Source organism: Ruditapes philippinarum, unplaced genomic scaffold (assembly GCF_026571515.1).
Source record: "Ruditapes philippinarum isolate M1 unplaced genomic scaffold, ASM2657151v2 ctg2664_1_1_1_1, whole genome shotgun sequence".
NCBI classification, from domain to species: Eukaryota; Metazoa; Mollusca; class Bivalvia; order Venerida; family Veneridae; genus Ruditapes; species Ruditapes philippinarum.
The window spans coordinates 1-262,816 of record NW_026855343.1 but is presented as its reverse complement, the minus strand read 5'-3'; the positions used below and the strand labels follow the sequence as shown (position 1 = coordinate 262,816).

The window sequence follows — 262,816 nt, the reverse complement described above, 5'->3', positions numbered from 1 at the left end:
AAAGAGGAGGGGGCTGAATAGGGAAAAAAACGCAAAAAAAAGATGTGTAAAAAATTTAATTTTTATTGGCATTTTGGGGGCATGAATATTTGCATTTTATTCTCCATTTTGTAGAACATGTAGTTACATGAAAATTATGACTGTAATCTTCAAGCATTTACATGCAGTAACAATTACACAGTGTAGAGTTTTAATCATAAATAAGATACATATTCACTATTAAAATATCTTTTGTAAGTGGACATAATGCACTGATTTGAAATAGAGAAAGAAATTTTTCATATACAAAAACATGGTAGTATTTGCTTGTATATTTATTTCTCTATTTTAATTGTTTACTTTCACTCAAATTTAAAAATAAGTAAATTGAATGTTTTTAACTGTCCAATAATTAAATGAGAAATAACTGGCTTGCAGGTGTTTTTTGGTAATAAAGAAATTAAGAAAACAAGTTATTACCATTGTCTAAATACACACGCGGTTGTTGGAAAAAAAATTCAAATTAGGACGGTAAGCGATGGATCAGTGTCAGTTTTTTTCCGGCTTCGAATAATAGATGTGAATTTCTTTCATAATTGTAAAATCAGACCAAATTAAACTTAAAAGATAAGAGGTATTCAGTTAATGCATTTGGAATAATATGTTTGTATATATATTGATTTATATAGAGATAAAATCAAAGGGCTGCAGCTCTATGGTATTTTCTGATCTTTGCAATCTAAATCATACTGACTATCTGTATGTACTTTCCGGTATAAGTTTATTTTTATATACTATAATTCATCTTACGCAGCGACAGCGTTTTGATTTTCTTCTATAACAGTTTTAAGATTGATACATATGGAATTTTGCATGAAAAAAAAATAGAATTGCCTCGACTAGGAATTGAACCATAGGCCTCTCACACCCGCCTCAACGAGACCGCTTACCTCTGCCACCACGGCGAAGTAATACATATGTACTTTGAATAAAAACGAATACATTATGTAATTCTAAATTGAGAATTTCCATTTCGTGTTTGCAATCCAAAAATTATTAATTTCGAGGTATTTTGTTCACGATAAACCTGTTGTTTAACACTGATGAAAATAATTTAGCGAAAATTTCTCGCCAAAACATTCCGACATGTATATATTTACTACTTGACAGTCAGATTTATTTGTGTACTACGCTCTGGAAGTATTCGGTAATCGACATAGCTAAAAATAGCATTTTCATTGATTGAAATGATATTCATGATAATCCGAAGCTTTACGGAAATAGCCGAACATTTTTCATTGGGTAAAAAAGATATTCTCATCGCGAAATTTGTGATTGTAACCTCATATTTCTATTGACTAATCTAAACTTTTAATGCACTGTAATTTGTTAAATGCCTACATTAAAAATTATTCTTTCTTTTAAATTGCTGGTTTTTAAGCAGTTTTGAGTGAGAACTACTTTGCGTTGTTAGGACTGTGAGGAAATTTTGTGTTAGACCGTGGATGTTAGCTATGTATTTACTGATCTTACGATCAGAAAATACAAAAGGACTGCTGATCTTCTTAGGATAATATATAGGGTATTGAATAAAGCGTTGTCGGACTTGTGCAAAGCCAGATATTTCTCTAACTACATTTATTTATAACTAATGAATGAAGGGATATTTCTTTATGCTATTTTACCAAGTAGACATTACTATGCTGCCAATTTTTGTAAAACGTTCTATTTCACACCCTACTCTGGCTGAAGTTTAAAAGTTATGAAACAAAATAAAAATGATTAGAAAACAATTTTTCACGTTATTATTCAATAATAATTTTAAACAATTTAAACTCGTGTGTCAGACTGTTTTGTTTTGTGTTTACATCAGTGCTTGATTAAGCCATTCTTTAAACCCCACCCATGTCAGTTTAAAATGATGTCATTCGGGCACCTTTATGAATGAGTTGCATACTTGGGATGATGTCATTATGCTGTTTACAAAATTAATTGATGCTGATAAGTCTTATATAAATTTTATCACTTGATATAGAAAGAACCTGTAGTGTTAGTGTATGTGAGATGTTATTTTAGCATCATATAAGTAAACAAATATTAAGAAAAATATTGGTAAAATGCGTTACTTTACAAATCTTTTTTAGGGCAACAATATCTTTAAAATCGAGGGAGAAAAAAATGACAGCAGCATAAACATATAGTCCCTATCCCTTTTATCAGCAGTTCTACACCGTTTTTTTTTTTTTTTGTGTATGAGAGAATGGTCTTACTATTTTAAGTTTGAACACAAGTTATTGGTCTAGACCTAACATGAATGACACACAAAATACTTCTATCTAGTCCTGTTATGTCAAAAACTTTAGCAGAGTCCTTTAAGGATCAAGAACTCACCTCAGAGCCTTGTGCTTAGCTTTTCTCAGTACTTGATAGTAATAATAAAATGAGGCAGAAGTTTTAGCGTTTAGCCTTGTTATTTTAAAAATATTTCTAGTTTGAACTGAATGTGTGATGTATTCTGAGAAAATTATGAAAATATAAAACAAATTAAAAAGGTAAAGTAATCTGACCATTAGAAATGTTTCCATTATGTAAGAACGGCTTAGTGTCAGAATTATGGCCACTTCCTTTTGTATATGTTTTGGGTGAATTTTCATAATTTGACAGTTGATTTTTCTCTAGTTATTTTTATTTCCTTTTTCCATTAATCAAAATTATGATTTTTTCAATGTCTTAATTTTGATCTCAAAAATATCAAAAATACTTCGATATTGTCTCTATCGATGACAATGAGCTCTGTTTGGTCACATTTTAACATTATGGCAAAATTAGAATGCATATTAATTTTTCATGTTTTTAAGATATTAGGAATTTAAATGCTCGTTTTCTGCTTCTGCCTATTCAAACCGCCTCTGAGTCGAAGGGTTAGAGTCGAGCTTCTGTATCCAGTTACCTCTCTGGCGTGGTTTGATACCCGGGAGATGCCTTTGCGTAGTTTGCACGGAGGAAGGGGTAGGTAGTCTAGTACTGGTCTGTTAACCTCAGGAACGATGGCCTTTAGGAAACTACCCGTCCTGATTTTTTATGACTTAAATACTGGTTGGGAAAAGGTGTAAAACAAAAATCAAATAAAATCTGCTATCAATTCTTTGCCTCGTTTTTGACCAAAAATTTCTTCGGTCAGCGGTTTTTGTAAAGATGCAGTATCCAATAAGCTATCATATGATTATTCACTTAAAAAATGCTGTATCAAGTTGGTATGCATTTTTAATGGACAGATAACTGACTAGTTTTGCTTAATTGTCTCCCTTAAAATTTAAAATTGTTTCTTTAAATTTTAAAAACAAAATGCATTACACATTTGCTATAAAGTTTGTTGGTGGTTGGTAGCTTTCACTCCAGATCACGGCAATAAGCCACATTGAATCTACCAGAGCTCAATTCGGCCACAGCATTGTTCCTGGGCAGACTGTCATGCATGTTTACCAGTACTGATTGCCTTCACTTACACAAGAAACTGATAACTTCTGTACATGCCAGAGCAGAAGTTACAGTGCAAATGACCCATCAGGGAAAGGATTTTCATGATCAATCACAATGAAGTGACTGCACTATCAGGGGAATCAAACTCGGGTTGCCAGATTCACAGTCCAAACGCTCTTGCCTATTGAGCTAACGGGTGGCTTATTTTGATAGAAAAATTTGTCTTTAAATTTAATGCCATTTATGCCTTTTTTGTTGCTTCAACTAGTTGGTCCTCATTCATGTCCCTGTTTTTGTTATTTAAATCATTACTGGTTTAACCCAATTAAATTCTGTTTTATTTTCTTGTGGAGATCTTGATGGTTTCATTGGAAAATTGTTGAAGTTGTGTGTGTGGTTGATTGACGGGACAATGATTCCCATTATATAGTTAAGAAAGTCTCAATTGATTTAAAAATGCATTAACATTTATTCCAAGTAGAAGTTGTAATTAAATTATACTTTTTTCAATTCCCTTGTCGACTGCATAGAACCACCGACCTTTCATAGAGATATCTTTAAACTTTAATAAATAAAGAATTTTGCAAAATATCTAATAGTAAATTATTTATCAGTTAAAATAATTTATTTGAACATGTTAGTAGTAAAGAATGAACAATGAACAATAACTAGCATTTCTCTTTTTAAAATATAGTTGTTAAATGGTGAGTACTAGATGATATTTTCCATCAAGTTATCAAGACAAGACGGTAAGAATTGCAATGTTTTTAGTTGCTCAGCAATGTGAAAGACAAGGCAAGTACAGAACAGAGAGGTAAAATATTGAAAAGGTGTAATATTGTATATATTGTGGCGGGAGGGACATAAATAAATGCCATTATGAATTATATGTTGCGGTTAGTGTTAAATAAATGAAATGAATAGAACAGGGTATAGTGAATTACCTGGAAAGAAATGAGAATGAAAACATTGTGAAGTGTTGAGAATGGAAATAGGGCATGAAAAGTCAGTGCAATGAAAATTGGAAATTGTTGGTTGAAATATGAAAGAAATGAAGGAACTACAAGAGGTCAGCAATAGATATTTTTGAAAAATGGAGATGTGAAAGTGAAAAATGAATGAAAATATAGTGAATTGCTTGGAAAGAAATGAGAATGAAAACATTGTGAAGTTTTGAGAATGGAAATAGGGCATGAAAAGTCAGTGCAATGAAAAATGGAAAGTGTTTGTTGAAATATGAAAGAAATGAAGGAACTACAAGAGGTCAGCAATAGATATTTTTGAAAAATGGAGATGTGAAAAATGAATGAAAATTAATGGAAAGGGAGAGAATACATTGGAATGGAAACAATTGAATAATAGTCAAGGAAATGGAAAAAAAAATGTAAAATAGTCAAGGAAACCGAATGAACTAGAGGAGAGTTGAATGAAATGAAATTTAAAGTGAAAACAGTTCATCATGTGTGAAAAGCGAATTAATAAAAATGAAGATAATTTGGTTGAGAAAATGTAGATGGAAAAGATATGAAAACAATTGGCTTTCTAGACAGATTAACTTTCTGTAGAAAGTCGGTTTCAGGTCTCCTAGCATCTATGATTGTTGTTTGTTTGCACCTCCCCATCATATAGTTCTGCCATGAAGGGGAAGTGCAGATATGACAGATTTTCTACTTTATTCTTATCTAACTTTATCTCGATCTTTACAAAACTTTCTTTTCTATACAAAGTTTTCCTCACTAATATTGACCAGACATGATTATGTAGGTACTGACGACCATTGGTCATTGACATATACCAGTTGTGACAAACCTCTCCATCAAAATATTTGATCTTACTAGCTTTTGTAATGACATTGACCATGACATTGACCAATTAACAAGACTTTACGAACCGGTCATGGCTTTCCCAATAGTATTAATTGGGGAAGCTTTTTGACTAATTTACTTTAACTACTAGGCCCATGCAACCTGAGACCAAAACTTTTTCCGGTTATTGGTCAGACAGAGACATTTGGCATTTATTGAAGCTCTTTGGCGGCCGTTGAATGGTGGGAGATGTGTGTACTTGTGACTTAAACCTCAGTGTCTATTCTAGGACTTGTTAATGCGGGATTCACACTATTTTTTTAAAGGTTCTGCACATTTTGGAAACGGGTGTAAAATCCTGCATCTGAATTGATCAGTTTTCTCAAAAAGCATAAAGGTCTAGACAACTTATTTTGTTTTCATGAACACGGGGAAGCCTAAAGGGGGTAATTGTGAACTAAATAAACAGTCTCCTTCACAGTGATCTCCCCTTGTTAGTATCGTGATTACAATCTGCCAAGGGAGGTAATCACTGTGAGGAGTTTGCTAAATAAAATCAATATTTTTCGTTGTCAACTCCTTTTTCTATAAAGTTTGTAACGGCACTTTTAGAATCTGTTTGCAGCAAAATTTATGTTCAATAATCCTAACTCTAACCCTAACACATAACACTAACCCTTACTCATAACTCGATATTAATAATAATGTGTAATATGATAAAAAATAGCTGCAGACATATTCTAGTTGAGCCGTCCCTGATTTGTTTCTTTAATGAATAAAAACCCAATCTAGCTACCTTTTTATTTTTTATGAAAATAAAAAGATTAGCTCTGGCTTTTGATATAAACAACATAGAATTTTTTTACACAATTACTCTTTTTTACTGGCCCCCTTTTTTTAAAAAAAACCTTCTTTTTTAAATTTGGGGGGAAATTCCCCCTGTCTTTTAAATTCCTAGAAAGATACTGAACCTACGATTACTATGACCAACCTTAAACGACTAAACTGATTTTAAACCCATTCAACTTTTCGAGTTTTCAATTTTTGACAATCTCAACATTTCCCCCCAAAGCTCCCCTATTTTTAAAACAGCACACCCCCCAATTTATTTTTTTTTATGGGAATATTAAGTAATGTCTAAAGATTTTTAAAAAATTTTTAGTTTTAATGTTTTTTTAAAAATTACAAAGTCAAAATTTAAGACATCTATTTTTTAGTTTATTTTTTTTATTTAGAACAGTGTTAATATTTAATTTAAATATTGAAAAAGAAATAAACAATATATTTATTTGCCATTAAAAAAGAAATTTTTGACTCAAATTAAAAAGACGAATTAAAATTGAAAAAAATTCCTGAATTCAAAAATTAAAAAAAAAACGGATGTGTGCAGTTTTAACTACTAGCATGTCCCAAGCCATGGTAAAAGCAGAGGGGGAGAAAATAGCATTGTATTTGAATTGTTTTTTTACATATAAAACACTACATTTTGCCCATCATGTTCATTACGTGTGGAGTGATAGAGGTTTTAACGGGCTTAAATGAAACAGACAACAAAAAAACAAAAACTGCTAGAATATTTAACAATATTCAAACTTTCTTTAAAGTGATTTACATCATGTAACTCAGTGTATGCATCCATTTAATAGAAAAGAAAAAGGATATTATAGAAGTTCAAAAAAAAGCATTTGTCAAGCATTAATGTTATGCAAAATAATTTCTGTAACAAAGCCTCAGAAAAATATTAACAACCATGTTGTGATATGTTCTTTTTTACATTTGTAGATCTGACCACGGTTATTGAAGTGGATGTAATATATTAGCAACTTCAAGGATTAGCTGTGAAATCTGATTTTCTTAAGAAAGGCAAGTTTATGTAAGCAAAATTTAAAAAAAAATATCATTTTGCGAAATATATTGAACATGTTTTTATAACAAATTTTGTTGTGTATCAACATACACACCAAAATCATTTCATTTGAAAATGCATATAAATAAATTTGACCCACAAATGTCCATGACCATGTTTATTCTGTTGACACCAAGTCCGTCTGCTTGCCTAGCTCATTAGGGAGAGCATCATGTTCGTAATCCACTCTGACATTAGGAGCCACTGGTTCCTTCCTCTGACGTGGCATAATTTCACCATGACAATAGATGTTATAATCTGGAACTCGGCAAATGTGAGTTTTTCCAAGCTAATCCCCCCAGGTACAAACAAACTTTTACGGTTATTTCTTTACGGTGCATACTGGTCACAATTGTCAATCTATTGCACATATTTTCGAAGTTGTAACTGTAAAAGTTTGTTTGTACCTCCATCATTTAAGCTGGGAAAAAACAAAATATTCTTTTATTCCGGAGTAAGTCTGTTGATCTCAGATATTGGTGATTGGTTTTAATTGTCTCTCATTGCTGATCCAGTCAAATCATTTGAGTTTAGTAGTCGGTTCACTTGTTAAGAAACTGGTTAGTTATCCAGGAAAACTCCTTATGGTGATCAACCTCCAAGACGTAACAAAGACATGTTATGGTAGTCATAAGGTAAAACTTTCCCGCTAAAACGTTGGCCAATACGGAACTTTATTTTCTCAAAATATTTGGCAATAGCTTATAAACAATCACCTGTCCTTTATCACTACCGGTATGTACTTAATTCTGGTTATTAATGGTTAAAAAATATTGAATACCGAAGAAATTGTGAAAAATAACATTCCTGAAATGACCAATTTATTACACTATTGATGGATGTTAAAAAATTTTTTGCAGGAAAGCATTACAGTATGTTTACCTTAAAGTCAGAGTCAAATCCAGAAAGATAATATAAATTTGACACCCAGTGAGTACTGGTAAGTCCCAGAGTTCAAATAAGCCATATACAATGTACTTTGTTAACTATCAACCATATATAAATGATGATTAACCTTAAAGGAACTCCACTGAGGTCCAATAGCCTTAAATAATAAATTATGAAATTCTTTCTTAAATCAACTGGTACACTTAAATTTGAAACTATATAAATACACACAGTATAATTGATAATCGATTTTTTATGTAATTTTTTATTTGATTGAAAATCGTTAAACAAAAATCTTGAAAAAGATTGTTGGCCCCTTCATGTCGGAGTCCCTTTAATTACATATGAAAATGTTACCAGTAAAGATGGATCTAGATACATTTCATTTAAGAACAGCTAGATTATCTTTGTCAATTTTGCCATCATATGTAAACCATCTTTCTTATATGTGAGTGAATTTAATATTAAAGCTAAAATTTGTAGAGTAAAATAATCTTTGTGTACATGTACATGTAATCTTTTTCATTACCATCTTAGAATTGGAATCAATTAAGAAACATGATATTCTTATAAATGATATGAAAAATAATATATATCAGCAGTTTTCTTACTCTTGAGTTGATATTGAAAGCAACATGCCTCCAGTCAAAATATTTCAGGAAAATCAAGCTTGTAGTACAATTTTTAGAAAAGTAAAAGCATCAAGATTCAAGTAATAATTTACATGTGTGCAATTACTACTGATTTCATTGTAATCCTCACCATATTTTATTTGTGTTACTAACATTGCAGCATTAAGAGCTATTTTTGCATATTTTGACCTTTTTTTTTGGTAATTTACATGAATTGTAAGTGTCTGCACTCTTTGTCCACTTAATGTTTTACTTTGAAATACATTTTCATGGAAATTGGCATAAATCTGGTGGCAAGCTGCTTTAAGGATAGAAATTTCTTCATTTAAGAGCAGAAATTCTCAGTATTTTACAGGGGTTTAGATTTGCAAAAAAAACATTTTTAAAGATATAAGTAAAATATTAAGCAGGGGTCTGTTTTAGAGCCTAAAAGTAAAATATTTATAATTATTTCTTTTTCATGTATATTCTATTAAAAGGAACTCCGGAATTGGACCACAAATTGCGGCTTATATATCCTATCCTGTAATAGCTTTTAGAATTTAATTGTTTGTCACAATTATTTTAATCCATTTCATATTATCCGAGTGTATGACCTCTTTGAATATTATATTAATTTAACATTTAAACTTGTGTTGGCTTAATTTGACGTTTTTTTTTTTCTATATGCCCTTGATTTGACCTATTTTTTTTTAAACCTAACAGATGATATTAAATTACTTTAACTTATTTAAAGACAATCCACTTGTATATGAAAAAATATTCAAACGTCAAACAAACAAAAAGTAAAGCCTGTACAGGTTTGGAAGTACACACTGCAATATGTGGTTCTATTCCCGAGTTCCTATATATATATAGTATTTTGAAATTCTAAAAACTTAACATAATTCTGTATCCTATAGATTGCTAGGCCACAAAGAAATGTGACAGTTATTGCCTTGCTATAGAAGTTCCTCCCATACATTAGCCAAGATCAAGCCATGGTAAGTTCTTAAGACAATTACTCAAGAAAATTGTTGATCACTTTAAATGGAAGGAAGAGGGCTTTGGTGGCCGTGTGAGAAAAAAACACATTTGCCCCTCAACACTGTTTTTTTTTTAATTCTGCCACGAACATCAGATTTTTCCATATGATTTGTTAATATTTGTATAATGCTTTGAGTAGCAAAATAACTTTAGTAACAAAGACTCAAATTCTACTATATATATGTAAGTAGTTAAGTGTTTCTCCCAAAGTCAGTTTTCATTATTAATTATAAATCAAATACCGTATTTTATTTTACAGGACTGATGCTTGCTGGACAAGTTGTTTAACATTTGATAGAGGATCTTCATGTGAATTGATACTGTGACATTAAACATTGTATATCTATGGCAACTGATTGCTACGGAGTTGTGTGCTGGGCAGTGCCATGTGGGGGACTGGTAGATTTAGCATGTTGATTGATGTGTTGCATGCAAAAAAGATACATCTATAATAAAACCATTTAAGACATTGTTTATGATTGGAAAGATCTTCAACTTGTGCAGTTTTTATAAAAGACTATTGATAATACATTCATTATTATATTAGCTTCTTGATATTAGATCACCCTTTTTGCCAAATTATGTTCTACCATAGGGCTAACATAAGGGAAATGGTTTCAATATGAAAATGAAACATTTTGATTGGTTTAGAAAATGGGCTGAGTGTAAGAAGTTTACTCTGGGGTATTTTTAAACTCATTTTAAAACATCATTTCTATATTTTTGCATTGAAATTAAAAACGAAAATTTATTTGAAACATAAATATTGTGTTAAGTCCCTTATCAGGTTTAACCAGAGGTGACTAGGTTTACCCTCTGTCCTTCTGTATGTCTGTCCACGAAACTAGATCCCATGATGATGCAAAAAGTACTGAACATACATTAATGAAGTTTGAAATATGGGTAAATGGCAGTCTGGAAATTATGAACATCTTTAATTCCTATGTTGAAAAATTTGGTTGCTAGGCAAACACCCCCCCCCTTAATTGCAAATTTTTTTTAAAAAAATTTGTTTTTTTTAAAATTCTTTATTTTTAAAACCTATTTAAAATTTTAAAATAGTTTCTTTTCATCCCCCCACTTATTTTGGGCATTAGGGCCCTTATTTGCACCTTTTTAAATAATCAAAAATATCTTTCCTTAAATTTTTTATTTTTTAAAATTTTAAAAAATTTCTTCTTTGTTACTGTTAATGGTATATTGTATTTTCCATTGCAATGTCATGTTGTATTTTGGGCCGGAGTACTATGTTACAGAAATAAACTTTACTTTAATATATTTGAAATTTGTTATATTTTTCACTTTTCATCTTTGATTCTATATATGGTATCTACTTGAGACTTAAGATAATTGTTGTTTGTCACCACTCATATAATGTATGACGATGTTCATAAGTCTTGCATCTTTATTTCAATAGTTATTTCCTCTTTAGTGTAAGAAGTTTGCTCTTTTCTTAAGTGTTATATTCTGGTTACAACCAGGGATATCAAAAAATCTGTTGTCAGTCCGTCTGTCTGGCCATCCTCCATAGATTACGAATAAAGAACTTATAACTTTTCGAACAAATTTAAGTAAAATAGAGGAAAATTGACACATAAGTTATACAAACTACAAAACCTTGATAATTAGTTTGGAAATATATAAACAGTGTTGTAAATTAATAAAATTGACATAACATGAGTGATATTTTATATTGACTCATGATTTGTCCTCTAGATGCTTGTCTTATGGTTAATACAAATATATTTACCTTGTTAAAGGTACTCGACTGAGTGTTTTTTACATAACGGGACTGAAAATAATTTTTCAAGATTCTTACTCTATTTCATGTAGTTCTATACCCACAACTTATGTGCAAACTTTTAGATCATAAACTTGATCCAATTTTCCAGAAAATCTATTCTAATTGTGAAAAATTACCCGAAAATTGAAAAGCATTGCAATGCTTTTCACTCAAATCAGACAAGGAATAGCAAAAACATATGATTTTCAATGTATTTCTGAGTAAATTATTTATTTAACTTTAGTACATATTACTGTTTTAAGTGCCCCAGTTTATCTATGTGAGACATGAAATTAAAATTTTATGTTTTAAGGCTTTTGGACCCGAGTGGAGTCCCTTTAACTGATCCAGTTAAGTCATCTATTTATACATCTACTATTACTACATAGATTTTTGGCTTATCTGAAGAAGCTTTAATTGTGATTGCTGGGCATTGTTCTCATTGTACAAAAAACTTGCCTATTATTCAAACATTTTAAAAGGTATCAATATGAAGCTGTAAACAACATTAAATGGTTGGTTAATTTATTCATCAGCCTTCTTCTCTTGGATAACATTCAAGTTTGGCATATTTAGGAAAAAAAGTGAGTGTTGTATATGTAAGGGAGAGAACTCTTGCACAACTGCACACGTTTTATTTTTCAAGGGGAAACAACTCTTCTGTGCTTAACTGATACTTTTGAAATTCCTTTTTACACTTTCAAAGTGTATTGATAAAATAATTGTAGAATTGTTGCATAACAGATTTATTGCTCTCATTTTTATGAATTTGAAAATCAACTATTTCTGATACAAGAATGTTTCATTTGAAATAAGATTGTTGAATTGTTATATCATAATATGAAATTATTTGTTTAATAAAAAGGCTAGTTGAGCAGGCCAAACAAAATATGCTGTTGTTGATTGTTGAATGGTCCTAAGTCAAGTGAATTATTTCACCTGGGTAACATTCGGAAAAAGTTTTGGAGGTTTGGACCCTGAACCTGCTTGAAACTGAAAGTGGTAAACCATCATTATAGAGTCAGGCCCCATGTTCATTAAAGCTACAGTCTCACTTACAGAGCCCCGGCAGAGAACCGGAAGACGTCCGGGGTGATCCGGGAACAACCGGGGTACATCCGTTACTCTGCCGGCAACGTCCTGGATGATCCGGGAACATCCGGCATTCGATCCCGGATGGAATAAAATATTTAATATCACCGGGGTGATCCGGGAAGGTATAGCTTTGCCGGCATCATCCTTAGCTCTGCCGGGAACGACCGGGGTGATACCGGGAAAGCACCGTAGCTCTGCCGGCACAAACCGGGGATGATCCGGGGTATGACATAGCCGGTAGAGCTACGGTAGAGCCCCGGTATATGCCGGCAGAGCCCCGGTAACTACAGGCAGAGCCCCGGAGGATAAAGGTAGAGCTACGGTTGATCCCGGTAGAGCTCCGGCAAAGCCCGGATCATTTAAAAAAATAAGGACAATTTGTGATGATTGAACTTGTTTGTATTAAAAGCCTTCCCATTTCCCTTCTATCCAGTATGGCACAAGGATTTTTCAGAAAATCATCATGAATTACTATTCTGGAACAATAGATATTATATTGAATAAAAATTATGTTTCAATCCACCGGGGTTCTACCGGGGCTCTGCCTGGCTCTGCCGGGGCACTGTCTGGGTCGACCTGGGCTCTGCCTTGGTCAACCGGGGCTCTTCCGGCGTCATCCGGGAACGACCGGGGAAGCACCGACATGAACCGTAGCTTCACCTGGGCTCTGCCTGGATGATCCGAAGCGCATCCTGGGTTGTTAATAGGGAACTACCGTAGTGCTGCCGGGGTAAGTGTGACTGCAACAATAATTTCATCCCGGATCGTCCCGGTAACTTACCGGGGTGGTCCTGGGCTCTGCCGGGAGTAAGTGAGACCGAGGCTTAAAGCTGCACGCCTCCAGATGAGCCAAAATATTTCAAGAAATTCAATCATTACAAAAGTGTATTAAGATCTTAAGAAAAGTAAAAAGATTCAATATTTATTTACATGTTATGTGCGATTAATGACAAATTTTGCAGTACCAAGCACTATAATTCTACTGCGTTACTAACGCAGTAAGAGGTATTTATGTATATTTTTACCTCTTTTTGGCAATTTATATGGATTGTAAGTGCCGTCTGCAATGTGTAAATTACTTTCTTTGTTCACTTCACAATATTTTACTTTTAAATACATTTTCAAATTTTTTATGAAAATTAGCATGAATCTGGAGGCATGCTGCTTTAAGATTTAAGGATCAAGATCGGGATAAATTAAAAAATCTCAAATATTTTCTTTTGTTTATCCTCATTGAATAAATATTTAATAATAACTTGATAGAATTGGACTTTAGATAGCCTGGTTATAAAATTTGAGAATGAATTTATTGTTATTTAACAAGATGAAGGCATTTAACAGTTGATCCAAAAATTGTTCCTGATCCTAAAATTGATCCTTAATATTTTGATCCGATGATATTTTTTGTATTTGTTATTTGTCATATCAAACCGGCTTGTGAAAATCGGCAATATTTTACGATCAATTTAAGTTTTATTAAATAATGAAAAGGACTTCGGGATCATTTGATCCTTGATCGTGATCTTATGTTAGTGAACACGGAGCCAGCCGGACAATCCATGCATTTTGACCATGGTTGAAACCCCTTGAACTTTGAAGGAATGGACTGCTCCAAATACAAAACAGTGCATGGTCAAGGATTGGTTATTAAATACATATATTATATACATGTATTAACATACCGTTTTACATATGAATAAATAATTCCGAAATGAAATGAGTTTTATTACTTTTAATAAATTATTTGAGAGCACATTGGTCCTGTATGTGAGTTTTTTTTTTTTTAAAAAGTAGCAAACTGTAAACAAGGTAGTATTTTAACAATCACTATGATAAAAGGCACCAGAAGCGAAGGAAGTCTCGGGTAATTGTGTCAATTAGTAACTTTCTTACCAAGTAAATAAAAGCATTTCCGGGACATAATGGTCCTTTAATAAATACACATACCAGGTTGCATTGCAATTGAATTATGAAAGGTACTACTGCAAACTATAGAATACATGTCAGTGTTTTTACCTTTTATTAGAGAACTTTCGACTTAATTGTAATTCCAATAATATTGTCAGAGTAAGGAAAAGAAACAACATTTTAAAAAGCCAAAAAGATGAACATAACTTTGAGACGTTTAGTTTTCCAGTTTTAGCGCCTCTCTTAGTCGTTGACCACTTTTAGTATGCACGGACTACATTTGTTTAAAGGCACATTATGCCTCAGAAATTTTATTATTTTTATTTCTTAAAATCTTTTAACTTTTGGTATATTATTATAGTTTCACAAAATTACTCATTTGCCATATAGATGAACTATATTTTGTTTCTTTAGCTCTGTTGGAAATTGGTATAATGATAGTGGATTCGTATTTTGTGTGGAATTTGTTTACATTTTGCTACCTTTTTGACACATTATTGCATCTTTTACGCTACTTTCTTCAGTTGTTTTACATAATATATACATGCTATAAATCCATTTCGAAAACTTTATTTAAAACAATCATATTTGGCATTTCTAACAAATGCCAAAAAAATATGAATTTCTAAAGCATACTGTGCCTTTAAATGAAGGGACTCTACTCGTTTTTTTTTACATGACGAGACATTTTTTGTAAAATATTTCAATTTTATGTAGGTATAAAGCATTCGCTCACTTCGTGTTTTTCCAGATTACTTTAACTGTGAAAAATGACTGAAATCGGACCAAGAGTACCATAATATGTTGTGTTAAATTCATTTCGGAGTATTTTTTTCTTAATTATATTTTGCATATGTCTGCTTGAGTGTCAAAAGTATATTAGATGATTTATTTAAGAAATTCAGATTTTAGGTACTTAAGCTTTTAGATCACAAATGAGTTCCTTTAAAACACGTATGTATGAACATTAATAACAGATTTCGGACATGTCATCATTCATGTCCTTAAAGGGTTATAACAGTCAAAACGTGATCTATAATAATTCACCAAATGCTTCTAATCATGTACGTCTGCAAATGAGGTTGCTGCTACAATTAATGGACGGGCTTGACTGAATGATCTCAGACTGTTACTGGCACGTGTTTTCGCAAGGATAGTCGACATGCATAAGTAGTTTTTCTCAGAATTTCGAATGATATTTTATCCAAATAATGGTGGTTCCCTTTTTCATTTTTTTAAAAATTTTTATCACAAATCGGTGAAATAAAGATTTAAAGATTACATTATAATGCATAATAATATTCAGCAAAAATTACAGAACAGATCGTTTTATTCTGTTATGTCTTGACATCGACGGCAGTTTTAGTTATGGGGGTAAGGCTTGACTCCTCCATAGCACATATCACTGTATTCAAGTATCGTCCAAACTCTAGAGAATATATCTCATATGGGATTGTAAAGAAAAAGTACTGTATTTGTTTTAAAGGTCTTGGCATGTCCAACTTTTTCCGAAGTTGGCTCCTATGGGACAGGACTTTTATCAACTTGGTCTATAGGCATACTGAAAAGCCATAAAGCGTCCAAAAAACCCAAACAAACAAGTAAAAACATGTTATTTTAGGTTGAAGATCAGTCATATAGAAATGGTAGCATAGCCTGCATAACAATGACATAATAATTTCTTGAAGGGTTTTTAATCTTGAAAAAATGGAACACTTAAGAAGATGTATGTTTTTCTAAATTGGTTTCAAGTTTAAACATATTCATTTAAGCTCGATTGCAAAACAAGATTTTCAACTTATATTAATCGAGTCCGTTTCCTAGAACCAACCAGTACTGGTGTCATATGAGGTAACATCGTCGTGACCCGATTTTGGCTCGAACCCAATGATGCACGGGTTGAGAGGCAAACACCTTAATCACCAGGCCATCCCTCCTCTATACATGATAATGCTTCGGGTATAGTAACAGTGTCAAAACGTAAATATCCTTTCTATTTGTCTGGTTTCACATGTTTAAAACGCATCTAACTTTAGAAAAGTCACTACAAATCATATTATGTTATATGTGTGTAGATAATCCCTATTTCTGTGAATACCTGATAGTTGGTTGTGTTACATTACTTTATTTCGCCATCATCTTGTTAATGAACAACACGCTCGATATTGTACATTAAACATAATAAATCAGCATATTGACTTGTGCGCCATCATTATTCAGAGAATTATTCATTCAACCATTTGGCAATAGCTTGTGAAAATTTAATGAATGAGTAGGCATATATTCCATTAAAATATTTTGCACTAATAATTAATTGAATGTTAGGCCTATATTTTTACAAATATGATAAATAAATATGGTATTTCGTAAAGAATTAAAGATGAATCACTCTAGTAAGCTGGTTTATTTTACGTAATAACATGCATTTTATAAGTGTATGGATGAATAATTAGCTAATCACATAACCGGGTATAAGGAAGTAATCATCTTTTGGTACGAAAATATTTTATGAAATACATTTGCAAAAATCTCAGATCTAAAATGAGATGATATAAAAAATAAAAACTCAATGTATATTGAAAAAATTGAAAATTTTCGTTTCTCTTTAAATGTTAATTAGCGGTCAATGTCTGGAATATCTAGCCATAATCTTTGTGACATAGATCTCTGGTATTTTTCTCTCTTTCTCTCAGGTTCCAGCTCTACAATAACCTACAAAAATAATAATAAGACAGTGATATATTCAACATGTTTATATTGTGCTTTGTTCGTCATTTTAGCATTTAAAGAAGTTATATATAAGTTGTTACTATTACAATTTTTCTTCCTTTAAGTTATTTCAGTTATTTTCCTGCAATTTCTATCACCTACATTTTTTGAAGATTTTCTTTGCCGTCATTATCAACGAAATCAATTTCTTATTTTTTTTTTGTATAACCTCTTACAAGGGGTGTCAACACGCTCTAAATAAATTGTATGGCCTACAATCCAGAACCCTTTTTTCTTGTGTATAAACACTATTACATGTATATAGATGATATTCATTTTTTTCCTAAAATTAATACAATGTTCAAGTTTTGTTTTCATCGAGTGGTATATAAATAAATATTCCATGAGTGAAATATGATAATTTTCATATCAGGAGATAAAATAAATCCCGTATTTATTTAAAAAAAAAAAACAACCTTGAATTTTCTTTTATTTTATACATTTTCGACCTTACGATTAAAAAAAACTTCCCTTTTAATTTTGTGTAATGGCTGAATTTAGAGAAAAGTAGTCCGGCAAGATACCAGAATTCCTGTAGATTTGAGCTATTACTAACATGACATATAAGGCACATTATGCCTCAGAAACTAATAAATTTGTACTTCTATACAAAGGTCTAACATGAATTTTATAATGTTTAAATAATGAAATTATATAATGTATAATGTCAGATGATTGTCTACCTTAAAAAAATAGCGATGAATGTGAAATAATTTGTCATAAAATAAGCAAAATGTAAACGTAAACAAATTAGTATTTTGACTTCCATAGAAAATACTTATTCACTTTAATGCAAAAGATGATCCAGGTAATAGACCACTGATACTATAAAAGTACACAAAAACTTAAAAAAAAACAACTTTTGAGCGATAGAAATAAAAGCATTTCTGAGACATAATGGTCCTAATCAATATGTTTTTGTATACATGTATTACAAGAAGTAAGTCATAGCTGTATCTAAGTATAAAGTTTTAAGTATCTGATACTTAAATGAATCAATTAATAATGCATTCCAATAAAAACTGGGCTTACCCATTCGTCAAGTTTTACTTTCGAAGCTTGGTATCTTTTTTCAATTGCCGATATGAATCTGTCTGAGAAGTAAAAATATTTCCTGATAATAAACAAGAATTTGGGGGAGAAATTGTAATAGATCTAGGCTATAGCTTAACGTCAAAAGTGTCGAGACCCAGTATAAGTCGCCCTGAGGTCATATAACAATAACATATAACTCTAGATATCGCATTATTTTGCAAAATATTGTAAATGTACTGAAGAGTATCTCAAAATACCAGATTTTGATGACCATCTTTGCGGCCATTTTGAGCTCAAAATCAATGTTGTACCCAAAGCTCAAAATGGCAGCCAAGATGGCGGCTGAGTTTTATTAAATATTCACATACTCGTATAGCTATGTTAAAACTACCAAACATTTTGTTTAATATACGTAAATATTGTTAATGGACTGTTTTTCTTTAAACGAGAAATGTTTATTTTTCTTAGTCGGTAAATAATGCTGATTATTGAAATGTTATTCAAATTAGCTCTTATGCATTAACCTTGTTTAGTAAACTTCATTTGTAATGCTGCCCATCGTTTATTTGTAAACCTTGTTAATGGTTGAGGCTCACAATTTATCCCTGCGTGACCGTATAGAGGCGATTAAATGGGGTCTATATGCAACTTTAAGCTCTGACAGGTGAGGTGGTTTTGACTCTTGATGTTGCTTTTAAGTTTGTTACATCCGAGGAATATCAACATTAATTTTCCTAGCCATATAACCCATACTATGTTGGTGCGCCGTTACACCAAACAAACAATGTAACTTATTAAAATAATTTATGTCTTACCGAAACATGAATGCAGGGCACTACCTACTAGGGAACCGAGTCCGCTACAAAAAGGCGTGTACTTCTCGACTCCATCTTCCACCACGACGACACTGTTGAAAGCAAGCATAGCCTATTTGCACGTAATGGTAAAATAAACAAGAATTAAAATTTCTTATGTTCATTAAATTATAAAGTTATAAAGAATTTTGACTAATTATATTGCCCTATGTTCGGTGGTTTGGAAATATAACCAGAGACGCTTATCTATACAAATGTAGTTTATGTTGTGTTCTGTTTTTGTAATTTCACATTATAACATTTAGTTAGTATCATTTTATTCCTCTCCCTCCTCTTTTCCTTTTTTATTTGCTCGACTATTCACTTATACATCAATATCATTTTAGGTGCTTAACCATAGGTGTGTGTATCTTTTTAAAATACCTTACTTTGAAGCAGGTTTTTTTAAACATTTCATTTTTAAGTTTATGATAAAGAAACTGGTTATAAACTTACCCATCATTTTCTGAAACCTCTTTTTCTGTTTGCATTCTACATAAATCTATGACATTGAAATGGATTTGTTTAATACAGGTCCTGGTAAACAAGTGAACGGTTGTGTCGTGGCAGTATATAACTATCCCATGGAAACAAAGTTAGCGATAACGTTACATGCTTACGTCACTTAAGATGTCATAGTTAATGACGTCAGACAAGACGTGAAAATAAATGCCGTCAATTTACGTAAAATGTTATTCAACAATTTATTTCGTGATGATTTTTATACTATTATAATTGTGCGTTTATATATGTAGATCTGTATTGTTTAATTACTTTCAAATGCTTATATGTTTTACAACATGTATGACTGTAGGCTGTATTTAAAGATCGATATATGATTTTGAAAAAAAAAGCACGCTAATACGATTTTTTGAAAGTGTTTAGGAGATGTGTTGTAATGTCGCTACCGACAACTTTGTTTAGAAAGACTTAGGAAGGGGAAAGAACGAAAGAACATATTATAAGAAGTTTGTACAATCTATAGTAAAGACTTCAGAAACCGCAAGTAAAGACTAACTTTCTCCAGAATCATCCTGTTTGGTACGTTTTATTTTAGGTTAACAGCGTCTTTGTTTATCTTTTCTTTGCATGAAGTATCAAGATGCCCGAACATTTCTAATCAAGATAATTCTGATTGAACGAAAAGGGACGGGGGAAAGTTTGAAAATAACACGTGCAACAATTGAGCCTTTGCCTTGGCCTGCCAGACTCCGGAACATTATTCGGTTGGACATGCTTCATGTGGCCATTTCTTCTTCTTCTTTTTCTTCTTTTCTTTTCTTCTTCTTCTTTTCTTCTTCTTTTCTTCTTCTTCTTCTACTTCTGTGCAGCCGGTTACTCGTGCAGAACTTCGTGCTTCCCAACAAGAGTGGTGGAACAGAATTCCATAATTAAAGACCAATGGGCATGCCCAGACATTGTCAGGCTGTAATGAATACCCATGAACAATAAGATATTGAAACTTATTCCATACAGCATTTAAAACCAAAAATCCGGCAGTTTTTCAAAGTTTTCCGCTTAGATAATTTTGCACTCATGTTTCAGTTAAATAATTCAACTCATATCGGTTTTATTAATTCATACAATATATAAATAAAACTTTATATATCTGTGTTAAGCTTAACATTGTAATTAAAGACTAAAAAAGTGTCCCTTATCTAATATTCATTAGTATATTATCTTAAAATCATAATTAAAGCCGCACACCTCCAGATCCATGGTAATTTTCAAGAAAAATTTGAGCTCGTATTTAAAAGCAAAATATTGTCAAGTGAACAAATAAAGTAATCTACACATTTGCAACAGGCATTTTCAATTCACGTAAAATACCAAGTAAAGATAAAAATATACAAAAATAGCCATTACCGTGTTAGTCACGCATGCAGAATAAATACAATTAAGGTGATTTATACTGTAGTCAGCCATTCTTTGCATAAAATTGTTAATTCTTTTTTGAATTGTGTATATTTTTACTTTTTTAAAATCTTAGTATACTCGTCTTTGAAATATTTTGGCCCAAAATCAATAGGGGTCATCTGCTGGTCATGAGCAATCATCATACCAAGTTTGAAGTTCCTAGACCTAAGCGTTCTTTAGTTATTGATCGGAAACCGTTTTTACCTACAAGGTCAATGTAATTTAAACCATTGACCCCAAAATCAAAAGGGGTCATCTGCTGGTCATGAACAATCATCATACCAAGTTTGAAGTGCCTAGACCTAAGTTCTTTAGTTTTTAATCGGAAACCGTTTTTACCTACAATGTCAATGCAACCTTGACCTTTGACCCCTTGACCCTAAAATCAACAGGGGTCATTTGCTGGTCATAAACAATCATCAAACCAATTTTAAGTTCCTAGGCCTAAGCGTTCTTTAGTTATTGATTTGAAACCGTTTTTACCTACAAGGTAAATGTGACCTTGACCTTTAACCCCTTGACCCGTAAATCAATAGGGGTCATCTGCTGGTCATGAACAATCACCATACCAAGTTTAAAGTTCATAGGCCAAAGGGTTCTGTAGTTATCACTCGGAAACCGTTTTTACCTACAAGGTCAATGTGACCTTGACCTTTAACTTCTTGACCCCAAAATCAATAGGGGTCATCTGCTGGTCATGAACAATCACCATACCAAGTTTAAAGTTCATAGGCCAAAGGGTTCTGTAGTTATCACTCGGAAACCGTTTTTACCTACAAGGTCAATGTGACCTTGACCTTTTACGCCTTGACCCCAACATCAACAGGGGTCATCTACTGGACATGAACAATCATCATACTAAGTTTGAAGTTCCTAGGCCTAAGCGTTCTTTAGTTATCACTCGGAAACCATTTGGTCTACGGACCGACGGAACGACCGACAGACAAATGCAAAGCAATATACCCCCACTGTTTATATTATATATATATATAAACTAATATTGTAATGAAGTTTATAGAGTTTCGTTTCGTCTAGGACTCTTACTCTAAAAAGCTTTACAGTCACTCACAAGTATGCTATTTGTCTACATATACTTAGATGTCACGATCGAACATCTATATACATTGTATGTAATTGCTGTTATTGTTTGTTTAATAGCTCTTCAAATATTGGAGGAAATAAAAGTATCTATCTATGTTTGCAAACAGGGAAGTATGAGTTTAAGCGCCTAATATTCATCACTTTTGTGGGTGTCGATTATATATTTTGCTTCTGTAAGTATTTATACATTTAATTCGATATATAGGCAAATACGTGTATAAGATAAAATCTTGCCCAAATGTTTACGGGTATTATTCGGATCGGTACACTTACAACTAGGAAGTCAATAGAACCTGTATTTAATAAAAGTTTTCTTTCACATTTGAGTTTTGACACGGGATTTTTAAGTTTAAAGGTAAGACCTTGAGAATTCGCTTGTTTTATTTTTAATTATTAGGTATTAAAAGTTACATTAAATGATGACGTATTGTTGCTAAAATTTAAATTGTCTTCATGATCAAAATACATGATCTTTCATATTTGATTTTTGGTAAGGATTTAAAGAAGAACGTTACCTAAAATCAAATATGGCAGATCATGAATTTGATATAGAAAGAAAGAAAGAAAAAAGAACGAAGGGGCGTCTGTGACCGAGTGGTTCGAGTGGTTAAGGTCGTTGACTTCAAACCACTTGCCCCTCGCCGCTGTGGGTTAGGATCCCGACTGGGACATTGGATTCTTTCATGTGAGGAAGTATCCAGCTAGCTTACGGAACGTCGATGGTTCTACTCAGGAGCCCGTTTGTGCCTGACATAATTCACGGAATGGCACCTGAGGTCTTCCTTCACCAGTAAAGCTGACCATATGACCTATACTATGTCGGTGTGACGTAAAACACAATCAAACAAAGAATAAAGAAGAACGTCCCGGATCCATGCTAATAACATCTATCTATTGACCTTTTAACGACGCGGTCCGTTGTTATGATATATCTTCCGGATGATGTATTCTCGACATAATATTGTCTATGTTGATGATCTAAGTGTTGGTTTATCAAAAAGATAATAAATGTCAGTTTAATGTGATTCGTTTATATTTTCTTCTATTTTCTTGTGCCAGTTACTTTTAAGATTAGAGATAAGATGTCAAATTACAAATATATAACAATGTAAATAAAGAAAATGAGGAAAAAAAACGAAACACACATACATGTATAAATACATGTATAAAATGTAGTTCAACAGAGTTATTAATGTGGTATGAAGATAAAGTAAATAATGATTTAACAAAGTTGTAATATATACACGAAGAAAGAAAGAAAAAATCAAATTTTGTGATTCCATTGAGACTATTATACACAATATATATACATATAAAATGAAGTATATGTATTATGATAAATGTGTTAATGTCGTTTTGGTTCATCATAGTGGATTGTACGTTGAAAAAGTGGATTTCCATACCCTATTTTATGATTTTATCTATAGCGAAGACATTAAAAAAGTTTCAGAAACTATTAAACGAAGTATATTTTACTGCTCAATAAATATAACGGCTAAATCTTATATAGATACCATAAATTACAAACACATGGCTAATGTACATGTATTTATACCAGTTTAAAAGTCTATAAAATGTCCTCATAAGTTTGATAATAAGTTTAAAGTTAAAAGACACATTATTCCAAAAAAAAAAAGAAAAGATTTTTCCCTTTTTAAGACTGGGCACACTTCAATTTTGTAACAGTTAACAGTTAAATAATGGATTGAGAGCATGTTAATTGCTTATTACCTGGAGAAAGTTGTGCTGAATGTAAATTATTTGTCTTAAAAGAAACGACCTAGTATTTTGACTTCCATACGAAATACAAAATCACTATATCTCTGCTTATTGTCAAAAGACAACAGAAGCAAAAATGATAGGTTCAGGTAATTGACCAATGAGTAATATTTTGGTTTCTTTCAGGAAGGAAAATGGCTTCATCACTATCATCCACTCTTGAATTCGGATCGGAAGAAGATACTCAACTGTTTTGTCAACCTTGTGATAGAACCGGTCGAAGACTTTACCCTAGTGGCTTTTGTACAACATGTAAAGAATATCTTTGTCAAGCCTGCATTAGCAACCACAAAACGTCCAAATCTTTTAGACAACATGGTCTTCTTAACAGCGATAAAATGCCTAGGTCCACACTAACCGCCCGGTCGTACTCCGACTCTGACGCGTTTGATGAGCTAGATTTACACTGTGAAAAACATTCTGATCAATTATCTAGTTTCTATTGTCGATATCACGAGGCTTTGATTTGCAACACATGTAAAAATTTAGACCACAGCAGAAAAAATTGTTCCGTTATTTACATACCAGATCAGTCTGATCAAACTCTTGATGGACCGGAATATGATGAAACTATAAGATTTTTAGAAGCATTTATAAAAAAAAGTGAACAGGAAAGAGGAAAGTATAAAGCATTGACAGAAAAGTCGAACGCCTCTTTAGAAGAATCAGTTGAAGTAATGAAAAACTTTAGGAGAGATTTAGATAAACAAATGGATGATCTAGAAAAGGCATTTACAGATGAAGTTAGAAAAGTCTCGCAAAATACTTATATGAATATGAGAGAGATAGATTCAACGTGTAATAACGTGATAAAATCTACTAAAAATTTATTAAAAGATGTAAAGGAGCTGAACGAAACGAAACAGGGAAATAAACTCTTTAAGGAATTGATATTAGCTCGGCAAACGATAAAAACGAATGTAAATTTTTTAGAAAGTAAGCTGAAAGGTACGGATTTATCAACTTTTGCATTTGAGCCGAATAAAGCCCTTGAGCGTATTGTTCTGCAGGAAAAGTCGATTGGGAAGCTTGTTGTTAAACTAGAACACTCGGTAAATCCAACAAACATTTGTGCCAAGGCGCCAGATGAGAGTAACAAATGTTGGATAACAGGAATGGCTTTGCTTTCTTCAAATGTTCTAATTTTGACAGATTTTCTTAACAAATCGGTTAAGTTGGTAAACGTGAACAATAAAATGGTCATTTGTCAGATTAGTGTTGTTTGTCCGCCGTGTGACGTGACAAAAGTTGCATGTGACGAGGTCGCTGTTTCAGTCCCAGAAGACGAAAACATTATTCTTATAAAAGTTATTTTTGAAAAGCTTGTGATAAAGCAGCGTTTAAAGGTCAAAGGTAATTTTTGTAGAATCAGCTATTGTTCTGGTAAAGGTTTTGTTGTAACCTTTGACAGCCCGGCAAAACTTGCGATTTTGGACACCAAAGGAATTCAGAAGTTGACAGTAACAAAAGATGAAAAGGGAAAAGATATATTTGCCGGTCCAGATTACGTCACGACCAATAATGAATACATTTTTGTATCCGATAGAGTCAGGCAGGCGGTAATTCGGTTATCTTGGAAAGGGGAGGTAACTGGCATCTTTTTTTCAGGAGAGTTACAGTGTCCACAAGGGCTGGCGCTTTCAGATGATGGGACAGTGTTTGTTTGCGAAAACAGTTCAAACAAGTTACTCGCGGTTTCGCCAGACTTGAAGAAAACTTCCAATGTGATATCGGTCGTAAAGAGACCATGTGCCGTATGTTTTTGTGACAAAACCAAACGTTTGTTCGTCAGTGCCATGACTCAAAAAGCTCACGACAACTACGTGCACATTTTCAGTCCCAACTTGCACTTTTAGTTAAAAATAATTAGATCTTTATGACAGGTTTCGAGGAATTTTTGTTTTGAGTTGAACGTAAAAGGTGTGGAAATTGTATCTTAAGTTTGTCATTGTAAGTGATTTCATTTCATTCTGAAAGTGACATTACGCCCATCCAAGGGTATATAGCGAGTGAAAAGGTGAATGTCAAAATAAGTTTACATTTTGCCATAAATGACAATACGCCAGAGAAGAGATTGTTCCGCCCACTGATTCACGTGACCCAGTCACTCAGAACCTTAGACAATTTTTACCGAAGACGTTACCGAAGTTTACGCGAAACTGTTATGCCACTAAAGTTAATGCTTTTTATTGAATATTTCAATGTGTTATGGAATTTAAAAAAGTAACAAATAACTGCCTTCATGCATTAATGAATAAAACGTTTGGCAAAGCTCGTTGACTTCAAGGAAGATGTTACTGACAAAATATCATTTTAGTTTACAAAATCAAAGATAGTTAAAATTGAAGAACATAATTATAAACAGTAAAATTATATCGATGAAACAGTAACATTTACAAATGTTTTAGGGTTTTATGTGCGAAATCACTTATACATAATGCATTTGTGCATAAATCGTTAAAATTGAATGAGAAAAATTGCCCTTGCGTTACTTTGATGTATGATATATAATTATATGTATATTTGTACATTAAATATGTTTTGTGATAAAACGCAATATTATTCTTCGCATACACCAAACCTCGGCTTTAAATTAAAACTGTGATCTGATCAGATATGATGTTCTTGAAGCAGATGTATTTAAATATATAGTCTTAATTCATTGAGCTTTAATAGAAATATTTGAGTAGGATAATTTCACCTGCACATTCTCTCATTTTATTTGCAAGTAATTTTTTTCTACTGCAGCATTTTATTGACACTATGTTATAAACGAACAAAAAATGTCATTCTGGGTCCTTATAATATAGTATGTGATTATGAAAAGACATAATTGTAATGAAAGAAGCTAGGACAGAGTATTTGTTTATTCTTTTTCCTTTTTAATGCATTAATTGTGGTATAGCCAGGTATACTATAAGTATATAACTTATTATCTTCATATATACATAGTTACTGATAAATAATTATATATTTGTAAAACGTACTTACTGACTACATCTGTCAATATGTCAGAATATTTGTAACTTAGATAAACCGATTTAATAGCTTTAAATTGACAAAAAATCAAAATAATTTCAATAAAAATACTGCTGCACCATTGTCTTGTACAAATAGCTTGTCTAAGGAAAATGGCGGACTTCGCAGACATCATTCTTAGCGTTCGCCGATTGGCTTATCTGTAAGACCCCTGCCAGCTTGATCGACAGGCGGCGTAACTTCGTACGAATGATAAATGACTTACGTGGACGTAAATATCCGTCGGAAATTAGCAGTAACATTCAATTAATAAAAAGAGTGAGGCAGTCTTTTTTAAATTTTAGTCAGGTTTAAATTGTATCTTAAAGATTTTCCAGGATCAAATGTTGCTCAATCACCATAATAACAGTCACTCATTTGACAAATATAGTTAATTCATCTCCACTTGACAATGAAAAAATGAGCAACAGCCATCTGAGAAAAGACAAAACTAAAGGGATACCCCCCTTCCAAAAAACAAAACAAAAACAAAACAACCACAAAACAACAACAACAAAACAATTACATGTATGTGTAACGCATATATTGCTTTTCAATATAAAATAATCCCTGAAATGTCCAACTAGTTGAAAGAGAGTATATAATATAGCGCTAGTTAACAGGGTTTTAAATTACTTGAGTTTTTATAGACCCTAAGTAGAATATCATCAAAAGATAAAATTTCACCACAGGCTCGTACATTTCGTATGTATAGATGATTAATACACGTCTTGTCCGACGAAAAAACATTTAAGAATTTGCAATGTTTACCCTGCTATAAAATTAAACCGTTTCAAACTTTTTATTTTGTAAATATTGACTTAAATTATAAACACACCCTTATAACTGATTACAAGTAGATCTATTGGTTGCGGATAGAACAATTTTGCGCTTGGTAAGTTTTTCCTGTAAAATTTACAGGGAAGAACTGAATATAGGAAAAGTTTTCATTGGTCATTTTAAAATTACAAAATGAAATCTTGGGATCTCATTGGCAATTCTAAAATAATATGTAAAGGATAGTTCTAACTAAAATGTAAAGGATCGTTCTAAAATAAAATGTACAGAACAGTTCTTTATATGATAATATGATGATGTTTATAATTTTCATATATTTTTGCATCTTAATCAAGTATTTGTAAAAACATTTGTCGTACCGACTGTTCACTTACCGAAACACGACATATTTGTTTTGTAATACATACATACATGTAGGTGTTTCATTTTTCAAGATAAACAACCCTATAAGAAATTATTATGTTATTGTTAAGCAAGCTATGATAAAATTTCTATATGACTTTGCAAGGAAAACTAAAAACTAACATATGCAAGTTAACCAGTTTTACTTCGGCCGAGTATATTTTTTAAAGATACTGCACAATATATCATAGAAAATTATGTCATAAAAGACAAAAAAAAACATATCTTGGTAATGCAGTTTAAAACTGACTTTTATATAGTAAGTTCTAACTGCATCAATCTGTCCTTCTCGCTACATGTCTACGGGTGTGATAATAGGGGTGTTTATATGTGTCATTAGTGAAACATAAGAAGTGTTAGCTTACAGGTATGTCATGGGAACTGCAAGCCTATTTAAAAGCCGTAAACAAATATGTTAGACCAGTTTTGTGCGGGAGAGTAGCTTGATAAGTGTGATGTTACAAAAGATTTGCTAGTAAGGATGCGCATTTAAAGAATATATTTCTTAAACACAACCAAAGTGTATCTCAATGCCATCATTAAACAACTGTATCATATCATATACATTTTGTGAACTTGTACTTTTTTTGGTTGTGTTTTACGTCGCATCAACGCATTAGATGTCAGATGGTGACTTTCCGGGTTTACTGGTTGAGTTAACCTCTGTACATTCATTAAAATATAATATATATGAGCCGCGTCACGACAAAACCAACATAATGTGTTTGCGACCAGCATGGATCCAGACCAGCCTGCGCATCCGCGCAGTCTGATCAGGATCCATGCTGTTCGCTTACTAACTCTATTACAAGTGGTGAAACTGATAGTGAACAGCATGGATCCTGATCAGACTGCGCGGATGCGCAGGCTGGTCTGGATCCATGCTGGTCGCAAACCCATTATGTTGGTTTTGTCATGACGCGGCTCATATTACAAATACACATACCATCCAGCATTTAGAAAATCAGTATGATAATACGCGTTTGACTTGGTAATACATTACCGACGTAATAGCCATTATAATAACTCAAATAATTTTCTCTAATTTTGATTGGCTGTTAGTGAAACAAGTTGCTGACGGGAAATACGGGAAGATATAGCCTGAATGAGTCTTGCGCCTAGAGTCAAATTCATCTCATCCAGCCTAAAGTCTCCGGTATCTTGTATAACTTAATAGTACAGAGTGTAAATAACCTCTCCATGTCAAATCCTGTGCTTGTGAAATTCATCCAATCAAATCAAGATACTTCCATAGAAACCATATGGTATCATTCATTGAGGACCTGAGATTCACATGGTAAATGTCATTTCATGCAAACTTAGGAAAATCATACAAGAAAGAGACAAACAGATCTAGTGATTTATTTCTTAAGTAAGTTAAACATGTGGGTAGCAACAGCAGCATAAAAGAAAACATAACTGTGAAGCAAAATGACAAATCACATATTATAATAATAATTTAAGGATAAAGTAATAATTCACGGATAAAGTAAACAGACAAAGTAAACGACAATAACATAGACTATTAGGCCTAAAACATCATATAGCATACTCAACACATATCTAACCAAAATCAAACAAGAGATATAGTGTTTTGGATCATTTAAACATGAAGTTTGTACTGAGGTAATATGTACAATGTAAAAATATGACTCATTTGAAAAATAGAAGAAAACAAGTAGAACAGAGTGTCCATGTGACCTTGACCTTGGACTTTGTGACCTTAAAATCAATGGGCAATGTCAATACGAAGTCTTTAAAACCTAGGCTTATTTCTTCTCAAGGTCTCTAGAGATGCAGGGAACCAAGGAGTTGGAATAGGTCAAAGGTCAGAAAAAAGCACAAGCATTTTCAGGTAGTCAAGGAGACAAAAAGATCTTCACCTTTGAATCAAAAACAATTCAGGTTACATAACTGATCCACAATAAGTTTATTTTTTCTTTGTTAAGACAATAAAATGAATGCCAACATGACTTTTGCCCCAAAGTGCTCCAAAACAAGAATGCACAGGTAATCATCACGTTAATTTTAACCACTATAGATGCAATTATTCCTTAATGGATGCACAGAAATTCTTTTCAATTAGGTCACTATAACATTGACCTTTTACCTACGATAAAAACAAATGTGCCCTACTGATGGTCACAGGCAATCATTCTATTAGGCTTTACTGTTGATGCAATATTTCCGGATTATTGTAATGAAATGACATGGTCTACAGACAAGCTAGTCAAGTTTTAAATGCAATGAATTATCTCAAAGCAACCTCATATTTAAAGGCCTAAGGATAAACACAGATTTATATTATTAATATAAATCCGTGGGATAAAGTAACATAACAATATACAAGTAAGTCGGTTTCCATGGTTGAAAACTCAGAATGCTTGTTAATTTAACAAACTATAAAATGAAATAACAGCGCTCTTTTATTCTTGAATCAGACATATATTTAATTATATCACAGTAAAAATAAAACATAGAGAAAAACGTAACATAAAATTAAATAATAAATTTGATATAAAACCTAGAAATAACAAGTGATGTAAAGCTATTTATATACAGTTTTGTTTTTTTACAACAATTATGCAAGAAAATTTTTACTTTACAATAAAAATTTTGTTTTTTCCTAATTCTTTCCTCTTAAGCTCTCTGACACTTTTCAATAAATAACTTAATATGTACATATAATTTCTGAAAAAAAATATTCACAATGGAAAAACATTAATTTTTCTTCTATAATAAATGCTTTTTAGAATCAAAATTTTTCCTTTTAAGTTTATTCTAATATTTGTTAAATCTATTATGAAGGCTTTAACATGTTTTGAAAAATATACAGCATTATGCTTTTAACTTTTTACATTTTAATGAATTATATATTGTATTTAATAATTTAACAAAATCTGCAGATTAACAACTTCTGAAACAAATGAGCCGCGCCATAACAAAACCAACATAATGCGCTTGCAACCAGCATGGATCCAGACCAGCCTGCGCATTCGCACAGTCTGATCAGGATCCATGATGTTCACTATCAGTTTCTTTACTTGTTATAGGGTTTGTAAGCGAACAGCATGAATCCTGATCAGACTGCGAGGATGCGCAGGCTGGTCTGGATCCATGCTGGTCGCAAACGCACTATGTTGGTTTTGTCGTGATGCCAAATTTTAATATTTTTGTTTCAACCCAAAGATCTGAATAACAGTGTAGAGGTTTTGTTTTATTTGGGTGGAAAAAACAAAGTTCATTAAATTTTGGAAACTGATAAACTGTAACCATTATAACAGTAAATTTAACAAATAAGATTATTTCTTTCATTATTTTTAAACAAGACAAATAATATCCTGTCTTTAAAGCAGCATGCCTCCAGATTCATACACATTTTCACAGAATTTTGAAAATGTATTTAAGTAAAATATTGTGAAGTAAAGATAATTTACAATTGCAAATGGCACTAACAATTACATTAAGTACCAAAAAGAGGTCAAAATATGCAAAAATAGCCCTTACTGCAAAAGTCATAAGTGCATAGACACTGCATAAGTCACACAGTAGAAATACATGTATTGTGCTAAATAATGAAAAATCAGTCAATAATCCTACATAACATGTAAATCATTACTTCAATCTTTTAACTTTTCTTAAATTCAAAATTTTTTAGTACACCTTCCTCAAGTTTGATTTTCTTGAAATAATTTCGCTCATCTGCAGGATTGTAGCCTTAATTTCAAATTATTTCTAACACATGAAAGCATAACACTGTCACTTACAATATCTTCAGCCAATCAAACATACAAAAATATAAAGAACGGAAAATATAGTTCTAATCTGCTAGTACAGGTAATGTTATGAAGAAATACTCAAAATGAAAGGAAAATTTGCATAATTCATACATGTATTTTAGTTGCTATGACAACTATATATATCTGATACCAACCATGGAAAGAATAGTTAAATCAGGCTAAATTTGAATCAAAGCAAACAAGTTTTTTGAATATAATGAAAATCAATCAATCAATATGAAACAATATTCTTCCTCATCATAATAAAAATGAAATTTCAAAATTCTCAACTTCTAACATTTGTTTCATAAGATAAGATCATTAATGATCAAACACATTGTAACTTTCATCATGGAAAATTTGGCAACAGAAGACTGAAGATACAATGTTACTTGTAAAGTTTATAGTATCCATAAATCATTATAAAGGAGCAAATTTTAATAAGTAACTTTATAAACTATTATAAACTGTCAAAATTACATACAAGAGTTGTCAATCGGACAGCCAGCATAGACTACTCTCAGTGCTTGATTGTAAAACAAGAGTCTTGACAATGTAGGAATTAACAAAAGAGATTACTTATTCAAAATATGATGTACATGACATAGTGCAAGCTCTTTGTGCAAGTTCACAAAGAGCCATCTTTTGTTCAAAATCCACATCAAGAGATACGAGTCTTCGGAAGTGACCGAGATTAAAATCCCAAAGACATGTAATTGAATGAAGTTTCAAAATTTTTAATGAATATCAGCAGTAGTTTCAGAAAATTTCAAACAAGAATTTTCTTATTTTGTATCCTAAATGTTACATTATACAAATGTCATTATTACAATATAAGACTTTTTGACCACATATAATGTCATCTCCAAATACAATTTCTTACAAATTTTACATGACAATAATAATAAATACATTTTTTGTTGCATAACAAAATACAATGAGATCACTATGAAAGCTCTATGAATCCATGAAAAAAAGTTGTCATAAAGAAATGTTTGACTATCATTTGAGATAACTGGCCTTTATATTCAGCATATATTTCATACAAAATGATCACTGGATACAGTTATTAATTAATATACTGCTGACTTTAAAACATACAATGCTGACTTTAAAACATACAACCTATCATTTATCAGTCTTGAAATAAACCTGAATATATTATGTAATGCCAGTAATGGACATGCCCAGTTTCTATTTTTGCACTGTCGATTGTCAATATTAGGTATATCAAGATGAAGTGTTACCTATGAAAACAACAGATAAATTTAAAACAACAATACGTTGAAAGGGTCTTCAAAAATAAACTAAATTTTATACATTAGTTACAATGTATCAGTTCCATTATAAAAACATTCTAATTCTATCATTATAGTCCATCATGTCTCAAACTTTGAATGAATAAAGAGAAAATTATCCTTAAGTGTTTGTTAACCCATTACTTCATATACACGCCTTTTAACGCCTTTTTCACCCCCCCCCCTTTTTGTTGTCTCAAATGATGAAAAAATGCCTTATTTAGGCCCCAAACACTTGTTTTTGTTTGAGAAATGTTGTTAAAAAAAGTGACCTCTTTTTCGGCGCGGCCCCCCAACCAAAAGATACATCAGGGGGTTGCCAGAAGGGGGATGTGCCCCCTTCTGTTTGGGGGGTTTGAAGGGGGGTGGAGTCCCCCTCATCGCCAAGAAAATTTTGGACTTGTGAGAGGCTGTAAATGACCCCAGATTGATCATAAGGTAACGTGTTACCAACGCTGAAAAGCATTTGACTCTATCTCAATCCATTGAGAAGTTGCAGCACTTTGAAATCAATTTTGATGGAAAAAATCAACGCAAAATAGTGATTTTTGGCAATTTTGAGATGTCCCCTCGTTGCCATGGTAACAGAAAATTTAAGCCTGAGCATGTTGTTGCAAGGGCAATGGTCCAGTCAACATTTGTGCCAAGTTTGATTAGTGTTGAAGCAGTTTTTATAGTATTATAGCAATTTGAACTTGTAACGGGAGACTTTTCAATGAAAACAGCCATTTTTCACAAAATGCTCATGAAGCAATGGGTTAAGTACAAAATTTATCCAAATTTTAAAAGAAATTTCAAAACTGGAAATAAAAAGTGAGGTTTATATGGTGTTTATGATTAGAATAATAAAATTGTAAATCTTTGATATATATATACTACAATACAAAGGATATTGTGAAGTATTCAAGATAATGAAGAAAAATATACATGCATATTTATATATATCCTGACATCTCAAACAAAACTTACTGTAAATGACTAAATAAGTTTCTTAAAGCTTAAGCTGAACGTCTATTAAACTTAACCAACACAAATTTTTCAAAATGCAACATGTAAAACTGGAAATATAAGTCCTGATATAAACATTATATTTGTATAATTTAAGTCACCTAAACTAACTATGGTAGATCCAGAAGTTTGTTTTCCTTATACAAATTCTCCACAACATTAAATATTTGCATGCCAAGAGCTCCCGTCTCTCCAAGAACCCTTTCCGTCTCCTTTACATCATGCATCTTCAACTTCTCCATGAAGTGCTTGCGGGACGGTATCGTGTACACTGCAACATCCACACCTTTCCTGATGATCCATGGATGATGTTTTGATAAGGTACGATAATAACTCTTAGAGCAGACGCTTGAGAGTTTGGCATGTTCATCTGAATCCTTCACAGCGATCAGGAAGTCGGAGATGAACTCTAGAGCTCGATGGAGTCTCAGTAACGTTCTGCATCCAGATGCTTTCTTCTTATTATTGGTCGTGTTTGTTTCCACTTCATATTTGATCATGCTTTGTATAGTTTTAAAATGGTCGCCAATGTCAGACTTTCGATAGTCTCTAAGAATTCCAATTTTTTCTACAACATCTGAATTGACAAATCCAAATACAGCTCCCATCAATCTGAGCAACCTGAAAAGAAGAAAAAAATGATATTAAATAATTACAATATATGTTCAATGTGAATCTTTTTGGCATTTTAATCCTTAAAGTTGACAAGAGGTGTAAAACAATAATAAAAGCTTTTGGGTCCCCTAGAAAAGGAATGATTACTGTCATTAAATACTGTTTACATTACATGTAAAAACATATAATGTCAGTAAATTATTTGAGACAGCTTGCATCAGAAAGAAATTCGGTATCAAAAAATAAATAAATAAATATCTATTTCATTTTCCTAATCTATTTTACTAAAAATATAGTTTTGGAAAAAAAAAAGATCATGAAATCAATGAACTGCTGGTTCACCAGTAACACGGGCACAGACTCATCACTTAGTGCTGTAATCTAGCAAATTTAACAACATAACAATTGCTGATTTTCTGTTCAGTTCATATGCTTACTATCGTTATGGTAAACCTAAATTTTGTATATCCAGAATTTAATGTACATTCATTTTAAAAGGCTGATATTCTTTTTTTTATAATTTCATTTCAAATACATTTGCAACGCTTGTAATTAAAGTCAATCAGGGTTTTTTCTCAGGATTTTAGGAGCTTGACCCATACCCATGGAATTTGGAATTTCAGCGATATTTATAATTTTGTTAAAAATAGTGAAAAAATGCATGACTGACAATTTGCAGTGATTAAATGAATGCAAACAATCACTGTCTAGGATGTTATCTTCAAACATTTAAGCACTGTAACATTGAAGAAGCCCTTATTTTCAAAGATTTTAGAGTTCTTTATTCAATATTTTTATTTTGTAACTTTCAATTGGGAATTTTTTCCTGTGGATTGGGAAAATATTATACTATTTTCAACTAGGAATATGACCGAATATCCGCTATAAAACAAGCCAAAAAAATCCCTGTTATTTGAAAAAAATAAAATGATCAATAAACATGATTAAAGAAATTGTTTGGCAACTGTTGTAAATATCCATTTTTTTCCCCTATGACTCATGTACAGCAAGTCTGGACACACTGTATTGTCTAGCCTTACGGCACTTTTCAAAATTATATGAAAGTGAAAATGAAAAAGTACCAAAAATAATTGTTGTTGTGTTCTGATAATTGCATCAATTACTGACAGTAGAAGTTTGTCCATCATTATACAGTAAGGAAAGTTTGCATGTTCCGTGAAATGCATTCTAAAAGTCCTGTACTATAGGCTTTAATTTAGGGTAATTGATTTTGCTTTTATGTTGAAAATGAATAATCAATTCAAAAATTCAATTATAGCTCATATATTGTTTTTTTGTGGGTTTTTTTGTATTTTTTTTTCAATGTTCTATTTATTTATTCATTCCATTCAGATCATGCTGTTATGAAACAAGCTTCTTTGGCTGTTATGATTATTCATTCCATGTGCTTAATCAACAAAAAATGATTTAATAATTAATCTTTCATACAAAAAAAACAACAATAAAAATCTTATATAATCATAAAAAACAAAAACGTTTTAACTTAAACTATTTATTATTTAATCATTGATATAACTTTGCATACGCATATATAATGTACTTTGTATAATGCGTAATGTAACTTTGACACTTTTATCGCGATGACAATGCTATCCTTATTTTCCTTCTTTTCCTTTTTTTACAAAGCATTTTTAATAAAGTCTGAGGACAAAAGCGGGTCCTTGGTTAAAATCCTCGTTTAACGAAACAAAAGTACATAATTATGCATTTTCGACTTTCATATAATTTTAAAAAGTGCCGTACGGTTAGACAATACAGTGTGTCCAGGCTAGCCAAACGAGACTCACTTACGGGTAGAACTTTTGGCTAGCCGTAAGGACCCGTTGACTGTTTATTAAAATAAATATAACTTCCTAACCTTTTCCGTGTCGTCTGCAAATACATTGTTTAATTTTTAAGTATTTATTTACCTTGAATGGGATCTTAGTTATTGTGCACGGGCATTCATTTTAAATGTCTTTGTCTTGAGATGTGCTGTGTGTAGGAATGGATGTGGAACTAAGTGCAATTTGTGGTGGACTGACTTTTTTAAATGAGTGCAAAAAATAAATAAATAAATAAATTAAAAAAAATAAATAAAAGAAAATGCAGAAATATTTAAAGGTAGTAGATCCATTTACAACTTGAAATCATTTGTTTGAAAGTTATATTTCCAAAGCAGGAAGAAAATATTAATAGAAGTAAATCACACTGATCAATAAAATCAATATTCGCGAATTCATGTTAAAAAAACGGATTTTATATATCAACAATCAATTTGAAACAGAAACTGATACTTACTTTGAAATCTCATCGTATGCATGCACATAATTATCCAAACAAATTATTTCTGATTCATCGTAGCAAGCGTTTAACAGGTCGTTTAACCTTTGCAGATCAAAGTGGTCCGACTCTGACGCCATTTTGGGCTGAATAGTACTTTCGGTTTTGATTTGTTATAAAATCTTGTGATTGTGTAAATATTGCAAGAGTATTTTTTTAAATTCATTCCTATATATAAATTAATAACCAAAGATTATCTTAACTCAAAAAATCGTATCACATAAGAATTGGAAATAGTAATATTTTTCAGAACCGAAAGTACAAATTATTCAGTGCAGAATTGCAACATGTCAGCTTCCATAAACAAGAGAAACCTTTCAACAAAAAATAAGGTTTAATGCTATAAAAACGCGAAAACAATGGCAGAGATTACGATTACACCTTTAGGTTTGTCTTTTTAAAGAATAATTTTGAACCTTTTAAGTAAAATGTTGTCTGTCAACTGATACCTTACCAATTTGTGATGATCATATGATAGAACTAGTCTTGTTTTGATACCAGTGTTGCATCTTGAATTTAAAATTATTGGGGATTGTACCCCACTTAACTGAAAAATGTGGGGGATTTGAAAAAAATATGGGGCACATGCATTTACCTTACAGTTAATGCATCACAGGGTGAGAATAATGCGTCATAGGGTGAGAAAAATGTGCAGCCTGACCGGACGCGAACCCGCGACTTTAGAATACCGTACCGCTACTCTACTGACCGGTATTAATAGAATGCGAAATGGACTCCATTTCGCGAAATGAACTTTTCGACTACGAAATGGACATTAAATGTTTCTTAAATTTTGGTTTAAGTGTACTATTTAATATCATTTTTAATAACGAACAAGTGATATATGACATAAAATTACTATTTAAATAATTTTGGTAATATTTTTTTCATTATTTAAGAAAACAATCGTATAATAATGCCACATAGTTATATGAACAGTGTATTATACAATGTCTTTCAAATATAGAGATTCTGTTTTATATCATATGTTTAACCTGGGAAAAAAAATATTTGTTGTCCCAGATTAAACGTAAGTGAATAGAAAAGATACCCTTTGTGACATGTCAGTTACACCATAATTTGTAAAGTAAATGTCCATTCCGTAAGCGAAAACTCCATTTCGTGGCCGAAAAATCCATTTCGTAGAGGCCAGAATATTTTCAGAAATATGACTATAAAATAGGAAAATAGTAATAATTTAATTGGCTCAATCTGTAGTTTTATGTCATATGTTAAACATAAATTAATAAAAATAATATTACTCATCACGGTTAAACAAACAAATGTCCATTTCGTAGGCGGTAAGTTCATTTCGCGAAATGGAGTCCATTTCGCTTTTTATTACAACCCTCTACCGACTGAGCTATCCGGCCGCTTACACATCTTCTACCGAAATAGTGAACAGTTCCGAACCGTGACAAATGTATATTAGTTTATGCATTTTTTGACAGTAATTGTCTGCTCAACAACAGAAACAAAAAAATTAAATATTGACGACTATTAAATATTGACGAATACTAGTAAAGTGTGCAGATCTAACCATCAGTACTGTGCTCTTGCATATTAACTGGATTGTCTGATGCGCAATTTGGCGAGCATTGACTTCATTAAAATGTGAAATCTGCAAAAATTATGTGCGAAATGTGCAATCACACAGCCTAGATGCAACACTGGATACAATTTACATATACTCATGGATTGCAAAGAAAATCCCATTTACCATCAAAACTTGTAAAGATCTAAACTCAGTAATGTTAATGTTCAAGCAATCATCTGTGAGTAAAAATATTGTGATGTGCCAAAGCTAGATTAATGTTCAAGCAATCATCTGTGAGTAAAAATATTGTGATGTGCCAAAGCTAGATTTAGAGTTATTAATGTTCTGGCTCAGCGGGGAGATATTGTCAAAGCGTAGTGCAACTATCCAAGTAATCATCAGAATGATCCTGGGTTTTTGTTTACATTGTCCTTGCTGAGCCAGGACTAATTAATGCTATACCTAATTAATTTGGCGTGACTAGTTTGACCCATTTTTTTTTTTAACCATTGGAAGACGCCTGTCCAAAATTATCTCAATGTCTCTTTAATAAGTCTAATTAGTTGGACTACACCATGTACAAGCTATTTACAATGCAATGCCAAGAACTATACTCTTATTGCTTGGACAAGAAATTTACTTTTGTAATCATTATTTTGGTATCATATAATGGCGTAATATGACATATAAATGTAATGGTAATATGACATATAAATGTTGAAAGAGATTGCTTATTGTATGTTAATTTCAGAAAATGAATATCAGAAGTGGTAATGCAAAAAAGCTAAATGATGAAAACTAAATAGTACTGATCAACATATTAGGAGTTATTTTGTATATTTTTTTCCCCATAAATTATGATTCTATTTCTTACATATGTTTGTCAGTTTATAGTTGATAATTATGTGTGTGTTGTTTTTTTCAGGTGCAGGACAAGGTGAGCTGGTTATTTTGGCATATTCATCAATATATAAAGCTAAGTTTTGAACTACAAATGTATACTCATATAGTCATTAATTCATAAGCTATAATTGAGTTACATGTCAATTTTCAGAGATAATTAAGATCATTATCAAAACTTATATTTAATAAAATTCCAGAGTTTATTGGCAATTTTTTTTTTTAAAATGAAGTTAAGTAAAAATTCATTTTTAGCTTTGTTTAGTTTTCTGCTTTGAAGTATAAGGGGAACTATTTTGATTGCTGCTGCATCGTAGTCATGCAAAAACTTTTATGTAGCCCATTTTACTCAAACAATTTAAAAGGTATTACATGAAATTTATCATCATCATGACAAGGCACAGTAGATTGACTAGGGGAATCATTCTGAAAGCTATATTATTAGAGTTATGCCCCCTTTTTTAACGTATATTTTTTACGGATGAGCGTTAACATAACATGTTTTGCTCTTGTTGATGATGATTTTTATCTCTGACAAGACCTCCTGTCAATCATATGAAGCCAAGGGATGTAAAATAGGTTTTTGTGTATGTTGTAGATGTTGGTAGAAGTTGTATTTTGGTCACAATTGGAGGGAAGAACATTATGCTGGATTGTGGGATGCACATGGGCTTTAACGATGATGTAAGTTTTTATAATGAAGGAATACTGTGTAAGCTTATAGATAATAACATTTTAGAATTTGTCTCAAATAAAGTAAATAATGTATATTAGTTGTTTCATTTTTAAATTTTACTGAATTCAGAAGTGCTGCTGAATCATTAGGTCTTTGGCATTTATAACTAAACTTGCCCCTTATATTACTGTTGGTGCTGGTAACTTTTTATTTATACAAGCAGGTATCCAGGTAGGTTGTGGAAGTTCAGTAGTTCTACTTAAGTGTTGTGCATGCATGTTTTTTTTCTGGCCCAATTTATGAGTGGATTATTGCGTCATGATCTAGTGATTTTTCTTACTTAATTGGATAAAGGCCTAAGCCTTTTGACTTTGGGAAAAATTATTGCTAAAATTGCTAATTTAAGGAAGAAAAAAAGCAGGTTTAAGTTCAGATTTTTGGGAAAACTGCATGATTTTAAAGAAAATTTCAATTTGGAAGAGGCCTTTTGTATAAGCAGGACAATCACTGTAATCCCAATGTCAAAAAATTATTTATTTTCCTTATTTTAAGAAGAAATTCCCAATTCAAGGAACAAAAAAAAAAAATAAATAAATAAAATTATTGTCATTTTGTTACATTTACGTGATTTAACTGCACTGTGCCATAGAAATTTTTTTTATCTTGCATTCCAAATTGTAATATGTGCTTATGCCAGTGCAATATAAAAGGGGTTTGATTAACCAAATATTTGATTTCATTGTGTTTTTATGTATAGAATATGTTGTCAGTTTTTCCCAATTTGTCATAAATATTATAAAATTCTCAATTATGTGGGTCGGGTCATGTTCCCAAAGTGAGAGGAAGACCCTGCATGTTTGAAATACCCCAAAAATGTGGGAACTTCCTTACAGTGTCTGCAGGACTTATTAAATGAAATATGTTGAATCACTAATTATACATTACTTTTTACAGAGGCGTTTTCCAGACTTCACTTTTATTACACGAGAAGGGAGATTGACAGAACATTTAGACTGTATAATTATCAGGTAGATATTGTTAACACATTTCTAGAGTATAATGGGCCTTTAAAACATTGTATTAATAACTTTTCATAACATCCTGTTTATACCATTCAAATACTAAAGGAATGATAAAATTTAACATAAGTTGGCTTATATTTCTCTAATTTAATACACAGTTTACTTTGGACCATAAATACCCTTCCACAATCAGCATGACAAAATAGTGGCACATACACCTGGTTGGTTGTCCCATTGTAAATATAATATACCGCAAAATTATTTTTATTTGTGGGGCATTTATTTTCGTGATTTTTATGGATAGGTTAATCCACAAATTTAAGATCCAAAGAAATTTCATTTTCTCTACTGTAAGATATTTTGCATCACTATTACATTTCGAGGGTTCAAAGGTAAAAGGTTATAACTGCCACTTTTGCCGAAATTGACTTTTTATGTTTTTTATAATGTACTTATTGTCCTTTATGTCTGACGAAAATATTATATAAGTATTCAATCCTTATAAGGGCAAAGAATCAAAAAGTATTTTGTAATAACTTCTTTTCTACAAATTATTTAGGGGTAAAAGGTTCTAAGTGTACTTATTACCTGTTGTTTACTTGTTGCTCCACATGTTGTGAAGAATCTGTAGTGGAAAAAGGTTATAACTGATTTTATCACCTTTTTCTCCTGACAGAATGCTGCATTCATACAGTTCACAGGCACTATCTGTTATCTCTTTTTCCAGGAAATTTATCTTTTAGAATTAAATGCAGCGAGAATATAACCGAATATGAAAGACAGAAAATATTCAGTACATACTGGTAAATGGTTGATTACATAAGTCAGAGGCAATTCATTTGTTTCCATGTTGCCAATAAAGAACAAGGGAATGTATCTAAACAGAGAACAAAACAAAGAACTATTTCGAATTGTTTTTCACACAGGTAGAAAAGAGGGCGTGAGGGATGTTGCACTTATTCATTATCTCTCATGTACAGACTCAATCAAACCGAGTCTGCAATTTTTATGTAATTTTGTTGTGATTAATGCTTCCGAGGGATCACTTTGTTTCCAGAATTTTTTACTAAAAACTATCGATGCGGTTCCAAAACAGTTGCAAACGCAGTTAAGCACAAAGTGGCAGGGTTAAATGTTGGAAATGACAAGAGAGGGAAAGCTGTGCCTGGAAATAAAACCACGGAATATCACAGATCATTTGTAAAGAAACACAACGAAAGCTTTCCGACTGTTGAATCACACTACATACGAAGACCCCAACAGAAAGTATCTAACGCAAGATTTAAATATAAAACGAATATACTCACTGAATGTAGAAAAATGCAAAGGACAAAATAGAAAGTGTGTTTCAGAGGCTGTGTACAGAATCATTTTAGTACAGAATATAACTTTTTTCTTCCGTCCTAAGAAAGATCAATGTCCACTCTGCAATCTGTATGACACTTTGAGAATAGAAGATAGACTAGATGAGGTAACAAAAGCAAAATATCAAGTACACCAAGTGACCAAAAAGAAAAAAACAGTGCTAGAATGAAAAAATCAGCCGATAAAAAACGCACAAAGAAAGATCCAAAGTTTTCTGTGTCTGCATATTTTGAAAACACCACTCAGTTTAATTGGTGATCTTCGTTACAAAAGAAAACTGTGTTGTTGCAATTTGTCATTCTATGAACTGGGAAATGGTAACGGGACTTGTTATCTGTTGGAGGGGAAACCAGGCTCGTGCAAAGTAGGAACTTTTGTGTACTTGTATGTAACCTCTGTTGCAAGTAAGACATCTGGTATTGAAGAAGTGACATTATATAGTAATGCATGTGGAGGACAGAATTGCAATCAGTTTGTTGCAAGTTGCTTAGTTCACTGTGTCCAAGATATACCACACATCAATGGTAAAACCACACATTTCTTGAAATTGGCCATTCATTAATGGAATGCAAATTCCATACATGCATCTATCAATCATGCAAAAAGCCTTACAATAGTTCATGTTCCATCGCAGTGGGAAACAGTTATATCCTACCAACGCCGGAAGCAACCATATATTGTCGTTCTAATAAAATACAATGACATACTAGATTACAAGTTGTACAAAGAACAAAACTTTTGCTTAATGAAAATCGATGTTGATGGTGAACGTATTAATTGGCTGAATATATATACAATACATGGTTGATTTAGGGATGGATAGGGCTTATCCGGTGAGCTAGAAAGTGTATCTTGGCGAGCTTTAGCAAGCCAAATTCACTTTCGCAGTGAACCGGATAAACCTTTTCCAGCCCGACACCAACCATGTATTTGTTTTATCCTGCTTTTAATAATGTTTTTAGAATAATTAAATGGTTTCATTCTTCTTTTTCCCCGATAAAAAAACATCTATATGTAGTTTTGTTTTGCTGCTAAACATGTGACGTTATCAAATGACGTAATGACTGGAGATAGATAAAGACAAAAATACAGTATTATGGTTTTGTGGTTAGTGAGTTCAAGGCAGTTAGGTTAATGCAGAAGAAGAACAGAAGCAAAGAAAAGTCTCTTAAGGCTCCACGAAAGGCTTATACAGAGAAGCTTCCAATATCTGCTGCAAAAGCTGATTTGATGTCACTTGTTGCCTCTGGAACAATTCCGAAGGAGTGCGAATCATACTATGAGTCATTGCCATGCAGCAAATCTATAAAAGACAAACTTTCAGTGCCTTCTGTTAGTGAGAGTGAAGAAGATGAGTGGAGGTCATAGAATAATTAATGACAAACATTCACATTTTGTGACATGAAACAGTAGTCTTTATTTACTTAACTATGATATGGGTCACTAATATCCTTAATTGCTGATGTCTGGGGTCTGTTTGACTTCAGTTCGATTATATACCAGAGAACATTCAAAATAAATGAAATTTGTAAACTTAGATTTAAGTGCGTATTTTCGTAAACTTTTTAGTTATTAATTTATTTCTGTAGAATCTAAATATTGAGCAGGTACATATTTCATATTTCTATGAATGAAAAGTGTTAATTTTGTGTACGAGTATTAATGTGCATTGTGTTAATTACATTACGTAAGGTTCTTCAAAGTAAGGACATAATTGATAAATTTGCAACAGTAACAATTACTGCAACATCTAAATTTTTCAGAGGAACAAGGCTATAACTGCACTTATAACCTTTTACCACAGTTTATCTCTAAGTTTTATTGCTAAACCTTCAGAAGTAAAAGGTCGTAAGTGCAGTTATTACCTTTTACTGCTCAAACTTGTAGTCTTGACAGGATCTAAGTACATTTATTACCTTTTACTTCTGTAAAATGATATTATTTTGATCTTAGAACTTTAAAACAAACTATAATTACAGTGTTTTATCAGCACCAAGCAATGTAAACTTAACAAAATATGATCTAATGTAGTCAACAAATATGGGAGAATCAAAATTGTTATAACAATATTACGGAAAATAAAGTTGTATGAAAAAAATATGTTTTTTGCGTTTTTCTCGAAATCTTGAAATGGCAGTTATTACCTTTTACCTTTGAACCCTCGATTTAACCTTTTGAAAAAAAAAAAAAAAAAAAAAAAAAAAAAAATTCACAAAATTCACAAAATTAAGTACCAATAAAAGTATTCTTTGTGACAAAACCATGAAAGTTATTGACCATGAAATTAAGTGAATTCATGTAGTATATGAAATTATTAGAATTTGAATTGTTTACAATTGATTGTCATCTTGAAGATTATACATGTATCAGTGATATATCATTTGGCTTTCTTACTTTTGTTACAAGGATAACAATGAAAGTTTTGTATGTGTTTCAGTCACTTTCATCTTGATCATTGTGGAGCATTACCGTACATGTCAGAGATGGTGGGTTATGACGGTCCTATCTACATGACACATCCAACTAAAGCTATATGTCCAATATTACTGGTTAGTCAAGAAATATTGTTATACATTATATAAGTGTAGTGTACATGTAGTGAAATGTAGTGTAGTGTAGAGTAGTGTTAGTAGTATATTGAAATGTAGTGTGGTGTAGTGAAGTGTAGAGTTGTGAAATTTAGTGTACATGATGAAATGTTGGTGTAGTGTATTAAAATGTAGGGTTGTGTTATGAAATATAGGTTTTGTGTTGAGAAATGTAGTGTAGTGAAGTATAGTGTAAGTGTAGTGAAGTAAAGTGTTAATGTAGTGAAGTATAGTGTTAGTGTAGTGAAAAATAGTGTTAGTGTAGTAAGGTGTAGTGTAGTGAGTGTAGTGTAGTGTAGTGTATAGTGTTAGTGTTGTGAAGTATAGTGTTAGTGTAGTGAAGTATAGTGTTAGTGTAGTGAAGTATAGTGTTAGTGTAGTGAAGTATAGTGTTAGTGTATTAGTATTAGTTTTTCATTGTAAGGTGTATCCAGAACAGAAAACATCATGTAAGCTATAATCATCATGCTATTATTATCTTGCTGCAATATATTATGAATATAGATAAGAAAATCATGTTCCTGGAAGCTTGAGATCTAAATATCAAATGAATGATGCATTGGTATTTCTTATGATTTAATAGGAAGATTTCCGCAAGATCACCGTGGATCGGAAAGGGGAGACAAACTTTTTCACCTCAGAAATGATCAAGTCATGCATGAAGAAAGTTAAAGCGGTCAATCTGCATGAAGTTATACAGGTAAATCTTTAAAAAAAAAAAAATTATTATCTGCCCTACAAGAAAATTGCTAAATGAAAGTAATAATATGTGTACCTGTCTTATTTTATGAATTTTATAGGACTAGTAAGAAGCATTTTTGTTATATAATATAGAATGAACAAAAAGGGGAAATAAACTATAGACTTAAAGTTTAAACAAAACTAAATGAAAATTTATTTAAAAGTAAAATATAAGAAGTAAACAAAGAGTTTGATATACACGTTGCAAACAGTGCTAACAATATTAGTAAATTACTAAAAAGAGGTCAAAATATACAAATATTGTATTAATCATCAGACTAAAAAACATATTACTCTTCCAACATTAACTTTTTGATCAAGAGATATTTGATAAAATACTTATGAAAAATGTGCTTATTTTAGACCAATCCACTTTAAAGTAAATGGCTTGATTTTTATGTAATATGTTATTTGATTTCAGGTGGATGATGAACTAGAAATCAAGGCGTACTATGCTGGTCATGTACTGGGTGCCGCCATGTTTCATGTACGAGTTGGACAACAGTCTTTAGTCTATACTGTAAGTGTTATTAGTCTTGTATTCTTCGTTTTAAGACTGGTTTGGTTTTAGGAACCCATATTCAAAGGCTAAAATTTGCTGATTTTTACCAAAATGATGTTAATTATAACAAAAAATTGCACAAGTTTGAGTTAATAAATATTAAAAGTTTCACAAGTTTTTTTTCAAAATTAATCGCATTTTTACACCTTTAAAATTTTCCCAGTTGGATTGACCTAGACTTTTGATGAGATGAAAAAAAAAAGTTAAGTGCAGTTATGTTTAATGATTAGATTTTTTTTGGTTCAGATACATAAATTTTTCTATAAAAAAATTGAAACTTTCTTAGAATTAGAAGTACGTAGCTGCAGTGTATTTGAGTTACGGATTTCTTTTCCTTTTTTGTGAGTAATGAAATACTAAGGAAAATTAATTTCTGGTACTAAAGACTTGCTTCAAGCCTTGGTGTAAACAAGGTTTTGTTTCAATTACAATTCAATTTCACTAGTTAGGTTAAACAAGTTTTTTATCTTGATTATGTGTTGCTATTTATATTTATTAATCCCTGTCAATTATGCTTTTTGGGATTAACCAGTGCTTGTGTCATATGAAAGAAGGATACATAGTTGTGACCAATGTTGGGTAGTCACACACCTTATCCGCTAGGCCACCAGTCCACCAGTCCACTCAAATTTCTTTATCTTACATGCGGACACATGGTGCCTAAAGCAAATAAAATTGTGTGAAAGCCATCTTATTGTATTTCTCTTTTTATGTTTATCTTATACTGAAGTTTTTATTAAGAAACAAAGTTTATTTCATTTATTCATCTATAGGGTGATTATAATATGACTCCTGACAGACATTTAGGGGCTGCCTGGATAGATAAATGCCGCCCAGATCTGCTTATTACAGAATCTACATACGCCACTACAATACGAGAGTCCAAAAGATGCAGGGAAAGGGACTTTCTCAAGAAAGTACACGACTGTGTTGAGAAAGGTGGAAAGGTTATTATTGCAAGCTTGATCATTCCATGCTAAATGCTAAATTTAACATTATTTTTTATAGAAATTTCCGTCTCATAAATTGTAAGTTTTGATGTTTGTATGTTTAATTTACAATATGTGTACAAAGGTATATATTATATTATGCGAAATATGTCATCTGTTTTAAAGTAATTAAGTATGCCTTCTGTTTGTAATGCCAACTGCCATAATGACATGTGTGTTACCAGTATTGAGCCAAGGCAGCTTACATGTTTGTGCTGTCAGACTTTTGTGTCTGTGCTGTCAGACTTTTGTGTCTGTGTTGTCAGCCTTTTGTGTCTGTGCGGTCAGACTTTTGTGTCTGCTGTCAGACTTTTGTGTCTGTGCTGTCAGCCTTTTGTGTCTGTGCTGTCAGACCTCTGTCTGTGTTTGTGTTGTCAGACTTTTGTGTCTGCTGTCAGACTTTTGTGTCTGTGCTGTCAGCCTTTTGTGTCTGTGCTGTCAGACCTCTGTCTGTGCTGTCAGACTTTTGTGTCTGTCCTGTCAGACTTTTGTGTCTGTCCTGTCAGACCTCTGTCTGTGCTGTCAGACTTTTGTGTCTGTGTTGTCAGCCTTTTGTGTCTGTCCTGTCAGACCTCTGTCTGTGTTTGTGTTGTCAGACTTTTGTGTCTGTTGTCAGACTTTTGTGTCTGTGCTGTCAGCCTTTTGTGTCTGTGCTGTCAGACCTCTGTCTGTGCTGTCAGCCTTTTGTGTCTGTGCTGTCAGACTCTGTCTGTGCTGTCAGACTTTTGTGTCTGTCCTGTCAGACTTTTGTGTCTGTGTTGTCAGACTTTTGTGTCTGTGTTGTCAGCCTTTTGTGTCTGTGCTGTCAGACCTCTGTCTGTGTTTGTGTTGTCAGACTTTTGTGTCTGCTGTCAGACGTTTGTGTCTGTGCTGTCAGCCTTTTGTGTCTGTGCCATCAGACCTCTGTCTGTGCTGTCAGACTTTTGTGTCTGTCCTGTCAGACTTTTGTGTCTGTCCTGTCAGACTTTTGTGTCTGTCCTGTCAGACTTTTGTGTCTGTGCTGTCAGACTTTTGTGTCTGTGTTGTCAGCCTTTTGTGTCTGTGCTGTCAGACCTCTGTCTGTGTTTGTGTTGTCAGACTTTTGTGTCTGTGCTGTCAGCCTTTTGTGTCTGTGCTGTCAGACTTCTGTCTGTCCTGTCAGACTTTTGTGTCTGTCCTGTCAGACTTTTGTGTCTGTGCCGTCAGACCTCTGTCTGTGCTGTCAGACTTTCATGGTGTTGCTGTCTGGCTTTTATGTTTGTGCTGTCAGGCTTACATACTTGCATATACATGCTTTCAGTCTTGACTCTACACTGTTATTGACTTTATTGTTATCATTTAACGGGAGTAAAATAAATAATATTAGTTTTAAAAACTGTTTAGATAAATGGGGAATTGCTGATAATTGATGATTTTACATTTCAGGTCTTGATACCAGTGTTTGCCTTGGGTAGAGCACAAGAGTTATGTATATTATTAGAAAGTTACTGGGAGAGAATGAATCTCAATATACCGATATACTTCAGTCTCGGACTGACTGAAAAGGTAACAAGAAAACACTGAATGTGACATGTCTCAGAAATAAGTTATTTTTTAAACCTTTCACATTTCTTTCCAGGCTGCCTGTATAAGCTGATTATAAGCTAGACTGTTCAAAGAGTAGAGAGAGCTAATGTACACACCTTAGCATGGGCGTCATACTTTGGTTAAGTTTTTGCGGGCAAGTTGGTATCTCCAAAACTACTGGCGGGAATGGGTTGAAATTTCACACACTTATTTGAGAGCATAATAAAAGGTTGCTGTTCAAGGCACATACCTTACATGGCTTTTGACAGAATAATTGCCCTTTTTGAAAATTCTACATTATCCAGGCTCTTACTGTACTAACAGCTCTGAGAATAGTTGATCATTCTGTCCTACTAATAGGTCATGTGCTGGAAATAAAAAGAAAATCTTCTGAATAAATGATTAAAATGCATTAACTTACAATATGTTATATTCATAACACACAAGTGTAAAATCATGATATGAGTATATTGCGAAATTTGTGATTGAATCAAGAAATATTCCTGATGTATATTTCAGGCAAATCATTACTACAAACTATTTATATCATGGACCAGTCAAAAAATCAAAAACACATTTGTACAGAGAAACATGTTTGAATTTAAACATATCAAACCATTTGATCGGGCGTATATCGAGAATCCGGGACCGATGGTGGTGTTTGCGACCCCGGGAATGTTGCATGCTGGTCTATCACTACAGGTCTTTAAAAAATGGGCACCGCACGAGCAAAATATGGTAAGTAATGTAGACCATATTATTCTTTTTTCTAGTTTTACTTGTAAAGCAGTGATTGATTTGCATTTTGTTTAATAAATAAGAAATTTATGTACTGAAAATTACCTAGATATCTTGGTTGATTATGAATAATGTATTTTATTTTATATGTCACAGTTCAAAACTGTTCACTATTTCAAGAAAATAGTGTGTAAGTGGTCAAATAGCTCAGTTGTTAAAGCTGCAATGCGGTATTCCATGTGTCCTGGGTTCAAGTCCGGGTCAGGCTGCATATTTTTCTCACCCTGTAACATATTCAAAAAGTCATTTCAAAGGGATTTTCCCGAAAGTTGGCAAAGGTGGCTCTGTGATTACAGTGTCTCTTTCTCAGTGCAGGAATCGTGAGCTCGACTGTGATGACAACTTGATGCTTAATTGAACCGTTCTCATGTCATGCTTCCACGATCTTAATAGTTTAAGTGTCATATGAGGAAACATGGTTGTGACCCCAGTAGTGCTGGAACCCATATTCTCCCTGATTTCAGAAGCAGGCACCTTAACTGCAAAGCATAGGCTCAAGAGACATACAAATTATTCTGTATGGTACCCACATGCTCAAACATTTGAGCCGCGACACGACAAAACCAACATAATGGGTTTGCGACCAGCATGGATCCAGACCAGCCTGCGCATCCGCGCAGTCTAATCAGGATCCATGCTGTTCGCTTACCAACTCTATAACAAGTAGAGAAACTGATAGCGGACAGTATGGATCCTGATCAGAATGCCCGGATGCGCAGGCTGGTCTGGATCCATGCTGGTCGCAAACCCACTATGTTGGTTTTGTCGTGTCGCGGCTCAAATTTTATACTTGTCACTGAGTCATTGGTTTGAAATTATTTTTAAGCAGTTGAAACTTACTTTTCTCACTTAATTGGTATTAGCCTATAGCCTCTTGTTTTTGGGAAGAATTATCGCTGAAAGTGCTAACTTGGGAAGTAAAAATGCTGGTGTAAGGTTAGATTCAATTGGGAAGAGGCATTTTATAGGCCCCTGTTATATATACAAATGTATATAATAAAGGTGAAAAAACTTTGGTTGAAATAAATTGGATAAATAAAGCATTTAACAGTATTTTTGTTGTTATAATGCCAAAATGAAAGAAAGCTGTTAAAACATTTATAATTATGAATTAATTGTGTATATTATGTGTATCAGGTGATCATGCCAGGATATTGTGTAGCAGGCACTGTGGGTCACAAGATTCTGAATGGAGTTAAAAGGCTTGAGATGGAAAATAAACAACATGTGAGAACACCTATATTATATAAATATTTTGATGGTATATAGAAAATATCTCACTGCAAACAAGATATATTCACTATGAGATACTTTATCATAAAAAAGATTTTTGTACATTTTTCTTGCTTTCCGTAGAAAAATTATATGTCTCAATTATTGCATACCATCCATGTCCTGGGCATCCAGGACTGTCCCAGAAAATCAAGATACTGTCATGGAGGCTTATGCATAGATCCCTGACCTACACAATTCTAATCATCAGATTAGTGGATGCAATAATAATTTCACCACAACATATTTGTTAACAAAACAGCACATGTAAATGAGGGTGGTTAAATCTATTGTTATTCAAATGAAAGGTCAGAGTAGGGATCTTTCAATTGCCATCTGCAATCAAAGACTAACCTTCTGAATTTTAGTACTGATAATGGAATATGCCATTAGTATGAGCCTAGTTATACTCTACTGTTGGTAAGTTTTTATACTGAAATCCCTAAAATTTCCGATAGACTGTTCCAAATTCAATGCCGGGGCAAGTGCATTGTAAATTTTCAGTAGGGTTAGGACAAAATATAAAGAGGATATTGCATGAGTGTAGGTTCAATACTGAATTTATTATTCTAGTTGACTGAAATTATCTCATGTGAATCTTTGGCAAGCATAATATTTTTGTATTCAACAGGTTTGTTAGTTTAGTTTAAGCATATTTTATTTCTCAGAATATATATACATGTTACAATTTACAATATACACAGAGCAATTCAAATATTCTTTAAAAAAAAAAGAACAGGATTAGAATGAAAGACAACAAGTCTTATGAAATTCTTCTCCTTAGTGAGTGATTGACATATAACAGGTTTGTTAAATTTAGTAATGAAGCTACACAAATATAATATTGTGTTTATGTGGCAACATGGCCTAGTGGTTAAAACGTCAGACTATTAATCTAATGATCGCAAGGGGCAAGTCCTTGTTTGCTTGAGCAAGAAACTTTACTCTCATTGTTTAGAAATGTTTGGTTCCAGGAACAGATTCAGAAGTGTGTCTATAAGCTTATAGCTTCTTACACAATCGAACTAAAATTAATTCTGTATAAACCAAATATTCTATTTATCACATACTGGGAATAAAAATCACTTTTTCTTTAACAAACTTATAATGTAACGCTAAGATTTAGAATCTTATGCTATGTTTGTGTGACGTAAATGACATGACATCAAAATATATGGGGCCTGCAGTGCAATTTTTATTCAGCCATAAAAGTGGAACAGTATATGATACAATAATTTATTTCCCTGATTTCAGATAGATGTAAAGTTATCAGTACAGTATATGTCATTCAGCGCCCATGCTGATGCTAAAGGAATTATGCAGCTTATATCATGGTGTGAACCGAAGAATGTCATGTTGGTACACGGGGAGGCAGCTAAAATGGACTTTCTGAAAAACAAGATTCAAACAGAATTTGGTACGAGCTTAAGGTCTATGTTGAAAAATATGCACTTTGTTAGGTTTCTAAATATGCAAATTGGAAAAATAAAAAGTTATGTATTGGTTGGCAAGTAGTTGTATGAATAATGTACATCATTAACAAGCAACAAAAACACGAGCATTCAGTAATTATTTATTGTTGATGTTTCTGTTGTATGCCTTCATCAGTGAATAACATAATAAAATTACTGGAAGCGACATCATAATGAAACACACATTAAATAGGCGAAACAATTTTTATGCCCCCGGGCATATAGTAATTGAACCGTCCGTCCGTCTGTTCGTACAAGGTTAACCTAGAACGGCAAGTTGGGTTTTTCTTAAGTTCTACCTGTACCAATGGCTTCTTAGTTAACACACTTTCTAATCAATACAAAGTACATGATCTGGTCAAGTTACATAACTATGGCTTCCATATTTACCAAGTTATTGCCCTTTTCAGCACTTAGAAAATGAATAATGGTTCAAGTTGGAAATATCTTAAGTTCTATCTATACTAATGGCTTCATAATTTCCACACTTACTTATCAATACAAAGTACATGATAGTGCCAAGTTATATAACTGTGTCATCCATATTTCCCAGTTATTTCCTTTTTTTCACTTTGAAAATAGGGCCTTGTCTGGTTAACCTATTCCGGCAAGTTGGATTTATCGTAAATTTCTCTTAATTGCTTGATTTATTTAATGATATCTGGCATATTTGGTAGGTGGATACCTTTAATGGTCCTCTAATTTTTTGTGGAGTAAGTGGTCTCTAGGGTCAAGGTCAAGGTCACTGGTTTAGAAAATAAATTTAAACATTTTTGCTCATACAGCCTTTATTTTTTGGTTGATGTCTTTCATGTTTATTACAAACATGCCAAGGGAGGTCCTTCTTCTTTGGGTATAGTAAGGGGTCATTTGGGTCAAGGTCAATGTCACCAATGTCAAGGTCACCAATGTTAAAAATAGATTTTTACATTTTTACAGGTGTATTAACCATATTCTACAGACAGATGTCGTTTATAATTGATAGGAACATAAATTTGATGGAGTTAGTGGTCAGTTGGGTCAAGGTCACTAGTGCTAAAAATTTATTATTACACTTTTGCCCATACAGCCTTTATTTATTGACAGATATATTTCATATTTGGTAGGAAGATAACTTGCATATTATTCTTACTTTGGATGGAGTTAGGGGTCAGTTGGGTCAAGGTCACAAGTGCTAAAAATAGATTTTTACACTTTTGCCCATACAGCCTTTATTTAGTGACAGATTTATTTCATATTTGGTTGGAAGTTAACTTGCATGGTATTCTTCCTTTGGATGAAGTTAGGGGTCAGTTTGGTCAAGGTCATCAATGCTCAAAATAGATTTTACACATTTTTGCCCATACAGCCTTTATTTATTGACAGGTGTTTTTCATATTTGGTAGGAAGATAACTTGCATGATATTCTATAGGTGTCAGTGGGTCAAGGTCAATGGTGCCAAGTATAGATTTCTTACATTTATATATATTTGATAAAGTTGAATATTTATCACTTCACAAGTCATAGCAATGACTTGGCAACTTATATATTTCACAATTACAAAATGCCATGACTCTGTCAAGCTATATAACTTGTGTTGCAATGTTTCTGTCCATAACTGAGTGAACGGGTAAACATTTTTTGAAATATTGCTACTGACAAGAATCAGAGCCTGGGCCATTTGTGTTTAACAAACACGTTCTTGTTTTAAAATTAAATTTGTTTATGACCTGGCTATTTTTTATACACAATTACATGTATAATAAACAGAATGACATGTCTGTAGTGTATCATATTGGTTCTGTGTGAAAATATAACATATATCAGTTATTAATGTAAACTGCGAAAAATAATGTTAATTGCAAAAAATAATGTAAAATGCAAAAAGTGATGTAAAATGCAAAAAAATGATGTTTGTATGTTTGTTTGATCGGGTTTTATGTCACACCGACACAGTATAGGTCATATGGTGACGTACCAGCTTTACTGGTGGAGGAAGACCTCAGGTGCCTTTCCGTGCATTATTTCAGGCACAAATGGCACCTGAGTAGAACCACTGACGTTCCGCAAGCTATCTGGGTAGCTTCCTCACATGAAAGAATCCAAAGTCCTTGTCATGAACCCACAGCGGTGACGGGCAAGTGAATTGAAGTCAACGACCTTAAAAAATGATGTAAAATGTGACAAATTTTCTGTTCATTATATATATTTACAAAATGTTCTATCGGGCATTACTTAAGTTCATCTGATTGGAATGATTGCTCTGTTGTCTTCATCTCATCATACAAAAACTTTAATGTATCTCATTATTCAAACATGTTCAAAGGTTCCAACATGAAACTTGGAATGCTTGTTTATCATGACAAGACAAAGTTGTAAGAAATGGGACATTATTCTGAAAGCCATATTTTTGGTATTTTGCCCCTTTTTAGCTTATTAATAAATGTTGCCTGTAACAGACAATCACTTGTTATTGTTATTTTAGGATTGCAAGCAACAAAGATGGTATTGGGAAGAATTTGTTGCTAACTGTTTCAACATTGAGAGTTCTCAAATTAGTAGAATCATTGTCTCCACTTGAATTTAAGGGCATAGGGAATAATATTAAACACTATATAAAGGTTGTCCTTGGCCTAGTGGTAAAGGTCATTGACTTTAAACTATTTGCCCCTCAACCCTGTAGGTTTGTAATCGAAGTGAGGATGCAATCCAGCTGGGTTACGGAAAGTCAGTGGTTCTACTGACTTGGGTGCATGGAAGGTCACTAAAGGTCTTCCTCCACCAGAAAGTTGCCATGTGACCTTAACTGTGTTGATGTGATGTTAAATTGACAACAACAAAAAAATAAATAAAATAACTATTGCTTGTATATAAAGAAAAATATTTTTTATTGCTATTTCAGGTATAGATTGTTACAAACCTGCTAATGGTGAAACAGTTACCATAGAAACTCAACATAACATACCTGTAGATATATCACTTAGTTTGCTGAAAAGAGAAGCATCTTTTACAGGTAATAATACAGATGTTATAAATATTACAAATTAGTTATCTGACCAACATTCTTAAATCTTATCAGGCACACTGTTTCCTATTTGTTTTACTTTTTTGTATATACATGTACTTACAAATTATATTTCTCCACATTATTGAAGTCTCTTGTACTGAAATCTATGTACTTGTCATTTTCGTTTTGTTTTAATGAGACATCCTTGTCATGCAATCCCTTGATAAAAATATCACCTATTGTCAACTGTAAAAGTTACTCTTTTCATTTCTTTTTATTCCTAAAAAAGTCCTCTGACTTATGTTATGTCATGAAAAAGATTAAGTGGCAATATATTTCCTTTTATTTGAAAATCAAGTCTAAATTTCTGTATTATAAATGACTATTCCATTTTCATCACTGATTTTTGGAACTGTTCACTATTTAGGGTAGAATATGTGTGAGTTGGCGGATAGTTATCAAGTAAATATTTTGTTATTTGTGTAAACATTATTTTTATCATATTTGCAGGATTAAAAACACCAGATCCGAAGAAACAAAGAGTTTTACATGGTGCACTTGTGATGCGAGGAAATGTATGTTAATATTTATGTTTTATCATGTGTCACTTAATAATGCAAATATTTGAGAAAATATTATTCTGGGTTTCTTTTTTCTTATGTCAGAATATGATTTTGATGGAAATATTTTTTTAATTTTTTTTTATTTTACATGAGACATGCCTAGATGTGTTTGTAGTAAAATCCTGTCTGTATTTATGTTTTTGGTTTTAATTTACTAGAAACTGCAGTTAATAGATCCGGATCAGGCCCTGCGAGATCTTGGTATTAAAGAACACAACTTGAGATTTACATCTACATTATATGTGGATGAAGATGGGGCTTCAGAGAAACTAGCAGAGAAAATCTACATGCTGGCTAAAGAGTAAGCTTACATTTTTGTTTTACATTTAAATGTCTAGATATACTGGTTGCCATTTTGTAGGAATGAAATATAAATAGCGGATATTGAATGAGTGTAGGTTTAATACTGTATTTATTGAACAAGTTGAATAATATTGTTTTATTCGTTAAGTTCAATAAATCTATAAGAATTTAACATTCTATTCTATTGAAAATAACAACAGTTTTCAGATAAAAAGAGTCATTTATCATTGACGCACCTACGGTGTAACGCTAACATAAGAGCGCTTTAATGTTCTGTTTGTATATATTGCAAAAGACGTCATGTCAAAGTGTTATTACACTAATTTAATATTGTTTTTATTACATGGCTTTATTACACTCCTGTGACGTAGTTTATGTGATATAGTATGATTATTTATATATGTGATGATTTCTACATTTGTATGAAAAGTTTATCTGAAGGTTTATTAATTGTTGTGCCCCCACATTAGTGGCGGGCATTTAGATTTACCCTTGTCCGTCCATCCATCCGCACTCACAGGAGAGTAATTATGTGGCTAGAGGGACAATAGGTAACTGTTCTTTCTCTTTGATGTCATTCATTCCGTAATGCTTTTATGTGGCTATTTTCTTTTGTGTGGCTAAAAAGAACAATAGAGAGAACAATACAGTAGCCACATAATTACTCTGCTGTTAGAACGTCCGTCCTTCCCTCCGTCCCTTCTCTTTTGTGTCGCACGAAACTCAAAAAGTATTTGACCTAGAGTCATGAAACTTTACAGGAATGTTGATCAGCATGTGAAGTTGTGCACCTGGGTATTTCGTCTGGATATTTTTAGTATTTTTAGAGTTATTGCCCTTGACTTAGTAAAATTTTGCAATTTTCAACTTGTGTCGCATGTAACTCAAAAAGTATTTGACCTAGAGTCATGAAACTTTACAGGAATGTTGATCAGTATGTGTAGTTGTGCACCTGGGTATTTTCGTCTGGATATTTTTAGTATTTTTAGAGTTATTGCCCTTGACTTAGTAAAATTTTGCAATTTTCAACTTGTGTCGCATCTAACTCAAAAAGTATTTGACCTAGAGCCATGATACTTTACAGGAATGTTGATCAGCATGTGTAGTTGTGCACCTGTGTATTTTCGTCTGGATATTTTTAGTATTTTTAGAGTTATTGCCCTTGACTTAGTAAAATTTTGTAATTTTCAGCTTGTGTCGCATGTAACTCAAAAACTATTTGACCTAGAGTCATGAAACTTTACAGGAATGTTGATCAGCATGTGTAGTTGTGCACCTGGGTATTTTCGTCTGGATTTATTTAGTATTTTTAGAGTTATTGCCCTTGACCTAGAAAATGTTTGCAATTTTCAACTTGTGTCGCATGTAACTCAAAAAGGATTTGACATAGAGTCATTAAACCTTATGGGAAAAGTGCTCAGCATATTTAGTTTGTTCCGGGGGTTTCGCTTGTGGATTTATCCAGTATTTGTAGAGTTATTTCCCTTGACTTAGTAAAAACTGTTTCATTATGTTGTTATTTGTTCTCCGAGTGCTTGAGTGCTTGAGTTAGAATCGACCAACTTTACAGGAATAATGATCAACATCACTAAATTACAGGAATAATGATTCACATCACTGTGAAGCTATGAACGTGGGACTTTGCATGTAGATTTTTTTCAGTTTTGTTAGAGTTATTGCCCTTGACTTACAGTAGTATAAATTTGCAATTTTCAACTTGGGGTTTGCTTGGGGATTTATTCAATATTTTTAAAGTTCTTGCCCTTTACTTAGTAAAAAGATTTTTAGTTTTCAAAAAATATTTGACCTAGAGTCATAAGATTGACAGAACAGTGGCGCGGTGGGGGCACCCGTGTCCTATGGACACATTTCTAGTTTTCTTTTTGGTATGATGTGGATCTTGCAATGAAGATGATTTTGATTTTCAAGTTTATTTGATTTTTTTTCTACATTACAGTCAATGAAACTAAAATAACATACAAATATTATTCTACAACTATAAAATTTCCACTGATCTTTCATTCGTGTTAAGTCAAATATTGAATTTTTGCTTGTTTACTTGCATGTTTAGTTTGTTGTTCTTTCATTAAAAGAATAAACAAATAATTGCTTCATTGGTGGGATTGAAGCACAAATGGTCATTATCTTAACTACTGGTGTGAAAGATGTAATTAATGGTAATTTATGCATGGTCAATGTCACTAAAGATAATAAAATACAGAACTTTTTCCATAGCATATCTCCTCCATGCATGATGGGATTCTAATGAAACTTCATAGAAATGTTCACCACAAGGGGGTTTCAACTCTGATTGACTTGTCTCTCGCCAGCCACTAATAATAACCATGTGAGGGAGCTATCTAGTTATCTTCTGTTAGGTTTGTTATTCTACCGAAAGTGCCACTTTGCCAGAAACAATGCAGACTTGCATCCTAACTTCCTCAAACAGCAAAAACTTGATATACACCACATAAGTTAATCATAGTCATTATGATGTGAAAAGTCAACATTATGTCATTCTTTTTCAAACGTTTTTTTTTTTCAGGAAAATTCCGGACCAACCTTCCCAGTACTCATCTGATGGTTCCGTGTCTGTGTCGGATGTTATGATAACAGTCTCTGGTGAAGATGATGACACTAAATCTGTACTTGTCACCTGGTCACATCAGGTAAAAATTACTGTACTTGTCACCTGGTCACATCAGGTAAAACTTACTGTACTTGTCACCTGGTCACATCAGGTAAAACTTACTGTACTTGTCACCTGGTCACATCAGGTAAAACTTACTGTACTTGTCACCTGGTCACATCAGGTAAAACTTACTGTACTTGTCACCTGGTCACATCAGGTAAAACTTACTGTACTTGTCACCTGGTCACATCAGGTAAACCTTACTGTACTTGTCACCTGGTCACATCAGGTAAAAATTACTGTACTTGTCACCTGGTCTCATCAGGTAAAAATTACTGCACTTGTCACCTGGTCACATCAGGTAAACCTTACTGTACTTGTCACCTGGTCACATCAGGTAAAACTTACTGTACTTGTCACCTGGTCTCATCAGGTAAAAATTACTGCACTTGTCACCTGGTCACATCAGGTAAAACTTACTGTACTTGTCACCTGGTCACATCAGGTAAAAATTACTGCACTTGTCACCTGGTCACATCAGGTAAAACTTCTTGTACTTGTCACCTGGTCACATCAGGTAAAAATTACTGCACTTGTCACCTGGTCACATCAGGTAAACCTAACTGTACTTGTCACCTGGTCACATCAGGTAAAACTTACTGTACTTGTCACCTGGTCTCATCAGGTAAAAATTACTGCACTTGTCACCTGGTCTCATCAGGTAAAACTTACTGTACTTGTCACCTGGTCACATCAGGTAAAAATTACTGCACTTGTCACCTGGTCTCATCAGGTAAAAACTTACTGTACTTGTCACCTGGTCACATCAGGTAAAACTTACTGTACTTGTCACCTGGTCACTTCAGGTAAAACTTACTATACTTGTCACCTGGTCACTTCAGGTAAAACTTACTGTACTTGTCACCTGGTCACATCAGGTAAAACTTCTTGTACTTGTCACCTGGTCACATCAGGTAAACTTACTATACTTGTCACCTGGTCACATCAGGTAAAACTTACTGTACTTGTCACCTGGTCTCATCAGGTAAAATTTACTGTACTTGTCACCTGGTCTCAACAGGTAAAATTTACTATACTTGTTACCTGGTCACATCAGGTAAAACTTACTGTACTTGTCACCTGGTCACATCAGGTAAAACTTACTATACTTGTTACCTGGTCACATCAGGTAAAACTTACTGTACTTGTTACCTGGTCACATCAGGTAAAAACTTACTGTACTTGTCACCTGGTCACTTCAGGTAAAACTTACTATACTTGTCACCTGGTCACTTCAGGTAAAACTTACTGTACTTGTCATCTGATCACATCAGGTAAAACTTCTTGTACTTGTTACCTGGTCACATCAGGTAAAACTTACTATACTTGTCACCTGGTCACATCAGGTAAAACTTAGTGTACTTGTCACCTGGTCACATCAGGTAAAACTTACTGTACTTGTCACCTGAACAAATTGTCACATCAGGTAAAACTTACTGTACTTGTCACCTGGTCACTTCAGGTAAAACTTACTATACTTGTCACCTGGTCACTTCAGGTAAAACTTACTGTACTTGTCACCTGGTCACATCTGGTAAAACTTACTGTACTTGTCACCTGGTCACATCAGGTAAAACTTACTATACTTGTTACCTGGTCACATCAGGTAAAACTTACTGTACTTGTTACCTGGTCACATCAGGTAAAACTTACTGTACTTGTCACCTGAACAAATTGTCACATCAGGTAAAACTTACTATACTTGTCACCTGGTCACATCCGGTAAAACTTACTGTACTTGTCACCTGGTCACATCAGGTAAAACTTCTTGTACTTGTCACCTGGTCACATCAGGTAAAACTTACTGTACTTGTCACCTGGTCACATCAGGTAAAACTTACTGTACTTTGTTACCTGGTCACATCAGGTAAAACTTACTGTACTTGTTACCTGGTCACACATCCGGTAAAACTTACTGTACTTGTCACCTGGTCACATCAGGTAAAACTTCTTGTACTTGTCACCTGGTCACATCAGGTAAAACTTACTGTACTTGTCACCTGGTCACATCAGGTAAAACTTACTGTACTTGTCACCTGGTCACATCAGGTAAAACTTACTGTACTTGTCACCTGGTCACATCAGGTAAAACTTACTGTACTTGTCACCTGGTCACATCCGGTAAAACTTACTGTACTTGTCACCTGGTCACATCAGGTAAAACTTCTTGTACTTGTCACCTGGTCACATCAGGTAAAACTTACTGTACTTGTCACCTGGTCACATCAGGTAAAACTTACTGTACTTGTCACCTGGTCACATCAGGTAAAACTTACTGTACTTGTTACCTGGTCACATCAGGTTAAACTTACTGTACTTGTTACCTGGTCACATCAGGTAAAACTTACTGTACTTGTCACCTGGTCACATCAGGTAAAAATTACTGTACTTGTTACCTGGTTACATCAGGTAAAAACCTACTGTACTTGTCACCTTGTCACATCAGGTAAAACCTACTGTACTTGTTACCTGGTCACATCAGGTAAAAATTACTGTACTTGTCACCTGGTCACATCAGGTAAAACTTACTGTACTTGTCACCTGGTCACATCAGGTAAAACTTCTTGTACTTGTCACCTGGTCACATCAGGTAAACTTACTGTACTTGTCACCTGGTCACATCAGGTAAAACTTACTGTACTTGTTACCTGGTCACATCAGGTAAAACTTACTGTACTTGTTACCTGGTCACATCAGGTAAAACCTACTGTACTTGTCACCTGGTCACTTCAGGTAAACTTACTATACTTGTCACCTGGTCACTTCAGGTAAAACTTACTATACTTGTCACCTGGTCACTTCAGGTAAAACTTACTGTACTTGTCATCTGGTCACATCAGGTAAAACTTCTTGTACTTATTACCTGGTCACATCAGGTAAAACTTACTGTACTTGTCACCTGGTCACATCAGGTAAAACTTACTATACTTGTCACCTGGTCACATCAGGTAAAATTCACTGTACTTGTCACCTGGTCACATCAGGTAAAACTTCTTGTACTTGTCACCTGGTCACATCAGGTAAAACTTACTGTACTTGTCACCTGAACAAATTGTTCTGAGCAGAGACATACAATCGGCACATTTATGTGATAAATGATATCTTATAAATGTTTGTTTATAAGTGATTTATTTATTGCTTTATTTCAAATAGCTGTACATGTATTTTCAGGATGAAGATTTAGGCAGTGAGTTGATGGACATCATGAAAAATGAACTACCTGTCATTGTGGACTGAATAATTTAATTTAGGGAATACAAGGAAATTAATGTGGACTAAATGTCAAAATTTAACAACACATACCTGTGTAATGTTACAGATAAAGGAGGAAAGAAGAGGAGAATATTCTGATGATCTGCAATGACTTAATTAAATGTAGACACAAACATGTCTTCATTACAGTGTCCATTGTTATTACAGTGTCTTACTTGTCTAAAGAGACCAGTTCTTAAAGAAATACTCAAGATGGTCTCTCATGGCAGGTTTGGAGGTAGATTTGCTGTTGATAAAAAAGGAACTAAAATGTTGATCTTTAGAGAAAGGTGTTCTGTACATGGAGGTTTTTTGGTGATCTCTAAAATAGGTGTGAATTTATCTGAGTCTCATCAGAATATTGTTAAATCAAATTTGATAAAATACAAAATGTATATAAAATTTGGCTTGACTTTTATTGATTCTGACTGTCCACTGTATGGTTTAGAGATTTGAATATAAAAGTAACTTTCTGTAGTTAACTCAAAATATATGGTCTCTCAATTTTCGGATTGTGGATTTGATTCAAAATGGGTTTGTGACATTGTTTTGTATCTAAGGACACATGCACCAATCAGTTTATGGAATAAGCCAATTCAATTTTTTTCACCACAATCTAGCTTAAATGAATTTGTTTTAAAATAACCTTATCTCAAGAAAGCAACAAAATTGCTGCAATTTTGATGAAAATCTTTTATTAAAAGGTGTATAAATTGAATAAAGTCTGCATCTAACATTACATATACATTCTTCATAATTTTTGGAAACTGTAATGATAAATAATAAGTTTTTAAGAAATAGAAATGATAGCATTTCTGGGGCATAATGGGCCTTTAAGAAAACTGTACTGGAGATTTGTGATGGTTTTCTCTACAGCGACAACCCTTTTACAGCTACTCCAGGCTGTATAATAGAAATTATAACATAACCGTCGTTATTGCCGCATTTAATCCTTTGTCTGTATGGGCAGCTGATTTTATCCCAGTGCAGACCAAGATCATGGTCTGAACAGTTTGCTATTTAGTCAGTTCATATTTGAAGATTTCCCTAAAAATGATGAATGGTTTTGCAGAGACTCAATGATGGACAAGTCCATTTAAGATATTGAGGGTGGTAATGGTTAAATTTGTCTTCAATGAGACAAACACAAACGGAATAAAAACAAGATATGTTTGTAAAACATGTATGCCCCCTATCAGCAGCCAATTAGTCATGTGATAAGGTTATTATGCATGACTTCTGACCCAGTGATCAAACAATTAATAAGGGTTATCAAGTATCTACTGGTCATGACCTTAACCTTTGACCCCTTGACCCAAAACTCAATAGGGGTCATCTGCTGGTCATGACCAATCATTATACAAAGTTTGAAGTTCCTAGGCCTAAGCGTTTTTAGTTAATTGATCGGAAGCCGTTTTTACCTACAAGGTCAATGTGACCTTGACCCCTTGACCCCAAAATCAATAGGTCATCTGCTGGTCATGACCAATCACCATACCAAGTTTGAAGTTCCTAGGCCTAAGGGTTCTTTAGTTATTGATCGGAAACCGTTTAAACATACAAGGTCAATGTGACCTTGACCTTTGACCCCAAAATCAATAGGGGTCATCTGCTGGTCATGACCAATCACCATGCCAAGTTTGAAGTTCCTAGGTCGAAGCGTTCTGTAGTTATTGATCAGAAACCGTTTTTACTTACAATGTCAATGTGACCTTGACCTTTGACCCCTTGATCCCATAATCAATAGGGGTAATCTGCTGGTCATGACAAATCAACATACCAAGTTTGAAGTTCCTAGGCCTAAGTGTTCTTAAGTTATTGATCAGAAACCGTTTTTACTTACAAGGTCAATGTGACTTTGACCCCTTGACCCAAAACTCAATAGGGGTTATCTGCTGGTCACGACCAATCATCATACAAAGTTTGAAGTTCCAAGGCCTAAGCGTTTTTAGTAAATTGATCGGAAAATGTTTTTACCTACAAGGTCAATGTGACCTTGACCTTTGACCCCTTGACCCCAAAATCAATAGGTCATCTGCTGTCATGACCAATCACCATACCAAGTTTGAAGTTCCTAGGCCTAAGGGTTCTTAAGTTATTGATTGGAAAGCATTTTTTACCTACAAGGTCAATGTGGGGGGGACCTTGCCTTTGACCCCTTAACCCCAATATCAATAGGGGTCATCTGCTGGTCATGACCAATCACCATACCATGTTTGAAGTTCCTAGCCTAAGGGTTCTTAAGTTATTTTAGATCAGAAACCGTTTTTACCTAAGAGGTCAATGTGACCTTGACCTTTGACCCCTTAACCCCAAATTCAATAGGGGTCATCTACTGATCATGACCAATCACCATAATCAAGTTTTGAAGTCCCTAGGCCTAAGGGTTCTTTCGTTATTGATCGGAAACCGTTTTTACCTACAAGGTCAATGTGACCTTGACCTTTGACCCCTTAACCCCAAAATCAAATAGGTCATTCTGCTGGTCATAACCCAATCACCATACCAAGTTTGAAGTTCCTAGGCCTAAGGGTTCTTTTGTTATTGATCAGAAACGGTTTTTACCCAAGAGGTCAATGTGAACCTTGACCCTTTGACCCTTGAACCCCAAAATCAATAGGGGTCATCTACTGATCATGACCAATCACCATACCAAGTTTGAAGTTTCCTAGGCTTAAAGTTCTTAGTTATTGATTGAAACTGTTTTTGCTTACAAGGTCAATGTGACCTTGACCTTTGACCCCTTGACCCCCAAAATCAACTAGGGGTCATCTACTGAATCATGACCAATCACCATACCAAGTTTGAAGTTCCTAGGCCTTAAAGTTCTTTAGTTATTGATTGGAAACTGTTTTTGCTTACAAGGTCAATGTGACCTTGACCTTTGACCCCTTGACCCCAAAATCAATAGGGGTCATCTACTGATCATGACCAATCACCATACCAAGTTTGAAGTTCCTAGGTCTTAAGGTTCTTTAGTTATTGATCGGAAACCGTTTTTTGCTTACAAGTCAATGTGACCTTGACCTTTGACCCTTGACCCCAAATAAATAGGGGTCATCTACTGGTCATGACGCGAATCACCATACCAAGTTTGAAGTTCCTAAGCCTAAAGGTTCTTTTAGTTATCACTCGGAAACCAAATTTGGTCTACAGACCGACGGACGACAAGTGCAAAGCAATATACCCCCTTTTCTTCGAAATGGGGCATAATGATAATTTATGACTTTTTATCGCCTCAATAAGTCTTTACAAATCCTCTTACATCACTCAATATGGGTATATTACAGTACGCTCAGCGCGGCTTTTTCAAAACCCGCGTGACCCCGCGGATGAAGGTTTACCGCGGACGACAATTTGCTCAGATATTGTCCGCGTGACCCCGCGGACAGAAAATTTTCACCACCGCGGACATAAAATCGGCGGGCTGAAACCGTTTCCCCCCGCGGAACGCAGTGGTAAATTGCGGAGGAACGCGGCGGTCAAACACCGGTCAACGCGGTGGAAACCTTATATTTTAAAAATTAATTACTGTATTTAAACATTAGTATACGTACGTACATGTACTGTAACATGTACTGTACATATACATGTAACCCTATATGTAAAATTTGTTTTGTTTTCTTTCTTTTTTTTTGTAATAAAAAGTACATGTACAAATGCAGCGTTTTTCTTGTTCTTCTTCTTGTTATTGTGTTGTGGTAATGGTATTAATATGTATTCGACATCAAGATAAATCATTGTCGTCGCAACTTCTGGTAGTGAGAAAAACTTGAAGTCAAATAATGAACAAATTCGGCATATGACATGTATGAAAAAGATACTACAATAATTTATATGCCAGCTTTTGTTTCTTATTTAAAAACTTTGAAAACGTAACCCTCAAAAATTTATTCAGAGCAATTTTTCCAGGACGTCTCTTCATTTGTCAGATGCGTTTTACTGTTTCTGTTATTTGCATGTTGATCAATAAAGTCTAAGTCTTATATTTTATTTGAAACATTAAAAGAAAGCGTTTATTTCACCAAAATATACATTTCATCCTACATATAAAACTCACTAATGGGCCCCACAGAAGAGAAGACGCAGCCTATCAGCAGCCCAGTGGTCATAACGAGGCCATTAGCAGCTACGGTCAAGACGTATAATTGTTCTTAATTAAAGTAAAGCCTGTCGTATTTTTTTCACAAGTTTAAATTATTATAGTGTAATTATTTAGGACTAACAAGTGTTTCATTTTGTGGATATTAATTAAGCAGTTAAGAAAAGTGTGATAAGAGGTATGTTTAATTTATTTGTATATATTTATTTTAAGTTTATACTTAAAATCGTTTAATTTTTTGTCAAAAAAAAAAAAACAAAAAAAAAAAAAAACCTCGTATATGTTTGATGTCTGAACACCACAGACAATATATACATTTGTAGTTATACATTTTATAACAACAATATTTATTAGCCAATTTGTCTGAACACTGCTGCCCAAATACGAAAAAAAAAAAATGTCTGAACACCACAGGCAAAACAAGATACAGTGTTCGTAATCATGCTTATCCAAACACCATGGAAAGCAAAAATTGTCTGAACACCACAGACAAAAGACTCATTTGTTCGTAATGAAATCATGCTTATCCAAAAACACCATGGATAAGCTAAAAACTGTCTGAACACCACAGACAAAAGACTCATTTGTTCGTAATAAATCATGCTTATCCAAACACCATGGAAAGCCCTAAAACTGTCTGAACACCACAGACAAAAGATTACATTGTTCCGTAATTATGCTTATCCAAACACCATGGAAAAGCTAAAATGGTCTGAAACATTACAGACAAATTATATATTTGTTTGCAATAGGGCGTGTTCATGCAACATGACATACATACATAATAATAATAATAATAATAATAATAATAATAATAAAAAAAAAAAAAAATCAGGAACGTCTTGCATATCACAGAGGGACCGAATTAATGATTTATGTTAGATATCTATTTGACGGCGTTATTTACGCCTGACTGCGATTAAATTCTAATCGTTGATATATGTTTCTTCCTTCATTTTATTGCTTAAAATGGACTGCGGCTAGAAATGTTAAAAAACATTTTCAGGATCATGGGCCGACGATCAAGAGGTCGGAAACAACCAGTCCAATATTCCCAATTATTTTGAAAAATTCGGGACACTTGCAGATCTTCTAGTCAGTTAGAAGACATCCAAAAATGCAATAAAAGTTTAACGGATTCTTCTGACTAAATGAGGTTGAACGTTAAATTCTTGAAAAGAACTGCCAGTTACCTGCGAATCAACGAAACAATCAACTTCGAAACCTTTTTTGCCACACGGGGATGATTAAGGCTCAGATCACGAAAAGCGCGTGGGAACGGATTTTTTTCACCAACTCTGGTCACCGCGCGGAAAATGATGGGATGATGATGAATTTCGCATGGTGGATTTCTTCGGAGGATTGCCTCAGAAACAGGAGCGGCGAAACGGCAAAACTAGCCACTTTGAGCCCAATTTAAAGCTTTTGCAGGTTACAACCCAAAGAAAGAAAAAATAAAGCAATTTTGGACACACACAAGAGCCTAACAATTGTTAGAATTTCACAAGTACCTTTGTGTGAATGATCCCCCAGTTTTTGGCGACATTTTGCCATCTCAAGTTAAACCACAGGATTTTCTTTTTTTTCGGGAGGACCCCAAAAATTTTTTTTCGTCTTTTTTGGTACCGTTTTTTGAAGACCATGGATAGTTAAAAACAAAATGCCCCGCCCAAAAAATGAAAGAGTTGTTTGGGGGGAATACTTTCAAAACTGAAAAACCCAATGTTTTTGTCACAAAATTTCTCAGAAGACGTCCCAGGATAAAGAAAAAAATTTTCTCCCGCTTTTTTAGGCCAATTTGTTCACCCAAAACCTTGCCATAAATCTTTTGGCGAAAAAGTAGTTTGAAGCCCTTTAAAAAAATTTTAAAGGGGACAAAAAACCCACAATTTACATTATTTTCCAGGCTTCTTTTTTTAGGGAAACGCCCGGGGCATGGGCGACCCTGTACCTAAATAAAGGGGAAACATGCGCTCAATTCACAGGGCAACATGAATTTCAATCTACAGCGACGACGTCAAAATCACAATTACAGAACAAAACAGCAGAAAAAGAATACTTTCCAATCAAGAAGCACAGAAAAAATTAATATCCGAAGTAAGTAATCATAATATGAAATATTCCTCTACCATTATAAATAATTCACAGAATTTTCGGGCGGGGAAGACCAGAAATGGCGTTGAATGAGTGGAGAAAAATAACCAAAGATAAATGGATACTAGAAACTGTAGACGGTTATCGGGTACAGCTGTCCAGCAACTCCTTTTCATATAAAATTCCAAAACCATTTTAATTTTAAAGAAAACGAAAAACAAGCAATACAGTTTGAAATTACACGGGTTTTTAAATCAAGGAATAATAGAACTTGCAGACAAAAAAACTTGACGGAGAATACATTTTCGAATATATTCACAAGACCAAAATCAGACGGACGGATTAGAATTATTTTGAATTTAAAAATCTTTCAATAGCAACTACGTCAGCAAAATACATTTTAAAAAGGAAACTTTGGGGTCAGTGACCACAGCAATGAGGAAAAAATTGTTATTTCGGCAAGGTCGACATTTCTGATGCTTTTTACACTATACCTATATACGAACGGGACAGACGGTATTTTCGTTTCTTTTTCGAAGGTGTAAAATATCAATTTACAGCGCTTGTGATGGGATTTGCAAAAAGCCCTATGATATTCACTAAACTGATGAAGCCAGTTTTTTCTCATTTAAGAGCGCGGGTCATTTAAGTTCAATTTACATCGACGACGCATGTTTGCAAGGTCAGTCATACTCCGCCTGTGCTCGAAATATCAGCGAAACAATTGATTTATTAGACAAGTTAGGATTTACAATTTCAATGGGTAAATCTGTCCTGGTTACGGTCGAAAAAGATTGTATTTTTGGGATTTGTGCTGTGCTCTAAAACAATGACAATAAGATTAACAAAGGAAAAATGTGATATATCACAGAGCTTTGCAATAACATAATAACATGCCGGCGAATAACAATTTCAAAAAATTTCAAAGATTATTGGAAAACTGGTTGCAGCATCACCGGGGGTTATGCATGCTCCGTTTTACATAAAACCTTTAGAACGACATAAGGAAAGGGAACTGAAAAACCATAAGGGTAATTTTAAAATAGTTTTTTTACAAATCACGCCAGATATTTTGGAAAATTTGCCCGATGGTGGATCACTCATATACATTCATGTTTCAAAAGTATTACATCGCCTGACGCCGAATTAACATTATAGTTTACTGATTCTTCGGGACATATGTGGGGCGCGTATGAATAAAACAGAAAATAGACGAACAAATGGTTTTTTGGTCGGGGAAGAACAAAATCAACATATCAATGTGTTAGAATTAAAAGCGTGTCAAGTTGGGCTATTGTCGCTTTTTAAAACACAACAGAAATATCTATATAAAAATTTATATGGATAACACTACGAGTGTATCATACATAAAAAATTACGGGGGACGAATAGATTTCATTGAATAAAATTGCGCGCGATATCTGGCATTTTTTGGTGTATTTCAAAAAAAATTTTTGTTGTCAGCACATCATGTATCGGGGTCATTGAACCGCGCACGGCAGACAAACTGATCGTACTGGAAATGAAGATTTTAGAATGGGGTATATCACTTGAGATGTTCACAGCAATTTGTCCGGTCTTTCCCCGTCCTTAAAATAGATTTAAATTTGGCATCTCGCCCTTAAAAAAACAAGTTAGTTTTCCGAACGTAGTTTCAAGACAAAACCTGACCAAAATGCTTTTTGCTTATAGACGCCTTTTTTCATTTTCCGGCATTTTGGTGATAATGTTATTATTGTTTCCACCTTTCAGTGTAATAGGCAGGGTCCTGCAAAAAAGTAGAAAATTAGATCAAACAGAACTACTGTGGTTTAGTTAGCCCCCAATATGGGCCTGCCACAGGAACATGGTGGCCGACATTAATACAACTTATTGTTGCCACCATGCCTTCTACTTCAGCAAACCCTCAGGAACATCCTTACGTTGTGCCATCGACCCGGGAAAGAAACAACCCGATTTAACAAAGATGAGGCTGGCGCTTTTTCCCTTATCAGGAAAAGCGCTTGAAGAGATAGAGGGATTTCAAATGAAGCTCAGCAGATTATCATTAATTTTCCTGGCGGAGAAAAACCAGGAAACAGTATCAAACATATCTTAAACAATGGTTTCATTTCTGTGAAGGAAAAACACATCCCTTTAAACCCCTTTGTAGCAACAGTGATAAGCATTTTTTCTTGTCTCACCTATATTCAAAAGGGATAACCTACAGTGCGATTGGTATTGCCAGATCAGCAATTTGTGGGTTTGTTAAGATAATTTCAAACGTTTTAGATCTCAGGCAATAATAACCTGATAATCACGGTTCATTGAAAGTTGTATTTAACACAAGGCCGGGCACTCTCCGAGATATAAAAAGAGATATGGGATGTGCGAACAGTTTTTAGATTTTTTTATCAAAAACAAAGAAAATTCAACATTATTTTATTTTGGCTGGAAAATTAAGCATGTTGTTTTTTTTTGTTGTTAGTCAGCTCAGCGGTGTCAAAACACTCCATCTCATTTGTTTGGAAAGACATTAATATTTCAGACGAAAGATTGATAATAAACAACTCCACATTTATTAAAAACATCGAAACCTGTCGGCATCAGACACCCTTTTTGTTTGACAGTTTTAAATCAGATAAACGCTTGTGTATTGTCAGCGTCATTAGTGAGTATTTTACAGAGGAACGAAAGACCTCAATGAAAATACCAATAAATTACTGATATCAACGGTCAAGCCTCATGGGGCCGTTTCAAAACAAACAATTTGTCGCTGGATTAAGCTAATTATGCACAGAATGGGGTGCATAAATCATTCAAACCACATAGCACGCGCGTGCTGCTGCGTCTTTCAATCGCACACATGCGTGGAGTCCCGTTACAGACGATAATTGAATCAGCGGGATGGAGCAATGCTAAAGACATTCGCTAAATATTATGATTCTAACCAGTATCAAAATACAATGGTGGAAAATCTATGCAGGCTATCATAGATATTGCTAATTAAGAGTGTATAATAATGGGGACAAAAAAAAAAAAAAAAAAAAAAATTGTATGATAAAATAAATTATAGCTATATTTTAATTTACTTCTATATAGTTGTGCATGGCATTTATATTCCTGTAAAAATATGAAAAACATGTGTTTTTACCGAATTGCTAGAATACAAAAAGACCTTTATCGTCTTGAAATTAAAAATCGTTTTTCTTCATAAATAACATGAAAGATAAATATTTACTATGGCGTTGGATGGCAACGTAATGTCCTTTCCAAAATATCGCAAAAAGGACTCTAAAATCTCTGTGGGGCCCATTAGTGAGTTTATATGTAGGATGAAAATTAAATGATTAAGCTAGACTTAACCTGTAAGGTGAAGGTTAATCATGATTTCATCCACATAAAACTCACTAAGGGCTACACACCCAACCCGCTACCTCCCCGTTTAAACTGATATTTTTGCGATATTATTCGGCATTACTTACTCTAAAATATGACCACTGGCTGCTGATAGCTGCGTCTTCTCTCTGTGTAGCCCTTAGTGAGTTTTATGTGGATGAAATCATGATTAACCTTCACCTTACAGGTAAGTCTAGCTTAATCATTTAATTAAATGATATTCTTGATTTATCTAATTACAGGTGTGAGCGTAATGTATATGTTTTGAAGTTTGTATCAACTGTTAAAGTTTATTTTCATTTTTGTTTTAGTAGTTGTTTTGCTTGTTCTTTTTTATTTTTTTATAGATTTTTTTTGCAGAATTTTGTTAAACTTGACGTTATACTTTTGTAATTTTATTATGAACAGTATGCATGTACATACATGTATATCAGGCAAACGAGCACATGACAGTTATTTTCAAAGAACTTCCATCGACCGATTTTCAAGTTAAAAATATTTCATTTTAATTTTATTTTAAGATATTATTGTTGATAGGAATAATAGTATTTGTAGACAACATGTAGTTTTAAGTACATACAATTGAACGTAATTGTCTTTGATTTCTTGTATTTATTATATTTAGTTTTCATTGAAATTAATTCCGAGGATAATAATGTAATTTTATAATTTGTATAAGGCAGCCTAATCAATATTTTTTAATGGATGCAGAATTTGTTTTTAACGCGTTTTGTGCTTATTATATATAAGTATCATACATCAAGAGCGCTGGAATAATAAACAAGCGTTTCGTTAGTTTAACAGCAATAATACTTATAGAACCACAAGGAATGAACAAGTAAAGATGGCAGTGATAAATGACGATTTCAGTTGTAAAAATATTGGTATGTGGACGAATAGTTTTGTGGACGTTTATAACAAAAATATTAAAAACAACAACAAAAACAAGTACAGCTGTAATTATTTTTATTTCAAATTCCGTTCAAATAATTAAACGTATAATAACATTTAAGGAGACGATTGTGGTCAATTTTCGAGTCATCGTGTAAAAAAGATGACGTTAAAAAATAATAAAACGTCTATTATTTTTGGAGGTTAATTTATACTGACCAACTGACCATGGCGTTCCCCCGCGGGAAACGGGTGACTGATTTTATCGATAAATGAAGAACGGTCGTCAGAATTTTGTCCGCGGTGGAAACAACTGAACACCGGGGATCGCGGGGAAATTAGGCTTCTCATCGCGGACGAACCCCTGCGTTTGTCCGCGATAAAAAAAATCGTCCGCCGTGGTATCGCGGAAAAAGCAAAACCCGCGGTGAGCGTACTGTATATACAAAATGAAATAAGACTAGTTTCTTTAAAATTTTATTGCCCACTGTTCATTTGAAAATATAATCTATTAAATAGTAACAATTTTCTAATAAATATTACATAACTATATAATATGCGCTGCTGACAAATTACAAAGTATGTTTTTTTACAAAATAACAATATAATAAGCACTGATTGTGGCCCCTATTTTATTACACTTCACACATTTTTGATGAGGTAATCAAAATGAAACTAAACTTGCAATCGGCTTTCATCATTCAATTATGCATTGTTGCTTAAACCTTGAATCTGCTGGAACCCCCCAAAAGTGATTACCCTTTACCACCAGCACAGAGCCAGGCCAGCCTGCACATCCGTGAAGTCTGACTAAGCTCTTGAAGGAACTCCACTGAGGTTCAAAATCCTAGAAACATAAAATTTGAATTTCTTACATAAATAACCCCAGGCAGTTAAAAAAAGAAGGATTCAATGGGAAAAAAACACAGATTGAGAAAAGACAATCATGAAATTTACTAAGAAATCAATTGAAAATGGTAATTTTGTGCTATTCTTAGCCCAATTTTAGTGACACTCTTCAAATTTGGGTCAGTTTTCCTAATTAAATAAACTATTCTTGAAAAATGAAATGAGCAAATGATCTGAAATTTTGCACACAAGTTATTGGCTTTGACCTAAGGCTACATGAAATGGAATATTTATCTTTAAAAAAGAATATTTCCAGTCCTGTCATGTCAAAAACCTCAGTGGAGTGTCTTTAACTGTTGGCTGACCAACTTTATATAAAATCACCCTGATATCCCTAAAATTAAAAATGGACAGTTCCAAAAATGGAAGGTGGACATGTCTATTTAAGAAATTCAATAGGTTAAGGGTTAATATTTTAAGGTTAATATGAAAACTAATGAATGGCTGATAATCAGTTAAGATTTCCATTCTCTCCTTTCAATAGAATAAAATTCTTTACTTTCAAACAAAAAAGACCTATATATGTAATTTTCTGTAGCACTACAAACAATAGAGGCTTACATAAAATACATAGCATTATTCTACCATATTGCCAAGATTTAACTGCACAATTATTATTTTTCAGAATTCTAGCACTATTAGATTTGATCATCCTCTCTTTTTTAGACTTTTCTTTTGTTTAAATAAAATAGATTGAAATTCTTTACATTTCAACAAAAACACCGACAAGACAATACACAAAACTTAATACCATAAAGCTCTCCTTTTCCCCAAAGCTCTGAAACATGATGCTACCAGGTTTTATAATATAAATAACAGTTATAATAAACAACAGGCAAAATATCACATGCACAAGTTTTCTGATCAGTGTTTCAAACAATATAATACAGATTTGGTCTACTGTTGGGTAAGAAAATGCATGAGTTATTATCAATGAAAACTCCCATTATTTTAATAATATCAGTCAAAAACTGATTGCTTGTAATACAAATGAAATAAAAATACTTACATATTACAAGATACTCAACATAAATGTATATTAAATGTACATTGTTTATATTCCCCACTTTACAAAAATACCTTGTATGTGCTGACCATCATTTAATGATGAAATAAGCAGTTCAATGCTTGAATTTACAAAAATATAATATTCCTATCTAATATATTATAGCATATTTACAGAGGTGCATTACAATATTTTATGTTGTGTATCACTGACATTTGTACATGATTGATATCACTGACATTTTTTCTGGATGTAACTAACATTAGTATATTATTTCACTGAAATTAGTACATGATATCACTGACATTTGTACATGATATCACTGACATAAGTACATGATATCACTGATGTATGAACATAATTATAATCACTGACATTTTTGTAAGTGATATCACTTACATAAGTACATGATATCACTGACTTTTGTATATATCACTGACATTTGTACATGACATCACTGACATTTACACTGAATTTAATATCATTATAGATGAAAAACCAAACACAATGTTCAGGTTAATTCTTAAAATAGAAAAAAAAACTATAAATAATGTAGTACATGTAATTTAACAAAATCAGTCCAAGCATGTGGAAAAAAGCAACAACAGAAACTGTCAAAGTTTGAAAAAAAAATCAGCTGATAAATTTAGTGGGTAAAAATCATTCACTTCATTGAGAAGTGCTGCATGAAGAGAAAGAAGGCAAAAACAAAATATAACCAATGCTTAGTATCTTAAATGGTCCTGTTAATATTCAAATCTGGACAAAAGCAATCAACATTTTTCAGAAAATTTTTAACAATAAGTTCTGACTGAATTGCAAACAGTGCAGACCATGATAGGAAGGCCCTGATGTACAGGCTGATCATGGTCTGCACTGGTCGCATGGATAGATTTAGTTGACGCCAGCAGGCTCAAGTATTATACATTGTATAAGCCTTAAAGGAACTCCACTAAGTTTTTTATTAAAAGCATAAAAACACAAAAATTAATTTTGTTACATAGATCAGCAGGTATACTTAAATTAGGAAAATACACTCAAGATAATTAAGAAATAAACTGAGAAATGAATTGAAAATTATATTTTTGTGCTATTCTTAGCCCGTTTGAGTGAAAAGCGTTGCAACACTTTTCAAGTTCAGGTCATTTTGTACAATAAAAATAATTATTCTGGAAAAATGGATTGAGCCAATGGTCTGTAATTTTCCACACAAATTATTGGTCTAGATCTACATCAAATGAAATATTTATTTCTAAAAATTATTTCCTGAGGTGCCATGTCAAAAAACCTCAGTGGAGTCCCTTTAAAGATGTTCTTAAAGTGTCATTATGCACATATTAATGTATCTAATGAGTGAACAGGTGAAAGGCAAAATAAGTTTACATTTTGTCATAATACCTTTCAGTTTTATAATATCCTTTGCATGAATTATAAATAACTCATGTGACCCAAGAAAAGTTCTAGGTTAGTATCCATATAAATTTACCCATAGCGTTCAATTCATAAAAAAGTGTGGGGCAGTCTTTTTTATATTTAGACAAATTGATATTTTATCCTAAAGAAAAAGCAGTGGCTACACAACAACATTTTCCAGTATCAACAGTTGGTCAATCTCCATTAATGCAGTCAATCCTATGAAAAACATAGACAATTCAGCTCAGCTTGACAATGGAAAGAAATGAGCATAATGTCACTTTTAATGCATTGATTATACACTTTGTAACATATGCCTATCAATTTAACATACTTACAGATTTTATCACAGCCTAGACAACATTTCATTCCTGCATTGTTAAAACACAAACAGAATCATTTCTCATAAAACTGCATATTTTTTACATTTTTTTTCACCTTATGAGTCATAACAAATTGTTCACAGATGTAGCACTTACGATATTTATATAAATAAAAATAATAAAAATTGCCAACTCAACAAAATTGAAATATATACATGTACTAACTTCATAAATCTTACATAAAACTGTGGGAGATGGATTGATAATGATGTTGCAATTTAAGTTCAAGAGCTCGTATGCATAACTTTATGATTGTAAAACATTACAACAATAGCAAGTATTGGCTATAACCTAATAACAAGCAAGAGAAAGCATTTACTGGTTCAACATACTTACAACTTATTGACAATAATGATTAAAATCAAGCAAGAAAGTTCATGATTGTAACTTGCAAGTCATGATTGTACTTGCAAGTAAAACTTTGTGATCGTCAGTACTTTTATTTTTTCCCCACCGCTTCCCTCAAAGTTTAATATGTTAAATTCTTATAAATGCTTTAGCAATAGGCAGAATATTGGCATAATGTTAATCTTGAGCATATTCAGTGTATATAAATAATTCACAACTCAAATAACACAGGAACAACTAATATTTTAAAAACAAATCACACTTAAAACTGTTTCTGATTTAAGAATCTGGGGGCTCATGATTTTCATATGCTGAGATAAAATTTCTTTTTCCATACTTAGAAAGAGAAACATTGTTAAGCAAAACTAAAAAATGAATAGTGTAAGTTGATAAATTTAAAAAGCAGACGGTCAATAAATAACATTGATATACATGTATAGTATCAATACATTTCTTTATTATAAAAAAAATCGGTAGACCAGTGATGTCTTCAATTCGGAGACTTTGGGGGTAGAAAATTCACATCATTGCAGTTTGACTGAAAACTATAATGTACACTGCTCCAAATAAGCATTTTATAGTTGCCATAGAAATCCATTTCAGATGACACTAGAATGTTCCAAAGTCAAAGCAAATACAGTCATTACACTGTACATGCTGTATATCGTAAATTCAGCAATAGAAGTAAGAATTGGATATACTTGATACTATTATTTGAAATGAGAAATATGTACATTGTATATGTATAATTTATAATGTACCATGTTTGAATGTAACATTGTGATTTTCTATTTTTATTTTATGTTGACAAATTAGAACAGGCTCGTCAGATTTCAGCATAAAAACTTAATGCTTAATGGGATGAAAGTACTAATAAATCAAAACATTGCTGTAGGCTAGACAGTATAGGATACCAGATGTTACTGCATATATGTTATCATTAATCTTTACTTACATGAGCTGTATCTCTTTTATATTCAATTTTGTAATCATTTTTTTATCTTATTATTGAGCTTTAAGTCATTCTGACTTTTTAAAAAGGTCATATGGTGACTTTTCCAGATTGGGGGCCAAGGGGCCAATTGTCGTAGTGGGCAAATGTCTGTAAGCTGTTTACCCAAGCAGTGGATAGCAATATCATAATATCACAATAACTTGGTCAAACTGCCAGACCTTGTTCTTTACTGGGAGCGAAGGTGTAGTATAACTTTCAGTTTTAGCAGGTTGATATTTATACAGGTATTTTAGAATGATCTCAATTGGATAAAAATCTTATCTTATGACAGCAATTTTTTTAAATTTTTTTTTATACAGAATGTTTATACAGTTTACTGACTTTGATTACATGTCAATGCTTTTATGTTACATCTAAATTGTACCATTTTAAATAGAAAAATATAAACAAATGTAGATAAGTCAATGAACTGTCTTTAGGCTGATAGATTTCAGCAAACACAAAAACTTACGTAAACGATGGATGTGATAGTTAATTACCAATATTTCAAGTATTTTGAGTGAATATGATTTTTATGTCACTGAAACAACTGTTTAATTCCTTAAAGGGACTCCACTGAGGTTTTTTGACATGAGGGGCCTGGAAATAAGATTAATGGAGATTAATATTACATTTGATGTAGGTCTAGACCAATTATAAATAACTTATGCGCGAAATTTCAGATCATTGGCTCGCTCCATTTTTCCAGAATTATTATTCTAATTGTGAAAACGAGCCAAAATAGAAAAACGTTGCAACTCTTTCCACTCAAATCAGGCTAAAATAACAGAATAATATGATTTTCAATTTACGCAGAGCATATTTCTAAAATATCCTTTGCATATTTTTCTGTTTTAGTGCTGCAGTTGATCCTTGTTAGAAAGTCAAATTTTGTGATTTTAGGCTTTCGTACCTCAGTGGAGTTCCTTTGATAATGAAAATGGAAAATTTTCTCCCTATAAAGCAAGACATTTCAAATATTTCTACAAACTGGCTCACAAAGCAAAATGAGAAAATTTCTATATATTATTTTTTTTAAAAAAAATAATAAAAAATCTTCAATTTTCATATAAACACTATATGCAATGACTTACTGAATGAATTTAGAGATACTTCAAAAGCAACAAAAATCTTATCCTTAAAATCAATTGATTTTCAGTGGGTGATATCACCTGTATCTCACTGATAAAATCTAGTGTGATATCATGTATATTTCACTGACACAATTAAGTTTAATATATCGTCGGTGGGGGGTCAAAATATCGTAACTCGGTTTTTTAGCAAAATGGGTTTTTGATGCCGCGAAAATTTAAACATACCAGCGCACCGTCTCCCAAAATAGTGTAGCTCTACACCAATGGAAAAGGCGAAAATTGTCACGTGACAAAATCTCGTGTGTCGATTGGATGATTTTGTTGTTTTTGTCAAAACCTCGTATCTTTTAAATTTCACAATATGTTGACGGAGAACGTTGGATAAATTGTTTTTTACATTCAAATCGGTAAGTTAAGTAGATTCTATTTTTGTACTTTCTAAATTACCTACTTTTTAAGGTTTTAATAAATATGCTTAGTCATATCTGTTCAAAGAAGTGTCCTATTGCGGCTGATAGAGAAAATACATTAATTTTCATTGCTTATCTGTATATAATTCTTTCAATCGTTACTAATGTTTGAAATAATTAAACGTAAATAAAGATATTAATTTTCGCTAAAGATAATTTTTGTTCGATTTCTGACGTTTGATGTAATTTTTCGAGATACGAGAATTTGTCATTTCATTTTTCAGATACTAGCAATCAAGATACGAGATTTTACGAGATACGATTATTTGGTATTTCATTTTCTTCCCGTTTTATATCGAAATACGATGTTTTGAAATAGCTTAAAAATAGGTGTTTTAATTCATCTAGAATCATAATGGCGATTTAATTTTATTTTCAGATACGGTTAAGCGGAATGTCACAGTATTCTGGAGAAAGTGATACCGAGTCAACGGGAGAAACTGAATAATTTACAATATAAGTGTCACATTTGTCAGTTTGTACCAGATATTAATGAGTTAATTCATATTCTTGAAAAAGTAGTTGACATTGGGCCTTATCTAATTTCTCTTAGAAATGGGCAGTTTTATGTTCGATGTCAGTTCGCTGACTGTGAACGGTATTTTCATCTATTATGTATTCATCCAACATTTCCAGATGAAGCATTAAATTATTCACATTTAGATACATTGAAAGAAAGTGGGATACACTGTCCAGTCTGTGAGCCAGGGATAAAAATTGTAAATTATTAACTATTTTTCAAATATGTTACCACTGGGCAAAACAATGGTAACTTTTGCTCAAAGCAATCAAAAGGAAAGCCGTGTGTTAGCTAAGAAAATGGTGGTTCAGAATTCTCTTTTAAAACTCATAAAGGTTATGGAACAAGAACAAGTGACTGATACGAGTATTAACCATGACATAAATAATAACAACAAAAACTACAATGAGTTGACACCTTCAAATATTTGTAATAAACCAAATTTTTCAGAAACAGAATATAATAATGAATCAATGGAAGTCGGGTCTACGTGTGTGGAAGACAGTGAATCTGTGTGTTATAAAGGCACAAGATATTAATACAGAAAGGACTGAACAAGTTATAAATGGTGGAAATAGTGAGCAAATATCTACTTTAGAAAACAGTGAATCTGTAATCTATAACAAAATTGATTCGATTATCTGTGCTGAAAACAGTGAATCAACAATGAAAACAGAAAACAATGAGTCATGCGCCAATTTAGATAACAGTGAACCGGTGTCAAACACTGAAATATATAAAGATTTTATAGAACTTGAAATATTTGTTCAAAGTGGAGATGCTGAGACTGACATTGAGATTGAAAAGATCGTTGGAATTGTAAACGCTGATAACAGTGTAAATGTGTTTGATGATCGTTCCAATGCAGCAACTGATCAAAATAGTGAATTAGATATTTCTCTGAATTGCAAAGAGTCAAATGTTACTATATTGGATGAATTTAATGGCAGTGTTGTAGCAGGTGTTAATGATGAATCGATTGGTGGTAAAGAAACTGAGATTGACGAATACTTTCAACAAGCATATTCTGTCATAGGTGAAAGTTCTTTCATTGGAAACAATAGAGACAAAAATAGTGTAAAAGATATTACAACAAATGTTGAAAATGAAACATGTTTGGATCTAGGAGAAAATGAAGAATATGAAGATATAAATAATGACAAAGATGCAAATGACCCAGATTATAATCCTAGTGAAGAGGGTGAATACGCGTCACCATCGGAAGACGATATTGATCATGAAGAAACCGTAGAAAATGAATCTGTAAAGGCAAATGATAAACAAAATGGAAAAGGAGAAAGGCAGAGACATCGTAATAAACAGTTGCGTATGTCAGGGAATGCATACAAAGGAATGAAAAAAGTGGATGGGAAGTGGGGATTCCATGTTGAAAAGTCCGCAAGGACGTTGTCTGAAAAAAGGTGTTCATCACGCTGCCAAACCTCTAATATAAAAAATTGCAAAACCGTAACAGAAGCAGATAGGAGAGAGATATTTACTAATTTTTGGACAAACATGACAACATGGGATGAAAGGCGTGTATATGTAAACTCGCTTATAAATGCTAAAGCAGTGGAGGAACCTACACTTGAAAATGGAAAACCAAGTAGAAGAACTCGAACCCTCACATACCATCTAAGAATTAATGAAGAGCGTATTGTCGTATGTAAACAACTATTTTTTGTCAACTCTTGGACTAGGGGAGCAGACAGTATATCAATGGATAGAACAGTCAATATCGGGTGTACCAGATAGATCAGCTGAGAAAAAGCAGAAGCAGTCAGGTAGTAACATGCCATTTAAATGTTTAATACAATTTCTAAATCCCAATTTCTTCTCTATATAAAAAAGTGAGTTTTAAATTAGTGAATGAATAAATTTGTGGGAGTGTGAATGAATAAATTAGTGCGTGCGTGCGTAAGAGTGCGTGAGTTGGTGTGTGTGTTAGTGAGTGAATTACAATATGAATGAGTATAATGAGTATCAGTTTAAGTGAATGAGTGATTGACTGAAATATTAAATGTGTTGTTAGCACTTTATAAAAGATATTTGATGCCTTTCTTTTTCAGATACAAGAAAGAAAGCTCAAGAAGAAAGACACGGCCAGCTACGTATGAGTGTCAAGCAATTTCTTGAAAGCATCCCTAGAATGGAATCTCATTATTGCCGTTCATCGACTTCGAAGACCTACCTTGAACCTGTATTTAACTCTCTGACCTGCTTGTATAAAGAATACGTGAAACATTGTAATGAAAGGGTATGTGCGAGTCGTAGAGTATTTACCGAAGTTTTCGAGAGCCTAAATATTGGTCTATTTGTGCCAAAAAAAGGACCAGTGTGATATCTGTGTAGGTTTTGATGCAGGTAATATATCCGCTGATATTTACAACGAACATCAGAATAGAAAAATAAATTCACGAGAGGAGAAAAACCGTGACAAGTTATTTTGTCAAACAAACCACTCAGTGAAAGTTCTTACAATGGACGTACAAGCAGTTCTACTTTCGCCAAAAATGAATGCAAGCGCATTGTATTATAAAACCAAATTAGCATGCCATAATTTCACTTTGTATGACCTTATAACGAAGCAGGCGACCTGCTACTTTTGGCATGAAGGAATGGGGGATCTTTTGGCTAATTCCTTTGCTACTTGCTTGGCTGACTACATTGAAAAAATGATTTCCAAAGATGAAGAAATCAAACACATCATTATATATAGTGATGGATGTACCTATCAAAATAGGAACTTGGTAATGTCAAACACTTTATGTCACTTGGCTATGACTCTTGACCTTGAAATCACACAAAAGATCCTCGAAAAAGGCCATACTCAAATGGAGGTGGATTCAGTACACAGCGTAGTGGAGAGGAAAATAAAGAACAAGAATGTTTATGTGCCACAACAGTATGTTGACTTCATCAAGGAAGCCTGTCCCTCTAACCCATATATCGTTGAATACGTTGGCTACGATTTTTTCAAAGCATACTCGGAGTTGGGCTACTATGTTTCAATTAGACCTGGGACTAGGGTTGGAGACCCAGTGGTTAGTGACATTAGAGTTCTTCACTACGAAGCAGATGGTTCTGTACGCTATAAATTGAATTATAGAGACTCATTTAAGGAACTTCCAAGAAAATCTAGAAAATCTTATGTTAAACATACAGAGATAATACCAAAGTTGCACGGTGGTCCTTTGAAGATAAAGAAAACGAAGTTCGACCATTTACAGGCACTTAAAAGTGTTCTTCCAATGGATTATCATGGGTTTTATGACCACCTGAAACATGATTCTTAAAAACATGAAAACGAAATGTATACAGGTGTTTCGTTATGGGACCTTAGTTAAACTATAATTTTCTCTTGACAGTAATATGAAAGTGCCATTTTATTCATTTGAAGTAAAAAGTACTAAATTCATAAATAGTGAATTTAAAGACTGAGAAAGATTGATGTTTCAGTCAATAATGAAGTTAATTAATTTTGTTTGTTTTATTTGTTCAAGTTGAATTTCAAAGTTTTAAAGATTTGAGTGAGTGAGTGCGTGTGCGTCTGTGCGTGTGCGCGTCGCGAGTGTGCGTTCGTACGTGTGCGTGCGTGCGTGCGTATGTGTGTGTGTGTGTGTGTGTGTGTGTGTGAATGCATAAAAAGACTGAGGAAAGTTGATGTTTAATTCAATTGTTATGTCAAAAGTTAACAGTTTATTAACCAACTCTGTTTAATTTGTTCAAGTTAAATATCAATACTTCAAGGTTTCAAGTTGTTAAAAATAAAACAATGTTCATGAAAATGATATTATATTGTTATTCTACTTCTAAATAAATGCACTTCTTTGATTATCCCTTATGGTCAAAATGTCGTATATGCTATTTTTTAAGGTCAAATTGTCGTACACTCTATATGTCAAAACTGATCAAACCAACTCATAAAAATCAATTATATATTAAAACGTACTATTCATGTTACCACTATACAGGAATTGTTTCCACAGAAGGTTCTTTTAGAAAGAAAGAAATCAAAAAAATGTTCCTCCTGAAAAGTAGCAAAAACTGTTATACGAGATTTTGACCCCCCAACGACGATATGATTAAAGAGACAACTGTTTGTTTTTCTATGCCGATTTTAACATATTATTTTGTGAAATCTTGGTGCTCCATCCATATTTACGGGTTTCCGTGACAACTAACCTGTAGATACCAATTTTTCCGCAAGTGACCAACTACTAAACCCACATGATAATTATCATTTCATAAAAAAATTATCATTCAATTAAGATAACAACCACTAAAAAAAGATAATAATTTACTTTTTTTTTAAAAATGCAAAATATACATATAAATTTACACATGTTCACACTATTTCATTAAAAAAACCTATGTAAAGCTTTAATCAAACTGGAACTTTCCCATTTCCTATTCTTGCATTGTTCGATTTACTTTTCACCTGAATTTCGGAATCGTTTGCAAGTTTTAAGGCAAGCCGGGCGCCATCATACTCCTTGGCTTTAGTATAACACAACACACCAATAGTTACTGTAATTGTTCCTAACCCACTAAGGAATGTCACTGGATTTCCAAACACTATCACAGATAACCAGATAAGAAAAGCTCTCTTCACTGTGTTTGCCACACTGTAACAAGAATGAATATTATATTATACCTGTACAATACACAGAACATTTTAGTTTTAATGATGAACATGCTGAATATTTTAAATGGACTTGTCTCACTATCATTTTTGGGACTGTCCATTATCAATTTTAGGGATATCAATTTGAATATTTAAAGTTTGCTAGCCAACAGTATAGAGCCTGGTCAGACTGCACGGATGTGCAGGCTGGCCTGGCTCTATACTGGTGGCAAAGGCTTAACACTTTCGGTTCCAGCACTTTAAGGTTAAAGGCCGTATGGTTAACGTGTTGGACTAGTAATCTAATCATCGCTAGTCGCATGGGTTCAAACCCTGTCAGGGGGGAAGCCCTTGTTTCCGTGAGCAAGAAACTTTACACTCATTGCTCAGTACTGGTTGGTTACAAAAACGGATTCTAAAGTGTACCTATAAGCTAATAGCTTCCTACACAATCAAACTAAAACAAATTCTGTATAAACAAAAATATAACTTTTTTTTAATGATTTTTGATGGGTAATATGGCCCTATATGAATGGCTGTTTGCATATATAACCCAATCTGTTAAGTGATGGTTATATTGTAAACAAACATTTATATACAGCCATATAACCATTTATATAGTTTACAGTAACGTCACTATTATCCAAAGAAAATGAGGGTTAATATGTGCAGTATTACAAAAACATATATCTGCATATAAACATGCATATATTTCCATATAAATTTACTTAATTAAAAGTTTGGGTTTTTTTGGGTTTTTTTTGGTTAGGTTTATTTGGCACCAACACAGTATAAATCATATAATGAAATTCCAGCTTTACTGGTGAAGGAAGACTTCAGGTGCCCCTCTGTGCATTTCAGGCAAGGCAGGCACCTGAGTAGAACAACCTACATTTTGTAATTTAGCTGGATACCTTCAATACATCAAAGAATCCCTGTCTGGGTTCGAACCCACAGCTGTGAGGGGCAAGTTGTTTGAAGTCAACAACCTTAACCACTCAACCAACTGTCCGAAAGATATTATCTGTTGTAAGGAAAGTCTAATTTTGAAAAATCTGGCCTCCAGATTATAATAATTTTGAAAAATCTGGCCCCCATATTATAAAACCATTATCAAACCTCTGTCTAGAATCTGGAGATTTTCATTGGTCAGTTTAAATTTTGTGCTGGTTTCTGACCAATCAAATGTGTGATCTCTAAGTTTAAACTTAAAATACTTCTTTACTATCTCACCCTCAGACCCCCGTCATCAAGAAAAAGCAAAATTACTTACCTATGTGTAACAGGTGATATATATCCCATTAAAACATATGCTGATATACTTTGAAAATGAAAGAACACTCCATTTAATATTAACGCAGTGAGCATTGTCATATCTAATGTTTGTTTAGCGTATGGAAAGTCTATCATAAAGAAACAGGCTGGAATTTGAACTATGACTGATGAAATGCTTGTGAAAAACTGCAACTCTGCCGGTCTGAAATAAAAGAAATGTAAGAAGATATTACTTGTATGTAAATTTGATGATATGAAAATTATCGTCATCAATACATCATAATCAACAACACATTTTCAGTATCATAAATTCATAATAATGATAAACCTAGTGTTAGGGCGAAGGACCTTCATAAAATTTAAAGCAGCATGGCTCCAGATTCATGCATATTTTCATGAAAATTTTAAATTATTACTTGAATCTTAAATCTTTTTACTTGTCCTAGAAGCTTAGGCCATCCTTAAAAAAATGTGTGTTTGCAGTAACCCGACCCAGAATTTTCAAGGTGGGTAGGTAGGTCGATTTTTTTTTTTTTATTGAACTGTACTCCCAAATAAACATGGAATTTCAAAAATGCTGGACAATATATGCTTTGATAATCTGGTAACAATTAATAAACTGATAACTGAATTCTAATTTAATAAGAACTACATTTTATTTCTTCTATTAACCTTTAAAAGAACAAAAACAAAGCACAAGGCATAATTTTCTGATTCAAAAAAAATTTTTTTATCCAGACCATGAAAAAAAAAATTTGAGTAGGGGCAAATTTTGTGAGTCGGTCGCGTTACTGCAAACAAACACTTTTTTAAGGATGGCCTTAGTACATTTCTCAATTTAGATTTTCTTCAAATATTTTGGCTCATCTGGAGGCATGCAGCATTAAAGCCCACTATCAATTAGATTAGATAATTTCAATAAATTCTCTTCAATCGTGTTTCTTCAATGAGGTCAAAAGCACTACTTTCATCAAATTAAAAGGCTATCATCAATGAGGTTTAACTAAACCATCTTCAATGAGGTTAATAAATTATTCTTCAGTGAGGTTGGTTTTACAAACCTCAATAAAGAAAATTTAGAAATTTTCCTTTATTATGCCATAAGAAAGGTAAAAACACACACACAAAAACGACAACAAAAAACAACACACATACACCCAGAAAAATGGAAAAACAACAATAAATTTCTTTCACTGCAGTAAACAAATTTTGTTCAAGGACATTTGTTTATAGTGATCAATATAGCCAATCATGTAAAGTTAAAGTTTTGATTAAACAATGGCAGGTTTGACACGGTAAAGACACTAAATGTCACATTAAAAAAGAAACTACCATTGATAAAACCATAACAGCATGTTTACTTACGTATATCTGTATTTTTCTCCGCTTATGAGCATTTTAGAATATACATTCTGTAAGCTGTGAATAGAAAATGAAAATAACATTACAATAGGTAGGTTACACATCAAATATTCATGGTTTAGAAAATGACAAGATATAACAATGAAAATTGAAAGTTTGCTTGTGTTAATCAATTCCTGCTAATGTATCTAGTTTGGGATGAGGTGTTTTTTTCCACACAAACAGCTGCCAAAAATATCAAACTACTCCAAACTTCACTAAAATTTGGACATGAAGAGACAAGATATATGATCATACATATAAATAAAACATAAAAATCAAGTATAAGGTAGTTTTTCAACTTTTTAAATTTCCTAAATTGAACCAGATTTCTCCTAATACAGCTCTGGGAAAAGACACTAAGGACAACATGATATATATACTTGAGTATGTGGAACCATCAATCTGTCAGTTAACATGATAGCTTAGCTTCCTTTGATGACAAAATAAAGCTATTCCATGTAGTCCAAAAAATCCGTGCATAAAAGGGCTAATTGTGCACCTCTTGTGAAAAGCACGAAACTTGACACAGTTGTTGGTGGCTTTTAAGTTACGAAATACTTTTTTTAACCCTTAATGAGACCAATCACAGTGGCCTTTGCAAAAAGCTTAGATGCCAAGGACCTCAGCTTCTTATTTGATAAGCTGTTTAACAATAACATTTTGTAAACACTAAGAAAATTGGATAAAATTCAGAATAAAGCAAGCAACATTTTTTGCAGATAACATTATTCTGTCCATGTGGGTGTAAATATGATTAATTTTAAATTTTATAATTTCTGAACTTTCAAAGTTATCTTAAAACATGGTCAATAAAATATATGAATGACACTTATAATAAAGAATACTTGTTTAAATAAATATGGAAAATATCTCCAAGAATATAGTGAAATATCTATCATAAAACATATATGAAATTTTGATGGTTCTTCATTTTTTCTCCTAGGAGTGATGAAGAATGAATGATATAAAAAATATTTCACTGAGAAATTTCTTTATTTCATTTGCTGTCAGAAGAAAAAAAACCCTTTTACCATTCTGTAATAAGTGGCTAAAGTTTCCCGAAAATTTCCCTAATTTTAAAAATTTAGTTCGAAACTGAAAAAAGTCCTAGGCCGAACAATGTTTGGAAATAAGAAAAAGATCGAAAAATACCCCAGTATACTCTCGAAATTTTTCATAAAACGATTTTACCGAGGGTTTAAATTTGGTGCCGAATTTTTTTATCGTCTTGTAAATGCCCAACTCCCCTACATATTTTTTAAACGCAACCGCCCCTAATACAACTGGTGGCAAACCTGTCAATAGAGAAGAATGTTCTATTAAGTGTACATTAATAATCAAATAATATTTCCAATTTATCACTTCTTATGCTATAACAAATTTTTTGTTGTTGTTAGTATTTTAGTCATACCTACACTGTGAGACAACTTAAATTCCAGCTGAACTCGTAGAGGAAGACATCAGGTGTCCCTCCCTACATTATTTCAGATGTAAGCGGCCTATAGAGAAAAAACTGGAAGAGTCCTGTAATCTAGCTAGAAAGCTCTCTCACATGAAAAAATCAAAGTCCCTTGCTTGATTAAAAGCCTATAACAGTGAGAGGCAAGCAGTTGAAAGTCAATGACCTTACTCTCTGTACCAGGGAAGCCTAATTACATAATCCATATAAATACATTTATAGAATCACTTCATATATACATATGTACAAGATTAAAATTCATTAATATCCATCAAAATGGCAAAATCCATTGAAAAATCATGTAGGAAATCCTCAGTAAAGTACTCACTGCATACTGGACTGAAAAATGCACTGAAATCCTAGGAAAATCTGTCTAACAATTACCCCACAAAATATCTTACATGGACTTGTCTGTCTCTCATTCTGGACATCACCATAGATCTTTTTTAGGGGAAATTTTTCAAAATAAGTATTGGCTAAATAGCAACCTGTGCAGTAGTTGATCAGACAGCATGGACTTGCCAGCCAATTGAGGCTTGCATGAGTCACACAGACAGATAAGGTTGCCACCAGGAGACTTAGGGTTAAAGATAAAATCATTACTTACCTCATGGACCCTACTACTATCATATTTCTCCAGAAGTTTGGAGGTTTTCCCTCTCTATTAACCGCCTTATAAAATCCTAGAGGTAAATACATCTGTAGAAACCCAAGTGTCGTCGTCATAACCATTTGCATCGCACCTGACAAAAAAAATCATTGAAAATTTCAGACTGCAAAATTATTGAACATTAATTTGTGATGGTACCTAAAACAGCAACACACAATCATGCTACTTCAAGATACAGAATTGAAGTAAATTATCAAGGGGAAAAAATGTACCTATTACTATACATTGTGTATATTTTTGTTTTTATCTTATATGGACACCACAATTTCACGTGTAAGCTTAATCCATAAAACAAACCACTTTATTTCTTTATGTCAGTGAGGTGGTACTATCTTTGGGTTGTTGTTTAATCAAAAGACAAAAGTGAAAGATTTATTTTGCATACAAATAATTACAATAAATTAATCTGTAATAATACTGTATCATAAATAACTATAATGTATATCACCATTAAAGGGACTCCACAGATATTATTTGACATGACAGGACTGGAAATAATTATTCAAGATAAATGTTCAATTTGATATTGGTCAAGACCAATAACCCGTGTGCAAAATTTTAGATAATTCGCTGACTCAGTTTTTCCAGAATACCAGTTTAAACAGTGAAAATTTACCCAAATTGCAAAGTATTGCAATGCTTTTCAATCCAATCGGGCTAACAAAAACGTCATTTCCAATTTATTTCTGATCATGTGTCTTAATTATCTTTGGCATATTTTTCTGTTTTATGTGTCCCAGCTGATTTACGTAAGAAATTAACAATTTTGCTTTTTAGACCTATTACCTTAGTGGAGTTCCTTTAAAATCTTGTAAAGCTATATTAACAACTATTAGGAAAGTCGTAAAAATAACTTATACATACCCAGCATTGTTGGATCGCCACGGAGAGTGGTGAGTATATACTTGTTCAGGAAGAGTGTACAGAAACTGAAGAAATACCACAATACGAGAAATGTCATCGCCCTCGGGTTCATCAAGCCTTTATCTGTGATGTCATCGCTCCGGTTGATGATGATCGATTTTGTCGCGGGAAGGAGTTTTGTGTTGTCCATCAACATGTCGACCCCAGTAAAGTCGCCCGAAGACGACTTTCCCGACTTCATGGCGATAAGTAGGAATACCTCCGATAACAAATCTGTCACTCGCCACTTTACTTTTTTAATCCACCATATCAGTTGCTGGACTTGCCGCATACCTACGTGAAAAATAAACACGATATATTGAAATTTCGGTGTTATCCTAAATATCCTATGAGTTTTATTTACTAATCCAAAACATTTGTATGCCATGCTCGTCAAAACATAACATCTGTTTACATTAACAGTAATAGAAAATGTTTCCAGCCATTCAATATTGTTTAGGTGAATGAAAATCATTAATAACATGAATTAAGCAACATGTAGCTGTTTTATATACAAGTACAAATTTGATTGATTCAGGAAAGTGTAAAAGAAATATTTGTTTCCCCAAAAATACCTATGCTTCTTTTATAATCTTTATTACCCATCACATTTACCCATCAATTTGGCCCTTAAACAAATACTAATTCATTTCAAGTATCTAATTTGTTAATTATCAACATCATCATTATTACCATTTCTTTTCTCTCTTTTTTTGTTTTAACAGGAGAGAAAATTTGTCATTTTTCTCATTTTTAAAACATATAAAATGCACAGTCCTACAATCAGACATTTGATCACAGAAACAGTTTAAAATGATGATCATTCTTTGAAATCATGAAAAAATTGAAAAAATCATTAAGAATTAGATAAGAATGCAATATTTTCTATGTTTTATAAACTTCAATGACGGAAAACATTCACATTTTAATTAGGCTAAAGTATCATTATACCTATCTCAGGGTATATAGTGAGTGAACAGATGAAAGTCAAAATAAGTTTACATTTTGACTTAATTCTTTTCAATTTTATAATTTACTTTGCATGAACAATATATAACTTGTGTGGCCCAAGGAAATTTCTGTAAATATTTATCCAAATTTATCAATAACATTCAATTTATAAAAAGAGTGGGGCAGTCTTTATATATTTCAGGCAAATTTTATCTAAAACATTTTCCAGTATCAAATGTTGGTCAATCACCATTATAACAGTCAATCTTTTGAAATATACAGTCAATTCAGGTGAACTTGAATGAAAAAAAAAAAAAAATGAGCATAATGTCACTTTAAAAACAAAATTTTTAATTCATAAAATATTCTTAAACTAGAACTGCCACTGTTCAGGTTATTAAAAGTATGCCCCTCGCATGCAACATTGACAATTGGGTACAATGAAGTTTCATGTTGATTACATAGTTATGATCTGGACAAGGCTTTAGTTTGATGTTCTTGTTGGGTTTTATGTTATACCAACAAAGTAAAGATTATATGGCGACTTTCCAGCTTTACTGGTGGAGGAAGACCTCAGGTGTCCTTCCCTGTGATATTTCATTCTGGGCATCTGAGTAGACCCACAACATACCAACATATTTCTCACAGTCCCTGTTGGGATTCGAACCTACAGCGGTGAGAGGCAAGTTGTTTGAAGTCAAAGACATTATTATAACCACTCTGCCGTGGACGTCCCAAAAATTTTTTTTGAATAGATGTGCAATCATTCGAAATAGAAAAGAGAAGTAACCATAGTTTTTAAATTAAGGATTATACATTTCTCCTCTATGTGATGTAGCCGTTTCTGATGTAAAAAAAAAACAACAACAAAATAATGCAAAATAAGCATAAGGAAAAATAACTAAGGGCAATAACTCAAGTATAATGCTAATGAAAGTTGTCTCTTGGGCACTACACTCATCCTGAATTAGATCAAGCTAAATATTCTAAGGAATTTCAAGATGATAATACCAGTACTTTCTTAAAAAACAAGATATGTTTGTAAAACATGTATGCCCCCTATCTGCAGCCAGTTAGTCATGTGATAAGGTTATTATGCATGACTTCTGACCCAGTGATCAAACAATTAATAAGGGTTATCAAGTATCTACTGGTCATGACCTTAACCTTTGACCCCTTGACCCAAAACTCAATAGGGGTCATCTGCTGGTCATGACCAATCATCATACAAAGTTTGAAGTTCCTAGGCCTAAGCGTTTTTAGTTAATTGATCGGAAACCGTTTTCACCTACAAGGTCAATGTGACCTTGACCTTTGACCCCTTGACCCAAAATCAATAGGTCATCTGCTGGTCATGACCAATCACCATACCAAGTTTGAAGTTCCTAGGCCTAAGGGTCCTTTAGTTATTGATCGGAAACCGTTTTAACATACAAGGTCAATGTGACCTTGACCTTTGACCCCAAAATCAATAGGGGTCATCTGCTGGTCATGACCAATCACCATGCCAAGTTTGAAGTTCCTAGGCCGAAGCGTTCTTAAGTTATTGATCAGAAACCGTTTTTACTTACAATGTCAATGTGACCTTGACCTTTGGACCCCTTGATCCAAAAATCAATAGGGGTCATCTGCTGGTCACGACCAATCATCATACAAAGTTTGAAGTTCCTAGGCCTAAGCGTTTTTAGTTAATTGATCGAAAACCATTTTTACCTACAAGGTCAATGTGACCTTGACCTTTGACCCTTGACCCAAAATCAACTAGGTCATCTGCTGGTCATGACCAATCACCATACCAAGTTTGAAGTTCCTTAGTTTGAAGGGTTCTTAAGTTATTGATTGTAAGCATTTTTACCTACAAGGTCAATATAACTTGCCCTTGACCCTTAACCCAATATCAATAGGGGTCATCTGCTGGTCATGACCAATCACCATACCAAGTTTGAAGTTCCTAGGCCTAAGGGTTCTTTAGTTATTGATCGGAAACCGTTTTAACCTAAGAGGTCAATGTGACCTTGACCTTTGACCCCTTGACCCCAAAATCAATAGGGGTCATCTACTGATCATATGACCAATCACCATATCAAGTTTGAAGTTCCTAGGCCTAAGGTTCTTTCGTTATTGATCGGAAGGCGTTTTTACCTACAAGGTCAATGTGACCTTGACCTTTGACCCCTTAACCCCAAAATCAATAGGGGTCATCTGCTGGTCATAACCAATCACCATAAAACCAAGTTTGAAGTTCCTAGGCCTAAGGGTTCTTTTGTTATTTGTCAGAAACCGTTTTACCCAAGAGGTCAATGTGACCTTGACCTTTGACCCCTTGACCCCAAAATCAATAGGGGTCATCTACTGATCATGACCAATCACCATACCAAGTTTGAAGTTCCTAGGCCTTAAGGTTCTTTAGTAATTGATCGGAAACCGTTTTTGCTTACAAGGTCAATGTGACCTTGACCTTTGACCCCTTGACCCCAAAATCAATAGGGGTCATCTACTGATCATGACCAATCACCATACCAAGTTTGAAGTTCCTAGGCCTTATGGTTCTTTAGTTATTGATTGGAAACCGTTTTTGCTTACAAGGTCAATGTGACCTTGACCTTTGACCCCTTGACCCCAAAATCAATAGGGGTCATCTACTGGTCATGACCAATCACCATACCAAGTTTGAAGTTCCTAGGCCTAAGGGTTCTTTAGTTATCACTCGGAAACCATTTGGTCTACGGACCGACGGACCGACAGACCGACGGACCGACAAGTGCAAAGCAATATACCCCCTTTTCTTCGAAATGGGGGCATAATCATGTCCTGAACTAAATTCTAGTATAAAAAAAAATACAAAGGGCAATAACTCCAAAATTATGCAAAACTATGCTTGAGTAAAATATTATTTTAAACATAAGTTAAGATGTAAATCAACAATTAAAGACTTATAACTCATAAAGAGAAAATGCATTTCTAATAATGATGTTGTGTACCTTAGAATTATAAACTGAGAACATAATACAAAAGAGTTATTTTTCTTTCTTTCTTTTCTTTAATATTATTGAATAAAATGAAATGATTTCTGGCTAACAATTCAAAACATTTTTACAATTATAAAGTGACATCAAAGAAAATCTCAGTTGACAATCTATATACATTTTACCCTGAGGTATTTGGTGCTACAGACTGACTGGACACAATTTAAATTTTCTCCGAATTTAATTGCCATTGGTTTGGAAATTTTCATAGATGAAAAAAAAAACATGGTCCAGCTATCGCTCTTATGCTAGTTAATATATTTTATGACATTAAGCAAATAAAAAATTTATGAATGCTATTTTAATAACTTCCGCCACACCCCTTACTATCAGTCGATAATCTTAAAGGCAAATTAAAACCTCAGGAATGAAATTTTTTTTCTGAACAAAAAGCAAATATGTGTTTTATAATGTTGTATTAACAGATTAAGAATATAATTATGTAGGATGTAAAATGATTAATTAGAAAATTGTGCTGAATGTGAAAAAAAATGTGATAAAGGTAGTAAAATGTAAGCAAATTCAGTATTTGGATACTAAATCACTATAAGTTATAACTGTACTTATTACAAAAATGCAAAAAAGAAACACAAAATATAGCTCATCTATATGGCATATGAGTGGTTTTTAGGTAGACTGTAACTGAAACCCAAAAAATGCTTTTGAAAAAAAAATAAGTTAACCCCTTTTTTTGGCTTAATGAATGAAGTTAAACCAAGTTTAAAATAACAAAACATGCATTAAATTTAAAAACCTGTTCAATTTCTTTCTTTATTTTGGGATGTTATTTTCATCTATGTTAAATGGATTGTAAATATTTACCAGCATAACTATTTTAATTTTAATAAATACAAAGTTGTAAATCAGAGATTATGTGTTTATTTAAAAATATTATAAAATAGAAACTGTTACCAAATTTATCTTCAAGGTTGGAATTCTAAGCCACACCCCTTCTGTCAAGGTCCAGCAATTATTTGTGAATATTTATACTCTAATATGTTTTACCGATTTAACATGATTTACATCTGTTTATATCTCAAACAGTTTTTACCTTTTCCTCACCGACTGATGATTACTTGACTATAGTAAAGAGTTGATTCATGTTCTTGTTCATTCATCCTTTCTTAGTTTCATCATAAGAGAGTCCACTGTTAATGTCAAAGCCTGCATACTTTTACACAACATACTTTTGGCCAAGACTTTCATTATGGCACATTTAAATATAATGACCTTGACCTACCTCCAACCTCCCCACACCTTGATGACTTTGGTTTTTAAGATTAAATATCTAAAAATATCACTATTATTTAAAAGTCATTAAATGATTGAAATGAAGATACCGTGTTTTAAGGACACTTCGCCTTTTTCTTTTCTTTCCGAATACAAAAAATTCAAACTAATAAAGCCAAAGGCACTAGAAACTAACCAAGATTTTGTATAAATTTACTTTTACATCAATCAATAATTCTGTAATCAATCAATATGTAATACATACATATATCAATACAATATAACATATGATGGGAATGACCCAAACCATGTCAGACCTATTATGGGGAAAAATAAATGAGGTACCCCAGGTGGGGGCCTCAATCCAAGTAGCAAAACAACAAAAAAACAACATAATGAAAAATATCAAAAACAACCATTTGCTTTTTATATCTAAGATTGTTATGAGTGACAAAATCCTTAAATCTTTCAAATTAAAACAAGATTGCATTTGAGAAAAATGCTATGCCACCGCAATAATACAACACTAAATAGTAGTGTAGGAACAGATTTTTTTGTTTCTATACAATTGAAGATTGTCATAATGCATATCTAATTCTTATTATCAGATTAGTGGTTAAATCTATTGTTAACTCAATAAAAGATCAGAGTAGGAATATATCAATGCACTTGAGTCTAGTGAATTTGGTGGTGAAGGTCATATTTCACACAGCCTAAAATTTCATGACTGCATCAAAGGACAACATGTAATACACTTTGTCAAAATCTAGGTCAGCTGATATCAAAGTTCACTTTTAATTTTGACACTAGAGGCAAATTTGAAACAACTTTGGTAGAGTACCTATAGATGATATCATTTCACAAATATTAACAGCTCTAAGCCTTGTACTTCAGACAAATAAGATTTTTTTTGATTTTTTACTATATGTATATATTGAAAATCAATGACCCCGGGCGGGGGCAATTTTGACCCAGGGCTATTATTTGAACATTCTTACTAAGAGGTTCACTTCACAATGTTTCATGCAAAGTATCTAACCTCTAGCATTTGTCAATTGCTAGAAGAAATTTTTTTAAAAGTTTTTACTATAAGTTTTTACTATGTAAAATATGAGGAAAATCCATGACCCCGGGGTGGGGCTGATTTGGACCCCAGGGCTATAAAAAATTGAACAATCTTGGTAGAGGTCTATCAGACAATGCCTTATGCAAAAAATATCTGAGCTCTAGGCCTTTTGGGTCTTTACAAGAAGGTATTTTAAATTTTTACTATATGTACATATAGTGAAAATCCATGACCCCCCAGGGCAGGGCTGATTTTGACCCCAGGGCTTTAATTTGAACAATATTGGTAGAGGTCTACCAGACAATGCCTTATGCAAAATATCTAAGCTCTAGGCCTATGGGTCTTTACAAAAAGGTTTTAATTTAAGTTTTTTAACTATAAATATTATGTGTTATATAGTGAAAATCAATGACCCCGGGGCGGGGCGATTTTGACCCCCAGGGCTTATAATTTGAACAATCTTGGTAGAGGTCTACAGACAATGCCGTTATGCAAAATATCTAAGCTCTAGCCTTTGGGTCTTTACAAGAAGATTTTTTAATTTATTCTTATAATTCCTTTTGGTTGCCATGGCAACAAGATTTCTGCATGGAATTAAATTCTTTTGAACAACTTTGGAAAGCCTTCACCCAAGGATCAATCCTGCCAAAGTTTGGTTGAAATTGCTAGTGGTTTTTCACAAGAAGATTTTTTTTAAGTTCACTATATAACACACACACACACACACACACACACACACACACGAACGAACGAACGAATGAACGAACGAACGAACGAACGAACGAACGAACGAACGAACGCACGCACACACACACACACACACACACACACACAGGTGAATCGCAGATGCTGCGGTGGCATAATAAAAACCCATCAAAAACAAACAAAATGCTGACATTCCTTTATTTTAAATGAGTTTATTTAATGGGAATAGTCTGGCAACCTATCATCTATATTTGGTCACAGCTGGGCGTACATCTTGCCCAAAGCATTCTGTTACATTGAGGACTGCTTTGATGATTTTTATTTTTCTGCCTGATCAACAAAATTATGTGCAACAAAATGAATGTATTTCTCTGTAGCTTGTATCTAAATTAAGATAAAAGCTTTCATCTTGATAAATACATGCAATGCAGGAATAATGAAAATTATTTATTTTGTTATTTATAATAGAACATGACAAATTACTGTGTATTGAATATTGAAAGAATGATGTAAATCAAACTTTAATTAAATCACTGGACAGGCTTGGTTGTTATTGTTGCCAAAATGAATTGCAACTGTGCTTTTTTTTAAATATCAATATGCAATTTTAGATTCATTTTTTTTAAGGAGTAAAAGAGTTGCACCAAATGTTTAAAATACATAAAACAGAAAACTTTAAACTTTGGTTCTTTTTTACCCCATTTTAATATTTTAAAGTATAATTTTTTAAATTTGAAGAAATACCCCAATTAATTTTTAAAATATTTGAGAGAACTTATTTAGTTGGGTTTTAAAATTTAAACAAAAAGTAATAGAAAAGGGCATATGGAATTTTTCCACCTTTACTAAAATTTTTTTGACCTCATTTGGCCCCCCTTTTTAAAAGCTGGAAACCAGAACCATTAACATTCCATTTGCTACTGGTAATTTCCCGAAAATAAAAAATGCAAAGCCCCGGGCGGATTCAAAAGGGGAAAAGGGGAAAAGGCACCCCCCAGGCTTAAATTTAAACCCAAAATTTACCCCTCTAGGCCCATTTAGTTTTGTTTAAATTTCCCAAATCTCAAAAATTTCATAAATTTTGGTCCCCATTTTTGATTTTCCCATACTGTAACATCAAAAATAATACAAATAAAACTAAAAATGTGGTGCATATAAATACTGATATATGCATATAAATTGTCATTTTGAGGCATTATTTTCACTATCTGAACATAATGTATCATAATAATATAATATTGTATATATTTTCACTAAACTGTTGTTGCAAATATTTTCACTTACTGAAACCCTATGCATATTATAAATAACCTTTAGGTTCAGTATACAATGTACTTAACCACCTCTACTTGACTGTGTTTGAGTCTGCTGGTGGCAACAGATGCTATCCACATGACAAGTGCTGGCCAAGATCAGATGACAAAGATCCAGGATCAGAACTGTTTGGTATTCAGTGTCAGTGAGAAAATATTTTAGACTTTTCCTTAATAATGATGAATGGTTTTGTCTAGACTGAAAGATGGACAAGTCCATTTAAGATATTTAGCGTGCCAAAAATTAGAATTAAACTGTTACTGACTATAACAATTGCGTATTTCTTCCATACTGAAACATTTATGTAATATCGTTTAGTGCTAATATAATAATCTAAAGAAACTTAAGTACATTAAATTTTGTTTAAATGCAAACATTTCCTTAACCAAACTTTATGCATATATTTTTTTTGAGGCCATTATGTACATGTTCTACTTAATGGTTACATTATATTTTTTTGTGCCCATGTTATATCTATTGAGTTCTGTAAGTTAAAAAAACAAAATAATTTGGTGGTGCATGTATTTCACCTTTCGCATCATTTTAAGCAAACATTCCCCTTCTTCTTACAATATATAAACAAATACATGTAAACATGGTAAACCTTGAAGCAAAAGACAACTACATTACTTTAATCCTTCCAGATATGACATGGTGCTGCACAGAAATTTTCCAACAGAAAAAAATATGAATTAATCAATTCTTTTTTTTCTTTTTGTATATTGGGGGCAATATGTCCAGTTAATGTCACTTTGAAATTTTTATCAAAATATTTTTAAATTCACCCGTGAAAAATTTTTGTTTACTTATAGATTTTTACCCAGAAACATTTTATATTGGTGCAATATTTTACATTTTAATGTTATTTTAATATCATACTTTAATCTATACCTAATTGGGGGCAATATGTTACTTATAGACTTTGGGAATCTGCAAGTGCTATTATGTTGAAAAGAAAAAAAATTGAGTGTTTCATGATTCACCCCCCCTCACTTAAAATTGTTTCAGAAAATTTTTCCCCCTCCCCCTGCCCTCTCCCCTACCCCCCCCTTTAAAACCCCTTTGCTTCCACTTTGGGAAAAATATAGGCTTTTTGACATCATGAGGCTGAGTAAATTCCTGGAAAAATTCTTGCCCTGGTAAAACAAGCAGATGATAAGTCCCGAACAAAAAAGGTTCTGCATGGCAGTGTGATGACTTACATTAGTAAGCTATATAAACTACTACATGTATTTCAAGCAAGAAAACAAAGCTACATATATAACATTCATCCAGCTTTTTTTATATAGCAGGAAAACATTAACCCTTATCATAAGCTTTTACCCGGCTGTAACCAAAGTGAACTTGGCATACATTTTAGTGCCAGGCAAAACTTCTGGGATGTCACGATGAAAATGCAGTCAGCCAACAGTGTGGTTAGAGCTTGGTCAGGTTTAATATTCATGCTCTATTCAAAAACTTATTAAATTTTCCATGTTGCTCAAACCCGTGACCTGCTTGGAAAACCCCACTAAATGATTATCCCTTTATCTGCCAGCACAGAGCCAGGCCAGATGGCGGCTCCGAAAGTCTGACCAGGCTCTCTTTTAAATTTGGTTTAAAACCAAAATTTAAATTTAAAAATTCAGTTTGTTTATCCCTATAATTTAAAAATTTTGGAATCGTTCCCCAAAAATTGGAATGTTTTGGAAACATGCCCTTTTTCAAAACCTTTTAAAAGGCTGATTTAGGGGGCAAAAATTTACAGCTTACCAAAAAAAATTCCTAATAAATCCCCTTTTCCCCTAAAAAATCCCCCGGGTTTTTGGGAAAAAACCTAAAACCTATCATTTTGGCTAAAACTCATGGGGCAAACCCCAAAATTTTTATTCAAACCCCTTCAGTTATCCTTTTTTATTTTATAGTTAAAACAAAAAAAATGTTTTCATCCGGGAATTTTAAAAACCTTTTAACACTTTTTAAATGTTTTTAAACCAACTTTGTTTAAAACACAAAAATTTATTAACAATGTTTTTTGGGGATTTGGGAAAAAATTGTGTTGAATAATAGCCCTCCTTTTGGAAAAATTTTAGGTCCCAGGGCGTTTAATAGGAATTTTACGATATTTCTCCTGCACTTCCAATGGGATGGGATGGCAGGAGTTAGAAACGATCAGTACATTACAGGATGTTAAGTTAAACCACTTTTGATTTTGTAAAAAAAAATAAACTTACTCAAACTTACTAGAAACTTAAATCCATACAACTTACATAGTTCATACACCAATTTCAAATATAATTCAAAATTGGTGAAAGTGCTCATAATACATTATGTTATATACCAATTTTCCCTATACTGTGTTACAATTGTGCAAATTTTCACTTACAATGCCCCGAATCCTAATAATTTATATAATATATACATGTATATACCACATTAAATATGAGTAATGAGTAAACATTTACTGTAAACAAGTTCTTTATACATGTAACATTAAGTTAAGTAAAGACTAACTAATTAATGGTATGCCCTATATAACGTATGCATAATTATGGTTATTTACTAAACGCTAAATACATCAAAGTTGTTTGTTTGTTTCAAGTGTATAATCATGTTTTATTTATGAAGAAGAGCAGAAATAATGTTTTTACAACTTGTGACATTTAGGCCACATATGTAATAGTTCTTGACAGTGATTCATGATTTGATCAAATACCACACAGTATAGCCTATGGGTCATATGGTGATGTTCCAGCTTTACTAGTGTAAGACAACATCGGGTGCCGTTCCAGGCATTATGTCAGGCACAAACGGGACCTGAGTAGAACCACCAACATTCCATTATCTAACTGGATAGCTGTCTCATATGAATCCAAAGTCCCTGTCGGGATTCGAACCCACAGAAGTGAGGGGTAAGTGATTCGAAGTCAACAACCATAACCACTCCGCAATGGATGCCCCATGAAAAGCCCTTGAAACAAACAAATGTTCATTTTATCTTTACATATTCAGTACATTTTTAATGATTTAACATTTAATTTGATGAAGACTGGTCAGACTGACTTCATGCATGACATCAGTTATGGGCCGGTCAAGAATTTCTTAGCTGCTGACCTTTGACCCCTAAATGCAACCTGGACCTTGGAGCTAGAGGTCTAATAATGCACACACCTTCTCACCATTCCTAACATTTGAGCCAAAATGTTTCAAAATCCCTTGATGTCTGACAGAGCTATGGTTCGGACAAAATTTTTGGATACAAGCACTCACATATTACCTCCCTTTAGTATTCTGAACCAAATTATCTACATTTGGTCCTTTTTTTTTTGCTATCTCTATTTAGAGATCTAATTTAGTATAAACATAATAACCAAAGCATTATTGTATTCTAAAATATATTATACAAATAAGCCGTGTCACGACAAAACCAACGTATTGCGTTTGCGACCAGCATGGATCCAGACCATGCCAGCCTGCGCATCCGCGCAGTCTGATCAGGATCCATGCTGTTCGCTATCAGTTTCTCTACTTGTTATAGGGTTTGAAAGCGAACAGCATGGATCCTGATCAGACTGCGCGGATGCGCAGGCTGGTCTGGATCCATGCTGGTCGCAAACCCATTATGTTGGTTTTGTCATGACATGGCTCAAATGTATCATTAAACTTTTTTTAAATAAAACAACTAACAAAAGCAGTGAGGTTTATGCAAATATGAAAGCTGCAATTTATTCTTAAACATTGTTCTACCTAAACAAAGCTTTATAAAAAAAACAAATTCTGTCCCTCTTTCACTTACCTGATCTTTATTCATGAATTTACCTTTAACATCTAAATGAAAGAATAATTCATTTAAACATCACAAGTATTAGTAATTATGTTTCAAATGAAACAACAACAAAAAAATATCCTTAGTAACATTGTTGTAAATGACTTATTATTTAAAATAGGTCTACTATTGTTCAGTAAGTCTACCAGATAGACAGTTAAGGCCAGTGACATCATCAGATAAGGAGTAACTTTTTACAAAACTAAACTTATGTCTCAACTCAGTCTTTTCTCTGATATAAAGATTTATACTAATTATACTAAAGGACTTTGAAAACACACACTTTCAATAAGTGTTCTTTTTTCAAAACAAAAGCAATGAATCACACTTTTAACATTTCTTTTTTTATATATATACTCGTATTTTCAGTTATTAAAGGCACTCCACTTTTTAATATTTTTTAATATTTTCAGTTATTAAAGGCACTCCAATGAGGTTTTTCGACATGACTGGACTGATTATTTTTTTCTCAATATTTGTATACCAATTGACGTAGGATTGAACAACTAACTTATCAACAAACTTTCTGAACATTAATAGTTGTATACTTTGACATTAAAATCATTTTTGTGATGCAAAATGACACCAAAACAATAAGCCTTTTTATGCTTGAACTCAAATCAAATATTGATTTAATTGATTTTAAAATGCATTTCTGCATCAATTTATTTATTACATTTGTATTTTGTTTTCTGGTCAAAATATATAATACAAACATTTTCAAAGTCCTACAGTATATTTCTTCAGTCATTTACAATATAATTCTATACTTCTATAATACATGTACATGTATACTGTATTTCTTATAACAGTTGCTAATCATAATGTCATACATAAAAGCCCCTGCAGTTGATTAAACTACCTCATTAACGTATTCTTCTATGTCTGTAAACATATCAACACAGTAGAAAACACTTAAATAGCACATAAGGTAACATCTTGCAGAAACGCTATTCAGCAAAATGTTTCAATTTAACACCTCAAATGATGACATTCATTTGTGATAAATCAATATCTTACAATATCTTAAATACAAAATGACATTGAATACACAGTTCTAAGGCTCATGAACATTATATTATTTTTTTATAGACTTAAGATTTTTTCTCAAGCTGCAAACTTTTCTTTGAGGCATTTCTAGCAATGAAAATAAATAAGTTAAGAGGATGAGAACATTTTCTAGCATTGAAAACAAAATTAAATGTCTATCTATTTATCTATTTGGTTTTACGCGGGCACACTTACACAATTTAGGTCATATTGCGCCAGAACAGGAAAGATGATTTAGGCTTACATGTAACTCAGGTGTTACAAACTTAAAGCACCAGGGGGTCAAAACACCTCAACTGCTGGAGCTAAGAGATGCATAGACTCCAGTCATTCCAACCCATTTAAGCACCTCATATGAAGGTATCTGCAATTCTGATACTTCAACCTTTAAAGGCAATCGCTCCAGCTGGCACAAGGTGTGGTTTTTTTATTAGAATATGGGCTAATCAATGACAATGTCAATCACACCATGATCTATAATAAATTATTCAGAATATTCATACTGACATGTGCATTATGAATACAACTTATATACAAGTGGTGTAAGGGATGTCTTTTATTTGTAATATCTAACAGCATTTTTAACAGTAAGCAGGTTTATATGGATGACCACACACTATTACCATGCATCTCCCTTTTTAGAAGTGGTGTGCTCATCAAAAGTAACTGTTCATCATGCAGACAACAGTGAAAAATTTAATCACTTCACAATTCATGCTAATAGTATGCAGTCATGAATTCTCTTCTTTTTCTTATTATAATCAATTTCTTATTGAAAGTTAACTGAAGCTTAATCAAGGGGAGATAAGTATGTTAAATATTTCTAAAGCAAATTTATGTTGACTTGTCCTTCTTGATATTTTCCTGATTCATTTCATAAAAAGTCTTACATTTGAAGTTAAAATAACCATTTCCTGCTATTTCACTCAAATGTCACTGTTATAAAATGCTCAAATGAATTTAATCAAAATTATTCATGAATCAAAGTCTAAATAAGTTAGATAACAAGAGCTGTCTGTAGGACAGCATGCTCGACTATTCTAAGTGCTTGATAGTAAAAGAGCCTTGATATTGTTAAATTTTTTAAGTTCACAAAAGGGCTAATTTTTTTTATAAATTCATGTTATAGGCCTTACAGAGAGTCTAATTATACAGAATTGGCTTGACTATTCGGAAGGTAATGTCACAAGGTTTTTTTTATTGAGTATAATAATACTAATTACCTATGAATACATAAATTTGACAGAAAAGGTACAAAGCCTTGTTATTAAGATGTTTTATCAGGTAAATCACTGCTTTATTATTATGAATGCATAAAATTGTCCCAAAAAAGGCACAAACCCTTCAGTAGTTATTGAGATAGCAGCTTACAAGCAAAACTTTACCATGAATTTCTAAGTTGAAAAAGGGGAGAAAAATCAGCCTAAATGCAAGATTGAATTATGGATCTTTGTCAGTGACCTACAATTATGACCCTAAATGCATATGTGAAGTTTTAGATAAATATCTTTAATAGTTATTGAGATATGTAAAACTTGCATGTAAACATTAACCAAGAGACTAAGTAGAAAAGGGGATATGAATCAGCCTTAATGCAAGATAGAGTTATGGAACTTGGTCAGTGACATACAATTATGACCCTCCGATTATGACCCTAAGTGCATGTGTAAAGTTTCAAGTAAATATCTTTGAAGACAGTTAACCTTTAACCAAAATTTTTAAGTTTCATAAGGGGAAAATAATTCTGCAAATATTGCAGACAGAGTTATGCAATTTTGCAAACTGATGTACATTGTTACTATAAATAAGTATTTTAAATTTCAATTGAATATCTCAAGCAATAATTGAGATATTTGACTTTACAAAAAAACTTTAACCAAAATTTCTAAGTTCCAAAGGGGGCATAATTCTGTCAATATGGTAGGCAGAGTTATCCAACTTGTCAATCTGATGTACATTGTTTCTATAAATAAGTATTGTAAGTTTCAATTGAATATCTCAAGCAATAATTGAGATATTTGACTTTACAAAAAACTTTAACCAAAATTTCTAAGTTAAAAAGGGGCATAATTCTGTCAATATTGTAGGCAGAGTTATCAAACTTGTCAATCTGATGTACCTTGTTACTATAAATAAGTATTGTAAGTTTCAATTGAATATCTCAAGTAATAATTGAGATATTTGACTTTACAAAAAACTTTAACCAACGCAGACGCCGACGCCGGGGCGACTACAATAGCTCTCATATTCTTCGAATAGTCGAGCTAAAAATGTTACATCTCAAGAATTAAGTTCTTCATAAATTTTAATTTCATTAAACACAAACAAAAGTATATTCAATTACTTATCATCATACTGAATACAATTGATGTTTCCCCTTGAATTTTTTGTTGTTAAAGAGTCCAAATGACTTACTTTCCAACAGAAATGAGTTCCACACAATAATTATTATACCAAAGGGTAACAATTATCTTTTACTTGAACATAAGGTATCAGCCATACAAAACAGGGTATTTTTCCAGAATTTTGGGAACATGACCCATACCCATGGAATTGGGAATTTCAGCGATGTTTTGTTAAAAACTGGAAAAAAACATGACTTAAATTTTGCAGTAATTAAATGAATGTAAAGAATCACTGTCTAGGATGGCATCTTCAAACATTTTAGCACCATAACAGTGAAGAAGTCCTTATTTTCAAAGATTTTAGAATTTGTTATTCAATACTTTTATTTTGTAACTTTCAATTGGGAATTTTTTCCTGTGGATTGGGAAAATAATACACTATTTTCAATTGGGAATATGACCGAATATCTGCCATGAAATAAGCCAAAAAAATCCCTGCAAAAGGTTGTTCTTACCAAAAAAAATGTATTCTCCATTGACAATTGTCTGGTTGATTACTAGAATTTATAATAACTTGGTACTGATCTAGTGCCTGACTTGAGTAAAGGTGTTTCACCAGACAATATGCTAGTACTCACCTCAAATCAGCTTGACGATCTAATTATGCAACTTGACTGACATTTTAAAAAGGTATTATGGGACTGGTATCATTTCAGGCCTTTTCAAGCAACTTCATTTGGATCATGTGCATGCCAAAAAAAAACTAAAAATGTGTCCATTGGACACGGGTGCCCCCACACTCCACTGTTTTGTCAATCTTATGAATCTTATTTTTTGGGCTACATGTGACACAAGTTGAAAACTAAAAATCTTTTCCTAAGTAAATGGCTTTACAAAAACTGAATAAATCCACAAGCAAACCCCAAGGTGCAAAAGTTAACATGCTGACCATTCTTGCAAACCTTCAGACCTACAGGTCAAATACTTTTGTGCTATGCATGAACAAGTTGAAAATTGCAAATTTATACTAAGTAAAGGGCACAGTGATTTTAACCCTTTCCCCCATGAGCATATTGTGAAAAATGGCCATTTTCACTGAAAAGCCTCCTCTTACAAGTTCAAACTGCTATGAAACTATGAAAAATGCTTCAATACTAATCAAACTTGGCACAAATGTTGACTGGACCATTGCCTTTGTAACGACATGCTCAGTCTTAAATTTTCTGTTACCATGGCAACGAGGGGACATCTCAAAATTGCCAAAAATCACTATTTTGCCTTGATTTTTTCCATCAAAATTTATTTCAAAGTGCTGCAACTTCTCAAGGGATTGAGATAGAGTCAAAGGCTTTTCAGCGTTGGTTACACGTTACCTTATGATCGACCTGGGGTCATTTTTAGCCTCTCACAAGTCCAAAATTTTCTTGGCGATGAGGGGGACTCCGCCCCCCTTCAAACCCCCCAAACAGAAGGGGGCACATCCCCCTTCTGGCAACCCCCTGATGTATCTTTTGGATGGGGGCGGCGCCGAAAAAGTGCTCACTTTTTTTAGCAACATTTCTCAAACGAAAACATGTGTTTGGGGCCCAAATAGGACATTTTTTCACTATTTCAGGCCTAAAAAGGGGGGGGGGGTCGAAAGTGCGTTGTTTCGCGTATATATGAGGTAAAGGGTTAACTCTAGATATACTGGATAAATCCACAAGCGAATCCCCAGGTGCACAACTACACATGCTGACCAACATTCCTGTAAAGTTTCATGACTCTAGGTTAAATACTTTTTAAGCTACATTTGTACGCATAACACAAATTGGAAATTGCAATTTTTTACTAAGTCAAGTGCAATAACTCTGACAAAACATAATAAATACACAAAAGAATTAATATTCTTTTATCATACATCCGTTCAATTGAACACACATTCAACCAAAAAAATCTTTACAGAAAAAAACAATTATAATAAACAACTGGCAACAGTCTACCATTGACATTGTGATTGTCTCATCTACTTTGATGTGACAGATCAATTATCTTACTTAAAGTTAAACTTAAAGCAAATTTGTTTCTAATATTATGGTCAATAAACAAACTTTGAATTTAGGCATCAATACATTGATCTAAGAGTTAAATCTTACAGAGAGAAAAATCTTTCCCCTTGTGCAGTATGTTTCTAAATAGTAATTAGTATTGGTGTACTTTTTTTCATAAAAGTGAAAATATCATAAAGCAACACCAAAATTATTAGTCCTTTATTGAAAGACATCACATTTTCTTTTTTCAAGTTTAACACTTATCGGAAAATGCTCAGTCTTTCCCTAACTGGCTAATTTCCTAAAGCACAAAATGCTTCTCGAGTCGATTTAAATTTACCTGTAAAATCACAACTTAAATGTTATTTATGACAAAAGCAACTGATTGCATAAAAACCGGAAGCCTTTTTTTTCTCAAACACTGTAAAAATATGCAATAATTACTCAAGATGAGTAGTTATTTATCCATTTATCATGAAGTTGACCATGGATATTGGACTACAAAATTGTAGCACTATGTATGTGTAGCTGTTGAAAAATGAAATAGTATGTACATTTAGTTGAAAATAAAGAAACAAAACTATATAGCAATTAACTTAATATTGATTTATGAAAAAAGGAACAACATTATATTAGAACGTCCGAAAATAAACAATAACAAGTCCTACCCGAAAATACTTACACTAAAAACGAGCATGACGTGGCTACCGTTTTTCTGGCAATCCGTTGACTTACGGGAAATAGTCAACCTTTCTATTAATGTATCTGCATCTATTAATACTTTTTCTACTACTATTTTTATCAGCAAGCTCGACTTTTCAATGATAATTGCATTTATTTGGCAAATATTTGACAATGTTGATTGTTTTTCTTTCTCCAAATGTAAGGGCGACAACTACAGCGGGACCAAACAACAGAAGGCATCCGCATGTCCCATAAACACTTCCGGGTGAACCAGACGTTCAACTTTTTTGTTTGTCTGTGTTTTTGTTCCAGAAAAGATCAAATAGAACCTTATCCGAAACTCATAGAAAATAATTAATATGCGATAATTTTAAAATATATACCAGTAAACTGTAAAATACAGAGTTAGCTAGAAAATAAATTAAAGAAATGAGTGAGTTGACTCCTGATGAGGTGAGAAAAAAAATCCTTTTACAGAAGTAGTAAAATCAGCTGTTGTGTAGTTTTTAAGATGTTCACAATTCAGTGTGTATTTTATAACATTTAAAATGCTATAAGTATTTCCAGGAAATGTGGTTAAGATAATTAGTATAATTTGTTAAGGATTGTTAAAGACACTATGATCTTTCAGGTGAAATAAACAATTTTCATTCATTTTCATGCATTTTTAATCATATGAAATAATCATCCTTTATACAGGGAAGTCAAAGCCAGACTTCCCGAAAGTTGAAAAAAACTGTCAGACATTCGGTCTGACAAACCATGAAAATCTGTCGGACCGAAACAAAATCTGTCGGACCAAATAAAATTGATCAAAATCAATGAAAAACTTGTGTTTGTATTTCTAAGACACTTTTTGTTTTTTTATTTTTTTGCCGTAAAAATCGGCACAATCCGTACAGCGCATTTTCATCTCCTCCCTGTCATACACCAATGATTCATGGTTCTGCTTCCATTTTTCATTAAATTTTGTCTCAGGTCTATTCTTTTCATCCTTTTATTGCTGTTCTACGCGCTCTTCTGACGTAGATTTTCGTTTTTCCCAGGTTTGGCACCTTTAGCGACGCCATTTTGTATACATGTGGCTTGGATAAAAGCCGGACAGTCGGACCGATCCGGAATAAAAAATTGTTGGACCTGATCAAAATTTATCGGACATTTATCGAAGCGGCTCCGGGTTTTGGCTTGCCCGGCTATAGACTACACGTGTATATTTAAAAGAAAATCAAATAAAAAACAATTTAAAAAATATATAGAATTCTATACCTATCAATAAAATTTTCAGTGTCAGTTCTAGTTAGGCGCCGCCATTTACAATGTAACTCAATGATAAAAGACGGTGTATTCCGATAACGGTACAAATCTCAACTTTTCGGATAATTAATAATAAACGTCGAGTGTTCCGAGTGAAAACGGAAGTGGTGTATAAAATACCGAATGACACCTTTAAAACGGAAAAAATGAAAGGACTTTTTAACGACTTCCCCGTTCATAGGCTTTGCCTAATTTCATATTATTATTGTGCCAAATACATATCACTTAAATGAAAGGTAATCCTCTTAGTATTCTCTTTACGGAACAACTTCATACTGTGGAGTGTAGATAAGTAAAAAATATGTTGATGTGCCAAAGATAGATTCTGAGATATTTTATTCTGGGGAGATATTGCCCAAAATACAAACACAATCTCAACTTGTAGTAGAATAAGTAGGACTAGTTGTGGATATGTGAAAAAATATCTCTTATAATGCAAGCACAGGTGAACCAAAAATTCAAAGGCAAAAAAAAACATACATGTGAACTTTTTTTGATGATCAAGTGGGAGATTTTTCTTCAAAAAGAGCCTTTTAGAATTTGCAATAAACAAAGAAGGAAGTTCTGACATAATTTAAAAATAGGTAGATTTTTTAATTTGTGAAAATTTCCCTTATTTCAAGAAAAATCTTTGAAAATATGGCTGTGGAAAAAGGGAGTTTCCACTAAAAGTGGGAGAGTTCACATGTATGCAAAACCTTTGTTTTCTTTCTTACAAGTTGTAATAAAAAAATTGTCAGAACCCTTTAGGGCCATGACTGATAAAACCCTTGTCCGACCATAAATATAATGCGCATTTGGTGTCTGGTCCCAGTGATTTTCCTACTTATATAACAGACTCCGAAAAAAGGCCTCTTCCCAATTGAAATTTTCTTTAAAATCATGCAGTTTTCCCAAAAATCTTAACTTAAACCAGCTTTTTTACTTCCCAAATCAAAAATTTTAGCGATAAGTTTCCCAAAATCATGAGGATAAGGCCTCTTTCCAATTAAGTGAGAAAAATCACTGGGTCCGGCTATAATCATAGTCAGACTAAAATTGATCAGATAGAGTCTTTCACAAAGAAAAACAAGATATTTTCATGTTGTGTCAAATCTGACTTTAGACAGACATCTGATGCTACAGTCACTTAATTGGTGCTGATCAGATCTTCTGTATATTGACTGTAACTCCATTGATGTACAAGGTCACCCAACACATCACACATCTACTTTAAACAGTGTCTATTCTAGGATTCAAAAAACAGGGGGGGATTTTTATCGAAAAGTGAGAATTTATTAGATTTGTTGATCTTTTTCCTTCTTTCTCTATGTAAAATTTTCCCCCTTCCTCTCAAAAAATAGGCGTGAATTCTCAAAAATATGGGTGAATCCCCCCCATCGCCCCTCCTAGAATAGACACTGCTTTAAAGTTTACTTATAATATTAAATTTACTTTAACTGAAATATTGCTATTATGGTTTTTTAAGTACTGTTTGTACTTCAATCACTAAAATTTTTAAAGGCAAAGCTGTGTTTTAAATTTTGAAAAGGCAATATAACTTTAAAAGGCTCCATATGCATAAACAATATTTTTCAATATGATGTATAAAAATTATTAAATGCAAGTACAAGATATTCATAAATTTTATGTAAATTTCTAAAATTATAGATCAGAAGGCGACGCCTTGCTCGTCTCCAAGGCAACAGAAGTACTCCAAGTACACCAGCCTCAGCAAATTCATCAAATGCTGGGGAGTCTCCCAGTCTACCTACAGGATCTGAGGACCAGTCTGTTACAGACAGTCCTGATCAAATGCAGACACTTTCTACAGCATCTCAAGGATCAGAAGATGCCAGTATGTCCAGTAACCACAGTTCCAGTACCAGTCTGTCAAGTATTCTAGGATCTACACCAAAAACATCTGAAAGGACACCGCCAGGTTTGTACCTAAAAACTGATTGTACTGTCCCATCTGCAGATCATTCATCCTTGATTTTTATAAAAACCTAGAAAGTTTTTAAAGTTAAGTGAAGACATTATAATTTATCATTGTGTACAAATTTATTACACTATATTAAAAATGACTTCAATGACTATGTGTCAACATATGCAAAAGAAAAAAATGTTGTAATCAGTCAAGATTGGTGAAGACTTGGCATTGCTAAGACTGATCTAACTTAATCTTAATACGGATGGTCACAAATGGTCAGTTTGCTTGCATACGTTGAAATGACACAATTGGTTCCTGCTAATAATAAGTGATATTCTTTAAGGGATTATCAAGGTATAAAATATTAAAGAAAGTTTAAGTATTTGCAGGTAGTGATTTTCCACCTTATATAACAGAGAATTATAAAAGGGCTCTTCCCAATTGAATTTTTTTCTCAAAAATTTGAACTTACACTGGTCAGCTTTTTACTTCAAAAATTAGCAATGGTAGCGATAATTTTTTCCAAATTCAAGAGGCTAAGGCTCATATTATTTATTTCCTATAATAATACATAAATATATATTATTAATATACATGTACATAACATTGTATTAATTTAACTTGTAGCCTCATTGAAAGTCGAGCCAGTGGCAGGGGATTCATCACAAACAGCCGATATGGACTGCTCAGAAAAACAGTAAGTAGAAAGTTAAGAAGCAATTACAAAACCTTTGATATGCTTTTAGATACAGAGTTGATATAACAAGCACAACTGCTAAGAAATTCATGAAATATTATTTCACTGAAAAATATAATTTACTGATAACTATTTAAACGCAAGCAGACTTTGCATTCTGTATAAAGTTGGGAGGATTGGGGTAACCTGTCTAGCCAGTGTAGGCTTTATACTGTTGACTGCTGAAAATGGTTTTGGATACTGAAACTTATAAGGCTGACAATGGACGGTTACAAATTTAAAAAAAAGGCATGTCCATTATAGAAATTTGGCAATTTAATTTTGTATCATCACAACTCGCTTGTCAATTAAGCAATTTCAAATTGGTATAATTACAGTAACCATGTAGATATGCATATACTGTGGGTAATGTGTTTAAATAATCTAGACTATTGTCGAACATGCTATCATACGCAGCTATGTAATGTATATCATGAACTATTTTCCCAAAAAATAAATGCAAGTATAACTTCATTTTCAATGTAAGAAACATAGTTTCTTTGGGGTGAAAGGTATGTTAAATAAAATACCTTATCATTTACATATAGCGTGTGGCATATAGTCAGTGTGTTTTATTTACACATTTCATGATTTATAAAGTGTTAAAAGTATGCACGCTCATTTGTAAATTGTCATTTTTGACATGTCATTTGACAAGTTTATGTGGGCGCTTAATAACTAGATCAGTATATTTAACATTTTACCAGTAATTGGTCTCTTGTTAGCAAAAGCAAAAGTCACTTTATTAATTTGATTTTCAAATATAGTGTTAACATGACACCAAAATTGAAACATTCATTATACTGAGCAAAGTATATTTGTATTTGAAAAAAAATAAGACTATTCTGTTTGGTAAATTACACGTACTAGAAAACTTTGTTATGATAACAATTTAGACTCATTTGTATCTTGTTATTTCTGATGTATCAAGTGACAAGTTCAAGTAGGTGCTTATAGCTAGACCAGTGTGCTGACAAATTACCAGTAACTGATTGTGGTTTCTTACAGCAACAGTAATTTTATTGTGTTGTTTCTACAGAGTAGTAAAGGGATCACTTCTCTGTTGTCTGTCCGTCTGTCTGTAACATGTAATTGGCTATCATGAGGCAACACATGTGATCACTGATCACTCTTGTTAATTTAAGTAAAAGTGAAAAATGACATAAAAATTTATTTAAAGATATATAGTGAAAAATGACACCTAAATTGAAACATGGCTTATAAAGAGCAAATTATATATCCATTTTCGAATTTTTTTGTGGGTAAAATTCTGTTAAGAAAATTAGAAAAACTTTATTATATAGAGGATATTTGTTTAGTTCAGTGTAAGATCGGAATATATTTCACCGAGTGAGCACCAAAAGGAATATTTCACGAGTGGCGCAGCCATGAGTGAAATTTGAACTTTTGGTGTTCACAAGGTGAAATATATTTCAATCTTACACTAAACTTAACAAATTTTCTTTTTATTTCATGCAAAGAAACGTTTTGAAAAGACATTTAACCTAATACTGAATGAAAAGCGCGCCAAATAATAATACAACGTGACGTCATTTACGACGTCACGTCATTAAGTTGGTACCCAGTACTGTGCACGCTGGTATTTCACTGAAACAACGTAAGGGGCTTAAATTCAAAACAGTGAAATTATCAAAGTGGTAATTTCACTGTTTCAAACAGTGAAATTACCAGTTTTATATCACTGATATATTTCTATAAACCACCGAAAAGCATGTTATAAAAAAATAATTTACAATTTAATTGCTTTAAACTTCTGTTACATCTTCAGCAGTTAACAATCGTACCATTTCTATGATATTGATACTTTCCAATGCCTCAATGCCACAGATTTGATTAAAGTATAGTTTGGAGAGCATCTTCAAAACTCTTTTAGGGAAGAAATCTGTATATTGCTTTTATTTGTATGCAATAAATTGTTTATCTGGACCAGTTTCCAAAAGAATTTCCAGTTTCATTAATTTTTTCGCAGTCTACTCAATTTGGAATTTTACCTGGACGAATTTCCAAAACAGTTTCCAGTTTCATAAACTTCTTCACAGTTTCCAAAATTTGGGATATAACATGGACCAATTTCCAAAAGAGTTTCAAGAAATACCCATGCTGTATAATCAGTATTAATCATCAATGTCCTAATTTCTCTATATAGATCTAGATGTATAGTTATTAAACATTAAAAATGCACATCTCAGTGTTATAGAATTTTATAGTAAGAGTCTTTGTTGGAAATTTTAAATCATTTTTACACCCCACTGATCATGGAAAGTGTATATTATAAGTTATGTTGTTTTATATATTACAGTACCCAGTCTCAGATGGATGTAGATTATGTTGTTTTATATATTACAGTACCCAGTCTCAGATGGATGTAAGTTATGTTGTTTTATATATTACAGTACCCAGTCTCAGATGGATGTAGATTCTGGCATTGAAACAATGGAAGTCGATGAACTTGAATTACGACAAGAGGCTAAAAGACGAAGGGTATGTCATTTGGAGAATAATTGTCCTTTCGGGACTGTCTATTTCATAGAATGATTTTTTTTTCTATTTTATGTATTACACAGTTTACCAAAGAAATTGGCATTATGGTTTTTGATATTTTTAGTGCATTTGCTGAAATAGATATGCCCAGGTTTCAGTTTTCATTTGATATCAGGCACTTTCAGATATAATAAAGTAAAAAATACTATTGTAATAGCAGGAAACTAAAACTGAAACTATACTGTACAATGTATCTGTAACCTGATCAGTTTGTTGCATCTAAATTTTTACAGTTGTTAATATCATGATTAAACAGTTTACAAAAGTTTGAGGAATTTAATAAAAGTATAATATTGGGAAAACTGCAGGAAGCTTCCTTATGTTATCATGGGAAATCCCTAAGAATAATCAAATTTGTGCCATTCTATCATAATCTGCATTGTTTGACTATTCAGTAAGTACATATTTTGACATTTTCCTTAAAATGATGAATGATTTTTGTTCAGATTGAAAAATAAAAAAAATATTTAGTATGGTAAAGGCTTAATGAGTATTTTATATAAAAGGAAGAGTTTGGAAAATCCATTCAAGCTAGTAATAGATGGTTCGCCATATGTAGATTTTAAATTACAATTGTTCATTTTTAGGGCAAATCTTGACAAGGATTCTGAATTCTTTCATATGATGAAGCTACACTATAGTAGCAAACTGCTTTAGGTCAACACTGTCCTTTAAATGCATAAAAATATTACATCATAGGCACCTATGGCCTTGCATTACTACTAATAAATCTTGAAAGTTGTCAAATAATCTTATTTAATGTGTTAGTGTAGTTTTAAATACAACCACAAAAATTTTAAAGTAAAAAAAATTTTAAAGATCAGTTATAAGTTGTGCATGAGCTCTCTCTTTTGTTCTGTAGTGTTCTTAATTTCTGAGAACCAGTTACTTTTACCCTTACCACACTCAATATCATAAATGGACTTGTCCATCTTTCAATCTGGGCAAAACCATTTATCATTTTTAGGGATTTATCAATATTTTGAAATAACTAAACAACAAACAGGGCAGACAACTATGAAATTATCACATGGATGTGCTGGCCTACACTTGCACTGTCACATGCAGGGGTTTTCATTATTAACAGATTGGCGAGCCATGTCATCTGTTGAAATGCTCATAAAATCAGTTGTATTTACAGCCTGTAGATTAAAATTTCCCCACTGACCCTTGGCCAAATCGGTTTTTGTTGGTACATCAGTCTGTAGCCTTAGACTCGGGCTTTTTTGTAACATACATGCTATTTCGTATGTGTATTTTATAGTGTCATTTTGCCGAACAGGAGTGCATAAAAAATAGACCAACTGGAATCCAGGCTAGTACATCTGTTGCCACAGATAAAAATGAAAACCCTGCACACGGGTAGAATTTTTGCTGCCAGCAGGCTCAAGGTATTTGTTTATATTTGTCACTTCAGGATGCAAGTATTGGTTCCGAAGCTACAGATGAACAAATGATAAACTCAATCTGTCGAGTATTCCAGGTATCATACAAGGAGAAATCTGCATCAGCTATACATTTACCTGATATATCTGATGCTATAGAACAAGGTGTGTATACTAGTGAGGTCTCCATGACACAGTTTCTTGTCTTTTAGTCACTTGGCCCTTTGTTGTTTTGGGTGTAAATCTCTACAGGGACTTTTAATTATTTAATATGAATTATATGATAAAGGATGATATAGTCAGTATTAATTAAAAAACAAAAACAAGTTTTCTTTTAATCTTACATCATATTCTATAGTTCATGCTCAAAAAGAGGCACCAAATTACGCTTATTTATATGATGTCATTTAAATCTTTATGCATTATTAAGACCAGATATTATATTTTGCTATGCTTTGGTTTTAGTGTACTGCAAATCTACGTTCAATATTTCACTTAAGTTTCTAGTAGTGTGATATAACATATATAATCTCACTGATACACACAGCAGTATTTAATCTCATTGAAAAATATGATTTTGAATTTATAATTATAGAGATAATGATTGATCATTGTAAAAGAAATTGTCCGTTGAAAGTTTTTCTGTGATTTAGGACAAATGGCCTGAACTTTTTTTTACCATATAGGACATTTGTCCTAAAGAAAGAAGATCCAATCTGAATCACTGAGATTGACCATTGTTCTGCTTCTTTTCATTTTATAAAACAAGTAGACACAAAGGATGTGATAAACCAGACTGTGATGGATGTATTATTTAAGATAAAACAATCAGACAGTAATCCAGTACTGGATCTGAAGCCAGCTACACCTGATGTTTCACCGATGAAGAACTATGGAACTAGTCCTATGGGGTATGAAATCATTCTTATTAGCTCCTTTTTTTGTAGAAGAAAAGTTGAGCTATAGTCATGACCCTCAATTGGGGTCAGTGTTGGCATTGGTTAACATTTTAAATCACCTGTCACAAAGTGACATTGTGAGCTTTTTTGATCGCTTTTCTACTGGCGTCCATCCGTAAACTTTTACCTTGAACGACATCTCCTCATTAACCACTTACCCAATTTCATCCAAACTTCACAGGAATGTTCCTTTGATAGTCAACTTTAAACATTGCTCAAAGAATTTAATTCCATGCAGAACTCTTGTCCTTATTTGTATATAGTAAAAACTTATAAAATCTTCTTTTAAAGAACCCAAATAGCTAGAGCTTAGATATTAAGCATTAAACATCTTCTAGTGGGTGTCTACCAAGTTTGTTCAAATAAAAGCCCTGGGGTAAAAATTGGCCCCATCCCAAGGTGTCATTGTTTTTCCCTTTATATAGTAAAAACTTAAAAAATCTTCTTTATAAAACCCCAAAGAGCTAAAAATAAGTTAAATATCCTTTTTTTGTGAAATATATATTCAATTTTAAATTGAAACAAACAAATTTCCTCTGTATACCTCTGTACAAAATACTTTAAATGGATTTGATTTTGATAAGGGATTCAATAAATTTATTTTTCTCTGTTTCTGTTCTTAAGTCTCCAACATTTATAAAAATTTATTTTTATTCACTTTTTAAAGCACATGTTTCAAACCCTTTGAGGAACCTTTTTTCAAAATGAATATCAAAATTAAAAAAAGATATGTGATAACGTACAAATTAGGTTTTAGACCGTAAACATGATCATCTAGTGCTTAATATGGTAACAGTTTGATGTTTATGTTCCTATAATATGTTCAAATTCTTCCTGTTATTTAATACATATATCAATTTTAATGGAGGGCCCGTATCTCATACTCTTGCTTTCTCTGTTTTTTGTGCATATTGAATTGCACAAAAATTTTGACATCAAGAAAGGATTTTGGAATTCTGAAAATAACTGTATAAGTTATCCCCTTTTGCAGTAACTAGTCTTATTTATTACCTTCAAAATTTTGTTTATTTTGACCATAAATTTTGAGGCATAAAACTTAAGGATTGTAAGTTTTTACAGAGATGATTTAGTGGCTGGTTATTTGATTGACAAAAAATTAAGTATTCAAGGTTTAGGATAGGCTATTATATGCCGGGGTTTGGTTTCATGGAGAATTTAGCCAAAATATTCACTTTCCTCTATAGGATAAATGACAAATTTTTAAAGAAATCTCAAAACAATGACAAAAGAATAGGTTACACTTTACTCTGGATTTCAACAAAAATATTTATTATTAGAGTTTAACTTGAACTTTTGGCATTTAAAAATTGCAATTAGTACAGTCGAGACTGTCATATGTGACTTTCCAAGGGACCTTCAGTAAAAGGTCGCATATGACAGGGAGTCTCTAAATACAGTCTCAATATCATCTAACTGTCTATATACCAATGTGACTTAAAGAACATTGATATTGTTACTGTGATCCCATATCTTGCAAAAAATATATATGGATATAATTATGCAAATAAAACAATTTTCAAACATCAAAGAATATGTAAAATGTTTATTGCAAATATTTGTGCACATTATATTTAATCAATAAATTACATGCACTGATTTCTTATCGGAAACTTTGACTTAGAATTTATAGAAAATAAAGTTCTAATTACCTCCCTTTAATGGCCTTTATTTACATGAAATGTTAAATTGGGTGATATCTTTCTAAATTATGCTTATTTGAACTCACAATATTGACAAATCTTAATTTGAGCATCATATTTATGAAATAAAACCGTGAAAAAATTGTGTTACAGGATGTTAACTGTAAACATATCCATATCCAAAGCTTTTTCTGGTTTGGTATCAATATTTTTTTCGGTATTAATTATGCAGCCATATAAAGGTAAATTAAAAAATTGCTGCCTAAAAAATCTTCCATGGGCACTCTATAATTAAAAAAAAATCTAACACAATTCTTAACCCAGTTTACTCAGGTAGTACATTACACACACATGATTGCATCATGATTCCCATTAACCGACGCTACGTCACTTGGTACCTACATGCTAACTGTGTAATTGAGAAAGAGGTGTGTAGACTTTGTTTGCTACAGTGCTGGATTATAATTGGACTTAATTAATTTGGCCCTCTGGGTGTTATAATAGGTAATCTTTATCTGATTAACGGACAATTAAAAGGTGTGAAAGTCGTTTAAATCAGACAAAACATTGCATTGGGACCAGACAATTAGGGTCGCTTGTCACATATGACAGGGAGTCGTTTAATTTAGACCATTTATATAGGAAAATACGTTGGGAGTACTGAAACAAGGTCGGATAAGACAGGGAGTCGTTTAAATCAGGGGGGTCGCTTAGGCAGTCTCGACTGTATTTAACAATTTAAAGGAACTCCACTGAGTCCCAAAAGCCTAAAAAAATATAGTCAGCTGAGGCTCTTTAAACAGGAATATATGCAAAAGATAATTAAGAAATATACTTGGAAATAAACTGAAAATCATATTTTGCTATTCATTGGCTGATTTGAATGAAAAGCACTGCATTGCTTTTTTAATTTTGGGTCACTTTTGATAATTCCAATAATTATTCTGGAAAAACAGAGTCAAGGAATAAAATTGAATGATCTGAAATTTTCATATAAGTTAATGGTCCAGACCTATCTCGAAAAAAAAAAAGTTCTGACCCATCATGTAAAAAAAAACAACACAATTTGACTGTCAATGGACATGTATATATTCACTTGCATTTACCTTGTATGCAAGTTCTCTTTATTGACCAAACCTTTAATATTTATTAATTTACTACTCTAATATTCATAAAATAAGATTTTCACAATGTTTGTTCACAGTGCCAGTCCTATGATGGTGACACCTGAACAGCCTCGGAGAGAGTTTACCTGTAAATTACGACCAGTTAAATGTAAGGAGGTGGAAATGATCAATTATCTGGTGGACAGTTATGAGAGGGTGGCTGTTGAAGAAAGGATGGCACCAAAGGTAATACTGATATAAAACACTTGTTATTGAACTGTCATTAAGCATTTAATTTTTAGCTCACATATTCGAAGAGTTATTGTACTCACCCTAGCATCAGCGTCACACTTTTGTTGTGTTTTTGGGTGCAAGTTGGTGTCTCCAAAACTACAGAAGGAAATGGGTTGAAACTTATTTGAGAGCAAAATAGAAGGCCACTGTCAATAATCAATCAATAATTTTGATTTGTATGGATTGTTTATTATTTAGATTATTTATTTATTTATGCAGCCAAAACTGCTCACTCAGCCACCTTTATAAGCATTCCACAAGCCTATATATATGCCAAGTGAGTTGAAAGAAATGTGAAACTTGTATTTTGTCAAGTTTATATGATATGTGTTTATAACAATGTTACAATATATATTGTAGAGAGCAAGTGTTCCACCAATGAGTGATATGTTATCATCTGGAACCAGTGTGTATGTCAAGTTTATATGATATGTGTTTATAACAATGTTACGATATATATTGTAGAGAGCTAGTGTTCCACCAATGAGTGATATGTTATCATCAGCTAGGAACCAGTGTGTATGTCATACTTCTCTAGTACTACAGGGAGGACTTACCAAGCCAAGGTAACATAACTGATGCTATTTTACAACTCCTTTAATATTGTCAAAGATTGGTTTTATCTGTTGATTTAGTTTAAACGCTTATTTTAGCTTGATTTTGAAATCTTGAAGTGTATTAGAAGCACTCCGTAGTCTGAATTCCTTACTGGTGCCATAAAATGAAATAATATAGGTTTGTTCACCACGGCAGGCACTTACCAATAATTCCTTGGCTAGGGGTAAACACTTCCTCCACTATAGCCACAATTGATATTGAAATCTCTAAGACATGTTGTTATTAATGTGACATTTTATTTTATGTAATACAAGTGTATGATTTAACATGTCTGTTTTCAGATCTCAAGCAGAAATGTCATTATTATTGCCGTATCTGTTATCACATAATCTGCCACGTGGCTTTCTATCAGAACTTATCTACACTACACAACGAGATCCTGATAGCTTTACAAAAGTAAGTAACTGTCAATCACACTTTAAATGAGCCGCGTCACAACAAAACCAACAAAATGGGTTTGCGACTAGCATGGATCCAGACCAGCCTGCTCATCCGCGCAGTCTGATCAGGATCCATGCTGTTCGCTATCAGTTTCTTTACTTTTTATAGGGTTTGTAAGTGAACAGCATGGATCCTGATCAAACTGCGCAGGCTGGTCTGTGTCCATGTTCCTCGCAAACCCATTATTTTGGTTTTGTCAATACGCGGCTCAAATAAACTCTCTTGAAAGGTTAGATTTATTTTCAAAAATGTTATTTTTCTAAAATGATATTGATAAATGAATGTGATAAAATCATTAAGGCTTTACTCTTGCTTAGTTGAAATGGAAATAACTAACAATTGTATCTTCACTTTTTTGAAGCTAAAAAAGTGCCCTTACTATGACCTTTTTGCCTTAAATGGCATTTGTGTTTGTTTAACTTTGTGATAAAGTTGATTGTTTACTCATCAGTTGTATTTGCTTCACATCCAATTTGTTCATATTCTATATTATAGAAATACATTCTTAAACATCAAGTTACTAAAAAAAAATAATAATTGCACAGTCATGCCCCTTTTTCACTTAATTGTCAATGCTTTTTTGCAGGTTTACTCCAAAATAAACTTGCTGAAATGTAGAGCTGACTTACTTACATGCAGCTCTGTTATAATAAATACTCCAGAATTTTTTTTCACTTTAAGCTGCAGAGTAAAATAATTGCCGTCTACTTCTTTTGATAAGTGTCTAGAATTTCTTATTGATGTAAATTTTACATGTATTTTATAGTCATGATATGCCCCGTTTGTTTCAGGTATTTGTTCCAGTCTTACAAAGTTTACAACGTCATGTATTAACTTTATCACTGGACAATGATGATTATAGAGATGTAATATCAGTACTCGGTGAACTTGTTGAAGTGAAATGTGGATCTGTTAGGCCTATATGTAATTTGGTATGTGTAATATTGTAATATTATAACTGTGTAAATTTGAATTTCAGTTTATATGATGATAATGTAGAATTTTAGAAGGACAAAGCTAAACTTTAACACACAACAAAGAATAACTTGTTGGGTTTTACTTGCACCAACACAGTATAGGTCATATGGCGAAATAACTTGTTAAAATTATGTTTATATACCTGTCAGTCTTTGTTAAATCTGTTACTTCAAATCTATTTCTAATTAATCTGTTAAGGCTGTATGTAAGTTATATAGTATGTTAAAGCATATTAATTAAGCTTTTATGCAAATCTGCAATTTTTATATTATGTGAAGTATTGTTAGGCAAAATTTCTCCATGACAGCTGATCTCAGTCATTGTGTCTGAATGGCCGTATGTCTCGGAAATCAGAGATAAGTAAGTGGGTCACATTTGGAGAAGTTGTTAACTACTGGTTAGTTATCCAGGAAAAACAGTTAGCTGGACCACAGTTTGTCAAGATATGAGCTCAAATTGTATTGAAATAGGCTTAAAAACCAAGTAAACTTAAAACATATAGTTTACAGTTCATGCCTACATGATGAACATGACTAACTTTTCTCCTTAAACTAAGATTTCAAATAAACCAAAAAATGATTTATTTGTAAAAGATTGGTTAATGTCATGGCATACTTGTTATTGAATAGAAAGTTAAATAAATGCAAAGATACTTAGTTTTATAACAGTTGCCTCCCATAGATAAGAATTCCTACATAGATTGTTTATTGTAACATTTATCGTATCATGAGCATTTCTCAATTTTTACAATGGATTTTTCCTGCTTTGGATTTGGAATAGTCCATTGTAATATAAATGGGTTTCATTACCTAAAATTGAGAAGTTAACAGTATTTAGTATGATTATACTACCTGGCTAGGCAGGTTTGTATGACTGTTTGTATTAGGGGTGTCACGTTTATCCATTTAAACAGGTCTGGTCAGTTTTTAGGTAAAAAATGGTTAGGAAATTCAACAACCTGTAACTGAGGATAATATTTGACAAAAAGTTTTAAATTGTTTCTAATATTACCTTAGTTTTGATAACAAGATATGACAATTTGTTTGTATTTTAGTTGTACCCAACAATTTATTTTTCCGATCTGATCAAATACAATATGACCCTATAGGAAAATAAGTTACTCAATATACTCTGAAATGAATTGTAATCATTTTGAGTATAACAAAATACAAACAAAATGCCATATCTTGTCAAAAAGAAACAAAATTACTGTTGAAAATCAAAGGATTTTATTGGTATGGTTGGTTAAACATTTAACATAGATATTAGATCGCTGTTTAAACGGTTATCATTTTTTCCAACCGTTACACCCTTAGTTTGTATATAAGTAATACATCAGTGTAACTAGCATTAAACAGAGTGATTAAAGTTGCTGACTTGTAATCACTTTCTTGCCCCCACCTTTCCCACCACCACTGTTGGTCCGAATCTCATCAGGGTCTTTGGATTCTTTCATGTGTAATATGAGTTCATGTGTAGCAAAAAGCTATCCAGCTAGTTAACCAAAGGTTGGTGGTTCTACACGTGACACTTGTATCTGAGAAAATGCTCGTTAGGGCACCTGCTGTACATGTATTCCTCCATCAGTAAAGCTGGAAAGTTGCCATATGACCTTTCTTTGTGTGTTTGTGTGGCTTAGAAACTTAACAAAACAAAAATACAATTTTAAAATGTTGCTCTCACTTAAGATTATTTATTATTAACATGGTATTTTCAGATGGTACAGTTATCTAATTGGTTACCAGATGTATTTACTCAGGCAGCAGGAATGGAAGTTGCCAAATTGTCTTACCTTGGGCCTTTCTTTGCTCTCAGTGTGTTTGCTGAGGATAATGTAAGTTCATCTCACTTAAAATTTAATGATTCTACAACTTAATTCTGTATACTTAAAAACCAAAAGTTGACCTTGACCTTAACAAACAAAATGTCCTATTCACATTGGTCTGTGTATTACGGTTGATGTTTACTCTTTAAGTTGTGATTTTTGTCAGCTATGATTTATACAAGTGTAGGACAAAAGCCCTTTTTTCCGCCTTGTTGATTTCTCGGGAGGGTTTTTGTCCGCCCTGTCATTTTCATGGGAGGGCTTTTGTCCGCCCTGTCATTTTCATGGGAGGGCTTTTATCCGCCCTGTCATTTTCATGGGAGGGCTTTTGTCCGCCCTGTCATTTTCATGGGAGGGCCTTTGTCCGCCCTGTCATTTTCATGGGCAGCTTTTGTCCACCATGTCATTTTTGGACTGGAGGGCTTCTGATTTATACATGTAGTAAACTGTTAAATATATGCCAAAGTATGTCTTAAGCTTATATTGTTGTCAGTTAAATATATAGATATAATAGATATAGTTTTGAGAACAAATTATTATGCACTTGTTCAAAATTTAAAAATCATTTTATAGTGCAGATGTAAATATGTAGATATTGCAGTCAAGAAAGGAAATTTCTATATAATTACATAAACCATGATCAGATACTGTATAGACTATGATAAGCCTATTTTATAAAGCTATATGTAGATAATGAGTAACATATATCATATTTCAGACAAAAGTTGTAGAGAAACATTTCTCCGGCCATCAGTTAACCCCGGAAAATGTCCGCCTCATCCATCAGTCATTACAACATAGAATGCAATATCTCAGGGTAAATATTATTACTATGTTTAATTTATATTCTTCCAGATTGATTTTCAGATTATACACATAGTGTTAGTATTGTGTCAAATGGCCATTGTGTTACAAATGAACAATTTAGAAAATAAGCTGATTTCTTAGAAAAAATCATTGTGACAAATATGTGGTCAATGGAGGATTTGTTTATTTGCATATAAGCCTGCGTTGTATCTTCCACCCCCATGTCAGATCAATGTCATGCTTAAAAATGACATCGTTACACTGCCTGTATGACCAAAATATGTGAACTTAAAAAAAACCAGAATAGTGAGTTCTGCCTAACATTAAAACATAGGATTTTTGTTGATCATAGTAAAAATCCTGTATAAAATAATTTATAAAGTTTTAAAAGTTTTGACATGGTGCAATGGTATTATTTATAATTACAGGAGGAGCTATATAAAATAGTTCATTGTGTTTTGGTGAATGGTGAAACAAGAGATGCAGCCATGACATATATATCTACAGCTCTAGACAGAAATTCAAAGAAGTCTCAAATTGTTGTATGTTCACTTTCTAACAATTTTCACAAATATTCTGAATCTAACAAAAACTAAAAATTCTTAAATTTAAAGCTTAGATTTAGCCCTCAATTATGCTGCTATTTTAAGTAAGCTTTTAGCCATTTAGCAATGATTTTGTGCCTGCACTGTTCATTGTTAAGGAAACTACAGTGTTATTATTTCTGTAATGTTTTCAGGTGAATGAAAATTTGGTGGCAGGAGAGGGCTACATGTTAAACATGCTCACAGTTCTACAAAAACTCTCCATGAAAATTTCACTAGACAAGGTTTGTTCTTGTTTGATGTCTTTTACTTTAAAAAAAAATAAGACTATCCCATGAATGTTTCCCTTTCCGATATGGGATAGAACAGTTTGAATAAGCTTAAATACAACAGCATAGACACCTTTTTAGCTCGACTATTCGAAGAATATGAGAGCTATTGTAGTTGCCCCGGCGTTGGCGTCAGCGTCGGCGTCTGCGTTGGTTAAAGTTTTTTGTAAAGTCAAATATCTCAATTATTGCTTGAGATATTCAATTGAAACTTACAATACTTATTTATAGTAACAAGGTACATCACATTGACAAGTTGGATAACTCTGCCTACAATATTGACAGAATTATGCCCCTTTTTAACTTAGAAATTTTGGTTAAAGTTTTTTGTAAAGTCAAATATCTTATTCATTGTTTGAGATATTCAATTGAAACTTACAATACTTATTTATAGTGACAAGGTACATCAGATTGACAAGTTGGATAACTCTGCCTACAATATTGACAGAATTATTTGCCCCTTTTTAACTTAGAAATTTTGGTTAAAGTTTTTTGTAAAGTCAAATATCTCAATTATTGCTTGAGATATTCAATTGAAACTTAAAATACTTATTTATAGTAACAAGGTACATAAGATTGACAAGTTGGATAACTCTGCCTACAATATTGACAGAATTATGCCTCTTTGGAACTTAGAAATTTTGGTTAAAGTTTTTTTGTAAAGTCAAATATCTCGATTATTGCTTGAGATATTCAATTGAAATTTAAAATACTTTTTTTATAGTAACAATGTTCATCAGTTTGCAAAATTGCATAACTTTGCCTGCAATATTTGCAGAATTATTTGCCCCTTTGAAACTTAGAAATTTTGGTTAAAGGTCTTCAAAGATATTTACTTGAAACTTTACACATGTACTTAGGGTCATAATTTGATGGTCATAATTGTATGTCACTGACCAAGTTCCATAACTCTATCTTGCATTAAGGCTGATTCATATCCCCTTTCCTACTTAGTCTCTTGGTTAATGTTTACATGCAAGTTTTACATATCTCAATAACTATTAAAGATATTTATTTAAAACTTCACATATGCATTTTGGGTCATAATTGTAGGTCACTGACAAAGATCCATAATTCTATCTTGCTGATTTTTCTCCCCTTTTTCAACTTAGAAATTCATGGTAAAGTTTTGCTTGTAAGCTGTTATCTCCATAACTACGGAAGGGTTTGTGCCTTTTTGGGACAATTTTATGCATTCATAATAATAAAGCAGTGATTTACTTGATAAAACATCTTAATAACAAGTCTTTATACCTTTTCTTTCAAATTTATGTATTCATAGGTAATTAGTATTATTATACTCAATAAAACACCCTTGTGACATTACCTTCCAAATAGTCAAGCCAATACTGTATAATTACTCTCTCTAAGGCCTATAACATGAATTTATAAAAAAAATTAGCCCTTTTGTGAACTTAAAAAATTTAACATTATCAAGGCTCTTTTACTGTCAAGCACTTAGAATAGTCGAGCATGCTGTCCTATCGACAGCTCTTGTTCTTGGTTGTCGAGAAGAAATGAGAAAATGAAGTACTTAATTCAAGTGGTAAAGTTATTGAGGCTGAAGTATTGGCGAATTTTGTGAATTGATGAAAATTGCTAAAATTTCCTCTAGTGTAAATACATGTATCAACCAACCTGTTTTCATGCTTCTTAGACATCAGCGATTTGCTACTCGCAATACTTCCTCACTCGAAATGTCTGGATTTTTAAATTCACTAACTCTCTGACACACAGAAATTTCCACTTATACAGTATTTATAACCATTACATTGTTAAATATGTTTGATGGACTTGTCCAGCTTTTAATTTGGAACTTAAGTTGAGTTCAGTGTAAGAAAAGGAAAACAATATGAAAAAAAAGAAAAAATAGTCTGATTAAAATTTATGGTTGTGCCAACTGGCCTGGGGCTATGATAGTCAATGGTGGCATGTTATTGTTGTAATTGCCTCAATTTCATAATCTGCTGAATTTCTTAAATGGTTTTGTCCAGCTTTCATTTTCTTTGGTCAGCCAACAAACAGTAAAGAGCCTGGTCAAACTGCAAGGATGTGCAGGCTGGCCTGATGCTATACTGGTGGAAAATGCTAGTCTCTTTTCGTTCCAGCATTGTAAGGACTAATACTCTTAAGGGATTATTGAATTTGGTATCTTTTTATAGGTTGACCATTATAATTTGATTTCTTTTTATAGGTTGACCAGTACTGATTTGATTTCTTTTTATAGGTTGACCAGTACTAATTTGATTTCTTTTTATAGGTTGACCAGTACTAATTTGATTTCTTTTTATAGGTTGACCAGTACTAATTTGATTTCTTTTTATAGGTTGACCAGTACTATATATTTCACCCACAGTGTAGAGTGACGTATAAGTCGGAGTCCAGGTTGAAAATGTCTTCACAAGAGGCAGAGGAGTGGGTTGAAAAATTAAGTAAGCAGTTTACATTGCTCTTGTTCCTGAACTTTACATACTATTACTGGGTGCTAAAAAAGTACACATTTATTTTTTTTTTTTCGTATATGTCATTGTATTGAATTTCCTACTTTATATTTTGTCAGAGAAATGAATTTGCACATCCTGCATGCATTGATGGTAAATAAAATAATGACAAGAAAGTTTTCAATTCAGAATAAATATTTCACTCCTTAAAAACAAAAATTTGAATCTGTTTTGTCTTGGTAAAAGAGTTTTTAGTCAAGCATGTTTTAGACATAAAATTCAAAATTGGAGAAAACAAATTTCATTGAAAATATACTTTTATGGAGCCTTAATGATACATTTCTTTTTTTCTTCAAATCTTTAAGATCTGTAATTAATAATTCTTTCAGGAAAAGAATCAAGTCCACCTTGGCAGGATCCAAAGTTTCCCACAGAATGTTTCACAGTGACGGTGTTCTGTCATCATTTATCCATACTGCCAGCTGTCAGAAAACATCAGCGATGTTTACGTGCAATACGTGAGTTGTCGAGGATCGTAGAAGAGATGGAGAATTCAGAATCTCTATGGCGACATTTACCCACTGCCTCTAGGAATAGAGAAATCATGAAAAAATATAAATCACAGTATCAGGTAATTTTTATGTGTTATGTTACTATAACCCACAAGCTGTGTACTTAAAGTACAGTCTTGATAAAAGTTGACTTAAACCATTCCCATGCTTAATATTGTAATATCTTTAAATTGGGAAATAACTATTCATCATTTTAGGGTAAATTCCTAAATATGTACTTACTTATAAGATAACTCTGCATACCATGATCACATGGCACTTATGTGCTGGATATTCTAGGTCTGCATAGGTAGGATCTCTTACCACAAGTAGGCTGAAGGTGAAAATCGCCATATTTTGTTTTTTAAATTGGTAATATAAGATACTTGTATTTATAATAGAAAGATACAAATAGATTGAGAGATTTATTTGAAAGTATCAATAAACCATTTTTTTGTCATATATCTTTACATTTTATGTTACGAAAAAAAATAAAAAAATTATTAGGTCATTTCAATACTAAGTGATAAAATAGTTATTAAAATGATGAAATAGACAAAGAAAATCTATATACAAGATGACATTTTGAATTCATCTAGAGAAGCCTGTGATTACCTCAGGGATTTTTTCATCGCATTTCAAGTATCAAATAAAAAGTGGCGGCATGGCCGAGAGGTTAACGCGTTCGTCTAGTAATCTAAGGATTGCTGAACGCGTGGGTTCAAACCCTGTCAGGGGCAAGCCGTTGTTTCCTTGAGCAAGAAACTTTACATTCATTGCTTAGTACTGGTTGCTCCAGGAACGGATACAAGTGTTTCAATAAGCTTATAGCTTCTAACACAATCCAACTAAAATAAATTTGTATAAACTAAACTAAGTATCAAATAATAATAAGAATTCATATTGTATACGGTATGATTTATAGCAGGAAATAAGTTAAATTTTTAGAATCTGATAAAGTTAGTGTCACTTATATTTAATTTGGTTATTGTAGAGATTACAGAAGAGTAAATTATGTGCAGAAGCTGCAATAATGGACGAGTCATTACTGCGAAGTTGTCTTCAGTTCTACAGTAAACTGTCAGACTACATGCTCCGTGTAGCCGATCCTGTCAATAAAGGGTTTGTCAAATTGTAGCTTTTAACAACTTTATACTGAAACCTTTATTCATCCATTGATGTATAAATTTTTAATGAATTTAAAGAATTCTATTAAAGTTTATCTTAATGACGTTTTCGGGAGTTTTCATATAGGCAAAATTAAAACTGTTCAATAGAATTTCTTTAAACTTGGCATGTTGTTAGAATACGATAACAGACACATTTTAAACGGAAAAAAAATTGGGGTCACCGTCCTCATTTTTGAGTTATCTGCCCTTGAATTGGACTTTTTTGTTAAATTCAAGGGCAGATAATTTACAATGAATGGAAACAATACAATTTTTTTCCTTATTTCCATGAAGCTTACCTTCGTTTTAGTTGATATGCAAAATTTCAAGAACAAATTTAGCGTGGGTAGTTTTTATTCCCACTACTTCTTTTAACCTGCGCATTTTTACTTAAAAAATGGCCTATTTTTTACGAATTAAAAGTACCTTTATTTTCATTGAAAAAAATTGACAGAAACGATGTAAAGAATTGCATGTTATTATGTATTGTACTCAACAATAAAAAGAAAAAATTAATCCAGAACTAAAAACAAGAATTCACTTAAGTATGTATAAGTTATCTGCTCTTGAAATGACCTCAAATAAGTAGAAAAGTCTGATTCAGGGGCAGATAACTCAAAGACGAGAACGGTGACCCCAATTTTTTTCCGTTTAAAATGTTTCTGTTATCATATTCTAACAACATGCCAAGTTTAAATAAATTCTATTGAACAGTTTTAGTTTTGCCTATATGTCTATATGAAAAACTCCCGAAAACGTCCTTAAAAGAATTCTCAGTATAAAAGAGTTCACAAATAAATGGTTTCTTATGAAGTGGAATTTTTCCCTTATTTAAGTAATAGAAGTAAGCTGCATTCACTACCGGGCTGCCACATACCTAATATGGTACTAATTTACTACAGGGTCTAATTTATTAACTCTTCTAAATAATCATTCTTCAAACCATAGTTTGCTGAATTCCATAAATGGAATTGTCCAACTACAAATTTGGAACTGTCCATTATCAAATCTTTGGGACATCAAGTTGAAAGTTAGTGGGCCAACGACTATAGAACCTGGTCAAACTGCATAGATGTGCAAATGTGGATGTGGTTGGCGCTATATTGATAGAAAATGCTAATCACTTTATGCTAAAGCAAGGAAAAGATTAAGATTTTGTGGAGAGTTGCTAAGAAAGAATTAGATAACTGAAATTACTTTATTGACCATAGATTTTCTACAAAGAAACATTTTGAAAAGTAACGTTAGATTTTTAAATTGAACTTATGACATCCTGATGATGTTCATCAAAACCAGTCAATAGTAAAACTGATACAATGTAGTAAAATTATTGAAACCAGTTGACAGTCAAATTACAGAAACTGGTCAATAGAAATAATACTGAAACCCTGTTGACATGTTGTTCAGTTTCTTTATTCTTTTACAGTTTTGATAATAGTTTATGCGCAAAGATTTACTTGTAATAAATGTAATATTTCTTGCCTTGTTTCAGTCAAGTGTTACCTTTACCCAGTGAGGTGTCTCAGATATTTTCTGCTTTACCAGAATTTTATCTGGAGGATATTGCAGAATTTACTCTCTTTGTTGCTCAGTAAGTTTGTTTTGATTTCTTTCATTAAGTGGTTGTATTTGGAACTTGTGGTCTAGCAGTAGGACATTACCTTCAAGATCCTTGGGTTTCAAATTCAAGTCATATCAAAACCATGGCTTACTTTGTTTGAGCGTAACATTTTTACTTAACATTGTTTCACTTCATGCAGATGTTAATATGAGGAATGATTCAAAATGATGTAAACTTTTGCTGTTGCCTAGACACAGGTGGTTAAAATTTAGTAAAACATACATTAAATGAATTGGAACATTTTATAAATAAGATATAAATATGATGAGATAGAAAAATAGTAAAAATGTAAGCACCTCATGCAATTCTATAACTGTAGTAACCTGTATGCAATGCACGGCAAATTTGCAACATGTGAGTTTACATATGTCTCTATTCAAGGAAAAAATACATATGAGAAGTCGTGAAACAAGTACCCGAAAGGGCAGTAAATTTGTTTTGCAATAATGTGGACCACAATAAATATATCTAAGACTTTTAGAGGTTTTATACACAGTTTTCGTACACCAATGTTATACTACACATGTGTAATATAAAGAAATATATGAGCCGCGTCATGACAAAACCAACATAATGCATTTGTGACCAGCATGGATCCAGACCAGCCTGGGCATCCGCGCAGTCTGATCAGGATCCATGCTGTTCGCTTACAAACCCTTTAACAAGTAGAGAAACTGATAGCGAACAGCATGGATCCTGATCAGACTGTGCGGATGCGCAGGCTGGTCTGGATCTAATTATAATGTTTATATTACAAAGAAAACAAGCAATGTCATGTCATGTTCTAAGTATAATGTATCATTCTGATAATTTCAGGGCAATGCCACATGTGTTAGAAGACCCAGCTACGGACAAAGTGATACAGTTGCTCATTGTGTTTGCATGCTCTGCTCATTATGCCAACAACCCATACCTTGTAGCCAAACTTGTAGAAGTGATGTTCTACTTTAACCCTAACGTACAGCCACGTATGGAGAAGATACATGAGCGCCTCTTGTTACATGATTTATCTAGAGAATTCTTGGCACCGGCACTCATGCAGTTCTATACAGGTCTGGATAATGAAATTTTCTCAAGAGTAATTATTTTGGTTTAAGGAATTTAAAAAAAAAATCTGTACACTTCTTAAAGGCCCATTATGCCTTAGACTCGCTATCAATTTTATTTGTTTGATGGAACTTCTTTATCAGCAACTGATATCACACATTGCTAAGTGCTAATAATTTTTGTGATAAAAAATTAAAAAATCTGTTTTACTCATTGTTATGTCACTAATTAAGGAGAGCACGGCTGAGGCTTAAAATAGATTTCCATCACCCTGTCTTGTGACAATATTGTCCATCCATAGACTAACAAAAACGTGGAATGTGGTTTCATCTGTGTCTTATGAACATATATCTATTCTGATATTTGTTTGGTTATGGTACTACTTATAATAAGCTAATATATCATATCCATTGTGACTGACATCTCAAGGCATGGCCCAGGTTTTGAATAAGAAGTATCTTTTTTATGCCTTCGCAATCTTAACATTAAACTTATTTGTGCATTGTCTTTCATTTGAAATATCACTTTGACCCCTTATATACTAGACACAACTGCATTATGGCAAAGTTCAGATGTAAAGAAACAAACATAAAAAATTCTATTTCTGTTCTTACTATTTAGTGTTGTATTAATGCAGTGGCATAGGATTTTTTCACAAATGCAATTTGTTTATTTTCAGATATTGAACAGACTGGTTCGAGTAATGAGTTTTACGACAAGTTTAGTATCAGATATCATATCAGTATCATCTTTAAATCCATGTGGACCATACCATCTCATCAGCTCAAAATGATCGAAGTTGCCAAGTGAGTACAAAACATTTTCAGCTAATGTAAAAAATCAAGACAATACATTTTGCTAGTTTCAACTTTAGTATGTTTTGATCGAAGTTGCCAAGTCAGTACAAACATTTTCAACTAATATAAAAAATCAAGACAATACATTTTACTAGTTTCGACTTTAATATGTCTTCATCAGAAATGAAAATCAACGACATACAAAAATGACGTCATTTGCATTCAGGCGGTAACATCAGCATGACATTTTTACATACATAAATACAAATCAAAATGATACTTAAGGTTTTAGAATAAAAACATTTGTTTAATACAGAAAAGTTGTAATAAAACCCATTATATTTACATTAATGATAATAAGGAAAAGGGGGTATTATAACTACAAGAAAAAATACACCTCAATACAAATGTTATATAAAAAAAAGACAGACATATTTTTTGTTACAAGTTAGAAACCAAGACATGAAATATACCATTAAAAAGTCAAACTATTAAAAATTTAGAAAACAAAGGAAATAGATAATTAAAACAAAATTTTTTAGCTTATTTCTGCTCAGGTATAGATGGCTGTTTTAAAGTTGTGTTTGGCAATTAGTTGTAACATTCTTCTAAGTTTAGAGAAAGAATATGGGATACATTTTAGCCAAGTGGTTGAAAGTTGCTGTTTTTGATTCATTTTACTCTCTGACATCCCAATTGCCAGAAGTAATGTACTGCGTAGCAATTTACTAGAAAAGCTAGATAGACACTATATAAACCTACACAATGAAAAGGTCTATAGTGCTACATAGGTGCCCATTAATGTCTGGAATAATGCACTTCTGCACTAGTTAATCTGGAATGTTGCCTTCTGATATTTTCAGTGTTTCCAGCTGAAATGAATGTATAATAAGTAGACCACTGTCTGTTATCTATTCAGAAAGCAGTTGAATAACAAGATTTTCTTATGTTCTAATGGTTGTATTTATGATAATTTGATTTTTATTGGATAATAGAAAATGATGAAATATGCCATTTCGAGGAATATAATGGCTATAACAGTAATAATATTTTGCTAATTTTTGATAACTGAAACTCCAGTTTATATTTTTCAACATGTATGTTAATATTACAGTCAAGGTAAAGAGTTTGTGAAGTTTGTCAATATGTTGATGAACGACACAACATTCTTACTGGACGAGAGTCTAGACTGCTTGAAGAGAATTCATGAGGTACAAGATGAAGTGGCCAACACAGAAGAGTGGAGCAAAAAAACTAGTGTACGTTTTAATGATATAGTATTTCATAGTATAGTACAGCATTTCATAGTATAAAGCATTTCATAGAGCAAAAACCTATTGGATGGTAGTAGAAAATGTTTTAAAAGTCAGTTTAATAAAGTAGGGTAACTGTTTCATTTCTTTCTAATATTCTATTTATTAGAAATAAATACCTTATTGGCAATGAAAGGAAGGAAAAAAGACAAATACAAATGTAGAATGCAAACTCATATTGTGAAGACTTGAAGAGTTTTATAATAAAACCTTTTAAGTCTTCTCCATGCAAAACAGAAATGTTTGGCATCCACTTTATAATATTTGATGAAAGCACATCTCAAGATTTGTGTTATATTTTATGAAAACATAAAGATTGTTAAAATAGGTAAAAAAAATCTACATCTTGTTAGATATGCAGAAATTTGTTACTCTGGTAGTAACAGGGGAGAATTTTGGCTATAAAAATTATTAATCCTTTCACTTTTTTGCATAATACATTCACAGTTACAACTGTGTTGCCAATATTTTTGAGCTTGTTTCTTCAAAAAATATTTTTATTAGCTTTGGTTTTTGACAATTGAAGTGTGACATTTAAGTTTTTTCAGATTTTGAACAGTAAGCATTTATATAAATATTTCATATTATGACAGTTAGAATAAAAACATTTGCATTTATAGGAACAACAAAGAAATCTCCAACAGCAGCTGTCGACAGATGAAAAACAGTGTAGATCATATCTCACCTTGGCAACAGAAACTGTCGACATGTTCCATTACTTAACTGACAAAATACAGAAACCCTTCCTCATACCTGTGAGCATATATTATTGTAAAATTTTGAATATAAAAATTGTAACAATAAATCATTTCTTATAGCCAAAAAGGTGCTGTCAATTGAAGTATGACTTATTTCATAATGATGTAGCTAGCTTACAGTGGTCAGTAGTTCCACCCAGGTGTCTGTTTTTGCCTGTGAAGCACCCACAATGTTTTTTTAGCTCACCTGTCACAAAGTGACAGGGTGAGCTTTTGTGATGGCTTTTCGTCCGGTGTCCGTCCGTCGTCCGTCCGTAAACTTTTGCTTTAAATGACATCTCCTCATAAACCACTGAGCCAATTTCATCCAAACTTCACAGGAATGTTCCTTTGGTGGTCACCTTTAAAAATTGTTCAAAGAATTTAATTCCATGCAGAACTCTGGTTGCCATGGCAACCGAAAGAAAAATCTTTAAATATCTTCTTTTAAACAACCCTAAGAGCTAGAGCTTAGATATTTGGCATGAAACATCTTCTAGTGAGTGTCTACCAAGTTTGTTCAAATAAAAGCCCTGGGGTCAAAATTGGCCCTGCCCCAGGGGGTCATTGATTTTCCCTATATGCATATAGTAAAAACTTAAAAAATCTTCTTTTAAAGAACCCAAAGAGCTAGAGCTAAGATATTTGGCATGAAACATCTTCTAGTGAGTGTCTACCAAGTTTGTTCAAATAAAAGCCCTGGGGTCAAAATTGGCCCGCCCCGGGGGGTCATTGATTTTCCCTATATGCATATAGTAAAAACTTAAAAAATCTTCTTTTAAAGAACCGTAAGAGCTAGAGCTTAGATATTAAGCATGAAACATCTTCTAGTGAATGTCTACCAAGTTTGTTCAAATAAAAGCCCTGGGGTCAAAATTGGCCCCGCCCCAGGGGGTCATTGATTTTCCCTACATGCATAATTATAGTAAAAACTTAAAAAATCTTCTTTTAAAGAACCCAAAGAGCTAGAGCTAAGATATTAAGCATGAAACATCTTCTAGTGAGTGTCTACCAAGTTTGTTCAAATTAAAGCCCTGTGGTCAAAATTGGCCCCACCCGGGGGGTCATTGATTTTCCCTATATGCATATAGTAAAAACTTAAAAAATCTTCTTTTAAAGAACCATAAGAGCTAGAGCTTAGATATTTGGCATGAAACATCTTCTAGTGAATGTCTACCAAGTTTGTTCAAATAAAAGCTGTTCAAATAAAAGCCCTGGGGTCAAAATTGACCCTGCCCCAGGGGGTCATAGATTTTCCCTATATGCATATAGTAAAAACTTAAAAAATCTTCTTTTAAAGAACCCAAAGAGCTAGAGCTAAGATATTTAGCATGAAACATCTTCTAATAAGTGTCTACCAAGTTTGTTCAAATAAAAGCCCTGGGGTCAAAATTGGCCCCGCCCCAGGGGGTCATTGATTTTCCCTAAATGCATATAGTAAAAACTTAAAAATCTTCTTTTAAAGAACTCAAAGAGCTAGAGCTAAGATATTTAGCATGAAACATGTTCTAATGGGTGTCTACCAAGTATGTTCAAATAAAAGCCCTGGGGTCAAAACTGGCCCCGCCCGGGGGGGTCATTGATTTTCCTTATATGTGTATAGCAAAAACTTAAAAATCTTCTTTGAAAAAACCCAAATAGCTAGAGTTTAGATATTAAGCATGAAACATCTTTAAGTAAATATCTACAAAGTTTGTTCAAATAAAAGCCCGGGGGTCAAAACTGGCCCTGCCCCAGGGGTGTCATTGTTTTTAACTATATGTGTATAGTAAAAACCTTAAAAAATCTTCTTTTAAAAAACCCAATGAGCTAGAACTTAGATGTTTAGCATGAAACATCTTCTTATGGGTGTCTACCAAGTCTGTTCAAATAAACAAATAAAAGCCCTTGGGTAAAAATTGGCCCGGGGGTGGGGGGGGCCAATATACAGGTGAGCGACCTCAGGGCCATCATGGCCCTCTTGTTTTAGTTAATCTGGAAAGTTGCTATATATCTGTAACAGTGTCACTGTGACTTAAGCCCGAAAAACCTAATTATAATTACAAAATGATTATTTAACATCCCTATATGCCTTTAATAACATTTTTATGTTTTCCTTTGCAGGAACTAGTTGATAGATTAGCTGCTATGTTAAACTTCAATCTGCAGCAACTGTGTGGTTCAAAATGTAAAAACTTGAAGGTGAAAAATCCAGAGAAGTACGGATGGGAGCCCAAAAAGTTGCTGAATTCTCTCACAGATATATACCTGCATTTAGACTGCCCCAAATTCTGTGAGGCCATAGCAAATGATGAGGTAAATTATGCTGTATAATATTCAGAATTCCTGAAAAATGATCTTTGTAACGCAAACATGGGAGAATTAAAGTCATAAGCAATCTTCAATGCACAATAAAACAGCAATCTACAAGGCACAAAAAAAACCCCAATCCAATTCATTTCCACTTTATGATTTTCATAAAGACTGGAAGGAAAGTATTAAGTATAAATGAAAATTTGATCTTATTTGGTGGAATGCATATTTTATTCCAATAAAAGGGAGGGATATGTTTTATAGCAAATGAGCATGTATCTTCCATTACCAATTCTCTTTCTAATAGCAAAAGACCCGTTTCTTAGGTGCTTTTTTAGTTGGCCCAAATGATTGTTTTTTACCACAAAGACTCTTTTATTTCGCCCGAAAGGTGGAATTGAACCACTATGACGCTAATCATCTACAGGTTTGAAGCCTGCACCCCGGACCACCGAGGGTCATTCGGGCAGTAGTGCTGTGCTTAACTCAACTATATATAGTAGGTGTTTAACTTAATTAAAGTTTGGATGGTTAACTAATTGCATATTAAGATTAGACAAATATAACCAGAACAATATAAAACCTGATTTCATTTATGATGATTCCAGCAGTCCTTGGTTATTAACCTAAACATATGGTGATAGGAATATTATCAATTTTTCTATGGAAAAATATAGTTATTTATATTAACAGTGCATTTTGGATTACTAAAGGGAGGTAATTGGGGTTTTTTATTTACTTTTTCCTTTCTTGTTATGTACAAAATGGATATTATGTGGATAAAATCATGTAATTTTATTAAAATTATTTTCGGAAATTAAATTGTATGATTTTACCAAGTAAAAAAGATGCTATAGCAATAATTTAATAACATAGCTACAAATAAAAGAAAATAAAAACAACATTACATAATAGATTTTTTTATCCCAAATTTTGTTAGACACAAAATGTTATAGCTACAATGTATATTAAAATTGTGTTTTTTCAAGGCAGTGTAGATTAATTACTTAAAATTTGTTAGCAGCTATAATATCCAACATATGTCACCACTATAGAGGCGGACCATGCTGCACATCTGTGAAGACAAACAATTACTAGACTTGTAAACGTTTTCTTTGCTAGCATAGTTTTTTGTACTTTAATACCAACCCTGATAAACTAAAAATGTTTAAGTTGGACAAATGGATTATTCAAATTAAGTGGGGAAATGGTACTTCCCAGTAACTTCCATGAACAGACTCAATCTAACCGAGCCTGTAACATTTTCAGTAATCTAAGGGATTCTGATTTTCTCTTTTTGAGCCTTTAGCCTGTTGACAGTAATTGCACCTACCCATTTACTGGTGCACTTTTGTGCCATCTGATCAATGTGAGCACATTTAGCTCTTCAGTCGGTAGGCTTAAATATTTTACAATTTTTCCTAAAAATATTGAATGGTTTAGTCCAGATAGACAAGTGGACAAGTCATTGTAAGATATTCAATGTGGGAAGATTATCACATTATTCATTTTATAAAAAAAAAAATCTATATATATCTACAGATATCATACAGGAATTTTTCCTGAAGATGGAAAAGTCTATTTAAGATATTTAGTGTAGGTCAATGCATTATTTATTTCATAAAAAAAAATATTTCTATATTTTAACAGAGATCGTACAGGAAGGAGTTATTTGATGATGCTATGGCCAGAATGAGAAGAGCTTGTATTAAGACTGAGAACGAGATAGAAAAGTTCAAGTCTATACAAGATAAGGTGGAGGAGATTGTTGTACAAAAAGCCAGGGAGGAGAGGGACTATGGTGAAGTTCCAGATGAATTTAGAGGTACAACAGCTTAAATACAGGAAAAATAGGGGGAGTCCATAGTTGAGTGTTTTATGTCGCCAACTAAAATTACTTAAAAAAATATGGGGGCCTCCCTGATTGAGTAGTTTAGGTCGCCAACTAAATTGACTGAAAAAAAATAAGGGGCTCCATAGTTGAGTGGTTTAGGTCGCCAACTAAAATTACTTTTAAAAAAAATAGGGGGCCTCCATGATTGAGTGGTTTAGGTCACCAACTTAAGTGCCTTTAAAAAAAATAGGGGGCTCCATAGTTGAGTGGTTAAGGTCACCAACTAAAATTACTTAAAAAATATAGGGGGCCTCCATAGTTGAGTGGTTTAGGTCGTCAACTAAAATTACTTTTAAAAAAAATAGGGGGCCTCCATAGTTGAGTGGTTAAGGTCGTCAACTAAAATGACTTAAAAAAAAATAGGGGCCTCCATAGTCAGGTCCTTAAGGTCGTCAACTAAATTTCCTTAAAAATAGGGGTCCTCTATAGTTGAGTAGTTAAGGTTGACAACTAAAATCACTTGACAATTATAAATTGCTGTGGATTCAAATCCCATCTGGGACTTTGGATTCTTTCATGTGAGGAAGCTATTGTGCTAGAATACGGAAAATCAGTGGTTTTACTTGTGTGCCTACTTGCGGCAGAAATAATGCATGGATGATGACCTGAGGTGTTCCTACACCAGTGAAGCAGGAAAATGGCCATATGATCTTAACCATTATGCTTAAAAGCAGAAAGAGAAATAAATGTAACACTGACAAACATTTTTAATTTTCATTTTTCTTAAATTATTTTTTTTTAGATGCTTTAATGGATACATTGATGAAGGACCCTGTAGAGCTTCCCAGTGGCAATGTAGTTGATAGACACATTATTGTACGACATCTTCTCAACTCACAGACTGATCCCTTCAATAGACAGCCCCTCACAGAAGAAGGTCTTATTCCAAGTAAGTTTTATATTCATTCAACTCTCTGTATAATTTTGATATAAGTTCTAAAGATTTTTATGCCCCCACAATGTGGGAGCATATAGCGTTGCACTTGTCCGTCCGTCCGTCTGTCCGACTCACAGGACAGTAATTATGTGGCTAGAGGGACAATAGGTAACTGTTCTTTCTCTTTGATGTCATTCATTCTGTAATGCTTTTATGTGGCTATTTTCTTTTGTGTGGCTAAAAAGAACAATAGAGAGAACAATAGAGTAGCCACATTATTACTCTCCTGTTAGAGCGTCCGTCCGTACGTCTGTCCAAAAGTCCCGAAATCTTGTGAACGCAACTCCTCTTAAACCGGATGGCAGATTTTGCTTTAACTTACAGGGATGAACAACCTTAATGTGTAGATGGTAGTAAAGGAAGGAATTTTCGCTGCGACCAAATTTAACAGAATTATGGCCCTTTGTTGATTTTTTCATTATATACTATGTAGAAATTTTGTGAACGCAACTTCTCTTAAACCGGATGGCAGATTTTGCTTAAACTTCCAGGGATGAACAACCTTAATGTGTAGATGGTAGTAAAGGAAGGAATTTTCGCTGAGACCAAATTTAACAGAATTATGGCCCATTGTTGATTTTTTGTTTTCAACTTGTGGCACATGTAGTCCAAAAAATATTTGACCTGGAGTCATAAGATTGACAGAATAGTGGCGTGTGGGGGCATCCGTGTCCTATGGACACATTTCTAGTTTTTGACTGGTTATAGGCCAATTAAAATAAATATAAGGTTATATAACCAAAGCTGCTATGTGTGAGTTATATTGCCATCAACCATACAACCACAGGACGTCCATGACTGAGTGGTTATGGTCGTTTACTTCAAACCATGTCTACATGTGCCTGAAATAATGTATGGAGTTATATGACCTTATAGTTGTTATAATTTTGAGAAATTTTTGGTTCCATATTTTATATGTTTTGCTTTTATTGACACAAAAACTTTTATAAGCATACTAAATCATATAATATTTTTAACATGTCTATTCTTGTTAAATATACTTGTTTATAGGCATACCCTGGAAGTATTCTTTACAGTCTTAAAAGAAATATGGAAAGAATTAAAACTGCATTCTTCCAGATATGCAAAAATATTTCAAGAAAATTAAACTTTAATAACAAAGCAATAAGGGCCATGTTTGTATATTCCGACCTCATTTTAGTAATTTATGTGGATTGAAATTGCTGTTTAAATAAAGTTTACTATTAAATTCATTTTCTAAATTTTCATGAAAATTAGCATGAATCTGGAGGCATGCTGCTTTAAAATTAATGCAAAAAAATAACAAAATTGTGTCTTTAATTTTCAGGAGATGATATAAAACAGAAGATTGCAAATTGGATCAAAGAAAAGGATCAGTCAAAATGAACCAGTCAAATATCTAGTCACAGAATGTTGTACACAGTCTAATTCAATTGAAAACTGTGTCACAGTCTGCTTTTCAAGAAATTCAAAGAATTAGTCAATTTGTAACTTCTAACATATTGTAAAAGACTGTGTTATGTCTTGTTTCCTAATATACAATTTAACATATTACAATGTATTATTGCATTTTTCTATCTCAGACTGAGAACTACAGTTTATAGCCGTTAAGCCAAGACACAGTCTATTTTTCAGTTCAACTATTTAAATAATAAGGATAGCTATCTCCTTTTTTGCAGTAGGATACCACTTGATAATGATTTTGCATTTCATTTTTGAACAGCTTACCCAGTAAAGATATTGACTTAAACTGAACACATGTGTTTTGGAATAGGTCACTTACTAAGACCAATAATTGTAGAGTGAGAATTGACTGCTTTACTTATTCCAAGTCAGCCAGAAAAGCTTATCAGCCGCCTTCACTGTATGATCTTATATAAGCAAATCTATAATCAACTGTGCATTTTGATAAGGTCAGTTTATCTACACCATATGCATAATTGGTGTTTTATAAATAATTAAACACCTCTCTTGTTCAACTTCACATTATATTCATCAATTCACCTTTTATATCTCGGAAAATTTCCTGTATGACACTTTTTCAATCAAACATTGAGTGCAGTAGAGTGAACTGTCTGTATGATAGCTCTTGTTTATAATTTTTTTTACCAAAATTGTGTCACAATTCAAAGTCTAAAAATAAAACTAGAGTCACAGTCATGTTATCTCAAAAGGCTGAGACTCAGTCTATGTCTTGTTGTCAAAATTGAAGACACAGTCTATGTTTGTGTCATAGTCCATTTCAAAGTTAAATTTAAAATATACAATCAAAGTGATTTGTTTCAACCTTTAACCTTCTCAATAATTGTCATGGATATGCCCTGCTTTGAATTTTGAAACAGTTCATGCAAGTTTTAAGGGATTTGAATACCAAAATACATAAAAATTTAGCTACCGGTATAGAACCTGGTCAGTCTGACCAGGTTTACAGGCTGGCCTGGCTTTATTCTGGTGGCAAAGGTTAATCACTACTGGTTCCAGCAAATTATCACTGCCTGTTCTGGTAGAATAAGATAAATGTTATGATACGAAAATGTTATGAAATTTCTGTCAATTTTATTATATAAATCTACTCAGTATTAGTGTATCAATCAAGAAATGATATACTTACAAGCATAAGGTTGATAAAGACATCTAAATCTTGTTAAATATTGATGAACTGAAGGTCAATTTATAGACTTTATATGAAATTTTAATTGATAATTTACTTATTCCAATTTTTATTCTGAATTCCTTGGAAAAAGGCTTTAGCTAAATTATGAACTTAAGAAAATAAAAATGAAATAGCACAAATGCGTATCTTAACAAAGTTCTTCTAGAAAGTCAGATGAACAGAGCTTATAAATACATATTTGTTTCTCATAGAAACAAATAATAAACAGTTTGTAGAAATACTCTTTGAACACTTTTATACTACTGTGTGTCATAGAAATGTGTTATAAACATTAGAGCTGTCAATGATAGAGACAATATTGATGTATTGTTGTTTTTTTTTGTAGATCAATAATCGATACACATTTTATTAAATCGATAATTTTGATTAATGATTTAAATATCTATAAATTAGGAAAAATAACCCAAAAACATATACAAAAGCAGGTGGCCATGTCTAACACCAAGCTGTTGTTACATAATGGACATATTTCATAGCAGTAATGACTAAAAATGGTCAAAGGACATTTTTATACAGGACACACACAGCATATTTGTTTGAACAAAACATGTTTTTTATTAAATTTATTTAAACCTGTATGAAAGTGAATTATATACAGTATTTATCAATTTATTAGTGAAACGACAATATTTTGTATCTGATATTGATGTATCGTCAAAATAATGACATCAAATGTAGGGTTTTGTGATAAAAATATCATTTTCCTGGTTTAACCAGCAAACCATATTTTTCGCTCTTTTATAAATCTTAATTTTCCAAACATAATTCTTAAAAAAGCAAAGATGAAAATAGTTGATAAAATTTTGTATTGATAGAACTTGGTTCTATTAAATTTTGTAGAATTACGATATGAATTTTGAGACTTATGTATTGTATCAGATTTTGTTATTTCTTGTAAATGTATATATGTGATATTGACTGTTGTGAAATTAATACATTTTCTTTTCTTTTTTTTTCGTGTGTAAAAGTTTTTCAATTTAATTGTAAAAATATAATTTATGTACAATGTAATATAAAATGTGTTGCTAGACAACTGCTATGTAAGTTAAGATGTTTTGGTAAAGTAAACATTCAAATATTGGATCAATTGACATTGTATCATAGTTTGGGGGCCTCTCTATTGAAAATGTGTCAGAATTAAATCATATGCACATACATGCACATTGCGTTAACTGGAGTTACAGCGCATCGTACAAATCAGATAGCCTCGTATTTCGATGCTCTTTCCATTATTTGTAAGAAATGAATAGCTCAGATTTGTGAGGTACTGACATGGACAGTTCATTTCTTGAAATTCTGAAGAAAAACAAATCATATCATTATGTAATTTCTACATCATGTAGACATAGTAAGACTTACAAGGTATCACCGTTTAGAACTGAAAGACCTACAAAATGTTACCTCTCTCTCTCTTCTTTCCTTATTAAAAGTTTCTTTAATCATGAAAGCCACAATGGGCAAGTGACTTAGAAACTCAAGCCATCATCATGTGTGAATTTATTATGGGGTAATTTTCTTTTTTATCATAGAGGCCTTAATAGGCAAGTGTTGAAGGAAATTCAAGTCTGCATTATATGTTAATCTGTTATTATGGAATAACGGTACACATGAGGATGCTGTCCATGCAGTTTATACATGTAAAAGGTTAACTTATTAACCTGTGTGTCAATATGGTATACTTAATTTGGCTGTCCTAGATTTCCCATTCTAATAAATTTTGAAGCTTCCCAAAATAGCGGTTTAAGAGACAGTATTGTGTAAATGCTAATTAAATCCATAACTGTTCTATCTGTGATGCCATATGGAAAGGTTTGATAAAAACACCTGAAATACATCCAAGTTTTTGTAGATTTAACCCCTTACCCGGCCATATTTGTGTATTGGATTTTGCCAGCTTTATATTTTGGAAAAATGATGCCAAAAGCTAATACAGATCTAGTTTCATAATATAATAGGTTGAATTTGATGGGAATATTGAAATAGACTAACTCTGGAATAAAGAATATTTGGATTTTTCCCCGCTAATCCATAGGTAAAAACAAACAGTTACAGCTTCGAAAATAAGGAAAACAGGTTAACTAATCTATTGTGACGGGTAGTGCACTTTGAAGCTTTAACAGTAAAAGTTTATAAATTTTGTACAGATGGATTAGTTGGAAAAACCCACATTTGCCAAGTTCCGGAGAACGTCTATTGAGGTTTTCTGGTTTACATTAAACATTGACACATGTGTACATGTGTATTTGAATATGTGTAATGAAATAGCATTAATAAGAAACACATGTTTCTATGTATTTGAACATTAAATGAATTGTGAAAATATTGAGGCAATATTGTTCTCAGTATCTTGTAACTATGATTAAAAAATTTTAAACACTATTTAGCAGGGTAAAATGATGAGGACTCAATTACATTGTACCTTGTTTTTTGTTTGCATAAGCTGGTGAACACTGTTGTATATTCTGGCAGTAAAATTCTGTGCTACAGTATTGATTATTTTTATGCTGGCATATTGTGCTGTACAAGTGTGATCAGTTATGTGTAATATAGTTGAACTACTACATGTGTATCGAAACAATAAATATGCATATTTTCATGGTTCAATGGAATTCTAGTCTATGGGTGGGTGAATAAAGAAAAGTAAACCTCCATATTGACAAGTTTCCTGTTGACCCTTTGGTATATCTTTACTTTATGGATAATGGTACCTTGTGAACAAAAAATATTTGGCTAAAAATGATTTTTTTTTTCTCATTTGATGTTGATTTATTGCCAGATTTAAATTTCATTCAAATTCCTGAAAATTATCATGATTATATGAAAGACATGGGGGAAAAGTTTGTTTTTATTATAGTTAATGCTTAGTGAGATAAAAAAAAAGGGATATCACATTGAATGATGTACAGTGAAAGATATGGCTTTTATCTCACTCACTGAAGTCAGTATTTTAGTAGGCTGCACTATATAAAAATGAATTAATTTTTAATTTCAAATACGTCCAACCCTAGACTATCACATAAATTCTTCTTTATCCATTTATATTTTCATTATTGACATATTTCCACATGTTTTAAATGGCATTTTTCATCATTTTGTTTAGCATTGTCCCAGTGATATTTTGATGCCTAGGTTTGAGACAGCCATATCTTTAACCTTGTCTTCTACTGGTTAACTATCTCATACTGGTTAACTATCATATACTGGTTAACTATCTCATACTGGTTATCTTTTTCATACTGGTTATCTTTTTCATACTTTTAACTTTTTCATACTGGTTAACTATCACATACTGGTTAACTATCTCATACAATGGCCTTTAAATTGTAATGTACAACACCTGTTTTTCTGGAGCCTGTTTTGTAAAATGACATAGATGGGTGTTTAGAAACATGCATTCATTAGGCTAACATGCAATCATTTGATCACCATTTTATTGCCAAATATACATCATTTAACTACTTACATTTGTGATCTTGCAGTCTAACATTTTGTTCTTTTTTTTGTGGCGCTATTGCATTTGTTATTTAGTATTTGCTTACTTATTGACCTGTACATGAAACAATTCCGAATTTTGAAAACATTTACAAAATATCTCAAAAAAGGCACTCCGTTTTACTTGTACATTTTGCAGTTTAATGTTTGAATTATATATAGAAAAACCCAATACCTTGAAAAGTTATATGTCTGCATTTAAATGAATTACTCCTCACATATTTGATGTTATTTCTGAAACTTTTCATTACAGTGGTTTATTTAGAAAATGTTTATTTTCCAGGCAAGTCCAATGTACAATAAATTCAATAAAAATGTTAAAAACTGAACAGAGCAGTGTTGTTTTTTTTCCATGCATTTTGTAAAATCATATATATTTATGGGTTTTAACACTGATTTTTAACAGTGTTTATATAAAGACACCCTTTTCTGGCAGTTTGTGTACTGATTGAAAATTATTTTGCAAGCATTCACTAATATACAATGATCATATTGTAACATGGCATTTCATTGGATAATTGTGACGTATATGTAATGATGTCTATTTATAAAATAATAATTCCCTTTTTTCTTTAAATTTAATTATTTATGAAATAATTCCTTTTTTTCTTTAAATTTAATAAATCATATTTTTGCAAATATTTCTGCACGCAAAAAGTTCACTTTTTGACATTCGCAAAATTTTTGTGACTTTATACAGTATTTGAACAATTCTTACAGTCAAATAAACTGTCCTTGGTTACATTTATTTAACCATTCATTTAAACCTTATGTCTATTTGGATAAACACTATGTGTGCCTATGAAAAAAGGTTAATGAGAAGGTTAGATGCTTATAAAAGATAAATGCCTATAAAAGGTTCAGTCACTCCTAAGTTGCCTCTTTTGAGCATTTTAATCGTTACATTCTTTGTTATTAGCATCTATTACATGAACATCACAGTTGTCCAATGAGAATCATTGTTACAAACATGCAGTATTATAATACAACAAGTGTAAATAATTGAGATATACTTCACTTCCGTGACAATAAGTTCATTACTCTTTACCAGATAATTTATACAGTATTGGATAAGCCTTTTAACAGAAACCAAGGCCAGAATTTACATCTTTAGTACTTGTTTTTCTATTTGTTAACAGAAAGAAGGGAGGCGGGATTTATGGTTTTTTGACAAAGAATCTTTCCCTCTAAATCCAAACTTTCCCCTTGAGAGTAAATCAAAGCAATGTTTTTTTTCCATTAACTCTTTCTACAGATTCTTTGAACTTTTACAGGAGATTTGATACTTTATTATGTACGAAGCTCCGATTACAAATTAAAAGAAAATACTTATAAAGATGACATTTACGTGTTGTTTTTGTTTTTTTTCACAATGACATTTTCTTCTAATTAAATAGTATTATTAGATATAATAAGATTAAATTATGAGATACGAACACCTGTTTACAAAATAAAATTGTTACATCAAAACATTTGTTTTACCGGGCACCTCAGATTACGGGGAAAATCGGGGGAAAAAATTGTATACACCAATAATCTTGGCAGTATTTTATATTAAATATATAACACAAAACAGACAAGTGCATTATACATATATAACTTCAGTACAAAGGTTTAAATATTTTCCTCAACTTCTGAATGCCCATATGTCATGTGTATGTAGCCTTAAGATTTATGATGAAAGAATCTGCGATTTTATCAAGATAACATCACGGACATACTTGAACAATTTACCGGCAAAGTGATTAAAGCATCAGATTAGGAGTCTCAAAGATTGCTGGCGGTGTGGGTTCAAACCCTGTCCAGAGCAAACATTAACTGTTGTTTCTTTGGGCAAGAAACTTTAACTCATTGCTTAAGTACTACATGTAGTTGGTTCGGGGAACATACTTGAGTGTGTCTATTACAAGTTAGCTTATAGCTGGTAATGAAAAAAGAAATAATTCTGTATAAACTTTAAACAGGTCTGCATAGCCTAAAATATTTTTTTTTATAAAATTATATTAATTTTAATGATACAAAAAGGACCTTCTAACATTGACCTTACTTATTATGAAACAAAATAATTGAATTTCAATACATTGACCTAGAAATACATAACCGGTATGAATACATTGTAATGTCAATGGAATTTAAAACAAACAGTTTATGTTATATAACAAGTATTATTTATATCTATACATTTACATTTTAACAGAAATATTTCACAAGTGTTTGATGATATTATAGAAAAATATAAACTTTTTAAAAACCTTTTTCTCCCCTTCCTATAAACAAAAATTGATTTATTTAAAATTTTTATAATAAATTCCATGTCTTGATTGAGGAAAAATAGAAGTTAATTCACCATGAACTAAAGCCACTGTCAATTTTGAACAACTAAAAGCATTTTTGTTTTTTTTATTGTTGTTTTTTTTGTCATAAATGCAAAAATGTTTAGGCTTCGGTGAGATCATCGTTATAGTAGAGTTGCACTGATTGTAAGAAAGTGTCATCATTCATGCTTAATTTGTAAAAGTCTTCGTCGTCATCTTGAATATTATTTTCCTCAAGTGTTTGGTTCATGTCCAGATTTCTGCCGTCGTATTTCCAGGTATAGCTAGCGGCATGGGCGTTGTACTTCAAGTAGCGCTCCAAAATTTCTGTCATTATTTCTTCTGAACAAACCTGCAAGTTTTCAAATTTAAATGTAAGATTTTGGTATTTAATTGGGAATAAATCTATAAAACAATGTAAAATTAAATACTCCAAAAAAATTAGTTAGATGAAAAATGTGTTTTAATCAAACAATTTCTTAAAAGATGAAATGTTTACAAAAAAGCATAAAAAGGACGTTACAACTATAATTTATGTAATTCAAATTATTTCTGTGAAAAGATGTTGGAAAAATTATGAAAAAAAAAAGCTCATTCTTTTCTGAAACATTTATAATAATTTGCATAAGTTAAAACTCATTAATTTTGATAAATATTATAAAAAAAAAAATTCAACAAGAAGCATCAAGACTTGAAAAACTTATACAAAAATGATATAAATTTTTGTGATGAAACAGACACAAACCTCGATCACTTGTTCCTGTGATGTCAATGTGTTAATAATTTTGATATTTCTTGTTTTCTTTGACAGAATGCCGACAAGGTAACTGTCATCTTTCCACCAAGGTCGGCCAAAATCATTGGCCCAGGAGGAGTCAGGGTATGGTGGTGGAATATGTACAAATCTTCCATTGGGAGCATATGGTATCACACAGCCTGTTTGTGGATCTACATTTGTACGAATCTGAGAAATAAAAAAACAAAGGAAATGGCATTAAGATGTTATTTTGACTAACCAATCATTTAATTATGTGATTCATATAATTCAACTTAATATACTTTGTTAAAGGGTACAAAGTCATACTGAACTGTATATATTTTTCAGCAGAATTTTTTTCTTTTGTTACATAGTGCTCTGAGAATTATATCAAATTATGTTAATTGAAAGAATATTGTTTGTAAATTTTCACAAAAGCAGAACGGCAAAATAAAGACATTCAGATTTGGCTCTTAAAGCCTTTAACTCAAATCAGCATGTAGATATTTTATTGTTTAAGGAAATTTATTCTTTTCACTATATTTATAGTGAGTTAAAATTTAACAAAGGCATTTACTTTTACAAACAATAAAAAAAAATAATCCCCCCCCCCCCCCAAAAAAAAAAACCCACAAGGATATGCATAAAACATTCTAGTACAGTTTTTTACATTTAAAGTCTGGCGACACACCTCAATAATTTTGCCAAAATGTTTCAAGAAAATCAAACTTGAGAAAAATGTAAAAAGATTTTTAGAAAAGTAAATAGATTCAAAATTTGCATAATTTTGACATTTTTATTTATAATTAACATAGATTGTAAATTGTAAGTCAGATGTAAATTGCTTTCTCTTTTCACTAAAAAATCACAATACTGTGACAATGTTTTTTACTTTGAAATACATTTTCAAAATTTTCATGAAAATTAGCATTAAGCTGGAGCCATGCCACTTTAATGTAACATGTAAATGATATAGTTTGACCAGTTATGTCTTTACTCCCTTTAAACTCTTTACTTACAAAATGTAACATTTTAATGTTGCATATTCATTGCAAATGTTATACAAAAATGATGTAAATTCTTGCCATGAAACACATAATAACCTGATTTAAAAAAACTTAAGTAATTAAAAAAAAAACTTGTAAAGCACATCATAAATTAATTAATTTACTTACAATTTACAAAAAAACAAATGGCATAAACATTGCTTATATATATAATTCAATATCATTTGGACTGATTTTTAACAGATCACAAATTGAACCACTAATCTTTTGTTATCAAGACACCCATAAAAACACGTACATTAGTTATAAAAACATGATTATTTAAAAAAAAACAACAACAATACTAAACATTAAACATATAAAATATAATAATAAACCTAAGGTTTATGTTTTTATTCTTTGGATGAGTATTTTTGTTTTGTTTTTTGAAACCAATTACTTCCTCTGAGCTCAACATCATGGTACATGGTCTTTAACTGGCTAATTGTATTAAGGTAAACTTCATATAATTTATATTCTCAAATCGTATTTTTCTCGATTTTAAGAGTGTGAGAAACAGTGAATGTATATAAAAAAATTAGATCACGATCCATGATCTCTGGGCTTACGAATATTCAAACTCGATTTTTCACTTTGATTCGTGATTATCTGAGTACTCGGATACTCGCCCCAGCCCTATTATATTTTACTTACATCTTTGGTTTTTCTATCAAACCAGTGTGAAATGTCTTTCCCAGCTGCTTGTACAATGGGTTTCAGCAGAACATCACCTGCAACATAAAGATAAAGAAATACAAAACTGACAGATTTTGGATGAAAAATTGTTGCATTTTACTCATCATGCAGTAAAATAATTGTTGATTGTAATCATTAATTTTGTGCATTTTCAGCACCCATATTTCATGATTTTTTTACCACATTTAAGCTGCAGAACAGACTATTCTGTCAGGTTTTGTGCTCAAGTCCTCAGGTCACTCTGTGACATTTGCTGCCCTTGTGACATTTGCTGCCCAGTATGTGTGACTGCATATAGCTTTAGCTTTATTGACATATTGCTCAGTTGTAAGACTTGTCAAAGAGACATCAAGATACTTTTGAATGTGATTTTTGACAGTATGAATAATTTAAGTCTGTAAAAATTGGGTCAAACCGATCACACCAAATTAACTGCTCAGGAAAACTTGAGGATGTATTTCTTCTTCTTCCAGTACTGTACATAACCCATTCTGGGGCATTAACGTACAGGGTTATATTTTATTATAATAGGTGAGTGTATCACAGTTAATTTTTGAGAACTGTTCACTATTCGAAGTGGAGAGGATGTGTAAGGGTTAGACCATTTGGGTTAGAGTCCCGGTCAGGTTGCACAATTTTCTCACCCTGTGATATGTAGAATCATTAATAAAATGCATTATGTTGAGCACTTTAAACATGTAAATTGATCTAATGTTTTTTATTATATTATTTTACTAAACCAGTAAACTGCTAGTGCTAAACAAACTGAAAATGACAAACCTTGGTATTTTTCACAGAGAGGGGTGAGATTGTAAACTTTTCCAAGAAAAGACACCCACAAATCATCTACTGTATTGTGTATCGCAACTTCATTGGGTGTGAAATATTTTGGACGCGTCATTATCACGATTTGAACCTTACTGACTTTTTTCTTGGTTGTCAATGTAAACAACAAAAGTCAGGGTTAGTGGAAGCTTGATAAACAATTTAAACGAATTAATTAAATTAATATTATTTTACATTTCAAATCCACTGCTCTATTTCAATCATTTTATAAATAATAGAAATAATGAAATAGATCGGGTATTAAATTGCATTTCTTATTTTAAAAGGTAGCTGAAATGATATATATTATGGAAATATTTCGTTTAAAAAATATTTCGTTAATCATAATTCAAAATGGAAGACATAGCTCACTCGGTAATTTTTATTTTTCATTATTTCCGCTTTTCTTACAGATGGTAAAGTAAATTTGCATTTGAATCATATGAAAACTTGTCTTAACACACTTTTCTTTAGATAACTTAAATATCAATTGATCTGCAGCTGATTAATTAATATTTTTTTAGAGCTGTCATCGATATCGACAATATCGATGTATCGTTGATATTTTTTTGTCGATCAATAATCGATACACATTTTAAAAAATCGATACTTTTGACTTATAAATTAAATGTCTAGAAATTATACAATTCACCCAAAATATATGCAGAAACAATTATTTATATCAAATGTGATGCTTTTGTTATATAGTGGAATTATTTCATAGCAATGGTGACAAAAAATATTGTCTAGAAAAAATCATGCAGTGGACAAGACACTGTACAGAACATGTTTTTGACTGAAATCATTGAAACAGGTATGAAAATGAATGACAGACAAATGAGTATAGGATATTATCGATATATCGGTGTATCGTTGATTTTAGTTACTTGATATCGATATATCGTTGATATGCTTTGCACTGAATCAATGACAGCTCTATATTTTTTACGTTTCATGCAAGTTTTCGTCAGATTTAATCTAGATTTATCTCCCCTGATGTACTTTCAAGAGGACTTAGCACTGTTTCTCTGAAACAGTTTAGTATACTGTTTGTGAGCTGTCATTTTAGTCAAAATATATTGATATGCAAAAGCTAGATTCTGATATATCCTCAGCCTCTATTAGTCCTATAAATATGACGTCGCTTTGAGATATTTTTGCTTCTGGGCAAAGGCTTGACCGACATGAAACTATAACAAGCCTGTAACGTCTAATTAATTGGACTACAGCCTCTATGTACTTTATACCGTGAGGTACTTTGTACTGGGAATGTCCAGATATTTCAAATAATACTTACATAAGAAATTTCTTTTGTATGGAAGTGTTTGTCACATTACTTTTATACAAAATAAAAATTATGGCATATTTTGAAGAAAATTAAAAGTTTTAATAACTTTATTCTCGTAATTGTTTTTTTACACATAAAAAAACGGTAGTATAGCCAGGGCTAAAAAACCCTTCTTTGTAGAGGCGGAATATAGGCTGCTATCCCAACCAAACTAGCCTCTTTTTTTCCCCAGTTTGGTCCTCAAAATCCCCCAGTCTTTTGAAATTTCCCATAGAATTTAGAACAATATTAAATGATAGTGTTGAATTAAGGTCTTTTACTGCCTTATCAGTATTTCCCAGTGCTTTTTGCTTTTCTATTTTGAAGAACTTGTTAAAAGTTTGTGTTAAATTTGAGACCCCTTTTCCCAAAGTAATGCCAAAATCACGCATATTTTCCCTGAGAAAAAGGCCGAGGCCCCTTCCCCAAAAATTGTGTTTTGGCCCTGATAGCTAACAATTTGGACCCAGCATGACATTTTGAATATGTGTGCAAATGCTTATCAAATGTAAACCTTTTACTGTGTGACAATTGTTAAACATTGAATGGACAATTTACATTATGTTTTTAACTTTTTAGCTTGACTATTCAAAGTATATGGAGAGCTGACCTACTCACCGCGGCATCCACATCCAGATTTCAGATTAAAGTTTTGGTGCAGTAAAATATTTTTCACTATAACTGTCATTTCTTAAGGTATCAACTTCAAACTTCAAATATATGTTCCTTATAATCAGCCACATTTTATGTGACAAGGTTCATAACTCTAGCACCAATATTTTCAGATTTATCTTCCCTTGAACTTAGAATTTTCCTTAAAAAGTATTATTTTTTACTGTTATTTATTTATTAAGGAATCAACTTCATACTTCATATGTTCATAACTGTAGCACCAATATATATATTATATTGCATTTATAAGCTTTTATCAATATAGGCTTAGAAACATGAGAAACATGAGAATCTTTTCTAGGTGCAGACTTGGTATTGATATACAGTGTTTTTTTTTCTTTATATAACTACTACCCTAAAACGGTACTGGCTGTTCAAAATAACCACAAGGCCAAGTGATTTCTCTGAAATCATTTAAATCCAACATATTCATATAAATCACCACTCAATGGTTCTCCCTGGACAGTTGAAGCTGTTAGCTATCTATATTCATGATGACTAATCTTATTTCTAGCTGAAAAAATGTTTTAAAAAAATCCCAATTTAAGTCAAAATAACGCATTTATATCCAATCAGTCTGGTATTGGCACTATTCCCAAAATAGAGAAGAAAAAAAACCCTGGTCAGTTATGGGCAGGTCAGACTGTTACAATATGGAAAATGTCCTGGTGTTTTATGAACACAGATAGCTGGAAAAGGGTTTATTATTGTCCATAGTAAGTTTTGGATTAAATACTCTAATTTTATTTGACGTTGTTTGCAGGAAACAGAGGAGGAATGTCAAGGCAAGAAGTTGTTACGATCTTGGTTGAATAAAAGTATGAAAGTACAGATGACAGATGGTAGAACTTTGATAGGTATATCTGATTGGCTTATTTAGTGCTTTATGTTTTGATTTTATTCTTTACCTCTTTTAAGTTTATGTAATGCGCTTACCCAGCTGTGTATGTTGAACTGTTAATTGTTATTTTGAAGGGTTTAGCTAGGGGGCATGAGAGATGTTGCATTTTTTCATTATCCCTCATGTGCATACTCTGTCAAACCGAGTCTGCAATTTTCATTTATTTTTTGTGATTAATTAGTCATTAATGCTTCTGAGGGATCACCCTTTTCCCCAAATTTTAAATATAATATAAAAATATCATAGACCTCGTAATATTGATGTTAATTTGAGGAAAAAAATATTGCCCTACTACTTTTGTGTTATTTCATAAAAGGCTTTGTATTGTGCATGTTTAATGTTTGCCCTAAATCTTGGATTCTTAATAGAGATTTAGGTTTAGGTACACATTTAAGTTTCCACATTTAGGAGGGATTGAGGTTTACACATTTAGGAGAAATTTATGTTTACACATGTAGGAGAGATTCAGGTGTACACATTTTGGAAAGATTTAGGTTAACAAGTTTCGGATGAATTTAGGTACACATTTAGGAGAGATTTAGGTTTACACATTTAAGAAAGATTAACATGTAGCTTTACACATTTAGGAGAGATTTAGGTTTACAAGTTTAGGAGAGATAAAGAGTTACATATTAGAGAAATAAAGCTTTATACTTTAGTATGATTCTTTTTAATTAAGGCTATAAGAGTTTTAAATAAAGCCATTATTAGTGAGACCCGTAATGAAAGCATTCTGCTCAATATACAATGCTATCTGCCATTATGTCTGTAAACGTTTTACTTGTGTTTTGTATTGATAAATTTAAAATGAAATTACATTAACATTTATAATTTCAGGTATATTTTTGTGCACAGACAGTGAGAGAAACGTGATTTTAGGCTCATGTGAAGAATATTTAAAACCTCCAGGTAACTAGTCTACATTCTTTAACCAGGATCTTTCAAATAGATTTGTGTTTGAAATACCCTGGTTTAACCAAAGAACGGTCCAATATACATGTACATGAACTAGTTTGGATATATTGATTATAAGCAAATTCAGTTTTATTATCCCCCGCCGATGGAATCGGGAGGGGGATATAGTTTTGGCGTTGTCCTTCCGTCCGTCCGAATTTCGTTTCCGGAGTAGTTCTCTGCAACTACTGGCTGGAATTCAACGAAACTTTCTGGGAATCATCAATATCAAGAGGAGATGCGCATCTAACCGTCCGTCCGTCCGAATTTCGTTTCCGGAGTAGTTCTCTGCAACTACTGGCTGGAATTCAACGAAACTTTATGGGAATAATCAATATCAAGAGGAGATGCGCATATCGTCAGCTTGTTCCGGTCAGACACTTTAACTCAGAGTTATGGCCCTTGATTAGTTATGCAATATGCATATGGAGTAAAAATCGTTTCCGGTGTAGTTCTCTGCAACTACTGGCTGGAATTCAACGAAACTTTATGGGAATCATCAATATGAAGAGGAGATGCGCATATCGTCGGCTTGTTCCGGTCAGACACTTTAACTCAGAGTTATGGCCCTTGATTAGTTATGTAGTATGCATATAGAGTAAAAATCGTTTCTGCACTACTTCTCTGCAACTACTGGCTGGAATTCAACAAAACTTTATGGGAACCTTCAATACCAAGAGGAGATGCGCATATCGTCAGCTTGTTCCGGTCAGACACTTTAACTCAGAGTTATGGCCCTTGATTAGTTATGCAATATGCATATGGAGTAAAAATCGTTTCCGGTGTAGTTCTCTGCAACTACTGGCTGGAATTCAACGAAACTTTATGGGAATCATCAATATGAAGAGGAGATGCGCATATCGTCGGCTTGTTCCGGTCAGACACTTTAACTCAGAGTTATGGCCCTTGATTAGTTATGTAGTATGCATATAGAGTAAAAATCGTTTCTGCACTACTTCTCTGCAACTACTGGCTGGAATTCAACAAAACTTTATGGGAACCTTCAATACCAAGAGGAGATGCGCATATCGTCGGCTTGTTCCGGTCAGACACTTTAACTCAGAGTTATGGCCCTTGATTAGTTATGCAGTATCCATATAGAAAAATATTTGTTTCCTCGCTACTTCTCTGCTACTACTGGCTGGAATTCAATGAAACTTTATGGGATACTAAGAGGAGATATGCATATAGTCGCCTTGTTCCAGTCAGATACTTATAACTCAGATTACTGATTTATGGCCCTTGATTAGTTATGTAGTATGCATACATCTCATTGGCATTTCCAGATTTTACTATTTAACACAAAGTTATGGCCCTGTTATTGCCCTGAATATTTATCAAGTTCAAAGAATATTACTGTTTATGCCATGATTAATGTATAAATAAAGCCTTATGTCTTCAGTTGTTGTGTTAATAATAACCAGTACTCGGCGGGGGATATAAATTCTACGAATTTGCTTGTTTTTACTTTTTTGTCAGTTGTAATTTTCTTTAGATTGACCTATCCATGAAAACCAGGTAAATATATCAACTACAAATGATAATGATTTTGCAGTATGGCAGTTAGCACTGAAAGAACAAAATAATAACCTTTATCATGCCTTTTACAGATCAAGTGGAGAAGAAAGAAGAGCCCAGAATTCTAGGTCTAGCAATGATCCCTGGTCATCATATAGTAAGCATACATGTAGATGAAGACAGAGGAACTCCTATGCAAAGTGTCATGTGACAGGTCATGTGATATATCACATGACAGGTAGAAGATGTCAGCCATTTTGAAGGGGATAAAAAGGCTGACACAGTGTTAGGGAATGACTTTTAAGAAATTGAGAGAGGTGAAGAGGAAACATTCTGTGATAGAAGAGAATAAACTCTTCATATGCTGCAACTGTGCTACAGCCTAATGTTAAATACTTGTGTTTTATTGCAAGTGAAACTTTAAAATATGACATTATATGTTATATCAATGATTTTACGGCAGTTTTGTAAAGGTTATTAATGTATCAGTTTATTAATGAATTAAAAATAGTACAGCATTTTTCTTCCTTTTAATTGATTTTGCAGCTTATTAACATTAAAGAAACTCCAGTGTGGTCCAAAAGCCTAAATACATAAAATTTAAATTTCTTACATAGATCAGCTGGGAAACTTAAACAGAAAGAATATGCAAAAGTTAATTGAGAAATATACTCAGAAATAAATTGATACTTAGCCAGCTTTTCATTCAAAGTATTGCAACGCTTTTCAATTTTGGATCATTTTCCACAATTAAAATAATCATTCTGGATGAATTGAGTGGGCAAATGATTAAAAAATTTTCATACAAGTACAACAAATGGAATATTAATCCAAAAAATATTTACAGCCAGTAATGTAAAAAAAAACTCAGTGGAGTCCCTTTAATATTAATTTGAACAGTTCACATAACTTAGTCCTAAAACTGTCAATGTCAAACTTGTATTTGTAGTCATAAAATACTGTAGGTCAAAATGCTTGTTAGTGGCCATGTCAGTTGTTCAGTAACTCTATAATGTAATTATTTTGATATCTTAAATGTTGACAATTTTCATTAAATTTGAACTGTAAGTTTACATAGCATTATTAATGTCCTCTGCTTACAATAATTATATGAATATCTAAATCAACATTCCTAATTAATGATTTTCCTTTGTTTGTGAAAGCGACTTTTAAAACAAGAGTCGGATGAATCTGACGTCCGTTAATTACTCTTTTAAATTAAGGTTTGGTTTTTGTAGGAGTCACAAGAGACCATGCCCAACAAACATGCTTGTATTTCAATAACTTTAATTACAAAGAGGTAATTATTTTGTCCTTTTATATATTTACTAAGCCACCCACTATTTCTCTTTAAATTGCTTTGCCTTTGATTAAGGACAAGTGCTTGAACAATTTCAAAAAAGTTTGTATATATAGAACTATACGTCCTGTCCTGTAATTAAATTGATACCGTTGGAGGTACTGTTAGAAATAATGTTGGGGATATTGTCATTATTTACGTCGACAGATACTGTACTGTCGGGGATACACTAGTTTTGTAGGAAGAAAATGGATTCACATATCACAAATTACTTGACAGTTTTCAACAAAGCTCATTTCTAATTACGAATCTGCTACTTTCCCCATAATAAGCTTCACTTTTCTAAGAAGAAAGATTGAAGCATTTTTTTTATCAATCATGAATCTGGTACGCAGTGATCTCCCCTTATCAGTACAGATATTACACTCTTTCAAAGGAGGTAATCACTGAGATGAGTTTGCTTTATGATAAGGTCCAATTTTCAGGAACTATCCCTTAAAAACGTGAATAGTTTTCACATGCACTCGGAACAGGCACGTCACGTGTTGTTTTTACATACGGGCGGCAGCTCGCATCGCTTGCTTCTGTAGAGATGAGTTCGGTGAGGGCGTCCCCTATCATGGGCTGAGAATATTCCGAAATCTGAGATGGTTTTACTGTTTTTATCGTAGCCTTTTTGGATGATTGAAACATGGTAGTTTTACATTATTTTTTCTTAATTTATTATTTACGTCATGGAGATAAAAGGCAAACAAAAACCTACTAGTATCAGCCATAAGCATTCCCTGCAAGTACACCGATACTGGTTGTAACATCATACTGTAGGCATTTGCAAAATAACAATCTATAAAGTATTATAATGATTAAACATCTTCGAAACAAAACTCCCAGGCAATTACCGGTAAATAATGCCAGGTAAGCAAAGTCTTAAGATTACTTTGAAATACAATATTCCTCTCTCTTTTTGCGTTTATGCAACAACACAAAAATGTCTATTTAAGGAATTAACCTATTTACCACAGTGCGTGTTATTAGATTTTTTTATAAGGAAGAATATTCAGTAAAATGATGACACCCCCTCCCTGTATAAAATTTCGCTTAGTTTATACAGAATTTATTTTAATTCAATTGTGTAGGCAGCCATTAGCTTATACATGTACACACTTTCGAATCCGTTTTTGGAACCTACCAGTCTTGCTCAAGGACCCAGCGGCAAACGGGGTCACCGCTTTCGCAAAATTTCGCTTTGTACCACCGATTAAAAGCCAGTTATTTTGTCAGAATATCCATGTTCCCCCCTTAAGTTACCCCATATCCCCTTACTTAATATCAGTTTGTAAACAGCGTAAACTTGACAGGGAACTACTCTGATGAAATTGTAATTAAATTGCCCAATTATTGCAATTGCGTCTGAGCACAATACAAACTATAAACAATCCCCTTGAGTAGACCCTTTACCGAGAGAAACTTAGTATTCATGTAATTTACCCGCTGAATAATAATGGTTTCGACCAATTTGAATTTGGAACGTCTTTTTTAAAGATAGGGATTTAAAATATGGGAAATAAAAAAAACCCTAAATAGCTCCCAAAGAGATAAGGGGCCTGGCCGATGACTACATACTGGGGTTTGAACCCCCAGTAGGTATGGTCCATTCACCAACATTTCTTACATTCTTTTTCACCTTCCCTGTGTTCTGTTAAATTTCCAAAACGGTAACCATTGGCCATGTGGTTGAACGATCTCTCGCTTTCTGGTCACTAGTAAAGTTATGGTGATTTAGTATTTGGAATGAAAAACAAAATAACACTTTGTTAAAGTTTTGCTACTTTTTTGACACTTATTTCAACGCTGCTTTTCTGGTCACCGTTATTTTTTTTTATTTTGAATTGAAAACAAAATACTATACTTTGTTGAAATTTTGCTCCTCTTTTGACAATGATTTCATCGCCGCTTTATTTATAAAGCATAAACATCTACCATCTTCCATGCTGTAAATCAGTTGTTTAGACATTGTATAATATAGCATCAAATAGGCATGCTCTTATCACGTTATTAAAAACAAGTTCGCCTTTTCTTCATAGGTAAAATCCTATTCAGTTCTGATACTTAATAGTTAAAAGTTAAAAAAAGTTCCCATATCAATTTGCCACGTTAGTTCTCATAGTTTTTTTTTGCTACTTGAGTTCCCATAGCAATTTGCCACGTTAGTTCACAAAGCTATTGACCACATTAGCTTACTTAGCTTTTTTCCACGTAGGTTATTATAGCCTTTTGCCCCATAGTTTTCATAGCTATTTGCCACGTAGTTTCCATCAAGTTACTCCCTACCTTTAATTGACCTGGGAGTGAGGGAGGTGTGGGAGTTGAGGGGCCAGATCGGATTGGTCTGATAGGTTAAACCTAGACGGACAATAGACTCCTGAATCTTAGTTAACGATACTGGAAAACTCTCAAATGTTACTTTTGGGACCATACAAAATTTCCAAAAGAGTTATTGCTTTACAAGGAAGTCTAACTTGTTTACGTCATATGATTTTGTACATAGCCATTAAATATTGAGCTAATCTGACTGTATGTAAAAATAATACAACTTAATAAGCCTTTATCATACTTTAGCTACTCTAACATTAAAGTATTACCTTTCAATCTCGTGCTTCCATTTCAAAGACACGACCATCACTCCATGGGGAATATCTATACCAGAACAGAAAATTAATGTCACATAAACAAGTATTAAAAAGACGCGATGGATATTTCTTTATTACCCAAAGTGTTTCGCATTTTACAAGCTAATCTCTTCTTTTTTACCTAGAGAAAAGTAAGAAAAAAGAGAAAATGCAAACTAAACAATACAAACCAACATTCACCTATTGCGAAAGGGAATAGAATTTTTCCAGATATTTCAACGAGCAAACTTACGACATTGTCGGGGGGTTACGTAACTTACCCGTGCAGTATATTTCGTAAATAGTCACGTCAAGTTGTAGGGTTAAAAGATTAAATGAGCCGCATCATGACAAAACCAACATAGTGGGTCTGCGACCAGCATAGATCCAGACCAGCCTGCGCATCTGCGCAGTCTGATCAGGATTCATGCTGTTCGCTATCAGTTTCTCTACTTGTTATAGGGTTTACAGCTTCAGTATAGACAAGTATGTCAAATGACGGAAACATAATATAGCCTTGTTCCCGGCGAATACTGAAAGGAACCCTTTGTAGCAGTTATAAGCCGGTAATTAAACTTATACGCAATGTCGCCATCATATTTGTCGTCTGCTCTTTAGTGTAGACATTATTTATTTAAGCTGTACTGTGAGGAAATCTTTCAGCATCTTTGAACTAATCAACCATCCGCTACTTTGAACTTATCAATATTGCCGTTACATGAAGAAACATGGTCTTGACTGCGGCAGAGCTTAAACTTTTCCATTGTTGAGAGGACTTCACCTTAACGAACATTCCTCGTTTCTAAATACGTCTGTAGCCTGGAGCGTCTTCTTTACACAATGTAAGACCCAAAACTCTAACCCAAGCAATAAATTCGGGAAATTTCTCGTGACAGGGTCGTTTTTTGTCCTGTCAATTTGTTTTTTCTGCATATAGAGTGTATAAAAATTCGTTTTTATACTACATGTAAGGTAGTTTTCACAGCACACTGTAACGGTAGGAAAATTATTTGAAGAGGCCCGCGTAAATTGGTCGCTTTTGGACCGGCGAATAGTTCTTCAAGTATATATATAAAGTCTACAAAATTTAGTATAAAATATAGAGCGACCATTTGTCTTATTTCTTTGCATTTTCAATATTGTACTAGTTAAGAGGGTCTTCCTTACGTAAAATAAAAGCCCAAGGCCCTTATCCAAGCAATTAATCCGTGAGATTTCCGTGTGCCATGGTCTTTTTCTTGACCGGCGATTTGTTTTGTTTTGTATATAAAGTGTACAAATTTTCGGAAAATACACCATCTTCTTTGGCCAGTCTTTTAAATACAATTTGTCATTCAATTTTGTACAAGTTTGTATGATCTTCCTAACGTAATATAAGGTAAAAAAAAGCCATAACTCAAGCAATAAATCCGGGGATATTTCCATATTTATGGGCATAAAACGTTGGGCTCAGAAAGTAAGAAAAAAATGAACATTTCAATAAACGTACTGATTGAATAGCAAACAGTGCAGACTATGATCAGATGGCATGTTTTATCTGATCCATAAAGCATCATTGCTGGAAAAAATATTTCCTAATTTCCGATTTAAGATTGGTTATGATATGTCAATGGGTGTTAACTTCACGTTTAAATTGTTTCCAAGTTAAATGGTTTCTATACAGTTATAAAAACAAAAGAAATTTACTTGTAGATATTGTTTTGTTTAAAACACATCTAATTAAATATTCTATATTCATTACAAAATAACTGTTGCATACAAAAACATAATCATCAATATCTTTGATCTAGTATAATGACCTTTTCTCAATCCTAAAAGCATTATTGTTTATTGTAAGTTGTTTTCAAGTATATGCTTTATTCCATTGCTTTCATGTCATTAATAATCAGTTAACAATATAATAAGTTATTTTTATACATAACTACTTTATCGTCATAGAAAAACTCCTACTACTTCGTCAAAAAAACTATTTTAAGAAGATGAATGTTTTATCGAAGCCTGTGGTAAACATATCATTAGTGAAACATGCTCACGGCACGGGTATAAACCATTCAAATATGTGACGTAGAATCAGACAAGAATGTTTGTGCACTATACAAGAATATAAGAATATTTACAGGATCTCAATTATCGTAATTTAATGCTAGTTTTTACAATATATCGAGTATTCTGTACATATCCAGTAACGCAGGAATGTGAAAATATCATAAAGGTTACGCCGAATCTGAGCAACGCTATTGCCAAAACGAATAACACAGTAAGTAAACGAACCCAAATATTTAATTCTAACTCAAATTTAAAGAAATGAATTAGCCCATACGGCTTCTACGGCATAATAGATTAACCATCATTACATTTTCTTCAGGAATACGTTTAAATCTTTAGACCATTCGTGAGAAAGACAACCTGATATATCGTTTTTGACTTTTGTGCTTCGACATTTATCACATTAAAACATTTTTTATATTCTCTTTTCCTAAGACATTTGTCAAACTACAACATGTAAAAGCGTCGTAATAGAAGGAAGCTGGTGAAATAATAGTTAGCTACTTATAATGAAATAACCGCCGTTGCTTCAGTGCTTCATTCACGAATTCGGCGTTACCTCGTAAAAAATGGTCTTAATTACGTTTTATCTGCTATATTACGCGTAATATGACACCAGTTGATTGGAAACTGTCTCAGGTACACGGAATATAAACACTCATAAAGTACCATGCATGTACGTTATTGTATTTAAAGATGTCAAATAAACTAAAAGTCGCCATCAATACGCTAGTCAGGTCGTCATTTAAAAAAAAAACACACTTTCATGGAAATATTTTTGACGAGGTTTAAAGTATAATGTATCAGCAACCTTATGCGCTAATTAATTTCCTCCAATTTGGTGTACAATAAAAAAAATATTGGTTCATTCTCTTATCGCGATGCTTTTTTTACCCACTTAATTGCACAATTCTGCGTTACTTTTGCACAATTCCTGCGTTATTTGCACATTCCTGCGTTACGGGATATACACGGTGGAGTTAAAATACACCTTAATTAAATAAATTTATAAATATCAGAGTAAACGTACATTATTTATATACTTATTATTGTAGTTGTAGAAACTGAAATTACAAAATGTTATGCGGTTGACATTTTTTTGGATTTGTAGTTATTGTCAGACATATTTTCAATCAGAATTTTACCAAATCAGACTTTATTTTCCTTTGCATTTCATAACAAAATATACTTCGTTTTACATTATCAAATATTACACTGTATTTGTTTACATCTACAACCACGTGGTAGAACTAATTTCAATTCGTAACAAGTACAATTATGAATAATAGCCGAGATGTTCCGATTGGTGATAGAACTACTTTCAATCCTAATTCATCATGAAAAATAGCCGAGGTGCGCCTATTGATTTTTTTTATTGTTTCATTAAACAGTATTTCAGTCATATAGGCGGGTAGTTTCCTAACCATCGTTCCTGGAGAGTTACACCAGTACTAGACTACCTTCCTCCGCGCTAAACTACCAAAGCATCACGCCAGAGAGGTAACTGGATTAGAAGTCATCGACTCTAACCCCTCGACCACGGAGGCGATGCGCCGATTGATTGTTCCAGTAACGACATCATATGATGAATATGCAATGTATCCTAAAACTTTACACAGGAGGGTCGGAATATTAAACGTAAGTATTTCTTAGACATTCTATCCTTTTTAACATTTATAAGTACTATTTTGTGGAATAATATCTCTTCCAGTGACAACTTCATAAGGTTAATATTATCTCAGAATTATACGCACAAGAATCTTACATGTCATATAATTCAGTATACTAGATCAAATGCTGAAATTGTCTATGTGACATATATTACAAGTATATACTAATAAGGAGGTTTATGTACATACATATTTACTAGGTCATGTTTTATAGCTGCATGCTCATTTTGCAGTATAAGCATAATATTGATCCTGTGCGACTAACGGCTTGTTTGCATCTTTGCTGAAATTATATGTGCCGTTTACAATATGTAAATAATATACTTTATTCAATTCACAATATTTTACTTTTTAATACATTTTCAAACCTTTTGTATGAAAAAAAAGGACGAATCTGAAGGCATGCTGCTTTAAGTCACGCTGGTATTCCATTATGTCTTTTTGTGATTTTTTTTCTCTACTGAGTATAGTGTTTACTAATTGCTTATTGTTTTCGCTTGAAAAATTTCCGTATTTCCTATTTATAATCGGTTTAGATACATGAATGGTGTTAACTTCAAGTTAAATTTGTTGCAAAGTTCAATGGATTTAAATACATTAAACAAAAAATAGTAAACAAAAGAAATTTTCCCGTAAACGTTTATTGCAATACATCATTTAATCAAATACCCATTCCGTTTTTGTGACTCCGTCTAAATCGTATTGCACTGTCGTGCATATATTTTTACGTGTCGTCATTTCGTATAAACATAACGTCACGACTCGCTAAATGTTAGCGTTATACTATAGGCGCGTCAATGAAAAATTGTATTTCTTTTGGAATATGATAAATAAAATATTAAATTCTCGCATAATATAATTTTATTCAACTCGTTTGATAAATTCAGTATTAAACATTCATTCAATATCCTATATATATTGAATTTTCAATACAAAGTGGCTTTTGCATACAAACAATATCATATATTAATATCTTTGATCTAGTATATCTGTAAAAAAACACCGTTATTTATGTATTCCTTAGTGGTTTTAATGTGTCTGTTTTTTCCATCGCTTTCATGTCATTTATTATCAGAGAATAATAGGAAAAGTGATTTTATAGAAAAAGACAGGTAAACACTCGTCATACGTCAAACTCCCACTGCTTCCTAAAAACTATATTAAGAAGGTATATGAATATTTTATTGAGGTCTGCTTTTCAATGAAGATAATACGTGGTACTCGGTAGTAAAGCATGCTCAAGGGTATAAACCTTCCTTATTTATGATGTAGAAAATCAGATACAAGAATGTCTTGTGTACCATACAAGAATGTTACAATATATAAAGAAACAAAATGGACAGAGGCATATATGAGCATTAAATTGTTGGAATGATATGTTATTTTCATGTGCTGTTAGTCTGACTTGTTGTACAGATATGTGCTTGTTGTGATAAATATACAAAATGACCCCGTGGCCAAGTGAAAATTGTCATTGCCCCCTCATTGCCTAAGATCAATAATATCGCTATGGACTTTGGATTATTACATGTGATAAATCTGTACAGATAGCAACAAGTTGATTGGTCAGACATATGTAGTTTTCCTCTACAAGTAAAGCTGAAATAATTATTCCACAAGACCATTTAAATATCAGCGTGACTTTAACCCCAACCTTATAAAATACAGTAAATAAAATGTAAAATGTATAATAAAAATAAAATTAGTAAAACCATTTTAAATTTAGTTCTAAGCCCAGTAAATACATTATCTATTGAAGTTGTATTACGTTGTAAGAATACTTATATTACATTATAGATGACACACAGGTACCGACACAATATTTTATAATCGAAATCTATCATAATAGTGGCTTGTTAAGCGTGTTATTCCTTTTTCCATTTCACATATTTTTTTCAGAAGATACCATTTAAAGACGTTATACGTAAAATATACCATGTATGATTTTACTCATGAGAGTGTTTCTTCGAAATATTCTTTCCCTTTTCAACATTTTTAAGTAGTAGATCTATTTGGTGGAATTATATATCTTCCAGTGACAATTTCTTAGGATAAATATTATCCCAAAATTATACGCATGAGAATCTTACATGTCATATAATTCAATATACTAGATCAAATGATCAATTAAATCTACTCGACAAGTAGTAAAATGGTGGTTTATGTACATTAATGTGATCAAATCCCTATTATTTCATATCTATGAAAGAATGTTAAGTATATCTTTAACAGTATTTTAGCCATTCGACTGCTGACGGCTGAGCTTTGCGACCTGTGCAGAGCCAGTTTGAATATAGTTAAACGGTAAAATTTTACAACTGTCAATGGAAAAGTAATCTAGTGTCTCTTGCAAACATTAAAAGGCATGGCAATTCTAAAAGTATATTTCTTACATATTTATGTTTGATTTATATTTTATTCATTTATTGGGTCACGCTTATTCTAAAGGTATTTTGATGATTTGATCAGCTGTTTGTCCTCATGTGGCAGTGGGGTTGCCATTAAGTGCTGAAGCATCAGAATTGCAGCCACCGTTTAGCCCTGCGTGATCGTGAGAGGCGACTAAATGGGTTCGGATAAATGAAGTCTATGCATCTCTTAGCACCAGCAGTTGGGGTGGTTTTTACTCTTGGTGTTTCTTTAATTTGTAACACCCGAGGTAAGCCAAAATCATCTTTCCGGTTTCGGCGCCATATGACTTAAATTGTGTTGGTGCAACCAACCAACAAACCAACCAACCAACCAACCAACCAAACAAACAAAATCTGCTTTTCTGGTAAAGGAAGACCCCAGGAGGGAGTCCCTGTTTATAAGTGTCGTCACTAGAATTGGTTGGATCACCGACTTGATGCTATCTATATAGCTTTTTCACATGAATAGGGGTCCAAATACCAAAAGTTACAGCGATATTTGGCAAAACAAAATCTACACGGCCACTTCATGCATTGATCACACCAAGCATACAAATATACAACTAAAACATTAGAGAACATAAAGTATTAAATATTATTTCAACAATTAATTGCTCATATTGGCCAATGTCTATTTTGTTTCTGTACACATTCTAGTATGGTACAAGACATTCTTGTATTTGATTCCACGTCATAAATCAGGAAGGTTTATACCCTTAAGCATGCTTTACTACCGGTATGCTTACCACATATTGCCTTAATTGAAAACCAGACCTCAATAAAATATTCATTCAATTTCTTAATATAGTTTTTACGAAGTAGTGGGAGTTTTCGTATGATGCTTGGATATGTAGTTATCTATAGAATCACTTACTTTATTGTTATCTGATTATAAATGACATGAAAGCAATGTAATTAAAACAGACTTACATGTAACTGAAAAAAGGGTCAATATACCAGATCAAAGATATTTATATGTTTTCGTATGTAACAGCCTTTTTGCATTGCATATAAAATATGTAGTATGTTGCATAAAAACTTCTTTCTGTAGTTAATTTCTTTTGTTAAAATAAATGAATATCAAGCTATTCAGCTCGGCAACAAATTGAACGTGAAGTAAACACCTATTGATATGCGAAAACTAATGCTAAATCGAAAATAAGTAAAGGTTTCATGCGAAAATATTTGGTTGGAAAAGATATGCATGTGTATCTATATCACGCCTTTAAAGAAACATATTATTATCACCATGGGGGCTTGCAGTTAAGAGCTTAAATATTTTTTGGTCTTTTCAATTCCAAAGAAAAGCCTGTTAAATTCATTTTACTTTTTTTTATTTTCGATGATTACGATTTACTTCCTACAAATAAATACTTATAGAAAAAAATATGAAATTTTCAATAATCAAACAACTTTGAAAATATTTAAAATATTGCAACTAAAACACCATAATTATATAGCACAAAATTCTTCACTTTTGCAAAGGTCAGTGTGTGTTTTATCATTAGCAGGTATTTTAAATATATATGCCATTAAATATTGAAGAAGTAGGATAATTTGTCCTCTTCGTTTAATTATTAAATGTCCATTTATCTTAACAGCAACTTGTTTTAATGTAACGTACATGTACTTTGATTTAACTATTAAATTTGTCTTTCTTCATCCACTTTCATTAATTAAAAGAGGGAAAAACTACATCACACCTACATAGACGACATTGATTTTGACAAAAGGTCAAAATAGGGTGTCTAGATCAAGTTTGCGTATTTTTTATTTTCTAGGAACAGTTACTTTAAAGTTTTACTTTTCTGGGCATAGGTCTTTTTCTGTGTTTTATGTTTATCTGATCTGCCTGATACATGTGATATGACCAGACCAGATTCTCATATTTGAATTTCTTTTTTTTAATAGGTCAATCTGAAACAAATAACACAAACGAAACAAACAGTGACAAAGGTGTATAATCCCTTTGGCACATCGAATATTTTGTTTTAACCCCTTCATTATCATTTAAATTTCACAACACTATTCATCATTAATCAGGTAAAATTTAAAAAAAAGAAAAAATAAATAATGAAAATAAAAAAAAATAATGAAATAAAATGAAATAGAAAAAATAAAATTAAATAAAATGAAAAATAAAAATAAAAAGAATAAATAAAAAATACTGACACAATAGGGACCAGCACAGAACTAGATCAGCCGGTATATAATCATGTAATGCATGCAATCTCGAAGGAGAAAAAAATATAAATCTTGCTATCAATATAATTCTGTGTAGAGTAAGTAACACCCAGGGTGTGCCACGTCAAAAATTGCCCGCCCATAAATATGTCTACATGGTTTCATGCAATAACCTGTCACGTTGTCAGGTAAACTGAATCCCTTTGGCAGAAAAGCACATAGTCTGACAAAACAACAACTTGTATAGACCACACATCACGAAATAATACGAGACCATCTGGCATTATATCTTATTTCATAAAAATATTGAGCACGTGTCCTTAAAATAGTTTTGCTTTGTACCGTACGGATTGAACTTTTTTTCAGTTCGAATGTATTGGGAAAACGATTGTTGGAAAGTTCAGGTTCTTTGCTATACAGTAATTTGTTGAACTTACAAATTTACATCAACATAGTTCTATTGACGAAATGACGCTAGTTTGTACAGTGAAAAGTAGCATTTGAGATAACTATTGAAATGTTTCTTTTCATGTTCCCAGTAAACCTCGTTTTTCGTCTTTACGACGTTAGATAAATTTAGATAAATACATCCGTTTTTACAAAGGAGTGTGAATTCTTAAACTATTTCAGGGGTCATAAGTGTAAAAATGTACTGGACGTGCTTTCTGAAGTGCTTTCTTGTCATTTCTACATATATCGCTATTAAGATACCCTAATTAGCATGTTTGCAGTCCACCATATTGATTTTCCTAAGATAATGACATCACAGTGGAAATAAACCTCTAACATGACAATGCTTGGTTTAATAAAAACTGAAACAAATATGTTCTTTAAATAGGCATACGAAAACAGTCGTAAGAAAGTGAGAGTGGCTTCGATATCAAACTGCATTAGTTGGTACTGATTCATTACGGTTTCTTTTCCTTACATAAATGATAACAAGAAATGACTTGATTTCCAGGAAGTTAATATATATGATATAGGTTTACTTATTTTATTCTAAGAAGCAATGAACTCTTTACAAGTTATGATTGTTTTGGTGATAAGATATATAGATATTCATACATATATATGGCATCATATAAGGTAACGATAGAATAAGTAATTTTTTCTTTACAAAATGTGTGGTGTTAAATGTGGTGACTTACCTGTCAAAGTTTTTTTTAACCTAGAAAAAGACGGCGCCACACTAGCTTATAACTAGGTCATGACAGTACACTCTTAATACACTAAATATAGTTGCTTAACGATGTTGATTTATCTTTTAAAATATAGATCTGAATACATTTGATAACAATTATGAATTAGAGGTTTCATGCGAAAAACCATTTCGTGTACGTCATTAAAAAATAATGCTCAACATTTCACTAACCAGAAGATGTGGTTGCTCTGGGCGTGCAGTAATATGTCATAAAGGTAGCAAAATGTAAACAAAATAGTACTTTGACTTCCATGCAAAATACTCAGTCACTATAACTGTAACAATTGCAAATAAGCAGAAGTAACAAGATATCCAAAATAAAAAGTTATTTTTTGAGAAATTAAAATGAAAGCATTTATGGGCTTTAAAAATGTACATTTATAAAGACAATGGATCTTAATTCGTGTACTCGTTGACTATAAGCATTGGGATAAAGTATCTAAACACCACCTACATCGTTGGCAATTATTTTATTTGTGATGCCTTGTTTATTTATTTACCCGGTAATAGATATGAGAGTATCGGTGCTATCATCATTTATACCTTAAATCATCAATTTTATATACATCAAATTGTCATGCATACTATCAATAACAATTGGACATATTAGATTATATCGATATTCACATTTTTAGTAAATGATGTACATATATGTATATAATACAAAATACGTATATTTATAACACAAAACATAATTTAACAGTGGTTGATTGATATGAAGTAAATTTGATTCAGTATTTCAATATACGAAATGTTTTGTAAATACCTCTGATCCCCCTTTCAAATTTTCAATTTGTTTTGTTCCGCCCAGTGTTTTCTCGTTTAGGGCACAAGCAGTACGCTGCTTTTCATAGAGATGCATTTACGTGCCACATTGAAGGTTCCATAATCACCGCTGTATGAACATATCTGCGGATAGTTTTGTAAATAAAATATAATACACTTTGCTATCTATTTTTTGTTTCATTTTCATTCAATTTTTGGTTTTATTCTGTATAAATATTCCATGCTTATTTAAGACTATTTAAAATACATGTGGGTTGCATTTTTTCTATTTTCCACAAATATATACTAGTATATAGTTTCAATCCCCCCTACCGCCCCCCCCCCAAAAAAAAAGCAACAAATGTCATATGTAGATCAGTTATTCATTTACATGTACTTCGGAGCCTTAGATATTTGATTTATAACTGGAAAAAGCAAACAAACAAAGAAGAAACCAAACACAAACTCAGATACTGAAATAGAGATTGAAAATGACAATCCCGAAATGAATGTATATTTGCAAAAGGTATTCTGACATTAGAGATTTTTCATTTTAAACAAAAGTGAGTTTTTTTCTGCTAGAATTCTATGATAAATAATTATTGCTAAAAAACACTGAATGTATGAATACATAACTATAAACTTACTTTTTATTGCCTTAATTAATAATGATCTAACGACAAAACCGTAAATATATATTCCAGATATCTTTATGGTTAAGGAGCGTAGAACATACAGTTATTTGACGTAATTGTGGTTTTCTTGAGCATTATCATATTCAATGAAAATATTTATGATAATAAATAAATGTTTTAAGACTTACATTATCATGTTGCAAACATATTACTGACAAGTTAAGTATAAAGTTATAACGATTTCGAGACATACAGCTAAGAATTCTAGTCTATGAATTTCTAAATTGACTTGATATCGAAACCACCATAAATATACTTTTAAATGTATTTCTCCTGTACACACATGAATTCATTTTTTTTTTGTTAAATGTATTTGCAAAATCATGATTAATGAAGAACGTTTTACTATGATTCTAGTATTTTTACATATACACTTTACTATTCAATTTTCTTTCGTACTCTTATGATAGTAAACTTTGACATGATTTACATGTATTTGTTATGATACATATGTATTACAATTAGGATAGTAATATTACATCAGATAGGACCCATAACAAACAACCAACCAAACAAACAAACACTCCAAAACAAACACAAAACAAACATATAAACACAAAAGCAAGCAAACAAACAAAAACAAACAAAATCGTCGTAAAAACGCAGTCAGGCTTTCTATTTAATATAAAAAACAAATTATGCACAGCTTAGTTTCTGCCATTAAATCATTTCCTTACAAATTAATTGGATTTATCAAGAAAAATAGTCTGACAGGATTTGGACTTCAATATGCTTCAGTCCCTCTGATATTAAATATTACCTTTTTATTTCGATCTTACACCTGAGCAGATATATCACTCATATTGGACTATTTTTATCAAGGAAGAATATAAGTGACACAGCTAGACACAACTTTACAGAGATATACAGTATGAAATCATATTTCAATTTGATTAAGTGTAAAACACCAAGTTAACAGTGTTATTTGCAAAAATAAAATAGATTGTGTAAATGAATACAGCAGATTTCTTGCAAACGAATTAATTTGATATACATTTAACTCATCTATTCAGAAAGACAGGAAAAGGAAAACCGTACAAACAACCATTTCGGATTCGCTGAAATAATATTCCAGAATAGAACACAAAAATAGAGAAAAACAGAATCCATATAGAAAGCCCAAAACGGCAAAATTGAAAATGTTGCAGGCTTGGTTTAATTGAGCCTGTTGATGGACGGTACTGGAAAGTGCAAGTTACCGTCCACGCCCCCCTAGCACAGGGTTAAGCAGAATTCAACATTTAAACATGGAAATAGTGAAATTTTGAATTAAGAAACATTCGCAGATGTGTTCATACGACGGTCGTCATAGAACCTTCAATGTGCCAATCCTTGAAAAGCGGCGTATGCTCCCCAATTAATAAAATGTGTGTGCCGAAACGAGAAAACAATTAAACGGGCGTCATTTAATGTAGCATCAATTCAGAAAGATCATTCAGTCTTAAATTGTCTAAGATTTGTGGGCATACATTTTTGAAATTGGAATTATTCTATTAAATGTATTCAAGCGATATTAGTCATTCACTGACTATTATTGAGCATAAATTTATCATGTGTAAGATAAATAAACATTAAATCATTGTGGCCGATTTCCTCCTCGGATATTTAGGGCCAGTGACAGGTTATGAGAAAACTGAATAAAAATAACAAGAAGACTGTTTATCTTGTAAAATAAACTTTAATTTCAATATACCACATAAACAACAATGTCTTTCACCCCTTTTAGTTGAATACACCCACTCTTCAAATAATACATATATCCTTGATTGTGTCCGTAATATAAGACAAAACATTTGTGAATTCAATTGAAATAATTACATACTCTTTGACTCAAGGTCAGTCTACCCATGAAAACGTCGTTTGTAAATTTATTCTCATTTCCTGTTTTAGATTGATTATGGATATATTGCTAGATATTGTACATGTATAGTCAATGATATTGTTTCCATTACGTTCATAAGATCAGAAACTGCTGGAGGCGAGCTTTTAGAAAATGTTTACATGCAATTTATATATACTGCGTACAAAAGCGATGCATTTAATTATAGAGGAAATGAATGCCGACTCGACGAAATCTTTCCTTAGTACAATGACCTTTTATGATTAAAGTAAATAGGTTATGCAAGACAAGATTGGTATAATTTTCCTGTTGCTCTATGATTTTTTTCGAAGGGATTTGGAAGATTTCTTTCACTTCTTACCAGGTGAATGTATGACACTTAGTCTAGTAAATAATGGTTACTTAATTGGAATCTTTATAATTAGGATATATTCACCCACTACTTTTATGACTGTTTCAAGAGAGTATATATATTTACTAATTATTAACATCAGTGTTCAAATTACAGAAGTATGTAATGGGGTTATTCAACCAAACACAAACTACATGGCAGCTGTATTTATATTTCCAATTAGTGAATATTGTGGCAACTGTATTTATATTTCCAATTAGTGAACATTGATGTAAGTATACATTGCAATGTTTATTTATGTATGGTGTATTTAAGTTTCAAGTTTTGTACCAGTTTCTTGACAACGAAATGATGTTATTATCTGGAATGAATGGACAGGCAAATTCCATAAATTCTATTTCTATAATTTTTTGGTTTATATTCATGTATATATCTGCAAAATAATATGTTTACAGTTATGTTTAGGACAATATGATTATTTACTTCCACAAAGAGTTTTTTTAATTATTTTTTTAAAATTTCCATTGATGACAATTAATGTTAGAGTATGTTTCTCTGCATAAATCATTAATTTGAGCATATTTAGATGATGTAAATAATTATTTTGTTAGATATTTGCATTACCTCACTGATTCAGTTAGTAAACAAATAGATGTCATAACTTGAATAGTTTTGATATATAATATTTGTTAATATTTATTGAAATAAAGGTCCATTGAATTACTATAACGGTTTGAGCTACATAAAGAGCAAATATTTAAGTCTACTAACTCTACTTCACGGTACAAAATAGGCTGATGTGACTTTAAAGTCATTAAAATTAAATCGTATAACCTTGACAAACGATCAAAATATGAAGATTAAAAATTTAATTTTATTTTGAATTTTGAATATCACCAGGTGTGTTCGTACGGTCGTGATCATTGAACCTTTTTTGAATCTTCATGGAATGATATGGACATTAACCTTTGATAATAAATGTTCATATCATTCCATGAAAAGCTGCATTTGATTCGCAAGTAAAAGAAGGCATGCGCCCATAACGACAAAAAAAGGAAAACAAAACCAGTAAATGTACGTAATCCGTAATCAGTAGACTGTTAAAATTTTTAAACGTAGTTGTCAGCTAAAAATGTGTAGAAAAGATGATACAGTGTTAAAGTAGATAGACAATTGCTACACATAAGAGAACTATTGTTGTTGTCAATTAAATAATTAAAAATACTGAACGAAAAAAATGTAGTCTTGAACGAAAAATACAGGTGCCACCGCACATCTTACAATTTGGATATTCAAGGTTAAAGCGAACTAAAATGTAAACTGAAATAGAATAATCAATGTCGAAAATCATTTTTATTAAAAGTTTTGGTTACAAAACAGATTCAACTTTCTGGAATTCAGTTTTATTATATACCTATAAATTTTCTCCCTAAAATACACGCAAATATTGAAGCGCAAATACGCTTCAACGGATAGAAATTTCCGTATTATGTTAGTGACAAATACGGTACCATATATGGAAGTGCCGGACTATTTTTGACGTTGGTTCCAATCTTAGCTCTGTATAACGATGCATTTGGAAACGGGAACCAAAATTATTAAAGGCGTGGCCTATTTGCAAGAATTACATATTCATCCGTCAGTCATGAATTTATTTCTTGACAACTACATTTCATTTTCTGAATAAAACGAAAAGGTATATAATAAAAGGAAAATTATGTTGTAGTAGCTTTCTGAGACTATGTATTTTTCTACTCGCAACGTTGGAAAATTGATATCTCGCTCGACCTTCGGTCTCGCGAGATATTAATTTTCCACCGCTGCTCGTAGCAAAATACAGAGCCTCAGAAAGCTACTACAACATAATATTCCGTATTTATTTATACAGAATTCTGTCAAAAACACAAACTTGTACATGTATGTATTATTTTATTAGACTGTAACATTGAGATTAGATTCAGGTATCAAGATTTGCAACGCTATTAAATATAAATTACTATTTTGATAAAAAAAAACTTACAATATAGTTAACGTTATATATACTTTAGGATATTTTCTTTTACAATTTAAAGTAAGAAAGATTTTTGGACGAATGCAAATATAACTTGACTTCCGACTAAATTACTTTTCATCTCTTGTAGAATTAAAGAATTAAAATCTCATCTCTAGTAGACGGCACATCACTAGACAAGGACATTTTAGACCTGGAAGTAATCAGAAGTTTACAGAATGCGGTAAGTTATCTACAACTGAGGATGTTATTTATCTTTTTAATGGTTTGTTTTCTTCTAGGAACTAAAAGAGAATAAATAACTGTGGTGAACATAAAGCTTGCCAATTTTTTTCAGTAATTCAGACACTTCAGCAATGTATTCTTTTTACAATCCGTCAAATTTCATTAAATATAACTATAAATTGAATTTAACACAAACAAACATACTTGGTCATATACCATGTCAGAATAGGCAGTTGGATGTGTGCTATTTCTAACTATCAGGATTCCATCCATCTAGCAATTAGTCACTTTAACCTGGTTGTGACAAATATATGTTTCTAACTCGTCAACGACGCAGTGAAAAAAAAAGTTTTTAATTTCAAAATTCAATTCATTAATTTAGTGAAACAGATCATAGTACTAGATCAAAGGTATTGACGCACTTATGTTGAATGTCTACGTAATGAAAGTGAAATTATATACCGCATGAAAGCATTTTCTGAAAAACGCTTTGAACAGACTTTAATGTAATTGGTGTTTAATTTTAATTATTCAAGTTTAGTTAATCACTTTGACCCAATCCCTGCTGTTTTAATTAATATACATCTATAATATAAATTAAGAATGATTTCACAAACGAGAAAGTGTTCTTTGATGTATTGACCTTTGTACAAACGGTATGATTACAGTATGTTGCCCTCAGATGGTGTAGAGTCGTTACAATTTTAATTTTGTTCTAAATAATATATAGAAAATATCAACGAACAACACAGAGAACGACGTTCACAGGCAACGTCAATATTTTTAGGACGAAGGATGTCACCAAGTGGGGAACCGAACATTTACAATTGCGTGCATCATGGTTGTATTCTAAATTCGGCACCATATTTACTTGATCTTATTGAATTGTACTATGTTAGCGTCAAGCTTATCAACCATGTCAAAAAACTTTATTTTCTTGTATCTGCTATGCAATTCAACACATGCTGTTTGTTTTGGATCTTTTTCTCTAAACCAAATACTAGTAGAAGTGGGATGCATCTTGATAATACGATATCGTTGTGTCTAATGTATGAACGCCATTCTTTCCGTATCAGATTAGTCCCCAAGGAGCGATATAACACCTGCTTGAGGTGTAAGATCGAAATTAAAAGGTAATGTTTAATATCAGAGGGGCTGAAGTATAATAAAGTCCAAATCCGGTCAGGCTGTCTTTTCTGATAAATCCAATTTATTTGTAGTTAAGGAAAATATCTAATGATATAAGCTTACTCGTATATAAGTATTAGCCGTCTTTCTTTTCTGGTAGAAGAAGAAAACACGTTTGATTTTAAGCAGTCTTTGAGGTGACTGAAGATTACAATCTTATGTTAATGTTCAGATATGACAGACTTTTGTAACTATATACGAATACGATATACATGTATGTTCTACGATACGAACCGGAATTATCTGCAGCTTTTCAACGAGACGATCCTCTTTTATCTTTTAGTTGTTGGTAACTGTTTAACCTAGCATTTGGTATTTCTTAAACAAACTACATGTCAGCCGTTTTTCAAGTTGAAGACTAAATTATTATTTGGTTGTGATGTAAAGATGTAGAGTAAATCAAATAAGCATATATTTTGAGTGTTTAAAATAGCGTTTAGTGTATTGTTTCAATTCAACTTAATTGCCATTTTCGTAAACGGATCATTCATGATAGAGACAGAGCGAACATTTTGTTATAATTTCAGAAATATTACGTGACTGACTTATTCCAGTGGTAACCAAACTAGTCTTTCGTGACAAAATGCTATTATAAGTGCGTTATGGTTGCTAATCATTGTGATATTCAATATCTATATAATATATATAATATCAATATCTAGTAATCTAGTCATTAATCTAATCTAGTATTCTTTTTGTCCATTGATTGATGAAAGTATACGTGTATTTTTGCACCTGTTGCTCTGTGAAATCTTTAATCTTATGAAAACAGAGGTTTATTGACATTTGTGAACCGAGCTTGCGGTGACTTCCGTCTGTGTATTTGACTTCAAGTAGATACTTCGCTGCGGTTGGAAATGTTGTTTATGTACAAGACTTATGGTACATTTTCCCATATAGACAAGTAGGCTGAACGTAAACTGCCAAATATATTTTTTCTCACTTCAATTTTGCAATCATGCGGATATCTTGAGAGTGCATATATTTACATTAATTGTTTCGATTATGTAACATTTTGGTACTTTCATTAATGCATTAAAACAAAAATCACATAATCGTAATTATTTAAAAAAATTCTATCATAAGATTTATTTTGCTACCACTAAGACAAACAGAAACCACAATTCGTGTTCAATAACATGTATGTACTTTTGCAGCAGACAGTGGAATGTTCCATGTTTCGTAACATACAATTTCGTAACGGAAAATAGATGTAATAGGTGTGTTTACAGGAAGGATGTCTTAAACAGCAAAATGTTAGAGCATTATCATCATATAACATTTATATCATAAAATTAGGTTTTGTACTAGACAGAATTTTTTAAAAGTTTCATGTTTTATCAGTGTATAATAATAAATCGTGCATAATAAAGTCCTTTTAGTGTCCTAGATAAAGCTTTTCACTTTAACAGATGCATGAAAAACAACTTTTCATTACTACCTTACCATAACTTGCAGTTACGAAACCACAAAAAAACATATATCGTCAATTCCTCGATATGATATCAAGAAATTGTCAATTTCTTGAGATGTTACTTAGGATCAGTTTTTTCATACAGATCTTTATATTTGATATGTTTTTGCGTCAATTGTTCTAAATATTGGCCATAAGTACGTATCTTTAAGTGTCTTAACGTTCGGAAAAAGAGATATAATTAAATTACAACTATTCAAATATTACATTTTACATTATTAATGTCTGAACATTGTTGGTATGGGAATAACTTTCATTTCTCTTTCTGGCGTACAAATTCCATTATTTTATCAGCATTGTACATATTTGTGTCAATCACATCAATTCTTATTTCATCTCCAAATATAATTTTATTTAAGAATCACGCGTAAAAATATAAAGTATAAATTTCATCAATAAATTAAAGTAATATAAATCTCAACTGATTTGAATCCTAGCTATTATATTTACATTATATAATATTTTCTGGGGTAGGAGAATTTTCCTAAAATAAGTTATTAAGAATTTATATTTGTCTTACACAATTTCGACATGTTTCAATTACATAATTTAATTTATTTTTGTGAATTTTTTTTTGGATTTCAAATTATTTACTAAAACTTCACACAAGACTTATTCTTCATACAAGACTTATTCTTCATTCAAGACTTCTAACAAAGTGTAGTTCTCTAAACTACCATTTGTTTTTTTTTAAAACATAACTGCATCGCCTTTATGTCTTTGCGGCCAAATAGAAAACAAATTTCATTTCTTATTCGAATGTACACAATTTGACACAGCTCGAAAAAGTTACTTCTGCAGGTTTTCATGTTTGTACTATTCTTAGTTTTCTTTAGGCTGCTAGGCTGTTAGGCTTCTTGGCTGCCAGCCTGCTATGCTGCTAGGCTGCCAGGATGCTAGGCTGTCAACTTCAGGCTGCTAGGCTGCCAACTTCACGAACATAGTAAACAGTACATTATCTATGGTTTTAGAAACCTAAATTACCGAGATGTTCTGATTGCTGGTAGAACTACTTTCAATTCTTATTGATTGTTCCAGTAACGACATCATAGGATAAATATTTTTTGTTTGTTTGTTTTGGGTTTTACGTCACATCGACACAGTATAGGTCATATCGCGACGTTCAAGCTTAACTGGTGGAGGAAGACCTCAGGTGCCCTTCCGTGCATTATTTCAGGCACGAACGGGCACCTGAGTAGAACCACCGACGTTCCGTAAGCTAGCTGGATAGCTTCCTAACATGAAAGAATCCAAAGTCCCTGTCGGGATTCGAACCCACAGAGGTGAGGGGCAAGTGGTTCATAAGATAAATATGCAATGTATCCTTAAATATTACACAAGAGAGTCGGAATATAAAAAGTATTTCTTAGACATTCTATCCTTTTTAACATTTAAGTACTATTTGGTGGAATACTATCTCTCTTAGTGACAACTTTTTAATATTATCACAAAAGTATACACATGAGAGTCTTATATATCATAACATTCAATATACTAGATCAATCTATATGAGATACTGATATTGTCTATGTGACATACTTTTCAAGTACTAAGAAGGAGGTTTATGTACATAAATATTTATTAGGTCATGTTTTATAGCTGCATGCTAATTTTGCAGTATAAACATAATATTAATCCTGCGCGACTAACGCAGTAATTACTATTTTTGCATATTTCCTAAAATTATATGTGCCGTTTACAATATGTAAATTATATTCTTTTTTCAATTCATAATATTTTACGTTTAAATAATTTTCAAACCTTTTTTTATGAAAATAAGGACGAATATGGAGGCATGCTGCTTTAAGTCACGCTGATATTCCATATTGTCATATTATGAATTTTTCTTTAAGTTATTACCAAATGCTTAAATGATTTCGCTTGAAAATTTTCCTTATTTCCTGTTTATGATCGGTTTAGATACATGAATGGTGTTAACTTCAAGTTAAATTTGTTGCAAAGTTCAAAAAATATCAAACAAAAGAATTTTTTCCGTAAAAGTTTTTTGCAATATATCATTTAATCAAATACCCGTGCCGTTTTTGCGATTCCGCCAAAATCGCATTGCACTGCCGTGCATAAATTTTCGTCATTTGCGTTATACATGCATAAACATAACGTCACGACTCGCTAAATGTTAGCATGATATTATAGGCGCGTCAATGAAAAATGGTATTTTCGTTTGGAATATGATAAATAGACTATATAATTTTATTCATCTCGTTTAATAAATTCAGTATTAAACATTCATTCAATATACTCTATTTTATTGAATTTTCAATACAAAGTTGCTTTTGCATACACAAAAAAATCATATTATATCTTTGATCTTGTATATTAACCTTTTTAAATTTAAAAAAAAAACATTGCTTTTTATGTATGCCTAAGTGGTTAAATCTGTCTGTTTTATTCCATTGCTTTCTTGTCATTTATTATCAGGAAACAATAGAAAAAGTGATTTTATAGATAAAGACGTGTAAACAAAAATATTTTAAGGACACGTGCTCAATATTTTTAATGAAATAAGATATAGATGCCAGATGGTCTCGTATGATTTCGGGATCTGTGGTCTATACAAGTTTTTGTTTTGTCAGACTTTGTGCTATTCTGCCAGAGGGTTTCAGTTTACCTGATAACGTGACAGTTTATTGTATGAAATCATGTAGACATATTCATGGCGGGGCAATTTTTGACGTATTGCTTGACAATTCTGTAACACAAAAACGGATTGTATTCCCTTTGGTAAAAAAACAATCAAATCCTTTTAAATGTATTCTGTCCAAGAGAGGAAACCGCACAAAAATGTTTTTACCAGAATGGAAATTAAAAAATGCTATATGCACTGTGCATTTGGAGCATAACATTATGCCAACATGATTGTCAAAATATTAAACTTGAGGTAATGTTTCCTGTAACAAGGAATCCAGACTGTATTTGATAATTATACATTACTCGCGTCATGCACATTTCGACACAATGCTCTGTTAAGGTAACTTGTAACGAAAAAAAATTTCTTACCGGTAAATTTAAGTACAAATTCTTTATGAAGAATAATGTTCATAAACTTTGTATGAATTGAAAGTAAATTTCGGAAATTAGACTATAAATGAGAAATAAAAGAGACAAAAAATAGAAAATTAAGATATTCAATTTAATGAATTCACAAACTTGAATTATATTATGAAATTGAAACATGTCAAAATTTTGCAAAGGCCTCAACAGACTGTCAGATTTTGCAGTACAACACCAATTAAAACTAGGACGTACAAGCAAATCCTAATGTGTGAGGGCCATTATTTCTTCAATTCATACAACTTAATAAAATATATGTCCTACGATACAATCCGGAATTATCTGGAGCTTTTCGACATGACGATCCTCTTTATTATCTTTAAGATGTTGGTTACTGTTAAGCATAGCAGTTTTGGAATTTCCTATAGAGATACCTTCGCATTTAGTTATATACATGTACCTAGTTGATAATTTTGCATCAGTAGCAATCAAATCATTTACTTTTCCAACCATTTTAACGAAGTTGCAGTTTTTAGACGGAATCAACACCACTTTTAAATTTCTGACATCACCGTGTGACAGATGCAAAAAGAAAGTTCTTTGTTCCCATATGCACGACATATTTCATTAAATATGTTGTTCGCATGTATACCAATTGATATAGGACTGAATTTGGTCCGTGAAAGGAGACCATTTCCCAACAATTTTAGCTTTAGTATACACGAGTAGAAAGCGTTTTCAAAGCTAGACTGAACTGATTTACCCATGTATTGTATCAATTGTGAGCTTACACAATTATCTATGCGATACATGTACAAAGTTCGTGCATAACGTGGTTATAAGCGAGGAATTGGCATAGTTGCATTAATATTTGCAAACCCCACGTATTACAACTGAATTATCTAAATGAGAAAACAATAGTTCATATGTCTAGCAAGTGTCTATCTTCTTTTACACTGGTGTAATCTTTTTTTTACACATTTTCAGTTTACAATTACAGATTCAAGATTCAACAGAAGTATCTCACTTTATGTTAAGAAACACGTGTAAGATAGACATATGTTTAATCATGTCTGTTATGTCTGAAACTATTTCATTGCAGAATCTGAGTGTTTTAGTTTACTGGCAACAAAGAATTCTACCCAAACGACCGTTAGCCTAATCAGTCTGAACATCCGTGTCCTCTGATGATGCTATGCACTGTTCACTATTCAGTCAATTTATATTTTGAAATTTTCCCGAAAATGATGAATTTATTCGTCTAGATCGAAAGATTTACAAGTCTTTTTAATATATTAAGATTTAAATAAAAAGGCAATATTAGAACCTGTATACGTAATCGAAAACATCATTTGTGAATTGAATTAATTTTCTACCTGGAATGAAATGTCCTGGATGTATTTGCATGGCAAATGGCATGGTATTTTAATCTCATTATGTAATGTCTTCTAGAAAAAAGATGCAGGCGATTCATTTGTATCAGTCTGCTGATTACTTACATTCATTGCATTCATTTTTTACTTGCGGATCATTCGCAGTTTTTCAGGGAAAAATTTGAACATGTATCATCAAATTTTTAATGATCACAGCCGTGTGAACACACCTAAAGATGATCGAAATTCAAAAGAAATTTGAATTTTCAAACTTCCAATCATGATTGATAAAAATTCGCCCCACATATTCAATAACAATTTTGCAGCAGTGCGCAAAACTTATTCTAGCTAAAAAGCATAAAAAGATATTACATTGTGAATTTTATCTTCAACATTCCCATAACTTCATGTAACCTCAAACTGTTATAGTAATTCAATGATCTTTGTTTTAAAACAAATACGATATTTCAAAACCATACAAGTTATGACACTTATTTGTTTACCAACTGAATCGGTGAGGTAATGTAAATATCTAACAACATAATAATTTACATCATCTAACTATGTATAAATTAATAATTTATGCAGTTACTGTTTCAAGAGAGTACATATATTTACTAATTATAAACATCAGTGTTCCAATTACACAAGTATGTAATAGGATTATTCAACCTAAAACAAACTACATGGCAGCTGTATTTATATTTCCAATTAGTGCACATTGATGTGAAATATACATTGCAATGTTTTGTATGTATACACTTATCTTAAGGTGTGTCAAAGTTTCAAGTTTTGTACCACATTTTTGACAACGTAATGTTATTATCTAGAATGAATGGACAGGCAAATTTCATAGTTTCTATAATTTTTTAGTTTATATTCATGCATATATCTGCGCAATAATATATGTACAATTTTGTTTAGGACAAGTTTTACGTCTACTAACTCTACTTCACGGCACAAAGAACATGAGGATGGCTGATGTGACTATAAAATCATGAAAACTATAAACGAACGATCAAAACAGAAAGTTTGAAAATTTAAATAAATTTTGAATTTAGAACATCACAATCATTAAACCTTTGATACAACATTTTCATATCATTCCATGAAAAGCTGCATTCGATCCGCAAGTAAAAGAGTGATAAACGAATGAAAGCGCCCATAACGAAAAAAAAAGGGAAAATAAAACCATTAAATGTACGTAATCAGTAGACTGATAGGTTCAAAGGAGTGATCTGCAAACTCTATTCTGGAATATATAACATATCAGCTTAAAGAATCCTGCCATTTGCAATGCAATGATATTCAGGGTATTCTAGCTAGAAAATAAATTGAATTTACAAACAATATTTTCGATTTCATGGGCCAAATATCGCTTTTTTATTTAACAATTAAAACGCTTTATATATTAAAGGACTTGCCAATCATTCAATCTAGAAAAATCCGTTCATCATTTCAGGGAAAATTTCAAAATATGACCTGACTGAATAGTGAACAGTGCACAACGCATTATCAGACAACACGGATCATTAGGTCACCGGTCGTTTTGGCAGATTTCTTTGCCACCAGCAAACTAAATGGTTAAGATTTTGCAATGAAACAGTTCCAGACAAATCAGACACGAATAGACGTGTGTCTAACTTACACGTGTTTGTGAACACAAAGTGAGATACTACTGTTAAAATTTAAATCACTAGTTGTCCGCTGAAAATGTGTAGAAGAGATGATACCAGTGTTAAAGTATATAGACGATTGCCACACATTCGTGAACTATTCTTTTTGTCAATTAAATAATTCAAAATACAGAACGAAAAAAATGTAGTCTTGAACGAAAAATACAGGTGTCATCGCGCATCTTACAATTTGGATATTCAAGGTTAAAGCAAACTTAAATGTAAACTAAAATAGAATAATCAATGTCGAAAATCATTTTTATTAAAAGTGTTGGATTCTATTACATGTATTATCAATTACAAAACAGATTCAACTTTCTGAAATTCAGTTTTATTTATACAGAATTCTATCAAAAACACAAACTTGTACATGTATGTATTATTATATTAGACTGTTACATTGCAATTAGATTCAGGTATCAAGATTTGCAACGCTTTTAAATATAAATTACGATTTTGATAAAAAAACTTACAGTATAGTTAACGTTATATATAGGATACTTCCTTTTACAATTTAAAATAAGAAAGATTTCTGGAAGAATGAAAATATAACTTGACTTCCGACTTAATTACTTTTCATCTCGTGTTAAATTAAAGAATTAAAATCTCATCTCTAGTAGACGGCACATCACTATACAAGGACAGTTTAGACCAGGAAGTAATCAGAAGTTTACAGAATGAGGAAAGTTATCTACAACTGAGGATGTTATTTATCTTAAAAGAAATAAAAGAGAATAAATAACTGTAGTGAACATAAAGACTGCTAATTTTTCAGTAATTTAGACCACTTCAGCAATGTATTCTTTTTACAATCCGTCAAATTTCATTAAAGCTAACTATGAATTGAATTTTAACACAAACAAACATACCTGGCCATATACCATGTCATAATAGGCTGTTGGATGTGTGCTATTCCTAACTATCAAGATTCCATCCATCTAGCAATTACTCACTATACAAAAACCTTGTTGTGACAAATATATGTTTCCAACTCGTCAACGACGCAGTGAAAAAAGTTTTTATTTTCTAAATTCAATTCATTAATTTAGTGTAACAGATTATAGTGTCACAGGGTGAGAAAAATGTGCAGCCTGACCGGGACTCGAACCCGGGACCCTCGGAATACCGTACCGCGGCTCTACCGACTGAGCTATCCGGCCGCTTACAAATCTTCTCCCCTAAATAGTGAACTGTTCTGAACCGTGACATACTCCCCTGCTATATTGAAATTCGTCCTCGAATTTCACAGAGTTATAGAGCAATGTAAATTTAACTCTGAGCTATATCAGTCACGGCCCCACGTTGGGCGCCAAATGTCACAGGGTGAGAAAAATGTGCAGTCTGACCGGGACTCGAACCCGGGACCCTCGGAATACCGTACCGCGGCTCTACCGACTGAGCTATCCGGCCGCTTACACATCTTCTCCCCTAAATAGTGAACAGTTCTGAACTGTGACAATAGTACTAGATCAAAGGTATTGACGCACTTATGTTGATTGTCTGAAAGTGAAATTATATACCGCATGAAAGCATTTTCTGAAAAACGCTTATAACAGACTTTGATGTAATTGGTGTTTAATTTTAATTATTTGAGTTTAGTTAATTACTTTGACACAACCCCTGCTGCTTTAATTTATATAGATCTAAAACATTATTTAAGAACGGTTTCACAAACGAAAAAAGTGTTCATTGATGTATTGACCTTGGAAGAAATGGTATGATTACAGAATGTTACCCTCAGATGATACAGCTTCGTGACAATTTTAAACTTGTTTTAAACTAAATGATCAACAAAGAGAACGAAGTTCACAAGCAACGTCAATACACTTAGGACGAAGAATGTCACCGAGAGTGGAACCGAGCACTTACAAATGCTTGCATCAGTATTGTGTCCTAAATTTGGCACCATATTTACTTTTATCTTTTTAAATTGTACTGTTTTAGCGTCAACCAAAGAAATTGTTGTTTTTATCTACTATACAATTAAACATAATATTTGCTTTGGGGTTTTTCTCTAAACCAAATACTAGTAGAAGTGGGATCCATCTTGATAATACGATATCGATGTGTCTAATGTATGAACGCCATTCTTTCCGTTTCAGATTAGCCCCCCAAAAGGAGTGTTTTATAAACTTTTTCTCCCTTTGAGAAGATCGAAATAAAAGGTAATTTTAATATAAAGAGGGACAAAAGTATGTTTTAAAATTAAAAACCCCCTGTGGGGTTTAACTTTTTTGATAAACCCAAATTTTTTTGAAAGTTTTTATAAGAAAAATAATGTAATAACATAAGCAACTCGTTTTAAGTTTTGGGCCCCTCTTTTTTTCTAAGAATAACGACTTGCTTTTTGAATTTGAGTTTTTTTTAATTTTTAAGGTAAACTAAAATTTTTACAAAGATTTTTTAAAGGGTTTCAAAATATGGGCAAATTAATGTTTGTAAAATAAGTACAAAAATAAAAAAAATATATTTTCTACCCGAGGGCCGCTTTCGACTCGTTTTATTTTTTTTTTATTTTTTAAATATTTTGGTTTATTGTTAATTTAACATTTGGCATTTCCTTTACAAACTACGTATAAGCCGTTTTCAAGCTGAGGCATTTATTATTATTTAGTAGTGATGTTTAAATGTAGATAATGTAGATAAAGTCAAAGTGATTAAGCGTGCATTAGGAGTGTTTAAGAATAGCGTTTAGTGTATTGTTTCAAATCAATATTTAGTAAAATAATATAAATATACAAATATACTGAATTATTTCTCTCAACTTAATTACCATTCTCGTAAACGGATCATTCATGATAGACTCACAGAACAAATATTTTGTTATAATTAAACATATATTTTGTGACTGACTTATTCCAGTGGTAACCAAACTAGTCGTTCGTGACACAATGCTGTAATAAGTGTGTTATGGTTGTTAATCATTGTGATATTCAATATCTAGTCCTCTAGTCAGCACATTTTCCCATGTACAAAAACCTTTTGTCCATTTATTGATGAAAGTACATGTGTATATGTGTATTTTTGCACCTGTTGCTTTAATCGTATGAAACCAGTGGTTTACTGACATTTGTGAACTGAGATTGCGGTGATTCATGTCTGTGTATTTGATTTCAAGTAGATTATTTGCTGCGGTTTGAACAGTCTTGAGAGTGCTTATTTTTTACATTTATTGTTTCGATTATGTAACATTTTTTGTACTTTCATTAATGCATTTAAACACACATCACATAATCGTAATTATTTTGAAAATTTCTATCTTAAGATTTATTTTGCTACTTCTAAGACAAAGAGTAACCACAATTCGTGTACAATTACATGTACATGTATGTACTTTTGCAGCAGACAGTGGAATTTTCCATCTTCGTAACATACAATTTCGTAAAAGAAAATAGCTGTTATAGGTGTGTTAACAGAAAGGAGGTCTTAAACCATGTAAACAGCAAAATATTAGAGCATTATCATCATATAACATTTATATCATTAAATTAGGTTTTGTACTAGACAAAATTGTATAAAGTTTCATGTTTTATCAGTGTATTGTAATAAATCGTGAATAATAAAGTCCTATTAGTGTCCTAGATAAAGTTTTTCACTTTAACAGATGCATGCAAACAACTGTTCATTACTACCTAACCATAACTTGCAGTTACCTAATAACAAACAAACAGATATCGTCAATTCTTCGATATGATACCAAGAAATTGTCAATTTCTTGATATGTTACTTAGGACCAGTTTTTATATATACAATTCTTATTATTTGATAGGGTTTTGACGTTAATTGCTCTAAATATTGGCCATAAGTACGTACATTTAAGTTTCTGAACGTTCGGAAAAAGAGATATAATTTTATTACAACTATTCAAATATTACGTTATACATTATTACTGTCTGAACATAATACGTATGGAAATGACTTTCATTTCTCTTTCTGACGTACAAATTCCATTATTTTATCAGCATTTTACATATTCGTGTCAATCACATCAAGTTTAATTTCATCTCCAAATATAAATTTATTTTAGAACCACTCGTAAAAAAGTAAAGTATAGATTTCACTAATAAATTAAAGTAATATAAATCGCAACTGATTTGAATCATAACTACATGTATTATATTTACATTATATAATATTTTCTGGAATGAGAGTATTTTCCTAAAATAAGTTATTAAGAATTTATATTTGTCTTACATAATTTCGACATGTTTCAATTACATAATTATGTGAATTCATTAAATTGAATATCTTAATTTTCTAGTTTTTGTCTTTTTTTTTGCATTTTAAATTATTTACTAAAATGCTATTTATAATTTACCAAACCTTCAAAATCTGATGTAGAAAATTTAAGGCGTGAGATATTTTATATCCCTGATTTATGTTAGGAATTGCTTTGCTTCTTGGTATTACATGTAATATATTATATGCTATTTTAAAGTTGGTATATTTTCATATCGGATTTATAGTCAAATTTCCGAAATTTATTGTCAATTCATTACAAACTTTATGAACATTATTTCCTCATTACGAATTTGTACTTAAATTTACCGATACAAACGATGTAAGGATTTTTTGTTTGTTTTTGTTACAAGTTACCTTAACAAAACATTATGTCAAAATGTGCATGACGGACGCGAGTAATGTATAATTTCAAAGTTTAATATTTTGGACAAACATGTTTGGCATAATGTAATGCTCAAAATGCACAGTGCATATAGCATTATTTTAATTTCCATTCTTGTGCGGTTTCCTCTCTTTGACAGAATACCTTTAAAAGTATGTGATTTCTTTTACCAAAGTGGAATACAATCCGTTTCTGTGTTAAAGAATTGTCAAGCATAGTTAGAAATACAATCCGAAGAAGTAATCGTTTCTTCAAAAACAACAAGAAAATAAAACCCAACAAAACTAACAAACAAACAAACAACAGTAACATCAAAACGATTTGGAGTGTTAGTAGTAACTTCTTTCTAAGTGGGATCTTTTTGCAATAGAAATAACCTCTAAACATTTACAAATTACAATTCATTGTTCAACTATTCCACTGAAAATGCCTATAAACTCAAATTCTAATTAGATCCCCATGTGATACAAACGTAATGAAATGACTTAATCAAAGAATATACCACGAACGACAATGTTGATAATGAAATTTCTTTTCGAACTTTATGAATGTCATTTTGTTGTTTATGATATTTGGCTGTCGTTTGATTATGACCAGTTGTTGACAAATAAATAAATGAATAAAAATTGAAAGACCCTGAATGCAAACAGTGCAGACTATGATCAGACGGCATGTTTTTCTTTTAAAATGGGTAAGGTGATATGAATCCCGTTATGTATTTTCGCCCGGAAAACATTCTTATTTCAGATTTGTTTTTAAGTAATAATTATCTGCTTACTTCTGTCAAATTAAATGACTTTGTACACATAAAGTGAATAAAAGGAATTTACTTGTAGGAAATTGTAAAAATGTATCTTATTTTATTCTATGTATTCAATACAAAATGGCTGTTAAATACAAAACATATAAATATCTTTGATGTAGTATGGTGACCTTTTTAATCTTAAAATCATTATTGTTTAAGTAAGTAGTTTTCTCGTTTATGTTTTATTCCATTGCTTTCGTGTCATCTTCAATCAGATAACAATAGAATAAATGATTTTGTAGATAACTAAAATATGCTCAATCGTCATAGAAAAACTCCTTCTACCTCATAAACTTTGAGAAGATGAATTAATATTTTATTTAGGCCCTTTTTTCTTAAAAGGATAATATGTGGTAAACAAATCAATAGTATAGCTGTTTCTAGGCAACATGACCTGAATTGTTATGATGCGCGTTAAAACCAAACAGGCAAACAAAATCAGCTTTGCTGGTGGTGGAAGACATCATGATTTTCTGTTTACAAGTGTCACTAGAGTTGGTTGGATCACCGACTTGATGCTATCTATATAGCTTTTTCACATGAATAGGGATCCAAAGTCAAAAGCTTACAGCGATATTGGGCAAAACAAAATCTACACGGCCAAATAGGTCACTGAATGCATTGTTCACACGAAGTATACATCTGTACAACTAGAAAAATAGAGAACATAAAATATTAAATATCAATTCTTGCTCATATTGGCCTGTGTCCATTTTGTTTCTGTAAATATTCTAACATTCTTGAATGACACTCAAGATATTCTTGTATCTGATTGTACGTCATAAATAAAACATGTTTATACCCATGAGCATGCTTTACTACTGGAATGTTTACCACATATTGTCTTAATTGAAAACCAGACCTCAGAATACTCATTCAACTTCTTATAGTATTAACGAAGTTTTGGGATTGTTAGTATGACGATTAAGCATATAGATATATATAAAACCACTTACTCTGTTGTAATCTGATTATAAATGACATGAAAATAATGGAATTAAAACAGACACATTAAAACCACTTACATATAACAATCATTCTAAGATTAAAAATAAGAGTCTATATTCCAGATCAAAGATATTGACATGTTTTTGTATGAAATAGCCTTTTTGCATTACATATAAAATATATAGTATGCTGCATTAAAACTTTTTTTCTGTATTTAATTTCTTTTGTTAAATAAATGAATGTTAAGCTATTTAACTCGGCAACAAATTGAACGTGAAGTAAACACTATTGATATGCGACAATGTTCGAATGGAAAACATATACATGTTTAGCTTTGGCACATTTTTAAAGAAACATATTATTATCACCATAAGGGCTTGCATTTGAGAGCTTAAATATTTTTTGGTCTTTTCAATTCCAAAGAAAAACCTGTTAAATTCATTTTACTTTTTTATTTTCGAGGATGAGAATTGACTACTACAAATTAATACTACTAGAATAAAATTTTCAATAATCAAACGACGTTAAAAATATGCAAAATATCGCAATTAAAACATTATATATAGCATAAAATGGTTCATCACTGCAAAGGTCAGTGTGTTTTCTCTTAAGCAGATGTTTTAAATACATGTATGTATGCCATAAAATATTAAAGTAGTAGGAAAATTTGTCCTTTTCGTTTAATTATTAAATGCCCATTTATTTAACAGCAACTTGTTCTAATGTAATGTACTTTGATTTAACAAGTAATTTTTTCTTGTCATCCATTTTCATTAATTAAAGTAGAGAAAAGCTTCATCACACCTACATAGATGGCATTAATATTGACAAAAGGTCAAAATAGAATGTCTAGATCAAGTTGTTTATTTTTTATTTTCTAGGAACAGTTATATTTAATGTTTTACATTTCTGGGCATAGGCCTTTTTATGTGTTTTATGTTTATCTGATCTGCCTGATACATGTGATATGACCAGACCAGATTCTCATAATTGAAATTTTTTTTTGAATAGGTCAATCTGAAACAAAGGACTCAAACGAAATAAACAGTGACAGAGATGTACAATCCATTCGGTAAATCGAATAATATGTTTTAACCGCTGCCTTACCATTTAAATTTCACAACACCATTCATCATTAATCAGGTAAAAATTAAAAAAAAAAGAAATAATGAAAATAAAAAAAATTAAAGAAATAAAATGAAAGAGAAAAAATAAAATTAAATAAAATGAAAAATAAAAAGAAAAAGAATAAATAAAAAATACCGACACAGTAGGGACCAGCACTGAACTAGATAAGCCAGTATATTATCATGTAATGCATGCAATCTCGAAGGAGAAAAATATAAATCTTGTTATCAATATCAGTCTGTGTAGAGTAAGTGACACCCAATGTGTGCCACGTCAAAAAATGCCCCGCCCATAAATATGTCTACATGGTTTCATACAACAACCTGTCACGTTATCAGGTAAACTGAATCCCTTTGGCAGAATAGCACATAGCACAAAGTCTGACAAAATAACAACTTGTATAGACCAGATATCACGAAATAATACGAGACCATCTGGCATTATATCTTATTTCATAACAATATTGAGCACGTGTCCTTAAAATATTTTTGCTTTGTACCGTAAGGGTTGAACTTTTGTTCCAGTTCGAATGTATTGGAAAAACGATTGTTGGAAAGTTCAGGTTCTTCGCTATATACTAGTATATATAGTCATTTGTTGAACTTACAAATTTACATCAACATAGTTCTAATGACGAAATGACGCTAGTATGTACAATGAAGAGTAGCATTTGAGATACCTATTGAAATGTTTCTTTGAATGTTTCATCTTCCCAGTAAACCTCGTGCTTTTTGTCTTTACGACTTTAGATTAATTTAGATAAACATATCCGTTTTTTCAAAGGAGTTTGAATTTTTAAACTATTGCAGGGGTCATATGTGTAAAAATGTACTGGGCGTGCTTTCTAAAATGCTTTCTTGTCATTTCTACATATATCGCTATTAAGATTCCCTAATTAGCATGTTTTTCTAAGATAATGACATCACAGTGGAAAGAAACCTCTAATGTGACAAATATGTTCTTTAAATAGGCATACAAAAACTGTCGTAAGATAGTGAGAGTGGCTTCGATCTCAAACTTCATAATTCGGTACTGATTCATTACGGTTTATATTCCTTAAATAAATGATTACAAAGGATGACCTGATTTCCAGGAAGTTAATATATATGATATAGGTTTACTTATTTTATTCTAAGAAACAATGAACTCTTAACAAAATACGATTGTTTAGGTGATGAAATATATAGTATTTGATACCATCACATCATATAAGGTAACGATAGAATAAGTAATTACTTCTTTACAAATGACTGTTAAAAGTGGTGACTTTCCTGGCAAAGTTTTTTGTAACCTAGAAAAAAAAACGACGCCACACTAGCTTATATTTAGGTCATAACAGTACACTCTTTATACACTAAATATAGTTGCTTAACGATGTTGATTTACCTTTTAAAATATAGATTTTAATACATTTGATAACAATTATGAATTAGGGGTTTTATGCAAAAAAGTCATTTCAAAATAATGTTCAACATTTCACTCACCAGAAGATGAGGCAGTAATGTGTCATAAAGGTAGCAAAATGTAAACAAAATAGTACTTTGACTTCCATGCAAAATACTCAGTCACTATAACTTTAGCAATTGCAAATAAGCAGAAGTAACAAGATATCCAAAATTAAAAAGTTCTTTTTTGAGAAATTAAAATGATAGCATTTATGGGCTTTAAAAATGTACATTTATAAAGACAATGGATCTTTATTCGTGTACTCGTTGATTATAAGCATTGGGAAAAAGTAAACACCATATATATCATTGGTAATTATTTATTATTCCTTGCGGTCTGGAGACCGCAGGGTATTGGTACGCGTTTAACTTTTGAGGCATGGAGGAGCACGTGACCTGTTTTCGGTACATGGAGGAGCATGTGATCTGTAAACCGTACATGATTGGTTAATTGGCCTTTTCGAAAACCTGGCTAAATACCGTTTGCCGGTACGTTACGGATTTACCTCTAGGGAATTAGTCAGAGTGACACCTAATTAAGAACAAACAGCTATTACGTGATATTTCTAATTTTCTATAATTATTTGACCGTTTAAGGTGGAATAACTTGAATGATGTGTTTGAAAATTATCAATGTTTCTTTAATATGTATCTCAAATTTTACAAACAATTAATTGTTTATACTGAAAATCTACAAAATTAAAATATTCGTAGTGGCATCTGCCAGAATAAATAGAGATATTTTCTGCGTAAACGTGTGTGTTTACTTTTTTTGCTCGGAATAATTCATAAAATGGTGGGCCTATTTAATCATTTTCTTAAAAAGAAATAATTGTTTTATGTTCGACCTTCTCCGGTCATCAACCGTCACCAGTTTCCAAAGACCTTCTTCTATATTGATCGATTATTGTCAACTATATTCCTGATAAAACCGCGCGTTTATTTATTCCCCACAAACAATGTTGAAAATAGTTAAATGGAATATCTTTATATCATTAAAAATGTTCCCCGCAGGAAACCATTTTACTTGTATGATGCCTTGATTATTTATTTACCCCGTTATAGATATGAGAGGATCGGTGCTATCCCCATTTATATACCTTACATCAATTTCATATACATCAAATTGTCATACACACTGTCAATAACAATTGGACATTTTACATTATATCGATATTCACATTTTTAGTAAATAATGTAAATATATGTATATAATACAAATATATATGTATTTATAACACAAAACATACTTTAACAGTAGTAAATTGATATGAAGTAAATTTAATTTAGTATTTCAATATACGAAACGCTTTGTTAATACCTCTGATCCCCTTTCAAAATTTCAATTTGTTTTGTTCCGCTTATTGTTTTCTCGTATAAGGGACAAGCATTGTTTTTAACTTGGGGTAATACGCAGATTTTCATGAAGTGGCAATTACGTTCCGTGATCACCGCCGTATAAACACACCTGCGGATAGTTTTGTAAATAAAATACCATACACTTTGCTATCTATGATTTTTCATTTTCATTCAATTTTTGGTTTTGTTTTATATAAATATTATAAAAAGGTATTCTGACATTAGGAATTTTCAGTTTAAATAAAAGTGAGATTTTTCCTGCTAGAGTTCTATGATAAATAATTCTTGCTTAAAAGAACATACTGAATGTATGAATACATAACTATAAACTTACTTTTTATTGCCTTAATTAATAACGATCTTACCACAAAACCGTCAAGATATATTCCAGATATCTTTATGGTTAAGGAGCGTAGAATATTCAGTTATTTGACATTATTGTGGGTTTCTTGAGCATTATCTTATTTAATGAAAATATTTATGATATTTTAAGACTTACATTATCATGTTGCAAACATATTACTGACAATTTAAGTATAAAGTTATAACAAATGCGAGACATACAGCTAAGAATTCTAGTCTATGAACTTTTAAATTGACTAGATATCGAAACCACCATAAATATACTCTCCTGCACACACATGAATTAATATATTTTTTATGTTAAATTCTTGCAAAGTCATGATTAATGAAGAATGATTTACTATGATACTAGTATTTTTACATACACACTTTACTATTCAATTTGTCTTTGGTACTCTTATGACAGTATAATTTGACACGATTTACATGTATTTGTTATGATACATATGTATTACAATAAGGATAGTAATATTACATCAGATAGGACCCGTAACAAACAACCAACCAAACAAACAAACACTCCAAAACAAACACAAAACAAACATATAAACACAAAAGCAAGCAAACAAACAAAAACAAACAAAATCGTTGTAAAAACGCAGTCAGACTTTCTATTTAATATAAAAAACAAATTATGCACAGCTTAGCTTCTGCCATTAAATCATTTCCTTACAAATAAATTGGATTTATCAAGAAAAATAGTCTGACAGGATTTGCACTTCAATATGCTTCAGTCCCTCTGATATTAAATATTACCTTTTTATTTCGATCTTACACCTGAGCAGATATATCACTCATATTGGACTATTTTAATCAAGGAAGAATAGAAGTGACACAGCTAGACACAACTTTACAGAGATATACAGTATGAAATCATATTTCAATTTGATTAAGTGTAAAACACCAAGTTAACAGTCTTATTTGCAAAAAATAAAATAAATTGTGTAAATGAATACAGCAGATTTCTTGCAAACGAATTAATTTGATATACATTTTACTCATCTATTCAGAAAGACAGGAAAAGAAAAACCGTACAAACAACCATTTTGGATTCGCTGAAATAATATTTCAGATTTAGAACACAAAAATAGAGAAAAACAGAATCCATAAAGAAAGCCCAAAACGGCAAAATTGAAAATGTTGCAGGCTTGGTTTAATTGAGCCTGTTGATGGACGGTACTGGAAAGTGCAAGTTACCGTCCACGCCCCCTAGCACAGGGTTAAGCAGAATTCAACATTTAAACATAGAAATAGTGAAATTTTGAATTAAGAAACATTCGCAGATGTGTTCATACGACGGTCGTCAACCTTCAATGTGACACGTTAGTGCCAATCCATGTAAAGCGGCGTATGCTCCCCAATTAATAATATGTGTGTGCCGAAACGAGAAAGCAATAAAACGCGCGTCATTTAATGTAGCATCAATTCAGAAAGATCATTCAGTCTTAAATTGTCTAAGATTTGTGGGCATACATTTTTTAAATTGGAATTATTCTATTAAATGTATTCAAGCGATATTAGTCATTCATTGACTATTATGGAGCATAAATTTATCATGAGTGAGATAAATAAACATTAAAACAGTGTGGTCGATTTCCTCCTCGGATATTTAGGGCCAGTGACAGGTTATGAGAAAACTGAATAAGAATAACAAGAAGACTGTTTATCTTGTAAAATAAACTTTAATTTCAATATGCCACATAAACAACAATGTCTTTCACCCCTTTTAGTTGAATACACCCACTCTTCAAATAATACATATATCCTTGTATAAGACAAAACATTTGTGAATTCAATTGAAATGATTACATACTCTTTGACTCAAGGTCAGTCTAGCCATGAAAACGTCGTTTGTAAATTTATTCTCATTTCCTGTTTTAGATTGATTATGGATATTTTGCTAGATATTGTACATGAATAGTCAATGATATTGTTTCCATTACGTTCATAAGATCAGAAACTGCTTGAGGCGAGCTTTTAGAAAATGTTTACATGCAATTTATATATAATGCGTACAAAAGCGATGCATTGAATTATAGAGGAAATGAATGCCGACCCGACGAAATATTTCCTTAGTACAATGACCTTTTATAATTAAAGTAAATAGGTTATGCAAGACAAGATTGGTATAATTTTCCTGTTGCTCTATGATTTTTTTCGAAGGGATTTGGAAGATTTCTTTCACTTCTTACCAGGTGAATGTATGACACTAGTAAATAATGGTTACTTAATTGGAATCTTTATAATTAGGATATATTCACCCACTACTTTTTATAACTGTTTTAAGAGAGTATTTATCATGTTTATATTACTAATTATTAGCATCAGTGTTCCAGTTACAGAAGTATGTATTGTAACTTGCACTTTCCAGTACCGTCCATGAACAGGCTCAATCAAACCGAGCCTGCTACATTTTCAATTTTGCTGTGTTGGGCTTTCTTTAGGGATTCTGTATTTATCTATTTTATGATCACATCCGTGTTATTTGTGCCGTGTGGCGGCTGTAAAAAATCTCCCCGTACATTTAATCAATGATGTTATATTTTCGATCCTTGAAGATCGTTCAGCACGACATTATTGTTGTGCTTGTGGTATTTTTAGTTCCAACTTTTCGGCATTTTCTAGTTGAGTGGTTCCAATATTCCTACTTGAATAATGTTGAATCACCCTTAGGATATGTTGCCTGCTTTTTAAATTTGACTTTTGACGTCTTATCTGTAATACGCAGGCTTCATAACCTCTGATCCCCTTTCAAAATTCCATTTTATTTAGTCCCGTCTATTGTTTTCTCGTTTAGGGCATACGCTTTTTATTACTTGGGGACCAACACCGCTTTTCACGGAATGGCGAGGAAACTCACCTTGAAGGTTCCATGATAACCGCCGTATGAACACATCTGCGGATGTTTCTAAATTCAAAATTTTACTATTTCACGTTTAAATGTTGAAGTCTGCTTAAGCCGGTTCTAGGGGGCGTGAACGGTAACTTGCACTTTCCAGTACCGTCCATGAACAGGCTCAATCAAACCGAGCCTGCAACATTTTCAATTTTGCTGTGTTGGGCTTTCTTTAGGGATTCTGTATTTATCTATTTTGTGGTAATTCAACCAAACACAAACTACATGGCAGCTGTATTTATATTTCCAATTAGTAAATATTCATGTAAAATATACATTGCAATGTTGTAAACAAATATCTAATGGTGTATTTAAGTTTCAAGTTTTGTACCAGGTTCTTGACAACGAAATGATGTTATTATCTGGTATGAATGGACAGGCAAATTCCATAAATTCTATTTCTATATATTTTTTGGTTTATATTCATAATAATATGTTTACAGTTAATGTTTAGGACAGTATGATTATTTACTTCCACAAAGGGTTCTTTTAATTATTTTTTTTTAAATTTCCATTGATGGCAATTTATAATAGAGTATGTTTCTCTGCATAAATCATTAATTTGAGCATATTTAGATGATGTAAATAATTATTTTGTCAGATATTTGCATTACCTCACTGATTCAGTCTGTAAACAGATAAATGTCATAACTTGAATAGTTTTGATATATCATATTTGTTAATATATATTGAAATAAAAGTCCATTGAATTACTATAACGTTTTGAGCTACATAAAGTTATGGGAATGTTGAAGATAAAATTCACAATGTACTATCTTTTACACACGTAAAGCTTCATTAAATTTTGCGCACTATCGTAATATACAACTGTTAATCAATGTGCAGAGCAAATATTTAAGTCTACTTACTCTACTTCACGGTACAAAATAGGCTGATGTGACTATAAAGTCATTAAAATTAAATCGTATAACCTTGACAAACGATCAAAATATGAAGATTAAAAATTTTATTTTATTTTGAATTTTGAATATCACCAGGTGTGTTCGTACGGTTGTGATCATTGAACCTTTTTTGAATCTTCATGGACATTAACCTGTGATAATAAATGTTCATATAATTCCATGAAAAGCTGCATTTGATTCGCAAGTAAAAGAAGGCATGCGCCCATAAAGACAAAAAGGGGAAAACAAAACCAGTTAATGTACGTAATCAGTAGCCTGATAGGTTCAAATGACTGATCTGGAAAATATATCATATGAGCTTAAAGAATCTTGCCATTTGCAATGCAATGATATTCAGGATATTATATTCTAGCTAGAAAATAAATTGAATTTAGAATGTTTTCGATTTTATGGACCAAATATCGCTTTTTTATTTAACACTTACAATGCTTAATATATTAAAAGGACGTGTCAGTGATTCAATCTAGACAAATCCATTTATCATTTCAGTGAAAATTTCAAAATTTGACCTGACTGAATAGTGAACAGTGCACAGCGCATTATCAGACGACACGGATGATTAGGTCACCGGTCGTTTTGGCAGAATTCTTTGCCGCCAGCAAAGTAAATGGTTAAGATTTTGCAATGAAACAGTTCTAGCCATAGCAGACACGAATAGAGACGTATGTCTAACTTACACGTGTTTGTGATTACAACATGAGATACAACTGTTAAAATTTGAAAACGTAGTTGTCAGCTGAAAATGTGTAGAAAAGATGATACCAGTGTTAAAGTGGATAGACAACTGCTAAACATACGAGAACTATTGTTTTTGTCAATTAAATAATTCAACATACAGAACGAAAAAAATGTAGTCTTGAAAGAAAAATACAGGTGTCACCAATTTGGATATTCCCGGTTCAGGCGAACTAAAATGTAAACTAAAATAGAATAATTAATGTCGAAAATCATTTTTATTAAAAGTTTTGGATTCTATTACAAATTACAAAACAAATTCAGTTTTATTTATACAGAATTCTGTCAAAAACACAAACTTGTACATGTATGTATTATTATATTAAACTGTAACATTGAGATTAGATTCAGGTATCAAGATTTGCAACGCTATTAAATATAAATTACTATTTTGATAAAAGAAAATTACAATATAGTTAACGTTATGTATAGGATACTTCCTTTTACAATTAAAGATAAGAAAGATTTCTGGACGAATGCAAATATAACTTGACTTCCGACTAAATAACTTTTCATCTCTTGTTAAATTAAAGAATTGAAATCTCATCCCTTGTAGACGGCACATCACTATACAAGGATATTTTAGACCAGGAAGTAATCAGAAGTTTACAGACTGCAGTATGTTATCTACAACTGAAGATGTTATATATCTTTTAATGGTTTGTTTTCTTCTAGGAAATAAAAGAGAATAAATAAATGTAGTGAACATAAAGAATGCTAAACTTTAAGTAATTCAGAACATATACATATATGATAACTATAAATTGAATTTAACACAAACAAACATACTTGGCTATATACCATGTCATAATAGGCAGCTGGATGTGTGCTATTTCTAACTATCATGATTCCATTCACCTAGCAATTACTCATTATACAAAAATCTGGTTGTGACAAATATATGTTTTTAACTCGTCAACGACGCATTGAAAAAAAGTTTTAATTTCCAAATTCAATTCATTAATTTAGAGTAACAGATCATAGTACTAGATCAAAGGTATTGACGCACTTACGTTGATGACAAATCCCCTGCTGTTTTGATTGATATAGAGCTTAAACATTATTTAAGAATGGTTTCACAAACGAAAAAAGTGTTCATGGATGTATTAACCGCGGTAGAAATCGTATTATTACAGAATGTTACCCTCCAATAGTGCAGCTTCATTACAACTTTTATTTTGTTCTAAACTAACTGATCAACAAAGAGAACGAAGTTCACAAGCAACGTCAATACACTTAGGACGAAGAATGTGACCGAGTGTGGAAAACAGCATTTACAAATGCTTGCATCAGTATTGTGTTCTAAATTTGGCATCATATTTACTTTATCTTTTTAAATTGTACTGTTTAAGCATCCACCAAAGTATTTGTATTTCATCAACTATACAATTAAACATAACATTTGCTTTGGAGTTTTTTCTCTATTAAAACCAAATACTAGTATAAGTGGGATCCATCTTGATAATACTATATCGTTGTGTCTAATGAATGAACGCCATTATTTCCGTATCAGATAAGTCCCCAAGGAGTCCCCAAGGAGTGATATAACACCTGCTTGAGATGTAAGATCGAAATTAAAAGGTAATATTTAATATCAGAGGGGCTGAAGTATAATAAAGTCCAAATCCCGTCAGGCTATCTCTTCTGATAAATCCGATTTATTTGTAGCTTTATAACGAAATTATCTAATAACATAAGCTTACTCGTATATTAGTATTAGTCCTCTTTCATTTGTAATAGAACAGAAAACTGCGTTTGAATTTTAGCTTTCTCTGAGATGACTGATTACAAAGATAAGTTAATGTTCAAATATGACAGACTTTTGTTACTATGTACGAATACGATATATGTTCTACCATACAAACCGGAATTATCTGCAGCTTTTCGACGAGACTATCGTCTTTTATCTTTTCGTTGTTGGTAATTTTTAAGCTTAGCATTTGTTTATTTCTTAAACAAACTAAATGTCAGCCGTTTTATGTGTTGAAAACTTAATCATTATTTGGTCGTGATGTAAAGATGTAGAGTAAATCAAGTAAGCATATATTTGGAGTGTTTAAGAATTGCGTTTAGTGTATTGTTTCAGCATACTTAATATTTTCTCTCAACTTAATTGCCATTTTGGTAAACGGATCATTCATGATAGACTCTCAGAGCTATTATTTTATTATAATTTCACAACTATTTCGTGACTGACTTCTTCCAGTGGCAACCAAACTAGTTTTTCGTGACAAAATCCTGTTATAAGTGGACATGGTTATGATTGTTAATAATTTTGATATTAAATATCTGGTTATCTAGTCAGCACATTTTCTCATGTACAATAACCGTTTGTCAATTGATTGATGAAAGAATACGTGTATTTTTGCACCTGTTGCTCTGTGCAATCTTCAATCTTATGAAAACAGGGGTTTAATGACATTTTTGAACTTAGCTTGCGGTGATTCCTGTCTGTGTATTTGACTTCACGTAGATAATTTGCTGCGGTTTGAAACGTTATTTATGTTCAAGACTTATGGTACATTTTCTCACATAGACAAGAGACTGAACGTAAACTGCCAAATATATATTTTTCTCACTTCAATTTTGCAATCATGCGGATATCTTGAATGTGCATATATTTACATTAATTGTTTCGATTATGTAACATTTTGGTACTTTCATTAATGCATTAAAACATACATCACATAATCGTAATTATTTTGAAAATTTCTATCGTTAGATGTATTTTGCTACCACTAAGACAAGCAGTAATTCAGTTACATGTATGTACTTTTGCAGCAGACAGTGGAATTTTCCATGTTTCGTAGCATACAATTTCGTAACAGGAAATAGCTGTAATAGGTGTGTTTACAGAAAGGAGGTCTAAAACAGCAAAATGTTAGAGCATTATCATCATATAACATTTATATCACTAAATTAGGTTTTGTACTAGACAAAATTGTATAAAGTTTCATGTTTTATCAGTGTATTGTAATAAATCGTGAATAATAAAGTCCTTTTAGTGTCCTAGATAAAGCTTTTCCCTTTAACAGATGCATGAAAACAACTGTTTATTACTACCTTACCATAACTTGCAGTTACGAAACCAAAAACAAACAGATATCGCCAATTCCTCGATATGATATCAAGAAATTGTCATTTTCTTGAGATGTTACTTAGGATCAGTTTTTATAAATATAGTTCTTAATATTTGACTTTTTGCCGTCAATTGTTCTAAATATTAGCCATAAGTACGTTTCTTTAAGTTTCTTAACGTTCGGAATAAAAGATGTAATTTTGTTACAACTATTCAAATATTACATTATAAATTATTACTGTCTGAACATTGTACCAATGGGAATAACTTTCATTTCTCTTGACGTACAAACTCCATTTTTATCGGCATTGTACATATTCGTGTCAATCACATCAATTTTTATGTCATCTCCAAATATAAATTCATTTTAAAACCACGCGTAAAAAAAAGAGTATAAATTTTATTAATAAATTAAAGTAATATAAATCTGGGTATTTTCAAGTTTAAGTATTTTCTTGGATAAAAGTATTTTCCTAAAATAAGTTATTAAGAATTTATATTTGTCTTACACAATTTCGACATGTTTCAACATAATGAAATTTATTTTTGTAAATTCATTTAATTGAATATCTTAATTTTCTAGTTTTTGTCTTTTTTGCATTTCAAATTGTTTACTTAAATGCTATTTATAATTTACCAAACCTTCGAAATCTGATTTAGGAAATTTAAGGCGTGAGATATTTGTATCCCTGATTTATGTTTGGAATTGTTTTGCTTTTATTGTTGGTATTCTCTATACAATTATAGATTATATGCTATTTTAAGCTTGGTATATTTTCATATCTCATTTATAGTCTAATTTCTGAAAGTTACTGTCAGTTCATTACAAAGTTTATGAACATAATTTCTTCATAAAGAATTTGTACTTAAATTTACTGATACAAACGATGTAAGGATTTGTTTTGTTTGCGTTACAAGTTACCGGAAGAACACATTATGTCGAAATGTGCATGACGCGAGTAATGTATAATTATCACATACAGTCTGGAATTCCATGTTACAGCAAACATTACCTCAAGTATAATATTTTGGACAAACATGTTTGGCATAATGTAATGCTCCATTTGCACAGTGCATATAGCATTTTTTAATTTCCATTCTGGTAAAACATTTTTGTGCGGTTTCCTCTCTTTGACAGAATACCTTTAAAAGTATGTGATTTTTTTTACCAAAGTGGAATACAATCCGTTTGTGTGTTACAGAATTGTCAAGCATAGTTAGAAATACAATTTAAAGAAAGTAATCGTTTCTACAAAAACAACAAGAAAAAAAACCCTTACAAAACTAACAAACAACAGTTATATCAAAACGATTTGGAATTAACTTCTTTGTAAGAGTGATTTTTTTTGCAATAGAAATAACTTCTCAACATTTACATATTACAGTTCATTGTTCATCTATTTCCACTGAAAATGCCTATAAACTAAATTTCTAATTAGATCTCTATGTGATAGAAACGTAATGAAATGACTTAATCAAAGAATATACCACGAACGACACTGTTGATAATGAAATTTCTTTTCGAACCTAATAAATGTCATTTTGTTATTTATGATATTTGGCTGTCCTTTGATAATGACCAGTTGTTGACAAATAAATAAATGAATATATAATAAAAATAGAAAGACCCTGAATGCAAACAGTGCAGATTATTATCAGAGGGCATGTTTTATTTTAAAATGGGTAAGGTTATATGATTCCCGTTATGTATTTTCACCTGGAAAACATTCCTTATTTCAGATTTAAGATTTGTTTTTAAAGTATTAATATCTGTTTACTTCTGACAAATTAAATGACTTTATACACATAAAGTAAATAAAAAAAATTCACTTGTAGGAAATTGTAAAAATGTATGTTATTATATTCTGTGTATTCAATACAAAATGACTGTTAAATACAAAACATATAAATATCTTTGACCTTTTTAATCTTAAAAGCATTGTTGTTTAAGTAAGTAGTTTTTCTCGTATATGTTTTATTTTATTGCTTTCATGTGATCTTCAATCAGATAACAATAGAATAAATGATTTTTAGATAACTAAAATATGCTCAAGTTGTTTAAGTAAGTAGTTTTTCTCGTACATGTTTTATTTTATTGCTTTCATATTATTTTCAATCAGATAACAATAGAATAAATGATTTTTTAGATAACTAAAATATGCTCAATCGTCATAAAATAACTCCTACTACTTTGAGAAGATGAAAGAATATATTATTTAGGCCTGTTTTTCATTAAAAACAATATGTGGTAAACATATCGTTAATAAAGCATGGCTTTCTAATATGAGACGTTACCTCAAATACAAAAATGTTAGTAAAAATGTTCAGGAACTAAATAATCAAGGCCTATATGAGCATTTGTTTGTTGAAATGATATGTTATATTTTATATGTTCTGTTAGTCTGTTTTGGTTCATATACAGATGTATATGCTTAGTGTGTATAAAACATTCTTTCACCAGTAATGCTGAACAAATTTCCATTTGACGTTTATCATATCCGTATGTCCAAAACATCAACAAATTAGGAATAATAAATAAGATATGAATAAAATAAATATAAATAAAATCAAAGAAAAAGATTGAAAAAAAAAAAACTGAAGAGGTCGCCAAGTTAATACATTGTTAATGGAAGAAGTCATCGTTTCAGTGCAGAATTATATATCCTAAATATTACACTTACATGTAAAATATCCACATTACCTCTAATAATCAAAATCTTTCATAAAAGTTGCTTGTAAAATGTGCAATTTCTTTTTGCATTTTCTCCAAAGGAGATACAAATTGATATAGTTTCACAATCGCATCTTCTCGGCCTTTTCAAATAAGGACCTTACAATAGTAAGAATACACAGAACGGATAACCTACGTTAACAAACTAAACATCTTAACAATACGAGTAAAATGAAATAATAATTTAATTCAGGAATTGACTATGTTATTCCAATATATCGAGTTATAGTCTATACCTAAATAAAGTAAATATATAGATATAAAAGTAAACGGTACATTATCTATGGTTTTACAAACTTAAATTACAAAATGTATATCGGTTGACATTCACTCGGGTTTGTTTATTATTCGACACCAGCGTTCATTTTTAAATTGATTACAATTGTTAGATATATTTTCAATAATAATTCAACCAAAATATTAATTTTATTTTTCATTTGGATTTACATTCGTATTACATTGTCATAGAATACACTGTCATCTAAAACCACATGGTATAATTACTTTCTATCTATCCTTATCATGTCCGAGGTTACCATGAAAAATTGCCGAAATGTTCCGATTGCTGGTAGAACTATTTTTAATTGTTATTGATTGTTCCAGTAACGACATCATAGGATAAATATGTAACGTATCCTTAAATTTTACCCACGAGGGTCGGAATATAAAACGTAAGTATTTCTTAGACATTCTCTAATTTCTAATATTTAAGTTCTATTTGGTAGAATAATATCTCTTCTAGTTACATCTTTATAAGGTTAATATTATCACAAAATTATACGCATGAGAGTCGTTTATGTCATATAATTCAATATAGTAGATCAAATTATGTACAAAATATTAGGATTGTCTATGTGACATATTTTACAAGTAGTAAAAGAGGTGTTTATGTACATATACAATGTGTTATTATATTATTGATTATGTATTAAGCTGCATGCCTCCAGCTGAGTCAAAGTATTTCAAGAAAATCAAAATTGGGGAAAAACTTACTATGATTTTAAGAAAAGTAAAAAAGGTTCAAGTAATTGAATTTTGTGTAAAATACATGACTAATTTTACAGCATTTAACACCATATTCATACTGCGTGACTATCGCAGTAATGGCCTTTGCATAAAATTTGACATCTTTGTGGTTATTTCCGTGAATTGTAAATTATGCCGTTTACATTGTGTAAATAACTGTGTTTGTTTGCTTCACAGTATTTTTCTGTTTAGATACATGAATGCTATTTACTTAAAGTTATCTTTTTCGCCTAGTTAATTGGCTTTATATACATTAAACTAAAACAAAGATTAAACATAAGTATTTTTTTTTGCGAAAAAGTATTATATTCTAAATTTTAAATAAAAAGTGGCTATTACATAAAAAATATATAATATCATTGATCTAGTATAATGACCTTTTTAATATGTAAACACAATGTTATTGTTATTTATATATGCCTAAGTGGTTTTAATTTGTCTGTTTTATTCCCTTGCTTTCATGTCATTTATAATCAGAGAACAATAGAAAAATTATCTTATAGATAAAGACATGTAAACACTCGTCATACGTCAAACTCCCACTACTTCGTAAAAACTATATTAAGAAGGTATTTGAATATTTGATTGAAGTCTGCTTTTCAATTAAGACAATACGTGGTACACGGTGTAAATCATGCTCAAGGGTATAAACCTACGTACAATTTGATACAAGGATGTCTTGTGCTATACTAGAATGTAACAATATCTAAAGAAACAAAATGCACAGAGGCATATATGAGCATTAAATTGTTGGAATGATATGTTATTTTCATGTGCTGTTAGTCTGACTTGTTGTACAGATATGTGCTTGTTGTGATAAATATACAAAATGGCCCCCGTGGCCAAGTATAAATTGCCATTGCCCCCTCATTGCCTAAGATCAATAATATCGCTTTGGGCTTTGGATTATTACATGTGATAAATCTGTAGTTGATCGGTCAGGCATATGTAGTTTTCCTCTACCAGTAAAACTGAAAAAATTACTCCACAAGACCATTTAAATATCAGCGTGACTTTAAAGTTAACCAGATAAAATACAGTAAATAAAATGTAAAATGTATAATAAAAATAAAATAAGTTAAAACTATTTAAAATTTAGAAGAAGCAGAGGAATAACATTATTTATTGAAGTTGTATTACGTCGGTAGAATACGTATATTACATTCTAGATGACACATAGTTGACCTTTTTCCAGTTAAGACATCATACATAAAATATACCATGATTTTACCCATGTGAGTGCAAAGATGTTCTTACAAAATATTCTACCCTTTTAAAACATTTTTAAGTAGTAATTTGTGGAATTATATTTCTTCCAGTGACTATTTCTTAGGATAAATATTATCTCAAAATTATACGCATGAGAATCTCACATGTCATACAATTCAATATACTAGATCAAATGATCAATTAAAGATACTGATATGATCTACTTGACAAGTAGTAAAATGGTGGTTTATGTACATTAATGTGATCAAAGCCCTATTATTTTATATCTATGAAAGAATGTTAAGTATAGATTTAACAGTATTTCAGCCATTCCACTGCTGACGGCTGACCATTGCGACCGTTTAGCCCTGCGTGATCGTAAGAGGCGTCTAAATGGGTTCGGATAACTGAAGTCTGTGCATCTCTTAGCTCCAAAAATTGGGGCGGTTTTGACTCCTTGTGCTTCTTTAATATGTAACACCCGAGGTTAGCCAAAATCATCATTCCTGTTTCGCGCCATATGACTTAAACTGTGTTGGTGCAACCAACCAACCAACCAACCAACCAACCAACCAACCAACCAACCAAAACCTACTTTTCTGGTGGAGGAAGATCCCAGGAGGGAGTCCCTGTTTACAAGTGTCGTCAATAGAGTTGGTTGGATCACCGACTTGATGCTATCTATATAGCTTTTTCACATGATTAGGGGTTCAAAGTCCAAAGGTTTCAGCGATATTTGGCAAAACAAATCTACATGGCCACTTTATGCATTGATCACACCAAGCATACAAAATACAACTAAAACATTAGAGAACATAAAGTATTAAATATCATTTCAACAATTTATTGCTCATATTGGCCAGTGTCCATTTTGTTTCTGTAAATATTCTGGCATTCTTGTATGACACACAAGGCATTCTTGTATCTGATTCTAAGTCATAAATTAGGAAGGCTAATCTATATAGCCTTGTGCGTGCTTGAACGTGAAGTGAACACCTATTGATATTTTAAAACAAATGCTAAATCGAAAATAAGTAAAAGGTTTCATGCGAAAGTATTTGGTTGGAAAACATATACATGTGTAGCTATAGCAAGTTTTTAAAGAAACATATTATTATCACCATGGGGCTTGCATTTGAGAGCTTAAGTATTTTTTGGTCGTCTTTTCAATTCCAAAAAAAGCCTGTTACATTCATTTTACTCTGTTTTTTTTATGCTGACGATTCACTTCTTACAAATAAATACTAATAAAAAAACACACGAAATTTTCAATAATCAAACTACGTTAAAATATGCAAAATATCACAACTAAAACACTATATATAGCACACAATTGTTCACTATTGCAGAGGTCAGTGTCTATTCTCATTAGAAGGTGTTTTAAATATATATGCCATTAAATATTGAAGTAGTAGGACACTTTGTCCTCTTCGTTTAATTATCAAATGCCCATTTATCTAACAGCAACTTGTTTTAATATAATGGACTTTGTTTTAACTAGTATTTTTTTCTTGTCATCCACTTTCATTAATTAAAGTAGAGAAAAACTACATCACACCTACATAGATGGCATTAATTTTGACAAAAGGTCAAAATAGGATGTCCTGATCAAGTTTTTTATTTTTTATTTTTATTTGCTAGGAACAGTTATCTTTTATGTTTTACTGTTCTAGACATAGGCCTTTTTATGTGTTTTATGCTTATCTGATCTGCCTGATACATGTAAGACCAGACCAGATTCTCATATTTGAATTTCTTTTTTTTGAATAGGTCAATCAAATACAAATAACAGAAACGAAACAAACAGTAACAGAGGTGTATAATCCCTTTGGCAAATCGTATAATTTGTTTTAACCCCTTCGTTATCATTTAAATTTCACAACGCTATTCATCATTAATCAGGTAAAAATTAAAAAAAACGAAATAATGAAAATGAAAAAAAAAAGAGAAGAAATATCAGTCTGTGTAGAGTAAGTGACACCCAGGGTGTGTCACGTCATAAATATGTCTACATGATTTCATACAATAACCTGTCACGTTATCAGGTAAACTGAATCACTTTGGCAGAAGAGCACAAAGTGTGACAAAACAACAACTTGTATAGACCAGATATCACGAGATAATACGAGACCATCTGACATTATATCTTATTTCATAAAAATTAAGCACATGTCCTTAAGATATTTTTGCTTTGTACCGTAAGGGTTGAACTTTTTTCCAGTTCGAATGTATTGGGAAAACGATTGTTGGAAAGTTCAGGTTCTTTGCTATACAGTCATTTGTTGAACTTACAAATTTACATCAACATAGTTCTAATGGCGAAATGACGCTAGTATGTACAATGAAGAGTAGCACTTGAGATACCTATTGAAATGTTTCTTTGAATGTTTCGTCTTCCCAGTAAACCTCGTGCTTTTTGTCTTTACGACTTTAGATTTATTTAGATAAATATATCTGTTTTTACAAAGGAGTGTGAATTCTTTAACTATTGCAGGGGTCATATGTGTAAAAATGTACTTGGCGTGCTTTCTGAAGTGCTTTCTTGTCATTTCTACATATATCGCTATTAAGATATCCTAATTAGCATGTGTTCAGTTCACCAGATTGATATTTTCTAAGATATTGACATCACAGTGGTAAACACCCTGTTCTGGGCGTGCAGTAATGTGTCATAAAGGTAGCAAAAGTTAAACAAAATAGTACTTTGACTTCCATGCAAAATACTCAGCCACTATAACTCTAACAATTGAAAATAAGCAGAAGTAACAAGATATCCAAAATAAAAAGTTCTTTTTTGAGAAATTAAAATGATAGCATTTATGGGCTTTAAAAATGTACATTTATAAAGACAATTGATCTTAATTCGTGTACTCGTTGATTATAAGCATTGGGAAAAAGTAAACACCACATATATCGTTGGTAATTATTTATTTTATGATGCCTTGTTTATTTATTTACCCCGTTATAGATATGAGAGGATTGGTGCTATCCCCATTTATACCTTACATCATCAATTTTATATACATCAAATTGTCATGCATACAATTAGTAACAATTGGACATATTACAGTATATCGATATTTACATTTTTAGTAAATAAAGTACATATATGCATATTATACAAATACTTATATTTATAACACAAAACATAATTTAACAGTGGTTGATTGATATGTCTTTTGAAGTAAATTTGATTTAGTATTTAAATATACGAAATGTTTTGTAAAATATATGATATGATAAACAAGATCGACAAGAAAAGGCGGCGTTCAATGAACGTAGCCCCACCCGACCCAGTAACAAGCACCAGTGGCAAAGAGCCCAGGAGGACCCCAAACAAAAACAAGACAGGGCATAAGGCAGAGCACGGGCAGGCAAATCACTACATAAGAATAAATAATAAGTAACTGATAAGGAACTAAAAGAAAAATAAATGATTGAATATTAGGCCAATATACCTCTGATCCCCCTTTCAAAATTTCATTTTGTTTTGTTCCGCCCATGTTTTCTCGTTTAGGGTGTGCACATGCATTTATTAACTTGGGGACAGTACGCTGCTTTTCAAGGAGATGCACTTACGTTATATGATCACCGCCGTAAGAACACATCTGTGGATAGTTTTGTAAATAAAATATCATACACCTTGCTATCTATTTTTTATCTTCATTCAGTTTTTTTTATAAATATTCTATGCTAATTTAACAAACTCAGATACTAAAATAGAGATTGAATTTTATGACGTTCCCGAAATAAATGTAAAAAATGTAAAAAGATATTTGCAAAAACATTTTGACATTAGCAATTTTTTTTTAAACAAAAATGTTTTTTTTTGCTAAAATTCTATAATAAATCATTCTTGCGGAACAACACTGAATGAATGAATACATAACTGTAAATTTAACTTTTTATTGCCTTAATCAATAACGATATTATTACAAAACAGCGTACATATATACCAGATATCTTTATGGTTAAGGAGCGTAGAACATTCAGTAATTTGACGATAGTGTGGTTTTCTTGAGCATTATAATAATCAATGAAAGCATTTAAAATTTTTTATTAGCTTTATATCTCGATTTATTTTTTAAATTAATGTTTTCACTGCTTGTGAACGTCGTTCTCTTTGTTGATCATTTAGTTCAGAACAAAATTAAAATTGTAACGAAGCTGCACCATCTGAGGGTAACATTCTGTAATCATACCATTTCTACTGAGGTCAATACATCAATGAACACTTTTTTTTGTTTGTGAAACCATTCTTAATTAATGTTTTAGATCGATATTAATTGAAACAGCAGGGGATGTGTCAAAGTGATTAACTAAACTTTAATGATTAAAATTAAACACTCTGTTAAAAGCGTTTTTTCAGAAAATGCTTTCATGCGGTATATAATTTCACTTTCATTACATAGACAATCAACATAAGAGCGTCAATACCTTTGATCTAGTACTATGATCTGTTACACTAAATTAATGAATTGAATTTAGAAATTAAAAACATTTTTAGTGAGTCGTTGACGAGGTTGAAACATATATTTGTCACAACCAGGTTTTTTTTTTCATAATGAGTAATTGCCAGATATATGGAATCTTGATAGTTAGAAATAGCACACATCCAACTGCTTATTCTCACATGGTATATGGCCAAGTATGTTTGTTTGTGTTAAAATTCAATTTATAGTTATCTTTAATGAAATTTGACGGATTGTATAAAACATAGCTGAAGTGAACTGAATTACTGAAAAATTTAGCATGCTTTATGTTCACTACAGTTATTTATTCTCTTTTATTTCCTAGAAGAAAACAAACCATTAAAAGATAAATAACATCCTCAGTTGTAGATAACTTACCGCATTCTGTAAACTTCTGATTACTTCCGGGTCTAAACTATCCTTGTATAGTGATGTGCCGTCTACAAGAGATGAGATTTTAATTCTTTAATTTAACAAGAGACGAAAAGTTATTTGGTAGAAAGTCAAGTCATATTTGCATTCGTCCAGAAGTCTTTCTTATTTTAAATTGTAAAAGGAAGTATCCTATATATAACGTTAACTATATTGTAAGTTTTTTATCAATATCGTAATTCATATTTAATTAATAGCGTTGCAAATCTTGATACCTGAATCTGATTGCAATGTTACAGTCTAATATAATAGTACATACATGTACATGTACAAGTTTGTGTTTTTGACAGAATTATGTATAAATAAAACTGAATTTCAGAAAGTTGAATCAGTTTGTAATTGATAATAGAATCCTACACTTTTAATAAAATGATTTTCGAGATTGATTATTATATTTTAGTATGCATTTTGGAGCTTTAACCGTGAATATCCAAATTGTAAGATATGCGATGACACCTGTGTTTTTCTTTCAAGACTACATTTTTTTTCGTTCCGTATGTTGAATTATTTAATTGACAAAACCAATAGTTATCGTACGTGTAGCAATTGTCTATCTACTTTAACACTAGTATCATTTTTTCTACACATTTTCAGATGATAACTACTTTTTTCAAATTTTAACAATTAATATTTTTAATATCTCACTTTGTGTTCACAAACACGTGTAAGTTAGACACACGTCTATTCATGTCTGATTTGTCTGGAACTGTTTCATTGCAAAATCTTAACCATTAATTTGCTGGCGGCAAAGAATTCTACCCAAACGACCGATGACCTAATCATCTGTGTCGTCTGATATTGCGCTGTGCACTGTTCATCATTCAGTCAGGTCATATTTTGAAATATTTACTGAAATGATGAATGGATTTGTCTAGATTGAATGATTGACACGTCCTATAATATATAATGCGTTGTAAGTGTTCAATCAAAAAGCGATTTTTTGTCCATGTAATCGAAAATATTGTTTGTAAATTTAATTTATTTTCTAGCTAGAATATAATATCCTGAATATCATTGCATTGCAAATGGCAAGATTCTTTAAGCTCTTATCGTATATCTTCCAGATCAGTCCTTTGAATCTATCAGTCTACTGATTACGTACATTCACTGGTTTTGTTTTCCCTTTTTTTCGTTATGGCCACGCATTCTTTTACTTGCGGAACAAATGCAGCATTTCATGGAATGATATGAACATTTATTATCAAAGATTCAATGATCACGACCGTATGAACACACCTGGTGGTATTCAAAATAAATTAAAATTTTTAATCTACCCGTTTTGATCGTTTGTCAAGGTTATACGATTTAATTTTAATGCTTTTATAGACACATTAGCATTCTTTGAACCGTGAAGCAGAGTTAGTAGACGTAAAAATTCGCCCTACACATCGATTAACAGTTGTATATTGGGATAGTTCACAAAATTAAATGAAGCTTTACGTGTATAAAAGATATTACATTGTGAATTTTATCTTTAACATTCCCATAACGTTATGTAGCCTCAATTCGTTATAGTAATTCTATGGGCCTTTATTTCAATATATATACAAATATGATATCAAAACTTTTCAAGTTATGACATTTATTTGTTTACTAACTGAATCTGTGAGGTAATGCAAATATCTAACAAAATAATTATTTACATCATCTTATTATGTTCAAATTAATAATTTATGCAGAAAAACATACGCTAACATTAATTGTCATCAATGGAAATTTTAAAAAAATATTTAAAAGAACTCTTTTTAGGAAGTAAATGATCATCACTGTCAATGTTTGTTTCGTTTGTGTCATTTGTTTCAGATTGACCTATTTCAAAAAAGAAATTCAAATATGAGAATCTGGTCTGGTCTCACATGTATCAGGCAGATCAGATAAACATAAAACACATAAAAAGACCTATGCCCAGAAAAGTAAAACATTAAAAATAACTGTTCCTAGAAAATTACAAAAACGCAAACTTGCTCTAGACATCTTATTTTGACCTTTTGTCAAAACCAATGCCATCTATGTAGGTGTGATGTAGTTTTTTCCTACTTTATTTAATGAAAGTAGATGACAAGAAATATTTACGAGTTAAAACAAAGTACGTTACATAAAAACAAGTTGCTGTTAGATAAATGGGCATTTAATAATTAAACGAAGAGAACAAATTATCCCACTACTTCAATATTTAATGGCATATATATTTAAAACACCTGCTAATGAGAGTACACACACTGACCTTTGCAAAAGTGAAGAATTGTGTGCTATATATGGTGTTTTGTTGCAATATTTCAAATATTTTTAAAGTTTTCGATTATTGAAACTTTCATTTTTTTCTAAAAGTATTTATAAAAAAGTAAAATGAATGTAACAGGCTTTTCTTTGGAATTGAAAAGACCAAAATATATTTAAGCTCTCAATTGCAAGCCCCTATGGTGATAATAATATGTTTCTTTAAAAACGTGCTAAAGCTACACATGTACGAGTATGTGTTTTCCATCCGAATATTTTCGAATATCAATAGGTGTTTACTTCACGTTCAATTTGTTGCCGAGTTAATTAGCTTGATACATGTATTCATTTATTTAACAAAAGGAATTAAATACAGAAAAATGTTTTATGCAACATACTTAATTTTTATATGCAATACAAAATGGCTATTGCATACAAAACATATAAATATTTTTGATATGGTACATTAACTCATTTTTTTCAATATTAAAATTATTGTTATATGTGTTTCTGTTCTTATTCCATTTATAGTCAGATTACAACAGAGTAAGTGATTTTATAGATAATTACAAGCGTCATACGAAAATTCCCACTACTTCGTAAAAACTATATTAAGAAGATGAATGAGTACTTTATTGAGGTCTTCTTTTCGATTAAGACAATAAGTGGATATCATACCGGTAGTAAAGAATGCAAAGGGTATATAGATTAACCTTCCTTATTTATGACGTAGAATCAGATACAAGAATGCCTTGTGTGTCATACAAGAATGCCAGAATATTTACAGAAACAAAATGGACACTGGCCAATATGAGCAATAAATTGTTGAATGATATTTAATACTTTATGTTCTCTAATGTTTTAGTTGTATATTTGTATGCTTGGTGTGATCAATGCATAAAGTGGCCGTGTAGATTTTGTTTTGCCAAATATCGCTGTAACCTTTGGACTTTGGACCCCCTCCCATGTGAAAAAGCTATATAGATAGCATCAAAGCGATGATCCAACCAACTCTAGTGACGACATTTGTAAACAGGGACTCCCTCCTGGGGTCTTCCTCCACCAGAAAAGCAGATTAATTTTGTTTGTTTGGTTAGTTGGTTGGTTGCACCAACACAATTTAAGTCATATGGCGCCGAAAAAGGAACGATGATTTTGGCTAACCTTGGGTGTTACGAATTAAAGAAACACAAGGAGTCAAAACCATCCCAATTGCTGGAGCTAAGAGATGCACATACTTAAGTTATCCGAACCCATTTAGTCGCCTCTTACGATCACGCAGGGCTAAACGGTCGCAAATGTCAGTCGTCAGCAGTCGAATGGCTGAAATACTTTTAAAGCAATACTTTACATTCTTTCTATATATGAAATAATAGGGATTTGATCACATTAATGTACATAAACCACCATTTTACTACTTGTCAAGTAGTTGATCTAGTATATTGCATTATATGACATGTAAGATTCTTATGCGTATATTTTTTGGTTAATATTTATCCTAAGAAATTGTCACTGGAAGATATATAATTCCACCAAATAGATCTACTACTTAAAAATGTTGAAAAGGGAAAGAATATTTCGTAGAAACACTCTCATGAGTAAAATCTTACATGGTATATTTTACGTTTAACTTCTTTACTAGAAAAATGTCAATAGTGGGCTACTCTGTATAGCACTGTATGGCTAGGACACTGTACACCACAGTACCTGATAATACACTGTAATACTTCCTCACTTCTGGAGGTATGCCAGTTTAAGATTAAAATTGAGTCACAAAAAAGAATGACTGTTCACAGTTAAATAATTTTAATTAGTTCCAAACTGTTGATAAATTCAAATGTGAAATATTCAAATAACAATATTGTAAATAACATCAACACATGTATATAACTCAGTCCTAAATATCCTATAGCTAAGTCGTATATAGACTTCACATAAATTATTACCGCGACTGCCGTTTAATTTCTATTCAAAATGTGGAAACGTAAATATAAAGTTTGATCGAGTTAGTGACCGTATTAATGTGAAATAGAAATTATAAAGTTTCTTATCAATTAATCTTAGACAATAATTGACTAAATATAAAATAAAATCTAAAGACTATGTTTTATTTTGCCTTAAAATAAAAAAAAATTTGCCGTTCAGAAGAACACGACAATAATGTAGACTCATCGAAAGTTAAATGAAAACTGACTGAAGTTGATCGTTTTCTGGCCTATTTATTCTAAATCTGAGAAAACGAACATAAAAAGGTTCGAAAAATGTTCAACTCTACGTTTTGGTCGGTGGACAATGTTCGACGTTCGAAAACTGAACATTTGACGTTCTCCATAGACAAAGAACGCTGTCAACCAACCGAACATCAACAATTCTTAGCTAATGTTCTATGAAAGTTTATATAAAATACGATAAATTGATACATATAATATTTATAAAAATGACTAGTACCACGAATGTTGCTTTTGATGAAACATATCTTTGAAACAGTTTGTTTACTGAGCTTTAGCAGCAATTGCTATTGACAACGGAAGTCATACAACCCCTAATGCATTAGCGAACAACAACAACACCTGTCAGTAAAATTACAATAAAAGCTACTTTTTAGCTAAATGTACGCTGTTTATAAGAAAATAAGTCAACAAGTAATGAAATAAATCATTACTCTTTATAATTCTGACATTATTTATGATTGTCAGTCCCCAACATTAACACAAAAAGCGTTTATCGGTACATGTAAAATGTAAACAAAGCCGATAATGACATATGATCTGAGTAAACAAGTGAGATTATATCAATATATACATATCCCAAATTAAAAAGCTTTTGAGAAATAAAAATAAAACCATTTCTGAGACGTAATGTGCTCTAAAAATGTAATCATAGGATGTTTAATTCTAAACATTTCTTTTATAAAGACATAATTATAAGTAAATAACCAGACTTGACATTTCCAAACGATACAACATAAATGGTTTATTATTCAACCGAGTACATTTGCACTGTAATTATTTATTTCATAACTCGTCAGTGCCCAAAAGGAATTTCTATATTATAAAGTTCATAATATATTTATGTTCAATTGATAATCTTAAGGGCACAATTAATTATATAAGATTAATAAGATCGCAAGCAATTGTGGCTTTTTTTTATCACAATTTCATTAATTTCTTGTAAACATTTTCTTGAAGGCATTTTATGTCTAGCATAAAAAGAGCAGTATACATTAATCATATATATTAACAAATTCAATTGTAACAATACGCAATATTTTTTCACTGCTAAGTTGAGCTTAATAAATATTTGGAGATGAAATAAAAATTGATGTTATTGACACGAATATGTACGCTCGTGCACTGCTGATAAAATAATGGAATTTGTACGTCAGTAAGATAAAAGAAAGTTATTCCCATACGTACAATGTTCAGACAGTAATAATGTATAATGTAATATTTGAATAGTTGTAATAAAATAATATCTCTTTTCCAAATGTAAAGAAACTTAAATATACGTACTTATGGCCAATATTTAGAACAATTGACTGCAAAAACATATCAAATATTAAGAACTGTATATATAAAAACTGATCATATGTAACATCTCAAGAAATTTACAATTTCTTGATATCATATCGAGGGATTGACGATATCTGTGGTTTAGATACTGCAACTTATGGTAAGGTAGTAATGAATAGTTGTTTGCATGCGTCTATCTGCTAAAGTGAATAGCTTTATCTAGGACACTTATAGGACTTTATTGTTCACGAGTTATTACAATACACTGATAAAACATGAAACTTTATACAATTTTGTCTAGTACAAAACCTAATTTAATGATATAAATGTTATATGAGGATAATGCTCTAACATTTTGTTATTTAAGACCTCCTTTCTGTAAACAAACCTATTACAGCTATTTCCTGTTACGAAATTGTACGTTACGAAACATGGAAAATTCCACTGTCTGCTGCAAAAATACATACATGTAATTGTACACGAATTGTGGTTACTGTTTGTCTTAGTGGTAGCAAAATAAATCTTACGATAGTAATTTTTTAAATAATTACGATTATGTGATGTTTGTTTTAATGCATTAATGAAAATACCAAAATGTTAAATAATCGAAACAATTAATGTAAAAATAAGCACTCTCAAGATATCCGCATGATTGCAAATGTGAAGTTAGAAAAAAATATATTTGGCAGTTTACGTTCAGTCTACTTGTCTATATGGAAAAATGTACCATAAGTCTTCTACATAAACAACATGTTAAACCGTAGCGAAGTATCTACTTGAAGTCAAATACACAGACGGGATTCACCGCAAGCTCAGTTCACAAATGTTTTCATACGATTAAAGATTCCACAGAGCAACAGGTGAAAAAATACACGTATACTTTCATCGATCAAGATTATTGTACATGAAAAATGTGCTGACTAGATTACTAGATATTGAATATCACAATGATTAAACAACCATAACGCACTTATAACAGCATTTTCGAAGACTAGTTTGGTAACCACTTGAATAAGTCAGTCACGTAATATTTCTGAAATTATAACAAATTGTTTGCTCTGTGAGTCTATCATGAATGATCTGTTTACGCGGATGGCAATTAAGTTGAGAAAGATAATTTAATGTGCTTGAATGTAAATTTACTAAATATTGAATTGAAACAATACACTAAACGCTATTTTAAACACTCAAAATATATGCTTACTTGATTTACTCTACATCTTTACATCACAACCAAATAATGATTAAGTCTTCAACTTGAAAAACGGCTGACATGTAGTTTGTTTAAGAAATACCAAATGCTAAGCTTAACAGTAACCAACATCTTAAAGATAATAAAGAGGATCGTCACGTCGAAAAGCTGCAGATAATTCCGGTTCGTATCGTAGAACATATATCGTATTCGTATATAGTTACAAAAGTCTGTCATATCTGAACATTAACATAAAATTGTAATATTCAGTCACCTCAAAGACAGCTTAAAATCAAACGTGTTTTCTTCTTCTATCAGAAAAGAAAGACGGCTAATACTAATATACGAGTAAGCTTATATCATTAGATATTTTCCTTAACTACAAATAAATTGGATTTATCAGAAAAGATAGCCTGACAGGATTTGGACTTTATTATAATTCAGTCCCTCTGATATTAAATATTGCCTTTTAATTTCGATCTTACATCTCAAGCAGGTGTTTTATCGCTCCTTGGGGACTAATCTGGTAGGGAAAGAATGGCGTTCATACATTAGACACAACGATATCGTATTATCAAGATGGATCCCACTTCTACTATTATTTAGTTTAGAGAAAAAGATCCAAAACAAACGGCATGTGTTGAATTGCATAGCAGATACAAGAATTTTTGACATGTTTAATAAGCTTGACGCTATCATAGTACAATTAAATAAGATCAAGTAAATATGGTGCCGAATTTAGAACACAACCATGATGCACGCAATTTTTAAATTTTCGGTCCCCCACTTGGTGACATCCTTCGTCCTAAAAATATTGACGTTGCCTGTGAACGTCGTTCTCTTTGTTGTTCGTTAATATTTTCTATATCTTATTTAGAACAAAATTAAAATTGTAACGATGCTACACAATCTGAGGGGAACATTCTGTAATCATACCGTTTGTACAAAGGTCAAAACATCAAAGAACACTTTCTCATTTGTGAATTCATTCTAAATTTTTATTATAGATGTATATTAATTAAAACAGCAGGTTTGTGTCAAAGTGATTGACTAAACTTTAATAATTAAAATTAAACACCAATTACATTATAGTCTGTTAAAAGCGTTTTTCAGAAAATGTTTTTATGCTGTATAAAATTTCACTTTCATTACGAAGACAATCAACATAAGCGCGTCAATACCTTTGATCTGTTACACTAAATTAATGAATTGAATTTAGAAATTAATATCTTTTTTTTCACTGCGTCGTTGACGAGTAAGAAACATATTTTTGTCACAATCAGGTTTTTGTACAGTGACTAATTGCTAGATGAATGGAATCTTGATAGTTAGAAATAGAACACATCCAACTGCCTATTATGACATGGTATATGGCCAAGTATGTTTGTTTGTGTTTAATTCAATTTATAGTTATCTTTAATGAAATTTGACGGGTTGTAAAAAAAAACATTGCTGAATTGTTCTGAATTACTGAACAATTTGGCATGCTTTACTTTCACTACAGTTATTTATTCTCTTTTATTTCCTAGGAGAAAACAAATCATTAAAGATATTAAACATCCTCAGTTGTAGATAACTTACCGCATTCTGTACATGTACAAGTTTTTGTGTTTTTGACAGAATTATGTATAAATAAAACTGAATTTCAGAAAGTTGAGTCTGTTTGTAATTGATAATAGCATCCTACACTTTTAATAAAAATGAATTTCGAGATTGATTATTCTTTTTTAGTTTGCATTATAGTTCGCCTGAACCGGGAATATCCAAATTGTAAGATGAGCGATGGTACCTGTATTTTTTTCTTTCAAGACTACATTTTTTTCGTTCTGTATGTTAAATTATTTAATTGACAAAAACAATAGTTCTCGTATGTGTAGCAGTTGTCTATATACTTTAACACTGGTATCACATTTTCTACAAATTTTCAGCTGAATACTAGGTTTTCAAATTTTAACAGTAGTATCTCACGTTGTGTTCTCAAACACGTGTAAGTTAGACATACGTGTATTCATGTCTGATTTGTCTGCAGAATCTTAACCTTGTAGTTTGCTGGCGTCAAAAATTGTTTTCCAAATTTACTTTTGTTTTTCGTTATGGGCGCACGCCTCCCTTTGCTTGCGGATCTTAATGCAGCTTTTCATGGAATGATATGGACATTTATTATCAAAGGTTCAATGATCATCTGGACCGTATGAACACACCTGAAGATATTTTAAATTCAAAATAAATTTAAATTTTCAATTTTCCCGTTTTGATTGTTTGCAAAGGTTATACGATTTAAATTTAATGATTTCATACTCACATCAGCCTTCTTGGTACCATAAAATAGAGTTAGTAGACGTAAAAATTCGCCCTGCACATTGATTACAGTTGTGCGCAAATTTTAATGAAGATTTACGTGTATAAAAGATTTTACACTGTGAATTGTATCTTCAACAGTCCAATAACTTTATGTTACAGTAATTCAATTGGTCTTTATTTCAATATACATGTATTAACAAATATATCAAAACTATGCAAGTTATGCCATTTATTTGTTTACTTACTGAATTAGTGAGGTAATGCAAATATCTAACAGCATACTTATTTACAGCAGGAAAACTAACGCTAACATAAATTGTCATATATGGAAATTTTAATGTATTTTTTAAGAACGCCTTTAGGAAGTAAATAATTATATCGTCCTAAACATAACTGTAAATATATTATTATGCAGATATAAACATGAATATAAACCAAACAATTATAGAAATAGAAACTATGGAATTTGCCTGTCCATTCATTTTAGATAATAATATTACGTTGTCCAAAAACCGGTACAAAACTTGAAACTTAAATACATCTTAAGGTATTTGTATACATACAAAACATTGCAATGTATATTTTACATCAATATTCACTAATTGGAAATATAATTACAGCTGTCATGTAGTTTGTTTTAGGTTGAATCACCCCATTACATATTTCTGTAATTGGAGCACTGATGTTAATAAGTAGTAAATATATATACTCTCTTGAAAAAGTTATAAAACGTAGTGGTTGAATATAACCTTATTATAAAGATTCCAGTTATGTCACCATTATTTACTAGTGTCATACATTCACCTGGTTAGAAGTGAAAATATCTTTCAAAACTTCTTGAAAAAATTAGAGAGAAACGGGTAAAATACACCTTAATTATAAAATGGTCATTGAACTAAAGACATATTTTTTCGAGTGAGCTTTCACTTTCTCTATAATTTAGAGCATCGCTTTGTATGCATTATAAACATTTTCTGAAAGCTTGCCTCCAGCAGTTTTGAATCTTATGAACGTAATTAAACCAATATCTTTGAACGATGTACTTCCCAATCTCTAGCAATATATCCAAAACCAATCTAAAAAAGGAAATGAAAATAAATTTACAAACGACGTTTTCATGGGTAGACTGATCTTGACTCAAAGTGTATGTCGTCATTTTAATTGAAGTCACAAATGTTTTTTTCTGATATTACGGACACAATCAAGGATATATATATATTGTGTATTCAACCAAAATGGGTGAAATACTTTGTTTTGTATCTGGTATATTAAGATTAATTTTTATTTTACAAGATAATCTGTCTACTTATTCTTTTTTATTTAGTTTTCTCATAACCTGTCACTGACCATAAATATCCGAAGAGGAAATCGGCCACAATGATTTAATGTTCATATATCTATTTTACACATGCTAAAATTATGCCACATAATTTTGTATGACAGTCAGTGAATGACTAATGACGCTTGAATCCATTTAACAGAATAATTTCAATTTCAAACAAGAACGTGTTTGTTAAACACAAATGCCCCCAGCTCAGATTCTAGTCAGTAGCAATATTTCAAAAAATGTTTACCCATTCACTCAGTTATGGACAGAAAAATTGCCAAAAAATTGTGAACACAAGTTATATAGCTTGACAAAGTCATATCATTTTGTAATTGTGAAAACTATAAGTTGCCAAGTCATTGCTCTAACTTGTGAAGATGAAAAATATTCAACTTCATGCAAGTTATCTTCCAACCAAATATGAAATACATCTGTCATTAAGTAAAGGCTGTATGGGCAAAAGTGTAAAAATCTATTTTTAGCACTGGTGACCTTAACCAAACTGACCCCTAACTCTATCCAAAAGAAGAATACCATGTAAGTTTTCTTCCTACCAAATATGAAATACATCTGTCAATAAATAAAGGCTGTATGGGCAAAAGTGTAAAAATCTATTTTTTAGCACTGGTGACCTTGACCCAACTGACCCCTAACTCCATCCAAAGGAAGAATACCATGCAAGTTATCTTCCTACCAAATTTGTTAGAAGTGAAAATATCTTTCAAAACTTTTTGAAAAAATAAGAGAAAAATAGGAATATTATACCTATCTTATACTTCAATGTTACTTTAATCATAAAAAGGTCATTGTACTTAGAAAATATATTGTCGGGTCGGCGTTCATTTTCTCTATTATTAAAAGCATCGCTTTACAACGCATTAGTTAACTTTTTTAACAGCTCGCTTCCAGCAGTTTTTAATCTTAAGAACGTAATGAAAACAAATTTCTTTGAACGGTTTACTACACAATATCTAGCAATATATCCGTAACCAATCTAAAAAGGAAATAAGAATAAATTTACAAACGACGTTTTCATGGATAGACTGACCTTGACTCATAGAGTATGACATCATTTTAATTGAAGTCACAAATGTTTTGTCTGATATTACGGACACAAAACAAGGATATATGTATTTGTGTATTCAACCAAAAGTGGTAAAATTGTTTTGATTCTGGTATATTAAGAGATAAACTGTCTATTTGTTCTTTTTTATTCAGTCAGTTTTCTCATAACCTGTCACTGGCCCTAAATATCGGCCACAAGGGTTTAATGTTTGTTTACACGGTACAAAGAATGCTAATGTGACTATAAAAGCATTAAAATTAAATCGTATAACCTTGACAAACGAGCAAAACGGAAAGTTTGAAAATTTAAATTTACTTTGAATTTCGAATATAACCAGTTGTGTTCATACGGTCGTGATCATTGAACTTTTGATTATAAATGTCCATTTCATTCCATGAAAAGCTGCATTTGATCCGCAAGTTAAAGAATGCGTGCGCCCATAACGAAAAAAGGGTAAACAAAACCAGTGAATGTATGTAATCAGTAGACTGATAGGATCAAATGACTAATCTGCAAACTCTATTCTGGAAGATATAAGATAAGAGCTTAAAGAATCTTGACATTGGAATGCATTGATGTTCAGGACATTATATTCTAGCTACTAAATAAATTGAATTTACAAACAATGTTTTCGATTTATCTAGATAGACCAAATATCGCTTTTTATTTAACACTTATAACGCTTTATATATTATAGGACGTGCCAATTATTCAATCTAGACAAATCCATTCATCATTTCAGTGAAAATTTCAAAATATGACCTGACTGAATAGTGAACAGTGCACAGCGCATTGTCAGAAGACACGGATGATTAGGTCATCGGTCGTTTGGGCAGAATTCTTTGCCGCCAGCAAACTAAATGGTTAATATTCTACATTGAAACAGTTCTAGCCATAGCAGACACGAATAGAGACGTATGTCTAACTTACACGTGTTTGTGAATACAACATGAGATACAACTGTTAAAATTTGAAAACGTCGTTGTCAGCTGAAAATGTGTAGAAAAGATGATACCAGTGTTAAAGTAGATAGACAATTGCTACACATACGATAACTATTGTGTTTTGTCAATTAAATAATTCAACATACAGAACGAAAAAATGTAGTTTTGAAAGAAAAATACAGGTGTCATCGCACATCTTACAATTTGGATATTCTCTGTTAAAGCGAACTAAAATGTAAACTAAAATAGAATAATCAATGTCGAAAATCATTTTTATTAAAGGTATCAATTACAAAACAGATTCAACTTTCTGAAATTCAGTTTTAGTTATACAGAATTCTGTCAAAAGCACAAACTTGTACATGTACATGTATGTATTATTATATTAGACTGTAACATTGCAATTAGATTCAGGGATCAATATTTGCAACGCTCTTAAATATAAATTACGATATTGATAAAAAAGCTTACAATAAAGTTAACATTATATATAGGATACTTCCTTTTTCAATTTAAAATAAGAAAGATTTCTGGACGAATGTAAATATAACTTGACTTTCTACCAAATTACTTTTCGTCTCTTGTTAAATTAAAGAATTAAAATCTCATCTCTTGTAGACGGCACATAACTATACAAGGACAGTTTAGACCAGGAAGTAATCAGAAGTTCACAGAATGCTGTAAGTTATCTACAACTGTGGATGTTATCTATCTTTTTAATGGTTTCTAGGAAATAAAAGAGAATAAATAACTGTAGTGAACATAAAGCATGCTAAATTTTTCAGTAATTTAGATCACTTCAGCTATGTATTAAAAAATCCGTCAAATTTCATTAAAGATAACTATAAATTGAATTTTAACACAAACACACAAACCTGGCCATATACCATGTTATAATAGGCAGTTGGATGTGTGCTATTTCTAACTATCAAGATTCCATTCATCTATAAATTACTCACCTCACCTCACTATACAAAAACCTGGTTGTGACAAATATATGCTTCTAACTCGTCAACGATGCAGTGAAAAAAAAGTTTTTAATTTCTAAATTCAATTCATTGATTTAGTGTAACAGATCATAGTACCATATCAAAGGTATTGACGCACTTATGTTGATTGTCTACGTAATGAAAGTGAAATTATATACCGCATGGAAGCATTTTCTGAAAAACGCCTGTAACAGACTATAATGTAATTGGTGTTTGATTTTAATTATTAAAGTTTAGTTAATCAATTTGACACAACCCCTGCTGTTTTAATTAATATAGATCTTAAACATTATTTAAGAATGGTTTCACATACGAAAAAGTGTTCATTGATGTATTGACCTTGGTAGAAATGGTATGATTACAGAATGTTACCCTCAAATGATACAGCTTCGTTACAATTTTAAACTTGTTCTAAACTAAATGATCAACAAAGAGGACGACGTTCACAAGCAACGTCAATACACCTAGGACGAAGAATGTCACCAATAGTGGAACCGAACATTTATAAATGCGTGCATCAGTATTGTGTCCTAAATTTGGCACCATATTTACTTTATCTTTTTAAATTGTACTGTCTACCAAAGGAATTGTATTTTATCTACTATACAATTAAACATAATATTTGCTTTGAGTTTTTTCTCTATTAAAACCAAATACTAGTAGAAGTGGGATCCATCTTGATAATACGATATCGTTATGTCTAATGTATGAACGCCATTCTTTCCGTATCAGATAAGTCCCCAAGGAGTCCCCAAGGAGTGATATAACACCTGCTTGAGATGTAAGATCGAAATTAAAAGGTAATATTTGATATCAGAGGGCCTGAAGTATAATAAAGTCCAAATCCTGTCAGGCTATCTCTTCTGTTAAATCCAATTTATTTGTGGTTTTATAAGGACATAATGTAATAACATAAGCTTACTCGTATATTAGTATTAGTCCTCTTTTATTTCTGATAGAATAACAAATTGCGTTTGTATTTCAGCTATTTTTGAGGTGACTGAAGATAAGAAAGTTAAATTAATGTTCAGATATGACATATTTATTTTTGTAAAATGAGTACGAATAAAATATATGTCCTACGATACAATCCGTAATTATCTTGAGCTTTTCGACATGACGATCCTCTTTATTATCTTTAAGATGTTGGTTACTGTTAAGTTTGGCATTTTTGGAATTTAATTAACAAACTACACTTTAGCCGTTTACAAGCCGAAGCCTTAGTTATTATTTAGTAGTAATGATAAAGTGTAGATAAAGTCAAGTAAGCATGCATTTGGAGTGTTAAAGAATAGCGTTTAGTACATTGTTTTCAATCCAATAAATATACAAATATATTGAATTATTTCCGTCAACTTAATTGCCATTCTCGTAATGATAGACTCCCAGAGCAAATTTAATGTTATTATTTTCCGGATTTATCGTGACGGACTTATTCCAGTAGTCTTTCATGACAAAATGCTGTTATAAGTTAACATCGTTATGGTTGTTGTTAATCATTGTGATATTCAATATCTAGTCATCTAGTCAGCACATTTTTTCCATGTACAATAACCTTTTTTTGTCCATTGATTGATTAAAGTATACGTGTATTTTTGCACCTGTTGCTTTTTGCAATCTTCTTTCTTATGAAAACTGTGATTTACTGACATTTGTGAACTGAGCTTGCGGTGATTCCTGTCTGTGTGTTTGACTACAAGAAGAGAATTGACTGCGGTTTGGAATTAAGAAGACGACATTGTTATTATAAATACGTATGGTACATTTTCCCATTAGGCAAGTAGGCAGAAAGGGAACAGCCAAATATATTTTTTCTCACTTTTTAATTTGTCCTAGAATGTTATAGAACAGAAAACGAGATCGGTGAATCCAATTTTGTTTCGCCCCAAATTTTCTACTATCTTATATTTATTCTAAGACCATATAAAATTTAAACTTAAATTAATTTTGAAAGAAGATAACATGAATTGAAATCAAAACACATAACCTCTACAATCATTAAATTTAATGTTTTAAGTACACAATAAAAGACATAACGGTTGGAACAATACATAGAGGAGATTTACATTTCATTCGCTGAAAATGAACAATTCTTACTTTGCAACCACGCGGATATCTTGTGAGTGTTTATGTTTACATTAATCTAATTGTTTCGATAATGTAACATTTTGGAACTTAAATTAATGCATTGAAAAATACCACATCATCGTAATTATTTTGAAAATTTCTAACATTTGATTTATTTTGCTACCACTAAGACAAACAGTTACCACATTTCGTAGACAATTACATGTATGTGCTTTTACAGCATACAGTGGAATTTTCCATGTTTCGTAACGTACAGTTTCGTAACAGCAAATAGCTGTAATAGGTGCGTTTACAGAAACGAGGTCTTATACAGAATAATGTGATCGCGTTTTCATCATTTAACATTTATATAATCAAATAAGGTTTTGTTCTAGACAATATTGTATAAAGTTTCATGTTTTATCAGTGTATTATAATAAACCATGAATAATCAAGTATCATAGATATAGCTTTTCTCTTTAACAGATGCATGCAAAAAACTGTTCATTACTACCTTATCATAAATTGCAGTTACTGGACCACAAACAAACAGATATCGTCAATTCTTTAAAATGATATCAATACATTGTCAATTCTTTGAGATTTTACTTAGGGTCAATATTTACATATATAGTTTTTGATACTTGATATGTTTGCCGTCAATTGTTCTAAATATTGGCCAATGTCTGTACATTTCAGATTATTAACATTCGAATGAAGGAGGAATAATTTTATTATAACTATTCAAATATTACATTACACGGATATCTGTCTGAACATTGTACGTATGGGAATAATTTTATTTCTTTTTCTGTCTTCTTAAAGCCAATCTTTTATCAGCATTTTACAAAGTCGTGTCAATCACAACAATTTTTATTTCATCTCCAATTTTAGAACCATGCATAAAAATATAAAGTATAAATTTCATTAATAAATAAAAGTAATATAATAAAGTAATATAAATCCCATTTGAATCCCAACTGGATTATATTCATCATATAATATTTTCTGGGATAACATAATTTCTCTTATATAAGTTATTAAGAATTTATAAATGTCTTAAGGCCTCAACAGACGGTAGGATTTAGTTGTACAACACTAATTAGAGATAAGATGTACAATTTTCAAAGCAATACAACACTTGCATTCAGACCGTAATTCTGCATTGTAGGAATCATCCGAGGTTTACCTAAAAACAGTTCCCTCCAAATTGTTCCCTTACACACTTTACTCTTTAAATATTTTTTTTCTCCATGAGTAACGATTGAAACACCTCCTTTTTTTTTTAAAAAAGTCTGTAATTGTCACAAGGGCGAGATAACAATGTGCCGAAACTCGAACCTAGGACCCATCGAAATACCATACTGCGACTTTCCTGACTGAGCTATCCGGCCACCTACAAACTACCTCCCCTGCAATACTGTGACATAATCATTTTCTGAATAATTTTGGAGTCAAACATACCACAACTTTGCGTCTCCTGAAGAGTTTTTCAACATCATTTTTACCCCATCTTACTACTATGTTTACCTTTTAGCCCTTTTTGTTCTGGAATTTTATTCATTAAACACATTATCAGGGGATAATTGGGAAATATGTCACCTCTCATCGTGGGGGTTCTGTACAACAAGTATTAAGAGATAGAACATGTCCTATCCTGTAAATATAGTATTAAGTTGTATGAATTTAAGAAATAATGGCCCTCACACATTAGGATTTGTACGTCCTAGTTTTAATTGGTGTTGTACTGCAAAATCCTACAGTCTGTTGAGGCCTTTGCAAAATTTCGACATGTTACAATTTCATAATATAATTCAAGTTTGTGAATTCATTAAATTGAATATCTTAATTTTCTATTTTTGTCTCTTTTATTTCTCATTTATAGTCTAATTTCCGAAATTTACTTTCAATTCATGACAAAGTTTATGAACATTATTTCTTCATAAAGAATTTGTACTTAAATTTACCGGTAAGAATTTTTTTTCGTTACAAGTTACCTTAACAGAGCATTGTGTCGAAATGTGCATGACGCGAGTAATGTATAATTATCAAATACAGTCTGGGATTCCTTGTTACAGGAAACATTACCTCAAGTTTAATATTTTGGACAATCATGTTTGGCATAATGTTATGCTCCAAATGCACAGTGCATATAGCATTTTTTAATTTCCATTCTGGTAAAACATTTTTGTGCGGTTTCCTCTCTTGGACAGAATACATTTAAAAGGATTTGATTTTTTTTTACCAAAGTGGAATACAATCCGTTTTTGTGTTACAGAATTGTCAAGCATACGTCAAAAATTGCCCCGCCCATGAATATGTCTACATGATTTCATACAATAACCTGTCACGTTATCAGGTAAACTGAAACCCTCTGGCAGAATAGCACAAAGTCTGACAAAACAAAAACTTGTATAGACCACAGATCCCGAAATCATACGAGACCATCTGGCATTATATCTTATTTCATTAAAAATATTGAGCACGTGTCCTTAAAATATTTTTGTTTACACGTCTTTATCTATAAAATCACTTTTTCTATTGTTTCCTGATAATAAATGACAAGAAAGCAATGGAATAAAACAGACAGATTTAACCACTTAGGCATACATAAAAAGCAATGTTTTTTTTTAAATTTAAAAAGGTTAATATACAAGATCAAAGATATAATATGATTTTTTGTGTATGCAAAAGCAACTTTGTATTGAAAATTCAATAAATAGAGTATATTGAATGAATGTTTAATACTGAATTTATTAAACGAGATGAATAAAATTATATAGTCTATTTATCATATTCCAAAAGAAAATACCATTTTTCATTGACGCGCCTATAGTATCATGCTAACATTTAGCGAGTCGTGACGTTATGTTTATACATGTATAACGCAAATGACGACACGTAAAAATTTATGCACGGCAGTGCAATACGATTTTGGCGGAATCGCAAAAACGGCACGGGTATTTGATTAAATGATATATTTTACGGAAAAAATTCTTTTGTTTAATATTTTTTGAACTTTGCAACAAATCTAACTTGAAGTTAACACCATTCCTGTATCTAACCCGATTATAAATAGGAAATAAGGAAAAGTTTTCAAGCGAAAACATTTTAGCATTTGGTTAACACTATAAAGAAAAAAATCATAAGAAACAATATGGAATACTAGCGTGACTTAAAGCAGCATGCCTCCCGATTCGTCCTGATTTTTCATAAAAAAGGTTTGAAAATTATTTAATGGTAAAATATTATGAATTGAAAAAAGAATATAATTTACATATTGTAAACGGCACATATAATTTAAGGAAATATGCAAAAATAGTAATTACTGCGTTAGTCGCGCAGGAGTAATATTATGTTTATACTGAAAAATTAGCATGCAGCTATAAAGCATGACCTTATAAATATTTATGTACATAAACCTCCTTTTTAGTACTTGAAAAGTATGTCACATAGACAATATCAGTATCTCATATAGATTGATCTAGTATATTGAATGTTATGATATGTAAGACTCTCATGTGTATACTTTTGTGATAATATTAAAAAGTTGTCACTAAGAGAGATAGTATTCCACCAAATAGTACTTAAATGTTAAAAAGGATAGAATGTCTAAGAAATACTTTTTATATTCCGACTCTCTTGAGTAATATTTAAGGATACATTGCATATTTATCCTATGAACCACTTGCCCCTCACCTCTGTGGGTTCGAATCCCGACAGGGACTTTGGATTCTTTCATGTGAGGAAGCTATCCAGCTAGCTTACGGAACGTCGGTGGTTCTACTCAGGTGCCCGTTCGTGCCTGAAATAATGCACGGAAGGGCACCTGAGGTCTTCCTCCACCAGTTAAGCTGGAACGTCGCGATATGACCTATACTGTGTCGATGTGACGTAAAACCCAAAACAAACAAAAAATATTTATCCTATGATGTCGTTCCTGGAACAATCAATAAGAATTGAAAATAGTTCTACCAGCAATTAGAACATCTCGGTAATTTAGGTTTCTAAAACCATAGATAATGTACTGTTTACTATGTTCGTGAAGTTGGCAGCCTAGCAGCCTGAAGTTGACAGCCTAGCAGCCTGGCAGCATAGCAGCCTGGCAGCCAAGAAGCCTAGTAGCCTGGCAGCCTAGCAGCCTAAAGAAAACTAAGAATAGTACAAACATGAAAACCTACAGAAGTAACTTTTTAGAGCTGTGTCAAATTGTGTACATTCGAATAAGAAATAAAATTTGTTTTCTATTTGGCCGCAAAGACATAAAGGCGATGCAGTTATGTTTTTAAAAAACAAATGGTAGTTTAGAGAACTACACTTTGTTAGAAGTCTTGTATGAAGAATAAGTCTTGTATGAAGAATGAGTCCTGTGTGAAGTTTTAGTAAATAATTTGAAATACAAAAAAAACAAAACAAAAAAAACAACAACAAAAACTAGAAAATTAAGATACATTTGTATTCAATTTAATGAATTCACAAAAAAAAAATTATGTAATTGAAACATGTCGAAATTGTGTAAGACAAATATAAATTCTTAATAACTTATCTTCAAATCAGTTGGGATTTATATTACTTTAATTTATTGATGAAATTTATACTTTATATTTTTACGCGTGATTCTTAAATAAAATTATATTTGGAGATGAAATAAGAATTGATGTGATTGACACGAATATGTAAAATGCTGATAAAATAATGGACTTTGTACGTCAGAAAGAGAAATGAAAGTTATTCCCATACCAACAATGTTCAGACATTAATAATGTAAAATGTAATATTTGAATAGTTGTAATAAAATTATATCTCTTTTTCGGAACGTTAAGGCACTTAAAGATACGTACTTATGGCCAATATTTAGAACAATTGACGGCAAAAACATATCAAATATAAAGATCTGTATGTAAAAAAACTGATCCTAAGTAACATCTCAAGAAATTGACAATTTCTTGATATCATATCGAGGAATTGACGACATATGTTTGTTTGTGGTTTCGTAACTGCAAGTTATGGTAAGGTAGTAATGAACAGTCGTTTTCATGCATCTGTTTAAGTAAAAAGCTTTATCTAGGACACTCAAAGGACTTTATTATTCACGATTTATTATTATACACTGATAAAACATGAAACTTTCAAAAAATTTTGTCTAGTACAAAACCTTATTTTATGATATAAATGTTATATGATGATAATTCTCTAACATTTTGCTGTTTAAGACATCCTTCCTGTAAACACACCTATTACATCTATTTTCTGTTACGAAATTGTATGTTACGAAACATTCCACTGTCTGCTGCAAAAGTATATGTAATTGAACACGAATTGTGGTTACTGTTTGTCTTAGTGGTAGCAAAATAAATCTTATGATAGAAATTTTTAAAATAATTACGATTATGTGATGTTTGTTTTAATGCATTAATGAAAGTACCAAAATGTTACATAATCGAAACTATTAATGTAAATATATGCACTCTCAAGATATCCGCATGATTGCAAAATTGAAGTGAGAAAAAATATATTTAGCAGTTAACGTTTAGCCTACTTGTCTATATGGGAAAATGTACCATAAGTCTTGTACATAAACAACATTTCAAACCGCAGCGAAGTATCTACTTGCAGTCAAATACACAGACGGGAATCACCGCAAGCTCGGTTCACAAATGTCAATAAACCTCTGTTTTCATAAGATTAAAGATTCCGCAGAGCAACAGGTGCAAAAATACACGTATACATTAAAAATTAAATCGTATAACCTTGACAAACGATCAAAACGGGAAGTATAAAAATTCAAATTTATTTTGAATTTCGAATATCTCCAGGTTTGTTCATACGGTCGTGATCATTGAACCTTTGATAAAAAATGTTCATAATATTCATTCCACGAAAAGCTGCATTTGATCTGCAAGTAAAAGAATGCGTGCGCCCATAACGAAAAAAGGGAAAACAAAACCGGTGAGTGTATGTAAACAGTAGACTGATAGGATCAAAGGACTGATCTGAAAACTCTATTCTGAAAGATATAGCATATGCGCTTAAAGAATCTTGCCATTTGCAATGCATTGATATTCCAGACATTTTATTCTAGCTAGAAAATAAATTGAATTTATAAACAATGTTTTCGATTACATGGACCAAATATTGCTTTTTATTATATACTTATAAATGAAATATTGAGAAATATTGATGAAATAAAATGCGTATTTTCATTTTCCGTATTTTCACTGTAAAAATTTATTTTTCACTGCAGTGAAACATATTTTCCGTATTTTCACTGGTGTCTTGCCGGACTACTTTCTCTTAAATTCTACCAGTACACAAAATTTAAGGGAAAGTTTTTCAAATTTTATCGCAAAAAAGAGAAAAATGTACATAATAAACAGAAAATTCAAGTTTTTTCTATAAATACATGATTTATTTTCATCTTGTGGCATGAAAATTACCATATTTCACTCGTGGCTACCGCCACTCATGAAATATTTATTTTCATACCACTCAATGAAAATAAATCATGTATTTATAGAAAAAACTTGAATATCCTCTATTTATATAACACTTACAACGCTTTATATTTCAATGATGCAATCTAGACAAATCCATTCATCATTTCAGGGAAAGTTTCAAAATATGACATGATTGAAAAGTGAACAGTGCACAGTGCAATATCAGACGACACATATGATTAGGTCATCGGTCGTTTGGGCAGAATTCTTTGCCGCCAGCAAACTAAATGAACAAGATTCTGTAATGAAACAGTTCTAGACATATCAGACACGAATAGACGTATGTCTAACTTACACGTGTTTGTGAACAAAACGTGAGATACTTCTGTTAAAATTTGAATCAGTAGTTATCAGCTGAATATGTGTAGAAAAGATGATACCTGTCCAATGTTAAAGTAGATAGACAATTGCTACACGTACGATAACTATTATTTTGTCAGTAAAATAATTCAACATACAGAACGAAAACAATGTAGTCTTGAAAGAAAAATACAGGTGTCATTGCACATCTTACAATTTGGATATTCACGGTTAAAGCGAACTAAAATGTAAACTATAATAGAATAATCAATGTCGAAAATCATTTTTATTAAAAGTGTAGGATTCTATTATCAATTACAAAACAGATTCAACTTTCTGAAATTCAGTTTTATTTATAAATAATTCTGTCAAAAACACAAACTTGTACATGTATGTATTATTATATTAGACTGTCACATTGCAATTAGATTCAGGTATCAAGATTTGCAACGCTTTTAAATATAAATTACGATTTTGATCAAAAACGTACAGTATAAATAACGTTATATATAGGATACTTCCTTTTACAACTTAAATTAAGAAAGATTTCTGGACGAACGCAAATATAACTTGACTTCCGACTAAATAACTTTTCATCTCTTGTTAAATTAAAGAATTAAAATCTCATCTCTAGTAGACGGCACATCACTATACAAGGACAGTTTAGACCAGGAAGTAATCAGAAGTTTACAGAATGCGGTAAGTTATCTACAACTGAGGATGTTATTTATCTTTTTAATGGTTTGTTTTCTTCTAGGAAATAAAAGAGAATAAATAACTGTAGTGAACATAAGGAATTCTAAATTGTTCAGTAATTCAAACCAATTTAGCAATGTATTCTTTTTACAATCCGTCAAATTTCATTAATTTAAAAAGATAAATATAAATTGAAGTTAACACAAACAAACATACTTGTCCATGTCATAATAGGCAGTTGGATGTGTTCTATTTCTAACTATCAAGATTCCATTCATCTAGCAATTAGTCACTATACAAAAACTTAGTTGTGACAAATATATGTTTCTAACTCGTCAACGATGCAGTGAAAAAAAAAAATTTAATTTCTAAATTCAATTCATTAATTTAGTGTAACAGATCATAGTACTAGATCAAAGGTATTGACGCACTTATGTTGATTGTCTACGTAATGAAAGTGAAATTTTATACCGCATGAAAGCATTTTCTGAAAAACTCTTTTAACAGACTTTAATGTAATTGGTGTTTAATTTTAATTACTAAAGTTTAGTTAATCACTTTGGCACAACCCCTGCTGCTTTAATTTATATAGATCTAAAACATTATTTAAGAATGGTTTCACAAACGAAAAAGAGTTCATTGATGTATTGACCTTGGTAGAAATGGTATGATTACATAATGTTACCCTCAGATGGTGAAGCTTCGTTACAATTTTAATTTTGTTCTAACCTACATGATCAACAAAGAGAAGGACGTTCACAAGCATCGTCAATACACTTAGGACGAATAATTTCACCGAGTGTGGAACCGAACATTTATAAATGCTTGCATCAGTATTGTGTCCTCAATTTGACACCATATGTAATTTATCTTTTTAAATTGTACTGTTTTAGCGTCAACCAAAGAAATTGTTGTTTTTTCTATATTCTATACAATTAAACATAATATTTGCTTTGGGGTTTTTCTCTTAACCAAATACTAGTAGAAGTGGGATCCATCTTGATAATACGATATCGTTGTGTCTAATGTATGAACGCCATTATTTCCGTCTCAGATTAGTCCCCAAGGAGCGATATAACAGCTGCTTGAGATGTAAGATCGAAAATAAAAGGTAATATTTAATATCAGAGGGACTGAAGTATAATAACGTCCAAATCCTGACGGGTTATCTCTTCTGATAAATCCAATTTATTTGTAGTTTTATAAGGACATAATGTAATAACATAAGCTTACTCGTATATTAGTATTAGTCCTCTTTTATTGCTGATAGAATTACAAATTGCGTTTGAATTTGAGATATCTTTGAGGTAAATGAAGATTACAAAGTTAAGTTAATGTTAACATAATAATGACAGATTATTTTTATAAAATGAGTATGAATAAAATATATGTCCTACGATACAATCCGAAATTAACTAGCTTTTCGACATGACGATCTTCTTTATTATCTTTAAGATGTTGTTTACTGTTAAGCTTAGCATTTGGCATTTCCTTAAGAAACTACATGTTAGCCGTTTTCAAGCTAAAGTCTTAATTATTATTTAGTAGTGATGTTAAAGTGTAGATAAATTAAGTAAGCATGCATTTGGAGTGTTTAAGAATAGCGTTTAGTACATTGTTTCAATCCAATAATTATACAAGTATACTGAATTATTTCCCTCAACTTAATTGCCATTGTCGTAAACGGATCATTCATGATAGACTCACAGAGCAAATTTAATGTTATTATTTCCCAGATTTATCGTGACTGACTTATTCCAGTGGTAATCAAACTAGTCTTTCGTGACAAAATGCTGTTATGGTTGTTCATCATTGTGATATTCAATATCCAGTAATCTAATCGGCACATTTTTTTCCATGTACAATAACCTTTGTCCATTGATTGATGAAAGTAAACGTGTATTTTTGCACCTGTTGCTCTGTGGAATCTTTAATCTTATGAAAACAGTGGTTTACTGACATTTGTCATAAACTGAATTGAAATCAAAACACATAACCTCTACTATCATTAAATATAATGTTTAAAGTACACAATAAAAGACGTATCGGTTGGGGCAATATTAAGAGGAGATTTCCATTTCATTCGCTGAAAATGAACAATTCTTACTTTGCGACCACGTGGATATATTGTGAATGTTCGATAATGTAACATTTTGATACTTTCATTAATGCATTGAAAAATACCACATCATCGTAATTATTTTGAAAATTTCTAACATTTGACTTATTTTGCTACCACTAAGACAAACAGTTACCACATTTCGTAGACAATTTCATGTATGTGCTTTTGTTTTTATCGTTAAACTAGGTTTTGTTTTAGACAAAATTGTATAAAGTTTCATGTTTTATCAGTTTATTGTAATAAATCATGGATAATTATGTATCATATATGAAGCTTTCCACTTTAACAGATGCATTCAAAAAACTGTTCATTACTACCTTATCATAACTTGCAGTTACTGGACCACAAACAAACAGATATCGTCAATTTTTCGACATGATAAATTCTTTGAGATTTTACTTAAGGTCAATATTTACATATATAGTTCTTGATACTTGATTTGTTTACCGTCAATTGTTCTAAATATTGGCCAATGTATGTACATTTCAGATTCTTAACATTCGCATGAAGGAGAAATAATTTTATTATAACTATTCAAATATTACATTACGTCGATATCTGTCTGAACATTCTGAAAATTATTTGGGAATAATTTTATTTCTTTTTCTGTCTTCTTAAAGCCAATCTTTTATCAGCATTTTACAAAGTCGTGTCAATCACAACAATTTTTATTTCATCTCCAACTATAAATTATATTAGAACCACGCATAAAAATATAAAGTATAAATTTCATTAATACATAAAAGTAATATATTAAAGTAATATAAATCCCATTTGAATCCCAACTGGATTATATTCATCATATAATATTTTCTGGGATAACAGAATTTCTCTTATATAAGTTATTAAGAATCTATAAATGTGTTAAGGCCTCAACAGACGGTAGGATTTAGGTGTACAGCACTAATTAGAGATAAGATGTACAATTTTCAAAGCAATACAACACTTGCATTCAGACCGTAATTCTGCATTGTAGGAATCATCCGAGGTTTACCTAAAAACAGTTCCCTCCAAATTGTTCCCTTACATACTTTACTCTTTAAATATTTTTTCTCTCCATAAGTAACGATTGAAACACCTCCATTTTTAAAAAAAAAGAGTCTGCAATTGTCACATGGCGAGATAACAATGTGCCGAGACTCGAACCTAGGACCCATCGGAATACCGTACTGCCACTTTCCTGACTGAGCTATCCGACCACCTACAAACTACCTCCCCTGCAATACTGTGACATAATCATTTTCTGAATAATTTTGGAGTCAAACATAAGACAACTTTGCGTCTCCTGAAGAGTTTTTCAATATCATTTTTACCCCATCTTACTACTTTGTTTACCTTTTAGCCCTTTTTGTTCTGGAATTTCATTCATTAAACACAATATCAGAGGATAATTGGGAAATATGTCACCTGTGATCGTAGGAGGTCTGCACAACAAGTATTAAGAGATAGAACATGTCCTATCCTGTAAATCTAGTATAATGTTGTATGAATTCAAGAAATAGTAGCCTTTACATGTACATCATAGTTTTAATTGATGTTGTACTGCAAAATCCTACCGTCTGTTGAGGCCTTTACACACCTTCGACATGTTTCAATTTCATAATACAGTTCAACTTTGTGAATTCATTAAATTGAATATCTTGATTTTCTTTTTTTTGTCTTAATGCTATTGATCATAATAGACGAGTGCATTTCAAATTATTTACTAAAATGCTATTTATAATATACCAAACCTTCAAAATCTGATTTAGGAAATTTAAGGTCTGAGATATTTGTATCCCTGATTTATGTTAGGAATTGTTTTGTTTTTATTGTTGGTATTCTTGGTATAATTATAGATTATATGCTATTTTCAGCTTGCTATATTTTCATTTCTCATTTATTGTCTAAATTCCGAAATTTACTGTCAATTCATTACAAAGTTTATGGACATAATTTCTTTATTAAGAATTTGTACTTAAATTTACCGGTACAAACGATGTAAGGAACTATTTTATTTTCGTTACAAGTTTCCGTCATTGATTTTGTTAAAAATTTTACGGTCATTAATCGTATTGTTTTGGTTAAAGACAATTTACCAACAGTATCTATAGTCATGTCAGGCAATGAATTTGAGTGATGGAAGCTACATATATTCTTCGAAAGATACAAAAATTCTTTGAAGGTGTTGGCATTTATTTACATATTCATTATGGGTTTACAGCATACGGAAATTAAAGTGACATGGCGTCCTACCAAATGTAAATAATGAGTGCACAGGGAAAAATGGCAAAGTTACCTAACACTTTATCATAGATGTGTTCAACTTAAATTTCACGATGCAAAAATAATCAATGATCCATGTGACCCACATAAATTTCTATATTGTTTGGAATTTCTCGATAACATTTAATATTTATTTAGTGTCTTTTATTTAAGCGAAATTGTACACTTTATCCTAAACATTTTTATTATTTGGTTAATCACTATTGTAAAAGTCAATCATTTGAAATATTATACTAATTGAGATCAACTTAGCAGTGAAAAAAGTATTGCGTATTGTTACAATTGAATTCATGTAAACTGTTTTACATGTAAATTGTGGTTTCATAAATTATCAAAGACATTGGTATTTATCTGCTCACTGTTCTTTTTACGCTAGAAAAAACGGCCTTCATGGAAATTGTTTACAAGAAATTATTCAAAATGTGATAAAAAACAACAACAACAAGAATTGCTTACGATTTTTATGGTTTAACAAATATCAATTACAAGCACTCTTATTAATCTTATACAATTTATCATGCCCTTAGGATTATCTATTGAACATAAATATATAATGATAATTATAATATAGAAATTGGGCACTTTTGGGCACTGAGGTGTAATGAAATAAAGATATTACAGTACAAATGTACTCGGTACAATAATAAACCATTTATGTTGTATCGTTTTGAAATGTCAAGTCTGGTTATCTACTATTATGTGTTTATAAAAGAAATTCTAGAATTAAACATCCTATGATTACATTTTTCGGGCACATTACGTCTAAGAAAAGCTTTTACTTTTATTTCTCAAAAGCTTTTTAATTTGGGATACGTATATATTATAAAAAAAGGTTACTCATCGGCTTATTGCCGAACCACCTTTTTCATCTGTTCGGTTTTGGTAAAGTTACAATTAATTAACATTTTGTATGGAAGACAACTTACTACTTTGTTTCCTTTTTTCTACTTTTACGAAAACTTAATTTTTATTGATTACTACTTTCCTCAGGTAACACGTATCAAACATTCTCTTAACCCATTATTTATACATTATAAATCTCATGTTTGACCGTTCTAAATAATAAAACATTATTTGTTTCTGAGTTTAAGAGCATAATAAAACCAATGAAATTGTACAAAATATTGTTTATAATAAATATATTGAACAATTTTTATAGCAATATTACTGCCATTTGAAGACAAACATATGTTTATAAAGAATGTATAGACCAATTTAAAAACATTTTTCATTTTATATCTTAAGCATTACGTCCTAGATTTGTGTCAACTCGTTAAGAGTACAATTTTTTGACGAGATGAAATGATAGCAAGTTTAAAAATGAAGATATTTAAACCTTGCAAAAGACTTGATAATCTACAGAACTACACATATATTTAAAAAAAAATATAGACTTATATATCTTACTCCGTAAGTAAAAGTTTGGTGATAAAGATATCAGATTTCAGTGTGCATACATACAAAATGTTTAGTTTTCATTTTGAATGTAAATTTTACTTATCTGCTTTAATACCTTAATCTGCCATTGAAGTATTTTACAGTAGGAATGTAATTAACAAATGTGTTTGTATATTTCAAGTAACGTCATTGATTCTTAATGACAATGCAAAATATTGTCCCGAATATTTGATAAAAAAAGATTTGAATAAACTATGAAAAAGATGGGCGATGATAAACAGAAATTATATTCACATATAAATCACGTTTTTTTCTCGCAAAAATTAAGAACACATTATATCTCATTTAATACTTTAAAGAAATTTATGTCGAAATGTGCATGACGCGAGTAATGTTTAACTATCACATACAACCTAGGTGTTGTTATTACAACAAACATTACCTCAAATTTAACATTTTGAACAATCATGTTTGACATAATATAATTCTCCAAATTTATAGTGCACTTAGAATACTTTTTAGTTTCAAATCTGGTAAAATATTATTTTCCTTTTTCTCTTCTAATTGACAGATAACCTTAAAAGACATTCAGACATTTATTTTCAATGTGTTTTTTTTATCAAAGCGTCATCGTTCATATCCTCTTGATTCCTGAAGCAACAATTATTTTTTTTTGCTATTTTTTTTTTATAGAATTGTCAAGCATACTTAGAAATACAATCCGAAGAAAGTAATTGTTTCTTAAAAAAACAACGATAAGTGGTGTTAACGGTGACTCCTCACTAAGCTTAGCGTGATTTTTGCAATGGAAATAACTTCTCCACATTTGCAAATTACAGTTTATTGTTCAAGTATTTCCACAGAAAATGCCTATAAACTCAAATTCTAATTAGATCCCCATGTGATAGAAACGTAATGAAATGACTAAATCAAAGGAAAAAACAATGACTGGCACTGTTGGTTGATAATGAATGTTATTTTCGATCATTACAAATGTCATTTTGTTATTTATGACATAAAGCTCTCCATTCAGAAGTGTCAGTACATTGATTCCTAACAGTTGTTTACAAATAATAAAATAAATAAATAAATAAATATTGACAAATGCATATTACAAGATATTTTGTTGTTTGAAACAAAGTATTTTAGTAAAAACGCACATATTGCTGGCGAGCTTTTTAAAACGCGTTTTTAAAAATAAAAAATCGGGAAACGAATCGTCCGCTTTACTTAATTTAAATATAAAAAGCCGACTGGTAGATTAGAGGTATCGAGGGGTTTCCGTATTATTTAATATGTATTTTATCGTCGACAACTTTCATTTTAATTTTAATTCTTTTGATTTGACAATTATATGAAACGATTTGTCTATAAGTTTCATATTTAAAATTTCTGTTTTTGAATTACAATAGAGTTTACGACAAACTTTATTTCTGAATATTAGCTTAATTTACATATGTTTGAATACGTTTTAAATATTATCATATAATTTATAAATACCATTGAAATGCGTTCCCCTTATGGCTTCTTGTAAAAAATTACAGGTAAATATCAGAGATTGTATCATAGTTTGGGGATCTTTCTGTTGAAAATGTGTCCGAGTTAAATCGTATACATATACATGCACCGTGCGGTAACTGGAGTGCAGGTATTAGTTACCCGCACTCCAGATCATGCCCATTGATTGGCTCATTTTTGCTATTGTGACGGCAGAGAAAGTGAAAGCGACAGAAATGTCATATTCAGATGCTCGTTCATTGGTTACTTTTCTCCGGCGTTTCATATTGTGAAAACATGGAAAATGTTTTTATGTTGGACTATGATATCAAAGAGATATAAATCAGATAGCCTCGTGTTTCGATGCTCTTTTTATTACATATACACTGTTTTTTCTTCTAAACATAGATTTTCAGACAGTGTATATTCACCGTTTGTTCTTCAAAAAATAGATTTTCAGAGTATATTCACCGTTTTTTCTCTCTAAAACTAGATTTTTCGTGCCAATGCGCATTTACATACAGGGCCAAATTATGGAAAAAGTAGACAAGCTGAAAAAAAGTAGATTTCCGTCATATTCATTAGCAAATTTGATATCCAATATGAAAGTGATTTTAAATTACATAAAAATCGCCTCGGTCATTTTTTTCCAGTACATGATATCACCAGCTAAAAATTCCATATTTGTATAATATATGCATATTGTATTTTCAGGCAATTAAAGTATATACCATTGAGGGTACTGCAACATTAAGGTTCTATATACCAGTAAGAATACAAGATTAATAAATTAATAAAAAATTGGTCGATATAAATGTTAATCGACGAATATTAGTAATTATGTTAATAAATCACCTGTAATGAAAGTAAGGGCAAATTGTGCGTTACAACAGTGTTGTTTTTTGTATTATACTATTTAATTGCAGACTGAAACGCAATATTGCATGCTTATCTTGACGTCATGTAATTAAATAAGCTTAGCTGTTCTACATATTATATCGAAATTTCGATTTCAATGAATGTAAGTGCTGAAGTTTTATATTTCATGCAAGAGATTTTCATTCTAATAAGTGTTTAACATCTAGTTTCGATTTTAACGAAAACAACAACTTTGAAAAAAACCAAATAATTCAATAGGTATACATCTATGACTAAATTAACATACAAATTTCATTTGAATTTCATTTTTAAGGTATTGAACATTTTTATCCGATTCACAATTATAATGATTATAATGATGTTTCTGCAGTGTGTAGAGGAACAAAATGCTTTGTATGCTCCTGACCATCCAATACCAATTTTAACCGTTAATTTAAAGTTATCTCGGTTAATATCTAAAGATATGGAATAAGTGCATTTTTCTTAACTGGTTAACATTTGATATGATCTCTAATAAATCCTAGATCATGCAAAGATTTCATACTGAGACTGAAATTAACCGACTTAATTAATTAATTAATTTATTTATTGTTGACACTCAGATGTAAAACAATTATTGTTGATATTTAAAGGAAGGTTGATAATGAAAGACTGGCTTGTAGAAATATCATGGTAATATTTTATCAATGTGTAAATGTTACACAAGTTCTTTTATTTTTTACTAAGAGCAATCGGGTGACAAAACATACGTAAAAGCAATTAAAATGAATGATATAGTACTGAAGCTTGACACAATTCATAATTTCATAATTGAAAAGATATTTTAAGACAAATAACACGTGGGATTTAGGAAGGAAATAAATATATATTTTGAATGTATTTCTGTAAAATAACGCACGGTTCGAGTTCAAATGTGCAGGAATATAATCATGAAGGCCGGTAATTAATTACAAAGCATTTGAACGATAAACTGTCCATTACTATACAATTATCATGCAAGAAAAGTTAATATCTATTTCCATTCTAACATACTGATAAAAAAGGGAATTGATAAAAATATGTTGAACTGCATTGAGCGCAGAATTAATTTTCTTTTCTTCATTTGGTTTATTGACGTCATTATATAAAAGCGTTTTCAATACTGTGCAAATACCATGTAAAATGCACTTGATTGTCCTATCTTCTTGACAGGGTACTAGTGTGAAGCGTGGAAGGATATACCATTCATCATGTTAGGACATAAATTGTACGCTATGTATTTATCAGTGTCGCATCATGATTATAAAACAGCAATAAGAAAAATTGTACTCAGAAATTACATAAACACTAAAGAGATAGATGAATTTAAAGAACCCTCCTTCGCATCGGTCGAATGTTCAAGATGTAACGGGTAGTGTATGCAATTAGTTGCTAAGGGGATGGGCGTAAATCAACTATGGTCCAAAGCAGAAGCACAAAAACCCTCATATATCAACTAATGCACTTTAAATGGAAACATGTACAAAAAACATTGACGTGATATAATCTGAATTAAATTGTTAGGTTGATAATCACTTTTTTAGCAATTCGCAGCCGAATTTGAGTTAAAAGCGTTTAAACATTTTTAATTTTGGATTATTTTGCGCAATACTAATTATTGAGCCAATGATCTAAAATTTTGCACAAAAGCTTATAATTCAGACCCTCTTCAAATGAAGCACAATTCTTGGCAATTTCTTGCAACACGTATTTTCATCCAAGTCATTTCCAAAAACCTCAGTTCAGTCACTTTAAGTTTATTAAGAATGATTACACAATATTGTTTACGAATGGTATCACATAAAACATTACTATTTAAAGTTGATTAGTTAACTAAGTGACGTTTTGGACATTTGTCTTTATGCTCTAGACTTCTCATTGGTCTTAAAGCGATAAAGTATTTCTCTGATAATCATACTGATTAATTCATTTTTCTCATTGACGTCTTTGCAGTTTTCATTACCGCCCATTAATAGGCTCGATCAAATATTCATTAAGCCGTTGCTAGGGGGTGGTAACTTTCTCGTTCCATTTACGCCCATGAACGGGCTCAATCAAATTCTGCTAAAGCCGTTGCTTGGGTTGTGGGCGGTAACTTCCACTTTACATTACCGCCCACAAACTGGCTCAATCAAACCAAGTCTGCAACATTTTCAATTCTGTCGTTTTGTGCGTTCTTTAGGAGGGTTCTATTGCTCTCTATTTTGCCCCCATAAGGTGATAAGATAATAATTTGATTTATTTTAGCAATCGGTGAAATATCTAGGTTAGTCGTGTTATTTACTGTATCAAATATCTGTTTGGAAAACGCTTTAGTGTTTCTGTCTCTTTGTTACTCACACGCTTACTTGATTAACTTATTACATATACAGTTCTGCTTAGTCAGAATATAACAGTTAAGTAACGATGTCGCCTCAATTTCTACATTAATTCGGATTTCACAACCATTTTGACAACTAGAATATATTGTATATCTTGTTTTTTTTGTCAGCTAGAATAGAGCTCATTGTAAAATTTTCGAAAGCTGAGAACATTCTCGTTTGGTTTGATATAGAATTATGAAATTTAAAACTGTTACAGTGATACGGTAACCTCAAATCATGTTCGCAGTAAAATCGTATGTGCGGCTCACGTACAATATATACAATTTGTAAAAAAGACTTAAGTAGCATCATAGATTATGCTATAAAGGATTCGAGATTCTCATTACATAAAGCAATATCACCAATTTAAATGAACGTGATAGGTAAGAGTTGAAAACTCGTTCTTTTAAATGATAAAGGTACACAGAACATTAATTTGAAGTAATGATGATCACGGAACATTTATTTGACGTAAAGATGATCCCGGAACATTAATTTGACATAAAGATGATCCCGGAAAATTAATTTGACGTAAAAATGATACCGGAACATTAACTTGAAGTAAAGATGATATAACACCCTGCTTGTTTCCAAAAACAAACGGTCATTATTAATATTAAAATTCATTCTGGGGAAAAAGGTATCCCTCGGAAGCATTTATCACAACAAAAAAACATGAAAAATGCAGTCTCGGTTAAACTGATTATGTAGAGATAATGAAAAAGTACACTATCCCTTGCAGCACCGGTTTAAGCGAAACTTTATTTTCAACACTTAAAAGTGCTGGAATCAATGATCCAGACATCTTCAGACATGACCATAAATAACTGTAGGTTCAGTGCTTAAGGGCCATATTAACAGTCTGCTTCTTAAGAAGTTACAGGATAAAAAGGTACACAGAACATTAATTTGAAGTAATGATGATCACGGAACATTTATTTGACGTAAAGATGATCCCGGAACATTAATTTGACATAAAGATGATCCCGGAAAATTAATTTGACGTAAAAATGATACCGGAACATTAACTTGAAGTAAAGATGATATAACACCCTGCTTGTTTCCAAAAACAAACGGTCATTATTAATATTAAAATTCATTCTGGGGAAAAAGGTATCCCTCGGAAGCATTTATCACAACAAAAAACATGAAAATTGCAGTCTCGGTTAAATTGATTATGTAGAGATAATGAAAAAGTACACTATCCCTTGCAGCACCGGTTTAAGCGAAACTTTATTTTCAACACTTAAAAGTGCTGGAATCAATGATCCAGACATCTTCAGACATGACCATAAATAATTGTATGTTCAGTGCTTAAGGGTCATATTAACAGTCTGCTTCTTAAGAAGTTACAGGATAAAAAAGGAAACTCATAGAAATCGAATATTTCTGCAACTGATATACACTAATATCTAAGGAGAATAGGAAAATATATAGCATAACTAAAATCTTGTAATTATCTTAATTGAAATACTGCAAAAAACCCATTTTATAATAACGTCAATATTTAAGTGCGTTTGGGTAAATTGTATATGTGCTTAAGTGTATGCGCGAGCACGTGTGTTTTGATGTCTAATGATTTTGTTTTTATTTTCGAAATTTCATTCATTATATAAATACTTCAAGCTGTTGTTTTGTTTAAAATTCGCCCTAACTACGTTAGTTATAGGGTTAACTGATAATGGGAATTAAGGTAGTACACATGGTTTTCTTGCATATCAGACCGATGTTTCCGTTAATTTTACCCATGCCAGAAATTTTATCTGGCATTAGAGAGGATGCCAGATAAGTCGCGTGCTATACAATGACGTCATTATTATTGAAACGCGTTAAAATGACACCGTTAAAAGAATTACGCTGAAAACGTAAGATGACGTGATTTTGCCGTTATGAATGAACTAAACTATTATAAGGAAATAGTTATAAATGAAATAACATCAGTTTTACATTTAAACTCGTTTTATTTAGGTCAAGCATTTACAATATGATAATACGGTAACAAATGCACGAACAAATCTGACCTGTGTTTGCGGTTCAGATCGGAATATCTGTAACTCGGGTATCCGGTTATGGACGGCAACTTGGCAAGCCTTGGTCCCGCCGAAGGGGAGGATACTCTCGGGACGGATATTCCGATCCGGATCGCAACATATGATAAATATTATTACTCTTCCATTCTTGTCATGTAATATGCAAAGTTCCACGTGGCTTCTGAATATTCATATATTCATAAAACTATTTACATTTGTTCTCTTTCGTTTGATTGTTCTGAAAATATGTTCATGCAGAGGTAAGGTATAAGGATGTTGGATATTTTTTATGTGTAATAATTCTGCTCAAAATGCCATGTTGTCATCAATGGTCAGCGGAAAAGTTTTATCTACATGTTCTGGAAATAACTGGAACTGACATAGTCAATTGAACTAAGTAATATAACTATATATTCTACAATTTTCACAATTCATTGTTTCATTTTGTTTTATTGATTTAACGGCATACCAACACAGTTTAGGTCATATGTCGCCATAAGAGGAAATTTGATTTTGACTTACCTCAGGTCTAACAAATTTTAAGCGACACTAGGCTTCAAAATCATCTGTTGGAGCTAAGAGATGCTTATACTCCTGTTATTCGCATACATTTACTCGCCTCTTACGATTACGCATATTTAAACGTTGACTGCAATGCTGATGCCTCAACCGTTAAAGGTAACCCCTCAGTATAAGGGTGATTTATTGTTTCACTAAAATCAGGATCTGTTACAGTCGAACAAATGCATGTTCATGTTAAAGTAAATAAATTAATAAATAAAAATAGATAAATAAATAAATAAACAATGCAATAAATAAAATCCAAAGACACAGGTATATTTTCAAAAAATATTTTTTGTCCAAATAAAACATGTTTTAGATCGAATAAAATCTTTAACAATGATGCGTTTTGTATTTTATTATGTTAAAATAAGTCACGACACAGCCATTATAAAATTAAAACAGTTCCACAAATAATTAATTTGCTCAAATAAGGCTCTAAGACTAATTAGTTTCTGTTATTCTTAATAAAGATAATAAATTATTCTGAGGTTGTGATTTGTTGACAAAAACTATACAATGTAAAATAATTTATAACAATGAGGTTTTGTTAGATATGACTGAATAATTTATTTTTCTATTCGAAACAAACACCCTTTGTCCAATTTAATTATGAATATACTTTTCTACAATTGGTTTTAATAATGATACGCAATGCTGAGAAAGCCTGCAAATAATTGAACTCTTCATGTGAATGTGAAAAAATCAAATATTACGTTAACCCTTTATTTTGTGCTCCTAGAAAGAATTCATATAATAGGTTTTTTGTTAATTTGTTTGTCCACAAATGACTTGTAGACGTCAGGATGTTAAAGTTTGCGTACGATTTGACAGTTCCGTTCAAACCGCCACCAATGTATTTCTGTAAATATCTTATTTTGATAACGATACTCGTACATTACTCTGCAGTCTTATAAGTTCAGTAAAATGACTTTACCATAAGATTAAAAGGATCGGTTTGGAGGTTGTAACGTTCACAAAATATGTTCGTATCATCCACAAAACTTACAAATTCGATATGCGATAATATATAGCCTCGTCAAAACATAATTAAAACAGTTATCGCATGAAAAATTAGGCTTTTTCATTTTCAATGTTTCAAATACATGAAGTTAACTTTGAACACGGATTTATATTACATGTTATATAAATCCGGGTTTTGAATCAAATCATCAATTGCTCTTAAAGTGTGCGGCGTTAAATAAAGATAGATTTATACGAGTTTGCACCGTGCAAACATAAATGATGTATACACTATAAAAGTACTAAAGCGACGGATATCATTCGGGAGGCTAAGCGACAACTGAAGACGAAAGAACAACCTTAGTTGATATCACAACTTTATTATAATTATAACAGCAAAATATGATAAATATTAACGACACGGCAAAACGGAACAGCTTGAATGCGTCATCGGCTCCTGATGAAATGTATTTCTATTATTTTCCGCAGTGTGTGCCTGGAATGGCGGTACCAAAAATTGAGGTCGATCCGTATATTGTCTCAGAATATGATACTATATTGCCGGAGCCTATACCGAACTACGAGATAGCATTGAAACTTATTGCCTACATTATTTCATTTCTGATGGCTTTCATAGGAAATGCAAGTCTTGTTTGGAACATAATGACAGATAAAAAGCTACGGACGCCAACAAACGCTCTGATCACGAACCTTGCTGCAAGTGACTTGATGGTAGCGTGTACTTGTATGTGGATACATCTCGGTAACAGCATATCAACGGAATGGCCATTTGGGTCCTTTATTTGCAGCGCTAATCAATTCTTACAAGGTAATTCATTATACATTTCAATTTTGAAAGCAAAATAAATCTTTGTACCAAATTCTACACAAAGCCGAGTCATTTGTTTCATATGACAGCTACATACGCTTATATTGTTTGTTTTAAAATACATCAGATGACTCAGATCTGACAAATTTATATAAGGTTGTTTTGTATGATTGGGCTACGGTGCGGGTATCGTTCTTGGTTATTCATGTCCTTATATTGAAATATAAGTCAATGACTGAACAAAATCTAATTAACACAAAATTGCTAACATTTTTCTTACTAAGAACAAACATTGTTTTTTTTGTTATTTTTCTTTTTTAAAATTTTATGTCATTTTGTTCTTACTGTAATATTGTTTATCTGAAAATACGACTGGCCTTTAATAAATTTGTAGTATTTTTCAGTTTTTAAGTGATATAAACATGTTTTAATTATACATGTATATATAATATAAATATTAAAAAGTAAAACAGTGATAAAAAGGGTTAATGAATTGAGGAAGCGCATAGCTTAGCATTTAACTTTCCTTGTGAATGTTGCTATCTAAAAACATGATTCAAAATTTAAATATCGTCCAATTGCAACAAAAAATAGATATATAAAGTCATGTATATACCATTTATAACATAGCCCTAATAAAATCACATTTTATTGTCAGTGACAGTAAGGATGGTCCTGACGCTTTGATTACCTAAATAGTAATGCTTACATGTTAATGTATATTTCAAGTGACGGCCGTGTCATCAAGCACTGTTACCATGGCAGCGATAGCTCTCGAACGGTTTCTTGTTGTCATATTCCCGCTTAAAAGTAAAGGGAAAATAAAGATAAAGTATGGTATACTTGCTAGTTGGATTATTGCCGTCCTAAATGGCCTTCCTCATCTTTTTACAAGACGCTTAGAGGAGCTATATTGGGCGAACCGTCATGAGGTGTGGTGTAGGAGTGATTGGCCCCAGATTTTTACGAGCGAAAGTTGCGACACTGCTGAGCCACTAAGGACTATTTACTACACTTGTCTAACTATAATCATGTATTTCCTTCCGGTATTCATCATCGCAGTTGCTTACGTGGCGATTATGATAAAACTTCTAACAAGGGTTGCTCCAGGAGAATCTACATCATCACCGAAAGACGATCAGAAAAAGAGAAAGGTTGGTCTATATGGTATTTCTAAGACATCTTAACCGTATTTATAGACATTAAAGAAAAACAATTTCCTTCATTCAAAAGACATTTGAGAGAATATAATTTAGACTAGAAATTCTAAAAGAAAATATAATTTTTTGTGCATTAATAAGTGATGAGTATTTTAGCTTTGCCTAAAAAATTGTTTGATAGACTTCCTTCTTTTGTTCAAAAACCATTTTTTCTTTTGAATTGCGAGTACACTTGATATCGGAATCATTTCTGGTGAGAATTGTCTTTTCGGGAAATTGTAATTTGAAATTGTAAGTGAAAGAATTACGGTGATAATCAATGAAATCATTTCTAAGACAAGGATATATTTCAATGTCCATTTTAGCAACCTTTTCAATTTTGCCGTGTTGGGCTTTCTTAATAACATATATCAGTTTGACATTATATATGGTGTCCTTGAATTTATATAGAAGTGCTATTCTTTTTCAGTTTAAGCGGATGTCCTTCAAATTCATATCAGTAAGACAGCTTTGCATCGAATTCATAATTAAGTTCCTTTTCGTTTTGTTCTAGCAATGAAGTATGTTAAAATATTGCTAAATTTTAGTTTACGCAAGATTCCTTGGAAGTGATCTGTCGTGAGTGGTTGCAAGCACATACTCACTGTCGTCATGAACATGCTAAATCAAACTAAGCTCGCAAAGTTATCAGTTTTGTCGTGCTGGCATGCCTTCATGGTTCTCTTTTTCAACCTTATATGCGATATTTTACCATTTTCTTTTTTTTTTGCTTTTTGTAGGTTACAATGAAACTGATAATTTTATTTTTGACATTTGTGGCTTGTTGGACACCGCGACAAGCATTATTCCTCTATAATGAGTATCGCAACAAAGATTACCCGGTATGTAAAGATTTTGTTTGTCTGTTTATTCTTTGGGAATTTGTTACAATATTTCTGTAGTATACCTATTATGACCACTAGTATTTAAATCCACGAACAAACTAAATTAAACCGAGCATGCAACAGTAGTTCAATTTTACTATGTTTGGCGTTCTTCAAGCCTTTCTACCACCTATGAATAGACTCAGTTAAACCAAGCCACAGCTTGTTTCAATGTTCGATGTTTTTTTAAAACTGTTCCATTTTAGTTTCTTAGATTTGAATAATCTTTGTTACATTATTGCATAGAATTTATTTATTGTACAAACTAATTAAATATCTTTTATTAATTTTTTTTCTATCGTCTGGTTAAATATCATTTTCAATCAACCCTGTTATTACTTAAATCTGTATAAAAAATGTATTTGTCTTCGTACAGGTGCCAGATTACGTAATGAACGAAATTAATTTTTCGGCCATCTTTCTGGCATATTTCAACAGCGCCATCAATCCTATACTGTATGCAGGAATGAGTAAGAAACTTAGGCAGAAATACAAGCGTTTCTGTTGTAAAAGCTCGGACTGATGTAGTAAGACTAGACCAATTTGTTGGACTTATTCATAGATTTGATATTTATTTACTAAATGCAATCACTTGTTTTGTTAAATGTTGTATTATGACAATTACTTTATTTCTTTTATATTTATTAGATTATGATGCCAGACATAAACGTCATAGCGTCATTAAACCTTATTTATCTTACATATTCAATTAATTTATGTTAATAAAGGTGCGTCACACGAAATTGTCGCACATAATATAAAAATACAACACACTTATTGGATTTGGTAGAGAGGTGTTTTCGGGCGTACACTCGATACTTTTTAGATCCTTTGAGTAAATTCCTTGTTTATATTCTAATTATTCTAATTGGTAATATAGCTATAGCCATTATTGGACAGTCTCTGATTCAACTACAGATGCTACATTTCTTTTAATGACTTTAAATCATAAATACTTTACCGAACTAATATAAATGGGTATTTGTATCTATCATTTTATTGTTACACTATTTTTGAATATTGTTGAATTGTTGTTTTGTTTTATTTTGTTTTTTTCATGATTTTAGGCCGAATTCTACTTTACTTGAAATAAACGTATTGTATTATTTTTCGATGTTATTGTTTCACGCCATACCATATGTCAGCTTAGTTTAACCCTTATCGCGCTTATTAGCCGAAGATGACGTGTCAGTCGTTCAATTTGGACTAAGCCTTTCATCATGTTTAGGGAAAGTTTCAAAGTATATATGCTACGGACGTTAGAATCGGCAGAATCTTTTGCCGCAGATGGCTGAGGGGCAAATATACTACGTAAGGCAAATTACAAGGAACTTCAAATATGATATGAAATAAGAAATCCAAAGAAGCAATTTGATATATTAATTTCGTTTACAAATATATGTCGATAAAAAAATAAGATTATGTATAATATATTGTTGTCTAAATCACAATGAGAAATATTTGTCATTATTGTATAAAACTTATGGCCACAGTGTTAGTTTTTAGTATCAGAACTCATCGAAAGAAAATATTCCAGTATATTATATTGCGTCATATCTAACATGCAATGACATCATCACAAAAACTATAATGCAAGAAGCTATATTAATGAAACATTTTTAGAAACTCCTATTTACTGTAAAGATTAAACCATGAATAAAACAATCACGTGAGCAGTGCCCTATGAAACCACAATTTATTTAATCAAATAAGGAATGACCTTTATTCCTGGCAAACTATTTAGTAGAAAACATTAATCTTGAAAACATGTTGTATTAAATTTAAAACATTTAAAATTAAACTTTTCTATATTAGTTTTCAAATTGTACAATATTTTTACGTGTACGATTATGATTATAAATTATTTTAATAAATCTAAAACTTCAATTAAATACAAAACATTTTCAACTAAATCTGAGTATGATTACATTTATTCATTCTTATTTACGTACACGTGCATGTATATTATTTATAAAATACTATAAACTATCAATGACTCGTGACATATAAAGTTCATTTCAATTATGATGATTTAATTTTGATTATATTGCACTTACCACATGGGGTTTACATCTTACATCTGTTAAGCATACTGCAAAAAACAAAAGCAAAACTACCTAAGTATCAGTTTATAATTCACAAGCAATTAGAACAACGTGCTTGTATAGTTTCTTTACGAAAAAAGCAAAACATTTCATAATAAATCAACATAAATATTGTTTTTTGCTAATTAATTCATTAAAGTAAAATATAGTAAATAACATAAACAATTGCAATATGACGTGTATTTTAGTATTCATATACAATTCAAAATGCATGTATTTAGTTTCATTATGGTGCCTTTGACCTTTCAGTCATTATTTATTGTAGTATTTCATTTAGAATTCCAAAGAGAGATGATTTTCTCAAGGTGTACATTATGTTCATCAGGTGGTGTATAGATTATTAATAAGGCTTATTATTTCATATGACATGATAACCAATGAAATAACAATAAATAACATATTCAACTGTGAAGGACGCCTATAAATTGAACTTATAAAAAAGAAAGAAATACACTGCTTTAGGATATCAATATGATGTCAATTGCTGGTTGATGATTTAGTTGCCAATTGGTAAATATATTGAAATATGTAAATAGATTGAATGGTTAATTCGTTCAGTATCGTAATTTTTTTTAATGATTATTAGAAGTGTATAAACCTTTTAATCTTGAACTATCACATGAGTGAGCAAGATATGATGTAATGATAATAAGATTACATTATGTGACCGCTAGTATACAGGACACGTGCATTCTTTGCCCGATTAAGGTATGTTTTCTACTAATATCTTTGCTTATGAGAAGATAAAATTCATCGAAAATGTATACTAATTTTTAAATGAATATAACAAATGTTACACATTTACTACTGCCAATGTATTGTCCATTCTGTCTAAAGAAATTTAGCTCTTCTTTAGTATACACCGAAATCCAATATCTATAAGTATACTATCTATTAGTATAATGTTTGCAAATCAAAAGAAAATACCGATTTTGTTGAACACTAATGCTTTTTAGTTGTTTGTTTTCTCCTTATTCTCCCTTCGGATCGGGAGGTCGAAGGTTCGAGCCCCACGGGGAGCGTTAATTGAAGGATGAATGTTTCTCGTGGGACTCGTTCCGAAATGGCCGCTTCGTGAGCCGCGAGGTAGTTAAAATGAATGGTTACCGATTTCTATCCGCCTGGCGCCTGGCATAGTGGTAGGAATTGGGAGGTACATGGTATGCAACCAAAAGGTGTCTCATAAGTCAAAATGGCTGGCCCTTTCAGTAGGGGTGACACTATAATAAACAAGACCTTTACCTTTACCTTTTACAATAAAATCAGTAATGTTTCGTTAACGTGTGTGCTAACATATTATAAAGCTACTTAATCAAATTTGTAATATTAAATAAATAATAAGCAATATTGGCCACGATCATTGCAATACAAAATGTATTTGTAATTGAAGTCGTCCCACTCCTGCGATTAATAGTTTAATATACAAGAAATGTTTTTATTTAACTTGGTTAATGCAAAGACATTTGCAAAAGCAAGTAACTCCGTTGCACTCAAAAATATTTTTGTCCAACTTAAGTGAGAAATGGATTCATTAAAGGCATAAAAAGTTGAAAGGAACAATCTGAATTCGTCAACTTAATGATAATTAAAGCACATATAATTCTTAAATGTCATACCATAAACATTAATGAACATTTTTATGAATTATTTAATAATTAACGTTACAAAAAAGAGCAACTACTGTTAGTGGGAAATTTTCAAATATATTTAACCACATGCTTTACTAATTGGAACGCAAATGTCAATGAAATATGCATGGATAGTCATATAAATATTTTTATAAAGACGTGGGAGGGAGATTATTTTAAATTTGACTATGAAATTTGAATGTGTCTCTCAATATTTCTTTCAATCGTGCTGAAATAAAAAATAGAGATTTTGAATTCCATAAAAATTTACCCTTTGCTCAATATTTTTCAATCAGTAAATTAATAGTAGGAAGCTTGAACTGAAAGTTGATTCTATATGCATGCAAAGCCATTGAATTTTGTTCAACCTTTTGCCAGATAAGGTTTTAGTTGTTCTTTTTCAAATCTACCTTAAATTCCTTGCCGTGTTTTGTATATGTATATATGTATATATTCGGGGAATAAATATTTTTATATTAAAGCACATTTTAACAGCACATTCTATTTTACTTATTTGCACATCAGGGATTTGCAGTGTATTACCTTGGTCATTATAATTAAAATGAATGTAAAGTAAGCGATGTCCATTGTCTGTTCAGTCCAAAAAAAGTTGTTTTTGTTCAAATACAGTTAATTATAATTGTCCTTGAAGTATTGATAGCCATAATGAAAGAGGCCATAAACAACAATGTTAGCAAAGATATGCAGGATTATGTGGACTATTGGCTGTTTCATTCTTTATACTTACCACCCCTATTATGTCTTGTCAAATTTACCTTATTTCAATAGACAACCCCATAAAAATAAAGCTGAAAATTCTTTGGTTTTTTTTTTTAAAAATGATTTTATAAAATTATAAGATATACATACAATAGAATGAAATATTTTTATTCACTTCAACGATATTAAGAAAAACGTTAGTTTTTATGAACATCAGTTTGTCTGTTACACATTTTGCTCATGAATAAAAACGAATTAAACATCAGCAGAATAATGTAATTTTATTTGAAGGCAGCTCCGTTCAGAAATCTCGACGAATTTCCTCTGTAAATATAGTAGTACCTTTTGAGCAGATTGTGCAATATCCACAGTGTTAATACGAAACAATATGGAAACACAAATATTCTCACTAAAATGGTCATAAACCATTGAGATTCATTGAAATAATAAAGGTGAACAGAGGATTATCTATCAGAAAAACAAAACATACATGAAGGAACAGTTAAACCCTTCTCCTCACAACCGGCATTTTGCCTCTCAATTTTGACATGACTACAAATGTATTTTAAATTATATTTGGGCAATGATACGAACCACCTGTAGTCAACCTGCAACAACTGGAACAAGGTCTGCACCAAGAATGGCAAAATTTACCTCAAAATCGCATTAGACGCCTGACTGGTAGTATTTGGAGAATAATTGAGGCCATCATCCCGGCACGGGCGGTTACACACGTTATTAAAAATGACCACACAATGTTATTTTAGGTTACGTTATCGTCAACATTTACCACACATTTCCATCAGAAAATGTTTTGTAAACACTTCAACACTATTCTAATAAACACATTTTGGTGAAAAACAACACATTTGCTTATGCTTCAATAATTTGGTTAAGAATTAACTAAACTCATAAATTTAATTGCTACTTATCACATTACTATTTTTAGCTCAATTAAGTCATCATCTCATGACAGAGCTTTCAATCACAAGCAATTTTAAATTTCCGAGGTGTGTTAACTTATCTTCAGGTGTATATTGTATAATTATATCGAATATGTTAATGTAAATAAAGAATTACAAAATAAATGAACACAACAGCGACAATCAAACAGTTATGATTGTGTTTTCTCATATTTGTTTTTCAATTATTCGCAATTATAATACAGGAAGCGTCCTTATACAATAACAATTATAAAGTTAACAGTACGGCTGCACCCAAAAACATATTTTATAATTCTGTAAATAATTACAACATATAAAATATAGAAAAGAACACACTCAATTTGACAATCCAATAATTTAATGCCATGATATGTTATAAACATTAGACAAAATTAATGAATACTTTAAAATTTAACGATACAACAAAAGTTCAATAACAACAAACATGCAATTTTCAGATTTGTTTAACCACGTTTACTAACTGAAGTGAAAATGTCAGCGACATAATTCATAAATCACCATTGAAGTAGTTTTTGAATAAGCAGGAGTGTAATATGTTTTCAACTGACTAATCTTGTTTGCATTTGTCCATTAGTTATTCTTTTTCAAAAGCATTATAATTTGTAATATTTTTTATACATTTTGCTAAAATATAAATTCAAATTGAAAACTGAACGTTCTTGAAAGTAGCTACACGAAATTTTACTTTTAGTTTACCTGCCCTTTTTGAGTTTACTTTTGGAAAGATGTATTGTAAGAAAATATTTATGTTACAAGTTTGTTAAAAGATTATGTTCTGTGATAAGGACAGCATAAACATATTATTAAGATGAAAACTTCAAAGCAGGATAACATATTAAATGCATGTAAATAAAGAAAATAAAGGTAATAAAAATACTAATTTACTGACAAGACAGACAATTTATTTCAATCCAAAAAGGCTTATTTGCACAGATATCATCATTTTCAGCTAGTATAAATAAGATTATTCAAGTACAAGTTACGTGAATAGTGCTTGAAAGTTGCATGAATAGTGCTTGAAAGTTACGTGAATAGTGCTTGAAAGTTGCATGAATAGTGCGAATTCGAAAGGAACGTGCCCGTTCTTAATAAAATTTTTGTTTTTAAAAAAAAAATTTTAAAAAACAAAAACAAAACAAAGCCATTAAAAGGGGGGCCATTTTTTTTCGGGGCAGAAAATAAAAATCACTCTAGTTTGATACAAAAAAAAGCATGAAAATTTTAAATAAAATGGTCACGTTTTTGGTATATCAATAGAAATTTAAAAAACATTTTTTATATACCCAAAACGGTACAATTGAAAATTATTGGGGATAGTTTTGGAAAAAGGTTTATAAAGTTCTTAAAAAATTACAAAAAAAAAAATACCTCGGGAAAAAAATTTTGAAATCTTCTTCCAAAAGGGGGGATTAAAAAAACAAGTAAAAAAATAAACCTTACCAATTTTCTGATTTGCTTTTTTTAAAAAAACCCTTTAAAACAATAATTTTTTTTTTTGGGAAGGGTTTTTTTCACATCCCCAAATTCCCCTAGGGTTTAATTTCAACCTCATTCAGCTTTTTTAAAAGGACTTACAAAAATATTTTTATGGGGGGTTAAATACGCAATTACTTGACTGAGGGAAAAGAAACTTTTCTTTGGAAACACAAAGAAAAAAATCCAAAATTGAAAAATTTTTAATGTGGGGAAACCCTTTTTCAGCCTTTTTTGGAGAATTTTTCAGGTTTTGTAAAATAATTGTCGTTTACGGTTTTGGGCAGCTGACTTTTTTAAATGAGGCCTATTTAATTTTTTTGTTTCCCCTTTTTCAATTTATTTTATTTTTAAACCTAATAAATAAGGGCGGGGGAATTTTAATTTAAAAATTCGTTTTTCAGGGAATGGCATTTTAATGAATTCCCAAACGATGATTTTCTTTATAAAAACCTTTTAAAACAATGTTTCTCTTTTTTCAAAAACGAAAACCTTTCCCTTTTTTAATTTCAATTTTTTTTTTTTAGCCAATTTTAAAATTAAAAAGTTTGGAGGGTTTATTTGCATTTTTTCCTTTTTGGTTAATAAATAACTCCTATTTTAAAGTAAAAAAAGGCCCTTTTATTAGGCTTTTGTGCCCAAAAATTAAATTATAATTAAGTTTTTAAAAACTCATTGCCCACGAGCTAGTTTTTGTAAAAAAAAAAAATTAATTTTGGGGGAATTTATGACGGTTCCAAAAAAAAATTTTTTTTGGAAATATGAAAGGGCCATTTTTTTTGAGATTTTCGATGTGTATAAAAATGACAAAAACAAACAAAAACGAAAAACAACAACAAAAGAAAAACGGGGTTTAAAGGCCCCTTTTTAAAATTTTGAAATTTTGGATTTTGGGTTGTCCCTCAACGAGGGTTTTGGGTAAAATTTCTAAATTACACTTTTTGGGTTAAAGTCATTTTAAATTTCGAAGAACAAAAATATATACCCTTTTCTCATATTTAAAATTTTCTTTTTTTTATTATGAAATACAGCACCTAACAATTTTAAATACACAAATTCTTTTGGGAAAGTACACTTATTTAAAAATTGTTATTTTTTGGGAAAAAAAATTTTTTAATAATGATTTTTGGGGGGGAAATTTTAAAGTGAAAATTAATTTTGTTAAATGTAAAACCCATTGTTTCAAATGCCCCAATCGTTTTGTATTTTAATACTTAAAAATTTTATGCAAAATTTACAAATATGTTTTCCTAAAATTTTTATAATTTTTTAAATCTTTTAAAATTTTATAAAATTTATTAAATTAATCTCTTTTAAAAAAAACCAAAAGTTCAAAATTAAAATTTTCTTTCTTTTAAGCCCAACTGTACTTTTTTAACAAATAAACCCTTTTAAATAAAAACAAAACACTGCTTTTTCTTAAT

At 31.8% G+C, this 262,816-nt stretch overlaps 9 protein-coding genes, 1 long non-coding RNA gene and 1 other non-coding gene across 12 annotated transcripts; 7 read left to right on the top strand and 4 right to left on the bottom strand.

Annotated features, from left to right (window-relative positions):
* The first annotated feature begins 7,918 nt into the window (after window positions 1–7,918).
* On the top strand, window positions 7,919–10,162 carry LOC132743015 (uncharacterized). Its single transcript, XR_009627516.1, has 3 exons — window positions 7,919–8,110; window positions 9,593–9,673; window positions 9,976–10,162. It is a non-coding gene; the product is annotated as an uncharacterized LOC132743015 (long non-coding RNA).
* A 12,085-nt stretch (window positions 10,163–22,247) lies between these two features.
* On the top strand, window positions 22,248–27,054 carry LOC132743021 (uncharacterized). 2 transcript variants are annotated; one of them, XM_060731529.1, is made up of 2 exons: window positions 22,248–22,351; window positions 24,084–27,054. In XM_060731529.1, exon 2 carries the CDS (start codon window positions 24,092–24,094, stop codon window positions 25,811–25,813), a length of 1,722 nt encoding a protein of 573 aa, XP_060587512.1. In that variant the 5' UTR covers window positions 22,248–22,351; window positions 24,084–24,091; the 3' UTR covers window positions 25,814–27,054. The 2 variants fall into 2 exon arrangements, with proteins under 2 accessions (XP_060587512.1, XP_060587511.1); XM_060731528.1 differs by lacking the exon at window positions 22,248–22,351 and adding an exon at window positions 22,384–22,533.
* Window positions 27,055–34,014: 6,960 nt separating this feature from the next.
* LOC132743020 (ceramide-1-phosphate transfer protein-like) lies at window positions 34,015–37,327 on the bottom strand. Its single transcript, XM_060731527.1, has 2 exons — window positions 37,177–37,327; window positions 34,015–34,881 (listed from the first exon to the last, which is right to left on the bottom strand). Exons 1-2 carry the CDS (start codon window positions 37,296–37,298, stop codon window positions 34,371–34,373), a joined length of 633 nt encoding a protein of 210 aa, XP_060587510.1. The 5' UTR covers window positions 37,299–37,327; the 3' UTR covers window positions 34,015–34,370.
* A 141-nt stretch (window positions 37,328–37,468) lies between these two features.
* LOC132743019 (integrator complex subunit 11-like) lies at window positions 37,469–62,908 on the top strand. The gene is made up of 17 exons (XM_060731526.1): window positions 37,469–37,605; window positions 39,681–39,692; window positions 40,254–40,339; window positions 41,286–41,359; window positions 45,156–45,267; window positions 45,890–46,006; window positions 46,469–46,567; window positions 47,383–47,556; window positions 49,003–49,122; window positions 49,663–49,881; window positions 51,079–51,168; window positions 52,468–52,630; window positions 55,568–55,678; window positions 56,183–56,247; window positions 56,454–56,596; window positions 59,144–59,267; window positions 62,462–62,908. Exons 1-17 carry the CDS (start codon window positions 37,578–37,580, stop codon window positions 62,525–62,527), a joined length of 1,803 nt encoding a protein of 600 aa, XP_060587509.1. The 5' UTR covers window positions 37,469–37,577; the 3' UTR covers window positions 62,528–62,908.
* Window positions 62,909–80,609: 17,701 nt separating this feature from the next.
* On the top strand, window positions 80,610–82,261 carry LOC132743023 (uncharacterized). The gene is made up of 2 exons (XM_060731532.1): window positions 80,610–81,806; window positions 82,214–82,261. The coding sequence occupies exons 1-2, from the start codon at window positions 80,610–80,612 to the stop codon at window positions 82,259–82,261; spliced, it is 1,245 nt and encodes a 414-aa protein (XP_060587515.1).
* A 1,968-nt stretch (window positions 82,262–84,229) lies between these two features.
* LOC132743022 (solute carrier family 35 member E2A-like) lies at window positions 84,230–108,900 on the bottom strand. The gene is made up of 6 exons (XM_060731531.1): window positions 108,687–108,900; window positions 90,444–90,776; window positions 89,517–89,652; window positions 87,412–87,567; window positions 86,045–86,248; window positions 84,230–84,772 (listed from the first exon to the last, which is right to left on the bottom strand). Exons 2-6 carry the CDS (start codon window positions 90,772–90,774, stop codon window positions 84,532–84,534), a joined length of 1,068 nt encoding a protein of 355 aa, XP_060587514.1. The 5' UTR covers window positions 90,775–90,776; window positions 108,687–108,900; the 3' UTR covers window positions 84,230–84,531.
* Window positions 108,901–108,949: 49 nt separating this feature from the next.
* Window positions 108,950–147,436, top strand: LOC132743018 (ubiquitin conjugation factor E4 B-like). The gene is made up of 26 exons (XM_060731525.1): window positions 108,950–109,141; window positions 111,653–111,923; window positions 112,542–112,611; window positions 115,065–115,152; window positions 116,630–116,762; window positions 117,361–117,508; window positions 120,422–120,569; window positions 121,083–121,183; window positions 121,517–121,631; window positions 122,468–122,608; window positions 124,372–124,488; window positions 125,198–125,296; window positions 125,715–125,828; window positions 126,026–126,115; window positions 128,487–128,592; window positions 128,991–129,232; window positions 130,147–130,274; window positions 131,814–131,912; window positions 132,759–132,994; window positions 133,669–133,795; window positions 134,901–135,045; window positions 135,720–135,854; window positions 137,940–138,131; window positions 139,779–139,953; window positions 140,765–140,911; window positions 142,269–147,436. Exons 1-26 carry the CDS (start codon window positions 109,118–109,120, stop codon window positions 142,325–142,327), a joined length of 3,450 nt encoding a protein of 1,149 aa, XP_060587508.1. The 5' UTR covers window positions 108,950–109,117; the 3' UTR covers window positions 142,328–147,436.
* On the bottom strand, window positions 138,510–138,596 carry Trnastop-uca (transfer RNA opal suppressor (anticodon UCA)). Its single transcript has one exon. It is a non-coding gene; the product is annotated as a tRNA-Sec (tRNA).
* Window positions 147,437–149,542: 2,106 nt separating the features above from the next.
* On the bottom strand, window positions 149,543–152,894 carry LOC132743014 (cytochrome b5 domain-containing protein 1-like). The gene is made up of 4 exons (XM_060731521.1): window positions 152,702–152,894; window positions 151,880–151,956; window positions 150,168–150,386; window positions 149,543–149,774 (listed from the first exon to the last, which is right to left on the bottom strand). The coding sequence occupies exons 1-4, from the start codon at window positions 152,820–152,822 to the stop codon at window positions 149,544–149,546; spliced, it is 648 nt and encodes a 215-aa protein (XP_060587504.1). The 5' UTR covers window positions 152,823–152,894; the 3' UTR covers window position 149,543.
* A 159-nt stretch (window positions 152,895–153,053) lies between these two features.
* Window positions 153,054–158,673, top strand: LOC132743017 (N-alpha-acetyltransferase 38-B, NatC auxiliary subunit-like). The gene is made up of 4 exons (XM_060731524.1): window positions 153,054–153,121; window positions 155,509–155,602; window positions 156,484–156,555; window positions 158,211–158,673. Exons 1-4 carry the CDS (start codon window positions 153,101–153,103, stop codon window positions 158,327–158,329), a joined length of 306 nt encoding a protein of 101 aa, XP_060587507.1. The 5' UTR covers window positions 153,054–153,100; the 3' UTR covers window positions 158,330–158,673.
* A 93,318-nt stretch (window positions 158,674–251,991) lies between these two features.
* Window positions 251,992–255,024, top strand: LOC132743016 (neuropeptide FF receptor 2-like). The gene is made up of 3 exons (XM_060731522.1): window positions 251,992–252,418; window positions 253,148–253,572; window positions 254,878–255,024. The coding sequence occupies exons 1-3, from the start codon at window positions 251,992–251,994 to the stop codon at window positions 255,022–255,024; spliced, it is 999 nt and encodes a 332-aa protein (XP_060587505.1).
* Window positions 255,025–262,816: the final 7,792 nt, after the last annotated feature.

Bases quoted from the DNA above. Each gene is read 5' to 3' on its own strand.
- LOC132743021 (XM_060731529.1), top strand. From the start codon at position 24,092: ATGGCTTCATCACTATCATCCACTCTTGAATTCGGATCGGAAGAAGAT.
- LOC132743020 (XM_060731527.1), bottom strand. From the start codon at position 37,298: ATGGCGTCAGAGTCGGACCACTTTGATCTGCAAAGGTTAAACGACCTG. The intron at 34,882-37,176 runs GTAAGTATCAGT...TCTTCTTTTCAG, and splicing joins GCATACGATGAGATTTCAAA to GTTGCTCAGATTGATGGGAG.
- LOC132743019 (XM_060731526.1), top strand. From the start codon at position 37,578: ATGGCAGAGATTACGATTACACCTTTAG. The intron at 40,340-41,285 runs GTAAGTTTTTAT...TACTTTTTACAG, and splicing joins ACATGGGCTTTAACGATGAT to AGGCGTTTTCCAGACTTCAC. The intron at 49,123-49,662 runs GTAACAAGAAAA...TGTATATTTCAG, and splicing joins GTCTCGGACTGACTGAAAAG to GCAAATCATTACTACAAACT.
- LOC132743023 (XM_060731532.1), top strand. From the start codon at position 80,610: ATGAATCAATGGAAGTCGGGTCTACGTGTGTGGAAGACAGTGAATCTG. The intron at 81,807-82,213 runs GTATGTAAACAA...TTTCTTTTTCAG, and splicing joins TTAATGAAGAGCGTATTGTC to ATACAAGAAAGAAAGCTCAA.
- LOC132743022 (XM_060731531.1), bottom strand. From the start codon at position 90,774: ATGCGGCAAGTCCAGCAACTGATATGGTGGATTAAAAAAGTAAAGTGG. The intron at 87,568-89,516 runs GTAAGTAATGAT...GATTAACACAAG, and splicing joins ATAGTAGTAGGGTCCATGAG to CAAACTTTCAATTTTCATTG. The intron at 86,249-87,411 runs GTAAGTAAACAT...CTTTTATTTCAG, and splicing joins GGAGAAAAATACAGATATAC to ACCGGCAGAGTTGCAGTTTT.
- LOC132743018 (XM_060731525.1), top strand. From the start codon at position 109,118: ATGAGTGAGTTGACTCCTGATGAG. The intron at 125,297-125,714 runs GTAAATATTATT...TTATAATTACAG, and splicing joins ATAGAATGCAATATCTCAGG to GAGGAGCTATATAAAATAGT. The intron at 139,954-140,764 runs GTACAACAGCTT...ATTTTTTTTTAG, and splicing joins AGTTCCAGATGAATTTAGAG to ATGCTTTAATGGATACATTG.
- LOC132743014 (XM_060731521.1), bottom strand. From the start codon at position 152,822: ATGACGCGTCCAAAATATTTCACACCCAATGAAGTTGCGATACACAAT. The intron at 151,957-152,701 runs GTTTGTCATTTT...TTTATGTTGCAG, and splicing joins TCTCTGTGAAAAATACCAAG to GTGATGTTCTGCTGAAACCC. The intron at 150,387-151,879 runs GTAAGTAAAATA...TTTATTTCTCAG, and splicing joins TTGATAGAAAAACCAAAGAT to ATTCGTACAAATGTAGATCC.
- LOC132743017 (XM_060731524.1), top strand. From the start codon at position 153,101: ATGGAAGACATAGCTCACTCG. The intron at 153,122-155,508 runs GTAATTTTTATT...CGTTGTTTGCAG, and splicing joins TGGAAGACATAGCTCACTCG to GAAACAGAGGAGGAATGTCA. The intron at 156,556-158,210 runs GTAACTAGTCTA...TGCCTTTTACAG, and splicing joins AGAATATTTAAAACCTCCAG to ATCAAGTGGAGAAGAAAGAA.
- LOC132743016 (XM_060731522.1), top strand. From the start codon at position 251,992: ATGATAAATATTAACGACACGGCAAAACGGAACAGCTTGAATGCGTCA. The intron at 252,419-253,147 runs GTAATTCATTAT...GTATATTTCAAG, and splicing joins CGCTAATCAATTCTTACAAG to TGACGGCCGTGTCATCAAGC. The intron at 253,573-254,877 runs GTTGGTCTATAT...GTCTTCGTACAG, and splicing joins ACGATCAGAAAAAGAGAAAG to GTGCCAGATTACGTAATGAA.